The sequence below is a fragment of the Motacilla alba genome, chromosome Z (genome assembly GCF_015832195.1).
Source record: "Motacilla alba alba isolate MOTALB_02 chromosome Z, Motacilla_alba_V1.0_pri, whole genome shotgun sequence".
NCBI lineage: Eukaryota > Metazoa > Chordata > Aves > Passeriformes > Motacillidae > Motacilla > Motacilla alba.
This window is the reverse complement of record NC_052046.1, coordinates 11,748,943-12,023,149: the sequence shown is the minus strand read 5'-3', so window position 1 is coordinate 12,023,149 and position 274,207 is coordinate 11,748,943. Positions and strand designations below refer to the sequence as shown.

Sequence of the window (274,207 nt, the reverse complement as noted above, 5' to 3'; positions counted from 1 at the left end):
CTGTGGAAGTCACTCAGTCATGAAGGTTACCAGGTTTGTCAGGCATGACTTACCCTTGGTGAAGCTGTGCTGGTTGTCCCAAATCACCTCTCTGTCCTCCAGGTGCCTCAGCACAATTTCTAGGAGAACCTGTTTCATGATCTTCCCAGGCATAGAGAGGAGGTTGGCAGGTTAGTAGTTACCAGGGCTGTTCTTTCTTCTCTTTGTAAAGATGGATACATTTTCTTCAGTCACCCAAGACTTCACCTGACTGCCATGACTTCTCAGTTATCGTGGAGAGTGTCTTGGGAACTACATCAGACAATGCCCTCAGGGGGCATCTCACTGGGTTCTACAGATTAGGTAAATTCAGGTTCATTAGATCATCATGAACCTGATCTTTCCTTGCAGTGGGAAGCACTTTTCTCTCCTAGTTGCCATCCTGCTGTCCATCAACTCAAGAGGTGTGGGAAGAGAGGTTTCCAGACTGTGGCAAAATAGTTGAGTACCTCAGCCTTCATCTGTTAACAGTTAGTTTTCCATCACTCTTTATCAGGGGCCTTACACCTTCTCTGACCTTCATTTTCTAGTTCACATACCTGTAGAAGCCCTTCTTGTTACTCCTTATGTCCCTTGCCAGGTTCAGTTCCAGCTTCTGGCAGGCCTTCCTTGCCTCATCCCTACATAACCAGTCTTTCTCTATACTCTTCCAAGGTTCCCTGTCCTAGTTTCCATTATCTGTGCATTCACTTCTTTCCCTTTAGTCTGACCAGCAGTTCCCTAATCTGCCATGCTGGTCCCTAACCTCCCTTGCCCAATTTCTTGCTCCTAGGGATTGCTAGGTCTTATACTCCATGGAAGACAAAAAAATCCATTAGAATAGGGTTTTAATCCATCAGCCTCTAGGTTATGGGCCCAGCATGCTTTCACTGCTTCACTCTGCTCCTCCCAGTGCCTCTCAAGGACATGGGACCCCCATCAAAGGGCCTTTGTCCAGACAACAGGAATGAAAAGTGTTGGAGAACAAGGGCATCAGTCCTGCTGCTTCTCATATGCTGAGTGCTCTCCAGCACCTTTAATATGAAATAGGGTTGCTTTAAAAATTTTGCTTTTACATTTCTTTCCCTCTCCACTTTCTGCTTTTACATTTCTTTCCCTCTCAACTACCAAATACATTCTGGTGATTTTAAGCCAGCAAATGCACTCATTGATGTAATACAAAGATTAAAATACAACTCTTTTTTACCTTGTTAGATGAAAAAGAGGTGAAATATTAGAATTAGCTTTTCTTCTTTGTCAGTGTTAAAAACTTTAAAAGTATTTAAATACAAGTAGTCCTGTGTGTCCTGCGGAAAATATTTGCTTCTTTCCATGTAAAATAAACCTGTAAAATAATCTTTAAGTTTTAGAAGTTATCTTCTGCTAAGCTATGTTTCATACCAAGGATATAATGCATTTACCTTGGTATTCTTAGTGCAGTTCACACAAATAATGTCCAAAGTCTTGCCTGATATATTTAACTAAATTTCAGTATTTGCATAAAAATATGTTGTGTTCAGCCACATTCTGTAATCTGTGATTACTCAACAGATTTCTATTTTCAGATTTGAAGAAATAACTGAAAAGTTTTGAACAGACACAAATCACAGACTTGAAGTTCAGCTCTTCTGGTTTTTTTTTTCCTCCAGTTAATAGAATAAGGATTCCTCTGGAAATATTGCAAATTTATCAAAGTAGTAGTATTTCAAAGTGTATCACAAGTTACCACTGATATTTTTCAGATGACAGCAGGTAATTCCAGTACACACATAACCTTTTTGTTTCCATAACACTTGCTCTTCTCTCATCTGGAGAAAGGATAGGTTCTGTTTCCCAATTTAAATTTGGAGGTGTGTGGAAAACTGGCATCAGAGCGGGAGAAGGGTGGGTTAATGCAGTAGATGAAGGATGATAATCACAGGGAGGTAACAGACCAACATGAATGTTGGAGCAATGAAACACTGCTAATTAATATTATCAATGTATCTTTTGTTGTTTTTTTTCTTCTGTAGTTTTCAATCAAGACTGTGATTAGGGAAAGGTGGCAGAAGGTGGGAACAAAGGTGAGTTTCAAAGAATAGCTACTTTAAGCAAATCAAGGGTATTTCTTTGAGGTGATGAAATATAGTGACAGCTTACCCTACTTGTATTTCATCTTGTCATGGTTTAACCCCCTCTACCAAGTATCACACAGCCACTTCTCACTGCCACATCCCCTTCCACAGGATAGGGAGAGTTGGAAAAAAGGTAAAATCCATAGGCTGACATAACCGTTTAATAATTGAAAAAAAAGTTAAAGTAATAGTAACACAAATGATGGTAACAAAAAGAGAGGAATAAAACCCAGAAACACCAGACATCATGCAATTGCTCATCATGGATTGACTAGAGCCCAGCCTGTTCCTGAGTAATGATGGGTTCCTCCCACCCAACTCCCTCAGGTTATATACTGAGCATGATGTTCCCCAGTGTGGAAAATCCCCTCGGCCAGTTCATGTCAGTCCTTCTGGCTGTGCTCCCTCCTGTCTTTTTGTGTACCTGCTTGGTGGAAGAGCACAGGACACTGAAAACTCCTTTATATAAAGTAAGTAGCTAGGGTGCAACAGTTGAAGCATCAGTGTGTTATCAACACTGTTCTGCTAAATCAAAAACATATCACTGTACCAGCTACTTGGAAGAAAGTTATCTTTATCTCAGCTGAAACCAGGACAACCTGAATTCCAGTAATTCCTGTATTATACAGAGAACGCTGATCTCTTACAGCTATGTGTCCTGCTGTTACTCGTGCCCCGAATCCCCAAATACTGATGCTGATGCAAATTGTCCACCACAGCGGTGTGCCCTGTTCCCTGTGGGCTGTTGCCACAGGCAGTCCATGGTGTCTGGCTTTCCCCACTGAGGGAGTTGTGTTGATCATCAAATCTCAATAGTCAGTTTTCTTGACATATGAGAGTTCACAAAACCCTAAAATGATCTGAGTTTGAAGGGATGTTAGAGATCAAACAGTTGAACCCCTCTGCCATATGCAGGGACACCTTCAACTAGACCAGGATGTTGAAGAGCCCCATCCACCTCCTTGTTACCAGGGATGGGGCATCTTCAGTTCTTCTGGGTGACCTGTGCCAGTACCCTCCCCACTCTCAAAGAATTTCTTTCTAACATCTAATAAATCTTGTCTCTTTCAGTTTAAAGCTATTCCTCTTTGTCCCGGTTAAGTACTGATTTGCCTCAATGAGGTTTCCACAGAAGTTTCTCGAGGCTAAACGCGCCCAGCTCTCTCAGCTTATCTTCATAGGAGAGGTGTTCCTGCTTTTGATAGCGCTGCGCTCCTTTGGACCCTTTCCAACTGGTCAAATGCCCTTCCCGTGCTGGGGACCCCAGAACTGGATGCAGCGCTCCAGGTGGGGTCTTACCAGAGCAGAGAGGCCGAATCCCGTCCGTCATCCTGACCACGCTGCTTTGACTACAGCCCAGGATGCCGGCGCCTTTCCAGGCGGCGACCGAGACTCTCACCGGCCCCGCCAAGCCGGCATGTTCAGAGACGTGAGAGTATCGATCACTCGCGCTCCGAGCCCGCCCGGGCGCGCAGGAAAGCCCGCCCTGAACGCCGGGACCGTCCCGCCGGGAGCCGCGGGGCGGGGCTGCGGCTGCGCTCTGCGCCGGCCCGGCCCGGAAGCTGCGGCAGCGCGGGGGGAGGGCGGGGCGGCGGGCCCGGCCCGGCCCCCTCAGCGCCCCGGCTCCGGCGAGCCAGCCGCGGTCCGGGCGCGCAGCTTCTCCCGCCGCTCGTGGCCCGGGGAAGGAGCCTGCCCCGGGGGCCGTGTCCGCCCTGAGCCGGGCACAGGCAGCGCGGGTTGCCTGTGCCGCCCCTCGCTCCCCGCGCTCGGGTGAGCGGCTGGCCCCGCGCCAGGCCGGCGCCCCGGCCCTGGGGTTCCCGATCTCCCGCCGGAAGAAGCTGCAGGACGTTTTCCTCGTCTTGTGCTTTTTTGGAGTTCTTAACGATGTGCTTGCGGCTTCTCTCTCTCAACTCCCTCTGAGCGAGCGTGACCCGCGCCGCTGAGCAGCACCGTGAGCTGCTGGAGGAAGATAGTTTGGAAGTACGGGTAAGCATCAGTTCTCTTTGTGTTTATCAGCATACTGCTAGAGATGGTCAAGACTTTCCGTGTGAATTCCTCTCCTGTGCACCTACCCCCAGATAACTAAAACTTCTGGTTTTTTTGGTTTTTTTTCCTTTCTTCAGTTTCTCTGGAAATGTGTGGAAAAGCCACTGTTTGCTTTTCTGTATAATGGTTACCTAGAGGCTTAGTTAGAATGGAGATTAAGCTAGATGTACTCGTCTCTACGTGTATCAAGCAAAGAAAACCATGGCCCCGCATATCATGGGTTGGACAGGTAAGTGTAATAAACCCTTTGAGTTTTAATTGTATAATACTTTGCACTTCCATTTGCTTTAGGAGGGTTTGAAAACAACCTCAGGAAGTATTTTGAGTAACCTTAAGAGTTATAAAATAAATTACTTTTATCTTATTGGTCTGAGTCTCGAGATTTAAAGTTTCCCAGAGAAACATTGCAGAGCCTTTTTTCTTTTCCCTACCACAAAGACTCAGAAGAGCTTACATGAGATTGTTGTTTTGATGGTTAGAGTTTTTCACAACGTTTTTTTACAATACATTGTGGGAAATGTGAATGATTCTTCTTTCCTCTTTTCATCCCGCATCTCTTGAAAGACACAATTTCTTAGACTTCTTTCATAAAATCACATTAAATTTTTTTCCTCTATGAGTTGAATTTAAGTAGGTAGCAATTTAACGCTGTTTGTTTTTTTCTAATGAAGTCACTGACAATTACCTCACTAAATTAATCACAACAAGACAAGATAGCTAATGTCCAATTTTTGCATTTTTAGCAGGTAGTTTAGCAGAGCTGCTTTGAATAACTTTTTAATAAAGACTGTAAAATTATTTTGGTGTTTGGAAACCTGTGAATCAAATTCATCATGACTGTAAGTCCATGCTGGACATAATGTATTTTAAAGCAAATATGCCAAAGAATAAAATTAGTATGGCAATTGCTGCCTTATTGTACTTTTAAAAATTATTTTTCCACTAATATTTTTTCTCTGCATTATTCTGTATGCCTGTGTAGAAAACAGCATTTTGAAAGATAAATGGTTTTCTTATTCTTTCAATAGGAAAAAGAGGCTGTTTTTCTTCTAGATGGTAAAGATATAAATGAAATAAACTTGTCATCAGGGAAGACAAAGAAGAAAATCCCTTTGCTGCAGTCATTGTTGAAAAATGTGGTTGTCTTAACAACATCAGGAAATGGTTAAGTATAATATCTTATGTGTAATAAGCTCAGCTTTTTTTATTTACATTTGTAACAGTGTGAAAAGGCAGATATCTAAAGGATCTGCCAGTTCACTTAAAACTGTGGCTAAGATGGAAGAGAAGTAATTTTAAGTAACTTCACAGTAATATCCTTCAAAACTTCTCTCCCCCAACGAACACAGCTGTTTGGTTAGCAGGAATACTTACAACAGGAGAGCTCTTTCTTTGGAATAAAGATCAGGACTGCTTGAAAATTGTACCAGCAATCGAAGAGTCCAAAAAAGTAGTAGCAGGAGCACAAGGTAGGTTTTTTTAATTAATCCTGTGAAAAAATGGAATAAAGGGAAAGTTGTTTTCCTTTATTTAAAATTTATTACATAAGAAAAACTGTATTTTTACATTGGTTTGCACTTATATAATTTGTTTGCTAGCTAAACTTTGGCAAATGCCATTTGAGTGATACAGGTTTTTTGTTTAGTAATCCCTTATAAATAGTTCATTTTCAGATACTGTAAGTGTATTTTTTTAATTGTTAGTTTTTTACTGTAAAACATTCCTGACTAAGTTATCAATTAGGGCGGATGTACATTTGATGTAAACAGTATATGTATAATTTGAAGGTTGTTCTCTAAGTGGGCTTTTATGGCAAATGCTAGCTGGAAAGAATATAATGCAGACATGTATTTGCAAACGTAAATATCAAGTATTTTCTTGTATTGGATAGCATTACTGATACCAGCTTCTAAAGTTAAGTGTTGCACAAGAAGTGATGTCATTTCAGGGAAGACAAGTAGTATACCTGAGAGCTAAAAGTAGTCCTTAGTAGAGCGCTTAGGCTGTCTCAGGAAACATCTCTAATGGTTGAGTGTTGTGGGAAGGATAAATCATAGGATGCACAGAGATGAACAACCATCTGACTTTACTGCTGCCCAAGTTCTGCTATCAGTCATGAAGCTGGAAATTAAAGATACTTAACATGACAGCTTTGATTTCTAGTTATAGATGAGAAGAGAAATCTACTTTCTCTATTCTTTTTAATTCTATGTCTAACAAAGAAAAAAAACTGCCCGGCACGTTGTTGTGTTTGTTTGTTTGTTTTTTTCTCCAGAGTGTTTAATGAGGTTGTACTTGTATGTATCTGGAGATGGCAGAAAGGTACTGTTAACTACTCCTACAGCATGTGCCTTTTTGTGGGAGAGTACAGAACATGAAAATACACCCTCTGGTAAAAACTCTCCTTCTGGGCATTGGACACAAATTTTAACTGATGAATCAGTCATATTGCCTTCTACTGAAGAAAAAGAAATTGGAGTGGATGCTGCTTTCATACAAAATGAGGTAAAAAATAAACCACAAGGCAATAATTTTATTTCTTAATTAAATTAGAGCCAGAAACGCTACAGTGAATTTTGAAAGCAATGTGTTCCTCTCTGGCATTTTGTGTAGGCTTAATATTTTGGTTCATGTTATATTTGATGACAACAGAAGAACAGCCATACTGGATCATATCAGAGTTTCTGGCCAGTTACATTCTTGCCAGCCTTTACATTTCTGAATGACAATATTGTGTTATTTAATCTGGTTTGTAATAGCTATTGATCTAAATATGTTGATATGTAGAGAGAAATTTGTGTGTGACAAGCCTTTTGGGGTTGTTTTGATCATGTTCTCTTTTTTTACAGGTACTAGGTGATTGCTGTTTGTGTTCTTTTGTATTTTACTCTGGCGAGTGTTTGATGCTCACATTTTTGATTCTTCGATGGCATGAAAATACCTTTAAAAATGTTAGGTAAGTTCAAAGATGTCTGAAGTTACAGCAGCATCAGGAATCTTTTAATTATTTTTTTAGGGCTGGGATTCAGAGATGCAGCTGAACACATTTACATGGATGTTCCATTAACCTATGGTTATAAGCACCTATTTATGTTTACATATGGGTGTTTATAGTATGCCCTCTGTCATTTTAAAGCCATTCTCCCGTATCCTTCACATGTCCCTTGTAAAATGTGTTTAATACAACAGCATTTATTTACATATTATGTACATCATTATTAGCTTACACCTAGATAACACTGGGAATATTTATCATTCTATGTGGGTAACTATGTATACCTGTTGGCACATGTGTTTTAGTTTCATTGTTTTTTGCATGTTTTTGCATGATGATGATAAAATGTACTTTTCTTGTTTCTTCTTATGTTGCTTATATATCTTATATTTTCTTATATTTCTTGTACTATGCAGCCATGAATGCCTTGACTACCTCTTCATTAGGTGGATTTGTATATTTTATTGGTTTTCTGTTACCCTTTTAATTTCTTTTGCTTGATGTGAAAGTGTGTGTGTGCATTTCTTTATCTGGACTGGGGCCAAGTATTGAAGTAGTTATACTGAAACGACCACCTAAAAATGCTATTGAGTAATAATCTGGAGTGCATGTAGAGTCCATTCCTCTTCCTGGGTGACACATATGTCTATGAGTTTAAATGGATATGCCCTCTGCAGGTGTTATTTTAATAACTTGCCAAAATTTTGCCCTGCACATGATGTGGTACAACTGCTTTTGTTATATGATGTCCTTTTGATACTTAGTCCTACTTGATGTCCTACTTGACTTCAGTTTATCAGTGGCATTGTAATTCCTTTCTGATACAATATGAAAAATGAAATAGAGCATAATATACCCAGTGCAGAAATGCATATATATGTATGTAGCTAGCTAGTTAGCTATCCACACCATAGTAATTGCAGCCTGAAATTGTAACTACATTTCTCAGACATCTTACTCATATTTTCTTATGCCAGCTCATGCTTAGTTTCATTGCTTGCTGTTATTTAATTCATTTTTGCATATTAATTTTTTTTCTGTCAGTTAGAGGGCACACTTCAAGACAGATTCTGTCTCATGTTTTCTGTCATGTTTTGAATCTCTATAGGATCCCAGAATGGTTTGGATTGAAAGGGACTTGTAAAGGTCACATAGTTCAACCTCCCTGCTGTAGGTGGGAGCACCTTCCACTAGATCAGGTTATTGGAAGCATTGTCCAACATGTCATTGAACACTTCCAGTGATTGGTCATCCACAATTTTTTTGTTCAGAGCTGCATACTGTTGATTTTTAAATTCTGAGTATTCCTGTGGTGAATGATGTTACCAGATCTGGGGAAGCTGCTTCTGGCTAAATGCAAGTGCCTCAATTATATGTCATTGATCTGTATATATTTGCATGTTCTAGGCTTATAAATACCATAAGAATCCCATCCCATAAAAATAACTCTTAGAGGTCAGACATAATTTTTGAACTTGTGTAAGTGCAAAATATTTTTTCATTTGTAAGGCATTTGAAGAAAAACAGGTGGGTTTTTTTACTAGCTCATGCTTTATATGTTTTTCTCTTGTGTGTTTTTTTACTTTAAAGGCATAATCCCATTCTGCAAAATGTAGTAACCACTTGGTTTTGTTATCTTTTTGTTGGTATTCAGTTTTTTGCCATACCAGATCCAGTGGGTACAGCAGACTTGTTCTCTTGTTAATTTGGTTCCTCGGTGTGTGTCTGTAAAGTCGAGAGGAGCTCTGCTATGTGCATTTGCAAGAGATGGGCTTCTGCTTGCAGTAGCTGTAAATCAAACTGATCCAAAGGTATGTATGACAGTGCATCATTTAAGCTAAGAGTTCAGTTTGAATGAAGTGGTAACAAGGATTTAAAAACAGAGTTTTGGGATGATTTTAGCACTCAAAAGGGGACATGGAATTATATTTACATTGATATCCCTAGCTAAAAACTTTTACTACAATTCATAGTTGTTTATGTGTGGTGTTCAGTTAGAAGCTGGTGTAAGATCGTGTCATTTTTAAGCTTTGTATCTGCAAAGATTCTAGGTGATTCTCAGTCAAGCCTCAACCTGACGTGTTTTGGACTTCATGATGTTATTCCTATTAATAACTCAGGGGTCAAATTTTAATGTATTTTTTAATGCTAATGATGACAGGGAAAATGGACTCATTTTTTTGATGCACCGGATTGGAATGATGCAATCCTTCAAAACTCCAGTTGTTAATTACCAGTAAGACTAAAGAAGAGTGATCTTATATTGAGTGTTTTAGAAAAAAGTTACATTAAAAGGAATATTGAATTACATATTAAGTATATAATAGTCCTTAGTTATATTTCAAGTGTAGAATAACGTGTAGAATTCAATATATGTTCAAATAGTAATAAATAGTGAAATACAATGTTATTTCCACGTACAATGATGTTACCAGTCCACCAAACTTAATGCATTAGTTAGTAGTAGTCTTTTTTTTACAATAATGGCATTTTGATACGAACATTTACCATGTCTTTATTTTTTCTTTCTAGGCAACTCAGGTTTTGTTTCTGAACACCTTGAATTTTGTAACTGTTTCGGGTAGCCTGAAAGGTTGTAGTAGCAAGAGTAGCGTGACGCCCTCCAGGTTCATCAGGTCAGTAAATGATGCTGTTTCTGCTGCTGTTGTGGGTGTTCTGGTTTTGTGTTATGGTTTGTTTCTTTATTTTATAACTATCCTAACCTCTGATGCTGAAGTTTGACAGAGAAAAAATATTTTTTTACCTGCCCAATTTAGATCTTACTGGGTTGGCGATATGAGTTGGACTCCTGATAGCCTTTTCTTGGCTTGCATGTTAAAACGTGGATGTTTGGTTTTATTGACGTGTATGGGGGAATTGCTGACCTTAACTGCTTCTGGATGCTCTGTAGAATTTGGACCAGCACAGTTTATTCCATTTCATCCACTAATAACGTACAGGTAAAAGGGTTTAAAAAATTTTATGTGTTTCTGTATTCTGGTCTTACCTTACTTTCTATCATATTTATAATAATTTTGCATAAATGTTATCTTTCAAATTCACTCTTTTGCTTTTCATGTGTCTTTCCAATATCTGTTTCTCATTCATAGTTCTCTTCTATTTCTTATAATGCATTTGTCGTGATGAAAATTGACATTGTGACAATGTAAGTATATATAAAGTAATTTGTTTTCCTAAAAGTGTTTGAATTTATTAGTAATTAAAATTAGCATGTTTTTATTTTATAAGAAGAAATTAAACTTGTGGAAGTACTAAAAGTGTAAGTTTATTTTAATCCAGTGCTATTTCTCTGCTCAGTGCTTAGTTTTACTTATAGAACCTGATATTGTAAATATCATATTTGCATGGACAGAAAGTAATTGGTTTTTAAAATGTTGTTTCAGGATTCTCCAGATCTAAGTTCTGGGGTTATGCTGCTGAGTGCATGACAGAGTAGAAGGATCTTTGATAACACACTTTAGCATAAACTGAAAGTAACACAGTCTAAATAGAGAAAATAAAATAGAGCCTAAATTTTATGTTTTTTAAGTCTTATTAACTTTGCATGCCTTAAGCCAAATCGTGTGTAAATATAACAGCTTGTGAAAACATTCAAAGCAGTATATTACCTTCTTACACTATTTGGTTGAAAAATCAGATACTCAAATATGTTAAAATACATTAATTATGATGATATATTGAATGTATGCAGCCACTATTTTTTTTTTTAATAAACCCAAACAGTGTGTTGTGTGGCTAATATTAGAATACATGTATTACAGTTTTCTGGAACTCAGTAAGAAGGGATTTCTGTATAAGAAAAATTACTTTGAAAGAGAGAAAGTGTGTGTTTATAAAATTTTTCAATTGAATATCTGAACTGATGCTGAAATTGTAAGATTCAGATTCTCAAGGGGTTCTTTTCTTTCGTATATTACTTTCTTAGCCTAGCCCTTCAAATTTCATGTTCAAGCATTTGTCATACCAAATACAAGATAGATAAGAAAGTGTGATATAGAAATTTAGATTCTAATTATGAAAAAATACAGTTATTACTGATGAAATAATAAGTGGATACTGAAAGCTGATTTTAATTTATTAAAATAAAAGGAAGTTGTGGTTGTAGTAAAATACTGGCATCTTGCAAGCATAAATAGTTTTATCCAGAGTGCTCATCCAGAGTGCTCATCCTGCAAAAGGGTAGATACTTCCCTAGGATTCTGAAGGGATTTATTTGGATAGTAGATTGCATGGCATTACATGTTCCGAAATTATTCTGTTCATGATTATTACATATGATAGTTGCTTCTTGATTTCTGATGTATTTCTATTTTAGACAGCACCACTCTTGTTGTCACGATTCCAGCCAGTCTCTTGGTTCTTCAGATTCTGAACGTGACCTCCTGAGACAGAGATTCTCTGTTGCTTCACATCCAAGACTACCCTACCTCATTGTCTCTGATGGATACGTGATAACACTGCTAAGATTTCCTAACAACTTTTCACCATCAGGATTTATGAGATCTCTTTTGCTTGATTCAACCCAACAGCTTGAAAAAGTCCGTCAGAATTTGCTGAATTTCAAGGTAGGGTTATGAACTATTTTGTAGGCTTTTAAGTGAAAAATTTCAGATGTGTGAAAAAGTGTAAATTGAAGACCAAGTACCTTTGAATTATAAAGTTGTTTAAATAACCACATTGATCTGCAAAGCAATAAATACAGATTTCCTGAAATTTTATTCATTTGGTGTCTGGGTGATATTTCAGGAAAATGTAGGGTGGGACAGTCTGAGCTGTCACTGTATTATTTTAATGGAACTGTAAAAGAAACAAGGATTTCTATATCTGTAGACTTGATTTGGGATGTTGACAGGTGTTATGCTACTGTTGTCAGCTTTCAGAGTGATGCAGAAAGAATTCTAGAAATCCTTTATAACTTAGTCCCTATGGTAGTACATACATTTGTCCACTAGGTCTTCAGTCAAGGGTGGCAATTAAAGCTTAGTTAAAGCATTTCTGTTTCATTTTATGTCACTTCTGAATTGAGCTAAGTCTGGGAGAAGGGAAGCCAGGTCCCTTTCTTCCCTTGAAGGAAGAGGTCCTGCAGCTCTTGCTGACCACATAAGATATAATAGATATTTAGTTCAGAATATTTGCTTTTGCTGATAAAATGCAGCTTTTTTTCTTACTCAGTTTCTATTCTGATTTTTGGAGAAGTGAGCTATCCCTACATAAGCTAGAATAGTGAACAAGGATTTGAGGATTGTTACTAGTAAAAATGCAGAAAAACCCTACAGGCAAATTTCTAGGGCTTTTTCAGGCATCGAGAAAGCAGATTCTTTCAGTATGAAGTAAACTAAAGCTGTCTGGTGTGAGAGAATTCTGCATGGTCAAATGGTTGTTTCTGTGCAACAGATGCTTGCTGACCTGCTCTCCCTGTCTGCCTGGGACTTTTGAATGGAAGCTTTTTACAACAGTAACCAATTTCCTTGACTTGTTTAGAAACTGTCTCTCTTGCTAGAGACTGATCATATGTTTTCTGTTATTGTTATTTCTTTTAGTGTAAAGGGAGATCTCAGTACTTACGATCACTGTTGTCGTTAAAAGCCAGTCTTTTAAAACAAGTTCAAAATCAAAGTTCTATTTTTTCCACCATTCCAAGATTCCTGGAAGAGGACACAACAGAAATGAATGAGAAAACCATGGATTTACTGGTACTTAATAGCATTTTTCCACTTACTGTGAAATTATGTATGTTTAAGGTATTCTAAATGGAAATAACTGTGGGTGTTTTAAAAAAAATAATAATAGGTTTATTTATCCTAACTAGTGTTTTAAAATCATTCAATATTCTCATTTTCTTTATAGACTCTATAAAGAGGAATATGCTTATTTTCTCAAACTGATAACTTGATTTTTATTTTTAAACAAGTTATTTCTTTCAGCATGTGTTGACTTTTTGAAGGATATCTGACAATATACATATATATCAGTTTGTGGTGTTTCAATACATAGAATGGTTTGTGTTGGAAGAGACCTTAAGGATCATTCAATTCCAACCCCCTGCCACAGACAAGAACACCTTTCATTAGACCAGACTGCTCAAAGCCCAACCTTGTCTTGGACACTTCATGCATAGGACAGCCACTGTTTCTCTGGGCAACCCATTCCAGAGTCTCAGCACTTTCACAGTAAAGAATTTTTGCCTAATATCTAAGCCTGTATTCTCTCAGTTTAAAACCAGTGTCCCTTGTCCTGTCACTATAAGTCCGTATCAAAAGTCTCCTGCTCTCTTGTAGCCTCCTTTATGTAATGAAAGGTGCTATAAAGTCTTCCTGGAAACCTAATACTTTAGCTTCACTTTATAATAAAATGTAACATTAGTTATTAGATATACTGGGGCTGTAGGCTAGTTTAATAATAGTCTTATTCTTAATAAATACGATACTTATCTTTATCCTGAGTTTTAGAGGATTTTTTAATAAGTTCTAAAGTCTGTATTGCCTCTTGGAAGAGTGGCCCTGTGATCATAGTTACTGAACAGCCTTTCCCAACTTCATTTCATGCTTTTGAGTTTTGGTTTGTTCTTTGAAGCTTTTGAGCTTTTGCTGAATGACTTTTATATCTTACAGGTATCTGGCAAAATCTCTGTCTTGTGCTCTAGGTTTAATGGAGGACAGAGTTTCACTTTCTGGTATAAAATCTTCTGCTGTATTGGCAGTGTAATTTTGTTGTTAGGTAATTTAATTTGTCTGCCCAACTGTTCTGCAAATAACATTTAATTTGAGATTGAGATGAAACTTCAGTTTATTAAACGCACTAGCATTTAAGCAAGGTAATTAAGCATAAAAACTTCATTGATGAGACTGACTAAATGGTGACTCTGCAATCTATATGTGCTCGCTCTCTCTCTCTCAGTAAACTTGAATTAAACTGTTGATTTTTTGCTTGTCTGATTTAGGACCTTGAAGAAGAATCAGACAATGAAAAGCAGTTTTACAGTAGCACTTCCAGCTTCTGTAACCAAAGAATCTATTCATCTGTTGGTAAAGCTGATGAAGGCTGCTTAGAATTTGCATCAATGTTTGATACCATCCATGCAGAAGATGATATTGAAGAGAAAGATAAATCATCATTGGAACTATATTCCATTCAGAAAAACCTCCTTGGTGCATGGCAGATAGGGACTTCAAAAAAAATAGAAGAAAAAGATGCATTACTGAATTACACAGTGAACTGCATTATCCATTTTTTCAGCATCGTTCAGTTTGTGAAATGTACTTTGCTAAGACAGGATGCATCTTTAAACAAGTCTGCAAAGAATACTCAATGGATGCATTTTGTCCTGAAATATTTTCAGCAGTGTTTGACTGTCTTGTACTGGCATTCAAGGGCCGGTGTGACTGGGCATGTGGCAAAGCTGACATTAGAAACTTTAAAACTGATGTTTATACAACAACAAGATCAGTTGTTCTCAAAAAACCTTTTGGCATGCTTCTGTCTTTTGAAAATGGTTTCTCACACCCTAAGCAGAGTATGTGTACTACACTATGAGAATTTTTTTGCCTCTCCTGACAGCAATACTCTTGTGGAACTTGACTCTCTCACTGTGCCTGTTTTCTTAGTTCTTGATGACAATACTACTCAGCAGTTTAGCTCACTGAAATCTCTGCTTCAAGAATGTCCTCAAGTAAACCATGATGCAAAAACAGAAAAAAGGTATGAATAAGCTTTGCGTGGGGAAAAAATGCACAGCAAAACCAGGTGATCAGGCCCAGCCATCACAGGTTTATGAAAGGCAGATCCTGTGTGACCAGCCTGGTCTTCTGTAACAGGTGACCTACTTGATGGATGGGGGAAGGGCTGTGGGTATTGTGGATATTGTCTACCTGGACTTCAGTAAAATCTTTGACATAGGCTCCCACAACTTTCTCCTGGAGAAACTGGCTGCTCATGGCTTGGATAAAAGCACTCCTTGCTGGGTTAAAATGAATTAATGGTTGATGGCTGGGCCTAGGAAGTGGTGGTGAATGGAGTTGCTGTGGTGTTCCCAAAGGCTCAGTATTGGAGCCAGCCCTGATTAATATCTTTATCTCTGATCAGGGTGAGGAGATCGAGAGTACCTTCAGTCAGTTCACAAATAACACTCAGTTGGGTGGGAGTTTTGATCTGCTGGAGGGCAGAAAGGCTCTGCAAAAGGATCTGGACTGGCTGCATTGATGGTCTAAAGCCAATAGTGTGAGGTTCAACAAGGCCAAGTACCAGGTCCTGCCCTTGGGTCACACCAACCTTGTGCACCACAGGATGGTGTAGAGTAGCTGGAAAGCTGCCTGGCAGAAAAGGATATGGGGGTGTATGTTGACAGCAGCTGCACATGAGCCAGCGTATGCCCAGATGACCAGAAAAGGCCAATGGAACCCTGGCAGCAGGACCAGAGGAGTGACAGTTGTTCTGTACCTGGCTAGTGCGGCAGCACATCAAGTCCTGTGTCCAGCCCTAGGCCTCACAGTATCTGAAACAGTTGTCAAGCATTGGACCAGGCTGCCTGGGGAAGTAGTCGGAGTCTCCATTCCTGTAGGTATTTAAAAGATGTGTAGCTGTGGTGTTTAGGGACATGGTTTAGTAGTGGGATTGGCAGTGTTAATGGCTGGACACGATGATCCTAAGGGTGTTTTCCAGCCTAAGTGGTTCTATATGATGGAACAAAAATTGTATGAGTTAAACTATAATGAAATATCTTTTTGGTTTTTTTTACTGCCTTTTACTCCATGGAAAGGCATGATAAACAAAGCATACAGATTAAGGCTCAGACCTATATTTGAATATATTTTGGTTATGGTGGCTCAACTATAACTGCAAATCAGTTTGGAGATAACTGGTGGGTTGACAACTACCAGGCCTGGTAGTGCAGCATCAACCCAGATATTGAAATTTAGATGCTTTAACTGTCTCTTGTGCGTTTCACTCTTTCCTAGTTGCAAACTATATGGAGCAAGAGTCTGCTCATATGCAGTATGTCAGTGATGTCAATTTAGTCAGCAAAGTTTTTATTAATTATGGATGTGGTGTTTAAGAGCAATAAGAAAAAGCCATTTGTGGAAACTAATTTACTTAAACTGTCAGAGCTATTTCTTCCTCACATATAAACTTGACTGAAGTGTGCTGTCCAACTTCTGGGAAAGTATACTGTTGTCACTGGAGTATTTCTATGCTGCAAAACTCCAGTGAACCAAAATGTGCTGTTCACATGAGCAGGTTTCTGCTTTCCAGAGATTTAGAACTTAAGTAGCATTATAACTCACAAATTAATTCCTACGACAGTAAAAGGTATTTCTTCAGTAATCCTTAAATATAGTACTATGTTCACTGCAAATCTGATATGCAAGTTTCAGTTGTCTCAGAGAAGATAATCCGTATTTTTGATTGATTGTGCTCCAGGTGCTGAGCATTGTGCATGTGACTGACTCTGTGTTAATTATGAACCCAGCAGTACTTCAAGATACAGAGGTGTTGCAGTTTTGTGCAAGCTTTTTCAAGTCTCTAGCAATGTGTCTTTGCTTGTATTGTTAAACATACTACATCTCTGAACTGGTACATCTAATAGGATTGTGCTTGGCAACAGGGACTTGCCAGCCCTAAAACCATGCTCTACAATCTTGTTTTCTTGTCTTTGCTTTTCTGTTTTACGCTTTAATTGTTTTTTAATCAGTCTTGTTTATAAAGATACTTATACCTGTTGTGAAGTTTCTCTGTCTGAGATTATTTAATTTCCCCATTGTTTAGCTAGCAAGGGGATTAATTTTGGAGGTGTTTAGGTTCTTAAAGTAGATTGCTGTGCTTAAGAAAATTCAAAATAATTAATGTTTTTTGTCAAAAATGAGGCAAAAAGTGCTACATTTTTTCCCCTCATCCACGTCAAGAAAGTAGTTGGTGCAATTTAGTTTTTGGGTGCATAATGCAAAATAAAAACACAAGAAATTGATGTAGGCAACTTCGTTAACTCTTGCTTAATTTCATAATATTGTACTTCTTGAATTACAGGTTGACTGTACTATGGCAACTTTTGTATAAGAAAGTGGTTTGGTATCAGGTGCAGCTAAAAAGAAAAGTGAGCAAGAATGCAGAAGAGGTTTCTGTTGTCTCATTGCTTTTAAGTCATATACAAGCAACCATCCAGTCTTCAGGAGTGACATTAGAACAGCGTCTGAAGATTAACTCTGTGTCTGGTTAGTAAAAATGTTAATTGAAAACTAGGAAAATTAGGTCCAACTTAACAATTTGTAACTGACTTCAAGATTTTTAAAAAGTGAACATTCAGACTTCTCTTAAAATTCTTATCATAATTCTGTCTTAAATACCTAATGTCCTGGTATGTCTGTAGATTGCATTATAATCTTTAGGCTTGTTGAGCTAAATAAAAATACTGAATTTACTTTGGTTTGCTTTGAGCCGTGCCCTAAAGAATTTGAATGGAAGATTTTAATTCTGATTTCCTGTGTTGTTTCTTCTCAAGTAAATGGGCATCACAATTTGTCTCTTACTGGATTTCTGTGTATAAAGATTGTTCACTCCATGTGGTCATTGTGGGCATGATCATGTTGTAGTCAACTTCAACTAGACATTTAATTAGTGTAACCTAAGGTGCTTGGTAATCTAGCATATTTATTTTCCAAACAGTATGCAGTTGTAGCCTAATTTCTTATACTTTACTGTCCTATGTTCTACCTTCCTTTTGACTTCTACACTGCTAAGCCCAGCTTCCCATTTATGTCTCCCTTTACAATTCTGTTTCCTTGCCATGTTCTTGATCTCTCTCCCTTAAATGACAATTTCAACTCCTCTTCCTACAGCACTCCATACCATACATTAGCTCCTCCTGGAGGAGAGCTCATACATTACCTGTCCTGGAAAGGAGTATTCAAAGTCATCTTCTCTCAGATGGTCAAAACTTAGACTTAATTGTGAGAATAGAAGTTTTCTGGGGGCTCTCATATTTTGTTCTGCTTTTAGTAAATGCCTGATGCTGAAAGAAGAGCGTATGTATTTGTAAAAAGTAACTACTAAAAGTAAAGCTTTAAACTTGTTAATATGTGACTTTTGTAGGTGAGGAGCAGTTCCTTTTGGGCTCATACAGAGAATCTGTGGACATTTGGAAAAGATCTCTTTGTGAACTCAAGACAAAGGGTAAGGGATAAAATCTTTGAGGATGGAAGGGGGTCAGCTGTATAATCATTTTACATTTGTTACTCTGTTTGCTCTTCAAGAAGAGGGGGTGGGATGCATAAAGGGTGCATATTTGAAGTTAAGATGGGATTCATAGACACCAGTCAGAACTTAAATTTGGTTGCTCTCTGAGAAAATTCTGTGCATTTCTATTTTAATACGAGAACTTTCTTGCAATTATTAAGTACTTGGTAGAGGAAAGCTCTAGATAAATTTGTGAACAAGAAAGAGACAAAGAAAAACAGATGAAGAAAAATCAATTCCTTTAGTAGCTGTAAAATTAAAAGAATTAGTGTTTGGAGAGTAACAAAATAAAACTTGCATCAGGAGTTTTTGTAAGAGTTGATTTGAAACAGATATACCAGAGTTTCTTTTCCAGGCATCATGAGAAAATTTTCTGCTGGTTATTAGAGTAAAGAATACTTCATTGAGGAAAAAAATTCAGAATATTGGAGGCTTGGTGGGTGTCTAAGCAATTCCACTGTGGTTCAGGCACTCTTTCTTTGAAGGCTAGACTTCCTTAAGCTCTCCTGTTTTTGTCTGTGTCTTAACAGTTATGCATAGTATTGTTTTGAAAACTGCTGTATCTCTAGAAATAAAAATGTTGTGGAGGAGCATTAACTTACTAGGGACTTTGAGGTTTTATAGAAAGATCATATCCTAAAGTAGCTGCTCCTGATTTCTACTTCTTGAAGTGTATTGTTTATGTAGATGTGTTTCTGGAGAGAAAAGAACTAGTACTTTAACTTGCTACATCTCTTTTTGTGTTTATTGTTTCTCTTCCACTTGGACTTGTACCTTTTTTATGTTTTAATGCAGGAGGAAAAAGAGCATGTTTTCTTCAGCGTAGATACTGTCTTGCAATATTGTTTTGTCACCTGTATCAATATAACATGTGTGAAGCTCAGGGACTCTGCGATCATCTGGTAAGAGAGATTCTAAGGCGATCACAGCTCTCCACAGGTCAGATGGAAGAATTTTCTGGTATGTTTACATTGCCTAAAAGTGTGATAAGGTATGTTGACACTGTTTGAAGGACCTAGCGTCTAATTTCTGTGTCATCACATAAACACCTGACCACTTTTGATGCTTTTCACTTTACACTGTTTTCAGTGGTTTTTTCTGATCCTCAGATGATGTTTCAGCTGCACTTGTTGGAATATGTGTTTAGACAACTCTCATTCTCTACTAGTCACCTGCTAAATATTTTTAGACTCAAATCCTCTTGAAGAAGGACTTTGAATAAGAAAAATAAGGGGGAAATTATGTGATTTGATTTTATATTAATTTATCTTTTTTATGATACAACATGAAAAACCAGCAGATTCACCAAACCTAATTTGACAGTGGGATGTTTTTGCAGATGCTTGTAAATTTTTTTTTTTTATAAAGTCTGAATCTAAGTTAAATCCAAATTTCCAAGTTTGAAGAAGTGGTTTTTTTGACTCAGTGCAGGTCTAAATTTAGATGCTAAAGGTCCATCTCCAGTCATTAAAAACCTAGTAGAAAAGTCTTCTAATATTAGTATAATGTGTAATTAGTGTAAAAGATTAAGCTCTCTAAGCTCTGAAAGCTTGTCAAGGATTTATAAGTAAGTTTGCTTGTTTTAAAAAAAATGTTTCATAACCTGTAAGTTTGCTTGTTTTAAAAAAAATGTTTTATAACCTGTGATTAAATAATTTTAGCATTCAAATCTAAAATAATTTTAATCGTAATATTTTAATTTGATTTTTATTTTTTTAGATATTGGGTGTTTTCAGCATGAACTATGGATGGTAACCAGCATTCATACTGATGCTGCCATGGCTGTGATTCAATCCATGGCACGATTCATGGCTGCTTATTTCACAAAGCAGCTACTCTATATCTTTCCTCCCCACAATGTTGACATCCTTCATCCACTTCATATCAAACAAGGTATTTCCTGTACAAGCTGTTCTAGTTGTTTAAATCTTACAATTTTTTCACATGTATCAATGATGTCTGTTATGCTTTAACTTGATGATCAAGTTAGCTTTTCAGTGGAGTAGGAGACAGAAAAAAAAACATAAGGATGTCACAAAAAAAGTGTAGCTGATACAGTTTTTGTTAAAACAGATAGGATCATTTAGGTTGGAAAATATGTGTAAGATCATTGTGTCCAGCCATTAACATTGCCAAGCCCACCACTAAACCATGTCCCTAAACATCTTCACATCTTTAAAATACCTGCAGGAATGGAGACTCAACCCACCTTCCTGGACAGCCAGGTCCAATGCTTGACAACACTTATAGAGAAGCAGTTTTTCCTGATATCCTGTCTAAACCTCCCCTGGCATAACTTGAAGCCATTTCCTCTTCTGTCACTTGGCTCTTGGGATAAAAGATGGATCGCAACCTGGCTACAGCCTGCCTGCCTTCAAGGAGTTGTACAGTGATAAGGTCTCCCTTGAGCCTCCTTTTCTCCAGGCTAAACATCCCCAGCTCGCTCAGTTGCTTCTCACAAGACTCGTGCTCCAGACCCTTCCCCAGCCTTGTTGCCCTTCTCTGGACATGATCCAGCGCCTCAATGTCTTTCTTGTACTGAGGGGACTCAAAACTGACCCCAGCATTCAGGCTGACTTCACCAGTGCTGAGTACAGAGGGTCAATCACTACCGAAGTCCTGCTGGCCATGCTATTCCTGATACAAGCCAGGATGCCCTTGGCTTCCTGGGCCACCTGGACACGCAGTGGCTTATGTTCAGCCTCTGTCAAGCAACATGCCCATATCCTTTTCCACTGGACAGTTTTCCAGGCACTCTTTCCCCAGCATGTAGTGTAGGCAGGGGTTGTTGTGATCCAAGCACAGGACCTGACACATGGCCTTGTTAAATATCATACAATTGTCAATCCAGAACCCTCTGCAGAGTCTTCCTGCACCCTGTCATAGAAGGAGATCAGGGTGGTCAAGCAGGACCTGCCTTTTTCAAATCCCTGCTGGCTGGGCCTGATCCTGGTTGTCCTGTATGTGTCTCATGATGGCTCTCAAGATGATCCATGACTTTCCTCTGCATCACAGTCAGGCTGATAGGTCTGTAGTTCTTCAGACCCTTCTTCCAGCTCTTCCTGTGGGTGGGTGTCCCTTTTGCCAACCTCTGGTCAGCTGGAGCCTCCCTGGTAAGCCAGGACTGTAGGTAATGATGGAAGCGGCTCAGTGAGTATTTCCTCCAGCTCCCTTAGTATCTTCTGGTGGATCACATCTAGCCCAATAGAATTGTGCGTGTCTAAGGGGTGTATGAGGTTGCTGACCATTTTCCCTAGGACTGGGGTCTTCATTCTGTTCCCCATTCCTGTCTTCCAGCTCAGAGAGCTTGCTACTCAGGAAACTGATTTTACTATTAAAGAGTGAGGAAGGGAAGGCATTAAGTACCTCAGTCTTTTTATCATCCTTTGTCACAATTTTGCCTGAAGATCTGGCTCTGACTGACTTTGATCCTCCCAAAAGCGGGATAACAGCGGTGCTGAAGAAGTACTTGAATCTGTGATCGGGTGTGACCCCAGCTGAAAAGCCAGAGGAAAGTGTTTTTTGCTTATCTGACAGTCAAAGTCTTGGAATCCAAATCCAAATGCTTCAGACACCATATTGTCAAAGCAAATGGGAATGCCAAGTTGCTTGGCGTTGAATCCAGTAGTACTTGTTAGTTTAAATCCTGCTTCTTGGCTTTTTTCTGAGAATTACTATTTATCACAATGAGTGGTTTCAGAGAGATTCCATTTAAAGATTTCCTTTGTTAGGAAATTTTTATTTTCAGAGCTACTTTTTCAAATGTTTGTGAGAATAAAGATTTGTTTGGAAGCATGTTAAGTATTCTTCCAGTAAGTTGATATTATAATGCCACGCATTTTTTACAGTATTAACTTATTTTTGATTGATTAGGCTTTCTGTAGTGTATTTGAATACTTTGAGTATTTTTAATGTTTCTTTACATGCCCTGATATCTACTTCTTAATGGTCTCTTGAATCCTTTATTTGAACAGCTTTCAAGATAAAACCTACAAAATAAAACCTTGATTTTAATACTTGATTAGGCAAAGATCAATGTACGTGGTGAGACAATCAGGGTAAAATTACATTGCGCAAGCTGGATTAGTGTGATTATCTCCTAAGTAATGCCACTGTCTGAGCAAAACAGAAGCTGTAAGAGAAGCAAATAACTCCTTAGAATTCATGTTGATCAGCACCTCTACAGGATAACGAGGAAGCAAAACCTTGAAAAACAAATCTAAATCTGAACAAAAAAAGAGATAGTAAATTTGTCTGAGGTTTGTATCTATATACTATCCTAAAATCAAAGAATCACAGAATATTATGTACTGTTCTTTCTCAAAAATGCCTTTTAACGTTCTGTCTTCTGCAATAAGCACAGTGTGTACAAACTATATGGGTACACTAGAAAAACTCTAGGAATTTCCATTTATCTCATGTGTACTCTGGTATATCCTACAGATATGAAGAATATTTGCAAATGGTCCATTACGTGATTAAGTCTTTAAAGTGAAAAAAAACCCCAAAAACACGAGTTTGGTACTTGCTTTCATATCCAACATTATTAAGCAGGAAAATAGCCTATTCTGAACACACTCTTATACCACTGCATGAGCTGCATCTGCTGCTGCAGATGCACTACCATAGCGTACCTCTAATAAAAGTAAATTCATAATAAAAGCAGTTGTACACTGTAACTAATCCACAAGCAATGTGAGCAAATGAATTCTAGATTATTCATCTGGTGGCATGAGGATTTATGTTAACTTTAATATATGCCTTTCATGTCACAGACTTACCTCGTCGCATCATTCCACTGCAACACTGTTTGGTTACCAGAGCTGTCAGGGACCAGAAGCTTTCATCTGTGTGGACAGCTGAATATGCTCTTGATTTGTTCTTTGTTGGTGGACTTATTCCAGAGGCTGTGTGGTTAGCACACACACTTGGGGACTGGAAGCTGTCTGTGTCAATTGGTCTGGCCTACCAGCTGTATTGTCAGAACTCTGAGGAGCTCTCAAGGTAAACTTGCAATTGGAATTAATATACTGTTTTTGTTACATAGCTATTTCCATAAAGTTTATTGTGACAAGCCATATAATATGCCTCAGAAGTTCATATTCCCAGACTCCTACTAGGTGTAGAACTTAAGATGTTAAGATTAGTTATTTTGGATATTAGTTATTTAAGATGTTAAGAGTAGTTATTTTGGCATAGATAATAGTTTAACAGACCTTCATTGGATTATGTATGGATATTACTTTGTTACTCATGAGCAGTTTCTTGTTATACTTTCAGAATGAAAAAACCAGAGTGTCACCTGCCATTAAGCTTATTACCAATGCAGACTTTTCAGGAAAAGTTACAGTCATTGTTAGGACAGCCAGTAACTTCTGAAACATCAGGACATATTAAATACAAGATGTTCACAGGTACTTCAAATGAGAAATAATTGTGGTTATTTTTCATGTTATTTGACTACATATACATATACAGTTATACACTGTCTGAGAAAGAAACAATTGCTTTGTCTTCTCCAATGTGTGTATTACTGTTATAATATATTCAAGCACTTTAATTTCCTGAGGATGTGTGTTTTGGCTGTGAGCATTCCAGAAATGAGATAAATTCTCAATCTTGTCTTCTCATTTGTATTGTCCAAACCTTTATTTGACCATATTTGATATTAACTTATTTGGAAGAAAACCAAATCTTCTTTACAATAAACAAACAAAAAAATGTCTGTGTTAACAAGTATGGGAAGTATCATCGCAGTTGAAATTAGCTATAAGAGGTCTGGTTTTGCTTTTTCCTTTCTGATAAAGTGTCCAGGTCCAGCAGCTAGCAAGGCTAAGAGTGTATTCCCAGTAGGCACATACTCAGCACCTATGTAGGACTGGCCACACACAAACACCTGCAGACCTGCTCACCACTCACACAGGCAGCACCAACAGTCCTATCACCTTTCCCTCTCCTGTTGGTCAGGCTTAAGACTGGCGTATAGGTACCTGTTTATACAGTGTGTGTCACTCCAGTAGCTAGGCCAGTGGCAAGAGCATTAGCTGAGTAGGTGGCCAGCTGACCCAGTTGGTGATTGTCACAGGTAGCTCATGTCTGTGTATGTGAGCCCCCAAAGCCCCAGCCCCTCTTTGCTTTCTGGTACTCAGAAAACTCACAACACACACTCACAAACACCCTCTTCCCCCCTACACATACACTGTCCATGCACCCACACAGCAGCTGGCCTGGAGCATACAGTCCTGTCAGTATATAGGATACAGCAGAGAGTTGGTCTGGGCTCCTCAGCCTGTCCAGGTGCCTGACCTTTAGAGACACACATATAGCAATGTACACACTGTATTTCTGGCATGCAGGCATCGCTCCCTTGGTGTCTTCCCTTGTCTTGCCCTTAGAGACATGAACACACAGAGGCAGGTTTCACACTTGTCTCTCTGGCTGTTGGCCAGGTCTTCGCTGGACCCTGCAGATACTGTGAGCTCCTAACTTGATACTTAACTGCTTAAATTCACACTGCCATCTAGGTCAGCCTGACCTTATTTATATTCTACAGAAAGTTTACTGGCACAATCTCTATATTTTATTCTCTTTTTGTCTGAAAGCATTTCAAGTTCTTGTCAGCAGGTGGCCCTACTAACTGATAAAAGAATTGCTTTAGTCATTATTAATAAGAATGCCAAAATGTTATGCCAAGCAAATGCCTGGCTAAAAAGTTCTGTTCTCTACCTAGAAAGGCAATTGGCATCATGGTAATGGGGCAAAACTTAAAATTAATAATTGAATACTAGTTTTTAATGCATGAGATCTTATCTTAAAGCAAGTGGATGAGGTCTGTCATTGTAATATATGAATGCAAATTCAGAGAATGTAACCTCATGATGTCACAATGAAGATCCATGTATTGATTCAATTAATTTGTCAGTTTCTGGGCTTAATATTTTATAGATCCCATTGAAGAGGAAGATGCAGATGTTCTTTACAGTTCAATACAGGAACTACTGAAAGCAGCTGTTATGGCAGATGTTGATATTCTCTCAGAGACATTTCAGCTTTTGATGGATTCTGCCAAGGATCTTTGCAAAAAGTTTTATGGTTTGGTTCCGGTTGGGCTGTGTCTTCCAGCACCACCATTGTACTGTCCTCAGCCAGCTTCTCTCAGTGATGTAAGTCTGTTTCTTGTGTGGTTTTTGGATGGTATTTATGAATATTTATGAGCTTTATTCTGGTTCTTTTGAGCTAATTTTTCTGTTTTCTTCTATGTCTGCTAAGTAGCACAGCAGTGATGAGAAAGTATATGTGCCTGTGTGTTTTTTCCATAAATGATCTATGCTATAAAGAAGATGGGATTAGGACCAGTAACAACATTTAGTTATATTCCTTTCTAATTCTGAGGTTTTTTTGTCTTTGCATTTTCAGGAAGACAGCGATGACATTCTTTTAAAAACAGAGAAAGAAGTCCGTCAGAAAGTGTCAGGAGTTCTTCAGCGAATTATCTTGCTCTTCCGGGCTGCTCATTGTTCTTGCTCTGCAGCACAGTGGTATATTACACAACTGAAGTGGGCAAGAAAAGTTATGCAGAAAGTAAACATCTAACTTTCTGTTTTTACCTTGATTATCAATTGTAAATATTACTGATAAGTTTGCAGCTGCAGAAGCATTCAGTCTCATTTTGGCTTTGATGTCATGTTTTGTAAATGTCGTCATTAGTTTTATACTTCATGTTCATTTTTATAGGAAACCAGAACTTAAAGATATAGGGTATCTAAATCATGAAGTGTTTCCTTTTGGGTCTTTCTATACCTACTTGGTAACATATGAATTAATTTATTTTCCATTAAAAGGAAAAAACAGACTTTATTTGGGAGTTATAGCTGTTAGCTGGAAATATGCTCCAAATCACTTAGGGTTGAATATTAACAGAGAAGGTAATGCTCACTTCAGGTAAAGGGATCATCTTAGTGCACAGAACTTGTAAGACCTCATTTTACTTTTGTACAATTTTTTTTTCACAGAAGCAAATTCAGAATAAATTGATTGAAAGTTTTTGTGTACAATCAGTCTTTTCTTAGGTTTTTGCAACGTAGCTATTTAAAGAAGAAGAGAGTGTGAATGGCTCTCTCTTCCTGCAACCCCACTGCACCAGCATTAATGCAGTGATTGAGATCAGGAACTGATCTGACTAAAAAGTATTTACTTCTCTTTGTATGGTCACATGCCTAATGTTGTCATGGGGAGCTGGTCAGGCATTTCAACTGAACCTGGAGGCAAAGATAGTCAGCCTTGGTGACAGCAACCTGGACTGTGTTGAATCAGTTTGGTTTCTTAATTGTGATCTTAGTTCTTATACTTTGTTATTCTTATATTTCATGGTAATCATGAGTACCATTCAAACAAAAGCATTCTTTGTGCCATAGTTCATATTTAAACATATTCCTTTAAATGAATTTTCAGAATAGTGATTTGAAGAAAATCAAAAGCAAGCTTCAGGGAGTTTTACTAATCTTGGCAGTATTCTAATAACTGAGAGGCTGTGCCTTTAGTAGTGATACATGTAAAATTTTAACTGATTTTTATTTCCATTTTGATTGTTTATTTACCTGTTGTTATAGATTAGAATGAAAGGTTCTCTTCCTTTGTTGAGTCCATTCCCAGAGACTTTGCTTCGTTACTGCAATTTCCATACTGCTCTCTATGGATCTACATCTTCTGGAGCCCATCAGTTTGATGACATTACCTGTAAAATTTTGGGTCTGTATGCAGTAACATAAAATAATTTAGAGCTGGAAAAAAGAACACCAGTGAAAATCCACAGCTGGCATATTAGGTTGAAATAGTATATTGCAATGTGTCAGGAACACATTTAATTTCCAGCTTTTATGTTAGATACTGAAACTCTTATTCTAAAATGTGCTGTTCTGGATTGGGTATGGGGGGTTGTCTTACAGACCTGATAGATGTGAAAGAACATGAACACTAAAAGGGACTAAGGAGCTGTAGCTCCAGAACAATACTGAAAAATGTCAGGCTACTCAATTTATTGAAATAGAATCTCATCATATTGCATTTTTGTATTGTAGGTTGGTTCAGAGAGTTCTGTGCATTATGTTGGATGTTTCATGTTCGTGAAAAACTATCTGACAACTGTAGGCGGTACCAAACTGCGAGGGAAAATATTAACAATATCAAGGTAATTGTATTACTAATCTAGTAGAGATACATCTTGATTGCATGAGGCTATGAGAAGAAGAAGAAAGATGTGCTGTATATTTCTGTGACAACTTCTGTTTGTATAACAGAACAAAATGAGCACAGTGCTTGCAATGTGAATTACGTATTTGATGCTATGGAGCAGTGTGCTGTGCATGTGATCTCCATCTTCCTGACAATATTTCTGTTAGGCTTTTGCTTGGTATTTGAGTCAGAAGAGCTGCCAGGAAAGCACCAGCTTCTGCACTTGTTGACCTAAGAATTTACTTTCTGGCTTGTTTTTTTCCCTATTAGATCAAGGTATTTTGAGCATTTCCTGAATAATACATACTTAGTACACCAAAAATGGGGTTTATGGTGTGTTAAATACACATGGTTATCAGAAGGAGTAATGAAAAAAATTAAAATTTGATCATGTTTTCTCTACTTATACCTTTTCAATTGATGTCAGAAGTCCAGGAAGAAAAAGAAGGAAACTACTAGCATAGTTGTCATGTATTCTGTAACAAGTCCAAGATTTTTCTTCACCAGAAAAACCAAGTTTCAGATAAATAGGATGGCTCTGTTTCAAATGGTGGTTTATTCTGATTTTTTTGTACTTCTTCTGACAGTGACAAATGAGATAGAAAATACTGTTCAAAATAAACCAATCCATCTTAAATGCCTCTTGCAAGGTTAATTATCTTGCTCACAAGAAAGAATTTGTGATCACCTGAAGTCGAAGTAGAATTATTTAACAGTTTAGGCAAATCCTCCGGTTTTACTTGTGACTGTAAACTCTTCAGGTGTGTGGAATAATGGAATTATTTCCTAAGCTGGTTTTAAAAAGTCCTTTTTTTCTCTTTCTCTTATTTTTTTAATGTACGTTATGATTCATTACAATGTTGATCTGTTTCACGCCCTCATATACTGCTCTGCTTGGCAGATAAGTTAGAGATTTTTGTTTTTAAGAAGCATTACTATTTGCAATATATGAATAATTTTGCTGAAATACATTGTTCATAGTAATTAATGTTTCTGGTAATTCTTTTAGGATCCGAATAAGAATGGATATGATGCCTACACAGTTGAGAATTGTCTGAATGCAGTGGAGTGGGCTTGTCGAATGCTTCCTTTCTGCAGATTCATGAATGTTGAAGAAATAGTTCAGGATGTAATTTTAAGTCTGCTTGGAGAATTGCCACCAGTAAAAAAGGTAAAAGACCTTAAAACTAGAATAAAAGCAATAGAGATTATCACAAATATTTCTCCTTGGAAAACCTACTAGTTAGATTTTCTCATGGTGTAAGTTCTATGTGATAAGACACCTACTTGTATGATAGCTACTGGAAAAGATGCTTTGTTTTTTGTGTAGGTGGCAGAGATTTTTGTAAAAGCGTTTCCTAATCCTGAAGATGTAAGAGTTCCACTAAGAGATAAATATCATGGACTTCAGCAGCGACTCAGATGCAGTACTGTTAAAGGTAATGTTCATCATTCTTCCAGAGGTTTTAAACAAGCTTTGGTTTTTATCCTAGTTATTAGCTTGCGACAATACTTTCTGTCATACCCCATGCAAAACAATTATTGTCATTTTCACTTGGACAACTTTGAGTTTTGTCACAAAGTCTCTGTTTTCTTTCTGATACGTACAATTTCTATACCAGTCACAGGGGTATCATGGCTTTCAAAATGTTGATGTTTCTTCACTTTATCACAGTTTCTTGTTGAATTTATAAATGGATCTAATTTATTATTTTAATTGAAATCTAATTCATGTCTCAATTTGAGACTAAATTAAAACTGAAAATTAAAACTGAAAACTTGGTTTTCTTTCTTTCAGAAGGTCCTGAAAGTGAAGAAATTATGTCTGTTGTTATACAAGCTGCTGAAGAAGTGAGGAAGAAGGCCTTGAGACGTGTAGTAAAGAACATAGGCCCTATAGAAGTTAATATTTGGGAGCCAGTAGAAGAGGCAGCATCAAATGATGAGGAGCACTGTTATGACAGATTCTCATTAGGCACTAGTCTAAGCACAAGCACACTTACCGATGTTGGGAATCCTCAGGTATATAATGATGCAGACACAGCAGATGCACTTTCTGATGCTTTGTTTACTGAAGAAACAAGACCTCAAACACCTTCATTCCCAAGGTATGAGAAAATTGCAGCAGAAGGCTTTTGATATAAATTGGGGGCGGGGGGGGTGGGGGGGGGGGAAGACTTGTCTCCTGCTGATCAGGTAATCTCTTCACCAAACAGGTTAATTGTCAGTATGAGTGATTTATCAAGTGAAGAATTACAGATTTCCCAAATAGTAGAACTGCCAATGTTATATCAGTTAGTATGTGACTAATAAATTATTCAAGTGTAGATTACTATCAGCTATCAGCTGTATCTACATTCATATATGTTACTGCCTAGTTTCTGTCTGTGGATTTTGAATTTGATTAACTTGCCACCTATACATTGTACTAATGTAAATTTGGGGTTATTGCCTGTTTTTAACTTCAGTGGAAGATAAGGAACTAATGTTGCATGTAATTCTTTTTAAAATGGATTTGAGTATTAATGGTTCTTACATCTATTGTCTTACAGGGAAAATGAACTCCAACGACAAAGGGAAATAGGTAACAAATATACCACACACAAGATAAAAGCTCCTAACTGTAAAACAAAACATAAAGACAAAGTGTGTAGGAGAGACAGGCTTAATCAACATAATTTGCCTGTAGTTGGTGCATGGGAATTTGAACGTGATGATGATGAGTATGTTAGATTTTTAGAACTCTTTTTGAGTTATGTTCTTGAGAGAGACCTCATAAAGTACAGTGACCTTGGAATTCCATTTCTCACTAGCTTTTCTGGGCTGCTTCGAGAGCATGAATTGAACTCTCTCTTTTTTGATGTTCACACAGCACTAAAACGTCGACAAAACAAAACTAGAAGTCAAAGTGTGTTTAGAGCAGGGTCTTGCTATACTGTCACCCTGGCATCCTGTGATCCTGAAAAACTATCTGCCTGTAATGAAAACAAAAATATTTTGGAAAAACCAACAATTGTACAGTCTGTTGGGCAGACCACAGAACCTTCTGTGTGTAACCTAAAAAAAGGACTTCAAGAAGGCTTATTTGGTTTAAAATACAAATCAGTATACAGAGCTCAGACTGACAGTCAAGGAGTCAGTGTTGCACAGGCAAGCCACACCTTTTGTAACCGTACTTCTTCTACTCTGCAAACTCAGGCAATTCCTAAATATGTTTACAAAACTCTTGATGTAGTTGGTATTGTACCAGCGGAAGAACTGCCTATAGATTTGATGGGCAAATTAAGCAATATTTCAAAATTGCTGGAGTGGATGATCAGATGGTCCGATAAAAGACTGCTCTGTCGTTCCAATAAACAAGATTCCTTAGAAGAGACTCTCCCAAAGATACATCTGAAAACATCATCGGCAGCTGTCCTTACATCTTTTTGGTTGTTAGAACAGTTATTTGGAAACAGAACTCAAACAAGGAGCATAAAATGTAAGGTAAGAAAAAGGATGAGTTAGAACAAGTGTTAGTGGAGTGTGTGAGTTATGCCAGTAGGGAGAATCACATACATGTTTTACCTCATAGTTCTGCTCTCAGTAAAACACGGTATATTGACTAATAGCCTTTCTTTTAAGAGTTGCTAAGAAAAGGGAAAAATCCATAAATACTGAAATTCTGTCGGGAGAAATAATTGAGTTGGAGATGAAAGTTCTGTTTGGAAGTTTAAAATGTAGGTGATTTATCCAGACACCACATTTTTTTGCACAAATTCCTGTAAGTTTCTTGTGTCTAGTTTTAGACATGATCTTTGAAAAAACATACTACTGGAGATAGAACATGGCAAAGCAAGGCAAAGGATAAGGAAATAGTTCCTCTTGCAAGAGTTTAAGTTCATTTGTGCTTGAGGACAGTGCAATACTCCAGTCTGACTGGAGTATTTTAACTGGTTAAAGACCACTAAAAAATGACTAGAACTGTTACAGAGGTTTGGAATATATGTGTGGATATGAAGGAGGAGATTTGCCAGGAATCTGGTATGTATTGCTTTAGTTTATACCATAGACAGCTGGATCACTTAGCTTCTTTAATTAATAGTACATAGAGTCAGTGAATACATGAAAGGCTTTGAGGGAAGAGAGTTGTGGGACTCAGGTTGAGAAGGCTTTTCTCCAATTTCATAAGGGATTTTTTCCTTACTTTTGGTTTGTATTTTCTGGTTTTTTGACAAGTATTTTATTTACAACTTGGGCATGCATCTAACCACAAGGTTATGTATCTCTTTTTGCCTTTTGTACTGTTTTCAGTGGTAATTTGAGAGTTCTATATTGTCTGGATAAGGCCAAATCTTACTGTATGTATTTGTCTTGATTATGTTGTCATATAGTATCTTTGACAATTCATACTTAGTTGACACCGAGAAATCTTTCTTATATTTTTTTTTGGATACTTCAGAGGACCATTGCTTCACTTAATGCAAAAAGGGGAGAAACTCATGTTTCTGTAAATCTGTAAATCCAGGATTTCTTGGCTCCATAGTAAAGAAAAGGATATGAATTAAGTATAATCATTCTATGTGAAAGCATTATGTTTTTTTTCCAAAGTACCTGGCATTTTTTTTTAACTAGTGAATTTCGATTATCGTTATTTTTATTAATAGCATCCAGATGATCAATATCTGAAAGAAATTGCACCTCTATCAGAAGCCCAGTCTGGAGCAGAGGAAGAAAGTAGTGTGAATGAAGGCTGTTCCACAGTGGCCAGTTCTCCTCTTGATGTCCAGATTGTACAAGTCTACGATAATCTTTGTGAAAGTGATTTGGGGTATTTTTTTTTTTTAACCTAAGAACTCTAGTTGGTCATAATTCCTCTACTGAGCAGCATGAAGAGATCTACTGTTATATATGTATAAAAAACGTAATATGTATTATATACATGTTTATTTTTGTGCAAAAAGTCATACTTGGGCATATTAATTACAGCTGCATTAAGCAAATTAAATATTCTCCATCAGCACATGTACATAAGGTAGCTGTTGCATATTAAGTGAATTGTACATGGTTGTTTATAAACTTAGTGATGTGGAAATAGAATCCAGATTTCCAATATAATGGGTGTCATTGTTTTCTCAAAGAATTCAGATAACTTCCCCTCACTGAGAAAATCCAGTGTAACTTTCTTTGATTTGAGATGAGTGGTCCAGTGTTAATTTATTTTCCTCTGGATCTGTAATCTAGCTATGTTCATGTGTGTGCATGTCAGAAAAATAGATGGAAAAAGCAGTAAATATTTTATTTGTTATTATCTTGCACTGTCTTGAAGATAAAGAATCCTTAACCTGAGTTCCTCTGTGGCATTTCATCTTACATTGCAATAAGAAAAAAAATTGACCTCTAGTATTATAATATATAGAGAGAGTGAGTTATATAGATCGCTAGTATTCTGAAAATAATGTCTAGTATTTTGAAATATGATTGTGTGTCTTGTCTGACCATTTCCTATTTTTTTTCAATAAACAAAGTTCCTGTGAGGGAGATAAATGTAGCCTTAACCAGATGATTTTAAAGACATAGCACAGTTTGTCTGTAAACAGTTGTCTGAATGAGTGTATCATTAATGGCACTAAAATATCACAGCTATGAAAATAAAATTAAGCTTGGTTTAAGTTTTAGTCAGAGAGAAAACCTAAATGACTATTGGTTATATCACAACAGTGTTTATTTTACAGTTAGGCACTAGCCTGCAGTATGAAAGGAACAGCATACTTGAAGTGAGCCAGATACTTATGTTGTTAATTATGTTTTCTAATCCATATAACCAGAATGTCTACAAAGTCAAAATATTTTTATAAGAGGAAAATTAATCATGGAAATAATTCTGTGCCTTATATAACTGAAGACCTGAATGAAGTGGGACCATTTATTCAGCAGGAGTTGGATGTAACATCAGAACAAGGTTTGTTTTAATGGCATATCCTTTTACTATGGTCTGACATATAAAGCAGTAGGAGTTTTGCCTGAATGATTTTATGTCCCTCTGCTTATTTAATCAAAAAATGAGAATGTCTTCATTGTTGTATTGGAATTGTTTTATCCATTTTATATTATAACTAAATTATATAAAATTGTTGTATCAAGACTTTCTGATCACTTTTTCACTATGTCACTTTTTCTCTATAGAGATAGAAAAATGTGTTAACGTGTTCTATTCCCACATATACTTTCTTTTCCACTCTGGAAATATTCACACAACTGTGCAAAACGCTTTCTAAATTTTAAGAGCTGAGTATGTGTAAATTATCATATTTGTACCCTTTACATAAGCTGGGGAATTTTTTTACCTTTCTATTTGTGTGCATGCATCAGCACTAGTAAGAACACAAATTTTGAATTTGCAGAAGCAACTCTGAACACTTTGCTCCACACTAGTGAAAAAGTGGATTGATATGACCTGCTGTCAGAAATCACATAACAGTACTATAATCTATATCGTTTTCTAATTTAGAGTAATTGTGTTTATATTGTAGAATTCTTTGAGGAGCCATATGAAACTTCAAAGAGCTCCAATAGCTCTGTCAAGATCAGACCTCTAAAACATCAAAGAGAACAGGCAAGTTGTCATACAATGCCATACAGTAGCAGAGATCATAGAAACGTTTGGGTTTGGAAGGGACCTTAGAAGATCATCTCATTCCAAACCTCCTGCCATTGGCAGGGATGCCTTCCATTAGACCAGATTATCCAGGGCCCCATCCAACCTGGTCTTGAACACCTTCATGGATGCAACATCCACAGCTTCTCTGGATAACCTGTTCCAATGCCTCATCCCCTCACAGTAAAGAATTACTTCCTAAAATGTCATCTAAACCCACCCTTTTTCAGTCTGAAGTAATTCCCCCCTTGCCTGTTACTATGTGCTCTTGTAAAAGGTCCATCTCCAACTTTCCTGTAGGCTCCTTTAGGTACTGAAAGACTGCTCTGAAGTCTCCCTAGAGCTTTCTGTTCTTTATGCTGAACAACCCATACTCTGACAGCCTTTCCCTGTGGAAAAGGTGCTCCAGGCCCCTGAACACCCTTTGTTTGCTTTAGCAGGTTCATGTCTGTCTTATACTGGGGGACCCAGAGCTGAACACAGGGCTCCAGTGAGTCTTCTGAGGACAGAATAGAGGGGAGAATTGCCTCCGTCAATATGCTAGCCGTGCTGCTCTGGATGCAGCGCAGGATATGTTTGGCTTGGACAATCTCTCAATATTCCTCACCCTGTACTTGTTTTGACCCTCTGTAGGCTTCATTTTTGTGTTTGACTTTGTCTGAGAACTTGTTCATCCATGCAAGCCTCCTGGCATTTTTGCCTAACTTCCTCTTCATTCGTATGCATCCCTCTGAGGTATATCACCTCAGGAGGAGATGATTCCTGAATATTAACTAGCTTTCTTGTGCCCCTCTTCTTTCCAGAGTGCAATCCCATGGGACTCTACCAAGCAGATCCCTGAAGAAGCTAAAGTCTGCTCTCCTAAAATGAAGGTCAGTGAGCTTACTGTGTGCCCTCCTCACTGCCCCGAGGAACTCAAACTTCACCATTTCACGGTTGCTACAACTAAGGCTGCTGTTGAGCTTCACATTCCCCATCAGCTCCTCCTTGTTGGTCAGAATGAGGTCCACCATAGTAGCTCTCCTCACTGGCTGTTCTGTCACATATGGAAGGAAGTTATCATCAATGCTTTCCAGAACCTCCAGGATTGCCTGTGCCATGCTGTGTGCTCCAACAGATACTGGGATGGTTGAAGTTCTCAGGGCTTGCAAACATGAGGTTGTTCCTATCTGCATGTAAAGGACCTCATATGCTTCATCTTCCTAGTTGGGCAGCCTTTTATCAGAACTCCACTGTCACCTGTCCCTGCCCTCCCTTTAAACCTGAGCCATAAACTCTTGGTCAAATCCTCATCCATCTCCAGGCAGAGCTCCATGCACTGCGGCTAGTCAATGACATAGAGGGTGACACCCACTCCTCATCTCCCTGCCTGCTTCCTAAAGAAAGAGCCTGCATCCATCCATTCCAGCACTCCAATCATCAGAGCCATCACACCACACATCTGCAATGCCAGTAACATCATACCTAGCAGACGTACACATTTCCAATTGTTTTTTTATTCCCCACGCTATATATGCTTGTGTGGAGGCCCCCAGTGAAGCTGAGTTACTGGCAGGAGTAGTTGTAATCCCTTTGTGCAGCTCTTTAAGTGCTCTGTTAACAAGCAGCTCCTCTCCAGGCATCTCTTTCTGACTCTGTCAAAAAATTGCCCTTCCCCTGACAACTTCAGTTTAAAGGCCTCTTCCCCCTTTCCAAGACTATGACTGAAGGTGCTATTCCCCTTCTCTGGTAATTGAACTCTATCAGCCCTCAGCAGATCAGGTTTTCAAAGCAAGTCCCATGGCTGAAGAAGCCATACCCCTGGCTGTGGCACCAGTCCTGTAGCCATTTGTTGATTCACCAGACTCAAACCCCTTCCTTTTGCCTGGGAAGATTGACTGTGCACTCCAGAGCCCTCACTGCCATTCCCTCCTCAGCCTGCTCGTGGATGTGTCACTGGTACACGTGTGAAACAGCAGAGGGTAATAGTGGCCTGTACAGGGCTTGATCGTCTCTTGGAGACATTCCTGACAGGAGCCCCAGGGAAACAGCACCTCCCTAGAGAGTGTGTCAGGTTGGCAAATGGATGACTTGTTACTTCTCAGAAGAGAGTTACCTCCTACTACCAGCCATCAACTTTCCTTAGTTGTGCTGGTTGTAGCACAGAGAGCAGGTCTGGCTGCCTTACTCAGCTCCAGCATTTCTCCTGGCATGACAGGATCCTATATGGAAGCATTGAGTTGTTATGAATACTATTTTCAAAGTATCCTGGATTCATCAATATATTTGTGAACTTGAGGGCTAAATTGTTTAGGGTTGGTGAATCTTCTTTCTTGGTTAATAATAAAATTAACAATTAAAACGTAGTTAATGAGATCTGCTCTGAGCACTTTTGAAAATGTGTGTATGCTTTCATATCTGTATATAGAGTAGATGTATTATGTATACATAAAATTGAATTGATTTTTTAAAAAAATACGTCAAGATGTTTATTTTGCTTCTATCTGAAAACTCAGTCTGGATTTATAAATAAGCGTACCTTTTTCATGCATCATTTTTGGTCATAGGTATCTTTTCTTTGCAAGCAGCTAAGGGCAGGGCTGCTATGCTGTGTATTGTGGTCTCCAATTTTTTCAATATGTTCTACTATAGTGAGTCTATGGCATGTGCAAAATCCTACATTTGTTTCATTTTCTTGTTTTGTAGATAGTTTGTGTATAATGGGGTTGTTTCCACATTTTCATCTTTACTTAGGGAGTGTGAGATTAGCAGAATATATATCCAGGGTGCTACATCAATATGAATTTGGAACTAAAATCTCATAATAACGAGATTGTTTTAAGAAAGAAAGATTGCCAGGTAAATTGCTATATCCCTTTGTTGCATGATCTGTAACCATCTTTACATAAGTATGTAATTTTGATAATTTTTAGTCATTTTTTTTTAATTGGATAATTATTCAAAAATACATTTGCCATAGGCAAAAAAATTATATTTTATTGATGCAGGAGGGATAGAAAAATTGGCAAGTTTAGATCTTTTCATCTTTTTGTATTCAGCAGGTTGCCATTTCAGCTGTAGATAGTGTTCAAGAAGATCCAAACATGGAAGAAACAAAGGAAGAAAAGGCTGAACAAAATATGTAAGTGATTTGGGTTTTTTTAAACTCTTTTAAGTCTTTTAACTTTGCTTAAAAATCTAAAGCAGTTTTGTTAATGATTGTATTCAGTGATGTCTCGGGTTCCTGCTGTTGCTGATAGCAACAAAGCCATAGTTTGAAACAGTTTCAGTCATCTCCTATTTCATGTACGGACATTTCACATATATGAAGGGTTGGGTTGATGAATCATTATTTTAGTAATAATCTAATAAAACAAGCATGGTTTGCGGGAAGGTGTATTTTATCTCCATTGGGTGTATTGTCTACCTTTAGGAGAAAGATAGGCAATAACTGGAAAAATAGAAAATCTTATTACAATAGCATATAAATAAATGTCCCTATTAGAATGACTTGAAATCCTCTACTTTTTAAAATTACATGGTTTTGTTTTAACTGAATGTAAGATGCCCCTCAAGAATTTATTATGTCATTGTTTTTTCTCTTCTAGAGATGCAGATTATAGTGATAGTAACAGTATTAGTTAAATTGGATTTTCTCTTCCTTTGTCTACCAGAATCAACCTTTTCTTTGCCTGCTGTCTTGAATAGCTGGAACTTTTTCACTGCTGTTGTTTGAGTCAGTTTCTGATTGCTAGGGGAGACAAAACATGAATGTCAATATTTGCCAGCTCAGATTGCAGTGTAATACAGTAATTGAAGCAATGCAGATCTGTGTAGCTTTGATCCGTGGCTTTTCAGGTACTTTATCTCATTAATAATTAAAATGCTTTTTCAGGAGGCTATGTGTATATTTTTACACATACATGTATATAAAATGGAAACACCATAACAAATTATTGTACTATTTGCAATACGATTTCTTCTCTCTTCATAGTATGACCGAGGTTGTTACTAGCACCCTTTCCCACTCATTTTCTTTAAAACAAGATGCAGATGTTCCTAGGTAAGATAAACCTATACTGTTTTATGTAATAAACCAATATTTTTGATTTGAAGTAATGTGATGTGTAGTTTGACTGGAAAATATTTGCAGGTAGAGTGCATTGTACCTACAAACTAAGTAGCTTTTTCTGGAACTTTTTTGTTCTATAATCCTTGTGGGTCATACACTCTCATGTATTGTCTGGAATATCGCATGACTCAAATGTTAATTCAGAGCTACCAGATTTCAAGAGACATGATAGTTTTGTTTTCTGGTTCTGGACAGAATTCATTATATAATATTACTATAGAAGATACTTGATTATATAGAACACCTGAACAATAATACTTTAAACTTATATACAGTTTAATTAAAATTATAAAAATGCAACCATCTTATGGCAACTGATAGATTTACATAAATATATATAAAATAAAGAGAACGTTGGAATTGGGAAAAGGAGTCAGGAGTCAGTCTCAGGCTTTCAGGTCTGGAACAGTCCTCCATGAGGCTTTTTTCAGTTTAGAGGAAAATATGAACTACACATACTTTTGGGCTCCATTTTCATATGTCTCTAATCTCTCTTCCTTCTTGAGTTTCTCATGCCAACTCTTTTAAAAAAAAATTTACTCAAACTTTTCGCATTTCGGGTCGTGCTTGCGCATTCTAATTGCCTTCCTAAAGATTTCATATGCCACTTCACACCTATTACATATCTAAAGCTATTACTCATTATCCATTACTTTATGATCCTGTTTGTTTACATGCTTGGAGGCCATTCTGTACAAATGTAGAAAGTTCTCTAAAGGTTGCCTGTATCCATAGTAATGTCAGCATTTTCTTAAACAGAGAAATGTTTTTTGGGTTGATTTCTGTTGGTGCAAGTAAAATCCCTCCGTCTATTCATAGCTTAATGTAAATCTTAACCCTCTCTTCTTCATGTAATGAATTAATGTACTTAATATTCTTTACCAACTAAAAGATCTTGTTATCACTAAAGGATCTTGTTATCACTGTGGGAAAATGTAAAGAGAATAATTTAAAGTTGGAGTAATGCGTACAGTACATTACTCTGAAATCTTGTTACTTTGTAAGCCCAAATATCTAAAGGAACATTGTAAAAGGCTGAGCTCTCCCGGGGCCATTCGGGTCCAACCTGGCTATCTCTGGACCCGTGGGCCCTTGCAGCCTTTACAAGGACAAAAGTAAAAGATGCAGCGCGCTCTTCTCCTCTGGGCGAAAAAAAAATTAAGAGAGCATTGTCCCAGGAGAAAAAGAGGGCAAATGCCTGATGGTGGGAGGCTTTTAAACCCAGGGGAATGGGGTGCAGAGGAAGAGCACCACAGCCAATGGGGTACAAGTGAGAAGGGGGTGAGGGGAGGAGTAAACCTGGGACACACATTACCACTGGCACTTTTGGAGGGAAAGACTACATGATCAGTGCAAATTACCAAACACCCAGTGCAAAAACAACAACTAAATAAACTATTTAGTGCAATACAACACCTCCCCCTTTTCTGTTAAGAAAAGTTAAAAGAAAAGTGTCGGCCTGTTCTGATACAGATTATGAATTTGTCCACCACTCATGATTTGCGGGGCTGTCAGTTTGCTTGAACATTACTTTAAGTCAAAGTGAATCTGCCTTCTTCCTTATTTCAACTAAAAATGTCCTCCTTCATTTTCCATCAGCTGTTTAGACTTTATAGATTTTATGACTAACCAGGCCTTTTTTTCTGTCTTTTTTGTCAAATCATTGTTTTCTGCCTTATTTCTAGTGGTAATAATATTTTACATACAGTTGTGGCTACAAAATCAGGTAGAACTTACATCTTTACTACTGGTTTTCATTCAGTATTTTAAGAAGTGTTAAAAAATATGTCCTACATGCTGTCCGGTCAAGATTGCACACTGTTAATTATTCAGTTGCTCCTAGAAATTAATTATGTTTTTAAATACAGAGGTATCTTTAAAATTTTTTTGGATTGATTTAAGACAACCTTGTGTAGGTGTTTTGAACTCTCGAGTATTTTTTATAGTTGGCTCTTTTCTTTCTTAAGTAGTGCAGACACTGTAAGTGATTCCCAGCCTTCTGAGACTGCTGTGTCAACTGTGTCAAGTCTTGCCTCCCATACTTCTGTTTGTGCAAAGAAGCGAGAAGTCAAGGAAGAAGTCCCTAGAGAAGAGAAACCAAGCACATCAGAAACTGTCAGGCACATGCTGCAAGATGAAATGTTTAAATTAGTTCAGGTGAGAGCATCTAATTATTTTAAGCAGTTTTCATGGTGTTGTTAAAAAAAATGGAAGAGTAGTTACTGTTTTAAGGACCTTCTGTGTGTGGTTGGTTCAGTGCTGGCTAAATGCCAGTGTACCCACTAGAATATACTTACGCATTTCCTGATGTGAGATAGGATTAAGAGGAAGGCAAAGCAGGCTCAAAACTTTAAAAGGGTGTCATGGTTTGACGCTGGCCCAATGCCAGTGCCCCCATGAAAACCCATCTTCCCTGGTGTCTGCTGTGAGATGTGATCAGAGACAGAGCAAAGCAGGCCTCCACTTATAAACAAAAGGGAAAAAACTTTATTATCACAGAATTATACAATGAACACACAGAGCAGAATGGAAACCTTTCAAACATTTCTCCTCCCCCCACTCAATTCCTCACAGAATGACACAAAACTTTAGATCTCTTCCCAGTCCATCACTCTTTAAATAATCAACACAGTCCATCTCCACCCTTCCGACAATCACCTCTCATTTCATTGAGGAGAGAAGAGCCCCCTTGCGCCACAGACCAATTCCCCGTCACTCAGTACCACATGTCGTGACTTCTTCCTTCCATGTTCAGTGCTCTCACCACTGCACATGGACCAGAGCTGCTTTTAGGGTTTCCCCTTTCAAGGATGCTTTTCTTGCCCAGTTCCAGAAGAGAACGACAGTCTCTCACCTTTCGGGACACCAGTCCCCCCCAATATTTCACCCCCTGGGGCCGAGGGGTCTCACCATCACTCATCACCTGTCGTCTCCACTCACATCACTCCTTTGGCGCCGCCTCCTCCTGTTCGGGACACCAGTCCCCCCCAATATTTCACCCCCTGGGGCCGAGGGGTCTCACCATCACTTCTTTGGCACCGCCTCCTCCTGTTCGGGACACCAGTCCCCCCCAATATTTCATCCGCCTCTGAGAACCACCCCCTGGGGCCGAGGGGTCTCACCATCACTTCTTTGGCACCGCCTCCCCCTAAAATGCAGTCTCTGTATTACAGGAAAAATTCTGCTCATGGCTATACAAGAAAGAGTCCAGCCAAAAGCCACTCTATCATCTCCTCCACCTGGGATTTCCTCAGCTTCTCTCCGTCGTTCTTCACTTGCACCGCTCTCTCACCTTTTATATTTCCTCTCATCCATCTCTCTCCTCCTTCGACTCCCGGAGGATCAGCATTTGCCAGGTTTCCACCTTCCGCAGAAGGGTTAAAATCACAGTCTCTGCTCAGCTTGAACTCCCACACCGCTCAGCACTCTTCACTGGGCACGGTTCCCATTGCCCCCCCCACTTCTCTTCCTCGGCCAGGCCGGTACTATCAAGTTCAAGATAGCACTGGCACCTCTCTCTCACTCTCTCTCTCCCGAGGAGGGGGGCTGCCCGCTGCTTCTCTGAGTTCCTCCACCCCTCCGTCTCTGTGGGGAACTCACTCTTATCCAAGCCATCGCCTCCCGTCTTCGGCCCATGGCTCCGGCCTACCTCCCTCGGCCGCGTGGCCTTTTCCCCTCCCCCACCCAGCCCGAAGCTGGGCAGGGGAGGTCTGAACTCCTCCATCCACCGGAACCAAGAAGGACGATCCCCTGGGAGCTCCTCGCTTTAACCCCTGTGTTCTCAGAGGCGGATCCATATCCTCAATGGTCAAACCAGGTGCCAATATCCACATCTGGGCACCTATTGGTTTGACCACTACCACCTCCCAAAAACTCATTTCCTCTCAAACCACGACAAAGGGTATAAAGAAAACTTTATTGACAGTAACGCAAAGAAAGAATAATAAGAATCAGAATAAAACCTTTAGAATACTCCTCCTCCCCCCTACAACCTTTTCTTTCTCACTTGCAACATACAGAAACAGTTCAGTCCGTTTATCAGCCCTAGAATAGTCTTCCATTCACTTAGGGACAGGAGTTGCCTTTGCTGTGCCACAGACTTCTCCACAAGAAATAGTTTTCTCGTGGCTTTTAATGTCCACAAATAGCAGCCGCTCGGAAATCTACAATCGTGGAGTCCCTCTCATGTTCTGCAGCCTTCCCACAGCTGTGTTTATGAGCTGTGTCAACTTATGGGGTAGTATATTAAGGATGAGCTGTTCAAGAGCAAAGGTTATCTTTTATCTCTGAGATCATATCTCTGGGAACAGAGGTCTTCTTCTCTCCCTTGGGGCACTCTTTTCTCTCTCTGTTCAAACTTCTCCTGGGATCACAACTACTTCAACATCTGTTTGCTTTAGCATAGATGCCTGTGCTTATATCTACAATTTGAACATTAATCCCACCATACTTTCAATGAGTTACAGGGAAAAAGAGTCTGATGTATCAATTATATCTTCTCCATAGACTTATAAGAGGATTTCAGCCCAAACCTGAGGCATCTCCTCTCATCTGGACTTGACTTTTTCTTACTGACCTTCATGTCTCATGTTGTTCTCTACGTGTCTTTACTCTGTCCTTTTCTCTCACCTGAGGGAGGATTGAAGGTCTTCAGGTTTTATCTATGCCCTAAAAGAGTTAATATCTTGTCCAGGGCCTGCAGATGCTCATGTGATCCCTGCCAGGGGTGTCCAGAGTGCTCACAATGATGGATTTCAGGCTCTGCTGGGGCTGTGTCAGTATCTCAGAGGGCCCAGGCCAGAATGGCAGCAGCTGCTCTGGCTGCATGGCTGTTTTTCGTCCCCTACTGCGTTCAACTCCAGCCGCGGGGCCACTGTCTGTGTTGGACTACAGAGCTGCCGTGGGTTTTTTTTGGCAACTGTGCTGGAGAAGGGCCAGGAACTCAGCGGCTGATGGCCTCCCTTCTCCCTGCCTGGGAGCAGCCCCTGGGGCCAAGCCCTGCCCCCCCAGGCTGTGCAGACCCGGCCCAGCCCCATCAAGAGAGGGGGCCAGGCCTGCCTTGCTGGCTATTCCCAGGCTGGAAGGGCAAAATTCCTGGGGTTGGTTTGTTTTTACATGTGTGTTCACAGAGGCAGTCTAGTTTTTAATGGGCTCATTAACATGCTTATTCTCAAAGCTAGCCAGCAATTGGTTTTGCTAGGCCCAGAGGATGCTCTCAGCAGCTCCTCTCAGAAAAAATTACTTCCATGGGTGGCTCCAATGCAAAACCAAGCACAGATTGTTCTTTAAAGAGATTCCTAGTTCCATGTTAACCACTGTGAAACTTATTTTAGACTTAACTCTTGCTTTTAATTCAAGAAAATGAGTGGTATAATAATAGATCTTTGAGTGTGTTTTAGCTCACATAAGGCAATGTGCTTTAATAGTTTACACTTGGAAAAATTCTGATGCTGTAATAGCTTTTCAAGTGTGCCAGGATTTAAGTGGTGGTAGTATGTTGAGCCAGTTTTATGTGACTTCACATTTATTGAAACTTCACAAAAAATTGAAGATATTTGTTTTGCTTTAGCATAACCTGTCTGTGGCAGGTATTTATTGTGTCTTACAAGGAAGTCCAAAACAGTAAACTGTTATACAAATTTTGAATTATTGAATCATCCCATTATTGGCATATTGTCTGTTTTGTCACCTGATAGTGAACAGCTGTAAGATAGTCTAGACATTTTTGCTAAGACTTCTGTTTAAGTTACTGGCATTGTTAACTTTGTTCATATGTGTATTCAGCTCCAGCAGATCAACTTCATGAGTTTAATGCAATTAGTGCAGTCATCCTTTACCAATGTGCCAAATGTGCAACAAGTATTACAGCAGCATCAGTTGGTTCACCTGGCAGGGAGCCAGCCTGCACACACTGCGAAAAGCAATGCTTCTCCAAAAACACAAGTGCCCACTCAAGAAGAAAAGGGAAAAACTGGTCAAGAGAGCTCTGTTTTTCAGCCAAGGAAGAGTGTAGAAGATGAAAGCAACGATGGTCGAATAAAAGTAGGTATATCAAGGCATGGTTTACGAAGACTGTTCAGTATATCTGGTATGTTATCTATCCTGTTGAGTGAGGAAATGTGTTAGTAGTGATTGGTGTAGATAGAACTACTTTTGTGCATATTTAGTGCATGGTTGATATGTAAGTACTGTTTTGTTTGCTTTTCTCATTTAGAATCATCTGGATAAGGGTTCCTCTTTGACATTATTTGAAAGCAGCAGCAAGGAAACAGGATTAATGTCACCATCTCAAGATTTACATTCTTCGGTGCCTACTAAACCACTTCATCTCCTAGCTCCTTCCTCAGACATCCAAAAAAAAGTGAAGCTTATCCCTGTTGAAAAAAAAATTAGTTACTCAAATGGATTTCCTTTGCTTAAGCTGGAATCAAGTTATCGTGTCAAACCAGCATTTTTACATCCAACAGAAATGCCGTCAGCATTTGCCAGGCCACCCCCAGTACCGCGAGTAGCTTGGAGTTCATCAGATTCCTTATGGGACCATCAGTCATCATACGCACCAAGAAAGTGTAAGGCAGAGGAAGATTTCCACAGAAGTAGATACAACCCTGAGATTTCAAGACAAAAGCATGAGGAAAAGGAGAGATGGGCAGAAACAGTGCGTGAGGGTCCTCCCAAACATCTGAATTCAGATCAGCGTGAAGGACAGCAAGAAGATTCACCTCAGCCACAGTTCCCTGAAAATGTGAATGTGTTTAAAATGCTAACCACTCAGAACCTAGCTGCTATTCCACTGTTGCACTTGCAACTTGACCCAGTACCTAGAGTTCCACCAGCTGTAAGGCAGCCAGTCACTACTCCTTTAATACCTGGTAAACCCGCAGCCAAGGCTGCTGACTCTAGAGAAACACAGTGGGATGCAGGAATATCACTACTTCAGATTAATTTACCTCAGAAAAAGAAGGTACTTGATTTTAGTAATATATTTTTCTAAGTTGTAATGTTTTGTCAGTTGCATGGTTTCTTAGTCATTACAAGTAATTTCATGTTTACAGGCTTTGAATTTGAAATTGTTCAGCACAGATACCAGGAGGGATCTAGAATGAAGGGTACCTGCTTATTGACATGTCAATATGAGGCAGACAGCAAGCCTGAAAGTGTTTATAACTACATTAGATTGATTCTACATTCCATAGTTCATCAATGTTCAGCCCACGGGTAATGAGTGTGAAGAATTTACTATCTGAAATAGTGGACAATATTTGTACAGTAAAAAAATAGGGTTTTTTCCTAGAGAGATTATAATAGAATTACTTACAGAAACAGAATGTCTTGAAAAACCCTGTTTTGCAGGGCAGAAATAGAATGGTAAAAGGCGTGGTAAGAAAATATTACAGATGTTGAATACCTGATGTTTTGAAAAATGTTATTTCTTATAGACTTACTTGCTTGCATATCCCAGTTGAGAAGAATGGAAATGCTTTTCCTTGAAAGGTGCTTCTTCTGTAGTCCTTGTCTATATTGGATGGTTCCTAACTTCATCCTGAGCTACCTACATAAGAATTGCAAATATTAGTGAAATATGTTCTGTGGAGAAAATTCATACCTTTTAACTTTCAGAAAGTAGTTTACACATGTACATATTGGCAGAGGTTCTGTTCTGATGCTATTAATACTCCATTTTCATATTCCTTACAAAATGTTACAGAAGTTTTTTTTGTGTACCTGAAATCCAAACTGGACTTAATTTCTTCTTCCAATCTGACTGGAGTTCCCCTCCCCATTTTCTGTCTTTCTCTCTCTCTGAACACTCCTAGGCATCAAATCTCATCCCACTTCGAGATATCATTGCATTTGAGCAATGCCACAAGCATCATTCTGTGCACAGTAGTTCCTTTGGACAAGACCAAACCAAACCTATCCAGCTACTGAGAACTGATGTTGAACCATTTGAACATAGAGATGTGCAGAACAAAAGAAAAAGGCAAGCCAGATTTTTAAAGTGGAACTTCATTTTGACATACTAGCTGGTAACTTGTACCTTCTAGCTTTGGCATCAGAGGGAGTGTATTCTCTCAGCAGAGAATAAAATAGCAAAAGTTAGTAAAGACACAGCAGAGGTGTATCATTAGGATGTGAGGAGTTCTTGCTCTTAGGAGATTGATAGGAGGAAGATTCAAGAGGAAATGGTTTTCATTCCACTATCTGTGTTTTAAAGTCTTGTCTTCTAACTGTTTGCTATACACTTTTAATTAAAATTCTCACTCCTTACAGAGTGAATATTAGTAGACTGCTGTCTGGGCTGCATATTATCACTGTCATCTTCAAGAAAGAAAGCATTACATGCTTTTTCAATATAATTAAATATGTAGGCTGTTTTTAATAGAGACAGTGATTAACAAAATTCCTGCTGAAGCTGAGTTGCTGTGGGCTTTTTGCTAGATATGTTATTTGTAACTTACAAAATTTGATCTATTTGATGTTAATTGATTTCACAAACAGTTGAAACAGTTTGTTTAAGCTGCTCACACATCTTTGCTCAGTTCTTACAGAATGCTGATAGGATGTTCTGAAATAGAATACTTGGTTTCTTTCAGTTGTGATGCTTTTAATTATGTCATTTTTGAGCAGAGGCTCAAGAGGAGTTTTTCACTATTGAAGTGAAAATGTGCTACACAAGTAACTGCAGAGAGAGTTTAGAATACATTTTAATAGTATCTCTGGAAGTGCTTTAAGCTGTAGTTGCTGTCATGTAATCTACTTGTCACATATTAAAGAAGAAGCTACAGTTGCTGTTGTGTAATCTATTTGTCACCTAGTAATCAGAAAATTACTGCTGTGTAATTGAAGTTTGCTTCTTATAGATTACTTATGGGCATTTTGTGTAGTAATTATTAATTATACACAAGATACAGATGTGAAATATTATGAGGTTTGGTATATATTTATATATTTAATATAAATAGCCTATTAGACAATTAATAGATTTTATTGTAATTGCTGATATTTCTATGTGTTCCTGCAACATTTCAAGTAGTTTTCAAGCAGGCAGAAATTATGATTTGAACTGATCTATATGCAGCAGCTGTTTATCTTTTCCAATCTTTATTTCAGTGTTTATTTCTTAATAGTAATCTTTCCTAGAAAATGATAGGTATTCTTATTATTTCTGAGCACTTGTTACTCTTTACTTGTAATTAATCTGTTGACAGTAAAAAGAGGCGTAGTAAGAAGCAACTGAAAGAGAAGGAGGATAAGAAGAAACCGAGTGTGTCCTTCCGTCCAGATGACTCCATCATCAGTATTAGTGACACAGCAGTGGCTTCTGAATCAGAGACTGGGGTATAGAATTATGGTTTTTTTCTTAGTTCTTACCTTTTCTATTCAAGTATTAGCAGAAAAGAAAGGAGAAAACTATAAACCAAACAATAATATACTTCTCTTACAGGCTCTAGCCTACAAACAGTATGAATATTTTTAATTCATATACTTGCCTTTTCTCTAAACTGGAGATTGATTTTTATAAAGGATTCCAGGGTTGCTGGTTTTTTTTCTGGAACATGAACTTGTTTTCATAGGATATAAGTCTGCATGTACATTTGTAGTAAATGCATATAAAAATGTTTAAAATAAAAAATATATATTTTTCCTAGTAGTGACAAAGTGAATCAGGCAAGTGACCCAGACATTATTCTTTCCATGTGGGCCTGGATGTATGACAATATAAGAGTAAGGATGTGCAGCCCTGGGATCTCAGTTTTGTCTCAGACCAGACTCTGAAAAAAGAAAGCCTTCATCGAGCTGGGTTTTGATTAGGCCTTTTTGATATCTTTTGGGATTTATCCTTACAAGTACCAAATTTCAAGCTAGAACACTTCCAATTTAATGCTGGATCACTACCCAGAGCTGTGTTTCTGGTCCATACCATACTTTCTCTGAGACTTTGCTGCAGCACAGCAGCTGGAGACCCTCAGCAGACATGGAGATGTTCAGGGTACAGCAGTGGTAGGATAGACTCAAAAAGGAATAAGGAATTTGTGTTACTGCATGTCACCCCAAGGTACATAAGAGGATGTTACATAGTCAGTAAATTCCACAAAGTTGGAATCAGAGGAATTAAAAAAGGTGTTGAGAAAAGTAAGTGATAGTTATTTCTTTTTTTTTTCCCCAAATCATTACTCATATGAGGTATGTTGGATAGTTAACATCACCAAGAAAGCCTTTAATCTGCACTGGAACTATTTTAAAGATGGTTCTTTTTTTCCTTATATTAGGATCACAAACCAAAATCGACATCTTATGTTCAAGATGGTTTTTTCATGTCCACGGGCAAGTACAAGTCTTTTTAATGCTTTGAGTACTCAAATAAAAAAAAATCAAGGAGCAGTAGTCTGTTAAAATTCACAGTAAAACTCTACAATAATCCACGTGTTAAAAGCTAGGATAATGTGGTCTGTGGGCAATAGAGCTTTCTGTCTTATGAGATCTTTCCCCAGATCTTTCAGGATGTACAACAGGTGTCCAGAATTTTTGGGAGACACTGGTTTTTTTTGGAGGATTGGTATGGAGAGAGGTGCAGGCAAATTTAAGATCTTGTATGAATTATCTAAAGATTCAGAATAATTTTCCCAAAAGTCATAGAAATATTTTAATTTTTCTTCAAAATGAGTGATAATCTTGTATTTATATTTATAAACAATAGAGTTAATGAAATAATAGCAGTATGTCAACTTAATTTAATTACCTGTGGTTAACAGTGATTTCTGTTCATGTGATTAATCAAAATGATTCTGTAAACATTTCCAATACTAAATTTTTAATGTCTTTTAAAAATGTATTAATTCCAACATTATTTGCCTGCATATTCTAATTAGACAAAATTTAGGGCTCTTGTAAAAGAAACTCAATGCATGCAATGTTTCTAGCGTGCAATACGAAGACCATGCCTATGGGAAGATTTCCTTCTTTATATAATGTGTTAATTCATGACAATATTCAGTTCTGTCACAGGACAAAATGCAATTCATTCTCTGAAATTTGGCCTTAAAGAAATGCAAACTCTGTAGAAACAACAATAAAGAAATGAAGACATACATGTCATAAATATTTGTCCCCTCCTTTTAGAATTTGAAACAGACTGTCACTGTTCAGATACTAAAATATTTAATTTAACATCACATATCTGAACTGAATCTTGGTTTTAATTCAGTGTAACATTGTAAGTGTCAGTTGTTTATTCACATAAGGTTGGTAGCATGACCTTTTCTTGGAGTTATTTATGAGCTATGCTTAGAGACAAGTGAAAATTATCTGTCATAAATACAAGTAAGAAAATGTTGGAGCCCCTAGTTGTGAGTTAGTATCGAAGCCCATATTTGTGAGTTAGTTGCTTTCGAAGATGTCTAATTTTTTTTATCAGTAATAGACACATATTTTGTATTATCACATTTTAGATGCAGTGGATAAAGCAAGTATTACCTCAGCAGATCTACATTATTTGGCTTCTGTAGGAAAAAAACCAACAGAAACTCAAGATGCAAGTACAAATACTAACCCTGGTAAGTGCTGCACAGGTGATCTACAGAAACCAACTGTTTCTCGTGTTGCTTCTTGATTAGTTGTGCTATTTGATAAGTTTTCAAAATCCAGCAAGTTTGTAAAGAGGAAGCAGTTTTTTATGCAGTTTTCTTGTTTAAAAAAGAATTAAACCAGAAAAAAACCAAATATAAATTATAAAGCAGTAGTTAAAATAATTATAATTAAAACTATTACTGACACAATTATGTAAGAGTCTCCTCATGCTTTCTGTAAGTCAGTTCTGCTGTGACTTTTTCTGAAAAAAGCTTGTTTTAACTTAACTCAACTTTATCCAAATGCATTTTAGACAATGTTTCACACTTGACTGAAATTGTTTCCCTGCCTCTTCCCCCAGTTTTCTTTGATTGTGAAATGGCAAATCAGAAACACTCAGATAATGCCATTGGTGTCTTTACTTAAACTCATGCATTCTGGTCTTTTTTTTTTTTTTTTTTTCCAATCAAGTACTCAAATCATATCAGGATCATGGGATCAGTGGTCAAAATGAAGTTTCTAAAGTTCAAGAAAACAAGCTGGTCACGTCTGTTCCTGCATCAGGTTTGGCTGCAGTCTTTCTCCATTTCATTTGTTGTTTGGGAAGTCTATAAAAGTGTTACTATAAAAGTTTTAACATGGGTGTCTATAAAAGTTTTAACATGGGTGTTGTACCTGAGACAGCTTAATGCAAGGTGCAAATAACATGCTAATTTATCTGACTTTCTGAACCTCAATCCTTATTTTGTGGATTTTAGCTTGATTTTAGTGCCCACTTAATCTTTAGATTTAGTGTAATATAGACCAAATGAATTGATCAGTGGAATATTATAACAGATCCCATGAAATTGAGCTGCAGTAGCATTGTTCCATGAAGACATTACATAGATTTCAGTACCCAACTATTTTCTCTATGGTACCAAGACAGCATACTAATTTTTCCATTATTGTAGAATTCAACATTGTTTTTCTATTTTAAGAGAATTTTACGACAGCATGTGACTCATTTGCAGATAGTTTTATTAGAGGTTGCTATCTGAGTAATCTAATTTCTTGGGATTAAGTAAAGAGGCAGGTTTTTTTTATGTAAGTAGGAGGGGCTTAGATATTAATAGCAATCTACATGGCAGCTTAGTTAAAGCTTTTCTTATCTTCTAGAGAATGCAGAGCTGTTTCCTAATAGTCTGAAGTTTTTGTGGCTTTTACTGTAGATATAATAATGACTACTATTATTTCCTTGTAGAATCATCCAGTTCCTCTGAGATACTACTGCCAGACATGTATTTAAACCTGAGTTTCCCCACTGAAGTGAATGAGAAACATTTACCATCCCTTCTGTCAGATGCACCTGATTTGGTTAGTGATCTAATGTACATATGGCTTAAATGCATTTTAAGTATACTGTTTGTCTTCATGAATTTGGGTTCTTTGTATCTGCATGAGTCAGTTGTGTAGTATGGTAGGTAAAATTGTATTTATTTTGTTCCCAAAACAAAAAGCCTTTCATCTACAAATGTCAAGAGGTAAACACAGGAAATGGTGAGCAATGCGCTATAAGCAGCTCATTCAAAACACATACTGTATAATTCTTCATTATCTTGTTGTTTAGCATAAACGGGAATATATCAGTGTGATTGACATTGAAGACAGTGACATCCTTAGCAATTTGCCCATGAAACCTGAGTCTGCAGAAGAGATAGCTGCTGAACAACAGAATGAGAAGCTTGAAATTCCATCTACTGCAGAACTTCATCACACAGCAGCTTCTGTTACCAATGCAATTCCACCTGGAGCACTTCAGAAGCAAGGTAAACCATTTCAGTTTTAAATCCAAGAAAAAGTAATACTCTTTTGTTTCAATACTCCCACAGAAAATCTGCAGCCTTTTCCCAATTAGCCTCAAGTTTTTTAATCGTAAACATCAACATTGATACATTTGACTTCTTTTGTACTGATTCTTGCCTTCTAAAACACCCTGTTAGGCATGGCACATTTATGCCTAATTACTTGCAGTATTTAGGTGCTTGTGGCTTATTCAATGATATTGGTGCATTTTTTTATTTTATTTTAAGATGATCATGAGAAGAATATGTCAAACAAATTGCAAAAGAAAGATAAGTCAGATTCTGCTACAGATATTGTAACTTGGAACATAGCACATGAAGATGGAGGAACTCTTCCTTCTTCAGGCCTTCCACCAAAACTAATTGAAAAAGAATACTTTTCCACAAAGCAGAAGGAAATGGATATGCAATTACGGGTACTAGAGAACATAGTAGAAAATATGGAGCAGGATTTCAGAAATAGCAAAATGGTGAGTGCTAACTGTTGGTTTCTAAACAGTTTATTTTTTCAACTAAGACAAAACTTCAATTTTGGAACAATGTGTTTTAAAATCTGCTTAGAATCTGTTGAAAGATATTTAGGAAAAAAAAAATATATGCATTTATGTATTTATTTAGTTATTATTTGTAACATTATGTATAATATAAAAATATTATCTATATTATAATACAAGTTTTACATATATGTATATACAATGTTCTTTCATATTTAGTGCTGAATCTGTTGGCTGACATGGTTGCTTAAAATGGACAAAATGTTGGCCCAAATAGTCATGTTATTAGTGAATGGGCAGAACATACTTAATTTCTGTGTAACTGAGTTCAGGCTGAGCAGGAGACCTTTTTTTGGCAAAGACTTCTTTGCAGTTGTACCTCTGCAAAATATTGTGTAACTATTTCTGGAACCTGATCCAATTTGTTTCATAAAATACTTGTATTTTTGACATCTTTATAAATCCTAATATGGAATTAAAATAAAATTGGGCTGTGATGGATTTTTTAGGTCTCGTCTAACTCATGGTTTTCTATGATTCACAGAAATGTAAAGACCTCATTGTGTTAATTACACACAGTTATTACACTCAGGTGGATTATTTAATCACTTACATTCTTTGTCAAGGTTGTTATTTAAGTCAGATATTTTAAAAGCCTGTGGGGAAAAAAAATCCTGATATTTGTTTGTATATTTTTTCAGCATTTTGTAGCACCTGGGTACTAGCCAAATCCTAAAGAAAATCCCCTTTTTTTGGTCTTTTTTTTTTTTTTTAAGTTCATACTTGTTGGTCATTTCTATTATAACAATTTCTCATGTATTGCATATCAGTTTTGAGATTTGTTCTTTTTGTGACTCGTCGTCAGTAAAATGTCTCACTCTGGGTTAGTTTTAGTTTTCATTTTCTAGTTTGAAACTTCAGACTTATGAAGATGATGGAAGTATTTTAGTATCTGTGGGTTTGTAGATAAAATATATATTGGAAAACTTCAGTTACTTTAAACATAATGTGATCAGTAGAAGTAAAGCTGTTCAAACAAATAATAGAGTTTATATATTTTTCTCAAGGTAAGTCTCCAGAAGATTGTAATTCTTACATGAAATTAATCTACTTGAGCTACTTTGATTCCTGAACATTTTTTGCTTGTTTTCAGTCAGAAAACTGCATTAAAATGTTAATAATATTCTGACATTAAAAACATATATAAAGGGGACACTGCATAAATATATGTGGTGTAAGTCTCAGAAATACCTTGAAGGAAGCATCATTACCTAGTTTTTGGGTTTCACTTACAGTTAGTGAAGCTGATAGAAGATTTTGAAATGGCTGCTGATTCAGACCTTGGTGCTAAACCTGCAGTTTCTGAGGCTGCTGGAGTCATTGGTGCTGGTATGTGTCCAATTAACAGAAGGATAATAAATTTACCATGGAATATGCATATTAAATAACTTTTAGTTACCACAGACATTTAATGCAATCCCTAAAGGTGTTACTGAAATATGAACCAAAAATACCAGAGGAAAAAATAAAATGAAAGGTAGCCAATCTGAGTATTGAGTTATAATATCTTCTGGTTTTATTAAAATCTTACATCAAATTAACTATTTACTAGAGCAGATGTATTGAATGATTGATTTATTGTTTATCTAACAAATAACTATGTAGTACCTACTTATAGCTACTGGACTGTGCCAAGAACATAATCTAATCTACTTATGGAGTTAATGCAAAGCCAGGTGGTGGAACCAAATCATGGCTATATCTGTAATCATACGTAAGATGATATTTAGGATGCCCTTTAGACTCACCCAGAGCAAGTCCTGATCCAGTCATTTTCTTTGTGTGTGCAGGACTGGTTCACACAGCACAGCCCAGGAAGTGCCCTTCCATAGGGAGGCACAGCTGATCTAGGTCCAGGCTGTTGTAGGTGACAGATAAATTAAAAATGCCACTAGCCAAGATATATGATAGTTTCTGCATTTTGAGGATTTGCCATTGGTCTGCACTAAGTAAAATTTTGTTTTTTTCCATAGAATCAGAAGATCATTTGATGGGCATGATTTTTGAAGATGTTATAGATGATCAAAAAGAGAGCTTAACCTTGAAATATCCTATGCCCAGTTCTACCACAGTGGATGCACACTCTTCTGCCTCTTCAGCCTTGGCTTCTAAGTTTCCCAGTGGCCTGAAGTCACCTTCTGGTATAATCTTTATTGTATATTTTTCCTCTTTGCATCTTTTAAAAATAAGTAAACCTTTTCTTCATGCTGTAGTACTTCCTCATGGCTGTTACACAGAATGTTACATAATGCGAATGAGCTCATTAAAGTCAGGCATGAGTCTTTCTGGATTGCATTATTTAGAATGGTGTGCTCTGATAATGAGTTTGTTACATGATGTAACAGTATCACTGAGTTTTGAAAACAGTTCAGTGCTGAATCATACTTGTACTCAAATTCACTGTTATTGAAAGAAAACAGTCAGCATTGGGTCTGTTTCTGAAACCCATCACTGTGCTGATTTGTACTTACTTACCTAAGTGAATATAAATGAACATGATATCACAGAACACTCAAAGCTTCCTCCAAAAGCTGTCTTGATCATCTCTGTCATCTACCTGTGTCTAGAGAGGTAATCTCTCTGTTAAATCCAGCCTACATCAGCAAAATCAATTGGTTTATTTCTGTGTACAGTAGCTACTGTCTGTGTCCTAAAAGATTATTTAATGAGGTCTAGTAATTTTGAAAACTAAGGGTAAATTGACTTTTGCAATTATGAAGGCTGCGGTAGCATTAAAAGGAGGACGAAAAATCATTCTGCAAGCAACCTGTTGCCTGAGGTTAAAAATGCATTTGTATTGTTTTCTCTGCGTATTGCCTGCATTGCTTGCAGTCAGGCTCCCAAAAGTGGTATGTGCTTTGTACATGTGAATGTGCATTTAATAGCCACATTTACAACAATCTGTCTTAAAAGATATTAAAACATGATTCCTGTGTCTGTGTACAGCACTAGTGAATCTCAAATAGTACACACACACAGTTAAGTTTTAAAACAGTAATAGAGTTTTCTAAGTATAAACTTGTTATTTGCAAACTAAGAAAAACTATAGGTGATACTAAGTTACAACTATAATTTTTTGAGATGGAGAGATTAGTTTAGGAGAGGAAGCAGTGCTCTTCCTTCCAAGACAACCATACTGCTCTTCAGTTGCATCTTCTGAATTCCGAGCTTCTTCTGAGTACCTGGATTCCTCAAGTAAGTGTCAGTCATTAATTTTCCAAGAAACACCGTATAGTTGATTAGAACAGACTATTTCCAATTAGTTGGTCGTGACAGAAAACTGTCAACAGTGACAATATCTTCCTAGCAAAACTACCCACAAAAGCCAGGAGCTGTTAATTAATGCTCTCTGAAGCCTCTGTGCTCGCCTGGCAGTCAATGACATGTCTCACAGGCTGTTAATTATATACAATATTGTACAATAATATGCTTATGTACAATATTAATTTATTTTTAATGTCAGCTGTCAAATTTCAATTGATGTTGACATGTTTCTGTATTTTATCTCACAGGCTGTTTAACATACATATTATTAGCATGTGTAAAAGTGCAGAGATATTATTGACAAGGATTGTTTCTGTTTCAGGTTCTCACATATGCAGAGATCTATGTCCTAGGTATGTATTTTGAGACTGGTGTTATTGACAGTGTACCAAAAAGATGACTGTGTAGAGTGGAATAGTCACTCTATAAAATTTGAAGCATTTATTTTCAAACTGAATAAAATCCCTTTTGTTAGCTAATTTCAGGCATTTACTCTGACTTTGGTGGTGCCTGTTAGATTTACTTCATGCAAAACCTCTAGAAGCATTCAAAGTTCTTTACTAATTAAAAGTATTGGAGCTGTTAATGTAGATGGTGCTCTTGTCTGTGTGCATTTGTTATTTCTCCTATTGGCAAACCACTTTTTCAGCAAAATACATGCAACTGCTGTGAGTAGCTTTCCACGAACGCCAGCTATCACCAGAAGGTTTTTAAAGTCTTACTGTGTGTAAAGTGTAAAGCAACAGACTGAAGATTTCAAAACTGGGAAGAGCCCATGCATAAAATAAAATGGTCTGACATATATTTTTACTTTTAGCTACTGTTAGTCTTTTGGATCCAGTAGAAAAGAGTAGTTGGTTTCCTTTCTTCCTGGTCATTCTGCTCCATTACCCATCTTTATTGCTTTGCTTGTAGCATAGCAGTAAACTGAATGGTTTATCCTATTTTTCTAGTGTTTTAAGTGGAACTGGTTGTTGTGACTGAAGTAGATTAGGAAGTGATTACATAAGGAGGAGTATGGATGTGAGGCAAAACTTTAGCAGACACTGATAGCTTGTAGTCCTAAATTATGAGATTTGTTTTTATGGGGAGCAACTGATTGAAAGAGAGGAAAGAACTGGGGAGAATATAGGTGAAGCTGTGCTCTCACTGACACTGATTCTTGCTCAGAAGGTCATTGAGATTTGGGTACCATTGAAACTGGTAGCACCCCATAACCTTATCTCATCATGGGCAGCAATACAAACCCTGTGGTGCTCCTGGCCGCCAGGCTCAGCTTCCTGTGGGCCAGCCATGTTCACGCACCACAGCAGAGCTCAAGCATTTCAGCTGTGGATTGTCCCTCTGTTGGGACAATCAGGTCTTGCTCCTTCTGTCCTCATCAAAACTCACTCAAGTGAACTAACCCAGTGGAGGTGTGGGGAAGGAATATTCAGTCCAAAGGCTCTATGTGAAACAACCTGAATATTGTTTTTTAAACTATAAAGTGAAGGGGTTTAGCTTGTTGTTTTTACAGGAATGTTCTACACTAATTTAGTAACAGCTTTTTTTCCTTACCCAACATCAAGCTCTTCAGAAGATCCCCTGCAAATTGCTGGTCTGAGTGATGTTACTGACATTGGGAATGATCGTGTGGTAGAAAGTGAGACCTCTCTGCTGGAGCTGGACTTTGCAAGAACACAGGCTAAGAAAACCTTTAGGTAATACCGTGACTGGTTTTTGTTGTGTGTTGCTTGAATAATTTTAACCCTGGTTATTCTTGTGGTCCACACCCTGTAAACCATGGAAGCAAGTATGTGGTTTGATGTTAATGGGACTAGTATTAGAGCTTGTAATCACCACAAATCTACTGGTCATTATTGTCAAATGTACTAATTGTTTTCTAGTATTCTGGTTTTGAAATTCTTTCTATCCAGTTTGCTTGTTCCTTCTTTTGCTAGGTATAGGCTGGAGCACAGCTGTTTCTATACAGCAGATTCAATTCAGACCTTCAGGTCTTTTAAAGCAGTTCTGAAGGACAGAACAGAAATTTCCTGCCAGTGGCACAGCAGCTTCAGAAACTTTGAGTTTTAGATTTTAGCTTGTCATGCTCAAGGAGATTTCTACACCTTCCTGACTGTCAGTTATAAAATCAGCTGTGTTCTTTCCTGAGAGAGATCAAAGTGACAGCTGTTTCCTACTGGAGTTTACTATATCAATTGCTGACTAGGCAAAAAAATGCAGCTGTTCAGGTCACCAGTCTGCTGCATTAGTGACACAGTTCCCACCAGTTTAAGCTCTAGTTCTATTATCTGAATGTAGCTGACAAGTAAAAGAAAAGTTTTAGGAAATGTCTTGGAAATTACTTGTTGACCAGGATTTTATTTAGTAAAAGTTTGCGAAAGATAATTTACCCTTTTGTTCGTTACTTATGCTTCCAGCTGTGTCAGGATTTTAAAGGGTTTTCAAGGTTTTTGAGGTTTTTGTTATGTCATGTAGTTGCCATTGTTTGCAATATACAGGATGTGCTAGATTATTTCCTGTCTACATCTGCCCTCAGGGTTCTTGATTCTGCTTCTGGGCATTCTCAAAGAACAGAAAAGGAAAGGAAAGAGATCCAAACATGGATGAAAAGAAAGCAAAAGGAAAGAATGAAAGAATATTTGAAGAAACTAGATGAACAAAGACAGAAAGAGCATCATCCATTCAACCTGAGAAAGAATGTGGTAAGAATAAGAGGTGTATTGAAGAATTACTGTTACTTATTATACAAGTGTTGATTAATCAGGTTAGATAATGTAAAGGCTGTGAGTGGTGGTGGGTTTTTTTCCCTATTGTAATGTAGTGTTTCCATATGTATGATTTTATTTTACTGGAGCTGGCCATAGTTGTGTCAGGTAACAGGCTGCAGTGGTGACCATTGGCTGCAGGTGGCTATTACAAAGCAATGCAGGTGGCCCTCGACTGTGATGGATACAGCTGCAACATTCACTGCTGAGAGATGTGTTTTCCAGGGAGTGATGGCTACAGCAGTTCTTAAGATGTGTTTATACCTTTTTTCATCTTCCCACACACCTCCCAGAGAATTTAAAAAGCAGAGTTTAGATGTCAGCATCCTTTACAAACATGGCAGGATACTGAGGGCAGCTGTCACTGTCACTCACCCACACAGGGGTGCATGCAAAAATCATAAGGGATCAGCAGAGAGGCTAGAATATGCCATATATGTCAAGTATCTTACAAAATGTTTTGTTGAAGGCTGATTTCAATGAACAATCCACTCTCAGAAATTTTTAACATTTTTATTTTATTAGTAAAAGCACATTTATGCCCTGATCTGGAAATTTTTCTGTGCTGGAAATGATAGAAAATTTTAAAAAAACCATACAAAAGCCAATCAGAAGACATCCAATCAGTATTTACTCTTAAAATATGCATTTGCCATCTGGATGCCTTCAGGACCTGAAAAGACCCTGCTGAGTTCACAGGAAGCTCTTGAGTTACAGGAGATGAGACCTAGCAACACCAAATATATTCCTATGCTTTCTACTTGTTGAATTCAGGATGTGCTGTAAATACTTGAAGCTCTAATTGTTTTAACTCCCAAGCAGTAAATATGTAACATACACAAGTTCCCTGTGACTAAATTAAATTGTATTCACTTTCAGAAAGAATAACAGATATCTGTGAAATAAAGTATTTCCCCTAAAAGATTAAACAATTGAACTGGGGTGTTCTTTTGCACATGTGTGGAGAGAAGTGATTTAAGAAAAATGGGTCCTGCTTCTCTCCCTTTCCTGTGTTGTCAGCCCATTGATATACACTTGATGCTTTTGCTTTGGGCTTCTCTCATTAGTGGAGGGATTCTCAGCTTTCAGTGGATGGTTTGGGTTTGGTTTGGATTGGTTTGGATATTTTTTTAAAGAAAAATGAAAGACTTCAAATTGTACTCTAGCAAACACAGGTCAAAGTGCAACCTTGTCCTGTTTTATAGATCAGTTATTAGGAACACCACTGATTTTTAGGATACTGGAGGTGAGGCCATTTGAAACTTTAAGCTTGACTGTGAGGACATCTCCTTAGGAATGTAATATTTTAAGCATATGAGGTATGGAAGATGTGACTGCAGGATTTCAGTATGTTTTTTGAGACTGGAAAGTTACAGAGACAATCTTACTTGAATTTCCTGGTAGGGCCATATGCTTTCATATTGGTTTTTTTTCTGAAGAGTTTCTTAAGCAGTAACTTTCAAGTCAAGTAAGTAGATTTTGAGAGTGAGAAACTGGAATGAGACCACAGTACATAATTAGATAAAGATTTTTATACTTTCTTAAACAGCATCATAATCCTACTTCAAAGGACATTAGAGTCTTCCAGAAGAAGAAAGAAGAAAAAGACAAGTAAGTTGCTTTTAAAGACTTATTTTTGTATTAGTTTTCCAGTCCTGAGAAAGATGTAGAGGTAGTTTTAACGATATTGCTTATGAAACTTTAGAAATGAATGGAATTTCAACCAAAAGCATAAATAATTCTCGTTTGCTTTACCATTTAGGAAAACACAGCATTTTTATCCTTTGACTATATTTGTTGCTTTCTAAATATCAGTTTGTTTTCTTACCCCAACATTTACGCATTCATTCTCTCATACCCTTCGGTAGGAAATGTTCTAACTTTTTGCTAATGATCTCTTAAAAGGCTTAGTATATTTTCGGTGAAATCTTGTGAAAAATGTTCTTCATCTAGCCTTACAGGACTCATGAGCCAGCTGTAGTGAAGTGAGTGACAGCATGAGGTAATGTGTAATATTATTTCTCCACAGAGCCCTGTTGTCAGAGCATCACAGAATCAGAGTATCAGAGGCACTTTCTCTGATGAATGAAATGTTATCTGAAACAATGGCATCACCAGCAAGTGATCACAGGACCTTGTCCAGCACAAGATCAGCTCAATCTTACCAAAGGAGGAAGGTGGCATCTAGTACAGGGTAACACTCTAAGCATTAAACCTGCTCTGTTCTACTGGTGTCTTTACTACCCTCCAAATTTTGTAGCAAGTTTAGACAGAAATAGCTTGAGAGAAAAGTCATATGCTGGTTGAATCAAAGATACAATTTGTCTGGATCAGAGGACTCTCAAGTCCCTGTTCCAGGTTTGTTAAAACCAGTACTGCAAATCTTGGAGGGAGCCTTAAAAATGCCTTTTGGAGCACTGAATAAGCCAACTCAAGAGCTGGGCTGTAAGCAGTGTCCTAACCCATTCTAATCTAATCACATCAGTTCCTTTACAGTAAGGGTGGTTAAATGCCAAACAGGCTGCCCAGGGAGGTGGTGGAGTCACCATCCCTTGGAGGTGTGATTGGACATGGCACTTGGGGCCAGGGTCTGGTTGACAGGCTTGTAATCCCATCAAAGGTTGTACTTGATCTTGAAGGTCCTCTGCAACCTTAATGATTCCATGAGTTCCACTGGACTACAACCAGCAATACAGACCTGAACAGCATCTAACAGCAAGCAAGAAACAAATAAAAATTCTACTGTGCAAACTCTATAGACTTGTTTTCTTTCTTGTTAATTTTTCATTACTTAGGATTTTACTTGTTCTTACTTTTGCACTTCGCTTATTGCCTTTTGGGGAGATGAGTGTATCTGAGTATTATGAACTGATACATTTATTCAGTTTGATGGCATTAATGCTACATGCGTATATGTGTAATACAGGTGTATGTTGCATTGTCGTTTTTCTTCTTATGTATATAATTTTATGCTTTTCAGAATAATAGAGAGAACTTTATACTTACAGGATAATCCTGTAATTTAATATTTCTGCTTCTCTTTTTCAGTACTGTACCTGTTTTGGTTACAGTTCCAGCATACAACATTAAGCTGAATGTAGTCAGTGCTATGCAGAGCCTGCTGGTGGTGTCCTAGGGAAGTTTAAGTGCATCAGCCCAGCCAGAATCAGACATACTAAGGAACATCATGCAGGATTCCACTTAGGAGTGGCAGGAACTACCAACTAAAAAGTTTTGTTGGACATAAAGTGGCTCTCTGTAAAGCCAGTTTGATGTGTCTTTACTGTGATTGCAGCAGTTCTGATTCTGGTGAGGCTTACTGGCCCCACAAGCAGTGTGTGATGCTGGTCCTCAGCTAACTGGGCTTAATGTGGTTTCTCTGGCTTTTATGTCTCTTCTGAATATGCCCTCTGAGGTCTGAGTTGTATGGAGGAATGGTATATGGTACACAGTAGCAAGTATTTAAGCTTTGTTGTGTCAGTCTTTTTGTCTTGTTGCAGAGGGCATCTGAAGAGTCCTGTTCTGGCAGAAAGGAGCAGAACTGCTGCCAAACCTGGATTTGGTCAAAAAGTACAACGTTTCACCCCAGCTCTTGGTTTAACACAGTCCAGGGGTAAGAGCAGAACTTTTTTAATGAAGGCACATACTGAAGAGGATCTTCAGGTGGATTTTTGTGAGGGGTATCTGTGTAAAAAATCAGATTTGTAGTCCTGGATGTTTCCTGTCCTAAGGCTTTTGCAATTCTGCTGCTATTGTTTTGCTAAATGATGAGAGTTACCTTGTCTTCGCTTTAAATTCAAAGTAGTTTAAATTGCCGTAGCAAGAGTACTGTGTAATCCAGACAGCAAACCTGTAGATAAAAATTTCTAAGCATCTTTGAGTATATTTGATCTGCATTTAAAAAAGGAAGTGCTTACTTTGTCTTTACAGGAAATGCCTGTATGCTCCTTCAGAAAAGTACCTCCAGAAGAAGACTGCGAAATGCTACAAATGGTTCTGTTAAAACTAGACACTGTAAGTTACACAGAGCAATGACAGTGCTACATAATACATAACACAGTGCTATAATAACACATAATAAGATGCAGATACAGCATTTGTTTAGAAGAATAAAATTTATTATTTTTTCCCTACTTAAAAATCCTTTTCATTAGAAATTTGTGAAATATTTTAATCACCTCTGTTTACCTCCTGAATAGTTTTAGCCAGGTGACAGTTTCAAGATTACTGAAATAAGTGTACTAGGTTTTGGTGAACTCCCGAAACACATGTTAAATCATGAGGGACAGATTCTTTTATCTTTCAATTCAAATCCACAGAGAGAAAGTTAATTGCAAACCAGCACACAAGATTTATGCCTCTCACTTACCTTTCTATGCTGCTGACTCTCTGAGCTCTTTAAAATAGGAATTGTCTTTGTTATCCCTCTATACAGTATCCATCTAATATATCCATCTAATCTATTGTTTTGTCATAATGTTAGCATGGAATAATTTGACTAAGCTTAACAAAAAAATCCCCTTTGGATTTTAGTGGTACTTTTTCCCATGCCTGTCTTTGTAGATCTGGATCTACAAAAGATTGTTCCTAAACAAATTCTTTAACAGATGCAGTACTTGTTAACAGCAGCAGAATTTCTGATCAAAGAATGATAAGTCAATCAGTCTAAGACTTAGGAAATACTGTGGCCTGATTCTATTCTGCCTTACACCAGAATTACACTATTGCATAATTTGGACAGTCAAAGGTCAATGTATAGGAAATTGAGAGAAGTAATAATAAGCAGAAAGGCACATTTTCTGAATCGTTTCTAGTCATGTGGAAAAGTAATTTTTCTCAATTCCATATATTCACTTTTTAGACGCTGTATTCAGGTTGATCTTTGTCTGATTTCCTGGCACCTTCTTGTATCTATTTTTCTGGTATATCACATCACTGCTAAGGGTTTCATCCAAGTTCCATGTCTTCTAAAGAGGCACAAATTCAGAATTTATTTAGTTTAGTCCTCTGCCAAATAAGGAAGCAATGTGATTTTTGTGGGGGGCGGCACCACAGAGCCTGAATGCTTTAGGCACCATGGGTATTCCTGTTGCACTTTGTGTTCTGCCCTGGGAAGGCAGTTCAGAGCATGAGGCTGGAAGGAACCAGCAGCTTCTTCTCACCGTAAACCCACATCAGTTCTAGATAACAGAGCTTGCTGTTTTCACATGGATTTACACACAGCTTTAGTTCCTAGAACCTGAAGCTTCTATTCTTGAAAGAGTTTCAAGAGATTGAGGTGAAAAGTGCAAGACATGTTACAGGGCTATGGTTGGCCTGTTTTCTCCTCAGCTGCTGAGTGCAGAGTCAGCAGAAGCTCAACACAAAAGCCTCCTCAAGTTGCCACTGCAGTTCAGACAGAAGGTGTTGATCCCGACTCTGATCGAGACGTGGTGAGTCCTTGGACTGTGCCTGATGATATCCAAAGAATACTTCAAGATACTCATGACTCCATGTTCCAGGTAGAGTACCTACCTATTCTCTAAACCATTTGATACTTGCCACTTAACCCTTTATTTACTTCTGCTTTATTTAAAATGGGGTTCTCTATTCAAAATATGTGGGTGGGATAGATACAGAGGGCCATAAATGGTGGGCTTCAGCAGAACCACGTTGTTGGTTTTTTTTTACAATTGCAGTCATTCTTGTGAGCCTTGAAATTGAATGTTCTTTTAACAACTGTAGAGGCACATTGCCTGCCCACCAACCAGTGGGAGGGCATTAACAGGAAAATAGATTGCATTTGTTGCAGATTAATCAGAAATATAACAGGATGTGGACATGTTTTTAAAGAGTGGGATCTTTTCTGCTGTCCGTAAATGAAGCACAATGTTCAGTTCATCTTCTCTTCCCCCAACAGGCCTCTGCAGTGCACAGGATGAATTTCTCTCCTCTTGGCAGTATCAACAGCGACAGTGTTTCTGAAAGCACAGGGAGCATCCTCAGCAAGCTGGACTGGAATGCAGTTGAGGCTATGATAGCAGATGTGGAAGACAAGTGAATAGTTCTCAGCCACTGTGCTCTTCCAAATAGTTGCTGGTGTTCAGGTTTTGTTTTTTAAAATTAGTAATTGTTCTACTTAAAATGGATTGAGGCCTGCATTGGTTTCCTTCTTAAGAAGCATGGAAACTCTCACTGTTTCCAGCCTTGCCTAGATGAAGCTGAATTCCTTAAAATAAACTATTCCTTCCATAGGTCTTCAGGTCAAGAAGAACTAAATATAGTCGGTAAAGGCAGACCCACAGTCTTAAACATATCTGGGTCAGCTGTTTTATATAGAAACTTATCTAAACCACAAAAAATTTTATTTTAAGAGCAGTGTACAACTGTTTTACTTTTGTATTTAATATTTAACACTGTTATGAAGTTATTTTTGTAACATAAGGGTTGTGATGAACTGCTTTAATGAAAGTAATTTTATTTGTTTCTGCTATAAATGATTTATGCATGTAGCACTATTAATTATTGCTGTGTACCACTAGGACTGTATGTGTACATGTGCACTGCCTCATATTTTAAACCCGGCCTACTTGTGCAGTGTGGGTGTACCCTCATTGGGCCCCAGATGCTCCCCTGATGGGGGAAAACCTTTTTAACAGTTCTGTGCCAAAATTGAGAGATGCACGGGACTTCTTTCGGTCTTCAGGTTGCTTATCTTATCAGAAGTTTGGTACGCCGTCTGCACCAGACTTAGCACGCAAGAAAGTACATCAAAAATGGTCCCAAGATGTACAGTTTCAAAGTCTTTTAAAGCTGTTTCATCCAATGAATTCTTAAAATGTACTTTATTTCTACCTTTCTACCAATAACTTTCCTTTGTCTGTCCGTGTAACCTCTACACTGTGGCTTCCCACAACCAATCACCCTGTGCCACCAAACTGCAGAGCATGGAGTAGAAGAAGCAGCAGCCCAGACAACGCCCAAGATCCTCCATCTTGTCTCCTATCTACCTCCATAATAAAACCCCAAAACTCTAAATTTCTCACTCTGTCACAAAAGTGCTCTATTCTCCATTATCTGTTTCACACACTTGTATACTCCAGTCTTTCCCAAAGTCTTGGAAGCCCTCTCCACGGGTGAAGGTCAAAGGCAGTGCTTCCTGGGGGGCCAGGACCCCTCAGAGCAGGCAGAGAAATATTCCCTGTGCCATGGGTTCCAACAGTGCAGTAGTTGTGAGAAATCTTAGGAGAGTTTGAGTGATTGATAGAAAGAGGTACAAATAGTCAGAAATGAAAATGAAAAATAGACTTTTGTTAGGAAAGTCAGGCAGCAGTGTAAGACACAAAGGGCAAGTACTTACTGGGGTAAAAACAATATTGCTGTTCCTCCATCTGCAGGATGCTGCTTTTTAGAGCTCCTCCAGCAACCCCCAGGGGTTTGTAGAAAAATCTCCCCTGTTCTCAGTGACCATCAAGTAGTTGTGATGACTGAACAGATGCAGCTGTGGTGACTTTTTCCCAACAGCTGTAGCTTTTATTTTGTAGTGAAGAAATACTATTTTTTCATGGAAGTGAAAGGTATATTAATTTCTAGTGGTTAATTACTGTCACCCCAAACTGTAATAGTTAAAAACCCTAAAAATTTCAAGTTTCCAAGTGAAGCTGCATTTTGGCAAGCATCAAAAAATAAAGTTCTGTGGGAGACTGTTGCAGGATTACGCACATGCCGGGATAGAACTGACAGTTCCTGTAGGCTCAGAGGTCCGAACTGGCCATGGTTTTTTGTTTTTTAGCAATCCTCAGAATCTGCATCAGCTTTTCTCACAGGGTTGACCAGAGTGCAAAACTCAGGATTGGGTTTGATCACCTTCAAGTGAATGGGGTCAGTGCCTTTGAAGAGCCAATCAAAGCATGAAACTGTGACTTTGCCCACAGTTTAAATACTGTGTTTCTTCAGCGTGGCACCAAACAAATCATCAGGAAGCACTTTCTGTTCCTGGTGGTAAAGTACTGTGAAAAATACTGGTTTAGCCAAGTGTGGAAATCTCATTATGCCCATCTGTGAGGAAGAAGAGAAAGCAGTCAGTCCCTTTCATTTTAACAGTGGTAAAGGAAATTCTTTCTTGATGTGGCTCCCGATCCACAGCATCACAAATCATTAACACAAGGGCAGGGAGGCAGTTCAAAGATCTCCCCATCAGGATGTCAGCACTGAACTCACAATTTGCCTGAGCTGTGACAGCAGCAGAGCCTGGGCAGGCAGAGCTGCTCCTGCAGAGCCACAGCAGTGAGAAAAAGCACTTGGGACATGTGAGAAGATCATCAAGAGTGATCTCTTAACCAAGCTGCTTCCATGGACTCAAAAAATGTTTTTTGCAATTTCTCTTCTATGATGTTCCTTTTAGGGCTGAAGAAGAGGAAACTGTTTAGAAGGTTTTGTTTTGGTTTTTTTTTTTTTTCTGAGAGAAGCAGATAGTAATTTGAAATTAAAGAAATCTTGAAATAAACATTAAAAAACCCTAGAGGAGGTCTGCTGTCAAAGAAGTTATGAGGATCAAACAAATAAAAACTTGTTAAGTCATTGCAACCTTTTATAAACAAATTTTGTCTAATATCCTAGTAAAGGTAGTCTAAATGCAACTGGATATGTGTTTATTAATCCAAACTGCTTTACAGTTTAATTGCCTCATTACTTGCTTAGTTTTTCAGGGCTGAAATTTCTCTTGCAAAGCGAAAGAGAAGTTAATGCTTATGCTCAAGTTTGAAGGCTTAAGATTTTCCTCAAGCACCAAATTGCAGAACTTAAAACTTTGGAAAAGGAAGAGGTTGGTAAATTTTTTCTTTATCCAGCCTGCCTCATTTTTGCCATCCCTTTGCGGTTTTTTGTTAGTTTTTGGTGGTTTTGTGATCACAGCCTCTCACTTGTTCCAGTGGCTTGCCACCTTCAACAGAAAAAAATTCTTCTCTGTATCTAGCCTGGGTTGATCTTCTTTCTTTTTAAACTGATTGCCCCTTGTCCTGCTACTACCTATCCTTGTAAAAAATCCTTCCCCAGCTTTCCTGTGAGGTCCCTTCAGGTACTGGAAGGAGCTCTGAGGTCCCTCCAGAGCTTTCTTTTTTCCAGGCTGGACAGTGCCAACTCTCTCAGACTGCTCTCTCTTGGAGCAGAGGTTGTCCATCCCTCTAGTCATCTTGGTGGCCACCTCTGGGCTCACTCCAGCAGGTCCCTGTCCCTCCTGTGCTGGGAGCCCAGGGCTGGATGCAGTGCTCCAGGTGGGTCTCAGCAGAGCAGAGCAGAGGGACAGAATCCCCTGCCTCCCCTGCTGCCAACAGGGCTCTGGGTGCAGCCCAGGACACGTTTGGCTTGCTTTTTCAGGAGTTTCCAGGATTCCTAAAATACTCTACATTCCCTAAAATACTTCACATTTTACGTAGAATAGATGTTTAGAAACATAACTTTGTTTATTTTAATTTTTGTTTCGTGGCTGGCATGGGAATCCTTCAAAGTAGCCTCTTTAGGAAAATAAGAAAAGTGAAGAATAACATTGCCAGACACAAACAAAATGCTCATGTTTTAGTTACTGCTCGGTGTGTTTGTCAGTGGTCTGGATGCTGGAGGTGAGTGCACCTGTACCAGGTTTGCTGATGATCCAGAGTGGGAGGTGCTGTGGATTCTTTTGAGGGACAAGAGGCTTTTGCAGCAGGATCTAGATAGATTGGAGCACTAAGCAATCTTAAATGGGGTGAAATTTGTCGAGTCCAAGTGGTGGATTCTGCACCTGGGAAGGAGTGACACTGGGCACGGGGGTGAAGTGGGAGAGGGGTGGCTCAGGGTGGGTCAGCAGCGCCAAGGACAAACCCCATCGCAGAGCACCGAGCACGGCACAGCCGGCCCAGGGAGGGCATGGTCCCGCTGGGCTCAGCCTCGGGGCGGCCTCACCTGGGGCCTGCTGGGCCCTGCAGGTGGAGAAGGATGGGAAGGTCCTTCAGTGAATCCTGAGGAGGGAAACAGAGCCGGAACCTCCTGTGAGGAGCAGTTGCAGTCTTTGGGCTTGTCCACTTTGGAGAAGAGGAGGCTGAGGTGTGGCCTCACTGCTCTCCACAGCTTCATGAGGAAGGGAAGGGCACAGGGAGGTGCTGAGCTCTGCTCCCTGGCATCCAGGGGCAGGATGCATGGGAATGGTTCAGAGCTGAAGCAGGAGAGGTTTAGACTGGATACTAAGAATCATTTCCTTACCACAAGGGTTGTGCATGGTCACATAGAAGAGCAGGTGTCTTGGTCAATGCCCCAAGTCTCAGTGTTCAAGAGGCATTTGGACAGTGCCATTAGCAATAGGTTTTAACCTTTGGGCAGTCCTAAAATGTTCTTTGGATTAGCAAAAATCCACTTTGGAAGTGGCAGTTGGATTAGATGGTTGTTGTAGATCCCTTCCAACCATAGCAGTTCTGTTCTATTCTATTCTATTCTATTCTATTCTATTCTATTCTATTCTATTCTATTCCATTCCATTCCATTCCATTCCATTCCATTCCATTTCTCTACTGTGATATTGAAATGCCAGGTTAATTTTGTTAACCAAGCAGTGAGAGAACAGTGCAGCACCTTCCAATTAATGGCAAGATGCTGGGAAAAGTGATGAACTTTACATTGGGGATCATTAATCCCAGCAGCTTCTTGGCATCTTTTACCACAGTCACTATGTAAGAAACTTCATTTTAAACGTTAAAATCCTCGTTTCTTCCTTGCACAAAAACACGTACAAGTACAAATTCTCTTTTGAGTTTCAAACCTGCACATCTGCATGCGCTTACAGGATGACGCAGAGGTTTCTCAGCTGTGTTTGAGTTGGTGGCTCTCTGTCAGCTCTGCAGCTGATGCAGGAGTACTGCTCAGTCGGGGTGGCAGCAGGATGCCTTCTGCTGTCACTCCCTGCAGGACACCTTGGCAGATGCTCCTCAGGGCTGGCGGTGCAGCAGGACCACGGCGACCTCTGCCCCGCTGCGCCTGGCACAGCCAGGACGGTGCCGCGGCATCGCCGCTCAGAGCCCGAGGCTGTTGCCATGGACACTTGCACAGAGATGCTGCTGTAGCAACCAGCCCCTGCCACAGCTTTTTAGGAATCTCATCCAAAGAGACCTGAACTTCCTTTAGCACTCTAGTAGCATGGCATTTCCATCTGAATGAAAGATAGGGAAGCTTCACAGATTAAGCACATGATAATTTTCTTTGGATTAAATCATATATAGAGGCCATGTTCTCTATGTCACGCATTTTACATTTTAATATGTTTTGATCTTTGTTTTCTGTGGTGTTTTCTGTTGGAAAGCTTTAAAAAGTCAAAAGCAACTTATTTCAGGAAAAAAATTTTGTGCAGGAAGTTTAAAAAAACAACAAAGCAAAAGTAGAAGTGAAACCAAAAACAAAACTAAAAAAATTCCACCAACAAAACCCTGAAAAGAGATATTGGAGACAACACCCAACACCAACTTAAAAAACCCAAAAATGTACAAGAATTAAAATAAGATGAAAAAGACAGAGCTACAAAAGTAAGAACATACTACTTCAACTATTTTGGTTCTTTAATATGAAGTCTTGATTGTTCAGGGACTTGGGCAGTAATGAAGTCAATGGTACGTACCATGTAAGCACCTGACACAAGAGCACCTCCCGCTGAAGCCAGAACTCTGGCTGAGATATTTAAACTTAGAGACTACTAACAAGATGTCAAATTCTGTCAAAAGACAAAGATACACGTGGCTGGCATTTGTGTTTTCTCTTCAAAAAACTCCCGGCCAGTGAAGAAACAGAAATAGTTAGGTTTCAAGAGGAACGTGCAAGGGAAGACAAGGGAAGTTTCCTTTCAGGCTCCCTGTCTCCTCAAAGCCACACTTAACCTTCTGAAGATGGAAGCAAGTGTCTTCAGCTGTGGAATTTCAAGGACTCTGCATAGGCTTCAAGAAATTATATGTAGCACTGGAATGTGTACACAAGATAAATCTCCACTACAATTTGTAAAATTTTGTAGGAAAAAGGAACAAAACTTCATTACTATCCTTACAATAAATACAACCCTAAAACTTGCTTTTGAAATAATTTTGTCAGTTTGAGATAACACACAGGAGGTAAAGCACCAGAAGACAACCCTGAGCTTCATCTGGGAATTTTTCAAATACACTAAAATAAGGGAAGGAATTTTTTCTTTTTCTGATATAGAAAGACACAACTAGTAGATGGAAGCAAAGTTCAAAAGGTACTTAAATTTGAAAAGGGCCTGCAGAGAATAATACATGCCTTGTAATATTGTGCACCCTCCTACCACCAACATCTGGTATGGCATTTAGTATGAATTCTGCACCTGGGAAGGAGTAACACTGGGCATTTAAAGAAGTGGCCAGAGTGGGTTTCCCTGCCAAGACTTAAAAATCAAAGGTAGGAGAAATTTACACTAACCATGGAGGATCTTGTGATTGGGATCAGTTGTCCAAAGGAAAATATTCAGTGTATAGAAGCCTGTACATGGCTGGTCTGGAAAGTTTGGTCTGGATGGCTTGAAGGCTGAATGCAACTTCTGCACCAATTATTTCATGTGGATTTCAACATGAAGGGAAGGAAAGCGATCCTCTCTCTCTTGAGTGGAGCAGCAGCAGTACTTTAGGACAGCAAATAAAAACCCTTGGTGAAGAGTGATCCAAATACCCAGAACTTGGAATTACATGAATCTGTCCTGCAGTTTGTCAGTGGAGATGGAACTGCAGGGACTCATCGCACAGGTGATGTTCAAGGCTGACCTTGAATCTGAACATCCACCTCACATGAGACTATTCAAGATAAAAAAGCTCTCACAAATAAGAAACAAATAGATTTTCTCAAGGATTCATCACACTTTGCCTGTGCTCACAGCATGCATTTAGTCTAAGCAGGAAACCCACTAAATGTCTCCCTCCACACATGTATTTCTGGTTTTCAGGAATTTAAGTGCAGTGAAGGAGTATTTCTGTACAATTATGAATGCTAACAAGAGAACAAAATATGCAAAATAAGGGACTGAAAGAAAACTTGCTCAAAGAAAATGTAAGTCTTCTGTCTGTGCTTGTGAAGTCAAAATGTAAAGCAGATGGCCCCCTGTATGATTTCTCCAAAATAAATTACATGTAGTGACAAAATGGGACCGTTTCCAGCAAATTTTGTAGCCTTTTATAGTTGGGAAGAGAAATACAAATAAGGGATAAGTAAAACAAATTCAGAAGCCCTCTTGAGGGGAGAGAAAGGAGGAAGTGCATTGAAGCGAGGTAGTGGACAGAGTGTGGGGATGAGGTGCAGCCAGCAGCAGCAGTGACCCACCCAACACAGCTCGGTGCTGGTGACCGCAGCCGCTGAGGGGCAGAGGCTGCACTGCAGGCGCAGCTGCAGCACCCTGCTAATCGCCAGTCCTCAGGAAAGTGGGGGTGAAATCAGATAAATCACCTTTCCAGATTTTAGGAAGCAGGATCTTATTTCAAAACAGAAATATGAGCCTTAAAACACAGTTGCACAAAGAACAGGGATGGGGAAAACCTCCTTTGAAGCCCAACCAGAGTGCTTTAAAGAAGCCGCTGAAGTGACGAGTGACACGGGTCACTCAGCGCCAGACGCGGGCAACTCCTGGTGACATCCTGCTGTAACTGCGGCGCAGGGAGTCCGTCCCCTGGGATGGTTGCCACGGGCACAGCGCACGCTTGGGCCGCCCCCCTGCTGGTGTTGGTGGCCCGAGGCAGCTCAGTTCCAGGCAGGGTAAACCCTCCCCTGCCCCCCCGTGCCCGAACCGGCCCGCAGGGCAAGGAGCGTCTGGAGGATATCTGACCCCTCGTCTGGGTAGCTGCGAGCAGTGCATGCAGCTGCACTGCCCCTGAATAACGCAGAAATCAGAAATTATGTAGTTAGGTCTGGTGGGGGGAAGACAGACTGGCAGGAAGTCTCCCAGAATAATCCAAAAATGTGTTCTCTGGATGATTTAAAGGTGCCCAGGCATAATTTGGGCACAGTGAAAAAGGAATCAACAAAGTGTGTGCACATTCTAGGATTAAAAACTTTCAAGTTTCATTTTGGAAGGGTCCAGACTGAACTCTTAAAACATTTATTTTAAATAAATGAAATATTAAATACTATGAACTTATTTGTATATAACAATTACACTTTAATATTTAGTCAAGGAACCATGAGATCTAAAAACTTGCTACTTACATTAAGAACTCACCCATTACAACTCAGAACTTCAATGATAAGATGACAAATTCTCTGAACGATATGGAAACGCTCATACGACCATGGTGTGGCTCTTTGGTGAGTGGAGGAACACTAGGATATAGGAATTGTGGCTTGCACTCCTGCTATGTATAGGGCATGAGAGCTCAGGAGTGTTGGAACATAGGAAAGCACAGAAATGTGTTTGTCTGAATTCAGCATCACTGAGATCTGCCTGGGGCTCGGAGTCAAAGCAGAGGATCAGCTGAACTCATCCATTTCCCTGGAATGTCATTAACACATGCATTTGGCAGAATGTCCTGCTGTTACCTAGCACCAGATGAGCCAGACCTGATTAAAAACTTTTTTTTGACATGAGCCACAAACACATTTAAGAACTATTTTAGGGCTGCAAGGTATCTCATGTTAGAGCTACTGTTTAGCACATCCTAATTATTCCACAGTAACAATATTCTTACTAGTGACACCACAATAGCAAAACAAAGGCTAAAGTTTGACTTAAATTTGAAAAATTTAAATTGCCTTTTTTTTTTAATGGCCACACCTCACTAAAACGCTTATGCTGAATATTTCCCAAGCCTACTTTTGTACACATTAGAGTTGCTAATATAAGCAATAAAGAACCTCAAAAATACAAAAGGGTGTTATTGAATCATTTAAAAAAATACTTATCATTACAGTTCTGTCAAAAACTATTGTGATCTTGAAAATATTCAGGAATTATTCTGCAATTTTACAGTATGAAGTGGAAGATTAAAAATAATAATTTCATTCTTATCTAGATTGTGGAAGTGTCTGTGTTTTCTTAAAAAGTACAATATGGCTAGTGTTAATTCTAAAAGCTTGATAATACCCCTTTGTTAGGTAAGCTACTGCAACAAGTTCCACGTAGGGATTCTGTACTCAAAGGGAGAAAGCAGGAAGAATAAAAAATTCAATAATCTTATAGTTACATATGTAAAAATCTATAGCCATACAGTGAAAAAATACTACAAAGCTATGTCAATACAAAGGAGTAAAATTGTGTCACTGGATCAATTACTGCACTGCAGCACTTAAAAGAATAACCAAAACAAAACCAAACACTTTCTCATGTAGAGAAATTCTTGGTGTGTGCGGTTGCTGCTGACATGGTTCATGTTGGTACAACTGCAGCTGCTGCTCAGAGGTTGAGCCCTGTGCTGATGCCACTGCTGCTGAGACTGGGCACTGACTCCGTGCTGCAGAGGGCCACCAGCCCGCGCCTCAGCAGACAGGAGCCTGGCTCCCAAAACAGGGCACTGCCACCTTCTCCCTTCACAGCCGGTCACCAGAGTGCTTGAGATGGGCAAAACTAGACTAGCTATTACTCTGTGTACTTCAGGAGCGTAAAATTCAACTCTTTAACTAGTAAGAATCATATTAAATTTATTTATCATCTATAATCAACTTTATAACTGCAAATTATGTAACAACCATCAGATCCCACCAAGGAGCTTGTATGCCACTGGCATAACATACAATATAGCAATGGTCTAAATACTCTCAACTAAGACAACTTTAGACTTCAACTTTAAACTTAATATTGTTCAATTATAACTTCTTTTTGATAATTTCATTCCAATAAATACCAAGCAAATTGAAATAATCCCCCATCTTTGCTATTGGAAAAGCCACATGAAATGAACAAGGAAATATTTGTATTACCTATTAAAAATAAGACGCTTTAATATAATTGCATCAGAAATTACTAACAGCCAACTTAATTTTAAACTGCAACTGTATAAAATCCTTGGGTTTATCACTTGGGAGTTTCTTGGTGAAGTATTTTCAACTCTGCTTATCAGTAATATCTGACATGTCATATAACCCCTCTAGTCTACAAGTAAGTTTGCCAGTATAAAGGCTGCACTTAGCCCTGAGAAACATAGTCATTCATTGCTTGCTACAAAAATGTCCTGTTTCCAGGGCTGCAGAGGACTGACTCCTGCTTCTTCTACTTCTCCCTCCTTTAACAATACAGATCTTAGCCCAAGAGGTGGCTTTTTGTATGGTGAAGAGACCACTATCAACACTATCAAACAAAGAGGCGCTAAATCATATCTGTTCAGAAAAATTCCAGTGGTGAAACAACAAAAAGGCATTCCCCGACAATTTACTAACTGGATTCTGAGTAGTTATTAACAATTTGTTTAATGGGTTGTTTGGGTTTTTTAACATATCAATATTTTGAAATACTGTTACTATTCCTCACAAATTGAATAATGTATTAGAATTCTGCAAGTTAGAGTCACAAAAACAGCCCCCTATCATATATTAAAATTTTAAAAGAAACAAAACGTAATAGAAAAATAACTGTGTTGAGGAACACCTGTTTTTGATAAATACATTTGAAAAGACACCAGGGTTTAATAGACTCCTAAAAAGTTTATCTGTTTTTAGATGCTTCTCCTGTTTGCAAATATGCTGCTTTTCTTGCTCTCTAGGAAGACTGCTTATGAAAGGTTGTGGCAAGGCAGCTGAAGCAAATACTTCTGGAAGATTTCAATAGCATTTTTTCAATTTACAAAATGTGAAAACATCTTTCAATTAGTAAAAAAATTAGTCTAATATACAAACATTTTCTTAAAAAATCCATCTGTGAAGGAATGTAGTGTAATTGCCCAGATTCATACCCATTCACTCCTCTGACACTGGTAGCTAGCTCCTCTTGACACAAGCCTCTCTACATTAACCCGGAGAAATGCATACATGGCCAGCTGGCCCAAGCAGAAGAGTCATTCAGCCTTCCCCAAATCTGAACTATCATAAATTACCACCTGGACAGCATTAGAAAGAAATTGAAGCATACAAGGAATAAACTATAGTTTCTTTTTATATCAAAATGTACTCTTGAAAATGTGTTTGGCACAGTGCTAAATCATATAGTTAATACTAAATATTGCAGGATACAATAAAACCCTGGAGTTAACTTGTGTTTACACCCTTCTAGGGATAAAAATAAAAAGATACCAATTATTCAGAAGTCAGCCTATACAAACTGTATAAACAATATTTTATGTCTTGTTTTGAAAACCACTGATATAGTAAATTTTACATAAAAGACTGCAAAATAATATAAATGGATTTAAACAGATCTTTACAATAAGAAATTCAAATGGAAACAGACAAGTAACAAAGAGAAGTAAAAAAATTTATTGCAGTATTCGTTCCACCAGATTTGCTGGGGATCCCTTTTCTTGTATTATTTCAGGGTGACCTAATACATCAAAATCTACATTTACAAAAACTCCTCCTGCAGATAGGTCATAGATACTGCATGCTTTTTTTTCTTTTTTTTTTTTTTCTTCAACAGAATAAATTATATATCCAGGAGATTCTGCCACTTTACAGCCTGGAAAAACAATGCTTTCCTGGAAACTGGGCTAAGCTAAAGAAAGCCATCCGCTGCTAGGTTAAACTCCAAGAACACTTTATTAAGAACATTAACAGACTAATTTCCAACATTCACTTGTTTATTTTTTTTAAACAGAAAGGTTTTTTTTTCAAGATATAAACAATTTTTTTGTTAAACTATAATACAGTGGGAGTAAAAATGAACTGAGAAGTTTCTGCTGCACAACAGCGAAGGAAGCTCCCACAAAAATGTTTACCAAACATTTCCTTCTTTTTTCCCCGCGTCCCAGGTTCCATTCTTACTCTTCATTTAATTGATTTTTTTTTTTTTTGCCAGAAAGTTGATATTTCAAGTTTTTCTGTTATTTCAATTCCTGTAAATTTGGCTGCATGTACAAATTCATTAGCTGGAAGTTCCATCCTTGGCGGCATACAGCGATCGTAAAGTCTGCACAACTTTATTAGTCAGCTTATTAGCACTCGTTAGAGCAATTTTTTTGTAAATAATGTCTGACTCTTTAATAGTGTCTACCCAAGGCACCAGTTTGCGGCCATCACGGCGCTTAGCCTCAGTCCAGGAGCCACTGTAGGAGCCTGCCATCCACTGAACACTGAAGCCATTGCTGGTTTTCTGTACTACTCTTGCAATTTGTGGTCGGTCTTTGTACTTTGGACAGCAAATAGCGATGACATCCATGACATCAACACTTTCATTCATCTGTGCTGCCAACTCCGTAGAGTCTGAATTTCGTTTTGACCTTCTCAATGACTAAAACATTGGGGGGAAAAAAGACCAAGTGTTACACAAAAGAACTTTAGTGAAATTATTGCTTTTATTGCTTTTAATCCCTTGACGCCGGGAGTTGGGATTCCCCGGCACACATTCCATTGCCGGCAATGAGACGCACCGCGACCGCCAGCGCCAAGGGGTTAACATATCCTTGTAAAACCACATACTCTTAATTTGTACCCGTGTCTTTATCTCTTATTGATATATAAAATTATATATACACATGAATCATAAAGCTACATAAAAACTTGGCAACAATAAAAAGGATAACACACAGTACATTCCAAAGGAAAATTAATAACTTTTTATACGGGATAAATCTCATTTTCTAGTTTGGTTTTTTTTTTATTGTCTTTTCTGTTAAACTTTCTACAAAAGTTGTATAAACGGTTAAGTAGAGAATCTCTATCTACAAAATGCTTTTTTTTCATGTGGATTACATTACTTGGTGTACATTTAATATAATAAACTGACATTTATAAGCACATAAAAATCATTTTACGTAATACGCTGCGAAATACGTTGACTCCTCCTCCGCCTCACCCCTGAAGTGCCTCCTCCTCTATCCTCCCCATCACTTTCATCGTCCTCTGTCTCAGCTGCATTGTTTTTAGGGCTGCCTCCTCCAAGCAGCGAGGTAATTGCTTTGTTCCGAGCATTTGTGCTAGCTGACACCTCTCCATCTTCTTCCTCTTCATCAGGATCCAAATGTTCCATAAGGAGCTTGAACTATTAAAAGAAAAAATATCAGTTCACTTTGTAATTTTAAACATGGACATTTATATCACATTACATTACATTAGAAACAAGTAGCAAAGTAAAGAAACAGGATAAAACAAACAGCAGAGAACTTAAACAGCTTATGTTGTGTTCTACAAACTTAACTTTTTTTTTTTTTTTTTTTTTTAAAGCTTCTTCCCGAGTAATCCAAATGGCAAGTTCTTTTCTCTATCTGTTGCAGGGTGAGGGACAGTTAATAAACCACAGTCTCTGTTCCCATAATAGAAAGAGTCAGGAATAAAGTGAACAAGTAATATGGGAGAGGTATACACCATGGATATCACAAATTGGAAAATACTCCATAAAGATGAATATCCTTAAGCTGAAATTAATTATCATTGAGTTTAAACTTCATAGAAATCTTCGAAATACAGTCCTGCTAAACATCCTGAAAAGAAGATCCACACATCACATAAGGTAACCAGGAACTTAACATTTTGAAATGTACTTTCAAGTTTATACTGTATTAAAAGATTTCAGACTTTCTGCAAAGCAACTTTACTTACATCTAAGTACTGTTTTACTATACTCCTCTTCACTTCTTCTGTGATCTTGGAATTAGCCATATCACTTCGCAGAAAATCCAAAGTTTGTTTTGGATGAAAATGCACTCCTGTCTTCCTGTTTATAGCTTTATCATAAACTTTTGCAGATTCAGATGGAGAATATTTTTGAATTTTACTGTTTAAAGAAAACAAAAGAGAAGACCTCTAAAGGAAAGTCCAGAGTAATTTGAACAAAAAGCTTTTACAACTTCCAATTTAAGTATTTATCTTTGAATCATTCCATATACAATAGATAGCCTGGTAAGAAATCAAACAATTGCATTTCTTTAAGCTGAAGTTCAGCTTAATAAATTTTTTTCTCTGTTATACAAATGTATTGCTTAAACAGGTACTTACAATCAACTTAAGCAAATGGAAAAATATCACTGCATAACAAGCGTCCTATTATTTAAAATAGCCTTACCTATCAGAGAATCCACAGAGGTTCTTTAGATGCTGTTTCAGCATCAGAAGTAATAATATGCCTTGGGAGACATTAGCAAATTCAATCAAAGGAGCTGAATTTTCAGGTAAACACTTCATCACTGCATTTATATCATTTTCTTCATCAGAATCTGAATCAGAGTCCACTCGTTTCCGTAACCTCCGAGGCTTAGAAGCTTCCTCCTCACTTTCACTCCCACTACCACTGTTACTGTCACTCTCGGTCTCTGCCTCCGATGAAGGCTTTCTTTCCTTTTTTTTGTCTTTCACCATAGACTGCAAGACAGAGAAGTTAACACACATTCCAAAATAAGGATAAGTAATATAATGTAGGTACCTAAAATCATCTGTCCAAAATCATTACTACCTTAAATTAAAGAGAATTCGCTGAAGAACGTTATTAATTTATAACTTGATAGTCTTAAAATTATTATGGCAAAAATATACTGAAAAAATTATCCAACACCCAGATTTTCTTGCAAGGTGCATACAGAAGGAACTGCAGCAACAAGCACTCCCCTGCTATGTTATCATTAAAAGATTGCTGAAGTTCATTAGCAGTGGCAGCAAAAATACAGTAGAAGGCCAAATACAATAAATCGGGAAAAAAGTTTTGTTTTAATATTAATTTGAATTAATACTGATTAATAATAATCAGCTGCCCTATGCTTGGCAGCGTTCAAGGCGAGGCTGGGTGGGGCCCTGAGCAATCTGGTCTAATGGAAGGTGTCCCTGCCCATAACAGAGGGTTGGACAAGGTGATCTTTAGGTCCCTTGCAACCCTAGCCATTTTATGATTAGTTCTACGATTACTTGTAGATCTACAGATCTAATTTCACATATGCATTACTACGGCACATAGTGTGATTTTTCAGGACACAGACCTAAACGGGATCTCATCCTTTTGGTGCCCAGTGCTACACACTGGTTCTCAACCTGAAGAGTGTATTACCTCTTTCTAGCAGATTAAAAATCAGCTTTGGTAGGGTGAGCATTTAAAGCACAGTACATTTCAGGCAGTGAACTTTCAGGCATCAACTCTGACTTGTGTTTATTAGTCAAAATGGAATTTCCAGGAACTGCTTCCTGACAATTTGCACCTTCTACTGTAACATCTGTTCAGGAAAGGAAGACACTGAAGTGTTTAAGAAGCAGAGGCCGCTCACAGGCTTGTGTGTTGCTATAACAACAGGTACTCTGTCATGATTCAGGTTCTTACTGCTGCCTTAAGAAATACTGCCCACTCCTCTCTTGCAATAAACAATGTATTTCAAATCTCTCAGGCAACACAAATGTGACTGCATCAGCTACTTGACAACAAAATAAACTGCCAAATGGATTTTATTATTAAAATTTTACAAACAACCACAACAAACTAGTATTCCACGATGATTCCAGGTTCATGTGCTTTCAGATGCATATAGTTAACTGTTATTCAGCCATATTGGGAAATTATATAAATTTGATCTCAAGATTCATCATCCTTTTTTAATAATATAAGCAGAAATGTAAGTAGAGTTTTTGACTAGTGTCTACCAGATAAAGGCCAGAACAGACAGTATTGCTTGGTTTTTGACCATTGTTTACATGCCAAGTAATGCAACTGGTTCACACAATAATAATGGTACTGCATTCACTGAAAAATTGACCACATTAGAGGGAAACTTATGTTTCCACCACCATAAATACACTAAAATATAAATGCACATACCTCTTTAAATGACTGTAGTAGGTTGCTACCAGAAACTGATAGTGTAATGTCTATATGATGCATTATAAACAGTGGCTCTTCCTGTGTTTGGTACGGAAAACAGGCTAGATTGTCTGCTATGTACAAAAGCATATTCACCTCCGTTTTCTGGAAGTTAAAGAAAAAATCACACATGAATACATGTAGAAATATCCTAGATTCACATACTTCTGCAGTGCTCCTAAGAATCTACAGCAAAAAAAAAAAAAAGACCACGATTTTGTATAGCCCCCACCCCCAAAAAACCACTCTAAACAACATCTATACATGCAAAATTTAGTCATACCTGAAGATACATTATTTCTAATTAGACCAAACTGAGTATAAAAAGGTACACAGTGATGCAACATGCATTCCATTACACAGATAAATATCTTATATTAGAAAGCAAAAAAAGTACATTGGAGACAAAGCTATCAATAATTATGTCATAAAAATACATCATAAAAGGAGAACTTAAGCTTTTAATGCTGCATTTTAACTTCTTTTTAAGTGAAGGAAATGAAGTGCTTACTGCAGTATCATCAAAGAGGTTGAGTAAAGAAATTAGAAAGGCTCGTCTGTGTTGACGGTTCCCTCGAATCATGGAGTAGAGGTGTGAACACAGTGCACTGGATGATTCATCGTGTCTAAAACCTCTCACAGGATCTTTTGGGCAGGTATTAATTGCCTGCTGTACTTGGTAAGACATCTTCATACCAGCCACTGCTTTCATCTGAAATGGAAATATATCTCTTTTTATTCAAAACATTGCTTCCAAAGCAGTACAACTGAATCCTTTTAAAGGAATGCTCATCTGAAATTTAAATAAAAAAGACACACTGAGGCAATACTACCTTTTGAGACGGTAAACAGATTTGAGCTGTCAAACAGAACTTGTGGCAGAGATCAGAATGTCTTGTGAACTGCTTTGACTGTAAATTCTGCTAGGAACATACAGCTAATCTGTTTACCCACTATAGCCAGGTATTCCACTTTAAACAATTTTCAAGAACATTGAAATGTTTTTGTACATTAACAGAATATTCTACCATGCGTATATGCTTGGTATCCCCTGTAGTGAAACCAATAACTGAATCTATATGAGTACAATAGGACTAACAACAGAAAATTAGTATGTGTCTTTTTGGTTTTTTTCCATATATCCAATAATTTCCAGTTGATTTTACTCACTTCAATGGTCCTGCTCTAGTTTCAGAACAAACTGACCCTCTAGTTAGGCTGCATAGCCAACTGTCCTCATACTACTGCTGCGGCTGTTCAGCAAAGTTGTCTATGTGTCTATACATCGTCTTAAATCCCAGCTGCCTAACACAGCAAATTGCAACTGCCTTCACTTAATGGATGAGTTATCTGTTTGGATGCCATCAACAGTAAAATGCTTCAAATGCACTGGAATACAAATAAGGACATGTGAGAAGTCCTACAACATGGTACACACAGAGAACCTAGACTGAGATCTTCCAATAAGGAGAATACTGCAGCTTAATTTCAGATGCAGAACTGGCACTATGCCACAACTCCACACCCTCACACAGCCTTTAGTTTTTCCTTTCAGCAATATTCATCAGACGTAAACAGCTTCCTATGCTTCTCCTGCTTAGATTACAATTTATAAAGCCTTGGTGCCTTGCAGACTCTAATATATATATTCTAAGGACTTCTATTGACTGTTACATGGTGTTTTCTTTTCTAGTCCATTGATACAGGAAAATCACTACTAAACATTATGAAACACTTGTCCTTACCTCTTATCAAATAAAGGCTTGTACATACTGTTTAGTATCTAAAATATTACTCTGAATCATAAATTAAAGGAAATTGTGGACTAGAAGAGACACTTCAAATTATATTATCCTTTCTGTTTCTCAGGGGAGTCATCTTTACAGCTGCTTACTGTCATTGTTTATTTTTGTACTTTATACTCTTCTTCTGGAGCTGAAGCATATTCAAGTGTTGAACCACTAGAGAACGTAACAGTATTTTGCAAAATGTTAAATTAGAATTACTTACGTGAATGAACCCAGCATATTTTTTGTCTATTTCCACCAACTGTTGGTCAGCTTTATTTCGCATAGAGGGCTCTGGATCTGTGCCCATAGCAATTAAGTACGGCACACACTTGAAAAACAAATGAAATGGTTATTCAGAGGCATTGCATCTCCTCCTTCTCAGTCTTTTTTCTTTTTTTCTACTGCAGAAATTAGAATAGGAAGGTCTATGCAACTTACTACCCTTTCTTCAAGTAAATAGAAAAAAATACTACAAGACACCAGCATTCTAATGAAGTTGTGAGGTTTCAGGTAGTATTTTCCTTTTTCTCAAACTCTAAAGTGAATTTAAAATACAGAAAATTGCATTTAAAACCCCCCAAAAACACTTATGACTGAACATGTGCAATGGTTGCAGCATCAAAAATTAATACAAAACATTATGTAAGCAAAGAGTGATGGAGATGATGCTTGAAGCTCTCTCTGACACTGACTGTGGAATTCCATAGTGCTTGGAGGATATAGGGATTGAGGTGGAAGCAAGCTGACACAGGATAAAGAACTAAAGAAAGAAAACATTTTGGCATATACCTCAAAGTTGTGACGGAATTATTCTCCAATGTACATATCTACATGCTTTTTAGGTACTGCCTGGGCTTTTATATCTTAATCCAAAAAACAGATAATGAAGCATTTGGAATCTTGTGGGCTAACAACATAAAGTAGATTTCTAAATATGCCTTTTGTAAAGGCCTCTGGCTATTGTAAGAAACTGCTGTAACGTAAGTAGAAGACCTGGAAATTTATTTAGCAAGTGCAAAAGCCTCTAAAAACATGAATGAAAGAAAGTCCCACCACAAAAACCTATCATACCTGAACAGGATGGATGAGACCTTGGTTTAATGTCAGAGCAATGACATTTAGAGCGAAGTGGCGTACACTGGACTGGTTATGAAAGAAAGCCTCAAGGACCTGTTTGAGATATAGCTGCATGATGGAACTACTCATCCCTGAGGAAATATCACCCATTTCTTTCAGGTCTTCCTGTTTTGCTACTTTTTTCCCTGTAAAAAGGACAAAAGCAATAGCATACGCATCATAGTATAATTACTTATTTTGCCATCACTTGACATATGCTGATCTTTGAGTTTCACAATAAATACATGCTTCAGCTGTCTTTTAGAATAGGTTTATGATCTCACGAAACACAGAACAGTCTAATGTATAAACATATATAAAAAAATAGACAAAATTTTAATTCAAGTCTTAATTCCATAATAAAGTATTTTTAAAAATGTTGTACTCATTATTTTTATCTGCAAATTAGAGGGTTTTTTGATAAAAAATATTATTACCATCATTACAGCAATTATGAATTCTGGATTGCTTCCAGTATTTGTACATCTTGGAAGTAAATAATACATCTATGTATATACCTCTTTTTAAATAATTCTAAAATATTTTGGAAACAATACTACTGATCTGTTTACAATTTTAAGTGACTCAGCACAGATATATAGTAACTGTATAAAACAAAGTCAGGTTTTGCAATGCTCACAAGCACAGAAGAACTCAGCACTTACAGTCTCTGTCTGCCTGCTGCATACGTGTATCTTCCTCCTGCAAGTAGGTCTGGAGGTTTTTTAACACCTGGATTTTTAAGTTTACTGAACAGTTCTTATCTGAAAGAATGCTGTTGTACAGAGTCTTCACTTCTTGTTCAAACATTAAACTTGGGTGCTGTATAAATGCAAATCCTAAGAGTGGAGAAAAGAGGAAATGGTTTCTCATTATTATAATATAGAAATTGCATTTCTGCTTTTTAGGTTCTTCCTAAGAAAGGTATGACATTTATCTCCTCCCAGCAGCATAGCTTTTTGTAGTCCAAACAGTATCACATTTCCATGTGGCCATCACCTGTTGCTAACAAGGAGTTGTGATAGCCATGACAGTTCTATTAGCACGACTCTGATGGATAAAATGGAGAGACCCAGGGCAGCTGCACAGAAAGTTATACAGGTCTGGAACCAGGTCCAGTGTAGTGGCCTGCATCTCAAAGACTAGGAACTATCATAAGAATGAGAAAGGAATGTTACCAAAAATTAACTGTTATTTTTCTAATACAGACATTCTAATATATCTAGAGACAAACATTTTGCTGCAACTGTAAAATGTGACTCGTACAGATGCAGAGAAAATGTGGAAAAAATGATAAATACCATGAGTATTTAACATCATAATAGAAAAAATAGTGACCAGGGAACACAGTAAAATTTGTACTTCTTGCTGTCATTATTCATATGCCTATTGTAGCCTTCACTTGAAGATAATCTGAAGTGTTCCCAAGACTACGTGTTTTGGAAGACACACACTACATAACAGCTCTTAGCTGTAGTCTTAACCCTTGCCAATGAACTGGCTGTTCTTAAGTCTATATTTAATAAAAACTTGTCTAAATTACTGGCAGTACATACTGTTTTAGATAATGCATGTGCATTTAGAAGTGCTGCTGAGAAACTCTTATGGAGTATCTTAAAAAAATGTAATGGGAACATAACATCCTAATTTAATTTACATTTAGCAAATTATTGTTTTTTAAGACTGTCTAGGAAAAGCAGACATTAAATGCATTTTCTATGAGCACAAAAAATTCAGATTTCAAATGAGCACATGGAAAAAATAGCAACATAAAAGAAAAATGGGGGAAAGAAATGAAAGCAAATAAAATTATGCAAGAGCAATATATAAGAATAGCTGTAATAGAGGGAAGATTTAGTTGAGTTTTTAAAACAGGCTCCAGACACACAAAAAGACAGTTTAGGTAAAGGCTTAATCCAAGGCAAGCCCCCAGTGTGTTTCAGATCTCATTTCAGTCCCAAGACAAGAAGCAGAGAAGCAGTTGAGAGAAAGGGAAAAGAGAAGAAAAAGAAATTAGGGTGGTCTTTGGAGTATGTGGTATGATTGTGTGGTCTATACAACTGTATATTAATGTTTGTAACTTGACCACCTCTGTGCAAAGTCCAACCCATTTCTTATAGTTAATTTTAAAAATGAAAAGCACATGGATGTATCTGTAACAGCACATAAAACTTTTTCTTCATTCACTTTAAGAAATCTAAACCACCAGTATTCTCAAGGAAAATCTTACTTTTCTATCCCCAGTTAACTGTGGAAGAAGTCTCACTTGGTATAAGAGGCTGTCATAGGAGATGAAGAAAGGCACTTGCTGTATGTTTTTTTTTAAGGACTGAATTCACATCTCAGAAATGCTGTCACAGCATTTCTATTCACACCTTTGTTTTCACTCTGTTAAGACTCTTTAGAGTAAGCACTGAACTTGGGTGAGTAAAACATTAACTATTAGGTACTTAAAAGTTTAGGTAAATTTTTCTAACAAGTTTATATCCTCAACTTTTTTTTCAAGTACACATCTGGAAGAGAAACATAACCATAATAATTAACATTAGGATTAAGCTTAATCCCTCAACGGCAATGGCACATCCTGAGGCAAAGGCTAAAACTGCTGAGTGTCCCTACTAAAGTGAAAGGCTGATAGGGAAGTACATTCTTCACATGACCCTTTTCACCATATATAAATGTTGAGTTAGCTTGCTAGTCCTTTTCACTGTACTGCTGCTCACAAACATTGAATGAGTTCAACAACTTTGCTCAGTAACCAGCATGAGGTGGAAATTTGCACTGTCTACCACATCTCCATACATGCAACAGCTATCTTCAGACTCAGTACTTGGACTCGCATATATCACTAAAAACAGTGAGGTTTAATAAAAATAAAGATTGATATTTTTACGGGCAAAAAAGAAATCTGAAGAATGACTACTGACAAAACAGATCACAGTTTAGTCTATAATTTAGAAATATTTTTGGCAAATGTGACATATTCCATATCCATGAGCAGAGTAATCATGTCTGTGGTTAGGAATACAGACCCTACCCCACATGATATTCTGTAGAGTGCAATTAAACTGGACTGGACTATAGGTAAGTATCATCTACACTGACATAATGCCTAGAAAAACTGCAAGTAGTCCAGAGAATCACAGCATTGCTAATGGAACAGAGGCAACTCCAATGCCATTAATCCTGCTCAACTGTCTTGAAATTGTTTCTCATAGAATATGAAATGAAGATTCAGTTTTGATCCTTATCCTCAGAACCCTCCCTAGCCTGTATTAGAGTGGGATATCTGAAAAGTCACCTGAAAAGCAACATAAAGAACCAAAATCTTGTCCACAGGTAAATCATACAATGGAGGCTCTCAGACCTTGGAGACAATTTATTTTAGACCAAGCAATAACTATGAATTGAGCTCTTCCAGACACCAAGACCTATCTGCCCAAACAAGATTTTCTCGCATCTATGATTTCTGTCCCTAAGTCAGTGGCAGTTCATTTTCTACTGCAAGTCACTGAAATGCCATACTAATCTCACAAAGGCCATCCAGCTACTATAAACAGCAGTTCCCGTGACTCCTTCAGAATGCCTGCTCCTACCCCTAAAATGTTCCAAGTTATTCCATCCTTTTTAACCTTCTGGACTGAAAAACAAGGTTTGGAATTACAACATACTTGCACGTGGAGTAAAAAAATAGCATCTTCATTACCTGGGAAATCTGCTGCCCTCTACAACCTGGTCACACATCAAAAGGCATTTCCTGTCAAAAGCACCAAGGCTGCTGCAGACTTATGCAACTAGCAACCCTTAGACAGCTTTGCTATAACCAGTTCTCAAACAAAATATGCTGTAAGTTTTGATTTTAAACAAACTCCACTGTGACTTCACAAATACGTGAATTCCTACTGATATACGTGAATTTCTACTAGAGCAGAATAAAAAAAAAACATTAATATTACTTACCAAGACCAATAATGGCTTTTGTCTGTACTTCTTCATCTGAATGCTTTGTAAAATACATCAGCAGTTCAAGGACTTTATCCTTAATGTTAACCTGGGCAAATTAAAACAAAATTAATAGCTATTTGAAGATGAAACAGATGTTTTTAATCTCTTATAGAAAGCATATATATAAAAAAGGAAAGGAGAAATACAACTTTACTGCACAGTCCTTGCAAAATCACGTATTTAAAAACGAGAGGGCTATACCATATGCATTATGGAAAAATATATAGCTTTGGGGGACTAGGAATAATGTGCTTTCAAAATTAAGTGGAACATTCTTTATATCTAAGACATGGAGAATACATGAAAGTTATTTTACCTTACTGTTGCCCTTAAAATCTTCCTGATCAAAATCAAAATGCCGACACAGTGCTCCAACAGTGAAAAGTGATCTAAGGAGTGCTGGTTTATTGGCAGTAAGTATTGTACTGTTGGGGTCTTCTTGGTGTTGATTTTTTAATTTAGAAAGTGCACCTGCAGTAAAATAGAAGTTTTTATCACAGAGTTTAATTGTGGGGTACCCCTCAGATAAGACTTGTACTCAAAACTGAAAAGTGACAATTACTTGTTATGATTTTGCTTACCATAGTATCTATTAAAACAAGCCCACACAAATTTATAGTTCTGGGTGACCTTGTTCACAACAGCCCCAAGACAGCTCACACAGTGCTGAACAACCTAGAAGCAAGAAAGAACAAATAAATTATCTGCTTAGAAGTTTAAATAGAGATTAGTGTGAAGTTATGCAGGAAAAAGCTATGCTGAACTAAAATTAACAATCTAACAGATATAATGTAATATCCCTCCTTAGACTACTCTGAAAACATACTCAAACTCATTAAAATACAGCAAAATCACACGGAAACTCTGGTAAACCCAGTACACTGATTTTCATGACTCAAAAGTTATCTTCATAATGAAGACAAGACTGTCTTTAAACCAAAGTCCTGTGAAATGGAATCAATAGGACAGTATCAATTAAAAACTTACTGTCATGCCATATTTGATGATGAGTTTCATGAGGTCCTCCTCAATAGTAGCAAGAAAGGTCTCACTTGGGTGCTCCATTAGCGGCACTACAAGCTCTAAGATTTTTGCAACATTGCAGATCACCATGAAATCATTCTGGGTCTGAAACAACAGCATTTATAATATTTAATACTTCTGGCTGTGGATAAGCTAAGTACTATTAATATGCACTGACAGTTAAAAACTCCAACTTAATTAAGATATTTGGTAAACATCTCAAAGAATATTTATATACTTTACATCTGCTATTAAATTACATATTATTATGAAATCAAGTTCTGTTTACTGCAGGCATTCTAAAGAAAAAAAGGCTGGATGAGCAGAATTACACTTCTTATCAAGGCTGTGTCAGACCAGAAAACCTTTGGGTCTGATAATCTTCTGGAGTCTTACAAGAAATCTAGGAACTCTTCCTGAGATAAGCACACTAGAGAAGACTCAACACCTGAAAACAAGGTATCAGCAACAAAATGAAGTTTTGCTATGACTTAATGCACCTTAAACAAAAGGTAATAATGTGCACAAATGTGGAAATTACAACTAAAATTACTACTGGTTTGCATTATCATGACTCTATGGAATCTATGGAAAACATCTGCTAAAGAGATGCTGCTAGAAATTGACTTTTGATAAATCCAACCTGCTAATCAGGATAGTATAAATCCTGAATGTTAGTACCAAGCTATTTGACATGTTCAAGCTGTCAGTGGTAATTCTATGATTCATCTCAACCATGTGTAAATACAAAGCAAACCATTTGCAATCCACTAAAAGAGCTGCAACAAGTAAATATTTCGGTAAGTCTTCCCTATACTGTATACAGTCTGCAAAATGCCAGGCTGTATCTACAATCTAAGTTGGTAACAATTACCCCTCCCTTAAGCCTGCCCTGGGCAGCTCACCTATTGAAAGGCACTGCTGCCACCCACTCACGCTCATCATCCTTGAGCAATGGGTACATGATCCTGCCCTGCTCCTTTTAACCAGTCAGGGGCTAGATCAAAATGGCAGAAACCACTGCAAAGATTCAGAGACCTAACTGGGGGAGGGTTTCAGTGTTAGAGCTCTCTACAATGTCTACAGGGGAATACAAGAGCACTAGAGCTAGAGAATTGAGAAATGAAATCTAGAAAAGGATGAAATAAGATTTTTTTCTTCTCATACATTTGCTATATATTAGAACACTCTTATGGAACCTTATCCTTAAATCTTAAGATTCATATGTTTAACATTAACTACTTTTAAGACTGTGACTGTAAACTAAAGCAATTCTAAGAAACTATTTCCTGAAGGTAGAAAAACTGGGAAAGAGGAAGCAAAGGTTTCAGTATCATTTGGCTGCAAAATATGGAGGGTAGAACGTGAGGGAGAACATCTTAAAAACAACAAGGATCATCAAAAGGATCTAGTAACTTCCAAAGCTATGATGCTCATGAAAAAACTCCATGATTTTAAATTTTCTTTTCCTACCTTAAATTTCATCAAGTATACAAGACAGATGTTCATTTTCGTGCTCAGTTATCTAGGGAAAAGACTGATGGTCTCTACTTACACTACATTTAGTGGTCAGGTATGGCTGCATGGTCATGGCATGTTTGACCATTAGCTGGGGCCTTATTTTGCTGAATAAGAACAAAGTGGTTATGCAAGCAACCAAGCGACTGGAATTCACACCTTTATTGTCAGAATCTGCAAAAGATTAGAAAACACAAAAAGGGCAGTAAGAACAAGTACTGCTTAAACAATGAAAAACATATGGCCTAAAAACTGTTTGAGTATCTCTTTCACTGCATCTCTTTAAAGATCAAAACAGAATGTTCTTATTAAAAATGGGAACATCATATTGTGTTAACATTTATATATGACTACAAAAGATTTGAAAAAAGAAGCAATCATGCATCAAAGACATCACCAGTTTTTATACTCCTTACTGTCAATATTAGATTAGCCCAGCCAATGATTCCTATTACAAATATAGAACTACTAAAGCAAATACAATTTGCCATGAAGTTTTGGTTTTAGTGATCTGAAAGTTTGAACCAGCTATTTTAAAAGTAGTTTTATGATTGTGGTTAGCTAGTGATGATTAGGGAAGTTTTATTATTACACAGTACTTTAAATTTCATCACTTAAGAACAATGATTTATTACAATCAGCTTTTAACAGGAATTCCAGAACAGTAACTTTTTGCAATGAAGTGATTTCAACAACTGTTATAGTATCATTCAAAAAATTTAAAGGATTTTAGCTGAATTTTACATAATATTACCTGATAAAGATTCTTCGTATTTAAGAATGTGCTCGACCAAATTGTCAACAAGTTGAGTACAGGCTTTCTTCACAGGTTTATATGAGGCATCCTCTTCTGACTTCAACAGCTATAGCAAATGAAACAGAAAGTGGTTTCGTGTTAAAGCTGCATTCATTTGCACAGAGTATATCCTGGTTTTCTAACAATGACTACAGATACACAAGGATTTTAGACTACAAAAGTATTTAGTTCTCCATAAAACTAACATGGTGAAGAAAAAATTACAGGAAGTAAAAAAGCAATATAAGTAAAGAAAAAGTAACTGTAATAAAAACCCATAGTAGTTCTCCTTATTTTTTCCATCGGGATGAAAGCTGCTTTATGCTTAATGAAATAATGCAGAAACTAGCAGGAGTTAGAAGATAATTAAAATGCTTAGAGAAATAAAGTGCAAATTCAAAACAAATGTTTTTGACACTAAGCTAAAATACCAAATGAGGATCTAACATAGCTGTATATCAACACTTTATTTAAACTTTTTACATATGAGTTTGGGTACTAAAATTGTGCCCATGAGGATTCTTCTAGTATCTAAGAAGGACTGAGGCCATATTACAGCCTTTTCTTCAGAGAAGAGGCTCTTATTGAAGAGGCTTTGATTTACTTGATAACCTATTTTCATGACACTCCCGGCAAGAGAGGAATCAAAGGATTTTCTTGCTAGAAAATTAACCCGTGCACGCAAGATGTAGAGAATGATAACACAAGTAAAGATATATAAACAAACCAAGCTCAATTCTTAGAAATATTGGTATTAGATATAAGTAGAATATAATGCAGAATTAACTTATACTCTGAAGATTCAACGTTTCCATAAATTGTGTAGAAAATACATTGGATGTGAAAATACACTTATCTACTGTTTAAAAAAACCTGACATCACTAGATGCCTTATTTCAGAATTAAGTATCTTAGCTCTGGACTTTGTGTTATGTGAGTTGTTATTGAAGAACTAATGAAATTAAACAAACAAATAATACTCCTCCCAAAATCAAGAAGCGGTTTTAAGAGATCACTTGCAAAGACAGAAACTAATGCCAAAGAAAACTGCACTGAGAAGAACAGAAAAAATGTTGTTTTGTCAGATGTTAAAGAGCAGGAATTGAATTTGTCTATTGTAGGACTGCTCTTGGAGTTCCCATTTGATGTGTTTTAGAAGCAATAGGAACACTAAAATTCTAACAATGAACTATACATTCAAAATTCATTACTTACATTTTGAAGAAGCTGTTCAAACCAATCATACCCTGTATCTCTACAAGCTGCAACCTGTAAGTATTTTTGAGAATAAACTGGTTAATAAACAAGGCATCTGAGAAAAAATTATTTCAATATAGATATCATCTCAAAAGACCAGCAAACACGCATACGTTTCTATATGCATTAACAATGGAGACCAGAAACTGTCTTCTGTATTTGAAAAATAGCTCCCACCATTTTAGTGATTCTAGAATTTGTATTTCATACAACAAAAAGCCTGTGTGCTTTACTGGAAATTGCTGTCCCTAGTGCAAGATAAGCTCCCATTTTGTAGAAAATTCTGCACAAATTTATGTAAAAAATATAATTCTGACACTTTGAAAATGGACATGCATGTGTGTCATAGAACCACAAGATCTGTTCTGTTGGAAGGGATCCATAGGGTTCATCAAGTCCCACCCCAGGTCCTGCACAGGACATTCCAAGAGTCACAGAGCATTGTCCAAATCCTCTTAAACTCTGGCAGGCTTGGTGCTGTGACCATTTCCCTGGGGAGCCTCTTCCAGGGCCAACCACCCTCTGGGTGAAGAACCTTTTGCTTTTACCCAACCTAAACCTCCCCTGACACAACTTCAGGCCATTCCCTTGTGTCCTGTCACTGGGCACCAGAGAAAAGTACACGTGTGCGCAAACACACAGACACACACATTTATTTAGGTATACATACATACATACATACATACATACATATATATATATATATATATACACACACACACACACACACACATATATATATATATATATATATATATATATATACACACACACATATATATATATATATACACATATATACACATATATACACACACGTTTTTATATAAACAGAACAAGCCTTCACTGGCATCATATATCAGGAACAGCACAACAGCACACAGGTAGTTCAAATTAAAACTTGGAAGAGAACTCAGAATTAAACAGAAGTTAAATTGACTGACTTCTCAGATAGGAAAACTGCAAACTAGACTATAATTTTTAAAAAACCTGTAAAGTAAAATGAACTAAAACCCTATAACTTTAAGTAAATAAGTCAGTTTTTAAATTTGAAATTTAGTTATTTGAATAATTGATATTAAAACATCTTTTCAGCACAGTGGTTTTATACAATGTATTTTCACTACAAATTAGAACATTTTTATCTAAAATAGATTTTGTTATTTTGGAGATATGATATTTAATTTGCTGCTCCTAAATAGTAAGATACAATTATGCAGACACCAGTTTACTCTGAGTAAAAACACGACCCTGTATTTATTAAAACAGCTTATTAACTTTGCCAAATAAAGGTTATCAATTGTTTGAGGAAAATTTTATTTTAAGAGACAAATTCTTAGGTAGGCTTAACTATATGCTGCTAGCAATTCCTGTAGAATATTACATACAACAGAAATTGGTCCTGTTTTAACTGAACAAGTACTTAATGGAATCTGAATATAGTGTGGTTGCAGTTATTATTGACCGCAAATTAGTGAGCATTTAAGATTTCCTACAACTTGCTCAATCACATGAATATTTTTGGAGTGTATTTCATGCCAGGAAATATAAAAAGGGAAACTCTCTGACATATTATTTTGTTCAAAAAATACACATAATGTTTCTAAGATACTAAAATCAAAATTGAATTTTGCACATGACTCAAATTTGTTAAACATACCACATCAGTGATGTTTAGTATTTTCCTTGTCATTGCTTCTTTGTCATGGTGTGGAGTTGGAGTAAACCAGAGCTTCTGGAATGTCTCATTTACTAATTTCTGAAGGAAAATAAAATATTAGCAGAAATAAATAAATTTACATTAGTATTATTTCTAGAACATTCACACAACAGATGTGCTGATGATCTGTGCCTTTTCATAAGGAATTATGAAAATGAGACTGTAGTAGGAAATGTTATCTGAGACAGACCCAGATCTACTATTACAGGACTTACACTGATCTCATGCCAAACTTCAGCAAAATGAAACAATGTGAACTAATGCTACAGAAAATAAAGTTACTACCTTCCTGCATTAATTGGTATTCCTCAGAAAAACACAGCTGAGAAGCTGACAACTGAACAAACAATCCCTACAGCAGAACTGCAGCAACAGTGGTAAGTTCCTTTAGTTCACAAAACATCTGTGACAAGGTGGGAAAGAGAGAGAAGCCAAGTCTCTACACTCAAATATAGAAAGTATGTTACCTTCCAATGTTTTTGAATGGAGGACAATATAAAATAGAATGCAAGTGAATAAAAATTATTCCAAAATTACTTCTCTTTCATGGAACTGTTAAAAACACATTGAAGTTTATGCCTCCTTTTTTCTTACTGTTAAAAAGGTAAGAAGAAGGAGGGGAAAGAATATGGTCATCCTCCCTTTCCAACAGCACCTTGACTCTAGCTGTTCTGCTTGTTGATCAAGAGTCTTCTCAGAAAGCCACTTTACATTAACATACCTCAAGAGGTAAAAATATCTGCTGCCGCTTTAGAATTTTTAGATTTTACTGAATGTGTGATACAAAATTACAACAGCTGTGTCCTTAATTACTCAACAATTTTAAAATTATTTTGTCAAATTAAACAAATTTATCATTGTCAGCTTTATGATTTAACACATTATATTGGGTTTGTGCTCTTCTGCAAATACACACTGCACAAAGGGTAGAGTATGACCACATAAGCAACATTTCAGGGGGAATAATGCCTCACTGAACATTAGCACAGATTAATACTTTATAACTTTAATAATTACACATGGCATATATTAATGTCAAGTAGTTAATTTTTACTTAAAATTTATTGATTGGCAGAAATCAAAGTTTTATATGCCAATTTCACTTGTTAGAAAAGAGAAACACCAGAGAAAACACTTGCAAGAAGAAAAAAAATCTCTGGAAAAATATTTAAAATATTTTGATTGTCAGCAAGAAGCTACAGAAAACAGAGGATAGAAAAGAAAGAGAAGTAAGTCAGAGAGAATTACAGGAAGCTAAAATATCAGCTCTTAAAATACCTTTTTAATTTTGTCAAAATAGGGAAACACTAAAGCAACAGTAATTAAAATTCTGAAGGACATGTTTCATTCTACCTTAATGCCTTCTTCATCATTGACTCTCCGAATCATTTTCACACACATTTCTGTAATTTTGGGAAAGGTTGGTTGTTCAATGCAGATATCCCTAAGTATTTTAATGACTCTTTTTCTGACACTGATGCCAGTATCCTGTGAAGAGAATAGAATTACACTCTTGAAAAAAATCAGAAACATTAATTTATTTTCTATATGAATTAATATTTGAAGATAAACCAATTTGACTTGCAAAATTTATTTAGAAAAAGCAACTAAAATCTTCTGGAATGCATTTATACAAAAGCTCAGCATAACTTTTTCTAAAGGCACTAGCTGAGTTCCCAGAATGCTGAAACACTTTTTCCATCTATATCCTCCCATGCAGAAACTCATGATGTTGGAATCCACTTATTTACAAGCCAGATATGGTGATGCTATAGCTACTTTATTGGAACATACGAGATTCCCTACAGATTTGGATAGCAGTACTTTAAGCCTTTGGATAAAGCTTATGGATAAGATACATGCAGGCAGTCATTTCCATTTTACTAGGCTTCATCAAAGGAGATAGATGAGGAGATCACTTCATATCACCTTACTCAAAACCTGTTGAATCTGAAAGTCAGATTCAACTACTTTCTGTATTATTGTATGCATATGACCTACTTATCTCCAAAAGCCTTCACAAACTTGTTTTATCATGTAACTATAGCAAACGTGTAATGCTTGACTAAAATCCTGACATGGATACTATAAGCTAATGTTATCCGACAGTTAAATTAACATTGAACGCCTAGACAAAAAACTCACTGTTTTGTAAAAAAACTAATAAGCCTTTCAAAACACTAAACATAGCACAGAAAAGCTGCCCTCAATTATCCATATTTTAGACTTCAAATATGCAGCAAAATTCCTTATTTCACTTTGTCCAGGTTAAAGCTAAGGTAGAGTTAATTTCTTCTCAGTAGCTGTTACAGTGCAGTGTTTTGTATTCAGAATGAGAATGGTGCTGATAACACACTGATGTTTTGGTTTTGGCTAATTTGTGTTTATCCAAATCAAGGACTATTTTTTCCCTCCTTGTCTTATGTTCTGCTAACAAGGAGGTAGGCAAAAGAAACTGGGAGGGAGCATACCAGGACAGGTGACTTAACTGGCCAAAGGGATACTCCATACCACAGAACGTCATGCCTGGTATATAAACTAGGGGGAGTTATTAGAAAGTACAGCCAATCTAGGTTTGGGAATGGGGCTCTGGCCTGGGTCAGCAGATGGTGAGCAGCTACTTTGTGCATCAATTGTTTGATTTCTTTTTATTATCATTATTTATAATTTTTATTGTATTTTACTTTATTTTCAATTATTAAATAGTCTTATCTCAACATGTAAATTTTACTGCAAATTTTACTCCCCCCAGCTCATTCCACCAGGGTGGGGTAAGAGATGCGGGAGTTCAGTGAGGAGCTGCATGGTGTGTGCTAAACTTCTATTTGGGCTTAAGCCATGACACAGCTAATTTGAGCACTAATAACAAAAGAAATATAGCCCTGGTCCTGATGCTGTATGACTTTCTGTAGAAGTTCACCTTTCAGCGTAATAAAGCCTCCCTGGAAGCAAGGGGTGCATTTTACAAGGGTGTCCTTAAAAGCATGATGGCTCACCATTCAAACAATTCCAATTTATGAAATAGGCTCAGTTAAAAGCAAATTTTCCAATGCCACTTATTTTACCATAAATACCACAAGTCACCGTACCAATATTCTTTCAATCAGCATGTCATAATACTGCTCAGCAAGCTGAGGACGACAGAGCACAAATCGGCCAAGCAGCTCCACAGCCGCTTCTCGTACACTAGTGGAGTTATCCATTAGCCGCCCATGAACTCCTCGTTGCATATCCAGCTAAAAAGAACAGATGAAACAAAGATTCAGAATAAGAAATAAAAATTTATTTTAAGAGTGATATGTGCATGGTAGATATTTTCTTTTTTACCCTGGCTAGAATACTGGGGTCTACAGCAACAACCTCAGACAAGCACTTCATGGCTTTTGTTCGAACAGCAATTGCATTTTCACCAAGTACACGCAGAATCTAGAAGAGAACAAAAACAAAGATGCAATTGTTTTGGGAAGGTACCAAATAATAATTAAGACCAAAAATGCAGCACAATAACACAAAAATAATATTACTAAAATAATAATAATAACTAAAAGCTGAGTTTATCTTCTCAGAGAAAGAAAAAAGATGCACGTAAGTGATGTTTCATAGCACTGAAAACTGAACATGGATATTTTCCATTATTTGCTACCTTTCTAAAATTGGTTAAAAGGTTCTTAAATTTAAATTCTGCTTTTGTCATTCAGTTGTGGCTTTCACCATGGTTCTTTTAACAGCAGAGTTGGACAAGGGCACTCTAAGTATGGCTCTGTATGTGGATCAATTTAAGTAGTGCACCTAAACTAGTACTGAATTTCAAACATGTCACTAAGCCAGTGTTCGCACCCTTCTCCCAGAAAAAGCAAGAAACTACACTTGGTCAAACAGCAGCTTCCAAAGTGACAGCAACACGCACTGCAATCAACTGGCCAATCTGGCTTTTACTTTCAAATCAAATTAAGCTCAATTTCATGAGTTAATCTTACCAAAATAATAAGCATCTTACAAAAGCTGTGAAAATTATTTCAACACTTTGCAATGACCCTCTTACTGTGTGCATACAGTGATTTTGCCATAACTATACATGAATAAATAAAATAATGTATGCACATTATAACATACAAAACACATGCAAGAAAAAGAAGCCCAGTCACTTTTGCCACCAAAACAGAATATGAAAGCACATGGTATTATCATGGCCTGTAAAGACCTCTGCTCAACAATGGACAGATAATAACATGTGGCTGTGAAAGTGTTCGGAATCAGAATCCAACTGTGTCTCACTATACAAAGACTTCCAGTCACAGTTTACCTGTGTCAAATAAATATCGAAGCTCTGGGCAAACGGCCTCATAGAGGCCAAGTAGCGAACAATCAAACATGCATCTTCATAGTCCACAGTATCAGAATTCATCCTGAAATAAATTTCATGTGTTAATCAGGACATGTTCACAAAAAAATTATTTAAAATATCAAATGCATGGATAATAAAGAAGAAAGTGGTACTGAAACATACTTTAATGTGCTGAACTGGGATGGAGCAGTTTTAATGATGCTGCGAAGAAACTTTTTGCGACTTTCCGCTCTATGCATGATTTGTCCTGTGGTCTCAACATCTTTTGCATGATGAGTTCCCTCAGATGAATCCTCATCCTTCTGAGATTTAATTGCTTTTTCTGTCTCCATAGTTGTATCACGGAACCACTGAGCTACATAGAACTTCCGAGAAAACTGGAGAAATAGAGCGGGATTAACAGAAAACAAAACCAACAGATATAGAACAAGAAAGTTAACAGATTCATAATGAAATTTAGGGACTCTAATGCATCAACACTACTTTGAAAACACAATCAACAGTATATGTCAGGGTGACAATTTAACTGAAGCACTAATATATATAATCAAAAATAATTTTCTTCACTACATGTTACTGAAATTATTTATATACATTTCTGATGAAAGAAAGCTAAAATTTACCACTAATGATGCATCAATTTCTGTGTTCTCATCCAGATAATCTAGTAAAGCCTTTTGCAGCTGTTGAATTTCATCATCTCCTCCTGAAACCTGTTAGAAGTAGAAAGATAGTTACAAACAAGAATATTGCAGTCATAATTACCATCTGAAAATCTGCATGTACATACATACAATACATTGAAGTCACTTGTTTGCATAATTGTACAGCATTACTAATTTTTTAACCAATTAGTTACAAAGTAGAAAAACATTAAGAGCAGAACAAGACTGGTTTTAAAGCAAACTGATTGATTTGGTTTGTTTTCTTTCTGTGATCTTGCATGAGGACCCTCTGTCACAGAAAAATAAAAAAGAGTGAAACCCAGAAAACACCTTTATTTCAACAATATTATACTAAAATACCCAGATCCTTGCAGTTGTTGCTGTTACAAATTATTCTTTTACTCCAAAATTAATGAGTTTAAGAGTTGAAAGCATGCCTACAAGACATATAATACTGAATAGGTATATATACACACACAAAAACATATACATATATACATACATACATACATACATACATATATATATAAAAAACACTCTGATGTGAAAATTGTGAGTGAAATTCTGGCCTTTGACAAACCTGAACTTCTGTAGATAACTGGCTTAATGTAAGGAGTGTTTGATGTTTAACTGCTTTACTACTATCAAACAAATAAAAATCCCAGAACAAACAAAGAGAAACTGAATCCTTTAAAAAAATATTCAATAATCAAAATGAAAGTAGAAGAATAATTTTTGGCTTTAAATTCTCCAGCCAGAATTAAAGAAGTTTCTTTGTCAGCAATGAAACTTTAACAAAAAACCATCTTCAGTTCTGTACTAACAGCATTGACTGAGAATCCTGACACATATGCAGCACATAACATAGCTTGCAAACATCAGCAAGCAGAGAAAAGTAACATTAACAAGTCCAAAACATCTGTGTATCAAGAGATACACTAATGAAACTAAAGAAAAGCATGCACAAGTGTTCAAATAAACTGGACAATCTATTTCTAAAAAAAATATACTGTTTGAAAATGTCAAAAGAGAATAGATTTTTCTCTAAAACATATTCTATGAATCATGGGTCCAAACCACAGCAGGGAGCACTATATGCATTTATCAATCATTGACTAATATTGTGGTAATGATATCTGAATAGAAAATATCCAACAGAAGTATTCAATTTAGAAAGGAAGAAAAATCTGTAGAGTTGTGAGCTAATTTCTGAATAATTAGCTTATAATTTAAGTTTCTGATGACAACAGCAAATGCATTTTCTTATTTTCTTGCCATTTGACCAGGAAAGTGAAGGTCAGCTGTACTGCACACATTGTTCTTCTCTTACAAATTTATAAGTAACACAACAGTCTGCCCTGATTAATGGTACTGTATAGAACACACTTTCCACAATCATGGATGGTACTGTCTACCATTACTAATACTAAGTTTTCTAAGAAACTGAAAAAAAACAGTTTCAACATTTAATTTCCCACAGCAATTTTATTTTCTGCAGATGCCAATGCCTAGCAGCTTCCTGATCCTGTAAAAACATGAAACCAAACAGAAAAATTCAGGTCACTGCTCAGGTATATATCTTTCTAGAATATTTTTCAATACTACTACAACTTCTGAGGATAAGAAGAGAGAAAAGGATTCTTCTGAAATACTTTCTCACTAAGTATAATGTAGAATTGTCAGAGTCCCTGTCAACAGAGGAGAACTATAATCCCTTATCATACAGAAGTATAAATTATATTATGCCATAGACATAAAGATTTGACACTGTATGTTGTAGAATATTCTAACAGAAAGAAATTATTGGAAGAATCAGCCTCATAAAGGAGGAGATGACTCACTCTTTAACTGAATGCCTGAAAAGTATTGAAGTTTTTCTTTCAATATGAATTTAATGGTCATTGTAAAGTATGTGTACTAGATCTGTAGTCTTTTCAGGGAAGTGAAAGGGAGGGAAATCCTGAAAAAAGTAAGTGCAGAAAGAAATGTATAGTATCCATAAGAATAAGAAAAAAGCAAGTCCTTGTTTATAAAAGGGCACATGGGACATGAGATTCTCTCACATTATGTATTATATAGAGCCAAATGTATACCTTGCTTTAGCAGATGTTGCCACTCCTGCAGATTTTGAGCAACATTAGCAGAAATCCAAATACAAGCTCTTTAATGAAAGACTTTGCCTGGTTTGGTTTTGGTACTGGGGGGGGCTACAGGGGTGGCTTCTGTGAGAAGCTACCAGAAGCTTCTTCCATGTCCAGCAGAGCCAGTCCCTGGTGGCTCCAAAGATGGAGGTGCTGCTGGCCAAGGCTAGGCTAATTAGAGATGGTGGTAATGTCTCTGTGATAACATATTTTAGAAGAAAGAACAAAAAAGATATTGTTCAGATGTAATTGTGACCAAAGGACAGTGAGGTGAGAACATGTGAGTCCTGCAGACACAAGTGTCAGTGAAGGAGGAGGGGGAGGAAATGCTCCAGGCACTGGAACTGAGATTCCTCTGCAGCCCCTGGAGGAGCCCACACCAGAGCAGCTGGGTGCCTGAGAGGACCCTGTGGGAGACCTGTGGGAAAAGGGCCCTGCTCCCAGGCTGGAGCAGCCTGTCCCTGAAGGACTGCACCTCCCAGAAGAGTGACCCAGTGCTGCAGAGGCGTGCTGCTGCCCATGGGATGGACTCACCTTGGAGAAGTTCATGGAGAACTGTCTCCCACAGGAGGGACCCCACGGTGCAGCAGGGGAATGACTCCTCTCCCTCAGCAGTGAGAGAAGTCCTGGGTGATGAACAGACCACAACCCCCATTCCCTGTCTCCTTGCACTGCTGGGGAAGAAGGTAGACTGAAGGAGGGAATAGAGTGGGAAAGGTGTTTCTAAGGGTTTATTTAAGTTCTCATTATCCTGATCTGATTTTGTTAGTAATGAATTCACTTCATAGCTCTAAGAAGAGCCTATTTTGGCCCTGCTGGTATTTGGTGAGTGATCTGTCCTGGTTCTTATTTCAACCCATGGACCCTTCCTTACATTTTCTCTCTGTGCAGCTGCAGAGAGGAGTCACAGCAGCTTGGGTGAGGGCCTGGCATCTAGCCAGCATCAACCCACTACAGACATACATGCAAATTCAGGAAAAAACACCAAAACACTCCCAAAACCTCAAATTATACCACATAAAAACAAGCCCTGCAAGACTAATAGATTAACTCTCTAAAGTATGTATTTGAGTGCCAGAAGCTCAAGTCCCACTTTGCAATAGCAAATGCAGGTTCATATGTATTTTTAAGGCCTCTTAAGATAGAATCCAACTGTTACTCCATTATTTCCTCAATATTGTCACAAGAAAACTGACTAACCACTGTAATTAATTAATTTATAGGATCACTATAGAAATGGTGCAATGAAGACATGAGTTAAGAAATGTGACACTTATAAATTGTGTATATTTGATTCAGAAACATAAAGACTGAATTATGACTGATTCTCCATAATGTCAGTTTTTCAAGTATATTTAAAAATGTCAAGGATTTGAATGGATAGATCTCCATCTGGCTGCCATGGATGTCTCACACACCTGTTTGAGGATTCTGGCTAAAGATCCTTGATCCATTTTGCTAGTGACTGCATCTTTCCTCAGTCTTGCTGCTACAGTTCCAAGATAGTCAAGAGATGCAACCCTTAATGCCATTTCTGTGGATTTGTTACTGAACTGGTGAACCTAAGAAAAGCAGAACAGACATTTAAAAATAAATATTCATTTATGCCACAGAGATTCTTCTCACAAAAGATTGCTTTACCTTATTAAAATTTCCACTTAACTTCCATATTGCTTAAAATTATATAATTTACTATTATATTACACATACATTACTTACTTTATATTAATATATCTTTTTATTTGGCCTCTCTTGCTCCACAAGTATGTCTGTCAGAGTTTTTTTAAATACATATTTTCATTACACAAACTGGACAACTAGCACAGCAGATCACCAACAGCACAGATTATAAGCACTATAATGCTACCTCCTCATTATTCACACAAAGATAAAGCTACATTTTACCAAGAACAAGACAATACTTTTTCAAGAAGCAGCTCAAATTACTGTATTAATTACATTATAATACTGAAGAGCAACACTCAAAAACCACACTAACACAAGCATTCCCATTCTGTAAAATGTCATAAGCCTTTGCTGTACTTGTAAAAAACCAAACTACAGAGCTGTTTCCTGGTTCTGTGCTAAGGGAATAGTCCAGAGGAGACACTTAATAAGTATAAGTCAGCTGTTAGGCTGACTTTACTCCAAATAAATATATACACTTATAAGATGCTATGAAATGACACTTTTTAATGTTGAAAATGTAATCAAATAGTGAAACTGGACTTCCAAGAGAAACTGTATATACAATTTTTAACAAGCTCCATATGATTGATCCTCTAACCAAAATTCTATTATTTATGTGTTGCATAGTAGTGTTACATGCAAGGAAATCCTTACATGCTGCATGTGTGTCAACAATCAGAAAGCATTCTTACAGTAGTAGTGTTTAGCAGAAATAAACAAGTCTTCATTGTAACAAGAAATGAATTCATATAGTTATAAAAAAGAACCCCTTACCAACAGCCTTCCTAGTAAGCTAAGTAGCAACTCTGCAGCTGGCCATTCTGGTTTATTGACTGTTGAAAGAAGATCTTGAATAAAGTTCTCAAACAGTGGCCTGTAATCTTCCTCCCCTTGTTTACTGCCACACCTGTTAACAAGAAAATGCTTTTTGTAAGCGAATTTAACAGCCATATAAAGTTTTTTATCCTGATACAAACAGAAGTAATTCCATGTTTAATCAGAAATAAAGAGTTTTATGCAATTTCAAGAAAACAAATCTAAAATACTAGTGGAAAATTTGTTTTATTCGTTTGTAGAGAAATAGCTTAAACAGTTATCCCTCCAAGTTGCACTGGAAATAAAGCATCTAATCCTTGACAGAATTTTGTTGCTAAGATTTTTATTTTTAGCTTTATTTAGTCTGTATTAACTTGAATAGACAAAGTAGGTAGAATTATAAAAATGAAGCTAGAGTAGGATATTTAAGAGTTTGTATGTTTGTATTCTTTAAGCTTGGTTTTGTTTATCTGATAGTGATAGCACACCTCAGTATTATGTTTCACAAAGGTTACAATCAGAATGCTAAAAGAACAGCAGCCAAACAACTAACAAACCAAATCAACAACAAAAAGCCAGCAAAAGTTAACATACCTGATACTTTTTGACTTCTGTATATCATCCCTAAGTTTAAGATGTGAAGCATGTAATTGCTAGATGGCTTATTAAAAAGCTTTTCAGCTTTAAGTGAAAAAGTGTAATTAATACAATAGAAACCTAAAGACTTGTTCTTTGAAATCCTATAGTCAATTCAGGTACATTCCTTTTTGAGCTATTGACACTCTTAACTTTAGCTCAGTGAAAGTAAATTTTAGGCTTTTTATATCCGATGACTGAATCAGCATGATTTCGCCACTTAAACACTTGCTCAGCTTTCTCTTCCAGGTTTCAGGTAAGTTAGAGACCATAATAAAGGAATCCTATAGGAATTGTGAGACAGCCTCTTAAATGTGTGAAGAACACTGCAGAATTTCTCTTCTATAAACATTTTTGTCTAGGCAAGAAGCTCTCTTAGGTATTTATAAAGTATATTGTTATAAATAACTTTATGAATAGATATTTATCACTTTTCAGTGGTCAGGTTTCAAAGTATTCATTTGGAGCTGGGTTTACCAATACACTAAAAATGCAACAGTACTTACTTCTTAAGAAAAATGGAAAGGAAATTTTGTGCTGTCCTCATGGCTGTTTCATATGAATTAGTAATAAGCACATCTTGATCCACCTAAAAATAACAAGATACATTTGTCTATTATCTCAGCATAGATCTATGATTTCCAGATCAGCATTTCTTATGCATCAAAAAATTACAGCAATTAAAATTACAATGTTTAATTACTACAGCACTGTAGTAATGTAGTATACCTACAAACATACATAAGTAGTTTCTGCACACACACATAAAAAAAGGCCTTTAAAAATATCTTACTTTCTTGTTTGATTCCTCCTCTGAATTAGAATCCTTTTCTGCTGATGGTAAGTGTACCACACACTGAATAAGCTGCAGAACTAGTGCTGTTACCATCTGAATGTACATAGGCTCTCCATCAGTGTCACTGCTGTTTAACCTGTTAAAAACAAAAGACAGTTTTAACACTGAAAGTAAACAAAAAGGACAAAACACAAGAAAAAATTTTGCTCCTAAGTAGTATCTTTCAAAAATTATTTGAAAGACAGACATTTCACAGCTAGAAATCTACATTCTAGATATTCATTTATTAATTTGCTTCTTTTTATGCAGTGTAACATTTGACTTAACAAAACCAGTAAGTACTGTTCTTGCACAGAAGAGGTGAACTGAAACCACATAGTTCACTAGCTGAAACAGCTATAGGAATATTTAATAAAACAAACATCTACCTGCTAAAATACTTATTATTAAGCTTATTATGTATAATACCACGTTTGCTCCAACACAACACACCAAACCAAACTGTTACTGTAATAATTTTTCTGTAGTATTTAATGTATGTGAAATTTATAGGACTTTCAGAAAAGAGAAAATAATGACCATGACCTAGAGTGACTTCTACAAGGACTACACCTACAATAATCTGCAGTAGCATTGCATACTACAAACTTCAGCAGGTAACTGTCTTAAATTGGTAGAAGACTATGTTTCTCCCTGATGTAACCTCAGAAATAGTATGAGTTTACTGCCCATACACACACCAACACCACCTTATTGCCACACCATCAAAAGGTGGTAAACCCTGACGTATAAGACGATATGGATATGAAACTGATTCCCTTCCTGAAAAGAATGCTCTAAGTGTATCCTCAAAGCAATTCAGCCAAAATTTTCCCACAAAGATTTAGCAATGAAGAAATTATGTAACTTCATACAAACAGAATTAAAGAATTGACCCACAAAAAATAATCCTCAACACACACTAACATTACACCCATTCACATTCTTGATGAGAAAAATAATGTTTCAATTATTTTTGTAAGTAGGCACTAAAGTGATAGCATAAAACTGAGCAACTATTACAAGACATTTGTCGAACAATTTGCTTTGAAATCTCAACCTGCAAAAATCTTACATTTACAAAACTATAAATGCTATAGTCTGTAAGTTATTATTTACATCAGAAGTTACCTGAAGTTTCTCAAACTCCTCTTGCTAGTTGGTAGTCGTGCAAGGGAAGTGAAAATTTCTTCTAATATTAGCTGTCTGTGTTTTTCATACCGGGAGAACACCTATTTAATAGTTACAGGATTATTAGACAATGATTTATGGTTACATAAAATATAGCTTTTTAAATATATATATCGTAAATAATTATATGACAGCATACACTTCATATGACTTTTCAACAAATTACAATTCACCTTATTGTTAAAGAGTTGCTTTCTCAATGTAAGCATTTCTTTAAAAAATATATAAAAGCTTTTCCAAATAGAAATTTAAAAAAAAAATCTTTATATAAGATAAATGTGTAACAGGTCTTGAAAACACCTTCTATTTAAAATATTTTTGTCAATGGTATAACACACTACATAGGAAAGTCAAACAGTATAATACTAAATTTTTGGACTTAGTATTTATTTCTCTCAGTATCAAGGAAAACTCTGATGTAACACAATTTACATGAACACATGTAGGTTGCAGAGTACACTTGAGAAAACGATTTTACTTCATATGGTAGGCTTTAATGTTAATGCCTGACATGATATGTTCTTTTCTTTCAATTTACAGAATCAGAACTGTTGATTTTGCTTTCCCTTTTGTTTGGGCAGAATACTGAAGTATATAATTCTTACAATGATTAAAATCTCCCACTTGAACAATGACATTTGTGTTCTACTACATTTTTCCTGAAATAATATTTTACCTATCCTGTGATTTTTTTTCAGATAGCCACCTCTTCTGAGGAAAACAAATCGTTCTATTATACAGAAATACTGTACTAGTTCTATGACTTATTGCATAAGTTCAAATCTGAACATAGGAAATAATGAAAACCACAAAGCTAGGATTAAAGATTAAAAAAAATAAATTTCTTAAAAAGGGACAGGTAAGAGGAAGGAGTTTGTGTTTACTCTTTAACTGACAATCAAAAAATACACTTAAACTGACAATCAAATTACTTTTTGCTTGAAGTAAGCTATTTCTTTCTGTACAGTACTCTGCAAATAGAAGCAGCTCAAGTAGATACAACACTATTTCCATATTATCATATCAAACTGTGAAAACATGCAAGAAGCATTAATTCTACACTCCAATTCTCTACCAGAGAGAAAATACAGCCTAAGTAAATGCCCTAAGAAATCTCAGCAGGACAGGCACAAGAACCCACAAATTAGAAAGTACTTACTGCAGTCACTAATTTGATGGCACATAACTGTAGCTCACTGACATTTTCTACAAAGAAAGGTGTTATTCCCATCGATGACACCTATCAATGGACAGAAGTTATTTTAAGTATATAGGACTAACAAACCGGTACTTCAGCAGTTTCACAAGTTGGTTATTCATTCAGCAGATAAAGCATTCAACAATTACTTCATATATTTTGCGAATAAAGTTATTAAATTAAGGCACAGGTCTTATGAGGAGTGACTGAGGGGGTCTCAGGCTGTGTAGTGTGGAGAAGAGGAGGCTCCAAGGGAGGCCTTACACTCCTATACAACACCCTGAAAGGAATGTGTAGCCAGGAGTGTGTAGCCAGGCTGGTCTCTTCTCCCAGCTAACAAGTGACAAGACAAAGGAAATGGGTCATGAGTTGCACCAGGGATGGTTCTGATTGGATTTTAAGTGCCCATGGAAGCAGTTCAGCCAATGTCCCCATAGATATTTGAAAGACATGTAGACAGGATGTTTAAGGACATGGTTTTAGTGGTGCACTTGGCAGTTTAGACTTGTTGCTCTTAAGGATCTTTCCCAGTGTAAATGATTCTGCTACTCTATACCTCAATACAAGAAGGTTAAACTTTTCTTAAATGCAGAAGAGAAGATGCAAATGACATACTACACAACAAACTAGTCACTCCGATGTTAAGAATTCAAAAGCTTGTACTGATTTCAAACTTCATGTTGCTGAGACAGTTATACTTCACATTTACTATAGGAAAAGCAAAGCTAACATTTTTGGACAGGAATTCTGAAAAAACCTACCTGAAGAATAGTTGTATCAGTGAGAAGCTGTATCTCCAGCAACTCTGACAAGCTGCTGACAATGTCACAAACTTTGTTATACAACATCACTATAACTCTTTGCTTGTGGGTGGAACACTTGGCACGTTTTGCTTTTGAACTTAAAACACCACCTAGAAAATAAAATACATATTCATTAATAATTTCAGTGTTTCAAATACTAGAAAGGTGATCTTCCTCACAAAGTGCCCCCAAAACAACTGCATGACTACACTTTGCAAAAGCAATTTAGAAAAACTACTCAGTAGCATCAGGAATTTCACACAATAAATATTACGGATAATTGCTCTAAATGCTGGACCTGAGATTTTTAAATGGATCTTGAAATCAAAGCCATGCATCTGTAGGTATGTACATGAAAGCAAAAGGCTAGAAGCTAAATAGTTTTCCTTGAAACAAACTATTATATACATGGCTATATATGGCTAGTCATATTTCATATTACTATGAAATCACTTATTTCAACGCATAATAACTATACATAAAAGTTGAACTTTAGTCTAAATACTGTGGTTACATTGACATTATTACAGTAAACCAAGGTGCTACATGACTAAGTTCTTCAGATGACACATTTCATTGTTTTTTTACTCTGTTTCATCATCCTGAAACTAACAGTGCATTAATTCAGGATACTGTATGGGATAGGAAAGAACTATCAGTATAAAAGCTGCATACAAAAATTCTTATTTCAGAAAGTCATCTAAATCATCATACAGTAGATTAACTTTTTTTAGCTTTTAATATGGAAAGATTTCTTAGCATACTAACCACCATGAGGATCCACTCTATACACAGGATCATACTGAGGATAGAGTGTGTTCTGCAAATGAAATTTTGTGTACTGAATAACTCTTTCTATTACGTCCTCTATATATACAGCTTTAGGCATATTTGGTGATGTCATAATATTGATAGCAGTAAGACAAGCATCAGCAGATTTTGTCACTCTTTCCATAATAAGATCTCGCCATAATCTCTCCTCATCTTCAGTGTCATTATTCTGCAACAGGCATAAAAACAGGAGAGTATGAACAATAAATCAAATTTTTATTCCCACCAAGTTAAAAAAATAACATTACTTACATAACATATGTATAAAATATTGTATTTCCTTTGTGATACCAAAATAATTTATTTTATAAATGGAGTAGTATTTGTTTTACTAGCAACAAGTTTACTAGCAACAATGTCTCTCTAAGCTGATCTTCAAAGTCCTGTATTCTGTATTCTTCTGTTAGAACACAAAGAAGGTTTCTGTGTCTCATTGGGAAGCACTATGAGGAAAGACTGCTGCATGCTCTATTTAAGACTGATGTACATTAAGCAAAATCTAATTCCTTCATCTGGCATTTTCTTCAGTGGTACCAGTTGCTGCTTTGATCCATTTGATTTCTGCCACTAGAGGGAATTCTTATACAAAAAGACTGTTGCAAGTCCATGAAATCTGTAAGTACACAACTTTTTTTCTGCTTCATACACCAACCAACCTACTATCAACCTCTTATCAAATATGTCAATTTAGATGACCACAGGACACTGTGTCTCTGTATTACTGTGTTTATACGAGGTACCAAAACAAACATAGATGAAGTTAAATATGACCATCTAGCACTTCTTAAATACTGTAATAACATTATTACAGCAAAGCTAGGTAGAATTCCTCATAGCTTCTCTGGTACAGACAGAACGTCCAGAGAAAAAGGGTCTTTACTGCCTATATGATACCACTCTTCAACACTGTTGGCTTTCCTTGTAAAGATCAGAGGTTGGCAAACCTGTAACAGCTTTTTGCCTTTGGGGTAAGAGAATTTGAGCCAATAGAACAGTGCATTATATACATGATATACATAATTAGAGAATCAACAAAAATCTGCAAATCAAGAGGTCCCTGCAAACTTCTAAGATACAATGGCTTTATGGAATTTGCTACCTACACAAATGACACCTTCAGGGAAAAAATAGTATTTCCCCTAATTATCTTGGAAATGAAATGAAAATTAAAGTATCCTCTACTTCTGAAAAATACTGACATGGAGGTAAGATATTTTCACTGCATTGTAGCAACCTTACATCTTAGGAGAGACTTTCTTTGCCACAATTATTTGAATGATTTTTAATAGTTTTAAGAAAATCTAAAACTTGTTTGGTTTTGTTAAAAAGTTTCTTTATTTTTTTTAATCCAAGTTTGTCTCTGAATTGCAAGCACTGGACTATTTAATTAACTTCTTAATAATTTTGAGTTTTACTTCAAAAAACTAAAAGAAAAATATCACTTTAAAATTATTAGCATAAAGACTTCATCACAATTAAGTAGACCAGGTAAACCAGTTCTTAGTTTTCATGCATATTTGTATTGTCTAAGACATTCAGAACCATATACTGAAACTTTGAAACCCCTACAAACTATCTAGATGGAAGTATTTAGGTACCAGTGTGTCTGGTTTTCCTGGTTTTCATGCAAGTTCAAATTCTTCCTTTCTGATATAAACTACTACTCTCTTATTTCAACAGATGAGGAGGTTTTCTTTAAAACTAAATTCTAATCTTGCTGCAATATTGTTTTGAATAGAAAGTGTATAAACAAATATATGAAATGTGAAATATGGAACATCAGCCTCATAAACCTCAAAATCTTTGAGCAGTTTTAGGTATATCAGGAAAAAAAAAACCCCACCCTAAAATGCTAAACTTCCTGTTAATTTTGTTTACATTGACATTGTCACTTTGTAGTGTAAGAACACTTAAACCTTAAACGTCCTCCTTAATGCTCAGGAGAAAGATAGACTCTATATGAAAACTGCAGTATCTCTTCCATTTTGTAAGGATGCTTTATGGACACATAGCAAAGAAATACCCAACAATGCAAATTACACCAGAATTACCATGAATACTTCAGGATGACTACAATATCTTAAATGAAACAAAAGAAAATAGAGTTGCTCCCAATACATCTGTGAGTTGTCACTTCTATAGTAAAACATGGTTAGTACTGAAAAATCACAATTAATTGAATTTTGCTTCAAGTATTAAAATTTGGCAAACTTTAATCACAGATATTGTATCAGAAATCACACACATACAGAGTATTTGCATCTATCACTAATAGGACTCAAGTGAAGAAAACTATTCTGCACAATGGAGTGAAATTATGAAATTTCAAACTCACATGGTTAAGTAAAGTAGAAAGCTTTGATCCATCTTGAATATTCTTCTCCAAAATATTTAGAACTTTTACTGTTTTATCTGTTGAGAGCTAAAACAAATAAAGAAACATGTCAAACAACTGCAGGAATAGAAACGATTCCAAATTGCTGCAAAGAACGTTGAGGAATGAAGGACAGAGCTTGTACAATCTGAATTGTTTCAACTGTAAGCAAGTTGGCATAAGAAGAATGCAAATACTATAATGGAAGCAGGCAAAATGTATTCTAGGATTGCAATTAAACTGCATTTTCAACTAGCAAAATCCACAGAAACAAATTTTTTATTTGCCTGTCACTAATCTTGTGTAGTCATTTGTTTCTAGAAACAGAAATTTACCAAATCCATGTATGATCTACAAATTCTAACTGACCATATAGAGCTTCATTAGGAGAAAATCCATACTGCATGAACAAGCAAAAATTAATTTCCTGATACTTGAAAGATAATAAAAGGGAAACATATTCTTAATATTAGTGTTAACTTCAAAGAAGTAACATGTTGAAAAAAGTAAACTGAACTCACTTAGTAATCTTCTGTACAAGTCTGATTAAATAATTTGTGGAATATGTTAACCTTATAGAGAGCCAGTTTCTCTCACCTGGATACTATTCACCATTGGAAGCAACAAAAAAAATTGATTTGTTTGATTTGATATAAATATGTATGTATGTATGTATGCATGGAACAGAGGTTAACGGTGGGAACGATTAGAAAAGAGAAATGATCACACCACCCACAAACTACAAAGGAAGGTAGGAAGATTGAAAGAAAATTCAGGAGAAACATCTAAAGTTTGGATTACAGAAGTTTGGAATAGTCCAGAGTAATTATAATAGTACATGGTTTCACAGACACTCCACAAACGTAAGTGGGCAAGAGCAGGAAAAGAGTTTAACATAACACTGCCCAAAGCCAAGAGCTCCAGGAAGATAAAAGGAAATCAAGAACACTGTTTCTAGACGTGAGACATCAAGAAACTTGCACCAACAAAAGTTGCTCTAGCTGACTGAGGAAGAGCAGGACACAGAGGAGGACCTTTCAACAAAAAGGTCTCAGCTTCAGAAAGAGTGACAGTCAGGATGTTGCAACTTCCTAAGCACTTCAACTAAGTGAGCAGAAGCACAGCTGTTCTTCTGGTCCATGCGCCTTTGAAGAGGGTGGAATGTCATTACAGAAAAAAAATAAGTTTTTGTATGTTAATGAATATGTTATGTTCCAAAAAAAGTTAGATTATGAAGAGGTACCTTGTCCATAATGCCCATTGCCTTGATTTTCGCAGATTCACTACCCAACTCACTAAGCTGATGTTTGCCCAGTAGCAATTCCTGTGGGATCTCATCATCATCACCTTAAAAAAAAAGAAAAAGTAAATATTGCCAATCTTACTTCTAATAAAACTTCTAGGAAATCAGTATTTTTTATTCCAATAAGAAAATGTTAACTGAAAAAAAAGAGCTGATTGTCCAAATAGCCAGCATCTAATGGTTCCAAATAATTAGAATCTAACAAAGACTGATAACGACACCTTTTGCTTGTGTTGAAACAATGAATACATGTTAAGTATGACTTACCATACCAATGGTATTTCATGGTTCTGAAACACCATTTAAGAGCCTAACATGAGCCATGCACTTCTGAAAGTCACATACTAAACATTTTTAAAATACCAAACTCCATTTATTGCAGTACTTCTGCCATAATTTTCAATTCATTAGAACAAATCCTAAACTGTAGCCCTGAAGTTCAAATCTGGGCAAGAGAAATAGATGAAAAACACATATGAAATTAAGCACCATGAGATAATCTGAGTCTTAATTGTATTTAACCTTAGACAAAAATCATGTTACCAAACACAGAAAGATCCAATTACTTCACTTCTAAGTTCAAGGTTGCATACACTGTGGCTTTAAAAACTATAGAAACTTGTTTACTATGACCCTCCCCTTGTTTTAATCCTGTGACAAAGATGGTAGGAAAAAAATTAATGAACATTCCATTATCCACTTCAAAAGAGTCACCTTTGGCAACATGAACTACTTCCTTAGACACTTAGTTAAGGAGGCTGTTTTTCCACTGAAATAGGTAAATGATTCAGTGTCCTAGGCATAAATTCACAAGAACTCTGCTGTCTGAATTGAAGAATCGTATCTGCAAGTAGCAGATGTGTAATTATGTGCCTCAGACACTGCTAGCAAGAGAACCATCTTGTTTACATATTTGACAGAAGGTAACACACTAACGACATCCCAAAGAAGTATCCTTTCCCCTCCAAGGGAAGTGGAAAGGATACTCATTACGATTTATGCCCCTTTTGGATTCTGCAGAGAGGAGGAATAAGGATCTTCAGGCAGCAGCAAGGGAAATTGGAAAGGTAAAGGCCACCACTCAAGGTGGAAGCCATACAAATCTAGTAGGCCCTAGCAAGTTATCACATGAAATTAAGTCACCACAAAGGAAGTTCAAAAGTATTAATACAGTTTTTTCTCAGGTTTCTAACTGGGGTAAGCATTTTGAAAATTTCTGATGTATTACCAAAAGCTGTAAAATCCATGTCTTCCAGATTTTCCAAAATATTCTCTATTGAAGCAGTAAACCTTTTGAAGGTTGAAGAATCCATCATTTCTGGTGAAAAAAAGGGAAATTCATAAACAATTATTTTAAATATAAAGCAGAAAATACAAATGGTAAAAAATAAATCTTCTAAAATTACCTTCAGGTGTTAGTTTAGGTTCATAAGCTTTTCTCTTCTTTTGTTTTTCTTTCTTCTTCATTTTTCTAGCCACTAATTAAGAGAATAAGGAGTAAAACAAACACTTACTTAAAACTTCAAGAAAGGATTATTTACATTTCTTACACTTGTACTCAATATTGCATGCAATGATGTCCACTTTAAAATATTTAACATATTAATTAAAAAAGCACTAGTATTATGGAATAAAACAAAATCCTTATAGTGATCAGTTACCCTCACTGAGGCTAGGAGGAGGAGAATAATCATCCATATCAGAGTCATCGGGACTGCGATTACGGTAACGGCCACTACCAGAAATCCTCCTTCCTTCATGGTAATGTCCACTTCTCCTATGGTCACCAGAACTTCTCCTGTCATGTTCTTCATACTCCCACGCTTCATCTCTATCCTTTTTGTGTCTCTTACGAGAAGCTAGAAATAAATGCATTTTTATTTTAAAAACAAAACTTACACTTTTAATAGTTCAAAAATGAACATTATAAAATATTTGAAAGGTGTGCGGATGTGGGATTTAGGGACATGGTCTAGTAGTGGACTTTGCATTAGTTGTAGATTGGATTTGATGGTCATAAAGGTCCTAAATGATTCTATGATTTGCAAGTCCAACACTCTTGTATAGCTATTCTCTAAATCAAATGGACACTTAGGTTATCAGATACAATTCTGTTATGGATTACTTATTTTAATACAATTCTTTTATGGATTACTTATTTTAATGTTTTCTTTTGAATTACAGAAAAACAGTGCTTAAAACTGCAAAGATACCAGAAAACATTTAAAAATATGAATTTACAGGACATTTGTCTTTTTAAAAGCAGAGTAAGCAAAGCTGAACAAATTAAAATAAGTTTCATTGTTTTATAAGAGAATATGGAGATAATTTCCTCAGTTGTCTAAATTGTGACTGTTGCTGGGTATCCATATTCCAATTCAGTGATTGCCTTGTCTATCTAACATACCAATGAGTTCCAATGAGACTTGGTAATCTATTTTCTAAAAGATATTCTGTTTTGCCAAGACAACTAAAATTTTGCCTTGGTATATATGGCAGGAAATTTGTGTAAAGGAAAAAGCTGGAGTCAGAATTCCGGGCCAAACAGCAAGCCTCTACCACAGATAATTATTCTAATTAATTTTCATTCATGACCAAAAACCCCAGTAAAAGTGAATCTTGAAGAAGTTGAAGCAAATATTGCATAGAGATTTGGTGGAAATAAAACCAGGGAGCAGAATGACAGTTCTCTGTTACTTTCAAAGGCAGTCTTGCATGTTTTGAAGTTGACAGAGTGCTCAGTTTTAAAGAAAAGGAAATGGATGAGCAGGTAGACTTCCTCCATGAAATTAGCCAACTTTCCATTTTTTAACATAATCAGCTAACTGAGCTACCAAAGAGATGTCTTATACAGACTGTACTGCAAAGATCAAAACACTTCCAAAATACCACATTCCAGACTGGCAGTGTTTATTGCCAGTTTACTGCTTCTGGACCTGCATATAACAGTCCTGATATTGTGTGTCTCCACCTAAGTCTCCTTGGCATGACTGTATATAAGGTTGTTTCTGAGCAGAACGGCTCAAAGCATTTATATAGAACTGGAAGTGAACTGAAAAGTTCTTACCATAAGCCATTTATTATGAAACATAAGAAACATACCAGGTTATAGTCAGTAGTCAGCCTAGGATCAGAACTAATAAAAATAACCCCTAAGGGAACACTTCTGTTTTGCAATGAACCCAAGAGGTTTCAAATTCCAAAAATGTAATAGACGTGGTCCAAGTCTTTAATATAATAGGTCAGGTTTCAAGATTTACTGCATCTGGATCAGACTTCCTTCTGGAAAAATACAGTCATGTTCAGGACGGCAGAGGTCCTAGCACTGCCTAAAATGGTTGAGTGAGTTAACTGTGACTGAAGCAATGGTGAGCCATCTGGGACCACTCAGCAGGTAGGAAATTGGCTGGATGGTCACACTCAAAGAGTTGCAGTCAATGGCTTGATGGTGAAATGGAGACCAATGACAAGTGGTGTCCCTCAGGGGTGGGTGTTAGGGCCAGCACTGTAACATCTTGGTGACACTAACAGTGAGATTGAAGGCACCTTCAGCAAGCTGCAGATGACACAGAGCTGGTGCACCGGAGGGAAGTGATAATATCCAGAGAGGAGGGAGAGGCTCTAGAGGTTAGCCTGTGTGAACTCTTTCACAAGGACATGGAGTCCTAGGACAAAGGGTAGTGAGTTGAAACTGCAAGACAGCAGGTTTAGATTAGAGATCAGAAAGAAAATCTTTATGTCAGGGTGGTAAGGCAGTGAGCAGGTTGCCCAGTGAAGCTATGGATGCAACATGCCTGGAAATGTTTAAGGCCAGGCTGGACAGGGCCCTGAGCAACCTGGTCTAGTGGGGCATTCCCACCCATGTCAGGGAGGCTGGGATTAGATGACCTTTAAGGCTGCTTCCTAAATCCAACTCAAACTATTCTATGATACCTGGAGTAAATGTACTGGAGAAGAAAGTAGGAGTTCTATGGGGAAAGCTTTTACACATCTTAACTGATTCCTTTACCCCATGAGACAGTTTTGTGAAGGCAGATGGCCCCTTCTCCAGTTTACAAATCATCTGTAACACTAAACTCTGTAGGATGAATTCTGACCCCAGTTACATCTCCAAAGGAAAAGTAACTTCCAATATTGCTTCCTGGCAGAGTTTTAGATTGACCAGTTTATCAACACTGCATGACAAAACAGAATGGGTTACAGTTCTGCTAGCTCTACAAGACAAATGACGTGAACATTGGAGCACCTATTCACAATCACTGCTCTACAATATTTATTTTGAAGTCAATAAAATTGACTAAAAAGTAAGCATTAATAACATTTCAAGAGTTAGGATTGATTTTATACATAAATAAATACAATTTGGAATATAGACACCCAATTTCCTACCAAATTCTGCCAAACGTATATGCAATATCACACTTAGTAATTACTCTAAGAGAATGACTTCATCAATCTTTAATTCCTCATTATTTAGTTTAATGGCATATCCCTTCTTAATGAAATATTCAAAGAAACTTCTCCTTTTCTATACTAATCACTATTTCATATTTTTAAGGTCAGTTTAAGGCAAACAGAATAATTAAGAAACATGTATTTGTAACAATACATATCTATTCAGTGTACCTGCCATAGATCTTTCACTTTCATAGTTGTGTCTTGTTTTAAATTTAATTCAGTTCTACAGTATTCTTTAAGAAATACTGTAATTTATTTTTAAACCACATGTACTCACTGAATTGATTAGAATGATGACCAGATCTCTTGAGTGGTTATAAAGAAACTAAAATTCCTCAAAGCATATAATTATCGTGAAAGTTCTCCTTAACTTGTTCTACTTTGTATTTGAGAGCTTCAACAGCCACTATGGCTAATATACAGATTAAGGTATTTGAAAGTGTTTACAATTCTCTCCATTCCCAACCAACTTAAATAACTTTGCTCAGTAAATTTATTTTTTTTAATTCACTGTTCCAAATTATTAACATCATATAAGGGTGATATGATATGGTAAACAGAGAATATAGAATTCCTGAATGAAGCAAGTCATCATTAATCCTTTGCCAAAATTTAGACTGATTACAATTGACCTGAAGACATCACATTCATGCATAAAGAAGAAATATTCAGTTATAATTAAAAGGGAAAACAAACAGAAGGGCATTCTTTTCAGTTTCTTTGATAAAGATCAAAGGTAACAGTGTTATAATTTTCATGTGCAAAACCAGTGTTTATGTTGGAATGAAACTTAAAACATACTAAGAATAGAACAAACCAATCTTTCTCTTTTGGGCCTTAAGAAACACTAAATCCCAAAACATTATATTCTATGAAAGTTCATTAAGATGTTTCTATAAGCAAAGGTGCAAAACTTGGAAAAACATCATTATAAGCAAGATTGCTTCTCAGGCTAACAGGTTTCTCCTGTAGCCCTGCATGACTATGTAGCTCAGACTGAATAGATTCACTTTGTTCTGACAGTTTATTTCCAGTGCTGGTTAACTGTACAACCATAGAAATTAACCAACCATACTTCTAGCAACACTTAGGAAATGCCTTCTTAACTTAGAGGCTAATAACAATTTTTTTTTCCTTAGGAACTTTATTCAATTGCACAGCAAAACTCTGAAGAGAGGCTTCCTCTCTTCCTTTGAAAAGAGTTAATTCAAGAATAGTAGAAGCAGCACATGGCATTTTGAGAATTCATCAAGAATAACTTCCATTTTTCAAGGAATATGACAAGAGAAATATTTTAAGAAAGTTCTGTGCAGTAAGATTCTCAATTTATTATGTTACAAAAATTCAAGAGGGGATCTTCCACTTTCCTTATCAATAAAACTAAGAATAATTCAAGAATTTATTTAGTGAAATTTCTCTCTGTGTACACTTGTTTGTAAATTCTATGCTTCTTTAGAGGATATTTTCCTTAATCTGAATAGTTAGAAATGTTTTATGGTATAACTGAAAGCAAAAAAAACCCAAAAAAACCCAAAACAAACCAACCAACCAACCAAACAAAACCCAAAAAACAAAACCCAAAAAACTAGGGAGCAGTTTCCAGTAAAGTAATAAGGAAAATGAATTTAACAACTCACTGCTTTTCATCTTGGATGAAAAACTGCAATCAAGTAATTTTTCTTTTAAAAGAGAAACAAGGGTTCTTGGCCAGGCAGTTGTCAGGACAGCAAATTTGGGACTGTATGTTTTAGGGTAGCCAACTAAAAAAGACGTGAATCTTTTTCTAAAAACAAAATATTAGCTTTTTTCATCTTAAGGAACAGAATTATGTACTACTTACATTCAAAAGCTTCTTCACTGTCATTATCTTCATCAGAACTGATTTCAGCATATTTTGGTTTCTCATTAACTGTGCTACGTTTGCGCTTGTTCATTTTCACACGTTCACAAAGTGGCATGGTGGATTCAATTTCTGCCAGGAGCTCAGGAGGCAGCTCCTTTAACACTGACTGATCTATGCTACCTATTAGTGGAGAGTAAGAAGAGCAAATGTGAACATGAAGATTAAAAAAGAGGGCCCAATACTACAATCTTGTCTCAGGAACCACTCACAGGATAACCACTAACAATCAGTTAGATCACAGTTAGATAGACCTAAATGCATTTGACAGCCTTTTTTTAAAGTCCACTACAATTAGACACAATAATACAATAAATTGCATAGACATTTCTTTCAATAAAATATTTTCAGTCATAAAAATGAATTGCCTTTGAATCACCTGTTCAATTACCTTTGCAGAATGATATCCTTGCTCTATTCCACAAAGCTAAGTCTTATTTCAGTTCATCCTCTGAATTTATCAGGTTTTTTAACAGTTGTAAATAAATTACGGATTCTTAGTGCCTCACTACCATTTTTGTTTACTATCATTCATAGTAATTAGTGTACCCAAGACAGTAATACTCCCTTTACAAGAAAGAACAGACAACCTGTGGCAAAACTTGTGGGGTCATATCCCTAAATCCAGGCCAAATCATTGACAACTCAGTTTTTGTTTCAGATTTTTTCTTACCTCCTACTGGTAGTTTGATGATGCAACGCAAATTGTTGCTTGATTTTTTTTCAAAACAAAATTGAAACATTTTTATTGAATACAGACAGCTAGCTGAACCACAAATTAGGTTTCTTTTCTACAGTGATAAATAGGTAGACAATATCACACCATTCTTATAATTTTGAAACCAAGATTAAACCCATGTGCAGTCAGAATGAAAGAAATTTGCAGGCAAAATTTTTCCAACTGACACAGGGAAACCAAATCAATTCGAAAGTATTTCTTTGGAGTTTGTTTATTTGATGTCTTATTTTTATTTATTGAAGAACCTACTACACAGATTTGCAGGTTGTCAGACTAAACTGTTAATCTTTTTCCAGCAATAGAAGAAACATTTTTGCCGTAAGTGCCTCTCTCTCCTTCCCAATGCATACTATATTATTTAGAGAGGAAATCACCTCCAAATTGCTATACACACACATTCATCCAAAAAACTTATCTCCTGGATGATAATACACTTTTTAATTGCATTCACTACACCACTACACTAACTTTCTAAAACTTATGTCCATTTTTGTGTTACTCTCCTAACTTTTATTGCAAGATGGATTTTTTTCTTTCTCTCTTTAACCATCTTTAATTTGAATTAGAAGAGCATTACCATGAGATTCCACCATCAAAATATACTCTGCAAGTCATTCAATAAACAATTTAACTTCAGATATTGGGGTTTTTGAAGTCACATAGGCAAACATATACAAAATAAAGTGATAGTTAAAGTTGTCTCTGCTTCCTTCACATTGTGTTCACATTGTTACCTATTTCTGTTAGGTCGCCGTCCTTATACAATCACCATGCACCAAAGCTACTTAAATCATCAATACTGCTCTTGAAAATGCTGAAAAACTATTCATGGCGTTGTTGGCCATGTTTCTCAGTTAATGATTAATTTTGTGAGCTATGCACTTGAGTTCAGAAAGGTAGAAGTACGGCAGCATGGGCACACCATTTCCTCTGTGTGCACCAGCAGCTGACTGGATGACAGCCGGGTCAAGGCTGGATGCTGCAGAGCTGTGCATCTGAGCACTGTCCCCCTATACTTTGTATGCATATATAGTGCATGAGGAGCTTGCACCCAGCCCCAGAACGCAGAAAAATTTACATTTACAAGTTTTAAGACAATTTCCACAGATGAAATTCATAGAGGGCTGTAAATCCATGTTCTCTAACATGTATTTTCAAGTTTATGCCCATTGGTAATTTCATTAAAATCAGCAACACTACACACATAGCATGAAGTCTACAATAAATCTGGCCAAACAAAAAAATTCCAAAAGACAGCTACAAGTAAATGAATGAAAGTTGCATTAAATCGTCAAATAACAAGCAAAACTCACAGGCTATTTTACTGTCTCCTAGGAATATCTGTTCTTGCTTTCTTTTCTCACTGACTTTTTATTTTGTACTCATTCTTTAAATATAAATTAAAAAATCACAGCATTCATTACACATAAGTGAAAAAAATTGACTACTAATTTTATTTCGGTCTCAAAATTTTCAAGTTTCTATTCTCGAGTGCTAAATTCAACTACTGCTTGATTTGCACACTTTCCTGTTACAGATATTTCAGACTACCGTATAAGCTTACCCATTTTTCTTTTATTAGGAAATAGGTAAAGCTTCCTTCATTCAAGTAGAGAATACCAGAAAGGAGAACATATAGAATTATTATAAAGTTCTCTATAAGTCATCACTAAAGTTTTTCTTTCTGTCACAATGTTCCCTGAAGTAAGCGTGCCACATACCCAGTTTTCTTAGCTGCTGAGGATTGTAAACAACCAAATCTATGGAGTTTTACTTATGCTATACAAAGAAGTTAAGCATGACTACACACATATGTACAATTCTAATATATATGGAGAAGGACTTATCAGTCTTTCTGAAGAAAATCAGGGATATTCTGTACTTTTGGTCAAGTCAGAAGCTTGTTAATATTTATTTTACTATATTAATCATGCTATCTTGAGTCAGGGCAGCTCAAAAGTCACTAGAAATATCTTACTAAATTCCTTCTTTAATATCTCCTAGGGTTTTTTGTTTTGGTTTGGTTTTTTTGTGTGTTTTTTTTCTTTTTCTTTTTTTTTTTTTTTGTTCAGAGTGGTAAAGAAATACCTACAAGAATCCAGCTCACCTAAGAATCCAGTCACATGGCAATAAGAATTAGGTTATAAAAAACATGCTAATGCCTTTTCAGTTTACGGGAAACCCTAAAAACAATTAATAGGATATGTAACACAAATATCTTTAAAATTGATAAATCCATGTACAATCACTTTCAACTTTCAAATTTTTTTGCTAAGTTTGCTAAGACCTAGTACCTACATCCATGTCTTCACTTTATTCAGTTACATTTGGCTCTAGCATGCATGGCTTTTTAAATAGTAAAAAGGAAGTGACTTTACTAAAAAGTTACTTGATAATCTAATAGTATGCCCAAATATCTTGCTGAAGGACTGTCAGCACCAGTGGAAAAACTCCATTTTCTGCAATGTGTGTGATCAGTGTAGACCATGTCTCAAATGAGACTATAGGCATGTGTATTCTTCAGATGTCTTTTACACATAATTTCAAAACTCCTGCAACTGTTACAGCAAACGACTGGGAAAAACCCAAACAAACAGAACAAAACAACCAACCAACAAACATCCAAAACAAAACAAAAACAAACAAAAAAAACCAAAACCAAAAAAAACCAAAACAAAACAAAACAAACCCCCAAAAAATGAATAAACAAATGAATAGAAAAACAAAAACCAGAAGAAAAGTACCATCATAACAAAATCTTTTTCTTACTGCCAGGAAAAGCATTCTAACATACTCCTGGTGAGACCACACACTGGTGAGACCAAAGGGAAGACACAGAAGAACAATTCATTTCAAAGAATACATTCACAGTCCCTTCTCAGTGCTTCTCCAAACATATGCAATGCTGTCCACAACCTACATGCAAGGTACTTCCCAGAAAAGAACAAATTCTTGCTTTTGCTTGATTGCTATCATCAAAAAGTTTCTAAGGAAATCTGTTAATGAATCTTCATCTACTACTCAATGTCCACTGACCCTCAAGATAATATGTTTTCTCACCAAGCATTTTTTTACAAAATATAACGCAGTTAAAGATCAATCAGAGAATCTCATTGAGAAATTAATTCACCTGTAAGCCTGGTATTACATCTTATTATAGTTCTGAGGGTTTCGCTATGTATAGTAGAAAAATTTCTATAAATATCTAGAGGATGTAGTATTTCCCTTCTCCACATATGGCTTAAAAACGAATGGAAAAGAACAGATCTGATTCACAGTTCAGTATTGTGTTTTGCAGCTTCAACTTTGTAAAACAGCTATAGCTAACATTTATGCATATATGTTATCTTTAGGAGGATCCAGTATCACTTTGTGTTGACTTTGCAAGTCAAGTACATCTTCCTGATCCTAGCAGATCATCCTTCAAGAGAGGTTAAACATTAAAAAAAGGTAACATCCTTATGAACTTTTGCTGGGTCCACTGTGCTGTCCAATATGGACAGCACAATTATTTTTTGACTCAACAATCTGTGTTCATATTACTTTCACCTGCCTTGATGTAACAACTTCAAACAAGCACCTATGGAAAAGAGGATGATTCTTACTGATAGTTAGGTGAGCTTTCCAGGATCAGAGAGGCTGTTCCTGTCATGAAATCAAAACCAACATGAATAAACTCTTATTATCTCTCTAATTATTTATCTTTGCTTTCCAAACTATGGAAGATAACTGCATGGTTTAGATCAGATCTTGGTACAATTTCCTGTGAACTATGAGCCACCCTTAGAAATCTAAACTCTGAATTGCCACTTTCATAACTATGAGACAATTAATACAGTGGAAACATAAATATTCCATATTTTTCTATAAATATTCCATATATTTCCGTTTCTGTGTGCTAATTGTCTGCAATAAGCAGAACTGCAGTTAATGCAAATTCATATTTGTAATCTCTCTATATCTTAATTTTACACTGCATCTTTTCCAACTATGAAGACATTATAGAAAGAACACACAAGGGTCTGAGAAGGGAATAATGGCACCTGCTTGGGGTGAGGGTATGAATCTTCCTATTTCTCTAGGTTTAGAGAGTTAAAGTTTTTAGAGGTTAAAGTTTAGAAATTGAAGTCAAACCCCTACTGACTGCAGCTCAATTTTGTCCCTTTCTTGTTCCTCTTTGGTTATAAAAGACATTACCTGCTACTGGACTTTCCTTATTTTGACAATTACTAATGTATCCAGTCTTGTTATTATTTAACAGAGACTAAGCTCACCTTCCTTAAATATCGTCTCTGAGCATTTGACAAAGGATATTCCTCCCTTTTCTAATAAAAGCTTACAGCCTAACTTTCGCCTTATGTTAGGCATATGTACACGCAGGAAGGAAAGCAGTTTCTCTCTGCATTAGCTCCATCAACTTTGAAATTTGTGCTAAATGAAATAAAATATCCTTATACTATAAGAAGAGTGCTGCTATCTTGTTAATAGCCATGTCACTGTACCTACAAAAGCAGAGACTCGAAGGTTAAACCTACAGCAAATTCTCAGCAGATAAAGTTGTTTTAGATAAGGAACTAAAAGAAAAAAAAAAAAGAAAGGACAGAAGTACTTCCCTATGTTATAAGCTGTTTAGAAAATAAACACCCTTCTAAAATAGCTAACTATTATTACAGCATAGCATTCAGGCACTGGAATGCAAATGGTCACGTAAGTGCCTATAAACTCATAAAGACATTGCTAATTAAAGCTGAAAAATCTTTGATTCTTTCTCAAGTGTGAAAATTTAATGATATAATTTCATTTAAGGGAGAACCACCAGGTTCTCCCTTAAAATGCTCCAGTGTATTCTTTATATGGTGCAGTGAGCCCCTGGTGATAAGTCTGCTGCCCACCAGCTTCACACTTGTCAAAATAATTTTGTGCCCTGAACAGTTTCAGAAATGCAGGGAAACCCCAGTAATTTTTATAGGTGAATTTAAGTTCTGAGGAGGACATATCTGCTCATATGATGGAAGTTTCACTTTAATCTCAATACCCTATCATCAGCTGAAAAACACATAATCAAATGAATACTGGTGAAAACAAACTGAGTAGTACATTTACACTCTTTTCTCTCACCTCTCCCCTTCCCGGCTGTAAAGCTTATGGAAGGGTATAGAAAGGATATAACCCTCTATTGAGTGCTATACCCTCATTTTTGACTACATATATGAAGGGATAACTCCAGAGTTCACCTCACATACACTCATGCCAGAAAAAGGGTGGAGAGTGAGATGCCCTCACCACCACCCAAGGGGCTGCACACACAGGAATTCTCTGCTTCAATCAATTTAGTAGGATGGAGAAAGGCAATGTTAGGGAGAAGTATGTCCTATATTTCATGGAACCTGCTTTAACATATTTTTGAAACAATTCTTCCTCATCTGCCTCAACAGTAGCACAACGGAAAGGCTCCCAGCCTAAAAAAAAAAGGAATTTCAGACTCCCTGCTTTTACTCCTGTCCTTAGCTCTGGCCTTGAAAGATGGGACCCAGACAGGCTGGTCAGAGAAGGATCTGGACATGGCAACAGAATAATTCCATGATACAATAGAAGGCATCATCAACCCCAGGTAAGAAACACAGATTCAAAAAATAATTTTACCATAGTACAAAATACTCTGAGAAGAAATAAACATTTTTGGAAGGAGGGAAGATATTTCAAAAGGGAACTCTGAAATACCCAGGCAGAGAGCAGGGAATACATCCAACATACACTCCCCCAAGATGCCAAGAGAACTCACATTTAGATTGGCATCAATGATGTTCTCAAGCTATATGATTACTATAGGAACTTACTGCTGGCCTTATTATTGACTTTTTGTCTGTATAGAAATTGATAAAAGGAGGCTACAGCAGCCTAGCTTTCCAAGATGCTGTACAAAAAATAAAGCAGTACTCAGAATAAAAAGAAACAAGGTTGGCAATTGAAATAAATATAATGCTGCACAACCTCCCTTGCTTCTGTGAATCAGTGTTGGGGGGTGCTTTTGAATTTTGCTGTCATTGCTTTTTTGAACATATGCATTGAAATTCAGACCAACTCAATTTTAAAGAAATTAAGGTATTTTGTACAGTTGCAAAACCCAGCATGCAATTATCGGTTAATATGCTTCTATTAAAATTCCTTTCAGTACTCAAAAGGAGCTTACAAAAAAAAGAGGGAGGGTGGCTTTTTGCACTGGCAGATAGCAATAAGACAAGGGGAAGAGTTTTAAAACAAAGCAGGGGAGACTTAGTTTAGATGTTGGAAAGAAGTTTTTTACTGAGAGGGTGGTGAGGTACTGGAACAAACTGGCCAGAAAGGTTGTGGGTGCCCCATGCTGGGCAGCGTTCAAGGCCATGCTGGATGGGGCTCTGAGCAACCTGATCCAGTGTAAGGCGTCCTTGCCCATGGCAGGGGGTTGAAATGAGATGATCTTTAAGATAATTTCTAACCCAAACTATTTGTTGACCCTATCATGACCAATGTTTGGGATGTGAAATTTATGACTAATTTATTTTTCCAGCCATGCATTCTGGTTGCTTACTGAGCCTGAGAAAAAAGACCTTAATTAAATAAAATCAGATTATTCCTCAGAATTTCTGTTCTTATGAAATGAAAACTTCTATATAAGGAATATAATACAACCAAAATCTTTTCAGAGAATAAGCAAATAAAACCCATTATTTTACATCTTATCTGCGAGTTCTAGGCACATCAAGAAGACTTGCTTATTTTTCTTGCTATTGTATAGAAACATTCTCAGTCCTTATCACTGAAAATATTGCATGAAGCTACTAGTTTTGCTTCTTCAAGATAACAATTACATAAGGAAAAACAACAAAAGATTGCTGATGTTTTAGCTTTAAATATAAAATAGTACAGGAAAATAGCTCAGAAGATAATTAAACAGAATATATATTTAAAGAATAGTTATTCAGTGAAAACAACAGTTCAGTAATTTGAAAGACAAAAAAGGTTTCATACTTTTTTATTTTTCTGTTTGCTGCAAGTATTCGCACAGAGGAAAAGAATAAACTCCAATTTTAAGTAAATAGGTTAAATTTTCTTACATGAAAAGATTCACCTAGAACAGCTGACAATGTTGAGCAACAGAAAAGTTAATTCTCCAGAAGCAAATATGAGGCTTTTTGGTATTTGTATGTAGTCAAATTTATCCTTTGGCTAGAAGAAAATTCAAGCCAAAAATTTCAAGCACATATCCCGGCACATAAGCCAAGATCAATATCCACCTTTAGATCCTTAGACACATGAACAGTCTGTATTGCATACTGTAATTGACATCAGACAAATTGCTGGGCTACATTTACACATTGCAATGCATTGCTGCAAAAATTATTTATGCAAAATAGACTTAGCTATTCCCAGAAGCAAGAGGAACTCAAGCAAGCTTCCATGTCCATGAACCAAGAGCAGTTTCAGACTTTGAAGAAACTGTTCTGACAAATTAGGTAATAAACGTGAATCACTTACATTTGCCAAAGTAATTTTTAAAAAATCAACTAATTAAACAATGCACTCCTAAATTTGCAAACAGACAAAGCATCATATTTCAGATGAATCAAAGTATAATGAAATTGGTGGGTTGGGTCAAATTCATTGTTTCTGCTAAGAATTCGATGTGACATATGTGAAGTTTACTCTTCCTATCCAGAAAAATACTATAGGAGCAAGAATCAAAATATTTACCTTAGCAGCAATGTCTAAAGTAGGAAACAAATAGCAGGAAAGCAGCCACTAGGCAAGGCTCTGTGCTGAAAATGTCACTTCTATTACCAGTAACAGATCAACATAGGGAATTACTCCATGGTGCAATGGCTGATTCCTGCTATGTACCAATACCAGCTTATCCAACATCTACTTCTGAAAAAATAACACCAAAAATGAAGGCCCCAGAGAGTATGTACAATGCCCACACAAATCCCAGCTACCTTCTGGAATGGGACAGACGCACCATACCTTAAAATTCCCTGCAAGTAGGAGCAAAACCATTCCAGTGCAAAGTGTGTTGGAGAAATCAGATCTTCCTAGACTTTAACAAATTATATATAGTTTAGACTTTTAACTAAACAATGCTTGGAATATTTTTCAAAATGTGAACCTTTTAATCCAGGAAAAAAACCCCAAATAATCAGGGTTTAATTAACAAAGTGCATATTAAGGTGGACCCTCTGCAAACCCAACAAGTATTTTAAAGTACTTCTAATGGCACAAGGGTGAGCCAGTCCCTCTTCTAGTCTAGTCAAGATGAGAGGAAGAAGTCATTAATATACCGGAAAAGAGAAAAAACTGGAAGACTGTAGAACTCGTATGAAAGTCATAGCTGTTTTTCTATAATTACAATAAAAATTTAGTTTGAAGAAGGTTTAAACATTTGAGACAAGAAGAATCATTATCAATTTTCTGCTGTAAAAGCTGAAATACTAGTTTTTTCCTCTGATATGTGACATAATTTTCTACAGATCCACCTGGTGCTGCATCCATAGAAGATGGTCAGCAGGTTATTACTCTGGCCTTGACACATGCAAATGCTACCAGGAACTTCAGAACAGTGATTTCAAATTCAAGACATATGAACTGAGGATTTTCACAATGCTAACCTTTACAAAAGCACAATTTTATTGGAAGCAAGCTGAGTTTCAAATTTTACCTTTCCCAAGGTAGTATGTTTTTACTCCAGTTATTTCCTTGTGGCTGCTCTGATTTTGGAGTGTGTGTTTCAGCATTAAGAAATTGTTATTTTGGAAACAAATTTGTGTGAACTCTAAAATTTGATGTGCTAACATCCATAACCCAATTTTGCTCTTACAGAATTCCTGTACATGTAGGATTTAAACAAGGTTTAGAACTGGTACTTCTTTCTGCCCACAGATTTCATCGGTACCATTAAGCACCTTTTGGCTATACTAACTAGAAATCAGTAACAGGCATAACAAGTTCACCCAACTGAGCCCACACAATCTGTACACAGCTTTTCACCCTGAAATACTCCCTTTCTTGTCACTACTAGAAGATAACTGATTGCTGTTTCCCAAGTGAAATGATTTCCAACTGTGCTAGAACCCAAAGACAGACTGTCCTGTTACACAAACATCAAATCAGAGTTACTACAGGCTCTGAAAAAATCACCTGGAATTAAAAACAAACAAACCAGAATCCCCAAACAAACCATGTAAGCACAGAACAAAAAGAATCCAGAAGCATTGTTTTAATGACATAAAGATGATTAAGCAGTAAGATTTTTAGCTGATCCTGTAAAGAGTATGTATGAAGAGCACCTTCAAAGAAACGTCAAGTCTTTACTCAAATTTCAGATCAGAGCAGCAGGAAACATAGTATATTTAGGAAGACTTGTAGTGAGCAACAAAACCTTATGTCTTCAGTTCTGTGTTGTGAAGATAATTAAATCCCACAACAATCTACACAATGGAGGAATGGCATTCAGATCAGATTTTTTTTTCCCTTAAAACAACAAACTCCTTTAGGTGATATAGGAAGATCCAAAAGACGCTTATTTTCCAAAGACAATCCTTCAAACATATTACAAACCTACTCAGACATCTTGCACAGATAGTTGCAGTTTCTCTCATTACTTATACTTAACAAAGGAAAATTTGTCCTGTTCAGCAGCAGTAACAGTGAAGCTGCTAACAGCTCCCATCCCAACACAGCTGATCAGCATAGCTCTAAAAAAGCAGCAGAGAAGGTGTTCACTGAAGCTCTGAAAAGAAAGGACAGCAAACATGACCTCCTCATTGCAGGCACAGGCTTAAAGGGGAAAGTTTCATGGGTCCCACAACAACATACATTTGCATTAAAACCAAGATAAAAGACATTAACAGATGTTAAATCAGACAAAGAAAACGTCACAGTTCATTTTGACCTGGACAAAATTGGCCACAAGACTTCACCACAAGACCCTGTAACAAAAATACTATGAAAAAAGTCCATAACTTTCCTCTGAGATTCAGTGTATCTTTCAGAAAAATGCTCAAAGATCAGGGGAGAGGGAGAAAAACTACTTCTTCCTTGTAAATACCAAGGATTGATTGACTGACACTTGGATTGATTTAATATTAAGGGTCACATACTGTGGCTATCCCTCCCATTCATAACTGGATGCAATTTCAAACATGTCTATAAAATTTGGTGACAATATTACCATGTCTTTTTGAAGTTCAATGCAATAAAGGCACAATTTAAAAATTTAAAATTTACTAACACAATGCAAAAAGTTGTATGGACTTTCAGTTTGCAAAGAATTAATTGTAACTTAATGTGAGTCAATTTTATTGAGTTTTGTCATGAATGGGAATTAGCCCCTTAAGACAGAACAACTATCTAAATGGTGTTTTGAACTAGCTGAACAATCCTATTTTAAACTGCATTTCAGATAAATTACAGCGATGATGTTGTACATGACAAAGCCAGGAGAAGACATTTTCTTGAGGAAGGGATGGATGAGAAAGCAAAAAAGAAAGGACAAGAGATACAACGGTAATGAAATAAGAGAAAGTAAAATATACTAAGCTACATGGCATAAGAGGCATGTGAGAAGTTGAATAATGATGGTAAAAGGCAACACTGGAAAAGAATTGCTACAATCTACTAAGTAGTATAGGATGAACTAAAAGAAGATTTATGGAAATTACAGTTCCTAGTGTATTAAAAACTTTATAACTAAAAATGGCACCAAGTAAAACTGTGAACACTATTTCAACTGGATTGAGGACACCGTGTCAGTGGCATGAATACATCTACATCAGTTAGCTGTTGACAAATAGACTGTGCCTTATGAAAAGAGATAACTTTATAAAATTTGTATCTTTTCAAACACTGGAATTCACCTGGTTAATTAACATGTGCTCTAGGAAGTAAGTTACCAGAAAAAAAAACAAACCACACCAAAACTAAATATACACATCAAAAATCCGCAGTTCAAAGATACTTTCTCCAAAATCTGTCTGCTGAACACTCAAAACATGATTTGTAAGATAAAAATAGTTACATTATTCTTTTCAAGAAATCTATTTCTAGTATCATGGTAAGAACCTAATTCCGAATACAACTGCAAAAAGACTTGTATCAGATTCACACCATTTTTTCCCTGTAAAACATGACCAAGCTACTTCAAAGTGCAAGAAATGCAAGAAAATGATGACTTCAGAAAGAAAAAAAAATGCAGAAAAACATTGTAGAGAAATTATAAACCTAACTTTAAAATCAATGCACTGCTCATCTGTGACAGCCATTAGAATCATACCAAAAGTCATTAAAACCTTTACACATTACTAAAGCATTCTACATACATAACCACATATAATACAGACCACAAGAAAAAAGTAATTCAGAAACATTTTAGAAAGCATACATACACTGCCTATCATTCAGAAGACCTATAACTGATTTTCTGCGCATAAAAATGTGTGAATTCAAAATCTATCCTACTAAGACTAGACCTGAGTTTCATCAGAATGTTTTTAGCATTTCCTATCAAGGACATAAGGGTTTCATCTGAAAGCTTCAGATTAAACTTAGAACAAAGACATCATATCTTTATGGCTAACTCTAGATACCTATTATTAGAAATTGAAATTTTGCCTCTTTCGAACTTCAAAAAGGGACAGGGATAATGTTCTTATTTCCAGGACAAAGAGAAATCCCTAACAAGGAGGCTAATATTTTACAAATATGTAAAATACATTATAAATTATTATTAAGGCCTTTTAGAGTTAATATAAACTGGTTAGTAGACAGAAAACAGGCATAGCACAAGAAATTAATGATACAGAAAACACCTCTTTAGAAGTGCACATAAAATAGTCATACATTCATGGAGATGATTTCTACATCATTTCTTACCAGATCAGCTATGTAAGAAAATGTTTTAAACTTGAATTCATTATACACTTTGAAATGGATTTACACATGATCCTGCATACAGTTGTAAACCTCTCTTCTGGTTTTTATCAGTCTATTTTAAGGCATGACAACTCTATAAATATGACTAAATAAGAAATTTAAATTCCTTAAATGTTAGATGTTAAAAAAAGGAAATCCAACCAGTCTACTTCAGTCTGAAACCAAAGAAGCCAAAATGAAAGCACCAAGAAAAAAAAAAGTGTTAAATCTGCAAAAGAGACACGCAGTTAAATATCAAACCTACAAGCTATTCTAAATTATTTCCTGTCCATATTACTAATTTCAAAATGCCAGCTAATTGTTCAGCTTTCTTCTTTCTGCATATAATGGACACTAGAGACAATGATATAAGAAGTCTCCTACAGACCAAACGTTTTTTCTAAGTTACTGTCACAAAGTCTCAAGTATGGAATCTCCTCAACTGATTTGTGTCTACAGTGTTAAAGAGGTAGATGGGACTTTGCAACTATGTTCTTACTACCACCATGTTAAGACATGCTTTGGAAAACCCATTTAACTTCGAATTAAATACAAAGACTCTTAGGGCTTGCATACTTAGTATTCCTCATCATTCCAGCTATAATATTTACTGTAGTGGCAATCCTTTATACAGACACGCCTAAACCAGGTAAAATTATACACACAACAGTTACATTTCACCAGATAAATTACCATATAAAACTAATGCAGCTGAAGTACATCTTAAGACCACTTAAGTGTTGCCAGATTAAGTACTTGTACTGAAGTAAATAATTTTAGGTACATTTCTAGCAAGATTTCTGATAATGACAAGTCCTTAGACTAGTTTCACCTAATTTCTCACCATATAAGCAACCATATAAACTATCAAATGTTTGTATTTCATTTCTAACAGCAGAAGGAGAAAGTCTACAAGAAGTCAAGTGTAAAAGACACAATGCAATTAATATTAAAACAATCTTACCTTTATTAGGTTTGGATGACTTGTTCTTGTTAGGTTTAAAACAAGAGCCCCTCGATTTATCTTCTCTGTCCTTAATAAATTTCTGCACATCATCCAAAGAAAGCTTTTGAAGAACAACTACAGGCTTAGCTCCTTTATTTAGATCTTCAACTAGCCCAATCTTCTCTACTTTGTCCTTATGTTCACCTCTAAATTCAGTTTTCCTTGACTCCTGAGTAACATTGCCATCTTTATCACGCTTGATTTTTGGAATGACAAAATGTTTCAATGCACCAGATCTTGCCCCCAACAAATAACTGGGAAACTCTGCTTTATTGTCACCATGTGCTTTATTACTATCTACTTTACTCTTATTACCATCTGTCCTTCGTTCATCCTTGCTGTTTGGTGACTTAAAACCAGGTTTATCAGGCCTTGATTTGCTAGAATCCCCTTTACCTTCCTGTTTAATACGAGGGCTGTCAGGCCTTGATTTCTGATCCCCAGAAGAAAACCTTGAATCACCAGATTCATGCCTATATTTCCTTTCAAATTTCTCAGGTTTTGAACCATCAGATTTAATACCATGCTTAGAATCATGTTCATTTTTGCTTGAGGATCTCAAATATTCAGGCCTTCTGATCTTGGATGGATCTCCTCTGTATCTCTCTGACTCCCCCCTGTCCTCAGATCTTTGTTTAAGGCTGTCATGGTCACGCCTTGGTGTGTCAGAACCTGAGCGCCCATCAGGCCTTGGTTTTGTTGGATCAGGTCGACTTTCAGGTTTCATCCTTGAAGGATCAGATTTCACATCTAGTTTGTGCCTAGATATTTCGATTTTCTTGTCTGACAAAGGTTTATTGGAGTCCCTCCTATTATCATGTTTGTGTTTAGGTGTTTCAGGCCTCCCTTCACTCTTCTGTTTTGGTGTTTCAGGTCTGCCTTCACTCTTCTGTTTCGGCGTTTCTGGCCTTTGCCGTATTTCCTGTTTGCCATTATTTTGTTTTCCCTCATTTTGTTTCATCTCCATTTGCCTGCTCTCATTTTGTTTCAATTCTGTCTGTCTGTTCTCATTTTGTTTCATTTCCATTTGTCTGCTTTCATGTTTCACTTCTAACTGCTTGCTCTCATTGTATTTACTCTCCAACCGTCTGCTCTCATTTTGCTGGAATTCCATTTGTCTGTTTTCATTTTGCTGGATATCTGTCTTTTGACTTTCAAAGTCTGACTTTTTCCTAAAAATTTCTGGATGGTTTTCAGGTTTAAATTTAAGAACTCCAACAGTGTCTTCTTGGGGAACACACATAAACCCGTCATTATACTGCTTAATTTCTTCAGGTTTTTTGATGGTGTCCAAATCCTGAGTTACTGTTGCCTGAGAGTCTGCTCTTCCTGCTTGCTGCAGATCAATACTAACCATCAGTGCTGGCCGTGCCCCATTTCCTGCAGAACCTGTCTCCTGAGAAGCTGTTCTATTTCCTCCAGTAGCACCTCCAGCCTCTGGTGGTTTGTTTTCTTGTTTTCTCTTCTTTAGAGGCTTATCTGCAAGTCAAAACAGAAAAAAATCACAAATTTTATATAAAAACTGATAAACGTTTGAGGAAGAATGTCCATTCCCTTCCACTCCCACAATGAATCCTGCATAGCATGGATGTGCACGCAAACAAAATCCACTGAATTTAAAGGCAAGAATAGGACTTCTCTAACTAACACTTTTTCATGTATTCAGACTATCATTCATTGTCCATCTCTCACAAATGCCAGCTAATCATTAAAAAACCCTCCCTCAAAACATATGAAATCAAAGGTCCTGTATAATTCTCAAGTGAACCACCTAATAAAGCAGCAGCAATATATAAGGACCAAAAAAACCCACCCCATTTAAGAAACCCCCAAACTATTTAATTACACTTGAAGCAGAAGTCTGAGAAGTCAAAGTCAAGGGGCAGGTCCAGAACTATTTTTTGAGGAATACTAATATAGAAGGTATCTTCTGCAGATCCAACCTGCTTTATTACGCAAGTACTAAGCAAGGATCTGCAATGACAGAGGTTTTCCCTACTTGGTTCAGTGGATCAGCTGGACTTCATACATATTTTAGTCAGGGAACACACAAACAATGAACAAAACTGATAAAGTAACTATTCCACCCCTCCATGCTTCTCTTTGAAACAAAGCAGTAAACCAAGGGTTGGAGTCTCTACCTTAACACAGGCATATTAGGTGGGGGACCACTACACACTTAAAAACTTGAGTAATTTTCCCTTTGCAATCATAATACTTTTTATAGATGAAACACAAAGTACAGTGATAATTTTCTGTTGAGAACCTGACTCTGCAATAAGCCTTTCAGTATACACTAAAAAAACATTAGGAGCAGAATACAGAAAAATTAAGTCAACCACCTGTAATTTGGTAGAATTCATAGAAATGAGAAGCACATGGAAGTATCCAAAAGAGTATATTCTACCCATATAAAACTACTACCCATTTATATTACCAACACAGAACTCTAAACTAAAATGTAAACTAGATGCTCTACCTGCACTAAGGCTTATATTGTCATTTCTCAACTAATAATTTGTTGAAAAAAAATTACTTTCTCTGTAATCAGGGAATATGATTGTAAGTCTAAGGAATTACTAAACATAGATCTATTGCCGAAATGCCTAGACCACAAATGCAAAACAAGAAAAATACCATATTTTGTGCCTAGGTTTGTGGTGCCTTATCACCAGATGCAATCAACCAGCTTTCCTACTCAGAGCAGGTGAACGAACAGTAAGGAGGATGCAATCAAGAAACAAGGAAATAAATGTCAATAAAAAAACCCAGACAGTCCTCTGGAACTGTAAACCAGAATCACAACACATGAATTCTAATTTCTTGTAAGTTTTCAGAAGATTCTTATTTAGAAATACATGGAAGGATCACCTCCAAAATTAAAATTAGGCCACAATAACAAGCACAACAACATGGTCAATTCCAGTGATGTGAACAGGCCCTATCATTTTCATCCTCAAATCTATTTGGATATCTCTAACTTTCTTAAACTCAAAAATTTTGTACAAGATTTAATGGCTGGAAGACAGTAAAGACAGATACAATAAACTCCATGCAGAAACCGATCAACTGCAAATAAAGAATTTTGCAAAGCTCAACAGAAGCCTGTAGGAATGAATGCCAATTTTATGACAGACATGTGAGGCAAAATAAATTTTCTAAATCAAAGATGCAGCTTTTTAGCATGGAGATTTTTGCTTTTTCTGTGCTACAGAAATTTCTGGATTCATATGAGGACTTACATAGATGAATTTTTCTTCACTATGGATTAGAACAAATATACATACATCCACACTCATCATTACCCTACTTCTCAATTAACACCCTTTACATTTTGAAATCTAAGTTCTAAGTTTTGAAATCTAAGTTAAGAAACTCGTATTCTTATGAGAAAGTTGGTCAGCCTTGTCATTTTAGTCCAGAAAAGGCCAGACACACTGAAAAAGTCCTGAAAAGCTGTGATGATGGATCTAACAGTAGTCTTTAGGACGTTACTGTTATTCATTATCTGCCCCATTTCTTTAACTGAAGTTATCATCTGTAGCAGAAGGGAACAAACATACATTCATATTTCCACAACTACTGTTTAATGCATCACCCCAAGGCACTAGTGAAGGTGGTTAGCATTAACCTACCAGGCTGAATGATTCAGCTTTAAGCAAGAAAATGCTTTCCTCTCTTATGCCTATTATAGGAGCAGATGGCCAGGAGCTGTGATGCCTTAGACAGCTGTAGCTGGATCAACCAAAACTCACCTTTCAGAGCCCTCATGCTGAAGGCACCAAGAACAAACAACCAAAACAATTCAATTTTCTTGCTTGGACTTCTGTAAATGACCAGGCTCACATGCTGCTGCTCTTCATCATCCAAAATGTCAAATTGTAAGTTGAGAACACATAAGTAGATGATCACATCACAACTTGGTACACATATTCCCTCTAAATACATAGCTCTTCTGATGCACGTTCTTCATTTATCTTGACATTAGAATACTGATGTTTTAGTAACTTGATATCTTGCCTGAGAAGAAAGGGACACCTTCACAGTTTTATTTTCTTAGATGGCAAGGTGACTGCAGAGTTACAGATCACTCACAGATTTCTTCTTATTTCCAGTACATCTTGAAAGTGAGCCTCAAAACCAGACTCAATCATTATCACTTTGCCTCTAGATCTAGGACTAAAAAAGCTGTCCTAAGCATAAGAAAATATCCAGTTAAACTAGGGCAAAAAAGGTAGGATGAATACATAGTACCACTGCCTTCATAAAGCATAATGAAAAAACTCCATTGAATAAGTACAAAAACTTTTTAAGCTGACATAATAGCTACAAAAATTTGAAAGCTGAAACATACCATTGGGTTCTAAAGGCTTCATAAAATCTTGAACTCATTTTGACTCAGCTATACAAGAATTAGAATCAGTGAGGTGAGAAGAGAGTAGTGAACCTCTAAAAACAGATGTCTTCAGATCTTCTCTTTTACAGTTGAATATACACAAGTTTGCATACAGCTTCTTCATTGTCAGGAGTCCAAAAATGAACAGATGAATTTTTGCAATATCCACTGAAATATACTTCATATCCTTCAAGGCATCAGTATTCAAACTTCATTCCACAGACAGCAGTATTTTTTTGGAGGGAAAAATATTGGGGTCTGGGACTACACCAAAATATCAGACTAATGTCTTTCTTTGAAGTCTTACAGACCTAGATCTGAAGGTTGCTGCAGTTCCAAATATATTGGCTCACAATCTCTTTAGTCCAATAAAGTGTGATCAGGATGTTGTTGCTTCAATCTTTATAACAGTTTTCATAGTAAAATGAATAGGTATTAAGTTACAGAAGAGCTTTCTGACTATATTAATGATTGGGTATACTAGTTTGTTGTTTTCAGATTCTTTTCAAAACAATTACTCACTCCTCCTTCTTTCTCTGAGGTTGTAGATATACTCAAAATATACCTACATTTTTTCCGATTCCTTTAACAAATTCATAGTAGTTTGGAGAACAGTTACTCTATGTATGAATCCTTTTGACTTAGCAAATTATAAGAATGTTCTCTTTACCTTGCAACATGCTCACTAAAAGGCAGTACCTTGGAACTCAAAGCAGGATCATAAACTACACTATACTAAAAAATAGTAGAGCTGCTCTATCAAATGAAACGATTCACCATGGCACAAGCTTGACATGGGAAAAAATTAGCTGGATTTCCAAGCGGTAATCTCCCACCAATCCTCTTATGAACAGTATTCCTGGAGAGGAGGTTATGGCCTTCATCTTTGGAAATATCTCTATCAAAGTTATGAGTACTTTAAGATTTAGAATTTAATTAATTAATTACTGTGGAACCTTTTTGCAAAGAACCACATTGCACTGAAATAACCACAGACGTCATGAGATACATTTCTGCTGAAACTACAAGGCAATTGTGATTTGAAGACCATTCATCATGGAAACAGATATGCTTGGAAGCTGAGGAAGTGTTAGAAGCAGCAGGTGGATGAGGAGAGCTGTATTATAAATGCATCTCTACTCCTTCACTCACCCTGGAATCTTTCCAAAGCAACAGTCAAGATACCATTAGCACTGAAACCCTCTATATTACTGCTTGCTATCAAGCCTGATGATTGCCTTAAATCCCAGAATAAACTCTTTAAACAACGGAGTATAACTGGATGATACTCAGTTCTAGAACTGCTTGGTCTAACAAATTGAAAATGGGTCTTTCATAAGTATCTATGAAAGGTAACAAGTCTAAATAATAACCATGAGCATGGTTGATAAGCTTTCTTTTAGCAGAATGGTAACAATTCCTTCTATTAATACTATTTGGTGTACTTATAAATAGACCTAACAGATAAATTTTTACACCCTGCAAGGGACTCAGCGGAAGACTTCATATTCAAAATGGTTATATGTGAATGTTCTCCTTTTCAGGGACACAAAACAGATTGATCCTCTTATGCTGAATTCTAGATGAACTATTTAAATGGTAATTGAAAGTATAAATTTTCTCTTTGTAAAGGATAACCTTTAAGAGTTTTAAGTCTTTAAATCTGTAACTCTTCTAATCTCTCACATCAGAGGTTACTAGGGTATGCTTCCACTCATTTGAAATAGCACTTATTTAATTATATCACAAATTAACAAATTTAACTCAATATACTAGTCCTAAGATGTAATTACATATTGTCAAACTTTCTATTTTTTAGCATCAGAGACAAGTCAGACACAGACCAATTATAAGCTTATCTTATTTAAGCTTTCTAATCAAGATGAGAAATTTTCTACAAATGACACATAGCTAAATGTTCAAATAACAAACATGTCTACTGTTAACTGTTTCCTTTTCTTGGTTATTTTCCACAGATCTCTTTGAAGCTGTCTAAGTGCCCTGTCCCCCCAGCTAACAGTGCTCTGTAGACCACAAGAATCTAATCTGTATACAAGGAATCTTTAAAATTACTTTAATGGTACTAATGGATGACCTATCAGTGGAGTTAGGACAAATATCCATTCTTTTCAGCTCCTTCATGTATGCACAGTCCATAAGAGTTTGTTCTCATCTGACTTCCCCTCAAAGTCTTATGCCAAATGAAAAAAAAGAATTGTACAATCAAACAGAACCCTTCCCTTCAGCAGAAGATATTTCCACACTACTAGCTCTTCCCCTTGAAGGAGAGATACAGCCAACAGAGGGCGAAGATTTTATTCTCACTACTTCTTCCCTAACAGAAGAAATCAAGAAAGTACAGTCATGAACCTCATATAGGAAGGTTTATAGAATGGTACATAATTCCAAAAATCTCTGAAGAGACCAGAGGACTTCCAGCTGCTGCAGTTCAAAGAAACAGACTTGCAAGACTCAGAACAGAAACACCTGCTACTCTTTAGCAACCTGTTAAAAGACTTCATCAAATTGCTGGTCATCATCCAAAAAGGAAACCCCATCAGAATGATGTCTAAACTCACTCAGTTTAAAACACAAAAAGGCTACAGAGATCCCTGACATGCCTTAAGGTGTAGTAAACTTCATCAAAATTAAGATTCTGAAGTTTTGATTGTTTTCTTAGATGTAGCAATAACACAATCATCATAGTGTCATATGAATTTTTCTGCTTTGGGACGTCTGGTTGCTCACTATTCTCTGTCAATTATAGTATGACAAAGGAAATGCTACACCAGGAAATAACAAAAAATTGAACTGCAGAAAAGTATAATCAAATATCGACATTTGTTTAGAGATTGGAAAGTCTAACTTAAGCTCCCTGAATTTAATATTGCTTTCATAAACCATATGACTTTATGAGATAGATTTTTCAGCATAAATGCTAGGTTTTAACCATGTGATTTTGCACAAAATTACAGTTTTGTAAACTCAAAATATCTGAGCAAAACCCCAAGTGCACTTAGTTTAAAATATCCAGTGCAGCATCTAATTCCACAAGAAAAATGCAACACACTAACATCAGAATGAAAACTCTTAAGCATCATGGCTAACATTATCCAATTAGATTTTAATTCACTGGTATAGACAGAAAACTTTAGAAATAAGCAGTGACTTTCTCTTCCCCCTTCCAACTGTCGATTTTGTTCTGCCTTGTACTCAAAAATATCTTCAATTAACTAGATTAACATTTATATTCCATGACAATGAAAAAAAAGAATTTGTGTCTTCTTAAGTTGATGTCAGCACAAACTTAGTGACTGTGAACTACAGAAATGCTGGGCTTAAGCTTTTAATAGGGTTTATTAACTACTTGTGCCATTTCTTTATCAAGATTTAAATCAATTATAAAGAAATGTCTGTCCTAGAATGTAAGTCATTATGGGGTTAATGGTATCATAAATCCTCTCATCCAACAGGTACAATCAAGGGTATAGATTACATGCAATTTATATTGAATTTCCTAGTCTTAATTTACAGTGTAGGCTGAAACAAAGAGGGTTTCTTGCTAAACTGCTACAGTTTAGTTATTTTCTACACCTTCTTACAAGAGCTGTTTTCTGCACTATCATCTGTAAAGTACAACCCAGTATAAATAGAGGAATTTTGATTTCATTTTACATATGAGCACAAATAAAAATGCTATTAAATTATATGATCCTTTTTTTTTAAAGAAAAGCATTTTTTATTTCTAAAGTATATTAATTTTTATAAAAACTGTAAAAGGAAGTAACTTTTCACAGATAGGTGTAAACATTGCAATATTTCATTGCAATTCCTCTAACAGAACAGGAATTTCTTCCCTTTACTTTTCTTAAAACATGTCTGAACACACACAAACACAAAATCTGTCTTTTATAGGACCTGGAGGCTGCAAAGCTGTGTTTTTTTGGAAGAGCTATATAAGGTGCCAGTTTCATCCATTACATCACACTACAAAATGCAGACCTAATGAAAGTTTGTATACACAAAACACATGATACCTAAGTCTCACATTCTACTATAAAGACACTCATTTATCTTTCACACTCTATCTCTTCACCTTCTGGTATTAGTGACTGTAATCTGCAAGATTACTATATAAATTACTACTTGTAGCTCCATTTTAAAGGAAATAAGCCCCTACAATATATTTTTGGAAATGAATGCTAATATACTGGTTATAATTACACATTGTCACTTCAATAATTAACTACATAAAATTAGACATAAACAAACTAATTCTTAATAGTATTCTTCTATTGGTTTCCTCTTTAGGAAATTTTATGGGGGAGATGGGTAATGGGGAGAAAGGGAGAGTAGCTGAGTAAGAACTTAAAAGGTAAGAGAAAAAGGTTACTTACCTATAACTGTAGTTTTGAGAGTTTTGCTCCGGCAGATTCACACTCTTGGGATGTGTGTCTCTGCTGCTAAGGGCTTGGAACGAACCAAAAAAAGAAGGGCCCACAGCAGGCATCCAAATGCCCCCTAACTGATCCAATTATTGGAAATAAAGTTATTACAGCTTCACTTCTTCCTAATTCAAAGGATCCACAGTAAGATTCCAAAGAAGTGGGTAAAATGGATCCTCGGGGTAAAATATATATGGAAAAACACACACATACAAGTTCGTTTGTCTCATTAAAAAAAATTTCTAATGCTTTTAAGTTTAAAAAAAATATTAGCCTCCTAATGAAATGGTTAATGATTTGATTACTCTTTCACAAATGCCAGAAAACAAACTTCTGCCTTTTACAAGCAGAACTCCTTAATCTGTTAAGACAGCTGTATTATACAAAAGTATCTTTGAAGAAGTCTAAAACCTAACTACACAGTCCTGTATATGGAAGAGCTCAGATGAAAATGTAGCAAATCTGAATAAAATAAAAAAGCTAAATCAATTTGCAAGAGAGTATCTGAAAGAGATGGGTTTCTTTCTGGGATTTTATGAAATTTTCAAGGTTATCTTCCCTTTTTCGTGTCGCTAAAAGACTCCGAGCTCCTTTTAGCATGAATATGTTAAACATTTTTGTTTCACAGTATCTGGAGGTTTTAGAAAAGCTTGAAAGATCTTGATGTATAAACTTTGCATCTGCAAATAAATTCTGTAGCAGGTCTAAGTCTTGAAAAAGAAGAAGAAATTAATGTAATGTTCTAGGAAAGGTTGAGTCTAAAAGTGATGGACTAATTTTGAATTACTTAAATACATATAAAAACAATTAACTTTACCTGAACAGTGGCAAAGCACAAGTTAATGCAAAGAACTGATGTTACCAAAATGAAATTTCTCCCTCAACATTCCCGTCTCCCAAAAGGAAAAAAGATGCCTGAGAACAACAGAAATTCCTAGGACAATTTCTAAAACTTAATAGGATTTCCTGTAGTTTCTTGGAGTAGTCAATTTCAGAATTGTTGAATGAACAAAGCACAATTTCTGTTAAGGGAACAAAACTAGTTCAGAATATAGATCTCTACTTGTTTCAAAAGCCTTCAACTGCACCAAGTAGTACAGGAAGCGTGACTACTGGCAGTAGTTAGAAGAGAAGAAAGTGTGAATTAAGTTCCACTACTTTTTTGAAGAAATTATATCATCAAAATATCACAATGTAACCAAAACAGAGGATGATTTATCTGTCAATCATTACAGAAAAAGTCAATCCACTACTCTAAAATCCCTTTTGAATCACTTTTTTTCCAACTCAGATAATCTGAATCTTGATAAATAATAGCTAGATCTATCTGTAATACTACACATTCTTTTGAAAGAGAAGATATGATCTAGTATTGATTGACATATTTTATCTGATGAGGGTATAGAGGCCATTGTGAGGGGAGCAGTGGAAACTGAAGACCTGAGATATGCCATGTTCCATGGACTATTTAGCAGTACTGAAGCTATTAAATATAAGAGATGTATTAGAATGTAACTTTTGGTGCCAAATGCCTAGATCTTCAAAATCTCCTTTCACTAACAGATACAGAAAAACTATTTGTTAAATTAATCAACAGAGAGACTTTCTTGAGGATAAAGTAGAAAGAGGAGACAAACTCCTGCCCTTCCACACAGAGGACAAGGATGAAACACACTTGGTTAACTTTGCACCTCTCTATCATGATATATGAAGAGGACACACTCCACTTAATCCAAGAGCCAAGCAGCCCAAAAGCATAGAATTATAAAAACATAGCTACAAAAAGCGCTCGGATATGAGGAAGGAAGACTACATTATAAAACCACTCTTTACGCTTATCTGACGCACAGTAGCTCAAATTTGTCAGATTTTGAATTAGTGATTTTTGCACTAAAGATTCCTTTTCATGAGGCAAAAGCATGAAAATCTGATTTCAAAAGATAAGCTGCTTTTCAAAGAAGAAGGCACTTCTGCAAAACCCTGTGTTAGTTCCTCTTCTGAAACTCAGACTGCTTCCCCACTTTGAGAGGCTTTGTTTTGTGGAAGCTAAATATTTTAACAGCTTCATTAGAAACTATGATTTGTTACAGAAAGTAATATAATTACCACAAGGCTCTAATCACCATTTACCACAGTACCAAACATAATAAAAGGACCTCAGCATTCAAAAAAAAAAACCCACCAGACCTCACCATTGCCTTAGACAAGGTGCATAATTTTTAGCAAGAATATCCCCCCAAAATCTCTGCTGTTTCTCTGAAAAAATCTCTTCCACACTACTGGTTATTAGCCTCAGAAGAACATGTCCTACGCAACCAAACCCTTACTGTTAAAAAGTAAGCATCTGAAAATCTGTGATGCAGCAGAGAACTGTGGAAATTTCATGTCTAAAATAAAGGACAGAAGAGACCACTAATCTACTATCAAAACTGTTGAGTTCCACTTTACTGAAAGTAATTTATGGAAACTGGTGTGAGTATACACAGAAAACACAGTATGGCTGTAATACGCATTCCCATGCCTCTGTTACAAAAGCAATAAAGACGCTTTCATGCATGTTTTAGCAGGTGCTAGCATTATGAGTAAGTTCTCTGAAAGGATGCTTGCTGTTGTAAATCATCAGCTGGCTCTAGGCACTCCCACTCTAATTAAACTGAGCACTTGTTACATCCACGCTCTCTTCCGGACATATTGTCATCGGAAGTTACAGTACACGTACAAAAAGGCACAAACGCCAGGCTTCTGATAAATACACTATGCAGCTTTGCAGAAATGAATTACATATTTAGAAGTTATTCAATATGTTTCTAACAGACATATTCCTATAGGAACAATAGAGGATGCTTCCTCTTGCAGCCTCACAAAACCAAACAGCTGTAACTAGGCTAATCCCAGAGTGTATCAGCTTCCAGACATAGCACAAATTTAGAAGAAATGGCAAAAACATTACCAAAAAAATAAGAGATACATTTTTCCAAGGTAACATCTTTAGGAAATCTGTTCCACGACTGCTAAAATCTTTCTACTAAATACTATGCAGTTATGGCTGAAACCTCAAGAGCCAGAGTGAAAAAGTGAAAACGCTGCCGTCTATCATAGGGGCAACTTAGCAAAAGTGAATAAATATAGTGATAATCTGTCCCAGTATAAGGCAGCAACTCCTGTACCTGATTTACAGCAATTGTAGGAACTCAGGGAGATTTAAGACCTACCAGGGGATGCAGGTAAGGGGAACCATAAGGTCACAATCTGTGTTTGAGAAGATGGTTATTGATCAACAGGTGAACAGGAAAGGTCACAGTCTATAAAATCACTCCTTTCCCCAAAACAAACAAATCAAAGCTCTGATTACGGATGTGTAATTATCATAAACAAACTTTACAGCTAATGGTCAACATTTTCTGAAAGCCAAAACAAAACAGAAAGTGTATTTTTAGTTTTGATCAAAGTGTTTGAAAGCTGCTGTGCATTTTTTCAGCTGCTTCTCAGGAAAAAATGGTAGAGGTTCTATTTTAAATGTGCGGATATAAATGTAGCTTTTGAACTATTAGGCCACAAACCACAGCTCTCCAACAATAAATTTAAAATTAATGGAAGAGATTTAAGCAAATAAATGAATTCCCCGTCTCATCTCTTAAATTAAAGACAGTCGAGATCAGTAGAGATCTCTTTTGAGGTGAGCAGACCTTTTCTCCTTATATTCATAAATAGTTTTCCTAAAAAGATTTGATTTCATTACCAAATAAGAATCTTAGAAGTTAGACCTTTTAGTAGTGTAACCATGTTTACAAACAGACACACACACACGCACAAATATGCACAAACTCTCTCTTCCTTTCATCACTCAGGCATCACTAAAAATAGTGAAAAACCACTTTGAAGAGGGAGAAAACCTGCACCCTTTCTGCTGGTTAAAGACCCAAACTGTGTGTAAATTCATTCCATGCAAGTATGTCTACATGGGCCATTTTCACCTATGAACTTCCAAAATCAGAATTTTCACCATTTTCCATTCTGCAAGACTTTACTTGAGAGTATCTAATAAATTAGGATTATGCTACAAAACATTTTTTTTCTCAGAAGTTAAACATGGTGCAGAGGACGATTCTGAAAAACACTTATGGTAAATTATTACTATCTAATTCATAAACCACATCTGAAACCGAAGACCTTCAAACCAGTTAACAACAGAAAAAAAAGAGAAATACAAAAAAAAATTTGATAGATTCAATTAAATCCATTAAGACAACAAGTGCACCTACCGAAGTGAAGATAAAACATTTCAGAGGCCCACCTGGTTCTGTGCTACAGATCATAGAGATATATGGTAGTTCTCTAAAGTTTCTAATGCCTACACAATAATTAATATCCAGTTGAACAAACATTAGTTACAATATAATTGTATATATTACCCAATCATTACACTACCTTCAAAAGAACAGAACAGATGTGAATTCAGTCTAACATCTCCTTCACATTAAATCCAAATGGGGATATGAATAGAAATGGGAAAAAACAATTTTCCTGTATTTTCTTAAATTAGGCAACATGGATTAATAATACAACTGTCAAAACTTACTACAAATTTTGATTTATGGTACTGCTGGGATTTTAGAAACTATAAACAACATTAACTGTACTTCATTCAGTCTCATGGTTAAAAGTAAGAGTATTTGAAAAGAATTTTGAAACATAAGAATTTCACTTTCCATCCTTTAAGACCCCAAATAAAGAATATCAGATATTCAAAATATGCATATATGAAAGATTACAGTTCATTGTTGGAAGGGAATGGAGATGAATGTCATAGAAGAACCTACACTGTGTAAACAGAATTGAACTATGTGACAATGACAGGAAGTTTTTATATATATATATATATATATATGGGGTTTATATGCATATATATATATTTATATAATATATAGTGTATACACACACACACAATCCTTTTACCTTTATCTTGCACTTCTTTTGAAAATCGCTCCCTTTCAATAGCTGATTCACGTTCTATCCGCTCAATTTCAGCCAATGCATCCAATTCTACTTCATCATATGACGTTATAGCTCCTTGTTGCGAAACCTGTTGCTGTGTCTGTACCACAGGAGTTTGAGGTTGTTTTGCAGCAACTGAAGTGTTCTGTTGTAAAACAGGCACTTGTTGTGCCTGAAGGAAAGCTGTCTGTTCATGCTGCGGCAAACACTGAGCAGCGTTTAGTGGGCGGTTAACATCCTGTGGAGTAACGGGTGTTTTAGAAGTTTGTCCTGGGTACTGCACATTAAAAGGAATATCACCCTCTGACACACTGCTGTTTTCCAAACCAGAAAGCATATCATCCTGCTGGTCCATATCCGAAGATCTTACACGAGACAGTCTTAATGTAAGCTTAGTGGAGTCCTTGGAAGGAGAGCTAATGATATCATACATTGCAGCTTTTTCAGTCTGGTCTTTTTCATCCTTGCCTAACTTCATTTTCTTTTGTTTCTTTTGCTTTCTTTCTGGAGAATCTAACAATATGTCTGGGGGAACATCTCTAGGTGATGAATAAGGTGGAGGCTGAGATTGTTGGATTAAAGGTTGTCTTGATCCTAGAATAATAATTCAGAAAAACTGAACAGTTATGTTGTTTCATGTTTATATAAAAACACACTAAATATAACCTGCATACTTTTAATGTGTATCTCTACATATAACTGTGTTCACAAAAGGTCTAAATAAGATTGGTAGGAAGCACATCATTGCTAGATCAAGATGCAATCTAGATAGTTGCAGTGTATTTCCTAGGAATTTTAGCTATCCACGGCAAGTAGAGAAGGGATCATTTCAGAGAAGACGGAACAAAAAAAACCCCACCACCAAAAAAGAATAAATAAAAATAGTACCTAAGGTTAAGAATATCATCTATTAGAAAATGATCAACAAAAGCAAGTTGACGGCAGAAAAAAAGGAAATATCAAAAAGATTCTTATTAAGGTCCAGTGATGAAGACTTAATGATCAGTATATAGGCACTAGCCATTTCAGGCACACATTTTTAATTAAAAAAACCCAACAAAACATACCTCCTTAACTTGGATTCTGACAGTTATTTAATTTTTTTATTTTTTTTTAATTTTATTTTAGATAAATTTTTTCCAACCTCCCCCACTCATTACTATCTAGGAAATACTAATTATCTAAAGACATCTTTCTACCCTTCCCTGTCTTATCTCCCATCCTTTTTTGTTTTACGTATGAATTTTTGCTTCTATCCAGGATTTGAGGATATCTACAGAAATTTCAAAGAGAGGACACTTCTAATTAAATAATTTCTCCAATTAATTTCATTTGAAGTTGTAATTCCTCTAACAAATTAGCTTCCTGTAACTGCTAGCCTAGAAAAAAAGTCTGAAAAACAGAGAAGCTTTTCAACCTGTCCCAATTATAATTTTGAGTTATAGTTCTGGCTTAGAAGGGAATACTGTGCAAGGTGGGGAATAAACGCAGACTCCTCTTCTTAAAGCAAACATTCAGATTCCATTCATCCATTGGGGAATACTGATCTTCAGAAAGCAGTGGGTGATATTATTATTAGTCATTCTGGTCAGATCATCATAGGTCAGCACTTCTAACAACAAGCAAAAATTAAGTGCAATACAGGTCCTGTGTGCTTCCTTCAAGAAACACCACTAACCAAGAAAGCAGCTTTATTCCACAGCTTAAATTTCTATTTTTGAAAGTGTTAAAAATTATTAAGCAATGTACCAAACTGTAGATGAAAAAACAGAATGGTTATCTCTGTTGAAGCTTCAATTTACATTAAAAGTGTGCTTTTACTGATGGCCTCTTTGCACAGACTGCTATGCTTTTGTCTCCCTAGACCATTCTGTGAAAGTGCCACAATTTCTGTATGCAGCGAGCAGGGTATCACAGGGGTTTATCTTAATCCTTCTTGGCCCTCAGCAACAAATCCATATTCTGTCAATAACATCCACAAAGTTGGGAAGTCCTGTTTTGACTCATCCTAATTTTCAAAACAGTTCTACTACTCTACTTCCCTTTCTCAAATCAGATACCACACTCAACCACCAGTACCAAAGTTCTCACTACACCCTAAGAAAATTTCTCCCTTACTTTTTAACAGATTCCTACTCTTGTTATGCTCCTCCCCACAACTACCATTTCTTTGGGTAATTTGAAATATTAAATGTAATGTGTAGCAGGAATCCTTAGCTACTAATTACTTTTATGGTAATGACTACCACTCAGGAAGTACAAGCTGCAGGATATTTCTACAAATAGTAGAGGCAACTCAGAACTTTTGAAAGAGATATTACAGACATTTAATCTTGACTTTTGTCTTATATGAATACTTTTAAAGTTGCAACAATGGAATACTTACTGTTTTTCAGAGTTACACATCTAAACACAGGGGACAGACTTTATTCTCCCTTGTCCTAACTTTCTAGATAAATATGAGAGTATCTGATTTGGTATTATTTGGCATTTCTCATGTTGAAAAGTAAGACTGCAGCAACAGATAAAGTGGTTCTTTTTATCTTTAAATAGACTTGAGGAGGCCAGAAGGATTTCACTGCATTCCATTCAACAGTCTTAGAATCCAGTAAATGAAGAAACAAAAGTAAAATTTTGCCTCTCCTAGGCAGCACTACGAATAAGTATTTGAAAATATCTTCCTCCTAAAGGAAATTCTAGAAACGTTTTCATTGTAAGGCCTATAAGCTGCATTTTAAATTAACATGTTCCAGCAATAACTTCACATATTTCTGAGATGTTTAATGATGGTTAAGCTTCTGACAACAAGGAGAATCAGAAGCTACAATGCCTATGTATGGAGGTGAAAAGAAACTGAAAAATATGAAGCATTCTTGAACAATTTCACCCTACCACAAACCTCAGCAGTTTTGAACAGATATCACACAATGGACACACGCACATTCTGAGACTCCAAACAAAATCCAGCAGAGTACCCAGGTACTCTGGATAAGGTACAAGTACAACAAGTACAACTTGTACAAGTACAACAAGAAGGTCAAAGGCACCTGGCCTGTATCAGCAATAATGCGGCCAGCAGGACCAGGGCAGTGACTGCTCCCCTGTTCTCAACACTGGTGAAGACACATCTTGAATGCTTCGTTCAGTTCTGGACCCCTCACTACAAGAAAGACACTGAGATGCTGGAGCATGACCAGAGAAGGGGAAGAGAGATGGAGCACAAGTCCAGCAAGGAGTGGCTGAGGGAGCTGGGGGTCTTTATCCTGAAGAAAAAGAGGTTCAGGGAGACCTTATCACTCTCTACAACCACCTGAAGGGATGTTGTGGCCAGGTGGGGATCAGCCTATTCTCCCAAGCAACTAGAAGAAACAGCCTCAAACTGCACTAGAGGAGGTTCAGGTTGGACCTCAGGGAGAACTTCTTCACTGAAAGGATGGGTAGGCATTGGAATGAGCTGCCCAGGGAGGTGGGCAGTCACCATTTCTGGAGGCATTTAAGAAAGAACTGGACATGGCACTTGGTGCTAGGGTTTAGTTGACACAATGGTTTTTCTTTGAAGGTTGGAACAGATGATCTTGGACATCTTTTCAACCTCAATAATTCTATGAAAACTATACCCATTATACAGAGAGAGTTTTGTCTATTAATGGTGGAGTCAGTCTGGAGTATTTCCTATGGGAGAAGTCTTGGGCCATTATATGCCTGAGAATAAGTATCTTTACCAAGACTAGATAACAGAAAAAAAAAACCCCAAAACTTAAAGATTACACAGACAGTTACGATGAGTTTGCTGAATCAGTTGAGATTCCAAGATTGAGAAGGTTTGTTCTACAAAATGCTGTCAATGCAGTAAATAATACACAAATCTTCAGAAACTATCTTTAGGAAATAACCAAATTTCTTATTTTAGAACAGAGAAATATTTGGACAACTTTTGAGTCTAAATCTAGGGCTGAGCAGTAATTCAGGAGAAAAATAAATCTGACTTTCTGTAGTTGATTTTCCAAAGATAGTATTATTAAAAGAACTTTGTGCGTGTTCTCTTCATATAGCAGACAAGTTAAAAGGAGGTTCTCCCCTGATTCAGGAAGGTCACTGTATCGTTACTAAACAGCAAATATTGATAGTCAACCAGATAACAACAAACATAGCTGAGAAGCAGGTACCATCATAGGAAGAGAGGTCTCTACAGAGAACAAACACAACCATCAACAATACCTCTCTACTCCTTCAGCCACAGTCATTCTGACCCCCCATGATAATCCTAGGGCTGGTTCTCTACATTTCTTAGTTTTTCTATTGGTTCCTAGTGGTAGATGGCATTAAGTATGGAAGAAGTTTTATTAACTGCTCTAGCAATTTGCAAACTTTTTTTCTGTGATTCTTGAACGGTATATTATCAAATCCTATATAATCATAATGCAATCAACTATAAAAAAATAATTGCATTGACAGAGATTTAGCCTCCTCTAAAATGTAAATTTTTGAATCCACTTCTGGTTTGTTTACCCTGGCTCTGCTTGCTAACTGTGTATCACTAGCTTGGATAGCAAACAGAGAAGCTTCTGTCCAGGAGACTGCACATATCACTGACATCTCCATCTCATGGTTTTGTCTGTACTTCCTAATCACACCACAGTACTCACAACTTCTTTAAGTATTCATGATACCTCCTCTGATCTTCTCTAGGCCTCTTCATGTCATTTGCCTTTCAAAGATGTTGCTGCACAGTCACATCACTGATCACACTCTCTGTCGTGATCCACATGGTTTAAAAGCATTTACTAAGGTTATCAGGAAGTTAGAACTCACATATTTTTCAGTATTAAAAAATTATTATCTTTCCACTTGTACAATAACAAGTTCCAAAGGGTCACATGAAACAGTATCTTCATATTCCTTTAACTCCCTTGTAGGCAAAGGTTCTCAGATGTTGACAAAAGCCTTTCAACCATCCTACACCTCGTTTTGCCAGAAGTATCATTCTCTAAGCATGAAAGCTGGAACAACGTCTAGAGAACAAATGAAGACTAACGTTTAATACTTGGTTCATAGCACATTGGAGAGAAACTTCAAGAATGTTCAAGTGCTTTTTTAAATCCATAGGAAAGTGATCTTCCACACTCCTAGAACATGATTTAAATAGGTAGCAAATTGGTGTATAAACCCAGACACAACACTTCAGACATTTTACTGGAAAAGCCTTTGAAAAGAGAAGCTTTAAGAAATGTGTATGTGCTGCATGTGAATTATTAAGATTTCACATGAGTTAACACTGTAAACAAGTTCCTAAGGGCAGAAGTTGGAGAAGTGAACCAGAGCATTCACATTGTCACAATGATATTTGTCTATTGGAAAAGCTAGGAACTTTGTGATTATAGAACCTAAGGAACACGCTATTGCCAACAGATTTCAAGAGACTGCAGTTAAAATGTGCAAATAAAGTGTGTCTTTTTTTTTTTTTTCCTTAACATGATCTTATTTACCACCTTCACATAAACTGAGAGTTTTCATAAAAATGGGATCAGAAAACTTCACCCTGGAACTCTGGCTAAAGCAGTCTCAAAATTGGTAATACCACTTGGAGAATTTGTGCCTCCAGTAGACTCAAAAAGGCAAGAACAGTAGCTTCAAAAGGATGGTAAAGGCCTACCCAGAGTATAACACATAGTCAGTATGATTCAAGTACACACTAGAACAATTCTTCTGTAAGAATTGAAATAACGAAGAAATGGTATTTCAAAAGGAATTGTTGAGAATAGGTATAATCAAATCCCAAAGAGAGTTAAGTGCCATATCTGGACTCTAGCATGGTTTTCTATATAGCTTCTCATAACAATTTCCCTAACAAGCTGAAGAGTGTTAATCTAGTGTAATCTAGACAAAAATGTGTTGATTATTGTGAACCCTGCTGTGCAGCTATGATCACACGAATTCAATTTTTCTTAATAAAAATAGAGTATCCGTGAACAAGTGCAGCTTTCCAGAGCAGTCATAAGAATAATAGTTTAAAATATTTGTCATTAATATCTTCTCATGTAAAAGAATTAGAGACTATTTCATTATTCTAAATATCATTACTGCTTTTGATTTTAAGAGGCCAACCCCTGCTTTTAAAAATAAAATCAAAAGTTTCTTGACTAATTTGAATAACTTACTGAAACAAAACAAATTCAGTGACAAGAAACACAAACTTCTTATTTATCTGTGAATTGCAAATCATAAGAGGAAGATAGACAACCTCTATAGAAAGATAGTAGAATGCTTAAAACAACTTGCAGTATAAATCTAAGTTATCAGCAAAGAGCAGCTATACTCGCATATACAACAGTACTATCCCACAAAGTAGTTTTCACTACTTTCCTGACGACTCATCCTAAATCTTCAAATAGAGATGTATCTATGACTTAGGACAGTAGAACATCAAGACATATGCTGGCCAATTAAAAGTCAGTTAAAAACATCAAAGACAATTGGAAGCTCAGAAATGATGACTTATATAAAGGTAATAGAAACTGTGCTGTTCAGTTTGTAGATTAGATTAGTGAAAGACATTATAATGTTGATATGTAAATGTCTGATATTAAAAAAAAGAGGACGTGGTCTGTTTTTCTTCGCCCATTGGAAAGAAGTCATAAAGCACCATGACTAACTGCAACAAAAATTATTCAGGTTAAGCATTAGGAGCTTTCTAACACTAAGCATTTGAATAACTTCTAGGGCAAAGCCAAGGAAACTTTGTAACCGACATTTTAAAATATATGGAAGTTACTGAGAGTAGTGCTGCTACAGCTCAGCCAACATGAGTGTAAAAATATGGCAAGACCTCAAGTCCTTTCCTGCAGCTTTTTCTAAAATCCTAGAATCCTCCTCTGGAAAGCTTACCAAATTTTGCATTAGATAAAAAGAAAATACTACTTATGTTGATTAGCAGACAACAATGACACTTATTTTCAAAGAGCATAACTTAATTTAAAATTCAAACTTAAAGGAAAGGGATAGCATATAGGACAGATAAAGCACATACATTTGAGAAGTTTTTAGTAACAGATTGTATTCACTTTCCATATCCTGTTCCAATAGTTTTCAGAGAAGAGTCCCACCACTCTACCCAGAGTTTGAAATGCCTCATGAAAAACTCAGTTTTGGCTGTTCTACCTGAGAATGGATGTATACAGAGCCTCCCTGCATAAAAAAAAAATTAGACTTGAAGGACGAAACAGGAATGAATGTTTATTTTGGTCCTTTCAGAAAAAAAATCTTTGAATAAAGTTCTTCCTCCATTCTTTTGAAGGAGAGAACAGAAGATGGCATTTTTCTTCTCAAGAAGCACTGAAGAGAGAGTACTGAAGTCTACACTACAGATTTGAGAAGACTCCTAATTCTTCTTATCTATTCTATATTCAGAGACCAAGTGTAGTGCAATCTGACTGGAGAAATTCTGTGAAGCCCTAAGAAAACAGATGTGATATTTCCAAATTATTCAGAAAATAATTAAATATTCCTTAACAATTTCTGGAGGGAATACAACATATTTGTGAAAAAAAAGTGCAAAATTACATAATTTTGTAAGAGTTGTTGCTAGTCCTTACAGATGTTTTCCAAAGTATTTAGGCAACTGTATGGAAACAGGACTGTAAATTATATGAACACACCTCTTCATAAACCCATGGACTAAAACCACTATGGAAGCCTTTCCTTTATCCAACTCTTCAGATGTTTCCTCAAGAAAAAATTAGGAATTAAAATAAAATGTGAGGTTGCATAGCAGTAGGAAAGTAGAACAAATGGATAAAATATTCTGATGAGTAATCAGTCTTCAGTAATGGAATCCAGGGGATATTTTATGAGGTCAGCAAGAGGAAAACACTTCATGATACTCCATACTCTATTCACAGAATGAGTTCTTACGAAGTCATCCATGGGCAACAGATGACAACTTGAAAAGAGAGGCATTATGATGCTTCCATAGCTAAACCAAAAAATTTTTGGGGTTAAACTTAAGCTGCTCTTGTGCCTTTAGTGAAGCAGAAGTGAACAAAGACAGTGGAATTTTACTCCACTGATTAAATTAATAACCATCCAAAACACAAAAGTAAGTCCTGCTGTCTCTCAAATATTTGCCTGTGTTGCAAACAAAACTTCTCCGTCATTTAGATTTTGTCACACAACCAGTTACATTCAGTGTGAAGGTAATTCAAGACTGTGCAATCATGGTCTCTATTTCTCCAGTAGTCTTGTAACCTTTGGTAAATGCCTCAAACCTCTATGTTATATAAGAAAGCTGCAGCATTAAAACAATCTTCCTGAAATCTCCCTTTGATTATGATTAGTTACACCTTCTGCCATTCTTTTTGTCCTTGCAGACAAATGGTAAGTATTTTGCACATTTTTCTTTATCAAGGTTTGTGACCTGCTAACCAAACATTCAGGGACTAATAAGAGAGCAACAAAAAGCTCAGGATAAATACTTGTTGTATTTATCCCAACTTTCACTACAAATCATAGGCCAAAAATTCCCTGTAGGGGATCCCAAGTTCTTAATAACACTGAAATTATTTACAACTCTTCCATACATTTCTAAAATACTAGATGGAGCATCAAGAACTGGTTCTCTCAATCAGGGTTCATTAATGTCTTAATGAGGGCAAAATGTCAACACCATTAGCAGCAGTATTTCAGTTGTTCAATTTATCAAAGAGAAAAGTAAAGTTAACATAAAGATAAATCAGAAAGTTCTTCTTACACTTTAATGCTAATGCTGAAACACTACAATCTGAACTATACAATCAATCTGTTCTCAGAAATAGTCTGAAAAGCTATTCAAAACTGGGTTCTGAGACAGTCAATTGAAACAGAAGGAGCTTAAAAAAAATCAAATGTTGTCTGGGTGGTAATCACACATATGAGTGGGCTAACTTAGATCCACAACCTTGTTAAACCTATAAACTTGACAAAGAGTGAAAAATTTACACAAGTCTTACAGGAAGTCCTTTAGAACAAGATGTCCTAAAACACTGAAGCTCCTGGCATCCTATACACATACTTCCCACTTGCCACCTGAACCATAGGATAATTTAGTTAGGAAGGGACCTCAGGAGATGTTTTGTTCATCCTCATGCTCCAAGCAGGGTAAGGCAGGGACACATTATGTCAGGTTTTATTCAACCTGACTCTGAAAACCCCCAGAAAACTCACAGATTCTACGGGCATCCTTTTCCACTGCTTGACTGTACTGATAGTGAAAACGTTTTCCCTTAGATCTAGTTAGAACCTCCTATTTAAATTTAAGTCCATTGTATTTCATCCTTCTTCCATAGCGATGAAAAGACTAACTCAAATCTTCCTGATAATCTCCTCACAGGCATGGAAAGACTGCCCTGAGGTTCACCCCTGACAAACATGTGTTTTTATCAAGGCTGCATAATGCCTTCACCTTTTCTGTATTCTCCACCATCTTCTGCTCTCTTCTCTGCCTAAACTGATCACCCAGTAAGACTTATTTTTTGTTTCAGGTCTATAGAGAAGAAAACACTGTTTCATTTTTCAATTACTGCCCTGTAAATGTACAATCACTGAAAAAGAAAATTAACAAGAATATGTCCCAACCCCTACCTCACCAAGTGGATTTTAGTATAAAGAATTATTTTCTTCTATTTCTTCTCAACTGACAGACAGTTCACCCTATACCTCTCCACAGCTAAGGTTTTCAGGCTTCATTTATGCTATGTGTATTGAGCTCATTTATTTTCATTTTTTAAATATTTCATTATTGTAATTAAGACAAGTGCTGCATATTAAAACACTTTTGAGCTGGTTAAGGGTTCATACTCGTAATGCTGCCTTTAAAATTTTCTTATGTAGAGCAACTGAATTCTTATAAAGAATTTAATTCTCAAATTGGAAAGGATTTTAAATCCTTCTGTCCTCCATAAATTTGAGCTTTATTTTGAAGGATGATTGGTTAATTGTCGGACCATCAGAAATTTCTTCTGGATCAGGGCCCACAAAACATAATGCCATAGTCTGTAGTACTAGTTAAATACAAAACTTAGAAGGAAAAACTGAATACCTCTTTAAATTCTCTGTTCTTTAAAACTGGGAAAAATAAATTGACATATATTTGACTGCTAGACTACCTTTAAGAGCTCCATCACTTCCAGCTGGAGAGCAGACTGGCTGTGGTGACCTCAAGGAAAAAGACGCAGCATTCCTTATTGAAGGATCGCCATCCTAAAGGTAAGAATGATGAAAAAAGTTAACATATGACAATAAATATCAGTTAAAATAAAAACTGAAATTAATACCTAAATTGATAAAATGGATTGGGCAAAAAAAGTACACGAGAAATACTAGAAAAAGAGTCACTTCCATTAAAATTTTTGTAATTTAGACTGCTGTTAGACTATAATATAAGCAATGCTCCAATCACATTTAAGAAGAATCTATAACCAGAACAGGAACACACAAAAAAAAATTGTGTATGTTTTCCAGCTAGACAAGCACTTTTGGGTTTACACTAGGATTTCATTTAGAATTTTTTGTTGCAAGTACTCATAGTAAAGAGATGTAGAGCACATGCATGACCTATATACAATACCATTTGAAAGCAATAGAGTATAACATGCAGATTTTTTAAACTCTGCTTTTTACATAATCTATCCGTAAAAGATTAATCTTAAGAGATTATCTGGAATGCTATCTCGCTCTTATAGTTCAACAGAGTAACACTTTGTATCTGTATCCTTATCATAGGGAAGCCAGGACTGAACAGAATTTCTACCAGTCCCAGTACAGCCGCTGGGTTAGTCTCATGTAAAACACAGTTAGAGTGATTTTAGCCTGTAAGAGTTAAACAGGAAACAACTCAATAGCAATATGAAGCACTTCCCCAACCTGCTCCAAAGCGCTTAATATTTTCTGACAAAGTTTTTCATAATATAATACTAATTGCAATGTAATTGTGTCCATGCTCTATTTTTCGCAATGTAAATGTGTATTTTTAACCCCCACACTATCCTTATATAAAATGTGAAACACACTATTCCAATCTCCATTCAGAGTTTTACATGGTTTTTTCCAATGCTTTTGCAGAGCCCTCTGCTGGTCACAACTACTCATTCACACAGTGTCCTAACTAAACTTCAACTACAGAATGGTTATCTCCCACTTCAACTACTGTTTTTTATACAGCATCTATAAGAATGGTTGGGGTAAGGAAAAGCTAGCAAATTTGGTATCTATGAAGAGAATATTTCCATAATTACAAACAAATTTTAAAAATGTCATTGATCCAAAAGGTACAGCGATACAAACAAATGAAGTCTCCGAAGAAATTCTACAGTTATTTCATGTTTCCTAATTAAATTGGTTATTTCAGTAGTTAACTGAAATGTGGCTCTTCTTGAGGTACCTGTATACAGAAAACTTTTTCACATAGCCATTTCTTTCCTTCATTTCTTTAAACTGAATTTATCTGTGTGATAAATACTTTTTAACCTTCTGAGCAATATTAACCCAATTAACAGAATGTTAAAAGGTTTAATTGTAATTATGTTTTTACACATCTGCATGAAAGAAATCAGCATCCAGCAGTGAGATAGACAGTAAAATTGATATTTCAAGGAGACAGCAGCCTGCATAGATGGACAATCACACTCTGACAATGGCCAAACAGCCAAATTCCACGTGTGTAGCCACAGACCAGGCTGTGCCCTCTGAAGGGGTTGATGACACTGCTAAAAGGGAAAGAGTTTGAAGTTTATGGACTTAGAGTGATTACAACTCCAAGAACACAAATCCATAAGAAACCAGATTTCATCAATTTTACCACCTGTGGGCACTTACCACACAACTACATTAGATTTTTTTTTTTCATTCACAGCACAATAAAACTGAACTTACACTGTTGTGTTAATTACGATTATTTTCTGCAAGAGTGCTTGCAAAAAGAGTTGTTGCCTTCTGAGGAAATTCATGGGCAAAGTAGTTTAATAGTCAGACCACCACAATAAAGTGAGCTCTGTATCAAAAGTATATGATGCTACTTTAAGTGAAAACTGAACTGATATCCTCCTGAGTTTCTCATTTAGCTACTGCACTGAAATTATGGAACTGATATATTTTTCCCAAACTGACATTTCTTTGACTTGTAATAAATCTCAGAAACCTACCCATATTAAAAAAAAAGCTTAATAACTTCTTATCAGGTATGTTTTATTAAGTCAGGAGAAGATCCTTAACCACAATTGTCAAAGACAACTTCTATTAAATTAACTAAACAGACTAAATAGGTATATGATACTTTGGGTAGAGATGTCATTCCTACACAGCTGACAAATTTTCAGAAATGAGCATTTATACTTCCTTAGTTTGGAGCTTCACCAAATGATGAATTATATTCTAGGAATGCTCTCAAGTTTACCAAAAATTGTCCTTAAATTGAGTGAATGTGTAGCGACACATTACGGGTACATTAAGGGGATACTTACTGATTTTGTATTTCAGAGAAACATGATGTACTAAAGCAATTATGCTTTATGTTTTGTATATGAAGCAAGACATTAATGTAAGCATTATGTTTTAAAGCAACAAAATCTAAAATGAACAAAAATAATTTAAGTTCTTGAATTTTATGATTCTTAAAATACTCATTCATAAAGGTTTTCTCCAAAGTAAAAAAGGCTGCAACATTATAATCATTATTCATACAGAGATGCAAAACTTGCATCAATGTTCTTCAAATTGTTTTCTGCATCATAGCTTCTAAAATCAGCTTTAAAACTTATAATTACAAATAAAACACAGGTAACACATATGCACTATTAATAAAGTGCACAAATGGGTAAAAATGCAAGTTTACTACATTTACAACTTTCTATGTCTAGCCTTACTCCAATTAGACCAGCCAATGAGGATGTATTACGTTTTCACATTCTGTCAATTTCCAAAGGAGTCTGTCTACACATCTGAAATTGAAACCTATGTTCAGTGGTTTTATTCCTCAACAGCATCATAAAATATATGACTTCTAAGGCAGTTAAACACATACTTGCTTTATCATAGTAAATATCGGCTTTATCATAATAAATTGATTAGGTAACATACATCACTACTGAGTCTGTGCACCATCTGTAGGTAGTCTTCATTTGAGCCATGTCTAGAATTATCAGCATGATGATTAGCTGAATTTCCAGACAACTGACTTGAAACTTTATTTTCATGGAGATTCCTCATCCCAGCTGTGACTATGGGACTGGATACGGAAGCTGGAATACAAAAAAATTAACTAAAGAGATACAGTCACGCAGACATGAACTTGAAAAAATTCAGAGAAAACACCCTAATAGTGGATATTAAAATGTTGGATGCAAGAGGTCTGGAATCTGAACAAGAATCCAACTTGCTACAGATACTTTGATTAAAAACACATTATCTAAGATTTTTCAAAAGGATTTAAAATACTAATTCCATGTACAAATTACCCAAATTTCTCTCCATATCTATTCTAATTATAGTCAGTATTTTCCTTACTGACTACAGAAAACTTTGTTTACTTCTATATAACTTGAACTCACTACCTTAGTAACTTTCAAGGTATATATATATTCATATAACATTACATATAAAACAGCTGTATTTATATTCTAAGCACAATGTTAAACTTTAAGAAAAAAATATTTAAAAGAATCCAGTAGAATTTTACTTTCCAACCAAAAAAATGCCCTAGATGCCTTAATACTGATCATGTGTTGAGGATTGCTTTCAGACAAGGGAAGAACAAAAATCCATTTGTTCTGAAGGTTGTCTCTGCCAGTTACTGCATACCTTGAGCATAATTCTAGCCAACTTAGATTTAATCTGATACAAAAAAGGGCCAGTAAGGCTAAAGAATCTCTAAAGTTAACTTTAGCTAATGAAAAGTTAAGAAAACTTAACTTTTCATTAGCAGAAATGAGGTTTTCCCTAGTACATGTAAGTGATGCTCACAGCTAAGCAACACAACTTTTGGGTTGTTCAGATTATTTTTGTTGTCACATATACAGGGCAACAATGCAAACTGGACACAAATAGGGGAGCACTGCAACATTAATGTGTTTTACTTTTTCTTCTTCAGTTTAATTTTTTTAAAACAAAGTAGATACCACAACTTTTTCCAGCCAAAAAAAATCAAAGCTTCAATATACCTGCTATATTTGCATTAAGCATGTGACTCCTTCAAAGAAATTAGAAACCCATGAAATGTGCACATGAAAGTAAAGTTGACACGAAACAGGAGAATAAAATAAACATCACAGACATACCTTGCTGCATTTGAGGATGAGCTGTATAACTTGGAGGATGTGAATATGGCATGTATCCTGCAGGGCTTTGAGGAGCATATGGACTAGGCACTGGACTGTTCTGTTGTGCCAAAAATCTGTTACCAGAGCTTGTCTGTGGTGGCACAAACCGGCTAAAAGAAGAAAATTTTGCAAAAAAGTTTTTAAAATTTGGAATAGCAAATATAGGCAAATTCATTATTTCTTTTGGAAATTATACTATCAGAAGATGAAAATTTCTTTGAGTTAAAAAAGCCTCCAACACAATCAAGAACTTCCTTCAAAAGCAGTATTTTAAGCTATTTATACTTTCCTAATTGCACATGTCACTGAAGAGTCAGAAGATAATAAAAAGCATTCATTCATAAGACCTCCATCTAGGGAAGGGAAACAATGACACAAATATATATGGAAATTAGATCTGCAATTTCCTAAAGTTAATCTCAGAAGTTTGAATGAAAGTGACAGCAGAAGTTTTAATGAACTTGGTCACTAGGATTAACAACGAGCCATTTACTCTTTCTTTACTTTTCCGAAAGGTTTCAAATAACTCCATCTAACAGAATTTCACTGTCAAGGTAAAGGAATGTTATAGGCAGTTAGGTATGATCTGACCCAAGCCCACTGAACACAACTTTCTCTTTCACTGGCTTTATCTTAGACTCGTTCTACAGACAAGAAGTCATAAAAATAACATTAACTTGTGACAATAATACATGCACATTATTACTTACATTCTTATATGAGTTTCTCAAAATTAAAATAACCAAATAAATACATCAGAAAGTACATTACAAGCTATCACAACCCCAAGTTCTAAACAGGAACTCCATGAAGGTAAGCTTCCATAGAAAGAAAAGTACTTAACATAAGGATTTTGCAAGGATTTCAAGAGAACTTTGTACCATTCATTGTAATATTCACAAATCAAACAACCTTTTTAGATATCCCTTTTAGATATAAAACTCTAAAAGTGTGTTGGTTGTTGGGAAGATACAGAACATTTCATTTGCCAGTTACAGTAACTTGAAGTGAAACCTGAAAACAGTTTATTTTAATAATGATACCTAATAACTGAAGATGGGACCTGTTCAAGCCCAGTACCTGGATTGAAACTACAAGCAGAACTCTCTTTTCTTGCCCAGAGTATTTTAATATATAAATATATTATAAATAAATAAATAAATAAATAAATAAATAAATACACACACATATATATATATATATAAAAATTTAATATATAAATATATAATAGAAGCCTAAATTATAGGTAAATGCTACTTGCAAACACTCAAAAACTTAAAAAAACAGGAATCTGACAAGGATTCTGCTGGAAGATTGGCTAAACTACTGGGCCTATCTTTCTGCAAGAAGCCTTTAGCATAACTGCTACAGTAGTACTCCATGCTTTTACTAATCTTCTTTCCCACCATTCTGCTAAAGCAGTACTGGGACAAGCTGGAACACACCAGCCTATTCTGTCCTATCCTCTTGCCACCAGTCTCAGCCTCTGACATGGGTAGAAGACAACCAGAGGGTAACAGGAGGCAGAGGGACTCCTTAGGCAGGAAAGAAAGTTTGGTCAAATTATGGGATGGAGTAAGAGACAGAAGAATTCATCATGAATCCTTAGAATATAGGGATCACTTAGCTCACTGACGTAAAGATATTTCTTTGCATATGAAGAAACTTACCCTGCTATCAGACAAATGCCAAATTTGTCATGACACTGACCATCTTTCACGTACATATTCGGAACAAGAACTGGCTGTCAGTGGAGGAACAACTTGTAATTCACTCCCCTCCCACCCCACTTAAAAGAAATGATTACCTGGAAGGGCTATGTGAGATAGTGGTTTGTTGATAATTGGAAGATGCAGGACTACCACGCATGGAATTCTGAGAAATATTAAACTGTGACATCATCATCCCTATTAAAAAAAAGATAGCAGCATTACTTTACACACATTTCCTTTTCAATCAATGAAGTATCTCACTTCAGAATTTATCACATACAATGAGATTATGAACTTTAATGACATTATAAAATTTATTGACATTAGGATCATCTACCCACAACTGTTAAAAAAAAAATAGAAATTACTGAATTAATGTATGATGTCCATTTCACATCATGACATTAAAAATGTTCTCTAAAGTTGTGTTAATTCAGCTACAATATTAACAGTAGTTGATTCATCTCTTCCTTAGAACTTCCTAAGTCAAAATCTACTAGTAAAAAGAAACATTTTAAACCAGGACACATATTCTGCACCCCAGGCTGTTGTGTACAATACTTGTGCAGATAAGCAAAAGATTTCACAGATTCACATGTCAGAAGAACACAGAAAACTTATCTTCAGTTGTTGGAGCAAGTATAGCAATCAGTCATTCTGGGTTGAGTGCTGCAAGATATTCTCACTGCTCCAATAATACTTAGTGGTCTCTTTCCAGCCAGAGACAAAAGCTTTCTATTCCATCTCCATTAAGCTTAGAGGGAATGTTATCAAAGTAGGTGCTGAAATATTTCAGTTGCAAAGCAGAACCAATATCCCAACTGTGACTCCTATAGCTAGTAGATAACCACAGTCATGCATTGGAAGTTCAGGTGTTGAACCAGCTGGCAAGCCACATGTATCAATGTTCTTGAAATGAACTAACTTAAGAGGCATTCAGACAATGCCCTTAATTTGACTGAACTTTCAGTCAGCCATGAAGTTGTCGGCAGCTGGGTTAGATAATCATAGTAGGTCCTTTCCAACTTTTTTTCCCCTCTCTTCAATATAGGAATAAAGAATATCCTAAAAACTACACAACGAAGTGGCATAGAAACACAAAAATGTAAATTAATTTGCAGTTATTTTAGTGACAGAATTTAATATCTTACAGCTAACGAAGTGCTGGAACTCATGAACACACAGTGTCTTGGGAAACTACAGCAAGTGGTCTATAGTCTTAGGTAGACACTCATTAATAGTACAAGTATTTTAGACAGACAAAATACGAAATATGAAACTGTTGGAAGATTTTTGTTAATCCTACAGTTGCTATCACCAATTTCAATTACTGCAATAATCACACATGCAAAACTAGTTTCAGAAACCTTCCCTGTCACCCTCTTTTCTCCTCTATTTTCTCCAGCAGAGACAGTAATAATCCTGCAGGAATTAAGCCATTAGTATCTCCCAGTAGGTGGCAAATTCTGCATTCCATGTACTAATACTGGGCCTGAACAGGAGTTAAAGTCCTGTGTTGTGTTAAAAAAGTTAGGTATTTTGATACCTCAATATAGAGTAATTTCAGTGTCCAGAGTAACAGATGGGGACTTCTCAACTTCTACAAAATTTGTTTAAATGGATGCTGGTTGCCTCACATACAGGCAAATGAACATGAAATCCCAGGGATTTTTCATGCTGGAAGGAGCACCCAGTATGCCCACTACCCCCTCACCTCTCACTGCCACTGTCAACACAGCTAGGTGCAGTATTTCAGCCAAACAAGTAACATTCCTGTACAGAAAGCTGACATAATGTAACCATATCAGCATGAACTATTGTCCTGGGGTGACTTCACCACGCTTGTATCCCCATTCATCTGTTTAGCCCAGAAATAAGTTTTGCACCTCTAAGACAGGTTACAAGAGCAAAGCAGGGGAGAGAAGAAGGGCAGAGTTTGTTATCAGAAACTGCACTTGCTCCCTGCATCCTTCTCCTGGACTGTGTTGTCCGCAGCACGGACAGACAGCAGGACAGAGCTCTCCTTTGCTTTTAGTCAGTTTTTAGCTAGTGGACACAGAGAAGCACCTGAACGGTGGCTTTTCTTTTTCTTGGAACTGTTTGAAACTACTCTAGACTGACACCTAGAATGGCACCAGGAGCTCATGCCTGTGGCCCACCGGGACCCAGGATGCTGCATTCCAGCACTGTAGGGACTGATAAGAGACTGAGTGAGCTGAGCTACAGCCCACAAAGGGAACTTTCTGAATTTATCATCTCTTCAGAGCAGTGAGAGGTTTTATTGTTTAACATTGTTTATTTTTGTGTTGGTGAATCCTTTGTATGTTAAATAAATACGTTTTTTCTACTCTTCTCCAAGGAAATATTTTTCCAAACCAGTTGGGCAGGAGTACCATTTGAATCTGCTTTCTAAAGGAACCCCTTTAGAGGTTTTCTCCCAAATTTGCCCTAAACCAGAACAAATACATTTTTTGGCACCCAAAGTGAGGCTCGAGGAAGTAGAAAAACCTGTACTGATTGCATTTTAGTTGTACTTACACTGTATCGGGATAAAGGAATCAGAAGCCTCGTTGCTTGAATTCATGATGTCTCTCTGGGTGGAAGCCTTTAAGCATTTCTGGTCCCCAGGCTCTTTAAAGTTTTAATACCTTTCTAGTCCCTAGGCTTATTTTCTTATCCAGAAATAGCTCCAGTATTGTCCCTAACACATGGTTTTTACAGTAGAGGGGCATGGATTAGATGAGCTATTGTGGTGGGCTGGGTGATAATGATTTATAGGGAGTTTACTAAGGTACTAGAGTCTATTTAAGACAAGTATGGTTTATGGTTTCTTTATCCTACCCTGCATTCTAGTTCCAGTAGCATGTTTTGGGAGTTCATTGGTAATTGCACCCAGTTTCTTAGAAGAAGAGCAGGGGATGAGGCTTTTCAGCCTTCCCTTTCCTTCTTCTCCTTTGAATCTGTTATGTCACTTTTTGAGAATGTTCAGTTTCCCCTGAATGTTAAAGGGACCACCTTCCTGGTATTTAATCTAGTAAGCTTCCTCTATACAGTCCACAGCTCCTCTAGAATGGGGGCTGAGATGTCCAGAGCCGTTAATGAGACTCCTAACCTAGAAACAGATTCAGGTGTAGAAAATTCTGAGTGGTGTAGAAAACAGGAGAGAATGGGTCCAATACTGAAGGAATTTTCTGATCCCCTAGACTAAGAATTTTCACGTGAACAAATTCAGAACCCAGATGAGGTGGGGAAATATCTGGAAGAGAACTGCCATAATGACTCAAAGGAAAAACAGATCATTGCAGTAAGCTGGGTCCTGGCCTACACTTATCACACGCTACTAGATACTGTAGGGCAGCAGATAGAGGCACGGGGGCAGAGAGATGAATATCCCAGCAGCTATCCCAGTCACTGCAGCCAATACACCAGCTACTCAGGTTGTAGCTAAACCAGACAGTGAGCCTAAGCCCATAGCTAAACCAGACACTGAGCCTAAGCCAGTGCCAGTGGTTGTGAGAAAGAAGCACACAAGCAAAACCGATCGAGCAATGATTGATGATGATGATCCAGGGGAAGGACCCTCAACACCAATTCCTGACACAGAACTCAGAGTCAAAGCGACTGACACAAAATCAGAAGTCAAAGCAACTGACACAAGATCAAAAGTCACTATTGAGTCCTTTTCCCTGAAGAACCTTCATAGCCTAAGAAAAGATTACACTCGAAGACCTGATGAATCTATAATTAGTTGATTAGTCCGTCTTTGGGATGCTGCAGGCAAGGCTACAATTCTGGACGGCACTGAAGCAAGGCATTTGGGATGCCTGTCACATGATCCTGTCATCAATCAAGGAATGATGAAGGGAGCTGACCCTACAGTCTCTGGGTATGGGTCCTGGGAAGTGTGGCACAAATATATCTGCATAAAGACAATCTCGACATGCAGCAAACCCAGTGGAAGACCAGAGAACAAGGGATTCGATGCTTGAGAGAAATGGCAGTGACAAAAATGGCCTTCTCAGATGACCTAAACACTGTAAATCCAGACTTGGTACCATGTACACCCGTGATGTGCCAAAAACTTATACAACTTAGGCTACAAAAATATGCTCCTGCTTTAGCAATAATGAAGTAGCATGACAGAGAGGAGACTGTGCTTGATATGGCCAAGAAGCTCCAAGCACATGCAGAGGCTGTGCATGGTCCAACACATGCAAGAATCGCAGCTGTGAAAACATGTCTCCAGAAATTAGAAGATAAGATAGAGGAGAATCACAAGAAACTCAGAGAAGAGATTAGAGAAGAACTGAAAGAGGGCTTTCTCCAAATCTCAGCAATACAGATGAGAAGTTCTAGTATCAAACATAAATGTTCCCAGATGGAGAGAGGAGGTACACCCCACAAGCTGAGCTGTGGTTTTTCCTATGTGATTATGGAGAAAACATGAGGAGATAGGATGGAAAATCTATTACTGCTCTGGCACAATGGGTGCTTAAATTAAAAGACAGCAAGACTCAGAGAAGTTCCACCAAAAAAGAAGCAGCTCCAGTAGCCTGTAGCCAAACTACCAGGTATGATGATAATGATGTACCTAATCCCCTTGAAAAAACTTCCAAGATAGACACTCAAGGAAAAAAGGATAACCAAGTTTAGAGGGGCCCTGCCTCTAGCCAGGTAGAGATTAGGGAAAAACATATTTTTTAAATGGTGTGAATTCGTTGGCCTAGCACATGAAAACCACAAAAAATGAAGCCTTAGTTGACACTAGTGCACAGTGCACATTAATCCCATTGAGACATGTGGGAGCAAAATCTATTTCTATTGCTAGCGTAACAGGGGCATCACAAAATTTTACTTTAGTAGAAGCTGATGTAAGCCTGACTAGAAATGAGTGGAAGTAACACCCTACTGTGACTAGTCCAAAAGCTCCATGCATTTTACACAAAGATTTCCTCAAAGTGAGTATTTCAAAAACCCAAAGGGATTCAGGTGGGCGTTTAAGATAGAGTCGAACAATTGAACACGTATCAGAAAACCCATCTGCAATAAGACTTCTGAAGGGGGAAAAGCAACAAGTACCAATTGCCACTTCGACAGTGCACCACTGGCAGTACAGAACAACTACATGATTCCCATCCACAGATAATCTGTAAGCTAAAGAGCCAAAGAATGATCAGCAAAAACCCACTAACCCTTCAACAGCCCATTTGACCTATATGCAAATCTAAAGGAGAATGGAGACTGACTGTGGACTATCACACCTTAAATTAAGTGACTCCACTACTGAGTACTACTATGCCAGACACGTTAGAGCTCCAGCACGAGCTGGAGTCCAAGGCAGTGAAGTGGTATGCCACTAATGACATTGCTAACGCTATTTTCTCCATTCCTTTAACACCAGAATGCAGGCCTCAGTTTACCTTCTCATAAAAGGAAATGCAGTACACCTAGAACCGACTGCCCCAAGGGTGAAAGCGCAGTCATACCATCTGCCATGGACTAATCCAAGCTACACTAGAAAAGGGTAAATCTGCAATACTTTGACGACATCATTGTGTAGCAGAAATGTTTGAAAAAGGACAAAAACCCAAATTCTTCTAAAAGCCAGTTTCACTGTCAGAAAACACGAAGTTAAGGGATCTGCTCAAGAGATCCAGTTCTTGAGAGTAAAATAGCAAGACAGACTGCGTCAAACTCCCACTGATGTCAGAAACAAGATCACAGCAATGTCTTCACCAACCAACAAAAAAGAAACACAAGCTTTCTTAAGTGCCGTAAGTTTTTAGAGAATGCATATTCCTAAGTACAACCAGATTGTAAGCCCTCTCTACCTGGTCACCTGCAAGAAGAACTTAGGCCTTTCCAGTGGAGCCCTAAACAACAACAAGCCTTCACCCAGATCAAACAGAAAGTTGCTCATGCAATAGCCCTTAGCCTAGTCAGGACAAGACCAGATATAAAGAACATGCTCTACTCTACAGCTGGAAGCCATGGTCTGCCCGAGAGCCTTTAGCAGAAAGTGCCTAGTGAGATTGAAAGTCAACCACTAAGATTTTAAAGTCAAAGCTACAGAGGGTCTAAAGGCAGCTACACTCCAACAAAGCAAAAAAGCAGCCAAAAGAAGAGTCCAAACCGCCTCAAAAGTAATTGGCACTAAAGCACAACTACTGGCTCCCCAACTATTAGTGCTAAGGCAGATGTTCAAAACAGAAGCTACCTCTGTCCACCATGCTACCAATGCCACAGAGAACAAGTATAGTGCTCTAATCATACAGCATGCTCATATTACAAATCTAATACACCCTGGGATTTTAGAGATAATTACAAATTGGCCTAAAAGTGAAAACTTAACTCTCACTAATGAAGAGAAACAAGAAATGACGCAGGCTAAAGAAGCTCCACCAGAGAACCAACTGCCAGCAGAAGTTACACTCTTTTTACTAATAGTTCTTGTCGCCTTGTAAGGATGAAACAAAATTATAAAGCAGCTGTATAGAACCCAACACAATAAGTCAAAAAATCTTCTAAAGGAAAAGGTAGATTAAGCCAACTCACTAAACCCAAAGCCATTCAACTAGCCCCTGACACTGCTAAAAGAGAGAAATAGCCAAAGCTCTACCTCTACACTAATTCATAGATAGTAGCCAATGCTCTGTGGGGATAGTTAGAAAAAAAAAGCAAATTAACAGTGTTGAAGAAAACCAATTTAGGGTACTAAAGAGTAGAAAGACATTAGTACCAAAATAGAGAAACTACCTATAAAAGTCTGCCATGTAAATGCCCATGTTCCCAAGAGTAAAGCTAATGAGGAACACCAAAACAATCAACAGGTAAATTGGGCGGCAAAAAAAAAAAGTCAAAAATAGACTTAAATTAGCAACACAAGAGAGAGTTGTTCCTAGCTAAATAGGCGCATGATACCTCAAGTCACCAAAGTAAAGATGCCCCTTAAAAGTAGGCACAAGACCAAGGAGTAAATTTAACCTTAAACAGTATTTGTCAAGTTATTCACGACTATAAAACTATGTGCTGTGATCAAACAAACCAAGCAGTTAAAACCCCTCTAATATGGTAGGCAGTAGTCCAAATATAAGTATGGAGACGCCTGGCAAATTAACTACATCACGCTTCCCCAGACACGCCAAGGTAAGCGCTACGTGCTCACAATAATAAAAGCCACCACAGGATGGCTGGAGACCTACCCTGTGCCTCATGCTATAGCCTGTAACACCATTCTAACCCTTAAGAAACAAATCTTTTAAAGGCATAGTACCCCTAAAAAAATTAAATCAGACAGTAGGACTCATTTCAATAACAGCCTTATCAACACCTAGACTAAAAAACATGGCATTGAGTATACCATATCCCCTACCACGCACCAGCTGCAAGCAAAATAAAGAAGTATAATAGACTGTTAAAAACCATCTTAAAAACACAGAGTAAAAGATCTTCCAAAAATGAAAAGCAGCATCTAGCAAATGCCACCTAATTAGTTAATACCTGAAGTTCCACCAACTGAGCAGGTCCTGCCCAGTCTGAGTCCTTGCATACAGTAGACAGAAACAAATTCCCAGTGATGCATGTCAGAGGTTTTTTAGAAAAGACAATTGAGATTAATTCTGCCTCAAGTACAAGCAACCCAATCATAGAGTTATCTTAGCTCAAAAACCAAGTTACATATAGTAGATAATTCAGAAAGATGAAACAATACAATGTGTACCTCAGGGAGACTGATTATTAAGTAAGAACCATATGTAAATATCACTGTTTACTAAATGTTACTGCCATTGTCTAGATTTAGCTACATACTATATATATATGTGTGTGTATGTATGTATGTTATATGTTTATAAAGTTATGTTATGTTGTATGTTTATAAAGTTAGAACATATGCTAGTTTTACTAGTAAGCTAGCAATATGGAGATAAGGAGTAGAATGTCCTAGGGTGACTTTATAATGCCTGTATCCCCATTCATCTGTTTAGCCCAGAAATAAGTTTTGCACATTTAAGACTGAGATTCTGAGAGCTAAAGAGGAGAGGAAAGAAGCACAGTTTGTTATCAGAAACTGCACTTGCTCCCCTGCATCCTTCTCTCCTAGACTATGTTATCTGCAACATAAACAGACAGCAGGACAGAGCTCTCCTTTGCTTTTAGTTAGTTTTTATCTAGCTAAGGCATAAAAATTCCCTAGACTGTGTTTTTCTTTTTCTTAGAACTGTTCAAACCTACTCTAGACTAAAAACCCAAAAGAGCCCCGGGAGCTCACGCCTGTAGCCCACTGGGGCCTAAGACACTGCATTCCAGTGCCAGAAAGACTAATAAAAAACAAAGCAAGCCAAGCTACAGTCCACAAAGGGGACTTTCTGAGTTTGTCATTTTTTCAAAGCGGCAAGAAATTTTATTGTTTGATATTGTTCATTTTTTATGCTAGTGAATACTTTACCTGTTAAATAAAGAGGTTTTTTCCACTCGTCTCCAAAGAAATCTTTTCCTAAACCAATTAGAAGAGGGGCCGCTTAAATCTGCTTTCTAAAGGAACTCCTTTAGAGGTTTTCTCCCAAATTTGCCCTTAACGAAGACAACTATACAAAGTTTCAATTTTATGCTTAAAGTACAGCTCTTTTTAAGGACTTAAAAAATACATCTATTTGTTTTCTCCTCCCTAATTTAAAACATGCTTTGAGTCACAGATGTGGTAGTTTAAAGAATGACAGAAAATACATAACTAATTTTCTAATGCAATTTTAAAAAATCCCCTAATTAACTTAATCTATGATGGAAAGCTCTCACTTCTCTATTTCTCTTAAGGACGGCAGGGGCAAGGGCAAGACATGGAAGGCCCAGTCCAGGTAACGTAAAAGAAAAATGACAGAAAAAAACAAAACTAAACTAAACACCCCCCCAACAACAAAAAAACAGCTTTTCCAAAGCTTCCAGACAGGTAACTGTATATGCGATAACGATGTAATGAGAAAGAAGTAAAACCAAGCCCCAAACACTGGGTCTAAAAAGGATTTGAAATTAGTCTGAGGCCATTAGCCCTACAGTATCTTTTACTTTTTCACATTGTTGTCATTTTACTACATAGCACAGAAAACACCATCCTCGTAGAAACACTACTAGAATGAGATTTCTCTCATATTAACTCCCAGTCTTACTACAATTTTTCTTCTTGTAGAAAAGCGATATGCATAAACCCATTTCAGCATTCCTACCAAATGGAAAAGAATGCACTTCATAAAATCATAACTCATGTTACAAGTTACATAAAAAATCTTGCCCAACTAAACTGTATTACAGCAGCACACATGCTTTAACTAGGACGGCTCAACAACAGGTGATTTTTCAGTTAGATACATATTCTTATTAAAAGTGCATGTGTGATTTTTTTCCTTTTACACAAAGAAGTGCACTTGAGGTCTTGTATAAATGTAAAAAAATTATTCAAGTAATTGACATTTATGGAAAGATCCATAAGGTTTTAGTCTCCCAAAATTCATAAATAGCTTAGAGCTGTACGGCACCACAAGTTACTAAGATGAGGCGGAGCTATTAAGGATGCCTCATTCGACCTTATTCCTTATTCCAGAATGGTTAAGAACTCTCACTGCAATGATACTGAAAATCTGTATGATTATAGTGTAAGATCAACGCATATGTTTTCAACTTCAATTATTTACCACGACAAACATATGAACCTAGGCATAAAAAATTCAAAATAAAATTGCTTCAAAATAAAATCTAATTACTTATCCCAGAGATTAAACTTTGAGGTGAAACGAAAGATTTTTTAGAATAATACCTGGTACCTTTTAATTCCATCTTCTTACTATATAATTGCTCTTAGAAGATGTTAAGGTACATAGCTTTAAATCACTATCAAACACAAGGCAAGGCATAAATACAATCGCTGTGCTCCATATATATTTATGTTTGTATCAGTCCCCTAGATTTACAGAACAACATAAAATTAATCAATAGATAATCAAAAATCCTTACCGCTTTGTACCCCGTATCTGTTTTGCATGCTTTTCTCCCTGAAAACATTAGGATTCCTTGCCAGAATAGCCTGCAGCAAGACTGGTATATCTCCTTCTGGATCATCACTGCCAAGGTTATCTTTCAACTCTCTGGAATTGTGGAAGTAAGCAAATAAAGAGGCAAATGCATTTTCAAATTATAAGAAACTATGAGTCAAGTAAAAAAAAAACCAAACCAAAAAAACCAAAAAAAAAAACCAAAACCAAAATGAAAGAAGACAATTTACTGTTAAAATATAGGAAAAATCAAGTCTGCAAAGCACCGCTTCCTGCCTCTAGTTTTTTTCACCCTCTTCCTTAAGGAATGGCAGAAGAAACATTCCTGCAAGTCCTCACAATCATCTTCTGTTACTAAGCTCTTACATATATGTGGCTGTAAGTTTAAGATTCTCATAAGAAGTTTCTTAGGCCCATTTTTATATCATGTTCTCCTCCACAAAAGAACACTTGGGCATATTATTGTAGGAGTGAAAATAACATATGTATGAATGTATAACATTCAGGTTTCAACCCAATGCTTTGAAAATCTTTTTATTTTGAAAAGGGGAAATTGGCTTATCTTTGAGATCACAGGATTCCCTCTGAACCATAAAGAAACGCAATGGATTTTCTATAAATGCAACTGTGCACTCACTTCTTGTATGCTTTGAGGACTTTTAAAAGCTACTTCCATTTAAACAAAACAAGTAAGGAAACGACAGAGTTGTCAACAACAAAACAACTCAAGGGACACCAGAGAAAAATTAAAAAAAAAAAACAAAAAGAGAATACATCTGCATACTTGATAGCTCAATTGTTAAACTACTCAAGTTCAATATCTAATCAGAATTGACGCAGGTGTCAAAAATTTTCTTTTGGATATGCAATTTGTTTATGCCCATTAGTGACTGATACTGAATGCAAATTAGTATTGCAAAATCAACACCACAAAGTCTGCACTCTAACCTATCAAGAAGGGAATAAGTGTTAGATCTGTAAAATAGCTCCACAGCCCATAAGGGCTGATAGACAATTATTAACATTGTCTGAATGAAACATTTGACTCTTATATTGCAGCCACTTACTAAGCAAGCCTAAGGGAAAACCTGCATATTCTAATTTTCTAAACATCCTTCTCAGTCCAGTAAATTTTGATTTCAAGGAGTAAGGATGGTGATCTGATGTAGAAGTTCAAAATACATACATGTGATCTGTTGACACCTGATTGAGACTGTGGACAAGCTGTGAAACCAGATTTTCATCCCTGCAAGCCAGAAGGCAGTTCACCTCTTCAGCTATCCGTCCATTGAAAAGCAGGCTTTTTGTTGTGGTAGCAGGTAAAGGTGATGGAAGAGGCAGCTGGTTCAAAACTGTTATCAGAAAACAGGAAGAACTTTAGAATCATTTCATGAGACACAAACACACAAATGTGGACACCCCTTACTCTCTTATGAGATTAAGAAAGAAAACCCAACAACTAGATTTAAAACACAAGGAACACTTCTGATTTTTTTTTAATTCTTAAATTCACACCAAAAAACACACAGCCTCATTCACATACCCACACTGGACTCTCTAAACATTCCAGAATATTAAGCTCTTTATTATGCTATAGCACCTTTCTCCTAGAGCCAAAAGCATGGATTAAAAAAAAGGAAATGCAAAATTTTTGTAGTTACACGCAGTACTGTACGGGCATTGAGGATTTCAGTTTTCTACTCTGATCTCAACCTTTAATCAGTGTTACCACTTTATAGTCATTAAAGAAAAACCAAAAAAACACAACCCACAAAAAACTCAGACAACCCAACAATCAATTAAATCCACTAATTAAATTTTCAGTTTATCTTCTCTTGTATTTATTCTTATGTAAACCGTCTTCTCAAGACAGCCCTAATATTGTTGGTTGGTATGTTCATTGAAATGTCAATTCAGTCAGAAAAACTTACTCACAAATCTTATGAAAAGATTTAGTGAAAACACTATTTCAATCAGATCATAAGAACACTTCAATTTCTTACAGCATTCTTAGGTCTTAAGACATAACGAGGAAGTGTACATATATAAGAAGGTTTGACCAGATGATTGTTGAGTTACATAGACCAGGGGAGGTTAAGCCAGGAGAGGCCAAAAGGCTAGACAAAGAGTAGGTCATCCAATGTGGTTCAGGAAAACACTCTAACTGCAAGTTACCAGGCTGACCACATCCCTGAGATCAAGGTTTTAGCCAAACTATTAGAAGCAATTTCAGAAAAAAAAACCCAATTTAAGTGAAACATATTTTTTGGTTCTTTCATATTTTGAAATTTTAAAAGTGGGGTGATTCCAGCATTTTTACCCCTTATAATGTACATCATTGGTGTACTTAGGAATAAATTGCAATTCAAATAAAAGTTTGTAATATATTAGTATCACTAGCTTTCATTACTTGCAATAGATTACCTTGAATGTGCCTGAAACTTGGAAAAATTAGCAAAATCAGCAAAACATATTGATTGTGTTTTAGCATAAATGTAGCTAGCCTACTCTACTGCCTTCAGGCATCATATCATCCATGTTCTCAGGGCAACTGGCCTTGTCCATTACAGTTCAGTGTTTAAAGGAACTCTTTCACCAGAGTCTAGTCAGTGATTTCCACCATTTCCACCAGTCAAGCAACCTTACCTGCAAACACTTAATTCTGGAAAACTGTCCTTAGCCAGAAACCTACTATTTGCATCCTGATGGTCTGATATTAGACAGACACGGTCATACATAGATATGCACTTAAATACATAACCTGCATCTTTCACTTCAATACTTCAGAATATACCAGAAGTACACGAAGTGGGCTTTTCCTCCAAAACATCTGCCTTTTTTACTGTGAGCAATTAAATTCAATTGCTGGATATATACTTCCAGTGTTTCTTGGAAAACCTCCAGTTTTCAACAGTGCAACAATAGAAGTGCTTAGAAGAAGCACCTAAGGTCACAGAGTCCAATTATCCTCAGTCAGAAACCTGAGTTACAAAATCTTTCTTACACTATATAAACAAGACACCTCTCCGTCCCAGCTGCTCTTACTGCAATGGTTGTTCTAGGTCCTCACTACAGAATAATAAATCTCCTCTCAGTTTTCACTAGAAATTATTTTTTGGTCACATTACAATGATTTGGTTTTGTGTCAATATCAGCTTGTAATGTAAATAGTTATTTTTCTTTCCTTGAATTTTGTCTTCCCAACATACTTAAAAGTCAGCACATACACTTCACATGCTCCCTTTGCAGGCTGAACAGCAAAGAAAAAAGACTCAGTTCAGCTGCTTATTTTTATTCTAGCAGTCATTTTGTGCCCCTACTAACTAGTTCAAGATTAATGAACTAGTTTTCAAGTATATTCAGTATATTCTACAATTCTCTTGATTAGTTGCACATCAGTCTAACCCCGTGTCTCTGTCTTTTTAGTGACAATGATGGAATGCATTTTTTAGAAGTTCTTTATCATTAATATATTTTTCTTTATTTGTCTGGTACTCAGATATGTTACTAAATGATACTGCAAACAAATAATGAATTCCTATATTTTGTTTCAGGTTTCCTTAAGGGTTTTTTTAACCTGCATTTCACTTTATGCTTAAATATGCATGTTTTTTTTGGATAAACTTTTACAATTAAAGCAATAACAAGGCTAACATATTTAATGACAAGTCTGATTTTAAACAGATTTAACTGTAAGAACTTTAAAAATAAAAACCTTTTTAGAATTTTGAAAATGCAGATATTTACCAAAGAGGTAGAAAAAAGCGTAGTAAAGATGAGAAAAAGAAGAGTACTTACGGTCTGTAAGACTAGCAATCCCTGCAAGAGTAGTGATGGGAACATGAGGCATATCCCCATTCATCCTGAAGTTCTGGGAGAGTAGTGCCTACACAGATATTTCAGTTCAGGTGCCAGCTATCATTACTTCCCATCTCCCAAGCACTAAACACAAAACAAAAAGAACAAAACCAAATAAAATCCCTCAGTTTACTTTTTTAAAATTTTACGTTCATTAACATAAATGAAACAGACCATACTACCTTTAGCAGCATACTAAGTAAATTTTCTCAAGAGTGGGTAGAACAGTGTAGATTCTAAGTAACAAGTGGCATTAGCCAACTAAAATTAGCCATCATCAAAAAAAAGATGCAAGATAAGGCAATTAAAAAAAAAGTCAGGTTATTCAACACAGACTCAAAAACCAGTAACAAAACTTTTGTTAGTTCATGCTTAAGCATAATCACACTTAATGCACAACCAGTTTAAGTAATTAGCTATTACATTAACTTCCCAGTATTGCAGAAGGAGGCATTTTCATAATGAGACCAACAAAACTAAAAGGAGTAATTTACAGATTCAAAAATAAAGAAGTAAACATATTGAAAAATACAAAATCTAAGTACGTTCTAGAAGTAGTATCTATTTCAAAATTGATTTGACAATATCTCTTCAATACATAACTCTGTCTGGTCAAACTACTACCAGAAATTCTAATTACTCCTCTTGAGGAAAAAACAAAGCTTTGCCACCACTGAATTAGCTGATTTCTTTCCTGTTAAACAGCGTATTTTATATTCAACAACAGAAAAAGGAATTTGTTCACTTTGATTTCACTAATAATAAAGATCCCAAATGCAAGGAAGTCCACATTGCTAAAAGAAACCCAAAAACTGCAGTTCCAAACCATCGAACATCACACACTACAATCCCCTAGTGTATAGTGAAATTGACATGACTTTTCTGAAGACATTAAATGAATTTGATGTGTGGTTACCTGTTGTAGACAGGCACTTGTGTTGACAGTTTGGGAAATAGTAAAGAGTCCTTACATAAGCATTTCTCTTATCTACTGAAATGCCGAAATCATGATTTACCTACTTTACAAGCCTACATTTTTGAGAATTACATACAAAATACATACACTAGATCCTTATAGTTTTTGAGAATTGCATGTAAAACACATCCAAATCAAGAGATCTGTATAATTTCCTTAGTAATGTTTCTTAGTAACATTCTTTCTTATGCCACATGGCAACATATGGCAATATATAAAACACCACTGCTTATAAATACATACAGACTCCAAGACATGGAAAAGAAATGTTACAAGGCTTTTTGTGCTCAAAGTTTTCATCAGCCAGTGAAATTACATTTTCAAATGCACATCTGCATGTTCTTCGAAAAACTGAGATTAAACAGAACTGACAGTAAGTTGACTTCCTTTGCCACACCTGCCATAGTCTCATTCTGACCTAAATTACTTTTTTAAAATTAAAAATACAGTACATTGCCAATACAGAAATCTAGTCAGTAAGGAAAATGCTACAGACAGATACGCTGTGTGATTTGCTGTGTTTGGATTTTTTTTTAAATCCAGGAGAAAACTTCTATCAGAACAGTTTCAAGTACTACTCAATACCCAAGGGTTTTTTACCCTGAATGAATACAAACACACACAGAATTTCAGTGGTTGCCAAGTACCACAAATAAGTGATTGTTAAAAAGTTTAAAGAATCAAAGAAAATACTCTAAAAGAGTCCCATAATGAGTCTGCAGCAATAAACCCACAGGAGATAACACTTTTAAAATCCAAGTTTTCACTGAAAGCCTAGAAAATAAAGAACACCTTTCACACACAAATTGTATTTACTATAAAAATGTCATGTCTAATGACTTCTCCCAACTGAAACTGCATCAAAGGAAAGGCCACGTCACTACGTCACTAGCCAGTATTATTGGAAATCTTTATGTAGCACAGGAACAATGAAATATAAGGAAAAAAAAAGTCTATTCACTTTCACTTCCTCATCACATGAGAAAGCTGTTAACATAGAAACTACCACTCCTAATTCAAGTATTACTGCCAAAATAAAGAAAATTATAGAGACGTTATACAGGAATAATTCCTCCAAAATCAGGCACTTAAAATTAGAAATCTTCTCCACGGATACATGATAAGAACCTGAACCTGGCAAGGTCCAGACCTCAGAGTGGAGCAAGTGGAGTGAGGAGGGGAAAAGTAAACTTTCTTTGTAAGAGAAGAGTAAAAGGGGTTGGTTTGTTTAACTAACAAAACAAAGGTCAAGAGGGGATGTGGTTGCTCTCTCTAAGGCGGTCAAAGAAGGCTACAAAGGAAGAAAGCCACAGAGCAATGCTAACACAACAATAAATGGGCACATAATTGCAAGCAAGAAGAAAACCAGAACAGAGTTTTTCGAGCTGCCAACTTATCCAACAGCCTTACATTAGCAGAGATAAGCAACACCACCACTCCAAAGACGGATTGTACAGATGTTACAGAAGAGACAGGATGTGGTTGTCTGCACCAGCTGGGGGCTAAGCATGGCAATTCAAGAACTCAATCTCTGACATTATGAAGTTTCTGTAAGCATGATGAAATGAATAAACAGATGAGAGTAAACAAGAGAGAAAGAGAAACCGATGGGATTAAGTGATAGGAATAATTTACAAAACAAACACAATATGAAGAAACCACGTAGAAATATCTGGGTCCAGATACTACATCTGTCATGTTGAGGGGAAAATTGCATCTGTTATAAAACTGGCAAACAAGGCAGGATTCAACTCCAGAAGCAGAGACTAAGATCCAGTCAAACTACTCCTCAAATTTAATGCTACTGAGAACATAAAAAAACCCATTCATTTTAAGATTTTAAAATCTCAAGCAGTTAGAGGAATAAAGATTGACGGCTCAAGACAGTATAGGTTGTTCCATATAAAACATCAGTACAGCATGTGACAATAGCTTGACTGTTAGACAAGTTTTGTTGGGGCTTTTCTCTCCCACCTCCATTCCCCAAATATAAGAAGAGTTAAAAGTACTATTGTAGCATTACCATTAGTCAAGAAGAACAATAATTTTCATTATCTAAAAATTTTCCATTGCCAGGATTGTTCAGTAATTGTTAAAAATAGTGTAATATTTTTACCCCTTAACTGAAAAAATAAAACCGTTAGTTATATTAGCTGAATTAAGGAAGTCACAGATCAGCAGTGGAAGGCTTTTAACTAATGCATTAGACTGTAGTGCAGCAGTTCAAAAAGAGTGCAAGAAATCCAGTCTGTATAAATATATGAGGTCTTGTGTATTCAGTATATAGGTATTTATGCTCTTGTTTCTTTCTAAGAATGGATACCATAGAAGACATTTTTGGGAGGAAGGAACTGCAGTGCACAAAGGAAGCAACACATAGAATAATTCAGTGAAAGGAAAACAGAAAAATGGCAGCATATCTATGACACAAGAAAAAGTTATCATCATAATATACACTAATATAGAAAAGCCAAGCCAACACAGCGAGGAAAGTAGTATTTAAAAAAGTTTAGGCTATGGTTGATAAGTACAAATTTAATGTGTTATTTTTGAAAGTTATTGTTTTCCTTTTTTTTTTAATATATTATCTATATTATATATTACCCTTCACTGCAAAGGCAAAATTAATGGAGGAAGAGAGGATGAAAATATGTTGGGAACAATTCAAGTACAGATATTGACATCTAGCAAAGAGAAACTACAAACATTAAAGGAAAAAAATAACTACTACCCAAGCATATAAAACAAAAAAAAATTACCCTGTAAAATAAAATAAGAAATAGAAACCAACTGCAGTTGTATTTTTTCAGATATTGCAGCATTTAACTATCAATTAAATGATGAGAGGACTCTGACCACTGGTTATCATATAATGGTACAAGCTCTGCATTTATGAAACATTCCTCTTGGTTGAGAAACTGTTGTGTCTCTAACAAAAATACCAGGTTTTCCACAGCTTTGCCATGTGCAGGCATGAGAAGAGTAAAAAACAAAACAAAAGAAAAAATCTGTTTATGCAGTAATACAAAAAGGTTCAGCAGCAAAGCACAGAAAAGTAACCAATCTCAGTACTGGGCAGTTTCCTATGTACATTTAAATGTTTCATTTCTCATTCCCCAGGGTATTCTTTAACTTATTATATCTTCAGATTTAAAACAATGTATTATATGTAAGTGACCTGATATTTCCCAAGAAGTAAAAAGCTGGATTAAAATTAAATTTTAAAGAAAAGCTACTAGATATCTATGCTTTTCTTTTTAAAATACATTATATTACATAGAGTACTTTAAATAGTCTTGTTTTATTTTGCTTAGATTATAAAACCTTTATTTAGCATGAAAGTACTTTAAAAAGCAGTTTCAGTTTCCTATATGTTGAGTAACATCATATAGATATAACCACAGCATCATGATCTTGACTTTTCTTCATCTGCATAAGAAAATTAAACTAGTATAACTATGTATTAGCTAATTCATAACTTAGATGAAGAGTGAACATTTTCTTTTCTTTTAAATCAGCAAACCTGAATCACAAATTTATGACTCTGTCTCACAGTCAGTGAAAAGTTTAAAACAGAAGTTTTAAACTTCTACATTTTGCAACAAACTACTTTTCTTGTTTGTGACTACATAATCTCTGCTATCAGTCCATAAACTTTCCTTAAGAAATGCTTAAAGAATGAGAATCACAAAGAGAAAGAATTAATATCCTTTAGTTCTCATTCAGGTAATATCCTGAGACTGAGGTACACCTGACAGATTTATCCACAAGAGGGCAGATTTTTGGTTTCTATTCCAGAGCTACAGTTGTATACAATGTATACAATGACAGTAAGTTTCCAGACCTAAATGCTTTCAAAAATACTTCAAAAAACATACTAAAGAAGGAGATATAGTTGACAAAACATAATCTAATACTTAAGTATCTGCAGTGGCGTGAGCATACACCTTTACAATATAAAGCATTTAAAGCTAATTCAATCTCAAAAAAAGTCAGTATTGGAAATGAAGAGTGAACATTTATTAATCAACTGCCCAATGCAGCTGTCTAAGATTAAAACAGTAGCACAAGAAAACATGAAGCTATTGTATATTTATTTAAGTTGACAGCCTAAGAGGTGGCTGCAGCATGTGGGTGGAGGTAAAGGAAAAGGGGGGTGAAAGCAGGGAAGAGTGTGTATGTGTGTGTGTACTAGTCAAATCTGTATGTTTCATTCATAAAGTGAACAGGGAGCAGAAACAGTGATGCTGACAAAACAAGTGAAAAATGAAAAAGTTTGAGATAAGGATCACCTAATACAACTTCTAAACCAGTATTAGCATGATGTGTTTTCCTATAGTAGGTGCTCAAATCAACACAAACTACAATCATTGTAAGAAAAAAAAACCTTAGTGAAAAGTACTATACTGTACAATTGTAAGTTGCTTACCAATACAAAGCAATCTTTAGGGGAAAAAATGAAAGCAGCCAGCTTCTTAATCTGTAATTACTACCACATTCCTTTGGGCTCTGCTGCTCTGATTTGATAAACAATGACACTGATGTCTCTCCTGCCCATGCGATACCAGTGGCAGTGACACCACAATACACAAGAAGAGAAATCCCAGCACAAGCAGTGAAAGCAGAGACAGAATAAGATTGGTCTGTTGATTCAGCCAAAGATATCTGGCTGAATATCAGGAGATATATATATATATATATATATATATATATAATGCAGGAACACAAGTATTTCTACCAGGGTAAGCATCAGTTGTGCTCTGCACCTGTAAAAACTCTTCCTAGGGAAAGACATAAAGGGAGTTGACACAATCGGACCATGCCCAAATTCAGACCAGGCCATTTGTGGAGAACAGATGCCTACAAGTAATGTGCAGCTTCCTGGATCTGTGGGACAGTGGGACTGAGTGCAGCCATGGCAAGTTTGCCGACGACACTGAGCTGTGTGATGCAGCGCCACGCTGGAGGGAAGGGGTCATCCAGAAGGACTCTGACAGGCTTGAGAAGTGGGACCATGTGGGACCTTGTGAAGTGGAGCAGTCATGATACTAACCATCACTGAGAAACAAACATGAAGGGAAAATATTAACCTACTTCAGTAGCTCATACATTTATTTCTCATCTGCAGTACATTTTCCACGTGCAACTTTTACTCCAACAAAGAAAGCAAAGCTCTTTTGAGTAAGCATAGCCCTTGTGCTTGCTCAGGCATGTCTCAGTGGCTGATATTAGATATAGTTCACTTTATTGGAAGAAAATAGCTAAGGGATATATAGAAGAGCAAAAGCAAATCAAAGATTTCATTCAAGTCAGCTCTGCCAAATGGAGAATACTTTAGGTTGCAATACTCATTTTCATTAATAAAATAGTTGTGACAGGTATTAGGGAGGAAGTAGCAGCTTGGTTTTTTCCAACTCTCTGGAATGTCTCACGTTAGCTGTTAGTAGTGCTGCCCTTTCCTAAACACAATTGTGTAGTGACTTTTATTTGTATTTTAAAGACTTTTTGATCTTTCATTCAGCTGGAACTCAACCAGAGTAAAAGTCTAATGATTAAACACTGAACCAAAACCTACTTAATACAGTGGTCTCTTTCAATTTTTAATTTTGCATTTCTGCCCTTGAACTCTCTCAGATGCTTCATAACCTTTACAAAACAAAACTGGTATGAAATTAATCTCTTGAGGCAGCAGCTGATTTTATACAAGTCTTCATGACACACAATTTTTGCCTCTTTTTTGACTTTGAAAATAAATTAAAATCCCTCCAAACTTTTTCCATATACACTAAGAAAACAGATTCACCAGTATACCACTTCTTTAGTAATCCACAATAAACGCAAACATAAAATTCTATATAAACAGATTTAGTGAGCTGCATTTCAAAAACATATCAGTGCCTCTTCATACTGCAGTTAATATTGATCAGTGATTTGCTATTTTGTTTGTCCTAATATTCATCATGTTACCTCTTTTTCCTTCAACTTCTCCCCCATACAAGAGAGATACTATACAGCACTGCAGGGAGTTAAGATGCTTCTCTTCTGAATTGCTATATTACTTCCCCTCATGCTCTAAACACAATGAAGCAGTTCTGCCATGCAAAGGCTCTCAACTAGCCCTCTGTAACATATCCAGTCTCCTTCTCTCATATCAAATCCACTCCCACACGTCTCAGCTGCTGGACGAAGAGAGACAGCACATGCTACAGCCTCTTTCTCAATGGGAACAAAAGAATCCCTTCTATTCAACCACCAATTTCCACAAATTAAACTGTCTTGAGGCTTCCAGCCCTTCTAATGATAACTGAAATTTGCTGATGCGGATGCCTTCCAAAATTATTAGGCTGAGGGACTTACAGATAAAGAGATGACTAATGATCAATAGGTAGAAAACGATCAAATTAATTGGTGATTTTAGTGACTGTGTGCAGAAACACAAAGAGCTTTGGTTATACTGTCCCACTATACACATTTGCACAATTATAACAATGTAATTATTTTTGTAATTTTATAGCATTCCCTACTGAAAATTTGTTCTGTTTGGTTCATTTTACATGATGAATTATGTACTGTTTATGCAGCATACAGAGCATATACTCTCCAAAGGAAAGTATGCTAACATTTAAGAGACAAAATGCCCTAAATAATCAATGGAATTTAACAGTTTAAGATTACTAATCTTGCAAAAACATATTGCTTCAGAACGTTGAAAGAGCAAAGGTAACTTGCAAAAAAACCCCCAACTGCAGTGTTAGTGTCTAATAAATACAGTAACTGCATAGAGACTTAAAGAGATTAATTTTTTCATATGTTTGATAGCTGATTTTAGTTAATGTTTGTGTTCTAAAATTGAGAATTACATAAGCCTTTTGAACACACACCATCCAACCTAGTAATGCTAAAACCGTAAAGCTCCATGACTTTCTAGCTACAACTAGTGCTGGGATTCCCTGATGTTTTCCTTCACAGCATTTAAAAATTATCTTCGTATCCTATTCAGTTACAGTCCCTATTAACATTATAAACAAAGAAGTTACAAATAAGCCCGTGAAACAGTATCACTAGTCAGCCAGGATAGTCCTTTTCCCAATTCCACACACACTCTGGTCAGCTAAACTTCTGAAGCACAATGAGCTCAAAGACAGCACGGAACGCAAATGTAGAATAGCTGGGGGGGGAAAAAAAAATCAAGCACATTTAAAAGGTTATTAATAAACCCTGAAGCAGAGTGCATGCAACACCTAGATATATTGTATTAGAATAACTGCTAATGAACTAAGCTAAAATGAAGACTAGCTTACTGTGAGCAATTTGGGCTAGACAGTAACCATCTTGAATCACTCAACAGCTAGGAAAAATATTATTTTGGTGTTTGATTTTGGTGTTTTGTCCTTGTAGGTCTGGGGATGGGTTCACAGAGCTATGTATGAAAGTGACCTATGTAATTCTGAACTTCAGTTGCTGCTGCTGGTTCTCCTACAGCTGCAGCAAAAACACAACAGAAGTTTCTTAAACTCACCAACTGTACTGAAAGGAGGGATATATTTAAAAAAATCCTCTAAAATGGTGTCTCTTTCACCTTACTGACCATCTCCACATCTTACTCTTGATAGCCTGCAGATGCTACAGATCTAAACCAGAACTACTCAGGAAATGCACCAAGTACTTAGCAAAGCTGCTCACAGCCTAAGGCAAGCTCATGCTTCCATCAAGGCTAAGCTTTGCAACTTCCAAAGTTTTCAAACTTACCACTGCCAGAGCATAAACAAACATTCAATCAAGAACAATTAGATGAAATTATGTTGATTATGCACAAAAAACTTGGGGATTTTTAATGTGTGGCCTGTCCATCTTAAACATTCTCAGCTCACCTTCACTGGGTACTGCAGCAATACAAAGGAATACAGAACCGCTGTCAACAGTGAAAACACACTTGTAGAAGTCATTATTTAGAGCAAAACAAAAGGTAATTATTTATGTGCATAGGAATGCCATGACCCAGTTAGTATAAAACAAGTACCACGAAGCACACTACTTTGAAGAAAAGCTCCTTTTCATAGAAATTCTCTAAAACATGCATCTGATTTTTTTTAACAAACTTAACTAACTGAAACCAGTTTGGAAATTTTCTTCATATCCGAGTAGAGCTCACTCAACACACCTTTATTTTACAGTAAAATAAAACCGACTGAATTAAGCTACTAATTCTGAAAGAGAATGAAAACTCTAATGTTTAATGTAGTTCAACTAAACCACTTTAAATTAATTCTCCCTGTTAATTTGCATTAAAAAATCTAAAGTACTGTCATGTAGACCAGGATTGAGCAATGCCTTTATTTCTAATTATTTGAACAAAGTCGTACATTTTTAAGTAGTTCAGCTGAACACAAACTGTACACCTACAAACTAGCTTCACATTTGTTTTTTCCAAGAAACAAGAACATTTTTAAGTTATGCATTGTACATTTCCTATCAGAACTTCTGATTATCAAAAAATTATCAATCATAATAAAAGTGTGTGGAACACAGAAAACAGAAGCTTAGCTACAACATTTCAATATTGAACTAGTCAATCTAGTAGCTTACTTTTACCTTAAAGAGCAGAGCGGATCATAAACTGTGACACAAAGAGTTGAGAATTGAGAAGTGGTGAAAAAAAATTTCACTTAATTTGCAGACTTTTTTGAAAAACACAGAACATGGCCTGTCTGTCATGGCTACCTCCTCATTTCACAACAATTCCACAAAGTACAAGGCTGGAAGAGACAAGGCCAAAGACCTTTCTGAAGAGTCCATGAAATTAAACAGCCAAACAAGTTATCTTTTGCTGACCTTCTCCCCACATCCAAAATGGATGTTTTTTTATTTAATGTCTTTGTACATGTGGTGCATCTAGCACTGGCCAAACGCCAAAGGGCCCACTAGAATATATTTATTCATTTCCTGCTGGGAGATAGGATTAGGAGGAAGGCAAAACAGGTTCAAAACTTTTAAAAGGCGGATCTAGCTTTTAATTGGCTTATTAACATGCTTATTCTTAAAGCTAACCAGTAATTGGTTTTGCTAGGCACAGAAGAAACTCTCAGCAGCTCCTCTCAGAAAATTTTTTTTTTAGGTTTACACAATTCCCAAGGATGAGGCTGAGTCACAGAGTTAGAAAGCTACGGCTTAGTTGCTCAGACAGGTGGATGTGCAGACACGGCTGTGCAGTTATACAGACCGGGGAGGTAGATGGAAAAATGAGATAAATCTAAGCAGTAACTCCAACTGGGATTCCCATTCTGTTATGGAATTCGGCTTCTGCTGATGCAGAGGACAGTACAAGGACAAATAACTTCAAAAGAAGACAGATACACTTCCCAAAATATTTATGAACATTTGAAAACAGCATCTAGCTGACTGAAGGCCAATACACAAACTTACTGTTCCCTGACCTGTCTTTCTCCTGCTCTAAATGCTTATAATTTATCTCTGTCCACAATTAATCCCATAAAAAATGGTCTGCCCATGCAGGTATTTCTCTAAAGCTCTCCTTTTCAGTGTGCCACACAAAGAACAGCAGAAAACAAGTCCCTTTAAATTTGACAGGACCGCAAACTGCCATCACCTCTGCAGCTGAACAATACCTTTCAGTACCATAGAGATAAACAGTTCATGACAACAAACACCAAAGACATAGAACACACATTTGTTTTCCCTTCTTTCTTCCGCCCAACTCCTTACCCTTTGAAGGAGAAGGAAGGAATAGAGAACTACTGCGTGTTTATGCATCCAGGAAGTTACACATATCTCACCACATTTTTCTCGAAAAAACCACAGATGCTGAAGGAAGTGACCTCTGGAGGATATCTTCTCCAATCTCCCACTTAAGCAGGGACACCATGATGTCCAAAAAATTGCAGGGGGGGAAGGGGGGAGATAAACCCTCCCAGTTTAAAAAAAAAAATCTATGGACTCAAATTGACTATGCACTTAATTTTTTGGCTGTAATATTTATTAAAGCTGACACAGAAGTACCTGATTTGCTCAATAACAAAGTAAATACAAAAAAAAAAATTAGTTACTGAGACAACATACTTCATTAGACTTAGGAAAAAAAATTCCCAAAAGGCTCCCTATTCACAAAGTCAAAATGTAAACAATCCATAGAGCAACATTATGTTAGCAAAATTAGTATTTTCAATGACTGCAGAATACTCTCTTTTTGAATTCCTACTCTAGTAGTCATTTTTTCCATTTTCATTTTAAGAACAAGCAGTGAGGTTTTTTTTCTTAAGAGCAAGGCTCAAAGGAAAGTAATATTTCTAATCTTGACAGTGACAGCAACAAAGCAAAAACTTCTCCACAAGTTCTGATCAGCCTCAATCTTTAGACCAAGTAAGTTACAATTAGCCACATAACCATACACCAGGAGTATATACAGCTAGAAAAGGTCACCCCAAGTAAAAGGGCATCAGTAATTGAGATATTATATCAAACTATGCAAATAATTAAGTCTACACTAAAGACTTCCAAAGCTATCCCACATTGTAGTTTTTACTTTTGGCTTTTAATTCTATTAATGCATTAGTTAGATGGAATGCAGAAAGTAAGTTACTTGCTTGAAGACAGCTACCATGTACAGTAAATAGTAATATTTTCTAAAAGATCCCTTTTACTGTAAATAACAAATAAAAAAAAAAAAACGAAACAAAAACCACCAGAGGCTCTTTAAAAGCATCTTTCAAAAAGAAATGAGTATCTCAACATCTCCAATCGGAAAGGGCTTTTTAAACAAAATTAGAAATATCTATAATGACAGAGACATTTTTTCCTACATTATTAGTGGATGCAATGAAGTCTTTCCTATTATTCTCAATTCACAGATTCATGGAACTGTAGAAGACTCAGCTTTCAGCTTAAAGTGCTTTTCAGTATGAGCCACAGGCATCCTACTCTTGCTTTGACAAATATGAAGAATGTTGGTTAAACAAGCTTTCCACAACCAGATGAAGAAGTTGAAAAAGAAACACATCCAAATATCTAACTTTTCTATTTGCCTAATCAGAGTGTAGCTGTAGTTTAGATTTCTCCTTTTGTAACAACCCTTCTCTTAAATTATCAAATACAATGTCTTTCAATTGTTGAATTAACCATTATTCACACTCACCACACAGATTCACAAACAAAATGTTTGCTTCACAAGCCTTGAAGGAACAAAATATTTTAGCAAATTGCTCAATTCTTTCGAAGTAACTTTTACATCTGATCTGACCCACCTGAAACTTTTTTGCAGGTTTCAAAGCAACGGTCATAGCCTTTGCAACTGTGACATTAAATATGTGGCAGACACAATGACTGTCTGATTTCCCTGAATTTAATGCAGCCTTCCAGCATGACTTTGCAAGCCAGCACCATCTCCCAAGAGAATTATTGCTAATTGGCACAGAGTTTGAATGAATTATGCTGCAAATCGTATTCCAAGTTAATAAATAAAAAACCAACAAAACCCCAAACAAATCAACCAACCCACCCTTACGGTACTGGTTCTTAGAAATGCCTTTACTAAACCTCAGTAGGTCTTGGAAAAATTAAAGTCCTTCAAAATCACTCCTCAGCAGAAATTTCACAACTAGATGCAAAAATAACTGGAAATGTCATAGCCCTCAAGCTGATTCCAAGTTCTAAGCTCAGAAGGCAATTTTGGTATCTAGCCTTCATAAACCAGGCAAAACCTCTAATAAAAAAAGCTATTTCAATGTCCAGAATATTATGTGAGACAAGAAATCTTGGAAAGATATAAGCAGTCAGTCACTCACATAAAATTACCAGTAAGTTTGTCTACCTCTTTTGAAGTAAATTTACTTAGAAAGATCTCATTGTTTATTGACACATAATGGGAAAAAAGAAATATTAAAGGAAAGTTGAGTAACATACATAATGAAGGGTGACTATAATCTCTGATATACACAAATAAATCCTACCTGGAAAAAAATTTGAGATAATAATTTGAGGAAACTGGAAAGATTCACACTACATGTCTCTAAGGTGGTAATTCTCTCTGTAGTAATTTAAAGCATAGTTCTTTTTAGAAATTATTTAGGGGACCTAGACTACATTTTTTTCCTAATCATGAATGACAATGCCTACTTAATCAGTAAATACAAAAATTACAGAGTATAGCTAGCCGCTTATGAAGCGGAGTTTTTATCAACTGTTAAACTCCAATGAAGTATAACTTGAGAGGGGGGCCCATGCAAACCTCATGATGTTCAACAAGGTCAAGTGCAAGGTCCTCACATATGTCAGGGCAATCCTAAGAACACACATAGGAAGGAATTGTGGGTGCTGGTGGATGAAAAGCTGGACATGAGCTGTCCATGCAAGCTCTGAGCCCAGAAAGCCAAACGTGTCCTGGGCTGCATCCAGAGCCCTGTGGGCTGCAGGGGAGGGAGGGGATTCTGTCCCTCTGCTCCACTGTCAAGATCCACCTGGAGCACTGCATCCAGCTCTGGGGTCCCCAATAGATGAAGGATATGGCCTGCCAGAGCAAGTTCAGAGGAGGCCACAAAGAAGCTCAGAGGGCTGGAGAACCTCTGCTATGAATACAGGCTTGAGAGACTTAGGGCTGTCCAGCTTGGAGAAGAGAAGGCTCTGGAAAAACTATAGCACCTTGTAGTACCCTAAGGGAGCTTATAAAAAAGCTGGAGCAGAACTCTGTTACAAGGACATGCAGTGACAGGACATGGAGGAATAGCCTTAAATTGATGTCAGGAAGAAATTCCTTGCTGTGAGGGTGGTAATGAACTGGAACAGGTTGCCCAGAGAAGCTGTGGCTGTCCCTTCCCTGGAAGTGTTCAAGACAAGGGGTCTTCGGTGGGTCTCTGAGTAACCTGGTCTACTGGAAGGTGTCCCTGCCCATGGTACAGGGGTTTGAACAAGATGATTCTTAAGGTCCCTTCCAACTCAAACCATTCTATGATGATGAAACCCAAGGTAAATTTCCAGAGTTCAACAGCAATTTCCAGAGTTCAACAGAGTTCAACAGGTTCATGACATTTAGCAACTTTCTTTTGAGTTATCAGTACCATTTTACAACTGCATGTTTTCCTATTAAAATTAATGCATCTTCTATTACAATGAAATCAGGCATAAATCTAAATCCAACTTTTAATCATCATATTTATTCCGTAGAAGGAAATATCAATGCACACTGCATATGTAAGACCTGTAAAACGTATTTTTTTGGACTCAAAGCACTGTTTATCCTCTATGGCAAAAAGCTGTCATCACAACTTCTACCAATACACCTCTCTAAAGCTGCCCCCAGTAATTTAGTGAATACTTAATGACTTCCCAAGGAAAAACAAGAGGAATTAAAAGGATATTTTAATTAGTAAAATTATGACACATGAAAGGACATATATTTTACAAATCACCACATCACATAAAATTTCCTATAGATGCTATTGCAAAAGTCTTAAAAGCAGAAAGATGATAAAGTATCTAGACAATAAACTGCTGGTTCTGAAACAAATGTGGGAAAAAAATTCCAATTTAAATTCTGCTTTAGAATATTACTGTACAGGGTAAGCCTTTTACCTCTTCAGCAAAAATTGTTCTATGCTGGAAGGAAGAGAGTGTCTAAAATTCTGTAAATATATGATAGTGATTTAATTTATTTGTTTAGTTTTGTAATTCAGTCTATTTAAATGCAATGTTGAAAATCTTGTTTGCAGATGCATGAATATAATTTTCATACATTTTTAACATTCATCATAGAAATGCAGAATATATTGTTATGGTCCTCTAATGTGCACCACAGGCCCACAGAATCATGTCTTTTCGCAGCATATCCTAATCTATGGTACAGCAGTGTTCCCTGAAGTTTTTTGGAGTACATAGTCCTTCCAGACTGTTATCATCATGCACAACCCTTTCCCTACCCCTCTCGGATATTTGAAAAATCCTTATTATACAGCACAACAATTATTTTATGCTTGAAGTTTATGATATCTCAATAAAGGTGAGACAGAGAAGGTGAAGGACAGAGGGACATTCTTAAAGTTACTTTTAAAATGTTCAGTTTTACAATGACAGTGTATTTTGGTTTGACAGGCAATGAAAAATATCTTTCAGTTGTAATTTGTCCAAGAAACTAGGGTGACATGAGATTGGAGTGGGCTACAGAGGTCATCAGGTTTAGGTCCTGCAACGGCCAGAATGATATAATGGATGTCTGCTCCAGAAGAAGTCATATAAGACTCAGTCCATGTACCATTTCAATTTACAACATAATTTCATCTGATAGCATTACCATACAGATAGTAGTATCTTTTTAATTTTTCCTTCTCCCCCCTCTTTTTTCTCTTTCTAAGGAAGAGGGGGTATCAGTCATAGGAATTCATCTGGAAGACTGATGATGATTCTGGTGGGTAATTTCTATCAATGAATATATACAGAACACATTAAAAATCTGCTCCTAATTGAACACGTTGACCTAGTGAATTGTGCTTTTTTATAGCTGAAATTTTAAATGCAGACTGCAGCAGTAAGCAGAAGAAAAGTGATTACCTTCTGACTGCCCAGTCCTTTTTGGTTAGTTTTTTTTTTTAAAAACACTTAGTAATGAAGTATCTCTCTTCCCTTGTTTGTTTGTACTAGTTAGAAACAGGCAGTGAAGTTCTGCACTCTTCAGCAGTGGAATAAAAGAAGGAAGTTTTGCCAGATTTTAGCAGGGAAGTATAGCCTATTTCTCTTTCCCTTTTACTCCCTAATAATTAGTTTATAGAAATAATTTGGGGTAATTTAATTTTATTACTCTTTTGTATAGATATCAGTAAGTTGTTCTAAAAACCACTTGAACTCAGCTGTATGTAATTTACATCTGTTTTATAAAAAACAGTCTAGAGTTATACTCACCATGCTTAAATAATTGCAGTCAAACTGCCATAACTTGGAATCTTTGTGAATTATTTTAAAGTTTGCTTTCTGAGTATTTTAATTACATGTTTGTTAGTTTTTATGTTTAATGGGCATTTAAATAACTTTTTCAGATGCTGAAAGTAGGAGTTGGTACAACTACAAGGTCATTCACTGCCTATTGGAAGAGCTATGCAGTTTTGGCCACTATGTATCCCTTGAGAGACTGTTCTTAATAGTTTTCATATTCCAGTTTGTTCTTTGATGTTCAGTCCTTTTGAAACCGCCAGATGAAGGCCATTAAATCCTCGTCATTAATGACACTGCTCAGAACACCTCCGGCATTTTTGGTAGACTCCTGTATTTGTCAACAAAATGTGTTAGGAAGTGGGAAACAGTCTTACAGTTCTTGTCAAGACTCTAATGTTGGTGCGAAATTTGGTCAATTGCCATACGATAGTCAATTCTTCTTTACCTGGGGAGGTTTTTTTGTTTCTTGATATTATGGGAGTTGGCAGAGGTGCTACTATGTAAAATTTAAGTTTATTTGCCTTGGTTTTAACCAGTAAGACTGTGCTGTAGAAAACACTGGCACTGAGGCCAGCTGAGAAGTCTGAAAGCAGTGAAGATTACCCTTGGGTAAAGGAGGATCATGTTCGGCAAACTGGACATGCACAAATAAGTCCAAAAATAAGGGACCGGAGCAGGTGCATCCATGAGTGCTGAGTGAGCTGGCCAACATTAGTGTGAGACCATTCTCAGCATCCTTGAAATGTCATGGTGGTCAGGGGAAGCAGAAGAAAATCCACTTAGGGGAAAACCTGCTTGACTAAAGGGTAATCAAACACTGGCATATGATGGTTTGTGAAAACTCTCATGGGAGTTACTCACACAGCCCTGAGAAATCTGCTGTAGTTGACACTGTTTTGAGCAGGGGCACTGGACTAGATGGTGTCCAGAAGTTCCTTCCAACCTTAAACATTATAGGATTATATGGGGTTTTAAAAAAATACATCATTCTGTTAAGACAGAAAACTGCCTTTATGCTTTGTAATGATCACATCTAGTAAGTGCCAGATATCTACTAAAAGATTTTTTCATAGCATTACTTCCTGGCTTCAGCAACTTACCTTTCAGCTGTATTTTACCGTCAGGAAACGTCAATGAAGTCTTCTTCTTGTCCCACTAAACTGAACAAATACACCTGGAATAAATTAAATCACTATTATGTACTTAAAAGCGTGGATGTTCAGGGTTTTAGAAATTATGTTCCTTCCAGTAAAGAACAATTTTTGATGAAGAGGTAAAAGGCTTTACCCATACAGTAACATTCCAAAGCAGCATTTTAACTGGAATATGCGGCCCATTGTATCTTTACACTGACTATTGGAGAATTCAAGCTCTTATTACCACCTTGGGTTTTACACATCACTCAAAACTGAAAGGTAACTTTGAAGGAAAAAGAATTTTAAATAACATAGTCTCATTTCCTTTGTAGTGACCGAAAAGTGCTATGAATGTTCCCACTAAGCAATTCACTCAGCATTACCTGCATTGCCGTCTACATGCCTTTGCCTGAAATAGGTGAGGTACTTCATTCAAATTGCAAATGATGTCTTGTATCTTCTGAAGATTTAAGGGAAAAAAAACCCAAAACCTAAGCTAAAACTAGAAGTCTAAACTGTTAGAGTAGGTAATATTTTAAGCAGTCAAAATAACACCACAGCAGAAATAGTGTGAACAGCATCTGGAATAAAGAACCTCTCTACAACTAAATGACTGTTTCTTACAAAAGTTGTGAAAAACACAGTGCCAAATACTGCTAAGAGAATATTGTACACCCTCTAAACCTGCACCTAATGAAGAGCCTCAAAGTGCCTTATATTCACTACCCATAGATGACAGGTTTGGGGGTTTTCAGCATTGATTTCAGAAATTGAAAAGGTACAAGGAGATAGTGATGGAAGATTTACTTAGCTTCAGAAATTAATGACAGGAAGAAAATAGCATGATTTCAGTGTTCTTCTCACCAAAGTGTTGAAACCCCTTGTCAGTTAAAACAGCATGAGAATCAACTCCAAGTGTAGACTATGACAAATCATGAAGGGCCAAAATGATTTTCAGCTGAACTTTTTTCTGATCAAGTACAGAGGGAAACCAAGGAACTTATTTCCAGAAGTCCCTACCATGATAGCAGAAACACATGCATAGGTCCATGTGACCCAATTAAAAGAGTCTCTACACATGTACAGTATAATAACCTCTAGCAGCTATCTTCTCTTCCTCATGCCTGAAGAGCACATCACAGCTCTTCAAAACATCTGCACAAGACTGAGTGGAAGTATTCCCATACACCTTCTACAGTGCTGATTCAGAAAGCTTGCAAATGGCAAATGATTTTTAAAGTAAGATTCAATTCAAGAAGACAAGCAAAAAACTTGCAATACATACTATCCAGGAAAAAAACTGCTCCCTGAACAAGAGTCTAAATGCACATGGGATTTTCTCACAATTTCCTTGTACATCAAATTAAAATACCACAATTACTGTCCATAATGCAGGGACAAACAGGCTCAGTATGCTTCCTTTGCTCTACACAGGGAAGTAACAATGTAAACTTGATCAAGACAGCAAAGAAAGACATAAAGAAAACCACACAGTGAGCAGAACAACTCACTTGAAAAGCTTAACATAAAGATGAGAGGATAAATGTCTAAAGCTAGAAGGAAAGCTAAACTACTATTTTAGTTTACAATGTCCCTATTTATTCCATCTAAAACCAAGACTTTGATTAATCTGAGTATATATTTGGTGGGTGAACTCTTTCAGTTTCTCAGATAGTTTACAAAATCGTATCAGTACATGACACACACAAAACAAAACAAAACAAACAAACAAAACCCCCCCCAAAAAAAAACAACCCAAAAAAACCCCCCCCAAAAAAAACCAAACCAAACCCAAAATAAGTAAGTGTAAAAAAATAAACTGGGGAAAAAATCCACTAGCATGCTTTCCCACAGTAAGCTGTAATTTGATGAAAATGTATCACCAATGGTTTAGAAAATAAAATTGCTCACATTACCGGCACATTGGTTATATTGGAAAACAACACAAATCAAATACCAAAAACTTTGGAGAAAAAGGCAAGGACTTCTGCAACATGCATGAGATCTCAGGATTTAGTGAGAACACAGAAAGCACTGCGAAACAAATGCAAAAACTGAATACCAGAAACACTGGTAAGGATAAAAAATCTCCTCAAAGTGTTTGACTAATGATATTGATTCAGGTATAATAAAGTGCCTTTCAAAAAGAAGCATTCCTCAGAATGTATCTAATTTTATGAATTACAAATTAAGTTACAAATTAAAAATTACATTGTCCCATGATTCGTATTAGCTGTTATATATACAATTTATAACTGCACATAAGTGAATCTACTCCAGTAATTCTGGCTGGACATACCAAGCACTTTAAAGTTTCAGGGTAATATTACTGAATAATCACCATCATCCTCCTCCTCTGAACAATGAAACAGAATTTCTAAAAATCATGAACAGCCAGGGTCTCAGTGTAAAATTTCTTCTGAGGTGACAAGTGGTTTATCATAGCATTGCTGCGTAACTGAAATCTTGTATTTTCAAACCTATATGAAACAGATGATAAATCCTTTGATTTTTTTCTCATCCAATTGATACAAATTTTCCACCAAAACACCATTGATTCAGTATCTCACTTCATGAAGCATGTCTTTTAAGAGGGAAATTGTCTCCTCTGATTTAGCACTGATCAACAAATAGTAAAGCTTTATTCTACATTCTTCACATGTCAATTATCTAGAGATTAACAACACATTAAATTCTTGCATCTTCTGGAGAGATGATCCCCAGGAAATATGTTTTATTAAAAGCCTATCCTATACATCACAGCATTGGCTCCTTCTCTGGTTAAAGCCATCAGATAAAGTTCAAATGGGTAAATTCAGATAATTCTTCATGACAACATTATAAAAAATAATAAAAGCCTGTATCTATCAAGTAGTCAAGGCAGGAACTATGCATTATCCCCTGATACTTATTTTATATAATTTCTGCTGGTTTGAAATTGGCATTCTACCTCAGAAAGCTAAACAAATACTGATCCTTGCAAAACTAAAGCATATGATAGTTATGTGGTTGTATAGTTTTGCTTTGGCTTTGTCCATTTGTTTTGAGTTTGCGGGTGGTTTTGGGTGCAGTTTTGTTGGGTCTTTGTTTTTTTTGGGGTTTTTTTGTGGGTTTTTTTTTGTTTGTTTGTTTTTGGTTTTTTGTTTTTTTTTTTTAAATCTAACTACTCAGTAATTCAAGATTCAGTTTTAAATGTTGGCTGCAGGGTTTCTGGATGCAAAGAATTACACTGTCAACTACTGGACTACTGCTTTTCATTACCTGTACAGTTACTGACATATATTTCCATGTTCTTTTAACTCTGGACACAACTGAATATTTTACAAATTTTTAATATTGTTCAACAACACTCTGCACAATTTATAAGAAACTGTAGAGCAGTAACCAGCAGGTCAGACATCCTGATAACAAAAGTAATCTTATATTGCAAGGTTTTCCGTCTCACACTGGTGTCTCAGAATTACCAGGAGAGTTTACACCAATCAGTGTTTAAACCCATAATCTGAGAATTCTGCCACACTCCATAGAGTCCAAATATTTTGCCAGGGATGGAAAGAATTAAGGCACTATCATGAGAAGCTCTAGATATGACCCATAAACACTTTCTCTCCCCTCTCTGTACACAGAGATAGAGTAAAACAACTGTTTCATGTACAGCAGAACCAAGGAGAACTTGTTTAATGCAGCTTTCTATTCATAACAACTTAAACTTCAGCTTTCAGGCCTTCACTATCAGGTTACAGATATGCTACATAAAACACACAACATCCCATTCCTAATTCAGAGCTACATGGATGCTGGCCAATGCTATAAAGTGAAGTTATGACTGATTTTATTCTGAGACAACATGGCTGGGAAGAACTAATTAAAGCTTATGCCACGTTTGGCCAAGACAGCCTTCATGAAGCCTGTCATGGCAAACTGTGCTTCTTTAACAGATGCAGCTGACTGGCAGAAAAGTTTCAGAACTTGGTACAACCATGTTTCTTTCTTGTAAGAAATAAGCTAAAGAATTGCGCAGCACTCACAATCTTAAGAAACTTATCTTGATAGACAGGGAAATACTACAGAAAGTGACATATTATCATCAGCAAGGTGAACAGACTAGCAACTTAACTCAGAGGTGGCTTATCAAATCCCTGATTCAATAGAACAGGGATCATGAAATGCTGTTTAAGTTTAGTAAGTCATGAAATAAAGGTGGCATAACCAGCAGCAACTTAGAACATTAAACTAATATAATCAAAGTCTCATCTACATATATTTACTTGCAGCTTTAATTCATTGATGTAATTGAATCTGCTTGTTCAAATCCCAATTTTACAAATGTAGAACTTCTGTCTGGTTTCACATGAATTTTGTAAACTTCAAGAACTGTACATATTTAACTTTCTGTTTCTGCCATACTTAAATAATTTTCTTCCAAAGCATTTGCAAATGATTTCCAATTAATCAAAAAAATTTGGGGAAGAGAGCACAACAGAATCAGTTAGTACTCTGCAAGTTTTCATTTTTCTTTGACTGCCAGGGACTGAAATTGCATACTGGTGACTACAAGTGGTTCTAAACTTTTCATTATATTAACACCTAGTAAAGAATAATGATACAGCCAAGTATCATGATGCTATTCACTCTGCTTACTGCATTCTCGGGATTGGGAAATTCATAAAGTGTTTTCTCCTCAGATTGCTGATCTTGTTAGGTAAAGAAGGAAATATTTATCACCATTTCCATTACCATTGTATATAAACTGCAGTTCAAGGTGTAGGTTAAACTCTGTGGTCCCTGATTTTCGTACAATGCAGGTTTTTCTATCACAATCAACCTATTCTTTGGCTCCAAGTATATGGATGGAAACCATGGCAAAAGCATGGGACTCCAAATTGGGCTAGAAAGAATATGGTTTTTTTTTTATTAACAATCAAATAATTTGCTATGTGATTTTTGATCTACGAAAACTCACCTCTAGATGCCTCAATTTTTCTTTAAATTAGTAAAGAAATGGGATGGCATATCTAAGATATACAGAAACAGAAGACAAAAATACTCAACTCCCTTTATTCTTTCCACACTCTTTTCTAAGATGACCATCAAACATGGTCATTCACAAAAGCATTCACGAACTCAAGTCCCATCTGAGTATACATGAAAACAGAGCAAAACTATTTTAGAGTAGAAATGAAACAGTCAAGCTAGTTACTTTAAAACAAAGAAATACACTTCAGCAACAGAAACAGTTTTTGTAAAGAGACTAAGTGATACAAAATGTATTTAGAAAGCAAGCTTTCCAAAACAGGGCCTCAACTATGGGATTTTTTTGTGAATCGCATAGTCCAATGTCATTCTTGTATCTCAAAAAAAAAAAAAGCTCCTATAGCAGCTTTAACTACAAATCAAAACCATTTCTTTGAAATGTACTCCTTTCAAAGAAAAGGAATATGCAGAGCAAGTGTATTTGTTTTCTAAGTGTCCACCTTCAAATGCAGCATCAAATCAGATTCTTCCTTTCAAACACACCACTTCATTGGTTCTGCAATGAAGTTGCACAAATCCTTCAATAAAAACAGCTCAACACTAGAAATGTTTCATTTCCACCCTAAGATACACAGAAATCTTTATCCTATTAGCAGCAGAGGATTTATGTATAAATAGTAAGTTCCAGCTGATCGAAGTGAGGGGGACAAATTAATCTCACCTACTAGTCATACAAATGACTCTACATTCCCAATAGAAAAAAAAAACCAAAAACACAACCTCACAAAAGAACAGAAATTTTAGGTATCAATGTAAAAATTTAGTACACATTTAGAAGACCACCTGAATAAATTAGATATAAATTGTTAGATTGTGTATTTTCACACCAGAAATAATTTTTTCGCGGTGTTTTCTTAAGAAATAAGGATTTCCCTGATCAAGAAGTCCAGACCATTATCATTTACATCACATAATGTACTTCAAGCATTGAGTAATTTCATAAACATTTGGCCTTCATTATTCTTACTGGAAGGTAATTCCAGTATCACATTCTTTTGCATTCTAGAACTTTATATAAATTTCCAGACTGGAATTATTCACTGTCAGTTTATGTTCCCTTTTTCTTGCATCTTCTTGGCCCGTATCTCCTCTCCTTTCCAGACGTGAATCCTTCCAGAAAATTTAGTGCTTATTTGTATCACCCCTCTCAAGCCCCTAAAGACAGGGCATTAGACCACAAGTAGAACATAGTCTTGACAAATTTAACAGCCGGAGAAGCACTTAAAATAACCCAAAACACTAAAAAACACCAAAAACCCCCAGAACATGATCCCATGCTCAGAAATGGAACAAGAGAGAAAAAAGGCTTGGGAATTGCTGCATGAGTAGGTCGAATATTAAGAGTATCACTTGTAAACACTCTGAGCTAGTCAGACATGAGCCAGCTGTAGCCCAGAAGTCATGTAAACAAATTAGTTCTAATTAGTTTAAATTAGTTTAGCTACACTGCAACTCTATGCTGAGAGCCCTTTGCTATAAAAATAAGTTTTTGCATAAAATAAATTTTCCCAACATTCTTACGATCCTCCACATGAGATAACATCTCATTTTCCTCAGCCCAAAAGGATCACACACCAATACATTGCATGTCAAAGCATATACTCTGATACTTGAATATTTCTACAAAGAAATATTATAGATTAAAAAACTGCATATGGTTTTTAATAGTCCCTTTTTGCTGATGACTACGTATTTTGTAAAAACATTAATATACACAGATCTTATGCTTCCTCTGACATACCATGCAGAAAAGCTGTCTCTTTACAGCATAAATTCTAGTAATAAATCTTCAAATGTACCAATATTTCACACTTGAATTTTATCCTACCTCTATGTCTGTAGCTCTCAAGGTCATCAAATGTTTCCTGACAGGTATTCCAAATCTTCCATATGCTGACCATAGATAGCAACTTTATATCCACAAGTGATAACTTTTTTTTGTTCATGGCTTTTTAACAAGTCTCTATTTTATAAAGCTTGTGGATTCGTCTTTCAGAACTCTTATTTCCTTATAACTGTATTTTAATGTCTAACACTAACATTACAGTGCATTCCTTCTTGCACAAAACTACGAAATTTGATTCTTAACTGGCATGTAACTTTTCACTAGCTAAAATAAAGTACATCCTTTAGAAAATATTAAATCCCATTCTTTACCTATCACTACTGTGAAAGAACATTGAGTTTAAGATACAACAGTAGTTTCCATCTACAAAAAAGGTACATCTATAGGAACTGGAAATAAGGAATAAAAATATTAGGAAGAAACTGAGCTTCTAATTATGATTGCTTTGAGTAACACCCAGCAGGAAAACCCCCTAGGTAAATTACTTTAGTACAATGATTTCCACTCTTTCTTTCATCATTTAAACATAGAATTTCAAACACTGGATATGCAATTACAGTAAATCAGATCTAGAAATCTGAAATTACATTTTAAAAGCTACCTTTTAGATTAACATCTTTATCTAACTGAAATATCTAATTCCATCAAATCCATGAGAGGTATCTTATAACTCACCTCAGATAGGTGAGTAACTACCAAATGTTGTGGTTAAATGAACCTTTGTATTCACACTTGGATTATCTTGAATACATACACCAAGTAAGACTGAACTTGACCAGTATTTTAACAAAGCTTTGTCTCGGTAACTCCTGTCGCTACCAAGTATAGACAATGATTCTAAACAGAAGCTGGCATGAAATCAGCCCATTTACTGTCAGAGGGACATCTGGACCAACTGTGCTCAAAGTAAGAGCAATCTCAAAGTTATGTCAGGTTATTAAAGGCCATGCCAGTCAAAATCTGCTTTCAAGAATGGGGATTCACTGTGAATTTTTTCCAGCTAAATCCAGTCAGCATTCCCCTTATTGCAACAGCAGCTCTTGCTTCTTTTATATTGTCCCTCAGAGGAGTCTGCCTTGCCTTGTACACAAATGGTCATTGTCAGCCAGGTTAAAGACAGCATTTCAATCCCTCTCCTAACTTTCTCTTTACCACAACAACCAAACCTCAGATTCTACTACTAAATTTCATGCTTCAGCCCCCTAGCCATGTCAGTAGCCCTCTGTCACACTTGCTCCACTCAGTCGTCTTTTATTTTAGCTGATTGTGTCATTTACATTCTGTTTCAGACCAGTTTTCTTTTTGTGCCCTACAGAGTAATTCATTGTTACAACTGTCATTATGGCATTTTGAGCCCACCTTTTAATCCTGTATCTTCAGCCAGCTTCCATATCTACCCCACAATGTTACAGCTGCTAGATTTTGCGGTTTTTCTCATAGCACTTACACGCTTTTTCTCTCATCACACTTCATTCCATCTCCTCCACACTGTCAATAAGGCCAGACTCTTCTGTCATTTGCTCCTCTCATACTAACAGTCAAATACTCTGAATGCTTTGTTCTGTCTTCTGTATACAAAGTAAATTTCCTAGATATATCACAAGTCCTTTGTGCTCTCCACCCTGGTATCTTTTCTGAACAATACTCTCCTTAAAAAGCATAGAACACTTGCTGATTATCCTGAGCAAGGTACAGCTTGTATACATAAAGGTGCTGGTTTCAGCTGGGATAGAGTTAACCATGATAACTATTTATATAAACTTGCAAACATAACTGTATTTACCTATTTTATTAACCCACAAATTACCCCATATTTCCTGAGACTTATTGCAACTTTTGGTTTAGAAGGCAGCCACACAGCTGAAGAAATCAGCTACTCTTTCACCACTTCTGAAAAACTACTTATTTCAGATATGGAATTGATTGTTTTCCTGATAAATTGCTCAATGAGTTTATATTGCCAATATTCTGTCTTAGGTCTCTTCTTCAGGCTGCTGTGCACCAGCTGAGATATGGTCATTGCTGACTTCCTGCAGCTTTGCAACTCAAGTATAGCAAAAGTGCAAACAAGCCTCTCTCTGTTAATATACAAAAACATTACACTATCTATACTTTGACAATGGAAGTTTAGGCCCAGAAAATGTGTGTTTAATACATCAGGAATATTTCAGTTTCATTTACTTTTGCATTAGTGTGGCAATTTGATAAACATTTTGTATTGTAGGCTAGATTAAAGACACAGAAGCTGGAATCTAAATTACTTCAGAATTATTAACATGGTTAAAATTTAGACTGTTCACGATCTAAAAGAATTTTAACATTTTACTGTATTGTGTACATAAATAAAAAAATGGACCAAAAAATAACATTTGGTTGACAAAAGTTAGTCCCACAGCCTTCTGTAAATTAACACATCAAGAAACAGGAAGAGTAAATAGAAATTAACATACAAAACAATAAATGCAGGATAACCTGAGAATGGAAGATGCTGAGTGAGAGTAGTAGCACTAAAGGTGCTAACACAAAGCACAGGATAAAGTTCCATGTAACAGCTGAACTGACTGCCACTAAAAGCTACTGCTCTCACAGCACTGTCTCCGATTCATTATTCATTTCAATGAGAAAGCACAATATAGTACATAAACAGAAGGGTAAGCATGAGATGACCTAATCTTATCCTGAAAGGGGGTACTCAAGAAATTTCTAATTTTCTAAATGATTTTCTAATGCAATCAGGAGCTGGATTGAGAAACAGCAGAAAGGTGCTGACCATTTTTTTATCTGCCTTTGCCTTTTTCTGTATATTTTCATCCTCTAAAGAAAAAAACAAATATACCTCCTTTCCTACTACTGTGGTAACCAGTAACTATTCAAAATGTTTTTTACAAAAACATTTTCTCCAATTCAACTATTTCACTTGTTACTGTTTTCCTTTTCTCTCAATTCTATTCACTAACCAGTTTCCTTCCATACCGTCCCACTGATTCATGCAAAGATAAAGAGAAATATTTACCACATAAACACCAATAGAAACTAGAAACTAATCCTTCTCCTTTTGCTCCCTCTCAAGACAGGACACCAGCTATTTAGCATATCAGTGTCAGTGTCGGTTGAAGCAGTGGTGAGAAAATGACATAATGTTTGAGAGCCCAGAGAGAGGGAATTCTGTGCTATTTATCTGTATTTCCAAATTCTTAAATATTAGAGTAATAATTTAAACCTGAGATGTACACCTGAACCCAGATATATAGGGGAAAAAAATCTCAGTGATGCAAAGCAGGTAATTTCTGTTTCACCTGTTTCTACCACCTTATTGAAATTTGCTCCATATGGGGAAATTGGTCCCTTCAAATACTCATATCCCAATGTTCAGTAGCTGTCAAACACTCTGACTGTCCCCACATACCTGACAATATATAAATTTATATACCTATAATAAAACCATATACTATAATCACTATAAAATGAAAATATATGATCACTAAAATACACCTAGGTCACTGAAGAGTTTCTATAATATTGCTTGGCAGAATCCATGAAATTTTACCTTACAGTGCAGCACAGCAGCATAACAACGCTGGCAACCTCCGGCCATTTTCACTGGTACTACTTTAGAGAAAAACACCTAAGACTCCATCAAGTTACTACTACTGCAGACTGGAAAGTCAGCAAAATTATCATGGTTTCTATTTTTATACTGTAGAAGGATTACCCATGCTGCTCTCTAAAGAACCAAAGTCAAACTCCACCTGATATTTCACTTGCCAAGTAAACCCTAACAGTTCATTTGAAGGTAGTTTTGGTCTATTGAATAAACTAACTGAAAACAATTCACAGTTGAGGTCTGAAAGCCCTGTGTATATATGTAGATATTTAACCCACCATGCAATGTTATGAAGAAGAATATGGCATACTTTCAATTTAATTCTCACTGTTCACTGAAAATGGCTAATTTTATACAGGTTCTTATTTCAGATATTAAGGGCAAGCTCTTCTCTAACTTGAATCATATTCTGTGGCCAGACTGACCTCAAAACTCCAAATTAAGCATACAGGCCTTCTAAAGCACAACATCTTCTGTGTAAAACCTCAGGAATATTTTGGCACCAACTCCAACACTGTCAAGTAATCCTCTTCAAAAAGCTTAATGACCAAAGGTGATTCATGACTCACAAACAACAGCACTAGTAAATACTAGAAATTAAGTAGTACTTCAATGAAGGGGCATGTACAGCCTGGGCTTTGATAGAAATACTTCTCAGGAATATATTTGGATTCTGCAGATGTATTCATTGGCCTGTCAAGGAGCAGAAAGTTGTCTTGAGTTTTAAAGGGTGGTAGGCAGACATGTCTGATTAATAGAAGATGTAATCAACAGGGAGAGGCATGTACTACTGCATGTAGTTATCTTCAGCCCTTAACATAAGACTTTCAGAAAGACATAACCTTACACAAGAATTCAGTGAGACCTATTTAGCACACAGAAAATTCAAAGTCAAATGCAAATATGCGACTAAGGCAAGGTCTAACTAACAGAATATAGCAACACATTATTTAAAATACCAGTTTGCATGTCAACACAGTGTGTTGCTATTATAGTGGTTAACTTGAGAAAAATTTTCTTACTGACAACATTTCTGCTGCAATGCAACCAAGATCTCTAAAGCAGTAGTTAGGAAAAGTGTTTCTTAACAATTTGTTTCTTAATAATTTAATTAACAGTTAATCATACACACAATTTCAAGAGTCAAAAGGCACAAGCTGTGTAAGCTAAGGAATGGTTGCACTTGATGATCAACAGTTGGTCTCCAGCTAGGAGGTCTTTTCCAACCAAAATAGTTCTGTGAATAGAAGCTGGGTATGACACCTAACTAGCCAGGAGGACTCTCTGCTGAAGGTACTGGAAAATTTAAAAGTTGCAAAGCTTTGAAAAAGGTATTTTTCCCCCTTTTTTATTCATACCACCTTCTACATAATCATACTGTGTTTTGCACACACCTCAAGCTAAGAACTTGAAAAGCTGAGAAATTATACTCAGAGAGAACTTCAAGTACAGAGAAGAGTGATTACCACTAATACTGACATATGGTCTCATAGTATGTCTCTCACTAGTTTAATACATTCAGTTGGATTGACAAATCCTTATGAAAAATGACAAAGTGATTTCCAACACAGTAATGCATGTCCCCCATTGTTTCAGAAAACGGACTGAAAGGCAACTGACATCATCATGGTGAAATAATCAAATATTCTGAAAGGCAGTTTTTTAGGGATCAATACGTTTTTTGTTAAGAGTCACAGTTTGACTGCCTGGGATTTTTTTCCCCTGGTACTCAAACTGGTTTTCAAACTATACATCTGTTAGCTCTCTTTGTATCTCTTTGTATTATATACAGACACACACTCAGATAGATAATGCAAGCCAGGTTAATCATATCAAGCCAATCATAAAAATTTCTAACCAGCAACACTTTCCAGTAACAGCACCTAAATTAAAAAGCTTTTCAGTTTCAGTAAATTAAGGCTGTAGTTACAAGGGTAGCTGGACAAGCAATATCAAAATTATGTCTAAGAGAAGAACCACTGTAAAACTACAAAATTATTAGAGGATTTCAGATTTCATTATTTCATTCACTGTTTTTCACAGTTAAACTCCTGCATATGACAATCTATTTGATAATATGATTTAAAACTAATGCAAAACTGTACTTGCCATCTTAAACACAAAACATGGGAAGGGTAAGATATAATCCAGAAAAAACTCTTCAGTCAATATGTAATGACTGCATGCAACAGTATTACCATAGATATTTAATCTTTTGAAAAACTGACCTTTTCACAGATTCAAATTAAATTGCAGTGTTAAGGAGGCTCTTTACCACAAAATGTAAATAAAACTTGATAACGAGGTTTCATTCATTAGTTTTGAGTAAAAGCATTTTTCCTTACTTTTCCAGTTTTGGAGAGTCAGAAGATCATAGCTATACACATCAGCTATTTCCCACTACAACTCAACAGCTCTGAACCAACTAGTTTAATAGACTCATTTAATTTCAGTAATTGCAAAGCTTCTGCACTACCTATTGTGGAAAAAACATCACTCTTCAGATAAACAAAGTACCTATTCTATAATTCAGAAGACAGTGTGCACTGAATAAGCATGGTCACTTCTAATAAACTTCCTTGATCTGAAAAGAGAGTATTTCGCATCATCCATAAAGGCTTGGATTTATAGTCTTTATGCTTCCCTAGTACTATGCTGACAAACTTGTATAATTAAACCACCAATTTTATAATACAGGAAATGAGTAAATTCAATTAACTTCATTGATCTCCATAGTTTACCTAGCTGGTCTTAATATAATATAATATAATATAATCATTGCAACTAGAGTACTTTTTTTTAGCTTACAGAAACTTAAAAGTAGCACACTCAAAACTGGGGAGCTGAAAAATGACAGATGTTCATATTACAATGGTCCTGTCATATGAACCTGGCCAAAAAAAATATAGTAGGCAGTGTTATGGATGAGAGATATCCAACTGAAGCACAGACTTAAGACCACGTTAATTCTCTGTGTCTTGTATTTTCCAAACACATATCTGGTAAAAAAAAAAAAAAGTCACGCTTGTGCCAAGGCAACCGAATCTTCTCCTGAAGTCCTTGGCATCTGCTGCAATATCCCAACAAACCTGCCTATTTAGCACAAATTTTAAATAATCCATCAGATCAAAGCTGTGTAAGGCTCTCTTAAGTAGACCATTAGAGAATCTAAAAAATAACTGGAAAAGCAAGAAGCACACAGGACTGGAAGATCTCTTACAGCTACTAACTTATACATGTACAGAAACAGAAATAATTTATTGGCCAAAAGTTTTAGGACATTATTCAGATAACATTACAGCATACGAGACCCCTATAAATACACTACAGGGGGGAGACACTGGTGAAAATCCTACTTGTCTCACCTTTAGTGGCTAGAGAGAAAATATTTATGCTCCTCCCAAACACTTATCCATGTAACTCAATGAGAATTTTTTTGAATTAGAGCGCTTCATTGAACACTATCATATGTCAAAGAGGATACATCTTAGAAAATACTTCAATTTCAATCAACTTTAATTTAAAATAACAGAACTTAGCTGTTTCAACTTTATAACATTACATTATTTCTGAAATAGAGCACTTTAATTACATTCTACAATTGCAGCTCTAGTACACCTTGATTTGAATTTTCCCCACAAATATCACTATGTTGTTTTCAAAAGTCAAATTAAGGATTTTTACTAATGTAAGACTTCCAAAAACCAGAGATGCCATACACTGTTTCTGTTTTGCTTTAGAGCAGAGTATCATCAAAACCTGTACATTCCATACAGAGAAAGTCCTCACTAAATCATATAACTGCTAAAATTTAATATATGTAAGAAAACAAGACAACACATTCATACATGTTACTCCATCTTACCCCAAAAGCCAAGAAAATAAAAGATGCTAGCAGAATTATCTGTTCTATTATATTGAAATGTGTAAGTTGTTAATATCTTCCAATCAGCCAAAACATTTCTCAGGATCTAGTTTAGCAACATATTTTGAAAGTAAGTATTCCCAAATAGTTTATAAATATTTCAATCAAGTACAGCAATGCCATAAAACAAACAATGAAATTCATTGCAAATCAACAACAAATGCTCCCTTAGAAATCAAGTTTTCTCCCACAAACCTACCCAACTCACTGACATCAAAATACATCTCTGTATTTTGCAAGGCGAGAAAGGGACCATCTAGTTCACATGACACACCTGCAAAACTCCAGCCTCATTCATAATTCACTCAACCAATATTTTCTGTCAATGCTCCAAAGAAACAGGACAAGAAAGATTTTTATTTCCCTGTCCTCCCTCAGCATCCCTTCATGATGTGGCTTCTTCACTGACTTAGAAGAGTTAGTGATTGAATAGCCAATTGCAAATTTATGGGGGAGTGAGGGAAAAGAGAGAGATGAGCAAGCCCTTACTAATGAAAAATGACTACACTTTTCTGAAAAGTAGACATTTAAACTAATCAGAGACATCAGAGAAATGCAGAAATGTAAGTCTCAGTGTAAGAGCAGCTTGGTTTATGTTTAGCTAAGCCTGTTTTCAACTTCACTTACTAAAGTATTTACATGGCCTTTCCAGAAAGTATATTCTAATTATGTCACACATACAAGCTCTCACTTATAGAAGCGAGGAGTCAATGAAGCTGACAAATAAAAAACATGCCAAAAACCCATTAATACGTGAAAGAAAATAAAGCTCTTAGCAATTCTTGTTCAAAGAAATGACTGGTAAACCCTGAGAGAGGACAAATGCACTGCAAATGCTTCTCTACTCATTTATAGACAGCAACTATTTTTTCCATGTTTATATAAATAAGTCACACCTTCCAATATGAGAAAGCTGGTCATCAATCAATGACCAAAACTGAAAAATTTGTGTTTTCTGATTTGTAAACTTTATTTCTATGAGCTACAGATACCATTTAATTGATTAAATAAAAATCCATGTGCATCTTATATCTAAATCTCTACATTCTAAACTGATGAGCTAACATAAAAGAAGTATGTCTTAGGCCAGGGACACAGTTCCAAGTTCCAGGCTGCACAGCTGACTGCATTGTGGGCATATGGGGAAGGCCCAAGAACTCCTCCATGAAGGTTCAATTAGACCTAACAGGGTCACACCACAAAAATCCACACTGAATCTTTCCAATCCTGACAATACACAGACGTTCTTCTTCACCTTTTATGTAGAAGAACATAAATGATTATTCTCCAGGTACTTCATTCTAAATGACAACCATCTCTTCTTAAAGGTTTGAACCTCACTACTGTGCAAGAGAAGCTTAATTACAGCTCTCAAGTTCACTGAGGTTTTTTATACAAAACTTTTGACTAGAATTGACTAGAATTTGACTAGAATTGACTAGAATTTTGACTAGACACTACTATTGTCCCAGCTGTTGCTAAGGTAAAGGTGAACCATGGCAGCCCATACACTACAAATACAAGGATAATCATAACTGACCATGCAGATAATCAAATTAATGAATAAAGTGAAGACTAGATTAGTAAGTCATGCTTAATTTTTTAATATAAGTCACACAATTGGATGCTGAGCGCTTTATTTTCATAACCTGTTGAACTAGAATAATTTGCAATTACATGTTCCCTTTTTCTAGGAAGGGAGGGAATTTTAAAACAGATGTAAGTTGTATCTGAAGTGTCACAAAGGATCACAGAATATTCTGAGTTGGAAGACCCACAAGGATCATAATTCAGCTCATAAATTAATGGTCCACATGGGGATCAAATCCCCAGCCTTGGTGTTATTATCAGCATGCTCTAATCAATTGTGCTAAATTTTACCTATCTTGAAAAAAACTATTAAACCCTCATAAAATTGAATTATTGTCATAATTGTCATATTGTCACAGATTCATTGTATCTTCTAATTACTTTAAAATGAAACATTTTATAATATCCTAAAATAAGTGATCTATGATTTTCAGCTCACTGTCTTATAAGACAAGTACAGTTACAGCTGTTTGCCAATCATAAACCACTGACGATTGCTAATAAACAAATACAGAGTAAAATGTAAACAACAGCACTGCTAGAAATATATTTTTTTAGGGCAGTACCTTTGAGGGGAGACTAAAGCTGATTTGCAATCTTTCCTGAGATGCAGCTGATAACACGCACCTTTTAGAACGATAGCTCAATCTTTCTGCTGTGAAACATCAACATTATTTCTCAAGTCACAAGCTCATTTTGGAGTTTTTTCTCTATTCTCTGCAGCTTTGCTAGAATCCATTCTTTTTTTCCTAACTGAAAGTTATTTTAGCACAAAGGGAACATAGAAACTACACATCTTTTGGGGGATATTCTAACAAATCAGAAGCATCAAAAATTAAGGATGGCACCCTTGTAATTTCACTCACATGTCATCTGAAGAGAAACCAGAAGCAACTCAAACAGATCAGGCCTCAAATACCTTAGATTTGCATCAAGAATGACATATACACACACACTAAAGTAGTAATAAGGAGTAGCTAATAGTCTTTCATTCTTATTTTGGATGCCAAGGCACATATACAGGCAGGCACACTAACCATTGGTAGCCACTTGTCCAGGCCATGAAAGTACTGAGTTTTGTCCCATTTTCCAACAGAATAATTGCTAATTTACCATTCTCTGTGACTAAACATACAACAAAGAGTAGGGCAGCTTAGCAGCAAGTTAAAGATCTGTTCCTGTGTGAAGAGGTTGTCTATATCCAGAAAAAAATAAACTCTTTACATTAAACTCACAGGATATGATTGTGGGACACATCTTAATTCATAATTCTTTTTTCCCTTTAACAGTTGCCATGGGAGACCATAAATTAGAGCCTGCAGAATCACAAGCGGCCTTCCCAGGCCAAATGTTTGAGATTATTGTCCGCATGCTTTGGGACACGTGATAATACTAGTGTCTAAGACACAAATTTATCCTGACAGTAGTACTCTGTATGGTACTGAACTCCTACCTCACATAATCCAACATTAACTTACATTTGTGTCATTTAGAAATGTGTTACATTTCAGGTTCATATTACAAGGAACTTGAGCTTCCCCCACTGCTAATTATTCCTACTGTTTACTCTAACAAACATCCTCTTCTACATTTTCTAAGACACTAACTGTCCAGTAGGTACTTCTTATTTCTAAAAGATTTTAAGGTGAATTCTCAAAGACAACTCTCTACTTTTTTAGTGGACAAGTATCTGAGTTATAACCCAAACAAATACATAAGCATTTTACACAGGTGTTTCTATTAAAAAAAATCTTTTAAGTTATCTGATGCTAATTAACACACACTGATAAGTGTGTTAGTAAGCTAAATGAGTGCTGAATTTAGTAAACTATGTTCAGAGTTCAGAGAGCTACTGCAATGCAATCATAACTGGAAGCCCACCACTACATTTCATCAATTAGCACTCCAGACCACAATCCACTCCCCGTTCATTTCCCCAAAACAAAAATATCTTTAACTTACAAAGATTCATGAAACAATTAACAATGATTATGAAAATCTGAATTAACCTCAGAACAATACCAAGTAACTACAACAGGATCACAAAGCTATTGTTACCCTTTTGGGCAAATCTAGCCTAAAAATTATCATGTCTTATCTAAAGAAATAAGGAGCTATTTTGTCTTTTGTGCACCCACTATTTACTACTATAATAAAAGAGTTCATAAAATAAATATTCTATTATATGTGAATATCCTAACATTAAGGTTCTTGTTACTTCTCATTTAAGGAAGCAAATACGTTGATATCAATTTTTAGTATTCACATCTGGATTACTGGATAACTGGAAGTAATGCATTCTTCCAGTATGGAAGAATTACTGAAAGTAATGCATTCATGAAAGTATAATTTTAAAGCATTATGAATGAACCTGCATGTAAGTTGATTTACAGAATGCTTCTAAATCATAATCATGCACATGAAACTAAAATGAATTCTTCCTATCAAGGTAACTGTTACTTTGCAAAAAAACTTCTGAGTTCTGTACAGCAAGTGTAATGTCTTTGGTAACTGATGCTGTTTCTATAGGGTTGCCTTTAAAACTAAAGTATGTAAATTTTCTAACTTTTGCTTGATTCATTACAAAATAGCATAAGTATTTAAGCATCATCATAAAACCAACGTTTCTGTTCTTGTTTAAAATAATTATCTGCTATATCTATAGCAAGCTATATGATATCTTCTATCAGAATTACAAAATTTGTGTATTTTACAATGAGGATTTCATCAATTTTATTTGTCCTTCCCAAAACACTTGCTCCAATTTACATCTGTATCAATAAGTAGGGGCAGGTAGTAGACCTTAAATGTTGTTGTTTCAGGCAAATACTGTTTTTGGCCAAGTTTTACATAGGGCTACATGGAGTCACAGCCACACTTGGGCAAGGTGATTAGACCAAGTAGATTACACTGTTTAGTTAACTATGCATCAGCTGACTTTCAATAATTGTACATAATGCCCATGAAAAATGCAAATTAATCCAACCTTCCTTAGCCAGCAATGAAACAGGTTTAAATTAACCCAAGTTATGTGCAACTGCCACATGCTACATATACACAATTGAACATTCACTGTAAATGAGCATGTAAAAACTTCAGATTGTCAGGACTTGTGCTGAATTCTCAGAAGTCCAGAGCTTTTTATAAGACTTCACTGACTAATTGTTTATCAAGATGTGATTAGGAATTTGTTAAATTCCATGACATCATATGTCTACTTTGAGTCTAGGAAAAAGATTTGTCAGGAATAAACACAAACATTTACAAAAAAAAAGAGGGAATTCCTATTCTGAAGTCTAGGAGTTCAAGGCAAGCATTTAGTACACCACAAAATTAAATAAATGGTTCTCATTATTCTTTCTCCAGGTTGTGGACTAAAATTATAGTATGATGTGAAAACTGAGAGTGTTTACTTTCTAGTAGTATGATGGTTTGTTCATGTAATGATATTTAGTGAATTACAGACAAAATAGTCTTTAAACCATTCAGTTTTTATTTCAATTCCTCAAATATTTTAATTATATTTTCCATTGTAAAAATAAACTACCTATTTTTGCAAATAACATGACTAAATTTTACATCATACTACATAGAATGCCAGAGGGAATTACTCCAGTGAGTAAATATGCAGAGTCATAACTCTAAATAACCTTTTATAATAGTGACTCTGGAGTGCACAGTGTGTTCCTACAACTCTCTAAGCCATTAGTCACCTAACTTATCACCAGAAAAGCTCACCTACAACCTTGCTTCGGTGTATGATAGTACCAAGCAGCTCAACAGCTGTTTTACCCGTAAGTCTGGGCAAGACCTTCAGAGTAAGAAAGTCCAGTCATAAACATGCTTTGAACATACCTAACATTGAAAATGGATTACTTGGCACTGTGTACTAGTCACTGCCTCCAGCACTTCATTTAAAACCTCAGGAGGACAGAGACTGAACACTTGCTTGAGGTATCAGACAGATTCTGAAATCCTCCTCAGTAGCAGGACATTCAAACATGCATTTGTCACTATCTCTTAGTGTCTTTGACTGGCTTTCTATTTTATGGGGAGGTGACCATTCCCTCCTCCTGCTGCTGAAGGAGTACTACATCACAGTGCAAAGAAAGTTAATTAGAACAGGGCAAAAACCTGATTCAATATTATTCAATATTATTATGATTCAATAAAGTGATTCAAACTGAACTCCAGGATGTAAAAATCTCTCCAGTGTTTTTTATCAACTTACCAATATGGATCCCTTAGCACCAGAGGAGCTAAGTTCCATTTTGCATCTCTCACATCTCAAATTTTTGACTGACAAATTTAGGTGGTGACCTTTTCAATAGCAGTATCACAACAAAGTCCCTTTTTGATCTCACTCTAATTCCTTTTTATGATGTAGAAATCAAGATTGTAAATTTCACTTATTGCACTTGAACAACTATTTTACAAGACAATGCCTAGAAATGCATCACACTAAATGCACAGCTATATGTTAAAACTCTTAGTATTAAAAATGTTAGAGGCATGACTTTAAAAACATCCTGTAAAGCAGAGCATTCAGCACTGAAAAGTTGATATCAACAAATACTAAAACATTACTCTTTCTGAGTATTGATTCAAAAGTTTCCAGACTTTTACAGGAGATCCCATACCCCCAGGTTGAAAGTCTTTGCAAAGTTAATTAAAAGTTAATAAATGTCCCGTGCCCCCAAGAATTCTGACACGGTCCTTGGATTATGTAATTATATAACACTTCTCTGCCATTCCTAGGCCCAATCTTCCTCCAGCTTACAGGAAGGATCTGCTCTGGAAATGAATCAGAGTCTATTCAAAAGGCCATAAGTTCTGTTGTACACATCACACTTTAAGTCCAAGTAAAAACAAAGAAAATATGAAGGGAAAGAGGCTTCAGATCTGATAGAAGGAAACAGAAAAATGCCACTCTTGGGAATCTCATTCTATTTTTATTACCAATGGCAAATATTTCTGTGTTCCTTTTATCCTGCAGGCTCCAAAGCCAAATTTGAACAAGCACTGATTAGTCATATTTGCAACCAAAATTAACAAAATCTGTTCTACTATTACCGTATAAATCATGATACAAAAAAAGCCAGTTAATTGAAGGTTCTATACTTGTTCCAGTTAGACTTCCAAAGATAATAAACTTTTTCATCTCAGTACTCAACTTATGTGATTACATACTACCCTCAAAAACATTTTTAAAATAAGGATTTGTGGAGCTTACTTGCAGAATTACAATATTCCAGTACAGACCACAGAAAAGCCTATGTCTCTGGAGCAGGGCTTCATGACACAAAACAGTTCAGACAAAGGCTACACACTGAACACCAGAGAGAATCAAAATGTTTAATCATAAAAGACAGGACTGAATCTCTAGAATTTATTCCTTTCTCCAAGGCAGAATCAACAACATCTAAGGCTATCTATCAATATCCATCTAAATATTTGGAGATATTCAGAAAACCTGTTGTATTAAAAAAAATTAAAAAACACAATTCAACTTATTTTACACAATCACTGAAATAGACATCCTGTTGTCAGTAAAAAAGGGATTACAGACTTAAGAATACCACAATGCATTCACAAAGGTGGCACACATACCTATATAGGTAATCCGAGCTACAGAATCTCCTATCATGAGCTCTTAAAAGAAGTAGTCCAAATTTCTGAGCTTTTTTTTTCCCTAAGTAATTTTCTCAGTTTAGGGAAAAAAAATTTAAAACAAAAAACCATAAAAACAAGGACAACTCAAACAATGAATTCCTCTGTGTGAAATAATGCTTCTTTGCCCAGCCAATCCTTGTTTTGTTCTTCTGGCTTCTGAGGCAACTTCTTCTCCTTCCCCTCTCTGGCCTCTCTCAGAACACACTTCCCATCCGTTCTCATCTCCGAACTGCTTTCTTTGACTGTACAAGCAAATCCACAGTACCTTTTTGCCTTTGCTTCTTGATAAGGCTGTTTCACAGCTATTCCTATATCTTTCTTAAGGGCATTTGTATCTGCCCCACCAGCCCCTTTATCCAGTCACTACAGTTCAGTCATTATTTAATAGAACAATAGAATGAATCTGGGTTGGAAGGAACCTTAAAGGTCATCCTCCCTGCCATGGGCAAATACACCTTCCACTAACCCCATCCAACCTGGTCTTAAACGCTTCTAGGGATGGGGCAGCTACAATTTCTCTGGGCAACACACTATCTCACCACTCTCACAGTAAGAAATGCCTCCCTAAAACATAATCTAAACCTTCCCTCTGTCATCTTAAAGCTATTCCCTGCTGTCCCAGCACTACATGCCCTTGTAAAAGATCCTTCTCCAACTTTCGTGAAATGCCCCACTTAGGTACTGAGAAGTGCTGTGAAGTCTCTCCCCAGAGCCTTCTTTTCTTCAGACATTCCTAATTCTCTCAGACTGTCTTCATAGGAGTTGTGCTGATCATCTTAAGGAGTGGCCCTGCTCCTTAAGAACTTCAAAGCTCCTGCCTTCTCCCAGGTCCTACCCTTCAAACTCCATTCCCTGCCCATCCATCTAAATTCAGTTTCCAGTCCACTGCTCTCCTTCTCCACATGCTCACCCTTCCATTCTATCTGCAATTTCACTTCTTGTCTTTTACACACTTAAATTAATCTGCATTGTGCATAAGCAGAGAATGGAAACCACAAAACTAAGAGTTTGTACATCTATTTCACTGCTTAGAACTTTTTGGCAAAGCTCTGTTGTGCACACAAAATTTTTCAACAATAGCGCTTACAATCAGGGAAGTCTGGTAATTTTTTAGACACTAATAATCTGCCCAATTTTCTGAAAGCTTTTCAAATATCAACTAAACATACATCCTTAATGTAAAATGTTATTTCACACTGAAATTCTAAACTCCTTTTCCCACAGAACAGCTTGAAAAAAAGGTCAGGAATAATTTAAAAATATTTTTTCCTCTATCACAACCCTTAGAAGCCAGTGAACTATGTTCACTTCAAACATTATTCAGATAATAAGGCAATAAAGGGCATTCACTCAACATGGAAGATTTTGGCCCAAATGACTGAAGTTTAGCAAAGTCAGAAGTAAAATCATTGCCTTTAAATAGTACATCAGTAATCAGGAAACAGAGGAGAACCAGTCCTACCTAGATGCAAGGAGTAACATGCATTCTTAAAGTCAACTAGTAACTGTTAAGCAATGCTTCAAATCCTTGTGACTGCCAAATTTTACCAGGATAAATAAAATTGTGCTATGTTACAGGTTATGCCTCAACATGAGTTTTTAAAAGAAACTGCCAGGAACAGACAACAATTACTGAGCATGCTAGCAGAAAAAAAATCCATTTTCCATTAATTCAAAAGAAAGAATAAAAAGGAAATACAGCATTCACACAGTAAAAAGCAATTACATCATCTTAGTTTTAACTAGAAACTTAACAAACACATCACCAAGCAGATTTAAAATTTTCCCTTCAGAAAAAACATAACAACAAAGTTTAAAAAAAAAAAATCAAATATTTCAGATCTTCACAAAGAACTCCCCATAAGTTCTCACCACAGTCTCATTAGAATCTCATCAAAATTTGTCCAGCTTTTACACTACAAAAAGCAGGTTCCAGATTTTTTTTTCTACAGCAATTTTTTGAAGTCAGCTGCTGTACATAGCATCTGGTGAGGACCCTCCAAATTCTTCCTCCTATTCTCAATATCCAGAAAACATATCTGAAGAAAAAGAGAAAGCAACACATCTGAATGGAAAATAACATGAAAGAAATGCAAACAGTCTTATTAAGTCATAAGACTTGAAAACAAAATTTCAGAGACGAAGTATTTGCAACAACATCCTTTCTGAGGTCAGCATAGAGGAAAGACTAAGTTCAAACATGAGAGATAGAGGTTGCATTATCATAGACATATGTTTGTTATTCAGTGAGCTTGAGGGGAAAAAAAATAGAGAAAAAAGGTTAGCACTACAAAAGCAAGCATACAAATATTAAGAAATGTTAGAGTTATGGTTGCTCGTACCTATATTTTAGTTCCTTGTGCATTGTGATACTCATTGATTAATGATCATATACTGTTTCTTTTTATTCACAGGATCATTGCGCCATATAAGGCACATGATATATACGTCATTAAACACAAACTTACAAAGTAGAAAGAGGTGCATTATGTGGAACATAACACTTTCCTACTAAGGAATTTGAATAAAACACAGTTAATAAAACCAGTTCACTGAGAAGTTTCACATTCAATGCATCTTTTGCTGAAAACTGACATTTATGAAAAGCAACTCTTCTTAAAAACAATCAAAACCAAAACCAGAAAAAAAAAAAAAAAAACTAACAAAAAACCTCCACAAATCTACTCTCACAGAAAATCTGCATAAGACAGAAAGGAAATAAGCTAATAAGAATGAAGTGCTACTTATTCTGCCTATTCCATAATGTACTCACAGCCCCAGAGCCACACTTCGAGAGTGACACAAAAAGCCAAATAGAAGAAAAAAGTTCAAGAACTTTTGTGCCTGATACAATGACACATTTGGGCCTGGACTTCCTACATCCCCAAAGTAATCTTCGTGCTAGGAATGCATTTATTACACCTCAGAACAGCCTTGCTTCACTAACAGTCTTAGAGAAACCTGACAACTGACTGACGCCGCAGTGATCTGACCACTGGGCGTAGAGGCGGGCATTCAAGCACTCTACATCAAGTGCAACGGTTATCAGATCAAGAGCCAGAGATGTATCCCCAAGAATCCCAACCCAATGCTTAGAATACCTTCCAACAGGAACTAGCAGTCCTAGAGAGTAACAGTAACATTTTGTATCTCTGTGTTCAATATTGTAGCCACAACACTTAATTACATTCGCGATTTGAGTTAATAATCTACCCTGTTCTCTCTACTCCCCGATAAATTTAAGAGCTAGATGGTGATTCTTTTTTAGGTTCTCAGGACAGGCAATCTGGTTTTTTTTCAACTGTTAACATGATCAAAAGACTTGAAATTTACTAGATATTTAAGGCCTCCAGTGAAAACCTATTCTATACTTCTTAGGGCTTCAGGAGGAGAAACAATGAGCCTAACAAGTTGAAGTGTAGAACACACATGACCACAACTAAGGCCAACAAAAACAATGTTATGAACTTCCTAAGTGCTGTAAAGTAACTTTTAAAATCTGGAGATTAAAGCATGTCACAATAGATAAGATTTATAAGCTTTTAAAATTCACTATTTTGATTCCATTTCAGTCTTTTATCTATAAAATTGAAGAAATATTTTACAGATGGGCAAATACAAAGCTCTCTGAAGTCTGCAAAGCACCTTGTTTTGAGATAACTCTACAAATTAAAATATGAAAACATTTCAGCCTTCTTGAAGGACAGGGATGTACACAGCAGGTAATAAGGCAACAGGCTACACACTGAATGATAAGCATGTAAACTAGGTTATAAGTGGTCAGCTGGCATTTCACATGCACTGGATGAGGCACTGAACTCGGGCTGCAAGGGTAGGGTTGAATACTGTGGTGCAGTTAAAGGCCCAGCTCCTCAATCTGCTGTTTCCTTAGAGAACTCCCTTATTTTGCAGCCTAGGCTTTTCTGGCACTGTTCCTCTAAAATGCATTGCATGTCTACACATACACGCTGCTACAAAAACCAGAGCGCTTCAAATCAAACCACAGCAATAAAATTAAAAATTTAATTATCTACTCATATAAAAAGAATCTGAGATGTCTGATTATTTACACTTAAAACTGATACAAAGTCTAAAGGCCATAAAATTAACTTTTTCTAGAATTTTTAATGACTTCAATATGAAAACTGATCTTGGATATTTACATTCTTCTGAAGTTATTTGTGCAGACCAAGCACAAATAACTTCAAAACCTTAAAATACAGTATTAACAACCTTAAAATACAGTACCTTAAAATACAGTATTAACAACCATATTCAATCTGACTGGAATCCCTTTTAGTTTCCACATACAGCTGGGCCAAAATCCTTTCTTGCCTCCCTTTTGCTGGAGAGATTTTCCATGGTTAACAGTAGGGACAGGAAGTGAAACACAAATCACAGGTCCTGCACAATCTCCTCAAACACAATTTCCTTACTCACGGGGTGTCACATATGTCAATGTAAAGTACTTCTTTTGCACCTTTGGGGGTCAAGATCAGCTACTAAAATTTATGTTTGCAATACAAAGAAAATAAAAATACAAACGTAGAATAATTATATTAAGGACTTTGCAATTGTTAAACAATTGTTTTCCTAATTTCAAGAATATTTTCTTTTTATTGTTAAAAGGGATAATTATTGTACAGAGTTATTAGCAACAATACACAGGTATAACCAATTTCAAGCATTTCCTTGCAGATATCTCTCTGCAACTGAGCATTCATTACTGCTGATGTTTCAAAATCAGAAGCTAACCTAACCTGAATTACTTCTAATAAAGGCAAATGAAAAACAAGATCTAAAATAAGTGGTATGATACTGAAATGGCCATTCTTTCAAATGTTAAATATTCTTAGCATTTTGTGATACTAAATAGTCACCTAATGCCTGATGACCCACCTCACACCTACTGGTCAATGAATTCTAAAGCTACCACTATTCATATTTTTCTGATTAAGTATGCCCATGCTTGTTATCCAAATTATACACATTCAAGAATATTACACATTCCTCTAACATGCTTTCTAGAAATTATAAAGTTGTGAATTTGTGGACTTGATTTCTTTCTTAGGTCTAGATATTCAGGATAAAATACATATGTTTCTCTCTAGTTACAGCAATTATCCAGAAGCTTCATATGTCTTGTGCAATTTTTATGAAATATTAATATAAATATAATCAGTTTAACATTTTGTAATACAATAGACATGAAAGTCCAGTTGCCACTGAACATATAATAATAGGAATAGGATCTCTAGCTTAAATCAATCCATATTTTTCACCTAGTATGCTCCAAAATATAGTTTATTTATATTGTAGAGGACTACATACATGAAACACCTTGGATTGAAGTTGTATTACCTTAATAATCACACTAACACAACAACACAAACAAAAAGCTTCTCTTCTAAGGAAATTACTATCTATGGCCTTGATTCTGCAAGAACAGTTGTGTGAACATTTACGTACATGGAGTCTCAAGCATAAGGTTTCATGGGGCACCTGTGCTCTTATGTAGAATAATGATTTTTAAAAGGGCTTACGTATGCAATTTGGCTTCTCTGATCTGTCTGTTGCTTCTAAGTCAAAACTTAAACACTGCAAACTTAAAAAAAAAATTTCTGCTGGCAGGCCTGTTTCTATGTTTTGATTTTCAAAAAGTATAAAACCAGCGTGAATCAATAGCAAAAGATTTAAGGAAGAGTTTTTTGTTGGAATAACCTTAGGTAAAATGTTCAAGAAGTTGAGAGGCAAAAAATAACCTGAGCAGAGGAAGTAAACTCAAAATGCACAAAGCAGGCAAAAGTACAAAAGTATAAAATAAAACATAGAAAGAAGAATTTTTCTCTTTTTGATAAAATATAGTTACAACTAACATCTTGAGAATAATTAATTTTGTATTTCCATAACATCAATAAAATAAATACACTGTGCTTAAGTAGCTAGCTGTTGTGATAAACACTTAGTAGAAGCTCCTAACATCAGAAAAAAATAGTATGAAAGTGCCACATGCCTGCTTCATGCATGCACACACACACTCTCAAATATGTTAAAACATGCAACTCAAAAGAAAAATAAGTCTTCTTATAAATATCTCAACTTTAAATATTTCTGTAAAACTATATAAACTGATCAAGCAACTAATTCAAGATTAACCACATTAATGGCTCGTAAGAACAAACCCAAAAAACTAATTACAAATAAAAATAGACATCTTATATTTCCTTTTATAAATACAAGCATTTTTCATTCCAGAAAAGTGCATCCGTTCCGATTTAAAAAAAAAGAAGAAAAAAAAAGAAAAGAAAAAAAGAAGAAAAAAAAGAAGAAAAAAAAAGAAGAAAAAAAAAGAAGAAAAAAAAAGAAGAAAAAAAAAGAAGAAAAAAAAAGAAGAAAAAAAAAGAAGAAAAAAAAAGAAGAAAAAAAAAGAAGAAAAAAAAGAAGAAAAAAAAGAAGAAAAAAAAGAAGAAAAAAAAGAAGAAAAAAAAGAAGAAAAAAAAAGAAGAAAAAAAAAGAAGAAAAAAAAAGAAGAAAAAAAAAGAAGAAAAAAAAAGAAGAAAAAAAAAGAAGAAAAAAAAAGGGTGCTGTAAACACAACCACACAACCCTGGCAAGATAAACTTGACAGGAACTGTGTAACTACAGTAGCTCATTTCCTGCTCATATCGAGAATATTTAAAGCAACCCCCCTTAAGTGAAAAATCAGACAGAAAAGTTCACTACTGTTAGCTTAACAAATACATTCTTAGAACGGCAGCTGCCTGAAACATAGACGCAAGAAATGCTAGGGCTGTAATGTCGCTTCCTGATGATGAAAACTACCCAAGAACTACAACTACTTCTGCACAGTCCTTTCTTTCCTGGGAAGCAGAGTTACACTCGGTCTCCACGCACACTACGGGGCAAAAGCAAACAGCGATTCCGCTGTTACACACCGAGGTGGGGACAGTTAGAGACGACTAGGGGCTCCCTCTGCATTTCACAAAGTTTAAAAATAAAAAGCTGCTTTTTCGAACTGTAAATGGTTCCTCTCCACGCACGTAGGCCTGAGGCCCTGTTGCAAACAGTGTCTAACAGGACCAGGCAGCACAAAGACAGGAATGGGAGATTAGTGGGAGGAAGGGAGGCCGGGATTGGGGCTCAGCAGGATCTTCTGGCTTTTTAAAATTCAAACTGCTTCCTGACCAATACAAATCACGGACACGCTACTGACTACTACACGGATTTACAGCATTAAAAACACGCCTTCTACGTGACAGCTATATTAACTTCACCCTTTTAAACATGTATCAGGGCACGAGGGAGGCACCATAGCAAAGTTTCCTATACAAGACTCCGAGCACAATGCACCAGAAAGTTACCTTATTAGATATAGTAACCACGTATTTATAACAGCAAATCTACCTGAATAAGTAAAATACCTGCTGAAAGTGTAACAAATTATGTAATATCAATAATCGTTTACCACAAACAAAATTCCTCTCTACAAGGATGAAAACTTTGTATCTTAAAATTTCCTGCAGCTATGTAATTTCTGTAGAAGTATTTTTATTAGTTCACAGGGTGTTTGTTTAAATGTGTCTGAGTTTCTACCAACACTTACAACTCTACCACTTATAAATCCAAGATTTATATTATTGTAAATCAGCTACTATTTATTTATAAAGACCTGAGACTAATAAACAGTCATTTTCAAAACACAGTTGACCTACGCCTAATTACATATTCAAACATCATGGACACAAACAGCCAATAACAACCTCAGGATCTCAAAGTGATATAGCCTGACAAGAAGAGATGACACTTTTTACTCATTCCTCACATTTCACTTGAATAAATTAATATGTGACTCTCAAGTACTTTGGTTAAGATCTCATCTTCCACTTGGTCCCTTACATGTCATAAACACAGCACTTTACACAAGATCCCTTGCCTGTTTTCTGTTTGCTAGAAGCAGAAAATGGTATTTCTTCCTTTAACATATATTCCTGTAGCATATACAGGACACAGACACCAAAATTGTGTGGAGTACCTGATACAATATGCTAGTACCTGATACAATATCTGTATTTCCTGGGTCTGCAGGTGTTCGTGTGGTGTCAATCATCCTCCAAGCATTATTTTATGCTATAAATATACTAAGTCATTAACATACTAATCAATAATGTTATTTAGAAATTAAACATCTGCAGATTATAAAACCAAAAGCATTTAAACTTTTGAATGTTCAGAACACACTTGGTTAGAAGAATAAGGTAACAGCAAAGACAAGTGGCATTTTTGTTCCTGAGTATTTACATTGTCTCTCCTCCCCTATGCTTCCAGTTACTCCTGCCCCACTTCAGAGGGCTGTCTGCGCTGGGACCCTCCTTCCTCGTCCTAGGTGAAGTTGTAAATATGGGAAAGGATCAGTGCACATTTGCGACTAATTGTATTGTTTCCTCCTCCTCCTGCTGCTCTTTTCGGGTTGAGGCCTGTCACTGAGCAGCCGCTTCGCCTTTCTAATCCCCGAGCTGGAGTAAAGGCGCTGGCCGGCGGGCCTGCGCCCTCCGCCGGGCCTGGGCCTCCCGGCAGCCCGGCACGAACCAACCTACTCCGCCAAACCCGACCCAGCAGGAAGGGGGACTGCGAAATAAACACCTCCGGTTGCCACTTACTCCCCTCTACCCTGGATAACAGCTAATCCCCACAATTCCCGGCAGTGCTGGGCCGCTGGGCTGAGAGGCCCGGCCCGCTGCTGGAGAGGGCAGGGAGGGGAAGGGGAGACAAGGAGGGGGGATTACCTGAGCAAATCGGCGTCTGAATCCAACGAGAATCCGAGAGAGGGGGAGAGAAATCCGCCCCCCTCCCTCCTCAGAGGAGCCGCCGCCGCCGCTGGGCCGCCGCCGCCGCCGCGGAGCAGGAGGAGGAGGGGAGATAATATAACAACAATAATCCGGGCCGGGAGGGGGGCTGGCTCCTCTTCCGTCTCCTCCTCAGTGCAGCGAACATGTAGAGCCGGGGGCTGTGCGGCCGAGGCAAATCCCTTCCCCCCGAGCCTGCTTCACAACATCAACACGGGTCGGGCCGCGCCGCGCCGAACCGGTTCCGAGCCGGGGAGAGCGGAGGGTGGCCGAGGGGCAGCGCTGCCAAGGGGCCGCCGCCGCCGCCGCCGCTCCCTCCGAGAGTGCGAGCGCAGGAGGGCGGGGAGGGGCGGCCTGGGCACGGTGAGTCGGTACCGAGCGGGGGGGCAGAGGGAGAGAAGGGCGAGGAGGAGGAGGAGGGGGAAGGATCCTGTGTGTCTCTCGCTCCCTCTCAGAACAAAATGCCGACCGGAAGTGCAGCGGCAGGAATGACTCCCTCCACCGGCGCCAAACACCAGCAACCTCCCCCTTCCCTCCGCTGCCTCCTCCTCGCCCGATCACTCTCTCGCTCCACCAGCGCCGCTTCCGCCGCTGCAGCTGGAGGGGCTCCCTTGCCTCGCCTCTCCCGGCAGAGCCTCCCCTGCGTAGCTCCTCTCCCTCCTGCAAGACTTTCTCTTTTTTGCCCCTCTTTTATTTTCCCCTCCTCCCTGCCTTTTACTGCGCGGAACGAGACCGAAGTTTGTGCTTAAGCCTCCGCTGAGGATTTGTGAAGAAGGGATTCTCTTGGAAAAAGAATACACGTTTTGGTTTGGTTTTTTTTTGTTTGTTTTTGTTTTTTTTTTTTTTTTTGTCCTGCCTAAGCATGGTGGAGAGGACGAGGAGGAGTACTGCAAAAGGCTGCCTCGCAGGAGGGCGGACCTGGAAAGGGCCCTTAAACTGAACCCGCAAAGGCGGCAGCCCCTGCAGGTGGGACACTCGCTGGAGTTACTGTCGCCGCTCATGCCCTTTCTCTGTGGATGTGAGAGGCCGCGCCGCAGGAACAGAAACACCCGCTGCTCAAAGCATTGCCGGGGCGAGGGATTTCCAGATGGACATACGGAACGGGAGTGGCTTTCAAAAATGGGCTTTTTGGACGAGCACTGGGGGAAATACTGCTGTTCAGGTGAAATGTCCTTTGCTGGAGGCTGAGGCTCCACCGCCACCAGATTTACTGGAAATATTTTAATTATGTGTTGTGAAGGAGTGTTTGGAGAAGGAGCATGTCCTAATCTGAAAGACTTTCTGGTGTTCCTCCGTACAGGTAAAACGGAATAATCATAGCACAGGGTAATAATGAAGAAGCATTTATATCCCATGAATTAACTATGTTTTTTAGTACTCACTTAATGTCGTTTGCTGCTCAGTACTTGGACAAAAATCCTTTCATTTCTAGAGGAAGCACTCCTTGTCTGTCGACTCCAAGTATCAGCTGGACACAGCTGTAAATACCCTGTGACATATAAAAACACCCTTTCAGCGCTGGATAAATGTTATTTGCACAAAGGGATACAATCTTACACCAGTGCACCTGATCTCTCCAATGCTTAGGATTTTTTTGAATAACACTCTGTCTTTAATACAGATTTCGAATGCCTCTCTTATGCTTAAACTACTAAAAAATTAATAATTTTGGATGAATCAAAGTTTGGTTTAAAAGTGCATGTGTTTTTGTTTAAAAGTACAGAAGTGAAGATGGCACTGGAACACACGGTAATTCAGTAGTGGAAATACTATTACTCTAATGGCACATATTAACAGAGTAAACTGGGTTCTGAAAAAAATGTATTACAGACCTTTGTTCCAAGTTAATATAAAAGAACCCAATCTTATAATCGTTTATGCATTTATTACTTGAAGTTATCAATTTGAAATAAAGGTAAATAATTGGTGTTGCAAATGAAGTGTGTCCTTAAGTCTTTGCACCTAATTTAATACATTGCAACTCTGTAACTCAAGGGGAAAACTATTTACATTCTCTTGGAAATAAAATATAATTTAAGGAACTACCTGTCTGGAGTTCACATATTTATGTGTACTTACACATCTATGAATTTCCAGGAAAATGTAATTCTAAAATTACAAAGCTCAGGAATACTATTTCAATCTACTTGTAAGTGATTGTTACCAATTCATGTTGATGGAGTCTTTCTGTGATTTTAGTAATCTATTTAAATATTTCTTTTCTTAGTTGGTGAATTAATATGTAAATAAAATACAGAACATTTTAATTTTCAAATGCCAAATATTTTTTTTTCAGGCACAACACTTATTTGATTATGGTTTCAATGAGAATATCACTAGACCATTCAATGCTTTTTAAATACTATTCAACTAAACGAACTTGTAGAAATGGCTGTTTTACTTGAGTACTATGCTGTATTACCTGCACAAGAGAACAACTAATTTAAACCGTTAGTTCTTTCAGAAGGTGGTGTGTAACACACATGGGCAAATCAGGATTTTATTTTCCTTAAGGGAAATTAAATATTTTTATTCCACTTTCTAAAACGAAAGAGCAAATCCTTTGACTGCATTCAGACAAGCGGTTCCTTGCATTCTGCTTCAAAAGCTCACTCATGACAATCTATTGCAGAATGGATGTTCACTATATTCCTAAAAGCACTTTAGTATGCATAGGGTTCATGTCGTTATGCTTGAAATGACCAGAGAAGTGATAAATCAAGTATTACAGATTACCTGATAACTACTGTAAAAGCCTTGAAACCTTATTTCTGTTCCAGGCCTTAGTCATGGGGTGGGGACAGCCCTAATCTGTATGGGAGGAGCTATGCAGCCATGCAACCATGACTGTGGCACACTAAGGAGCATACACTGCATGAACAAAGCTGGTCGCAGCATGGAGAAGGGCAGAGCTCTCTGAATTCCCTTGCAAATCCACACCTATGTAGTCCAGAAATGAACTGCAAGTTTCAGGGTAAAGCTTTAGAACCTAATCCTGCTTCCTTTGATGTCAAGGGCGAATGCATCTCTTGCCCAAAACAAATGACTGAGTTCCCATAAATTTAAGCTATTTATCCAGTCTGTTGCTCTCAGACTCATTTTTTTGTTCTTCAAAGTAAATTCAAAAGGCAAGAATTAAAGATCTTAATGGAGAGAGTACTCAACCAATTTTCACAAAATTTACGGAAAGCTGTGGATATGTCTCTTGCTGCTGTTTACAACTGCTGCTGCTGTGCACTGAGATAAGCTTAAAAAATGCAAAGATAGTATTGCTGAAAGTAGAGAAGGGACCTCTTTTGCCCTCTTCACTCTGATGTTAACTTCCCTGACTGCTACATGTTGTTATTCAGCTTCATAAATTATGGACAGCATGTAATACTGGAGTAAAACACCTGGAACCAATGTTTTCTTAGTTATGATTGTTGTAATTTGATTTTTTTTTCTGTAGAATTAATGAAAAATGCATTTAATATGCATGCATTAACAGTAATGGTTTTTACCATTTTTGTCTCTTTAAGGGCCGGTATAACATTCAAGTACCTATCATTTTAAGTTGTTTACCTGTCATTTTAAGTTGTTATATGATGCACGTAACATTAACATTAACTGTGCATTCTGTTTACCTCCTAGTAATTCACAGGTATGTATATTACCTATATTACAGTATATGTATTTCTAGGTAGATTTGTAAAATAATTAGGACATATCAGTAAAATATTTCTTTTAATTACGACTGTTTATTTTATATACTCTCTCAATAATTGGAAAGAACTTTCCTATAAAAAGTGCTATCTTGTTATGTCAATACAGTAACACAATCATTAGCTATCATCCTAAATTTAAGTACTCTATTTAGAAGCTGGTGTTAAGACTAGACCACAAAATGATTAGGAAGAATTTAATAATGCACGCTGTATGACAGGTAATACAAAGTTATGTTCTTTGCATTGCCTTTAGTTCACAGAAACAAATAATAGCACCATGTAACTAACTGACCGGGGAATATTCACTGTGGAAAGTAAGCAACCTAAATATGAAATTCACAGTGGTACAGGTTAAATAAAAAGCCAAAGAAGCCTGAGGAGTCAAATATTTTTATGGTTACTTGCTTTAAGTTTACAACTTCATGGAGACTATTGATTTTTATTTCTTTTTCCTAGTAAGCCAGATGGAGGTAATATTTTTTCCTTCTTCTAATTATTTAGCTTAATTGACTAACAAGAATTTAATATGAAATTAAATGGTACTTTTTCATTTTAAGTGACAAACTTGCATTATCTCTACCACGTTAAGAATGAGCTTCTGTTTGTACACAGTATGAATTCTACAGCAGGCATATGTACTAAAATGTACAATAATATTTCTATGGTGAAAAAATGACAAGACAAAACTCTGGTACTTTCATTTGGATGTTAAAGTAAACTCTTGATTATGCAAAGTACTAGGCATTCTGAATAAAGTTTAAATAAACACAATTAAAACATGTAATTTAGACTATAAAACATGCATAATAATAAGACTCATTATATAATTGAAAAGAAGGCCAATGATAGACTGCTAGACAAGTAGACTGTCCCAGAATTGTTATATCAGGGCCATAAAAACAGACCTAACAGCAGCTGATTTTTTAGGGAAGATAAATGATCCGTTACACACTGCCAGTGATGTCCTTTAGGCTCTTTTTTCACCATTGCTGAACTTCAGAAAGGAAGCAGGTATCATTCCTGATACCTGCCATGATCTGCCATGATTTGCCATAATTTTTGTGGTGGTTGTTTTTTTTTTTTGGTTTGTCTTGGGTTTTTTGTTTCTTTTGTTTTGTTGTTGATTGTTTGCTTGTTTTGGTTTTTGTTTAGGTTTTTTGGGGGGGGTGGCATGTTTTTTTGTTCTTAATTTGAGCATTATATAACTCCATCCTCTCAATTGTCTTGGTTTGTCTAGGCATTGGGAGGACAACTTACTGTCATGTTAACCACATAAGAAATACTATTCAATTTCCTACAAGACTGTTGTTGAGGCCCACTATGGAAAATATTAAGACAGAAATATAAAAACATTCAGGCTTTTTTTTGTTTCTCCACTTTTTAAGAAGTAAAGCTAAATCAATACAGAACCTCACAGGCCAGCAAATAAATGTGGACATTCATCTTCTGGCAAAAGACAGAACCTAAATAATGGCCTTAAGGGCTATTGAATTCAGCTCTGTATTCAGAAAGTCATACCTGTATGCATTAAAAAAAGTTGAGACTATCATAGCATGCCTTGCCATTCCATTTTTTAATGAACTTGCCAGAAAAAGAAGATTTAAAACAGAGATATGCATATATATATATATATAGCGTATGTTTAAAAAAGTGTCTTGGGCTCAGGCCTTTAAAAACTGGTTCTTTGGAAGAGAGAACTTTCTGATTCTTCAGAAGTGTTAATTATCCTCAGCCAAAGCATGAATTGGCTACGTATAAATATCAGGTTAAACATGCCTAGGACTGTTCTCTGCCATTGGAGCTTGTAGCCACCTGATGTACCATGTTTTACCCAGGATAGTCACATGCATGGTTTGCCCATTGAGAATGGTTCATGACTAACACTAATGTCTAAATTGTGCACAGAAATTGTCTGGGAAAGTGCGAGCTGGCATGCTTTGAGCCTGTGCCAAGGTCTGTTTGAACTCTATAATATGCAGTTTTTAGACAGATTATTTCCAATGTCCATGCATGTTCCATTTATGTTGCATTTTACAGACACACCTAAAGCAATCTTTTCAAAGTGACTTGATAAAAGTAAGGTAAGAAGAAACTGTGGTTCCCCATCTAGGGATAAATCACATTCACATTACTAATTATTTCTTTATTCAAGCAATTAATGACCTTATATTTATTCAGAAACCTGATAAAAGACAGTTGATTGAAATTTGGCTATCAGTTGAAATATTTGTTCATATGAAGACATTTTAAAAAGTCCTACACAGTGTCTAAACAAAACTTCTAACCTGTAGCAGATGTCCTCTTGGTTTAGACATCCTGTGGCCTTTAGGAAAGGATGTTACAGTGAGATTGGGAGGAGAAAAGATACAGTGCAATAAAATGAAATAAGCACAAGTAACTTTTGCACTCCTTTGGGTTATGGCTGTCAACAACAATTTGTAATGAAAATTACTTCTGAAGCATAATTTATTGATTTTAAGATAAAAATAGAAAAAGAGTGAGGAAAAATAAAACATCACCTGTTATCTTCTGAATGCTGAGTATTCCATTTATAACTTTTATTTTCTCCTTTTTTTTTTTTTTTTTAAAGTAGCTGGACATGTGCTGGAAATTTGCTTCTCAGCATGGCCACAGGGATTTGTCAGGACTTTAGAAGATGTGAGGATGCTCCATTAGTGAACCAGAAATCAGTATAAATTTGTTACTTATTTAATTTTGCACAAACTTGCAATACTGTGCATTCTGAAGCACAAAGCCTTTTTAAAATTTTTTGTTTAAATTTTTGACAGGGACAATAAGTGGTCCAGAAAATTGAGCTGTTAACCTGGAGAAGCTCAAATTAAATGCAAATATATGTCTCTGGCTAGATGATGCAGCTTAAAAATCACATCAAAATTATCTATTTATGAAAAATGTTATTTTCTGGATCATGATGTATTTCAATTCCTGTTTTTGATGTTTACATTTCTATATTTATCCTCCCACTATTTAAAAATACATGTTCAACTTCGTCAAGTTTCTTAAATATAATTCATCTATTAAAAGATGAATTCACCATTAAAAATCTTTGTCTCAAAGGCATACATTCGGAGAAATAACACACTAAGCATAAGCAGTTTCCTTAAAGCTTACAGATAAGTGGAAATAATTAAAAAATTGTGATGATTATGAAAGACCACTTGTGTACACAGCATTGTTAATTTGTAGTTTTGAATTATTATTGTACATTTGGTAGATCTGCCAACTTTTTCTACTGTTGATTGCATTCCAGTGCAAGTACTCATATGAAAAATGATACAGTGACTCTCCTGAGAAGGCTGTGGTCTGTATACCTGTGCTACTGCTAGTATTGTTTTCTATGCTGGGTTCAATTTATTAACATGGTCTGTTATCCATAAAACTGCTGTTAGATAAAATGCATTATGGCTAATTGTCATAGGCAGTGCTCTTCAAAATCACTGTAAGAAGTAGTTTAACTTTCTGAAAAAAAGCAGTACCAGTTTCCACAAGAACATGGGTGCATGTCACCACCAAAAACAAAGACACATTTGGTTGGCACATGTTTTGTTGGATATTTGACAATAGGCATGTGTGAGAAAAAGAGATGTAAAATGCCATAGAAACAGATGCAGAGAAGACACAGACACCCATACAAATGCCTGAGCAATCGCTGGGAATGTGGCTGTAAGAAAAGCAGAGCAAGAGAGATTCAAGATGACTATCAACCAAAAAGGAGGTGAGACTTTGAGTGAAACAGTCACATGGTTTCAGAGGAAAAGAATGCACACACAATCTTTATAAATAGAGTGCATCAAAGCATCTGATGCCATCTATTTTTTCTGACCGGAGACCCTGCACTAACCAAGTCAAATTAAGTAAGAATACACTGCCAATTTTAAAAGCAGTTGTTTTCTCAATAGATCCATAACTTACAATAACCTGGCAGCTTTCAAAATAATGCATTTCCCTGTCAGGAAAATATGCGCATATGCACCACAAACACTTTATATACTTTCATTCACTAGACTTTTTCCTAAACTTACTCATTACTTTCATAACTTCCATTGCTGTTTCCCCTCTTTTCCAGACTTAAGAAAGTCTTTTGTTTATTCCAGGCCACACTAGTGATTACTCTCCTCTGGTTAAAGTGCTTTTTTCCTCCTGCATTTCCTTGGGCAATGTTTATCTTTTCTCTACCATTAGGCTGTGTTTTCCCTAGTGTTTTGGATTGTTTCCTTCTTACTTGCTCCCAAAGGCTGGAGGCAGCATACAAAAGTCCTTACTTTATTTTCCTATTTTGATTTTTCTTTACTGGTAAAATAATCCATGATGTGAACCTCTGTCGGCTTCACTTAAAGAATCAATGGCTTAAAAAGAGGACATCTCTATAGCAAATTATCTTACTGGGTTAATTTCTTTTTCTTATAAATCATGTTTACCAAATAGCCAAATGCCCAAAGAAGAACGCACTATGAGAAGTAAGTGAATGAAAAACTGACTTTGGTGTGTATGCCATTTTAATTGTGTAGAAAAGGAATTTGTAAATGAATAATATTTGGATAAAAAGTTCAGACAAATAAGGTATAATCTGCTGGCAAAGAGATTATTTGCGAAAGCCATGCTATAAATTTCTGTTTAACTTATAGAATAGCACAAAAAGTACTTACATGAAAAGCTGTCACAAAAATTGTGATATATGTGCAGACCTAAAAATATGGTCTTTCCTTTTCTAAATTTTTTTCACACCAAATTTCATTTAGACTAGTGACTGCAATTTTTTTTTTAAATTTAAAATGTAAATGTTCTGCTGTGTTTATGATTGTCTGTGAATAACTTTGCATATTGCTAAACTTGGATACTGCCTCATAAACTTCTGAAGTACTGAAGTTAACTGTCCAGCCTAGGGGTATGCGAAATGGAGATGTTATCCATATCTGAGCTTCCCTTAAGAATTAAATTGCATGAAAAATGGATCATCTAAAAATTAGTGGTAGATGGATGTTTAGGGAGTTCGTTTTGGCTTTAAAAACTTTAAAAAACTATTTATAAAGGTAAATGCATTTTTTTCTAGTCCATCTGAATTTTATTGGGAAGTATGTTTTATTTTACAGTTAGTCATGATATCCTTATCATCCCCTTATTTTTCATATTTTCTCACAAATACCATCTAGAACTTGAAAAGTGAGAAAAATCCTTGGTATTCCTTTACTGTTGATGATTCACTCAAAAATATAACACGGCCTACGGGGGAAGGAGTGTCACATACATGTCTGATGGCCTGGCTGTGCTGTGAGGCTTAGTTTCATTATGATGGACATTATGTTACACATCATTCCTGTGACCTTCATGGTGTTATGAAGTTAGTATAAAACTGTAACACCTGAACATTCAAGATAGACCAAACTGATTAACTTTAGCAGTTACAGTAACTTTAGCAGTTACTTATTCCTCCTTCTCACTCCTTGAATAATCTTCCCTCCCAACAATAAAATTGTGCATATTTAAATGAAGATTTTCTTACCAGGCCTCTACCAGCTTTACCCTCTTCTAAAAGCAGTTCAGAGATGTCTATATGAGACTTCTTTATGGCTGGTGTTCTTCACATGTAATAGATATAATCTGTCCAGCTCCCAAAAATTTCATTCAAAATGCTATTTACTGCTGTCAAAAATGCCTGAAATAGAAAATTTCACATGTAATTTCTGGGAAGTTATAGAGCTGTAATAACTTGGCTATAGGAATACAACTACATGTTTAGGTAGCTGTGGAATAATATTTAATTATTGCCCCTAGGAATTTTGGGGGGGAGGGCAGTTCCACCTGCACAAATTTTACAGATAACCTCTTAGGACTCTCTATGTGCCAAGCAAAAATTTACAGTACTGTTAATCCAATAGGTTTTCTCCAGCATATACACTTCCCTTTGATTGCAAAAACATACTGCAACTTTTAAAATTAAATGCTATTTTCGGTAATGTAGAGCTCAGGAAAGATTCTGGATTGCTAGTCTAGCGCACTGAGATCCTTATTTAGCCACAAAAAAAGCCAGTGCAGGAATAATGATTAAAGCACACTTCCCGGTGCTGTTTCACTGTTGCACCCCAGAGGGACCCAGGTTATAATGTAGTTCAATCTCTCATACATTTCTCTGAAATATGTAGATGCTCCACCTATACTATGTTACCACAGTATTACTGAAACAATACTGCTCAGCTGGCACTGAAGAATAATTAGGCAGACAAGACATCTTCTTATAAATAATACAGAAGAAAATGTTACAAAAATTAATTTTGCTTCTCGAAGACAATGCTCCTCCTATTCCCTCATTGTACGCTCTAAATTTGCTAATACTGTGTGGTTTTGATCTACTTTAAAGTTTCAGAGTTTCTCAAAGGAAGTGGGCTTGGCATTTTATAGTTGCCTGGGAAGCACTGCCCATGCTTATGATTCCACAGAAATATTTTTAGTGTGATGGAAAGTTCTCTATCACTAATAGCTGCTTTAAAACCAGCTCCTTCATAAGACTTGAAGCACCCTGTTTCCTTCTGTCAACCCAGTTCCTCACTTTCTTAATTCTTACCATTAATAGAAAGAAAAAAAAAAAGCGCTATTTTTTTTCCCCCCTATACTGACATATTAAGTTGATCTTAAAGAACACAGACAATGTCTCTAAGACACTCCAAAACATTGGTGAGAGCAGATGTCTGAGAACGCCTTCCGCCTGTTCCCGAACCGCCCGGGGCGGATCTCAGCCCCGGCTCTCCAACACCGACTGTGAAATCCGGCCGAGTTACTCGCGTTTATGCTCAGGACTACCAAACCTGTTTGTCACATCTCTTCCACTGGGCTTGGTGCGACCGATTCTATAATTATTTGAGCTAAGGAAAGCCACTGACCCCCTGACCCAGCAGCACCCGGGCTGCTCCGGCCGCTTCCCGCGCCTTTGTCACCTCAGAACCCTCCTGCCGTCACCACTCTCCTGCCCGCCCTTCCTCCTCTCCTCCCAGTCCCGCTTAGGCAAACAAGGCCTATTACAAGCAGCAAGGGAAGAGGAAAACTCTAGCTATGCTGAAAGGAGAAATTAAACTGTATCTAAAACTCCTAAAGCGCCCTGCGAGCCCCAAACACGCTACCGGGGTGCCGCCTCGCCTCCTCCCTCAGACCGGGCTGAGCGCAACTTGCCCACGCAGGAGAAAAGACGGAGGTGCCCTCAGGATTTTACCTGAGGTTCTCCTGTTTTAACTCACAGACCTGCTTCTCATGCTTTATAATCACTGCTTGTAGCTTTTCTTTTCGAGTCTTAACATTATCTGATAGCGAATAATTAGCAACGTGTAAGTGGGTCCCCCCTCTCGAGGTAATGGAACAGTCCGCCGGGTTCCAGGCGCCGAGGCTCCTCGTTTAACCCCTTTCCTGCCGATCCCAAAGAATCTGCCTGGCGGAGGCGGAGTGGGAACCTGCCTCGGGGTCTGCTGCGCTGGAGCACCGCGGGCAGGTCAGGGTAGTGAACACACTTCATACAGGCGGTTTGAAGCGGGGGCAGGGACCACCCACCCGCAAAACGGCCTAAAATGCCGACTGATAAAGTCTTCCAACATGTCTTCTTCGTAGTGTTGTGGAAACGTGTGGCAATGTTTAATAGTAATTGGTAAACGGAGGGGGGGGAGGGGGAGTGTTATCTTTTTCTGTTTGTTTTTTTGTTTGTGCTGATTTATTTGTTTCTATGATTCCCAGTGGAGAGTTTTGTGGACCCTGTCCCCCCAGGTGAGTCCCCGTGCCTGCAGACGGAGCATCGTCCCCGCTCAGCCGGAGTGGCTGCTTTCCCCCGGTGGGCTCAGGCATGTACGGAAAATCACGCTATGCAAAGCCAGCGTCCATAAAGGAGACCGAGGAGTCCTGCAACTTTATTGGCATAATGGCAGAGAGTGCACCCGGGCGCATGCCCGCGGAGTTTCTCTCTCGAGGTTTTAGAGGATGCAGCCTCCTTATATCCTAAAGTCCCGGCTGCATGTTGCCTTCTTCCTCCCCCCACCAGCTGAGGTACTAGGAAAGTACCGCCTTCCCGAGCCACCTACCACATATTCCCCCTCGAACCTGTCATTTTACCCCAAAGTTCGGAAGTTGAGGCTCGCGCAGACCTTGCCTGTTTCAGGAGTCAAGCTGTCTGGGATCTGTAACAAACCTTCGGCCTGAAGTCAGTAGAGATATTAAGACCCATTTCTAAGACGTTAATAACCATTCTTTCAGCCACAGAATTGTTTGAAAAGACATTAGCACGCATCTTTCCTACCAGTCACCTCTCGGAAGCTCTTCTCTTCAGCAATAACTGGAGAAATTGAGGTGTCCTGACCCTGAGTGCTGGGGTCCCAACCTGCCTTTCCCAATTTAAGCACTTAAATGTCTAAGATAAGATGGTATGGGGTTTTGACATACAGTCTTTCCCAGCTACAGTTGCCAGGAGATTAAAGAAAATTGCAAATTTTATACTTACTTTTAAAAATTATGTAATGCAATTACATTATTTTTAAAATAATGTAATGCAGGTCATTTAGCTGAAATTTCCAGGGTTTGTCTTTTTTATTTATTGTTCCGTATTTCTTTGTTCCTGCTTCTCCTTAACTTCAAGCAGCAATTCAATCTCAAAAAGTTTTTGTTAAACAAAATAAAAGTATGTAAAAAACTGTATCATCTTCTTCTCAATTCTTAGCCTCTTCCGTCTATTGCCATATTAAATAATAGAAATTCCATTTCCTTTCCTCACATTATCTCCTTGGGTCACAGTACTGGATCTCTGTGGTGTTTACACAGATGTTAATGCCTACAATTAAAGGTTTTCCTTTCAGTATCTTCCATCTTTGACAAATTTTCCAGGTCAATATCCCTTCTCAGAACCATGCTTTTCCTTTCCTTTCCTTTCTCCTTTATTCTCTAAGTCTCATAGGATAATGGCCTGAGCCATACTGAACTGTATGGCAAGAGCCATTTACCTTTTTTAGGAAGAAGGGAAGGAATATAGCTTAAAGTAAATGCAAGAGGAAATTGGTGATTTTACTCCAAATTATTAAAGTTAATCCAAGTTATTAATTATTAGGCCTTCATTGGTAGCCAGGAATATGTGGAAATACTACTGGCAGAAAAACTTCTGCAAGTTGCTTGACTGCAGAAGAGCTTTTCCTAGAAACCTCACAAGTGATATGAATGGATCTACAAATTTGAGTACCTTGTCTGCTTAAGGCCAAGCAAGGTGAGTTACTTGTGCTGGTGTCTGATAAATAAAGTATATTGATATCATATTTTCCTTTAATATACTAGACATTTGAATGTTTAAATTTATTGCTGCTGCATAATTTTTGTCTGAAAAGTATTTTGCACTTTCAGTTTATGTTTCAACATCAGGCCTGGCTATCTAATCTGGAAAGCACACATGGTGTGTACAACTGTAAACACAGTCTTCGGAAGTGAAAGTAGAAGGAAAACTAATTTTGCAAAATAACAACAATAAAATGCAAGATTTTGTTAAAAACATCGCAAGTGAGTAAATGTCTGTTTTTGCTTAGAGTTGGATAAGTTCATTTAAAACAGTGTAAAGCAGGGTATTGTACTCACCTAGTGAATTTTGTTGCTTGCTTGTCTTCAATCAAATGTGGGGCCTTCCTTTTCATACCACAAAGTGTTGTGAGCACTAGGAACTTTTGATTCTGTTTGATTCTGTTCACCTCCTGACCCCTCTCTAGGTAGAAATGTGCTTTTTACTCTAACACTACCGTCTTGCAAGATGGCTGCAATTCTTCGGGTTTTGTGTTTTGTTTTTTGCTTAGTTTGGGGTTTTTGTGTGTGGTCGTGCCCAGGAAGTTCTACTTGAACATGAGGAAGAACTTCTTTACTGTGCAGTGACCAAGCACTAGAGCAGGTTGCCCAGAGAGGTTGTGAAGTCTGCCTCACTTGAGATATCCAAGTCTGGATAAAATCCTATGCTATGTGCTTTGCTTGAGTAGAGATGTTTGACTAGGTGACGCACTGTGGGCCCTTCCGACCTGACCCATTCTGTGCTTCTGTGAATGTGAAAATACACAGTTAGGTCAGGAAGAAACTCCAAAATGCTACATTAATCTGTGAAGATTGAAATGACACTATTTAATAGCTGAAATCTATTGGAAGTACATGCACTATGATACCTCTGCCCCAGTAAAATTTTGAGAATAATTGCCATGTCCCTCTAATGTCACTGAAAATATCAATGTAGCTTTTAAATATTAGCCCCACTGGATGTAAAATTTGTCTTGGAATCAAATTTTTCCCTCATTATTTCCCTTACTAATGCATTAGAGTTACTCCTTTAATGTCACAAGAAAGGATAATAAATGTTAGAAATCTTTCTCTGTTCTTTTAATGCTTACCCCATAGACATTTTTCCAGTAGTAACTTCTTGTCCTTGTTTCAGGAGTTGAGTAAATTGTGCCCAGTTGTTTTATTCCCCTAAAATAATTAGGCCGATTTGGTGGCTCATTAATTTGCAAGAATCCCATTATTTGTGATGAATCTTTACTCCAAATGACAGTTAGGGAACAGTTTCTAGTTTTTTGCCTCCAAATATGACATTTATGACACTCAAAAAAAATATACTTGAATGTTTTTGTCCAAGGAGGCAAAAGGTTAAGAAAGGTAAGGTATCCAGAGCTCTTAAGTTGTTGCTTTGAACATTCCTAGGTGTAAATTCCAGCCTCCTGTCTGGAAGTTAGTGGATCTCTGGGCACAAAGATTTAGATAAGGTAGGTAGTGTGCAATCCATCAGTTGGAATTCAGTCAGGAACCCGCTCTCACATCCGTGGAGCTCGGGAGCTGTGTCATGGGCAGCAGGGCTCTTCTCCACTAGATGGTGATACAGGAGCAGCTCCGGCGTCCCTGTTTCCAGAGCAGCAGGTTCACCTCCTGCGGGTTCACATTCCCACTCGTGAAGTCTCATGAACGTACTTTTAAGCCAACTTCTTCCTTGTAGAAAGTGAAGATTGTGGCAAGATTTTAAAGAAGGTTGAACTTTACAAAGAGAGAGGAAGTATTCGAGGCCCCTCAATGGCAATTTATTAGGACACTTTGGAGGAATATCTGTTTCAGAAATTTGACATTCTAAATGACATGAGTTAGATAGTCTTTTGTCTAACTCAAAAAGAATGGTTAAATTCAGCACATAGCAAGCTATCAATCCATACACCATGAATGATTCTGTGGAAGATCTTAGTTATATCAGAGGGATATCTGTGGAACTATTTTTCGTTTGTAAAGACAGCAGCAAAAGTTGAAGCTGTGAATATATTTGGAAACACATGTAGGTAGTTGTATCAAAAATACATGATACAAACTTTAGGCAACTGGATGGTAAATGCTGTGGGAAAATAATGGTGCATATGACAGGTAACTGACAGCAATTTAAAGCCTCACACTTCTTTCTCCCTCAAATGAAAAATTATATAAAGTTGGACTGGTTGCAAAGTAATTCCTCCACAGTTCTTGCTCCCCAGCGGGAGCTTCCATGCTTGTTTCTCTGATCCTCTGCATGTCATCTCAGTGCTTACTCTTCAGGCCTGATTCTTCAAAAAAGGTATGGATTACCTGAGATGCAGACGGCAACCATGAAAATATAGCAAATGGGAAATAGGAACATTGAATAATAAAGTTAATTTGGAAAGCCTTTTTTTGTTAATAATTTGTGAGAGGCTAAGACACTTAGAGTAGTTTAGCAAAATCAAAAAATGACTTCACTCCCTACACCAAAAAATTTAAATTGGCTTTTGCCACATTTTTTTAATGGTCTACCTAGTTTTCACAATAATTTCTGCTTCTCATCCAGTTTCTATCTTTATTTTTATTACTTACCGTAGTGTTGCATTTGAGAAAGAATAGTTCAGAAGACATCTAGATGCACATATGAAGACAGAAAGAAATAATTCAGACTTTTTTTTCTGAAGTAAAGGATTTTTGTAACCACAGTCTTAGACACCAGATTTCTAAATATAAAACAAACAGATTTAGCAAAGGAAAGAACAAACAAACAAAAAAATGGAACATGAACTGTAGAGCAAGTAGGTTAAAGAAATAGTAAAGCAACAGCATTAAAAAAAGTAGTTAGTGTAGGAGGTTGTTAGTGTTGAGCAGATAAATGATTTTTACATCTTTTTAACATGTTTGTCACCTTCTGCCAAATTCATTTGTGCCAGGAATTAACTGAATCTGAAAATATATCTAGTGAAATGTAAGAAATCATATTGAGCACTCTGTGTATTTAGAGTTGGATCCATGAAGATTACATGTAATAGAAAGATTAAGAGATGATCTAGAGTAGTCCAGGAGATTTGTGAGAAATTATTTGACTCTAGAAAGTCAAGTTCATGCTTCCCTTTTATTATTATTTACCCATGTGTCCATTATTTGTATTTATCCATGTGTCCACTATATGCAGGCTTCAGTATCATTTTTATTGCAGTATCAATTTGCCTGCAGTGAACCTCAGGCTTTCTAGGCTGTAGTTTCAGGTACACTGGGAAAAATTTTATAATAGGAATTTTATTTCATGATAGTTTTGTTGTGATGCCGGAAGTATGGGAGTTTTATAGGTAAGGAAAAGAAAAATTATTTAGAGATTTATCTTGAAATAAGCAGATAATATCAATTCAACTAAAGCAACAAAAGTAATGACTTCATGCAAAATTTATACAGAACTGCACTGAGGAAAAAGACAGTCAAAGGCATTTAGAATCTAATTTACATTGATTACATTTACATAAATTACATTGTGATATGTAGAATTGTTGTTATGTAGTTATAATAAATAGAAATACTGTCACTCAGGACTAAAATCTAGTTTATGGTTCTCTGCAATGTGATTTGAGTCCACATCTTTAAGATGGGCAAATGTGTATTGTACTTTTTAAATGTATTCTTACAAATTCCATAAATACAACAATGAATTAATTCTCTTCATGTAGCGTCTATTCTGTTTTACATCTAGGTATTTGGACTAATTAATAAACATCCCTATTACATTTCCCTCTTAAGTAGACTCAGTACATGCAATTGCACACATAATAATTTTCTTAATCAATTAAGAGAATCTGATAATCTACTGATTATATTCTGTCTTCAGTGATAAATGCACGTTATGTATTTCCATTTTGAAACCAAAGTAGTTTTTACTAGTGCTTTTGGCTAGCCTTGACAAAGTAAATTTTTTCATTAAAAAAAAAAAGAAATTTATTAGAATAAAGATATAACCGTCTGTAAAATGACTGTGTTTTAGTGTCACTGTGATATTGCTGAACTGGCTGCTGAGAAAGGGAAATATCTTCTCTCAGACCCAGTCACTGTTACCTGTTGAACAGTGTCGGCGCAAAGCTTGGAATCTTTTCCCCAGCAGTGTTTTGACTTGGCAATTTCAACTGCCTGGAAGCTATACAATGTGAAATTTCTAGTTAGAAACCTTCAGCTTTGTTGAATAAGAACTACAGTCACACTAGAGTGGTTCACTCCTGTCTCATTTTTAACCCCTTCCAGTTCTTTAACAGAAGCTACCTTTCTGTCTCTTCAACACTTCTTGCTGGGACTGGCACTGCCAAATTCTCTGCTTTAACTCAAGGGATCTGTCTCATTAATTTATTTAATTTCAGTGAATTTCCAGTTTTCTACTCTGAGGTGTAGAGTCTGTTTTCTAAGCCTTGCTCTTGATTGTTAAAAAATCTGTTGTGTTTTTATGAAAGAGAATATACATTATATATGTTTTTGTTTATAATAGTTGCTTGTTTTTTCGTTTTATAATAGTTGCTTGTTTTTTTGAATGCCAGCAATCTGTATGGACAATGAGCCAGAAAGCACCCCCCTGCCTCTAAATAGTTTACAGTTTAGATAAACAGCCAAGGGAAGAAGGACTGAATGGGAAATAATGGAAGAGTAGAACAACTGAACAGCTAAGTTTATTGCCTACCTTGTTATGCTGTTTTCTCTTAATTTTTTTTCCTTACCTCTCCTTAAAAATGGAGAGCATTTTATTTTTTTGAACTGACAAGGAGATCTGACTTCCTTGGGCCTTTAAGGGCCACATACAGATATTAATGACAAAAGAACCAACAAGTAAATACATTTAACAAGTTACTATTTTGATTTTGGAGAACAAATCTGTACATGTTAGTAGACCAATCTTATTTCTACAGATTGTTCTAGTGCACCAGCAGTTGCTTTACTGTTCTCTATAAGATTTTTTTAAAGGTACAAACTCTTCCAAATAAACTATTTTAGGATTCATGTGCACTTCTAAATTTTGTCAGTTTCTGCTAGTACAATTTCTAACAGATTCATTCTGATGATAGAAAGTTTCACAGCAAAGGGACAGTTTACAGCTGTCTTAAAGCATTATTTAAGGCCTGTGCTGTGGCCTAAATGGATAAGACTGCAGATGTAAGGTCCATGGCCAGGACATTCCCAGATGTACTTCTGTCTAGGGTGGTTCTCTTACCTAGACTTATCTGTAATCATATAAAAGTGATGAGGAAAACTTCCCCAGCAAAGTCTCAGGGAAGGTTAATGGTGCAAATACTGCTTTATCTCTTGCAAAGATAAATCACTCAGTGGGAGAAGTACAGCCTCGGCTGGAGTAAAAAAGTTTATCTACATATTGCATGTCTGCAGGGGTGAACAACCCTCAGAATATGGAAGAACTATGTGTTATGTCTTTTACTCAGGAAAAAGCTTATTTGAAAATTCTACATCTTAGTAGCTACTACAGACAGTGTGATTTCTCTCTATCTGATCAACAAAAAAGCATAATAAATAATAACATACTGCTTTATTTTCTATTTCACTACCTAAGTGTGCATCCTGCTAGGAAATTTTGTGGCTTGAATTGAGGGTTTTCAGAGAAAATTCTTGCTCATAGTTCTGCAACCATTTAATTTTTCCAAGTTTCCTTATTATGGCTCTGAGTCGCTATTGCATCAGACGTAACAAGTGTACTGTGTTATTATTGCCAAATCATATTATTTATCTCCTAAAGTGTTCACAAATGATTCATTGAACAAGACATTAAAATAAATACAATAAATTACACAGCACATTAGCGTAATATTCAAAAACAATGTGCACTTTCTAGAAAATACACATTTTAAATTATATTAGTTGAATATCTTACTAAGACAGCAATTAAATAGAATCCTCAAAAAAGAGCAATGGACTTAAAAGGTTTTATTGCTCGTCTGTAGATGATAAGGAAATTTTAATGAAAGTGTAAGTAAACCTTTATAATTGTACCAGACAGTCCATTAATATTTTTCTGGTATGATTTAGAAGTACAGGTATAAAAACCAATTAAAAATATTTTTTCCTAAGGCAATAACAACATAACAATATAAATACACTTTGACACTGGGAAAATATTTGGTGATAGGGTAGTAATGATATTAGCACAGCTGGACGACTTCTCAGCATTATTGAGCTGCTAAAAATTTTGCTTCTAAAATTTGCATCAGACACTTTCTATTTTTAGAAAAGTTCTATTACCCTTAATATTATTACTTTTTAACATGAGTGATTTGTTTTAGTGCTATGCATTCACCAGGTTTCAAACCCATGTTTGAACAGTGCAATGTTGTCATATTGCACTGTTGGGAAAGCCAGTTAGTAATACATACCCTCGTGAAGTGAGAACAAAAACAAATGAAGCAGATTAAAGTCATCTGTTTGGTGCAAGAGTAGTGAAGTCTCATGATTCAAATATGAATATAGAATATGAAACCTTATTAGGAATGACAATCAAAGAAGAGGAGTAAGATATTATTTCATATATTGAGGCACACAAGCTTGCTCTGAGTGGCAAAATCTATGAAGTCCATAGTGATGATAGAAAGAAAGAAAAATCACAAAGGTGCTTTCATGGTTAGGATGAAACATCATGCAAAGGTGATGAGGCAGATGAAATAATTTCAGACTAGGCTGAACTTTGGTAGAAATCCAGCATATAGCAAGTTGCAAAATATTAAAATATTAAGGTCATGGAATATGTTGACCACATTTGTTATTTCAACCTTAAGAAGGAAAATAAGGTGAAATGCATCTGACAGTGAAATTGTCAGTATAGAGTTCTGGGAGAATTTGAAGATGAAAAGCAACACTGATGACTGTGTAATGAAATTATAGAACTGATGATTTCTGGGATGAAAATAAAAATACTATTAGTAAAAAGTCCTATAGTAAAGGATCAACATAGAATAAAGAGCTCGGGATGCCTTAGTAAAAATATCAACAATATTTAAGACAGAAATATGTCAAAATGAAGAAGCTTGGAATAATAAAACAAAAAACACGGGATAGCAAATTACAAATTTGCAAAGAAGGATGAGAGAATATTAGTAGCTAACCTGAATATCCATCAGAATTGTCATACTACAATCCAATAATCAAGCACAATATTTAGATGTTTAAATAAAAATATCTTCAGTAAGATATATGAAGTAGTATGTCCACTGTGTTTGAAACTGAAAAAGACTAAAATGGAGTGGGTTTTTTTCCTAGTTTTGATGACTGTATTTCATCAAAGTTTTGAAGAACTAGAGAATCAGCAGAGAAAAACATGCTGCAAAACACAATAGAGTAAAAACAAGCTGCTAGAAAACATGATATGCCTAACAACTTGAACAAAATGAACTCTACAAAAATATGAACAAAAAAATAACATAAAATTAATTCTGACTGTACAGCCAAAGGTAGGATGGTTGTGTTCAAATATGTACAGCATATCTGAAAATGGGAAGGCAAACACCAGTGTTTGTTCTGAGACAAAAATCAGAGCTCAGTTTGCAGGAAGAAAGATTTATGTTAAGTATTAGTGGGGAAAAAGAAAAAAAAGAAAATAAAAACAAAGCCAGTATTTTCACAATACTGAAGTATTGTATTTCACATCTACTGAGGTAGATGGCCTGGAGAGATTGTATATCTTTATCACTACCACCCATGTGAAGATTTGTGATCAGGTGCTGTGAACAGTTTAGATCTTGTCTTTGGGAAAAGAAATGGACTTAATCAGTTTCCTTTCATTTCTTTCTGATTCTTATATTTTTTATCTCCTTTACAGAATTAAGTCAGCTGTGAGAAAAATGCACTGAGAGTAGCAGGGTAAATGAACATCGTTTTTGTCTGAAGTATCGTCCTCTATTAGTGAAGTTAGAGATTTGCACTGTCATTTTAAAAACAGAAGACCTACATTTGTAGTTTCCATCCGGAATATAAGTTTGCAACAAAGAAAAAACAAATTTCATCTCTCTAATGAGACAATTTTGGCAATTTTTAAATAAGTCATTGTATTCTGGAGCTAATGGGATTTGTACCTATTGGAATGTATTTAATGTAATTCCACAGTAACATAGGGAAGGTAAATAGGGAAGCCTAATCTCTTTTTAAAAAGGACTAATTTGATCTTGTTAATTTTTTTAAAACCCTTCAGATTTTACCTCTTGTGAAATGATTAATTTCTAATGAATCTGCATCAGCTGCAGAGTGTGACTGGTAGATGTGAACTCTAGACATGCAATGACTGTCTTGAGCCTCGTCTTGACTCTTCATCTTGACTACATTTAAAATACTGAACTATGTTAAATGAAATTTCAAGTACAGAGCTACAGTTGTTTGGGTTTTTTTGCCATTTACACTGTGCGATTAGTCAATAATAAATTTTATTGCCTTTTAATGGTTGGTTGATTTTGGTTTGGTTTGGTTTTTTACTTGTTTGGTTTTTTTGTTGTGGGTTTTTTTTTTGGTTTTTTTTTTCCCCCAGACTACAGCGACCAGAAGATAATAGAGGTCTTTCTCAAGCTGAGAACTGTAAGGAGTTTGTTATCAAAAGTTTCTTTTGATTAATTTACTTAATTTACTTGCTTTTGATATTTCTGTAACAGAAAGCTAGGAGCTACATTTCAAACACTGTAAGGGTGGTGGGATAGCTGTGATGGTTTAGCAAACCATAAGCAAACATGAAATTGTTAATGAAAATCAGGGATGTAGATTTTTAACTGCAATGGTGGTGCTGATAACTATATCATGTAGGTAGGAACTGGAAATAGCTCCCAGTTTTTCTGCTTTCTTTTCTTATGTGTTTTGGGTGTATTCAATTTCAAAAAACATATTTCAGTGTCTCCTGTCTTTTAGTTAAGTATGGATTATGACTATGGTATTGTTTTGATCTGTATATTTAATGCATTTTCTTAATGAGTTGTTCAGGAATGGTAAGGGGCCTGACTCAAAATCCAATATTGTTAGTAAAAATCTCCTGTACACTTAAAATGAAATAGAGGTAGGCTCTAAAGAGGTAGCATGGCTTTCATGAGCAGCTTTTGTTCCAACAAGGTGTTACAGTTTTGCTCTTACATGGTATAACACAATCTTTGTATGTTTGTGGTACTAGTGAAGACAAAGAGCATAGGGGTCTCCTCTAGAATAAAAACTTACATTTTTGAAGTGCACTACTTTTATTTCTGCTACTTAATATTTTCCAATAAAAGGTAATAGAGACTAACAGGATTTTATTTCTTTGTATATTTGAGATTTTTACCTATGGTGATCACTTGCAGCAGTCATCTAAATAGCAATATTTAACTTATTTTGAATTTTACTTTTTACAAATGAAGAGGATATACTTTGAAGGTGTTCAGGAAAAACATTTTCTTTAGAATTATGTACTTACTAAGTGCTGTTGTTTTACCCAAAGTGAAAAAGAAAAAAAGACACAATTCTCATATAATATTAATTCAATTTTTAATTAATGCAGTAAGCCCAACTGCTAGCACCTGTCCTGCTTCAGTGTATTACACATGTATATAAAAGGTGATTTCTGTCTTCAGCAACATTCACAGTCTTTTATGACCAACAAGCCTCTATGCTTTTCAGGTATTTGCTTTGTATCCTCTTGTCACTGAGAATGGAAAAAATCTAGTGACAAAGCAGTTAAATATCTTTCTTTCAAAATTCTTCTCCACATAATTTCCCATGACATTTACAATAACCGTATTTTGCTCGTTTTTATCAGCACTTATATAGATAATTTTGTGTATTTCAGTTAACTGTTACTTTGTGGTTCCTTTCCTTGCACTAACCTTATGTATTTAATTTTCTTGTAGTGGAAGATGACACTTTATACTTTTTGAAAGAGTTAATGAATTTTTGCTCATTATTTAGTGTTGCTCTGATTTTCTAAGGTTTTCTAAGCCTTCTGATGTTTACATTCTTGTAATGAACTTTCTTACACACTTTCCGTAAATAACTCATTATTTTGAATTCCTTTATGGAGGAGGAGAAATTTGATGGACTGTTGGTTTGTCCAGTGTCATTGGAGAGGTGGCACTGTCGCCCTCCAAACCACTGTCACTTTTGGAAAACTATAAATATTGGAGTCAGAAAATAAACATTCCCCTTTTTTCTTCACCTTGAGAACAGCAGTGTGTGTGCCATTCATTTTGTGTCCTATAGTGACAATTTAGTGCAGTGATGAAGATTTTGGGTGTTAGAAAACCCAGCTAATAATAATAATAAACAGGGATAGGATACTTTGTAGGATTTCATACCTTACATAATTTGAGTATCTGACCTGAGAATTTAGCTAATCCTGTTTCTTTGGGGGAAGAGTCAGTGTTTTTTCCAGGGACAGAGTTAGCAAGTTTGGGTGCACTAATGCTTAGTTACATTTGGTTCTAATTGATATGTAAATCCTTGACTTGGGTATAAAAATAGTTCGTATCTCTGTAGAAAAACGACATGTTTATAAGTAAGCTTTGGCAAACTTTATAAAGTTTTAATTCTCCTCACCATCCTGATTTTCATGTGTCTAAATGTTTTTCCTTTAAGGTGTTCTTGCTTTAAAAATTGCTTTTTACAACACTATTCTACTATTAGATAGTGATATTCGTTCAACATACATCAGAAAATCAATTTAAAAATGCACCTTCATTAGCTTTTTAGTTTTGAAGAAACCAGCTCACTTACTTTTGTTCTGCTTTGCACAATGGGTTCGGAGAAGGCTGAACTAGCTCCCCAAATGTGGCCAAAATGTGATGGTCACACAGAGTTACGAAGAACACCGGTCCTCATTGCCACTGATTACACTGCTCTGCCCTGTGTCTCTTGTTAACACAGACAGCAACTGCTTTTATTCTTTGATGTGTTTGTTCTCAAAGGAATTATTACTCTTGCATGTAACACAGTAGTTAATGAAAAAATGTGGTTTCTTGTTACACGACACAGATATTTTTTTTGGAAAATATCTGAATCAGAAGTTGTAGCAATTAATCTTTTTCTAAAGAAAGTTTTCTTCTTTAAATGAATTTTAAAAATAATTTATTGGTGTTTGACTGATGCTATAATTTGTTTGGGAGTATAATTCTAACATTTTCCAGTTCATCTTTGCAATAATTCTACTTTGAGGAAAAAACAGTTGCAGGCAGCCAGTGGGGAAAAAGGAGACGAAGGCTATGAGCTGAGGGAAGGAAAATTTCAGCTCCTGTATTCTTCTGCATTCCGTTGGTGTATACTCACAATTTTTTTAACTGAAGCGAGATAATTAATGTTGACCATAAAGTATTACCATTTTCATCGCGTCATCACATTTAAAATATTAATTATAACATCATATATAGCCAAAGAACAACCATTTGAAATACTGTATTTAATGGTAGGACATAAATCTCTGTTTTTCTTGACTAGATTATTTACAGTGCTTTGAAGTCCTTTTGGCATGAGAGGTACTATGGAAATGAAGATGGCAGATTTTCCTTCTGCTATGTACTGGCATCACAGTATTCCTACATAGATGTGATTGGGACTGTGGGATGGGAAGCAACATGCCTTGAAGTTAAATTCTGGAATCACTGTCATGACAAATGAGGTTATGAAATTAATTACTTTGCATGCTCAATAAAGATTTTCTAAATGTACACACAGCATGATTTTTTCAACATAGGGAAATTGTTCCGTTTATTAGCAGTTTAAAAATGTTACCTCCTAGATATAAGTTCTAAACAGGAGAATATTATTTGCAACTCAGTTGGTAGAGGCAGAAATCAATTCATTTGGTTTAGAAAAGACAAGAAAAAAATCAAGAAAAAAGAAAAACTAAAGAAATTGAAAAAAATAGAGAGAGAGAATATACTGCAATATTCATAAAATCCTAGACTATTTTAAAGTGTTGAAATACGACAGACTTCATAGTGGATTTTAAAACAGAAGGTCAACCCAGTCTTAATTGCAGGAGTTTTTATCAGTCATTTAACCCCTATCTGTGGCAGTTCAGAGATGCATTTATAAATTTTCTCAAACATGTCTAAACCAGAAGGTACTTTTTCCTGTTCCAACTAGTCACTGGCCATGAATGGCATTACCTTTGGGGTGAAACATGATAATGTAAGCAAATGAAGTAATTCTCCTTAGATTTTTTAAAAACGAGAATAGAGACGATTGTAGCTTGCATCACAAGCTGCAGGGAGAATTTTGCTAGAAGTGGTTTTACTATTCAGGATACAATTTGGTGAAATCATGAAGAGAAGGTGTCACTCTCTTCTTAATGAGAAGTTTTGCTTCAAGTGTAAATGAAGGTGGAATGTCAAAGAAAGTATAAACCTATAAAGAAAATATTTTCCTGACAATCCTGAATACAAAGGCCAGCCAGCTTGACTTTAAGTAGCTTCTCATGTAATCTGTAAAGTTAAATTCACACTAATTTATAAAAAAAATGTTACTTTTTGCTTGCAGTGATGGGCAAATCACTTGATAATTCTATATTTTATAAGAGAGGTCTAGATATGTGCTCTTTGTACATGACTATTCCAGTTAAGTAAAGTTTGCATTGTTTAATCCCAATTGTTTTTTGTGGTTGCTAATAAGGTTTTACTAATAAATTCCTCAGAAATTAAGGTTCTGATCTCTCACATGCCTATTAACTCTTATGTCTGAGCATTAATAATGCTTTTGAAACACAGAAGTCCCCCAAAAGTTCTGTCATTCAGAATCTTCCTTGTGTCCACTTGTTTTTTTATCCTCTGGACTACAACTTAAATTTGTGGATTCATATTGCCCGTATATCTATAATCCTCAGTCCTTCCATGGCTACTTCTTATTGTTAACCTTGCAACCTTTAAAACTCCTTTAATAAACTCTTCCTAAATTTTGGGAAACAAACTACCCAGCTATTTGAAGACACCTCAAATAAGTATAAATAAATAAATTAAAGTATTGGTTTATTTAATCTTGTATTTTTTAGAGTACTAAGGTCTATATTCTGAAAAGGGAAATGACCTTTTAGTTTTTAAAGACTATAACATTTTATTCAAGAAAATATGATCTCTGAAATATAAGTTGAAGGTATAATGTACAATCATTTTCTTCTGTTAATCACTTATTTAGGGAAAACTCAAAAGTAAGGATTTTGAAGTAACATCATCTGCATCACTTCACCTCTACATAACAGTTTGAAATTTTCTCTGGAATTACTGTTTACTGGTTTTCTTGAAGGTCAGTCCCACTTCTTTCTATCCTCCCACAATGGGAACTGCTGTACATAACCATAGGATAACAATGGTCTCCATTCTCCCAGCAGTTACCAGGGAGACTGAACTAATTAAAAATCATGTACATTGGAAGCACTTTCAGTTAGGGACTGGGAAAAACAGAAATCATTCCTGAATAAGAAAAATAATAACCATATTTATCCTTATAAAAATCTGAGTTTTCCTCACTAAAACTAGTAAGACAGTTTTCACTTTGGAAGTTTAGGTGTCTTCCCAATTACCCAACTTTCCTACTGGTATGACACTTGTGCCAAAAATTTTGAAAAATTTAATGAACTTCAGGTAAATATCATGACAGGACTATGTTTTTAAGCTAAAAATCTGTGTCGGCTTCTGATCCTGGTCATGCTAACCAGAATGACCAAAACTCCATGAACTTCAGTGATGTATGTTAGGGCCCTAAGAACATATTTAGAACACAAGTGTACTTGTTGATTATGATAATCGCTTTGTATTTAAATCCGCTGAAGATTTGTGTACTTTTCTTATTTGAGTGGAATATTTTATATCATTGCATAATTTGAGTGGCAGCTATTCTAACAACAAGAATGTTAGGAAGTTTTAAGTTGATATAATTTTAATATGAATTCTAGTACATTTTGCAATGTTCAGTTCTTCGTTCTGTAAGCTATAAATATGTCATTATTCAAAACTTTTTACAGCAAGCTAGTATCTTCTAAACACCTAGTCTTCTGAAATAACTCACCTAGCTGATTAAAGGAAGCTAGCTGGTTGAATTTTCCTGAGTTTCAGCAAAGTTTTCTGTACTGTTTCTCATGGTATCCTCCTGGAACTATCCTCCAGCTCACAGCTGAAAAAAACCATCATGCCAGGGGCGAGCAACTGGCTCAGGGGTGGGGCACAAAGGGTTACAGTGACTGTAACCGTTGCTGTACAGTGACAGTACAGTTACTCTTCAACATCATCGCAAACCTGGACACAGGACTGGAAGGGATACTGAGCAAAAATGCAAGGAGCTTCTGACTTTCTTAAAGGAAGGAGTGAAATTCTCAGGAAATGAGTGGGGTGGACAATCGCAAACCATGAGAAATTTAACCAGGGCAAGTGAAAAATTCTTGCATCTGGTGACTCTGATTGTTTGTATAGACTGGGGAAGAAGAGGCTGAAGAACAGCATGGTGGAAAGGCACCTGGGGATCCTGGTCAACAGTAAATTGAACACGAGCCAGCAGTGCCCTGGCAGCCAGGAGGGCCAACCCTGTCCTGGGGACATCAGGCACAGCATCAACAGCCGGGCAAGGGAGGGGATTGTCCCGCTCTGCTCTGCACTGGGGCAGCCTCATCTCAAGTGCTGGGGGCAGTTTTGGGTGCCACAACATAAAAAAGATATTAACTTAAAAGGGTCCAAAGGAGGGCAACAAGGATGGTGAAAGGTCAGGAGGAGAAGCAGAGTGAGGAGTGGCTGAGGTCACTTCGTCTTTTCAACATGGAGGAGACTGAGGGGAGACCACAGTAACTGTAACTGCAGCTACATCTTCCTTGGGAGGGGAAGCAAAGGGGCAGGTACTGATCTATTCTCTGTGGTGGCAGTGACAGGACCCAACGGAGCAGCATGAAGTTGTGTTGGGGAGGTTTAGGTTGGAAAATAGAGGTTGTATGCTTCTACACCCAGAGAAAAATTGGGTACTGGAATGGGCTCCCCAGGGAAGTGGTCACAGCACCAATCCTGGGCAATGCTCTGTGGTACATGGTGTGAATCTTGAGGTGTCCTGTGCAGAGCCAGGAGTTGGACTGAGTCATCCTGGTGGGTCCCTTCCAACTCAGAACATTCTGTGATTCTGTGAAATAATGTTGAGAAATGGATTATCTTTCTGTTTATATTTACATGCATCAAAATCTGTTATGCAAATAAGCAAATAATATTGTTTCTGAAGATTCTGTAGCTGAACCTATGGTTCCATGAAGGAAATAATTGCCAATAATAAGATCATTCCATGAAATCTTGAAGGCAATAATCTCAGCACCTGAATAGAGCATTAGCTTTCTAATCAGACAACATTAGGTGGGAGTTCAGTTGAAGTTCCTCATGATGGTTACAAAAGTCTGCAATTTGCCTTAATTGAAAATTGCTGAAGAAATATGAGGAGGTGCCATACCTGTATAATCACATAGAACATAATTCTATTTCTTCTCAAATCAATGACAATATAGTTGCTGATGCAAATAGAAGAACTGAGTAAATATTTTTTAAACAGCAATGTTTCTTCATATAATTTCTTTTGCTTCAATGTAGCTGGCACATATGACTACAAAGAAATAAAATTTACAGGAAATATGATGGACCAGTAAAAATTATCTTTGATCTAGGGCCAAAAACATGAGAAACAAACTTAAAATATTTTAGTCAAAAAAATTTATGATGTTCTGCATTAAAAAAGTAGGACAACACTCTCTCCAAGTTTGAAGGTGGCACCTGCTTTACAATTAGTGTATATCTTGTAGTATTTAGGCAGAGGAACACCCGTGCAGACTGCAATACTACTGAACCAAAGTAGCACAAGAGTAACCTGGTATCAGTCTTAACTATGAAAAGAATATTGTGACATCTCAGTGTCAGTTATTCTTCTGGCAAATAATTTGGATTATGAAGTACTGTGATTTTTGGAGGGAATACAATGTTGTTTAGGGGATTTGTTGAGATGTTTTGTATTTATACTTTTTGCCGTAGAGCAGAAGGACCAGTTAATTTAATTTTATAAGCTTTACCAACTAACGGGCACACTGTATGAGAAACTAAAACATGCACTTATGATTGGTTGCTGAAGAATTATTTATTTATTTATCTTACTAGCTTTTTGAGTTAGTAAGTAGGTTGATTCACAATGTACCAGCAAATACAACATAACATCTGGTAAATGTCAGACTATAAACTGAAGCAGTGGAATCACAGAGGATTTCTGGGTGTGTTAATGATATAACTCTTGCAGGTGAGATATGGAGTAAAGTGAAAGGAGACTCCAAATCAATCATATACAGTTTTCAGTTCCTGCTACCCAGCATGTCATATTTATGCAAGCACATATGCAAAATCAGTATTATTATTTCATTTGTTCTGATATATCTAGGCCACAAGCTGCACCATTTCTGTATAACTGCTTCATTGCCATTATAATCACAAGTTAAATTCTACTATTTTCAACAACAGCTGACTGTTTTCTTAAGTACTCTTCTGTGGGTGCAGAACACTGATTCTCCATTCCACTCCTCCTCAGACACCATCTCAGTTATGTTTCTTTCATCTTCATTCATAAAGATGCAAATGTTGGACTTTCCAGAAATACCAGAAAGCCTACACCAGCAGTGAGAAAGATGCTGAAAAAATTGCTGTGATTCAAATTATGCTCATCTTCCTCCCCTTGGTTCTGAAAAAAAATCCACCATGAGCTTCACTGCATAGTTTTGGTGTTCTACAGTTGGAAAGGTAACAAGCTTCTGTGATACCAGACTTCTACGCTTTGCTTGCATATATACATTTGCTCTGCTTATTTGTTTCTGTAAGATCTGCTGGGCTACATGGTAGGATATATTTAGAAGTGAAATATTTTGACAAGTTGAACAGACACAGATGGGCAAAGCTCAAGATCCTGTGAGAGATTCATTTTGCTAATTTTAATCACGTTAGGCTAACTGTGCTGTGTATCCTAAACTGTGATATTCATATGGAATGATGTTAGTGATTTATACCACAAAAGGCTCTGTCAGTTTACCTTTGTATTCGAGAACTATGCATGATAAGGAGGAGCAAGCTACTAGGATTATAGCAATAAACTCTGAGAATAAGATTGCTTTTTGCCTTTGACCACCTGAGAATTACAGAAATGATCTGATTATTGCACATGTTGAAATGACTTACAGCTATCATAATGAATCATCCTTTCATGTGGGAGAAAAAAAATGAAAACTGAAATTATGCATGTGATGGTCACCTCCCATTTTTAAAATATTTACCATTTGTATTTGCTGTTTGCCAAATACAGCCATTTGGAGCAGCAGTTGCCACACAAAATTCAATAAAGGCCTTTTATTTCATAGCTACTCAGAATTTCCAAGCAAGGCAAAATGTTTGAGCAGACCACAAAGTGCTGCTGAACACCTTTGTGGCATGTGTAGTATTTTCTAACTGTTATATTGGTTGTCTGTTCATAATCCTTCTGGGAACATAGTTCCGTTCCCAGATCTTGCTCAGCATTACATTTCCTTTTCCATTTCTCTGCCTTGTTTTTTCCCCTCTCCTGCATTTCCATGTTTGCATACACTTGTGCGTGATTTCTTATGACCCAGCTGAACAGGGTTGAGGATTTATACACAACTGGTCAGGAATTAGGATGTGGTTTTCTAAAGTCATTTTGTGTGTTTGTCTTTTCAGGGTGGTAAATCAGAGCTTGTGGTTTGCACTGGAAATCTGATAGATGTATTCTGGTGTGATGAAATAGGATTACATAGGAGAACAGTGCCTGCTGAACTTCTGTAGCTTGGGCTTTCACCATTTCCTTTTCAGATTCAAGATCAATTTCTCTCACAAATGGTTGTTCATTGCTCTTCATTCTACAAATGCATACCAACCTTCAACATGAATTGTACACATGTGTTCAGTTTCCTAAGAACTAAAGCTGGAGTTTTGCCAGGTCTCTTTACATCCCCAAAAGGTCTTGGAGAGTGTCTTTAAGTCAGTTTGTAAGAAAGTTATTGACTTGCACAAGAATAAATGGATCCTTTATAGGAGCCTCTCACAGACTCCCTTATTGAGCTTGAAAAGAAATACTTTTGGAAAAAAAAATTCATTAACTTTTTCAAGCATCACAGAACCACAGATTCATCCATGTTGGAAGAGATCTTCAAGATCAACAAGTCCAACAGCACTACCATAATCACTCTTAAACTATATCCCAAAGTTCCTCATCCAGATGCCTTTTGAATGCTTCCAAAACCAGTGATTCCATCACTTCCCAGGGCAACTTATTCTAGTGCCCAACCTCTCTTTCAGTTTTAAAAATATTTCTAATATCTAATCAGAACCTCCAGATATTAACCTTGGAAAGTAGTATTTAACAACTTTCATAAAATGTGCTTAAATCCAAAGATCAAAAGAAATTATGGCTAAGTGCATAGTGCACTTACTTGGGGTGAGGAGGCATGCTGAACCAGCCACCTGAAAAGGAGAGTGCCTCTGCAATAAAATCTGTGGGAAACTTTGATCAGAGGATGTAAATTGAAGATGCAATATAGATTAACATTGAATTAGAAAACAGACTTTTAAAAGGGCATCACTATTTCTTTAATGCTTGGACTGTACTGTGGTCTCTGTAAAGGGGTCACTTTTCATTAGGTGTCCCTGAGATGTACCCAGCCATTTTCAGGGAGCTGAACCTTTATCCTTCTTGGACACTTACTGAGGTAAATTGGTAGAAATGAAAGGGCCCCATGCACAAATGTATCTCTGAGACTTGTATAAGTACAAAAGAAATTGCTTTCAAAGAATATATCTGAATTGAAGACAAAAGCAGTTTCAAATTTGTTATATAGAAATTTAAATAATTAACCAAATTATCTGTGAATATCTGTGAATTATCTGTGAATTATTTGAATTTCTATGTATCAACTTAAAAAGATTCTGCCTTTGTCATGCATCCCAGTAGGAGAAGCATTCTAGGAATCCCATGTTCTCCATTTGTCTGTCAAAATAGAGTATCCAATTTTATTGCTAATTACACTTTTTTGTTACATGGTTGTGATGATACTTTAGTTTTTGTTTTTAAGTGGTTTACTCTTGCTTATAATAAAGTAGTGATTAAAATACATTTTATATTATGTCGCTGTTTCTTTAAAGAGTGGCACTTAAGTTGGGGGTAGGAGAAGCCCGTAAAATAATGACAACCTGCTTTGATAGGATCATTCCTCTAGTCATTTCCTTTGGTATCAAAAGACCATTAATTTTTCTTTGTTCAGAAGTCACACTCTAAAAAAGCAGTCCACACCTACATAGTATACTGTATGTTGAGAGCTTATGGAAGGCATACAAGAAACAGACTTTGTTATTATTCTCCTAGAAAACACAGCTTACTGATACAACGTAGGAACCTTTCTGGCATTCTCAGCTGTTTTATGTGGATAGGGGTTTTCCCATGAGTAACTAATTTTTCTGTAATAATTTTTATAATTACTCAATAAGTGATAATTTACTCATTCTAACTTATCATTACATTTACACATTTTCAACATTCTGCATGTGCTAGGTACAAGATATTTAATTTGTCCCTCCCCCTTCCCCTTTTGCTGTAAGGTGCTGTGTTTAACTTCAGATGAGATACTATCCTATTGAAATCCTAATACAGATACATGCACTTAGGTTGTAGACTAAGCTTTTCAGACATTGATAAACCTCTGATTCAGTTACAACATAGTGGAGACAATCTACAAAGTTTTAATTGATGCAGCGTTTGGTACTGTACTAACACTGCAGGAGCTGGCAGTGCAGAGGAAGGAGGTATGTCACTTTTCCCACGCACCTGCTAGGCAGATCACAAAGAAAATATGTGTGGGTATTCAGGGAAAGAACTGATCCTGATTCGGATGCTGTGCTTGTATCCACCAATAATTTCCTTCATGAGCTTGTCACTCAAGAATGACATTCGTAATACTTGTGAGAGTTTCTAATTAAGGTCCTAAGCTCACCCTTCTGAGGGTAGTTAAACGAGTCCTTGGCTGGAGAAAGCTAGATGGAGGCGAGTATCTAGTACATGCTTGTCTTCTATTGCTCTTCTCATGATTCATACAGTCATTAGCAAATTTGACTCCTTGCCTTATAAAGTCCTGTAAGAGTAATTCTAGGGGTCTTGTGGGCTGCAAGAAGTCCAAGTCCTCATGTTCTTACCACTTCACATCCACAACCCATGTCTTTCAGGGGCTATGTAAAAGCATGTGCCTAGCTGTCCACAAAGCAGGTGCTTTTAACCTGCATCTCGGAGGAGATACAGTGATGGCACAAGGTAGTACAGCCTCACCGACCTGATGTGTGATTAATGCCTGTCTGGACTGTGCCTAGGCAGAGGTCACTCCTCTGCTGGGAAAATTCCCAGGCTATGGTGTGGAGATACCAGCTCGAAGTTGGGCATCTTCACATACACTGACAAATACCAAGCTCAGGAAACTCAAGGCTGGTAAGGTGTTTGCAAAGAATATAAGGATTCATCTTACCTCCCAGTTATAGGCGGTATGAGGTACTCAGCAAAGCACTGAACTTGCACTTCTGACTATTTAAAACCATGTGAATTTGTAGCATAGGGAGCTGACACCAAGGAATCCAAGGTGGAGGGATCCTTATGGCCAAGCCACCACAATTCACACTGTCATTGTTTTGGCTGTCAGAGAGATTGGCAGGTTTAGAACTAGGCACTGCTCTAACAAGAGTCTAGATTTCTTAAGTGTCTATTATGGCACCCCAAGAGCAATCCTACTCAAGTGAGTGGATCCTGGCAAGATCTTTTGCAGCAGGTAATTGCAGGCTAGTCATGATAGCTTAAGTCCAGTCCATGAATTTCTAGGAAATGTATGTCAGATTACCTGACACAATCCACAGGACTCAAATATCAAATCTATTTCCCTGAATTAGTCAAAAACTGCTTTTCTGAAATGCTGAAATCTGGGAAAAAGCTTTGAGTGAAGTTTCCCATGAGACTTAGGTATTAATCTAAAAATATAAAACATAGGAAAGATGGACATGAATTTGGAATTAGCAACTACTTGCAAGGTAGTTTCACAAATAAAATTCTGAGAGTTTTAGAAAAGAAGGAATTTGCCTGTTTAAAGCAGAACATTAAATAAAAATGATTGACTACAAGGACAAGTATCTTTCAAGTACCTTTACAAGATCTCAACACATTCAGCGGTGTTAGGCAAGAGCACTGTTATGTCATTTTTTTAATAAAAGGACTACATAAACCCACCAACTTTTCTTCAGAGTTTTCCAAGAACTACAGAATTCTTACTAAGCAAAAGGACAAAAAGTCCCACTAAGCCAACAGCAGTGAAGACTTGGCTGGATTCTTGACAGAGATAAAAATTTTCACTGAAGAGAAGCTTGTGACTCCAAAATAAACTAACTGAAACTGAGGTATATGGTTTCAGTTGGCTTGACTTCAGTGGAGTGATTCTTCACTTTTGAGTGGAAAGGCTGGGGCAGGAGGACAAATCATCCAGTATTTACCATCACATCTAGAAGCTAATTACCTTGTATGTGGTACAAAAAAAAAAAAAGCTTTAGTGATTGGATGACATATAAATCAAGATACATTACAGATGGTGTCTCCTACCCCCATATATTTTAATAAAATATAAAAATAATTATGAATTACTGGACTTTCACATAGCACCAAGAAGGTAATTATATTATTATTATATTCTAGGGGGCAGGAAGAAATGGATATGCCTTTGTGTTTGCTATGGTAGTCAGATTGTTATTAAAAATATGCTGCTGCATTGCTGGACAATAATTATGATGAAGCCAGATAAGTTGAGAATTATTACAGACCTGAGTAAGCTCCTTAAATTTAAGCACTGCATGATGAAAATTGTTCAGGGGGAGATTTTAAACTCTGTATGTCAACAAGAAGTTTTGATAGCATTGGTTTTATATTAAAAAAAATTAAAATCACAGAAATGCAGCAGTTTTTCTTTGCTATGTTTCTATTTATGTGACTTTCCTTCAGTATAACCTTAGTAAGGCAGACTGATATGGGTCTTCCAGAGAGAAAATAAGTATTAGTGTGTTCTTCATTTATGATGAACTTGGTGACAGTGGTGGGCTGTATAATGCTGTGGCAGGTATGAAAGAAAAGACCTTGTCAATGAATGGAAGCAAATGTCAGACAAACCTGAATGAGATTAATTTGAGACTCAATTATTAAAAGAAGGCATGAGAGAAAGATGAAGGTGTACATGTGCCAACTGAGAGGTTGTGAAAGCTTCCTGATACCTGATAGCATATTTCAGTTAATTAATCCTTTATTGGCTAAAACTAAATGTTTCCCTTAAAATTTGCTAGAACTAAATGTTTCCCTCAAAATCCTTGGACTGACATTACAAAACAAAGGAAACTGGTGAGGAAGAGAAAAGCTGGAAGGAATAATGTTTTGAAAGTGGATAACAGGAGTGTTTTCTGAATTTGCTTCTAAATGAATCCTACTATCTTAAGCACATGCTATCTGGAATTCCTTTTTTAAACATTGTCTAATTGTGTTTGAAAAATGCTGAATAAACATTTTTAAAAGGCTGAAATGAGAAAACTTTCAAGTGGCTGCTTGGATCTGAGGTCATTGGGAGTTCCATATAGTCATGTAAAGCAAAATCTATATTTTAGAAAATGATAATGCTATTACAGAATTGATTGTCTGTGATTTAAAAGCAAGCACGGACAGAAACTTGTGAGGCATATTTTTGACAAATGACAAATAGTGAAAGCAAAGAAATGTTTGAACAGGATTCTGAAGGTAATACTACTCAAGACACCTGAGTTTTTAGAGCAAAATTTGAAAATCGGAAAAGAAAATCACATAATGATGCAATATGAAGGTCTTTAGAGAGAAATTGTAGATAGTTGATTAACAGAAGATTTTCCAAGCAGCTGGAGGCAGGGAAATATTCTGGGGTTAAAGAGATGGAATTACTCACTAAAATTACATTCTGTACTAAGTAACATTCACATTTCCTAATTTCCAGGAAATTGTTCTAAGCCTGTGTTACAGCCACAAACCACTTCAATTCCATCAGATTTAGATAGGCAAGTCAGAAATTTTCCGGAGCAATGAATGATTCAGATTTATTGGTCTGATTTCTCTAATGGATTCTTATCTCTTCTGACAATTAAACTGGGAAAACAACTGGACCACTGGAATAAAGGATTCTCTGTTCTCAAGGTGTGCTGAGAATTGTTCATTAGAATTTATGTTTGCACTCTTCTGAAAAGGATTCAGGAAATCAGACAGACTTACAAGTTTCTGTGTTAGAAATACAGTTTTAGGTTTACCACTAAGACACCTTTACAGCAGTGAGCTGTCTTCAAAACTGGAATAGTTGTCATTTTCAGGGTCTTGTTTAGAGGATTTTCTGAACATCCGAGTCATCCTTTTAACACCCAATTTTGTCTTTGTTTACAGTATCTACACTTATATATGCACATAGCAGTATATCTGCATATATCAATATAAATTTATATTACAGTATCTACAAATACCTCTTACATTAGTGAGCTATGCACTAGACAGCATGATCTATTGCCTCTGGGTTCTCTCTTTTTTTTAAAGTTGAAAATACCATTTTTCATTTATTTGAATGGAATCTACACAGTGGTGAAAAAAATTCAGGGGAAGAACAAAGAGTTTATTCTGGGGTGTAAAGTACTCACTACAAATACTGTACTCAGTTTTTCCCTCAACAGCAGTGTTTGGATGTGAAGCCTTTCCTCTTTCTCAAGTTTGTACTTTAGAAGTGTCAACTTCATGTTTCTCCTTATTTTTTAGCTCTGTATTAGAAAATGCAAATGTTCTTGAGGAAGGCTGTTCTTTGCCTGGTGCCTTCCCTCTGTGTACCATGATGTTATGGTAGCAGGGTAGGGAAGCACTTCTGTGTTTTGATACATTAGGCACATCCTGCAGATTTTCATGGTTAAACTGCTTAGGAAAATAGCACAATGCACGGGAAGCACCAACAGAAACAACATGTTTCTTTAACAGACAGGGCATCAACTGCTGGTTTTCATTTTTCACAGCCATGTGTGCTATAGTACCTGAGTGTATGTGTCTATACATTTTGTAAATTAAATGTTTATGAATTTAAAACCAAAATTAAAAAGATATGTCAACCTTTATCTAAACGGTAAGCAGCCTACCATGTCCACATCAGTCCTCCACAAAGGCAACACTTTAATATGCTGCATGCAGGAGAGTTTTTCAGTGAAAAATCTGCTTTCGGATACTGTGGCTGTCTCCAGACAATGGAATGCCACACCACTGACTGGCCTGGGTGCTTGCAAATCATTTGTGATGGGAGAGGAAGTCAGTTTCATCACCTGAGTTAAATGAAAGAGTTAAAATGTAGTCTTGATAGATAAACCTGTTAACAGGAAAATTGAAAAATATTTAAAGACCTTGCTTTATACTTATAAGATATTCTATAGGATTATTTCTAAGATAAATAGATTTTATAGACAAAATTTCCTCTGTAGGTTCACAAGCTTCTCAGAGTCCTTTTGTTTTCAGATTACTTCCCCCCCCCCCCCCCCCCCCCCATTTTCAGAGCAAAATCTGTTATGCTTTTAAGGAAAAAATAGGATTTTAAAAAGGAATACTCAAAAACATTTTGTTATTTTTGCTATTTCTTTTCAAATACATAGTTGATTTTCTTTTAAATTTTAAGCTCATTTATGACTTTCTTGAGAGTCAAAAAATGACTGGAAGTTGTTTCTTTCTAGCAATTGTAATGAAGGCATTAGAATTGTAATGCCTTCATTACAATTGTAATAGTACCTTTCTTAGGGAAGCAAATCCTCAGAGCCTCCCTGAAGCTAGGTTCTTTTTTTACTGGGAAGCAGAGGAAAGAGGAAAGAGTTGCTCAGGAGCTTCCCCTGGCTTGGGCAGCTTGTGAAAATACCAAGAAGAATTGCAGCCTTTTTGTGGATGGGGCTGGAAGAGCCTGTTTTGCATTCCTGATCTTTTGGAGTGATAAAGAAACTATATTTTAACAGATTAACTCTCAGTTACATTAGAACTATACCAATACTTGATTATGCTAATAAAGAATTAATCAGCATGTAGAAATTATATTATTTTTAACTACAATTCTGCATTCCTTACTAGAATAATAAAGATTTCATTACTAAGTTGAAATCTGAACAAGAGAATAGGGACTTCAAATACTTGAAGCAGATGTAGGGTGTGCAATAATAGGTACATTTAAAAATAAATTATTTTAGGATTGACAGGAAGAATCCGCTAGTTGTTTCAAACTGTTAGTTTGTATGAGTCCTAATTAAAAAAAAGTACTTTTCACATTTTAATGTGTCTCTTTTAAGTACCTTAGTGCAAAATAGCAATTCATCAGAACAAAAATACCTGCAAGAAAGACACTACCAATAGAAGGTTTTATATTTTGTTGGGGAGATTTGATGAATGGAACTTTGAAATATACATTTGACATTGGGGTCAAGTTTTGGGAGGAGTCATGTGCAATTTGGGCATTTGAAATTTGGAGAAGAAAAAATATCAATACCATAATGTTTTGAGTATTAACACAAAACTGCAAGGTCTGTTTCAGTGGAAACTGATGTATGTGTTTGAGACCATGTACTTTACATGGGTTCAAAAAAACTTATTCATGATAGACTGGATTTATTTTACTTTGCTGGATTAAAGCCTGTACTAGAAACAGCAGACAGAGTTTTTGCAAAGTCAGGTTCTTAGATAGGAATGCAGGTGTTTCCTACAGCACGATTGTGAAGAGTAAAGTGAGAGCTGTGAAAAAAAATAGGCAGGTTGTTCTGTGTTTACAGAGGTGCCATTCCAATCATGTAAATATCCAGCATCCATATGTATAAGCATTTGTAGTGGAAAATATTAAGATACTGAAAATCAGAAAAAAAGTTTGGAACAAGAGATGACAACTATAAGTGAAACTACTTTATAAGAGAAAAACCTGTATAGATGACAAGTCAATGGAAAAATAATTTAATTATAGATACTACAGCTTCTGTATTGCATTCAAGACTGAAGTATTTTCTCCTCCTCTTCCTCCTCTTTTCTTTTACACTTGTGCTCCTTCCTGCTTTGTTTTTTTTCCCTTCCTACTGAACACAAATATTATTTTCTAATATGTGATTGTTTTGGCTTAACATGCTCCATATATCATCTTAGTAATATATAAATAACTTATACTTACTGAAGCTTTATAAGCATTTTCTTTGTGAACAGAAGGAGTAAAAAATATGTATTGAGAGATGGATAGGTATTTGGAAATTAATGTAAAATTTGAAAATTATTAGCTCAGAAGAGACTAGATGTAAAGAATGCTGTCAGCATGCTGGAGGATGGCTGGTTTCCAGCAGGAAAAAAGCTGTGGATCCTAAAACTAGAGAGCTGCTACTATAGCCTTCCACTTCAAAATAAGAGGGACAATATAGGATGCTTTTATGAGGTTAAGTGTTATGTTTCCTGCAGACTTGAAGCACAGAGGTATACCTGGATACGCCTGGGAAGAGTGGCAAAAATTGCAGAGCTTCAAAGAGGCACCGCAGTGTGTGCTTTTCTGTGATTGCAGCTACTCTATGCTTTCACAGCCTGTGCATAGAGGTTTACATGGAAAAGGCAGTCTCTTCTCTCCTAAAAGCTAGTTGCAAACCAGAATAGAAAAGGCTCGATTCCTACCACTCTGCCTTCTCCATGAAGAGTGAGATTTTTCCAAAGACTTCAGGCAATATGAGAGCAATCACAAAATTTCAAAGAGGACAAAGAAGGCATTGAAAAAAGGAGTGAGAAGAGCTTCAAGAACACTGAAAAATGAATGCAAATAAGCTAAATTGACCTGTACTACAAAATGATGTGATTCAGCTGCTTCTACAATGTATTTTTCACTTCTGAATTGGGGTCTGAAGAGGAGTTTTTTTCTGAGATTTTTACTTCTATAATGTAGAGCTTTGAGGACCAAAAGAAAGTGGCAAGTGTAACACCACTGAAAATATTATGGTTTGAAAGATACATAAACATTTTATTTCATTGTGAAATAACTCATTCCAAGTACTTGACTTAGGATAACAACCTCCTCAGCAATTATTCCAGAAGCTGCTGCGCCTGCTAGATTTACAAGTTTGTTTCAGTACTCAAAGTGGAGATGTTTGGTGCATAAGGGATCTGACTCTCAGGGGAAACTGACACAGATGCAAAGGGTAGGAGTCAGCTCAGATCCTGATAATTATTCACTGAAAACCATGCTCTGAATCGTTCATGCTGAATATCTCATTCTATACGAAGACAATGCAGTGATTAGGAGCACCCACAAGGCTTTCACAGGTGGGAATGCAGACCCTGTGAACAGCTCTAAAATACACATCCCTGGCACTCTACAGTGCAAACGAAACACTCTTAAGCTAGACTGGAGACAATATTTTATTGTTTGATTTTCCTACTGGAATTGTCTTTCATTTTAACTAGAGAGAAATTATTTTTCCAAAATTTAAGGATTATGTCAATGTTACAATCTTCTACAGATAGCTTGACAAAGCAGTTACAAAGGCAGCATGGAAAGAAATGTGTATACTTTTCTTCCACAGGGAACAGAGAAGCTAATCTAGAATGGGCTGGTGGAAACTTTGCTTCTTTTTTTTTTTTTTTTTTTTCTTTTCTTTTCTTTTCTTTTCTTTTGATGTCTTTTTGATGTCTTTATAAAAGTCATATCAGACCAAAAGCTCATTTAGTGCAGACTGGTTTAAAAGCCTCTGCCTCTGTATATAGATATTGCCAAAGAGTCTGCTATGTTGCTTAGTTTGATGTTTGGTTTTTATGAGTGATGCACATAATTTACTCTCTTCCTCTGCCCCCTTGATGGTAAACAATGAACCTACACAGCCCCTGAAGCAAAGGCAGTGAGAGATCAGGGGTGGGAGTCAGAACCTGACCAAGTGATTGTTTCAATCATTTGTAAATTGTTCCTCAGTGTTTATTGCTTATTTTGGTGTTTCTTGGATCCTCCTTCATCAGTCTTAATTTGAGATAATTAACATTTACGGAACAGTTAATCATATTTTGTTTATTTGATTCAGTTTTTCTTGCAGTTTTTTTTTTCTATTTAATAAGTTACTTTAATAGTAATATACTCTATAACAGTAATATACTCTATAACAAATGTACATCAGTTTACCTAGTAGAATCAATGGTTAGCTGCTATTGTATTCTGCCTGAGTTTGCTAAATCATTCTGTAACTAAATATAAAACTACTAATTTTAAACAGCACAAGATAAAATTGTCACCCATGGTAGGGTATTAAAATATCCTAACAAAAATTTAAAAGATTACACTGATGCATTTTATCCTCTTGAACTGTTAGCTTGACCATTATCTGTGTTGTAAAAAATAGGGAGATACAAGACATACATGGCTTTAAACTCAGTATTTTTTCCTTCTTCCTTCTCTCCTGTCTCTGTCTTGCAGAAGACAAAAGATCGAAAAAAACTTACTACAGAAATACAAGTGTCTCAGTTAAAAACTTCTGAAGTTACAGCATGAGCAGAAAAAGACTTTGATTGAACTTCCTGTTCTGCTAGTTTTCTCCCAAACAGAGACAATTTTATTAGGATATATCAAGATGAAGGATGGAAGAATCTGGATCTTATCTAGTTTCAAACCAAAGACTTAACAGAATTAATTAACCTTGGAAGATATTATAGTGATTCTAAACCATATATTACAGTATGACTATTCCAACATTTTATTCCAACATATCAAGGTTTTTCAAGTGAGATAAATAAGGAGAAAATAAGCAGCAACTAACTCACTGAGATAATAGCTGGATGAAACATTTATTGCTGTAAAATGAATCACACAGGAGAGTTTCAGAAGCAGAACCTGGAAGTAGGCCTGTCTTCATATACATGGTGATTTATTTGAATGTTCAACTGATCTTTAGACCTTCCACAAGAAAAAGGGGACTGTTTTTTTCATTAAAGATATAACTGTATGAAGTTATAAAAATAAACTTTTTATTTACTTAGACTAGATTGACAATATACTGAATATTTTCAAAAATAAATTATTCAACTAAATTGGAAAACTTGATGGAAAGGGATGGAAGTTTTTCAAAAATTACTATCTGCTATTCAGTTTGTAATAATTCTAATTATTATAATTTAAAAAAAATATTTGTTGGCCCTATACTTCATTCAGTACCCGAATCCTGTATACATCTATATTCAAAAAAAACCCATTTAATTTTGGAGGACTTCAGATAAAATGTTAGTGAGTTAAGAGAGATGGCACAAGCAAGGCATTTTTATTCAGTTCTTCCTTTCTTAATTTAATAGATTTTTTCCTATCATTAAGATAGCTTTTACACATATTTTTTCACCCATATCTTAGAAGATACCATAAAACAGTATTATTTATAGATATAAAATGATATGATATAATTAATTACATGGAAGACATGCTTGGCCAAACACAAAGCACTGGGCTTAATATAATGATCCCTTTGGCATTAAAAACCTTGGTATATTTTTACTTAGTTTACAAATGAAGGTACAGAGGAAATTAGTCAGCTGAGAGAGATGTAGAACAAAACAGAACAGAGATGGCACATCTCTTTTTTCTGCACTGAACACTCTCAATCTCTTGCAGAATTTTGACAGAAATTGTGTGTTCTAACAAAAGTTAATAGCATGGCTAGGGCGCCTGAGTGTCATAGACAAAATCAGAATAGGTGCTTCTGTTTACTGAATTAATAATTCTGGGGCTGGTAAGCAGCATTTGCTGCAGTGCTCAAGTCCGTCTTGGTGACATTTGGGTTGCAGATCAATAACTTGGAAGACCATAACTACTCAGAAGCCATTGCAGTGGATCAACAGAACATTATTTTCTGATGGGAGAAGTTTTAATCTGTTGAGCCAAAAGTGACTGCAGCAGTGACTTTATAAAGTTATGTGATCTCTAACAATCTATCCAGTCAGTGACATCCAGATATGAATTTTGCTATTGTCCACATATACGTGCATATTATGGACTAAATATTGTGTATATTTAAAGATGAATCCTGGTGCTACCCTCTGCTCCAGACAATCCTTTGCACACAACTATTGTCCAGTAGGGCTGTCCTTCTACTACTTTGCCCATTTTAGCTGAGGAAATCCATGCTGCTCCGTGTGGCAGCTAACAGGCTACACTAAAAGCCAATTAGGCTTTTAGGATGCTTTGTGGCTAAAGGGGAGAGTTCAGGTTTTCCGGGTGCTCCCGGTATGAATATCAAGGTACAAAATTCAAATTGTCAGTAATGGTCGTTATCAGAGGTGGGCTTATGCGTGCAGATATTTTCCTTTTCCTCTTTGTCTTTCTGCTCAGTAGTAAAAATGCACAGAAGTCCTTTTTACAGTTAATTATTACTGTTCTTTTAATTAAGTGGTAACTGCTGCGAAGAGATACTAACAACCTGCAAAAAATTGCCATGCAAAGTAATAAAAGCAACAAAAATTCTGCTGGAACATTGCACTCTGAAACTTAGTCGTTTAGTTTGTTGTGTAATCTCCTCTGTAGCAAAACTCTAAACTGAAAACAACTTTCTTAATATTTTTATGTTCTGATTTTTTTAACTTTTTTTTTTGTTTCAGGAAAGGGTACAGAAATTTAAATAAATCACATATAGTTTGCCCTTTTTTGAGGTAAAAATTCCTGCCCCAGTATTTGCAAAAGATAATCCCCTGAGGAGCAAAAGAGAAGTCTCTCACTGAGTTTAGAAGTCAACAAAATGTGTCAGTCAATTCAGAACAGAAGCTTATACTACAAATGGAAGTCTTTTATGATGAATAAATGAATAAGAGTACCTTTTATGTCTGAATAGAAAATTAAGTATCTTAAAGAACTCTCTGACTTCGTTGTCATGTAGATTGGTAACTGATAAATGATCCCTTTAGACTGTTTTTCAGGTTGCATAGACCTGGAATCAAAAAGGAAATTATTGTTAAAGACAGAAATTGAAAAACTGTTGTAGCTTCTACTCATTATAAAAACTCACCTAGTAAATATTCAGTCGGGTCCCTTGTGGACTTATTGGTTTAGTGTTTTAAATTGCATTTGATGCAGAATCACCTGAAGTGAGTCAGTCCAGATGCTAGAGGTAACTAAGGGAGCTCTGTAATGAGAGGGGAAACCTACAAGAGATGATAAGACATGGAAATAATTTATGCCACTTGTTTTTTGAGAAATAGTTTACATCTAAAATCATATTGTAGCTCAAAACAATCACTGATGGGAGCACAAGGCTGTGCCTGTCAAATGTAAAATATTCTTCTGCAAACTTATGGCATTTCTATATACCTATTAGTCCTGTCCTTCATCCCAGTTGTGCCTTTTCATGCAGTTATCCTTAGCAAAAAGTTTTTGATTGACTCATTACAGCCAGTCCATACGCTTTCTTAGCAAAGGTGAATGTCTGTATTTTAGTTGGCTTGCAGCACGGCTGCTGAACTTTGGTCTGTTTGCAGAGTTCTTGCAGGCAGGGACAATCCATGAGCTGCCGCACAGTGAACTGGCTCTTTGGAGCTACTGGTTGGTCAAGGAGCCATCCAGCTGACCCAGTGTGGAAGGCAGACTGTCTCAGAAGTGTAATGGATAGACTGTCCCTAGGGTGATACTTATAGTATCTAAAATAACCATTTAGACACTCATGCTCTCTAAAATAACCTATTTAAATGTTCGTAAGACCTTAGCTACTCTCCAGTGTACTAGGAATCAGGATTATAGAATTATTTCTGTTAGTAATGGTTGAGCAGTGGAAGGAATAATGCAAATATGTATCTACGTGGTGTGTTTAACATTTAAAAATATTAATAAAATATTGCTGCTTGTAACAGACAAATGTGTCTGTTATCTGGGATTCATCTATGCATTTCCAACAAGGAAAGACTGACCTCTCCTATACCAACATCTCTCAGACTTATCTGTTGGCAAGAGGAAAATAAAACTGATGGAATATATCAGCCTTTCCTTGCCTAGTAAGAATCTTTCCATAACACACATTCACAGCATGGCTACACTTTCCACTTCAAATGCAAATTAATGCTATTTGATTTTTAGGTTGCTTCTCATCTCTGTTAACCTGTGGAATCCAGTGCATACTTTTGTTGGTGCAGTGAATATCATCAAGATATCTGAGTGTTGTCAATATGTATTCTACATCTAATTGCCAATTTTATTTTACTTAGCATCTCTAGAAGTATTTCCATTCCTCTTCCATCATTTCCTCCTTTCTGTGAGATTCAAGCAAGCACAGGTGAAAATCAAGGCTGTCATTTACAAGTGAAAAAGGTGTATGGCTCTTGTTGACACTAGGGAAGAATAGCCATTAAGTTGTTCCTGAGTGCACAGTACAAGGACTGTGAAAATATATGCTAGTTAGGCAGCTGGAGCATTTGCAACATCTTCTAAGTAAATAGCTTAAAAATCTTGTTACTCTGAATGAGAAAATATCTCTGTGAAATCTAAACATTTAAATCAGCATACGCTGTAAGCAGGCTTGGCCACATGGCTCAACCTATTTAAAGCTCAATATATCCTTCTTCTGCGTTCTAAATCCAAAACCTGTTAATGAAAAGCCGTGGAATCCACACATCTCACAAATATACCAACAGTACTGGCCTTAGATGTTCTGGGAGATCAGGCAAATCACTTCTATACTTTGTCTCTCATTCACATATATACTATATATATCCTTTTCCATTTTATTTTATAAAAATCTTATTTTTTCTTGTTAGAGGTACATTTCCTTTATGCTGTAAAAAGGAAATACCTTGCAACTACAAAAGAAATTGTCCTGTTACATAGAGAAAGGTCTTCATTAAATGTTTCTGCAACACATTACCTTAGTGATAGGAGGTGTTGCTAGTAAGTTTTCCCAATGATCCCTAGGATGTGGAATATTTAATCCTTAAAGGGATGGTTAGAGTCTGCATTTTCAGTGATAAGTAAAAGAAATAAAATATTTCCTTGATTCTAACAGGCTCTTCCACGATGCTCAACAGTAAATGCCATTTTGTATCAAGACCTCTGCAGTCCTCCAAGAGGTCTTCCAGATTTCTGCTCAGGTAACCTAGAAGCTCATATAGCCCATGGACAGAATTCAGATAGTCAGGATTCAATTGACAAATTAGAAATTTTTGCTGTGGCACCAAGGATTTTCTGTTACCCGTCCATGACAGAAAGTTGGAAAGCCTTGTTCCCACTGTGGAGAGGTTAACCAAAATGCTCATGACTGTGTTTACATCTGTGCCACAGCCTGAGGCCCTTATTCAAGGTGAGTTTGTCTAAGGACTAATTAAGTGCTAAGCTGAGAAAACACTAAAATAACGGGGAGAATGAAGCAAGTTTTCTAAGCCCCACATCTCCTGTCCACCTTGTGCCAGACCAGCAAAAGGACATGTTATGTTGGTCACATCTACTCTTGTAGCTTTCAGCTTCATTACCACCGACTAACTCTTTATGTTAGCCACAGATGAAATTTTAAAACCGGCAGGTGCAAAACATTCCACTAACTATGTCACTTAACAAACCCCAAACTGAAATGTTTTATGTCTTGATGCTCTTGCTTTGGAAATAGCTTAACTGCTCAGAAACTCTGTACTTAAAAAATACCCAGTGCATGGGTTGCAAAACCTGCAGGGATTATTTTTCTTCTTTAGTACACTGTTATTCCATTAGAAATAAAAAAAATATTTTTGAAACACACTGGTAGATCTTGTGCTATTGAGTTTTTAAAAGCATAATCTGTGGTTCCATTTAGCCTAGCACTTTCTCATTAAAAACATAAAATAATGAAATGTTTGCAAAATTCAGTAGGAGAGGGGGAATCCGATTGTTTGACATTATTATAGCCATGTAAATGTGCTGAAAACATTTAAAAGAAAAGCTCCTGATCTTGAAGGCATTTAGAGAGCAATATTACCTGAGATAAGAAATCTGTTGTATGAAAAGTAATGAGTAGATATGCTATTGCTCTGTAAATCTCAAAGCTAATTTGTAAGACAGATTAAGACAGAAAATGTGTACTTTTAAAAGGAACAGAATGAGCTGAATATTTTTTTCATTCTTTCACTCTTTTGTTTATGTGAAGTTCTGAACAGAGAAGTCTATAGCACAGGTCTGTCTGAGAGATTCCACAGGAAGATGTCTTGGCTTAGAGGTCACTGAGTATCATTGCTTTTCCCTTTTCAGTCACAAATGCCACAACACAACTCAGCAGCATGCTAAGGCTGGGACTGAAAGAGTGGTCTGAGAAGAAATAGGTACAGTCGGGTTGTGGAAGTTTAATTAAGCTAAATTGACACCATGGGAGAGCCTTAGAAGTGCATTTCTTAAGTGCTTACTCAAATATCCTTTAGGGTGTATATCCTTTAGGGTGTGTCCCTTGAGAGATGTGGTGATTCTGTCAAGACAGTGAGAATATGTTGGGAGGGGTAAACAACATCAAGGGACTTAAATACCAGCTGGTACTTAAAGCAAAGCATTTAAAATCAGAGATAACTCATCATTTATAGCTGCAAGTAGATGTTTTTTGTAAATTTGAAAAATACTAGTTTTGAACAGAAGAAGCTGGTATCAAGATTGATTAGTAGTTTATTTGTTGTAAAAATGTGTTGTAAAAATTTCAGAATTAAAGGTAAATCTTTGAAAGAATTAAGTTCTTAAGTGAAAAAACAGTTGGGATCCTGTGTATTCCTGGTCATACTGTTTGTAGTCCTAGTGTATTTTTGTCATTTTACTTAATTTTCCTCTGAAACTTAGTACAGAGAGTTATATAAACTCAAGCTTAACCTACCAATTGTATTAACTGTTGTGGGACATGCATAACTCCTCTCAAGTCAGCATAGTTTAGATGATGTTTGATTCACTACCTGGGAGATTGCTAAACTTGGAGCTATAAATACACAGTGTGTTTGTACGTTACTGTAAGTGTTGGCTAACTTTCCTTTCCTGCTAACCCCACAATCTTTCTGTCACTGACATATAATTTGTCTTGGAGGCACTGTCCTCTCTTCATACTGGTGCTGTGACTTGAGCTCTGACTACTGCAAGGCTCACTTTTGAGAAAACTGTGCTTGTGTGTGACAGGATTGTGGCCACGTTTACAGCCAGCAAGTCCTGAACCTTTCCAATTCTGGTGATGGGCTGTTTATGTGGAAAGAACAGGCAATGATGCAAGGTCTAGACCCCTTTTATGAATTAATGGTCTACAATGTGTATCTTTATTTGGCCCTTGGTGGCCAGGCTATGGGAGACCTAAGACATACTTCAGGAACATTGAGTCCTTCAACTTAGGAAACTGTAAAGAGTGTTACAGATTTTTCCTCCAACCAGACTTAAAAATTAATAAAAAGCAGGTACTGTCAAACTAAATCTTACAAAATCAACGTGTGGAAGACGCAGCAGTTGTGCTCTATTGAGTTGTGAGAGAATTCCCATTTACTTTAACTGTCCAATACTGCACCCCAGAGGTGAAAGAGCATTGCCAACATTCCAACATGAAAGAAACCAAAGCATAATGCTTTAGTGCATTTTTGGCCTTCAGTGCTTACTCTAAGCAACATTGAAGACAATTCTGACCATTTAAAACCCCTCTGTGTATTGCCATTAAATTTCTGATTTGCATTTGAGAATTAATAGTGTGCTTTGTTTGGGACAAAGGAATTAGCTGCTGCAAGTGCCACTGCATTGCTGGTGAAACCCTGACTAACTGGTGCCAGATGGTTAAAAGTAAGATGTGTCAGTAGTTTCTCATCAAAGTGTGTCCTGAAGCTGTATCTCAGCTCTGACACTGGCCCAAGAACTCAAGCATCAAATAGTGGTGGAATTCCAGCTAGACTTACGTTTGTAAATCACTTTCATCTTTATTTCCCTCCCCATCACATACTCTGTCAGGGCCTCTGAAGTTTGCTGAATGGAACTGAAATCCAAAAGGAGCCTGGAGAGCAGAATACAGGTCAGATTTGCCTTTGAGTCTCAGCAAGTTTGTGATGTTTCAGTTGTGGTGCTGGATTTAGCTGCTCAGAGACAGAAGTGTTCTCCAGACATGGTGCTACAGACTGCTTGCAAGGCTTGTTGATACTGGTAGTCTGTGCAAGCTCTGCCAAATCTGTTGGAGCTCAGGCAGTGACCAATCTAGAAGCTAAATTCACCTGTGCTACCCCCAGAGTTAACTGAAATATATGTATCATACTTATTAAAAGTAATATTGAACATATATTACAAGTAAAGGTGAAGCAGAACCTCCTGATGGATGTCATTTTAGCTTGTGCAAAAGAGAGTTCCAGATTACTCTTTGTGAAAGGACCAGTGTCATGTGAAAACAGTGCTTTTAGCAAGGTAAGTAGTAAACATTGTTTGGGGAGCAGAGCAGGTGGTAGCAGAGGTAAATTTTTGTTCCTAGGTCTTTGATTCACAGTGTGGCTTTGGCTAAATTAGATACTACCCCTTTATTTTCTCAGTTGTTTTCCCTCCTTTTGAGAAATAGTCTTCTTAAGCGGAAGATATCATCTAAAAACAAAGCATCAGCACTGCTGCAGTTCTGTGGTCTTTCCAGTAATTGTTCTTTTGATTCTCTTTGGTGAGCATACTTCCACTGCACAAAGCTTGCAGACATTTTCATTATCTGTCTTCCTTTTGACTGACAAGCCATTTTCTAGAAATATCTGTCTCCACAAAATAAGCACTTACTATATCTGATATTCACAAAATGTAGTTAATTTTACCAGGATTTGAGAGCCCTGCAAACCTGTGGATGGGATGTGCCTTCCATCCTCACTGATAACATAGTATTCCCTTGTCTTGTGTTATTCATTTTATACTGCCTGCATGCAACTTCCTAAGTTTCAGAGAGGGATGCCAGCCAGGTGTTTCTGTCTTCCTAATTACATAAGTATAAATGTTACCATACTGAAACCGGGGAGAGTGTAATTCCTGTAATAGTTTTCATATGTGGGAAAGTAGTCAGTTCCTTTCAGAACTAAACAGTCTCAAACTTTGAAGAACTCCAAAGTATAGCTTTAGTTCATAATCCCTGGTATCCCTGTGATTTCAATGTAAGAAGCTGAGGACTTGTTACTGTCATGGATATTGGGTAAATCTTTTCTGTTTCTCATTTGGCCTGGATGATTTTAAGCAGATATCAAGATATCAAGATATATATATATATATATATATATATATATATATATATATATATATATATATATATATAAAACTCACCCCTGAGTTTAATTTAAAACCTAAAACCCCCCCCAAAAATGGCATGAAATGAGGAGTCCAGTCTCAGTTTTGTAAGAATGAACATAATCTCTGAAATTGTTGACTCTTTTTTTAGCTACTAAGTACCCTGTAGCTCTCTCTCCCTCCTTTTTGAACAGT

General features: G+C 36.4%; 3 protein-coding genes across 26 annotated transcripts; 2 read left to right on the top strand and 1 right to left on the bottom strand.

The window, feature by feature from the left end:
- The first annotated feature begins 3,726 nt into the window (after positions 1-3,726).
- Positions 3,727-64,901, top strand: CPLANE1 (ciliogenesis and planar polarity effector 1). 16 transcript variants are annotated; one of them, XM_038123911.1, is made up of 56 exons: positions 3,728-4,118; positions 4,256-4,407; positions 5,207-5,342; positions 5,528-5,647; positions 6,454-6,683; positions 7,028-7,134; positions 8,828-8,984; positions 9,706-9,809; positions 9,951-10,133; positions 11,510-11,759; positions 12,735-12,935; positions 14,135-14,892; positions 17,215-17,399; positions 18,277-18,357; positions 19,216-19,380; positions 20,140-20,313; positions 23,196-23,424; positions 23,701-23,834; positions 25,366-25,583; positions 25,837-26,001; positions 27,030-27,168; positions 27,498-27,607; positions 28,661-28,822; positions 28,982-29,090; positions 29,450-29,759; positions 30,204-30,235; positions 30,524-31,137; positions 32,298-32,461; positions 33,459-33,592; positions 34,164-34,246; positions 35,092-35,160; positions 37,327-37,409; positions 38,262-38,330; positions 40,367-40,556; positions 44,184-44,441; positions 44,614-45,363; positions 46,217-46,383; positions 47,612-47,741; positions 48,674-48,728; positions 49,853-49,957; positions 50,442-50,534; positions 51,214-51,326; positions 51,580-51,778; positions 52,043-52,284; positions 53,604-53,697; positions 54,342-54,509; positions 55,450-55,563; positions 55,955-55,985; positions 57,201-57,332; positions 58,172-58,337; positions 59,950-60,011; positions 60,430-60,594; positions 61,901-62,013; positions 62,331-62,414; positions 63,732-63,901; positions 64,300-64,901. In XM_038123911.1, the coding sequence occupies exons 2-56, from the start codon at positions 4,327-4,329 to the stop codon at positions 64,438-64,440; spliced, it is 9,498 nt and encodes a 3,165-aa protein (XP_037979839.1). In that variant the 5' UTR covers positions 3,728-4,118; positions 4,256-4,326; the 3' UTR covers positions 64,441-64,901. The 16 variants fall into 16 exon arrangements, 15 of the variants coding, with proteins under 15 accessions (XP_037979839.1, XP_037979830.1, XP_037979833.1 ...); XR_005255205.1 differs by having other exon boundaries at positions 3,727-4,118; positions 30,204-31,137; positions 61,882-62,013; XM_038123902.1 differs by having other exon boundaries at positions 11,540-11,759; positions 30,204-31,137.
- Positions 64,902-75,771: 10,870 nt separating this feature from the next.
- Positions 75,772-234,704, bottom strand: NIPBL (NIPBL cohesin loading factor). 9 transcript variants are annotated; one of them, XM_038124293.1, is made up of 49 exons: positions 234,591-234,704; positions 232,979-233,131; positions 225,136-225,242; positions 176,137-176,280; positions 173,525-173,690; positions 172,301-172,431; positions 162,394-162,493; positions 160,545-160,696; positions 159,349-159,509; positions 156,381-156,474; positions 146,203-146,835; positions 132,364-133,884; positions 118,658-118,840; positions 114,021-114,218; positions 113,766-113,837; positions 113,588-113,677; positions 112,300-112,403; positions 111,018-111,104; positions 108,620-108,851; positions 107,810-107,961; positions 107,010-107,090; positions 105,791-105,891; positions 104,618-104,756; positions 104,331-104,413; positions 103,147-103,279; positions 102,102-102,245; positions 98,501-98,590; positions 98,040-98,254; positions 97,836-97,938; positions 96,860-96,958; positions 96,622-96,768; positions 94,886-95,020; positions 93,473-93,571; positions 91,771-91,824; positions 90,514-90,622; positions 89,797-89,933; positions 88,206-88,346; positions 87,800-87,893; positions 87,535-87,689; positions 87,174-87,264; positions 83,879-84,052; positions 83,169-83,359; positions 82,318-82,425; positions 80,819-81,019; positions 80,266-80,412; positions 78,535-78,830; positions 78,072-78,246; positions 77,329-77,514; positions 76,399-76,764 (listed from the first exon to the last, which is right to left on the bottom strand). In XM_038124293.1, the coding sequence occupies exons 4-49, from the start codon at positions 176,198-176,200 to the stop codon at positions 76,399-76,401; spliced, it is 8,334 nt and encodes a 2,777-aa protein (XP_037980221.1). In that variant the 5' UTR covers positions 176,201-176,280; positions 225,136-225,242; positions 232,979-233,131; positions 234,591-234,704. The 9 variants fall into 9 exon arrangements, with proteins under 9 accessions (XP_037980222.1, XP_037980228.1, XP_037980229.1 ...); XM_038124294.1 differs by lacking the exons at positions 225,136-225,242; positions 232,979-233,131; positions 234,591-234,704 and adding exons at positions 193,204-193,277; positions 223,694-223,827 and having other exon boundaries at positions 75,772-76,764; XM_038124295.1 differs by lacking the exons at positions 225,136-225,242; positions 232,979-233,131; positions 234,591-234,704 and adding exons at positions 193,204-193,277; positions 223,694-223,827 and having other exon boundaries at positions 76,634-76,764; positions 77,288-77,514.
- On the top strand, positions 221,706-225,689 carry LOC119695537. The gene is made up of 3 exons (XM_038124255.1): positions 221,706-221,849; positions 223,613-224,116; positions 224,615-225,689. The coding sequence occupies exons 1-3, from the start codon at positions 221,706-221,708 to the stop codon at positions 224,939-224,941; spliced, it is 975 nt and encodes a 324-aa protein (XP_037980183.1). The 3' UTR covers positions 224,942-225,689.
- Positions 234,705-274,207: the final 39,503 nt, after the last annotated feature.

What these genes read in the sequence shown, in the direction of transcription:
- LOC119695537 (XM_038124255.1), top strand. Translation starts at nt 221,706, where the DNA reads ATGTCGCTTCCTGATGATGAAAACTACCCAAGAACTACAACTACTTCT. An exon ending in TTCCGCTGTTACACACCGAG is followed by an intron (nt 221,850 to 223,612) that starts GTGGGGACAGTT and finishes AATTCCCGGCAG; the next exon opens with TGCTGGGCCGCTGGGCTGAG. An exon ending in GGAGGGGCGGCCTGGGCACG is followed by an intron (nt 224,117 to 224,614) that starts GTGAGTCGGTAC and finishes GTCCTGCCTAAG; the next exon opens with CATGGTGGAGAGGACGAGGA.
- CPLANE1 (XM_038123898.1), top strand. Translation starts at nt 4,327, where the DNA reads ATGGAGATTAAGCTAGATGTACTCGTCTCTACGTGTATCAAGCAAAGA. An exon ending in AGCCAGCTTCTCTCAGTGAT is followed by an intron (nt 25,584 to 25,836) that starts GTAAGTCTGTTT and finishes TTGCATTTTCAG; the next exon opens with GAAGACAGCGATGACATTCT. An exon ending in GCAACGATGGTCGAATAAAA is followed by an intron (nt 44,442 to 44,613) that starts GTAGGTATATCA and finishes TTTCTCATTTAG; the next exon opens with AATCATCTGGATAAGGGTTC.
- NIPBL (XM_038124293.1), bottom strand. Translation starts at nt 176,200, where the DNA reads ATGAATGGGGATATGCCTCATGTTCCCATCACTACTCTTGCAGGGATT. An exon ending in ACCTGACCACTAAATGTAGT is followed by an intron (nt 88,347 to 89,796) that starts GTAAGTAGAGAC and finishes CTGTTGTTTCAG; the next exon opens with ACCCAGAATGATTTCATGGT. An exon ending in GAGGAGGAGGCACTTCAGGG is followed by an intron (nt 76,765 to 77,328) that starts GTGAGGCGGAGG and finishes CCAATGTTTTAG; the next exon opens with TCATTGAGAAGGTCAAAACG.